The 243,793-nt window shown below is 42.7% G+C and overlaps 3 protein-coding genes and 1 long non-coding RNA gene across 56 annotated transcripts; 3 read left to right on the forward strand and 1 right to left on the reverse strand.

Annotated features, from left to right (window-relative positions):
- The first annotated feature begins 18,933 nt into the window (after positions 1-18,933).
- VPS26C (VPS26 endosomal protein sorting factor C) lies at positions 18,934-88,513 on the forward strand. Of its 2 annotated transcripts, XM_086408704.1 has the most exons (9): positions 18,934-19,034; positions 38,119-38,262; positions 39,354-39,503; positions 45,021-45,101; positions 47,190-47,264; positions 48,617-48,767; positions 48,962-49,114; positions 75,437-75,578; positions 88,231-88,513. In XM_086408704.1, exons 1-8 carry the CDS (start codon positions 18,978-18,980, stop codon positions 75,574-75,576), a joined length of 951 nt encoding a protein of 316 aa, XP_086264830.1. In that variant the 5' UTR covers positions 18,934-18,977; the 3' UTR covers positions 75,577-75,578; positions 88,231-88,513. The 2 variants fall into 2 exon arrangements, with proteins under 2 accessions (XP_086264830.1, XP_086264904.1); XM_086408778.1 differs by lacking the exons at positions 75,437-75,578; positions 88,231-88,513 and adding an exon at positions 51,176-53,092.
- TTC3 (tetratricopeptide repeat domain 3) lies at positions 76,924-206,687 on the reverse strand. Of its 50 annotated transcripts, none has more exons than XM_086405097.1 (46): positions 206,619-206,687; positions 193,866-194,014; positions 192,865-192,907; positions 192,407-192,557; positions 191,880-191,967; positions 190,257-190,310; positions 189,141-189,261; positions 187,004-187,089; positions 185,392-185,486; positions 184,158-184,220; positions 173,256-173,310; positions 165,196-165,358; positions 163,927-163,972; positions 162,807-162,927; positions 162,216-162,279; positions 160,022-160,082; positions 156,973-157,057; positions 150,780-150,914; positions 149,966-150,046; positions 141,275-141,387; positions 138,453-138,573; positions 135,923-136,045; positions 134,925-135,026; positions 133,315-133,407; positions 132,581-132,645; positions 131,460-131,596; positions 129,108-129,434; positions 126,012-126,263; positions 123,492-123,538; positions 122,459-122,515; positions 120,497-120,570; positions 119,060-119,224; positions 114,898-115,945; positions 113,350-113,415; positions 110,925-111,074; positions 100,298-100,437; positions 97,910-97,978; positions 97,104-97,200; positions 95,329-95,429; positions 92,693-92,783; positions 88,571-88,672; positions 86,343-86,680; positions 84,288-84,414; positions 83,982-84,116; positions 80,514-80,606; positions 76,924-78,407 (listed from the first exon to the last, which is right to left on the reverse strand). In XM_086405097.1, the coding sequence occupies exons 2-46, from the start codon at positions 194,001-194,003 to the stop codon at positions 78,333-78,335; spliced, it is 5,958 nt and encodes a 1,985-aa protein (XP_086261223.1). In that variant the 5' UTR covers positions 194,004-194,014; positions 206,619-206,687; the 3' UTR covers positions 76,924-78,332. The 50 variants fall into 50 exon arrangements, 47 of the variants coding, with proteins under 47 accessions (XP_086261223.1, XP_086261124.1, XP_086261305.1 ...); XM_086404998.1 differs by having other exon boundaries at positions 206,510-206,687; XM_086405179.1 differs by lacking the exon at positions 206,619-206,687 and adding an exon at positions 196,604-202,253.
- A 267-nt stretch (positions 206,688-206,954) lies between these two features.
- On the forward strand, positions 206,955-219,699 carry PIGP (phosphatidylinositol glycan anchor biosynthesis class P). 3 transcript variants are annotated; one of them, XM_086409055.1, is made up of 5 exons: positions 206,955-207,348; positions 207,481-207,584; positions 216,396-216,468; positions 218,559-218,677; positions 219,503-219,699. In XM_086409055.1, exons 2-5 carry the CDS (start codon positions 207,503-207,505, stop codon positions 219,613-219,615), a joined length of 387 nt encoding a protein of 128 aa, XP_086265181.1. In that variant the 5' UTR covers positions 206,955-207,348; positions 207,481-207,502; the 3' UTR covers positions 219,616-219,699. The 3 variants fall into 3 exon arrangements, with proteins under 3 accessions (XP_086265181.1, XP_086264999.1, XP_086265093.1); XM_086408873.1 differs by having other exon boundaries at positions 206,955-207,134; XM_086408967.1 differs by having other exon boundaries at positions 206,955-207,028.
- A 4,508-nt stretch (positions 219,700-224,207) lies between these two features.
- Positions 224,208-231,460, forward strand: LOC147378915 (uncharacterized). The gene is made up of 2 exons (XR_015166676.1): positions 224,208-224,346; positions 230,592-231,460. It is a non-coding gene; the product is annotated as an uncharacterized LOC147378915 (long non-coding RNA).
- The last annotated feature ends 12,333 nt before the right edge of the window (positions 231,461-243,793 follow it).

Consider the following 243,793-nt stretch of genomic DNA (forward strand, 5'->3'; position numbering starts at 1 on the left):
CATTCTGTCACATTTTGAAAGTACAATGGTCTTTGTAGCCAGTGGTCTAATGGTTAAGACTTCACCTTCCAATGCAAGGGGTGTGGGTTCAATCCCTGGTCAGGCAGCTAAGATCCCACATGCCCCAAGGCTAAGAAACCAAAAACATAAAATCAGAAGCAATATTGTAACAAATTCAATAAAGACTTTAAAAATGGTTTGTATAAGAAATCTTAAAAAAAAAAAAATACGATGGCTACCATGAATATTAGAAGTGAGGCAATCTGTCTGTGCAACAGGCTGGTCCTGAAAGAATTATCTCTGTTAATTTCTCCTTTTTGACAAAACCAGCATTGTTGAAATACAATTTATGTATCATACATGTCACTCATTATAAGGATACAATTGACTTTAGTTTTAGTGAATTTATACATTTATGTACCAACAGTGCAATACGGTTTCTCAACACTTCCATGGACCTGAAAAGCTGCCTTTGCCTGTTCACTCCCTACTCCCACCTGTGGCCCCAGCAACTGCCGGTCTACATTGTCTCTATAATTTTGCATTTGACAGAAATTTCGTCTAAGCGGAATCATCCATTGTGGGGTCTTTGCATCTGACTACTTCACTTAGTGAAAGCTTCTGAGATCCATACAGGCTGTTCTGTAGGTCAGAAGTTTGCTCTTTTTTTTTTTTTTTTTTTGCTGAGTAGTATTCTACCGGGCAGATTCTCTCAGTCTCTTGATTTGCTCTCAACTCTCCGAAACAGAATGTTTTCACACTGGTATGGTTGGAGCCTTCCCAGGAGTAGAAACTCCAAGCCTGGACAATTCCTTCCTTCTCCGTGTTGTCAGTTGAGTAAGCCTGCACATCCTTTTGACTGTGCGAGCTGGCAGAGAATATGAGAGGATGGTTTTCTTAGTGTGGGTTCAATACTCAGCTGGTGTTCTCAGATTTCAACTAAAGATATCTAATTTTCAGTGAAAAATCATTGTATGTGTTTTTTTTATTTAAAAATTTTCCAATTACTTTTTATTTATTTATTTTTGGTTGCACTGGGGCTTTGCTGCTGCTCACGGGCTTTCTCTAGTTGTGGCGAGCAGGGGCTGCTCCCTCGTTGTGGTGTGCTGGCTTCTCATCGCAGCGGCTTCTCCCGTTGCGGAGTACAGGCTCTAGGCACACGAGCTTCAGTAGTTACAACATGCAGGTTTCACAGTTGCAGCTTTTGGCCTCCAGAGTGCTGGCTCAGCCCTTGTGGAGCACAGGCTTAGCTGCTCCACTGCATGTGGAATTTTCCCGGACCAGGAATCGAACCAGTGTCTCCCGCATTAGCAGACAGAGTCTTATCCGCTGCACCACCAGGGAAGTCCTGTATATCTTTTTTTAAAAGAATAATTGTTTCCACAAGCTTTTCTCTGAAACATGCTAGTGTCATTTATCAGGTCACAGCACTTATCACATGCCTATGGATTTGATCACAATTTTATATTTATTTTACCATAAGAAGATCAATGTAAAACCACGTGCCCTGTATTTTATAGTTACTTTGATTGTTGGGTTCACAGTACCAGGCTGCAGCCCTCTAAACCTGGTAAAAACTTGATATTCCATGGATGTGCTCTACGCATCTATTTTTGAGTGCATATTCTCTGGTTCAGATATCTTTGTGAGTATACTGCTTTGGAATTACTCACTCAGCTTCCGAGGCATTCTCCAAACACTTTCTGACATAGCCAACATTCTGGGGTATTTGAGGGAGAGCTGAAGTTGAAGCTCTCACCCCACCATCCATTTCCAGCTGCACAGCTGAGCAGCCCAAAGAGGAAAGAGCATCTAGCGGTTTAGAGAATTTAGTTCAGTTTGCCCTGGAGGTCTTTATTTTTAACAGTATGATTAACAATATTTCTGACAACACAGGAAATTAGACACATGTTTACTAAGTGCTTCTTTTGAAAGAGGCACAATGCTAGGGTAACAAAGCAACGATTTATATACTTCATTCATTAAAAAGAAATTTCGGCACCAACTATGTGCTCGGTGGGGTAGGAGACACAAAGCTGAGTGACTGAAATTCAAGGAATAACAGCCTACAAGAGATGTGACTTCAGTGTTATTCCTCAGCTAATTTGTGTTTGCTGATGAACTTTGAACATCTGTATGATCTTTCTTTGGTTTTGTTGTTGTTCAGTTGCTTAGTTGTGTCCCACTCTTTGTGACCCCATGGACTGCAGCACACCAGGCCTCCCTGTCCTTCACTATCTCCCAGAGTTGGCTCAAACTCATGTCCATTGAGTCGGTGATGCCATCCAACCATCTCATCCTCTGTTGCCCCCTTCTTCTCCTGCCCTCAGTCTTTCCCAGCATCAGGGGCTTTTCCAATGTGTTTGCTGTTTGCATCAGGTGGCCAACGTATTGGAGTTTCAGCTTCAGCATCAGGCCTTCCAATGAATATTCAGGGTTGATTTCCTTTAGGATGGACCAGTTGGATCTCCTTGTTGTCCAGGGTTTGGTTTGGTTTGGTTTGGTTTTAGTTTCTGCATTACTCTAGAGACAGAAATCTTTTGCTTCACCAGAATACAAGTTTCTTTGCAATCAGAAGAGCACAAGTTAAGTGGATCCAGTTGTTTTCTGAGGATACATCTAAACACGTTTGCAGCTTAGGAGATCTTTCATCTTAACCTTGATGATACAAAACTTCTGTAGCCATCACAGAGGACACACTGAATACTGGGAACAACTTGGGTGCTCGTTACGCCTTTGCTGCTAACTAGCAATGTGACCTTTGGCACCTAGGTCGACGTCCCTGGGGCCTAGGCTATTTCATCGGGAGGAAAAGCATGTCAATAAGACTTTAGGTTCTTTTTAGCAAGAGGCTTTTTTTACTGAGGACACAAACTGCTGTCTGCTGCTGCTGCTAAGTCACTTCAGTCGTGTCCGACTCTGTGCAACCCCATAGATGGCAGCCCATTAGGCTCCCCCACCCCTGGGATTCTCCAGGCAAGAACACTGGAGTGGGTTGCCATTTCCTTCTCCAATGCATGAAAGTGAAAAGTGAAAGTGAAGTTGCTCAGTCGTGTCCAACCGTCAGCGACCCCATGGACTGCAGCCTACAAGGCTCCACCATCCATGGGATTTTCCAGGCAAGAGTACTGGAGTGGGGTGCCATCGCCTTCTCCACAAACTGCTGTCTAGCCCCTGTCTAATAATTACTTCCAGGTAAGCTTCGTAGACCATTCAGGTATGACCTAAATCAAATCCCTTATGATTATACAGTGGAAGTGAGAAATAGATTTAAGGGCCTAGATCTGATAGATAGAGTGCCTGATGAACTATGGACTGAGGTTCGTGACATTGTACAGGAGACAGGGATCAAGACCATCCCCATGGAAAAGAAATGCAAAAAAGCAAAATGGCTGTCTGGGGAGGCCTTACAAATAGCTGTGAAAAGAAGAGAAGCAAAAAGCACAGGAGAAAAGGAAAGATATAAGCATCTGAATGCAGAGTTCTAAAGAATAGCAAGAAGAGATAAGAAAGCCTTCTTCAGTGATCAATGCAAGAAATAGAGGAAAACAACAGAATGGGAAAGACTAGAGATCTCTTCAAGAAAATTAGAGACACCAAGGGAACATTTCATGCAAAGATGGGCTTGATAAAGGACAGAAATGGTATGGACCTAACAGGAGCAGAAGATATTAAGAGGAGATGGCAAGAATATATAGAAGAACTGTACAAAAAAGATCTTCATGACTCAGGTAATCATGATGGTGTGATCGCTCACCTAGAGCCAGACATCCTGGAATGTGAAGTCAAGTGGGCCTTAGAAAGCATCACTACGAACAAAGCTAGTGGAGGTGATGGAATTCCAGTTGAGCTATTTCAAATCCTGAAAGATGATGCTGTGAAAGTGCTGCACTCAATATGCCAGCCAATTTGGAAAACTCAGCAGTGGCCACAGGACTGGAAAAGGTCAGTTTTCATTCCAATCCCAAAGAAAGGCAATGCCAAAGAATGCTCAAACTACCGCACAATTGCACTCATCTCACACGCTAGTAAAGTAATGCTCAAGCCAGTCTTCAGCAATAAGTGAACCGGAACTTCCTGATGTTCAAGCTGGTTTTAGAAAAGGCAGAGGAACCAGAGATCAAATTGCCAACATCGCCTGGATCATCGAAAAAGCAAGAGAGTTCCAGAAAAATATCTATTTCTGCTTTATCGACTATGCCAAAGCCTTTGACTGTGTGGATCACAATAAACTGTGGAAAATTCTGAAAGAGATGGGAATACCAGACCACCTGATCTGCCTCTTGAGAAATGTGTATGCAGGTCAGGAAGCAACAGTTAGAACTGGACATGGAACAACAGACTGGTTCCAAATAGGAAAAGGAGTATGTCAGGGCTGTATATTGTCACCCTGCTTATTTAACTTACATGCAGAGTACATCATGAGAAACGCTGGACTGGAAGAAACACAAGCTGGAATCAAGATTGCCAGGAGAAATATCAATCACCTCAACTATGCAGATGGCACCACCCTTATGGCAGAAAGTGAAGAGGAACTCAAAAGCCTCTTGATGAAAGTGAAAGTGGAGAGTGAAAAAGTTGGCTTAAAGCTCAACATTCAGAAAACAAAGATCATGGCATCTGGTCCTATCACTTCATGGGAAATAGAGGGGGAAACAGTGGAAACAGTGTCAGACTTTATTTTTGGGGGCTCCAAAATCACTGCAGATGGTGACTGCAGCCATGAAATTAAAAGATGCTTACTCCTTGGAAGGAAAGTTATGACTAACCTAGATAGCATATTCAAAAGCAGAGACATTACTTTGCCAACAAAGATCTGTCTAGTCAAGGCTATGGTTTTTCCTGTGGTCATGTATGGATGTGAGAGTTGGACTGTGAAGAAGGCTGAGGGCCGAAGAACTGATGCTTTTGAACTGTGGTGTTGGAGAAGACTCTTGAGAGTCCCATGGACTGCAAGGAGATCCAACCAGTCCATTCTGAAGGAGATCAGCCCTGGGGTTTCTTTGGAAGGAATGATGCTAAAGCTGAAACTCCAGTACTTTGGCCACCTCATGCGAAGAGTTGACTCATTGGAAAGGACTCTGATGCTGGGAGGGATTGGGGGCAGGAGGAGAAGGGGACAACAGAGGATCAGATGGCTGGATGGCATCGCTGACTCGATGGACGTGAGTCTGAGTGAACTCTGGGAGTTGGTGATGGACAAGGAGGCCTGGCGTGCTGTGATTCATGGGGTCCCAAAGAGTGGGACACGACTGAGGGACTGAACTAACTAACTAACTAAGCTTCGTAGGTGGCTTCCCTGGCGGGCTATGGTCCATGAGGTCACAAACAGTCAGACATGACTTAGTGACTACGCAGCAACAACAGCCTTTGTGACTCAACTGGTAAAGAATCCGCCTGCAGTGAGGGAGACCTGGGTTCCATCCCTATGTTGGGAAGATCCCCTGGAAAGGGGAAAGGTTAACTACTTCAGTATTCTGTCCTGGAGAAGTCCATGGACTATACAGTCCATGCGGTCGCAAAGAGTCAGACATGACTGAGTGATTTTCACTTTGACTTTAAGGCTTTATGACTTTTCCATTCTTCGGGTGTTATGCATCTTTTCTTTTCATCAGTTAGTAATGGAGCAAAGTAAGAAACACATTGATACGATTGAAGTCCCAAATACTGACTTTGATGGGGCATTAATGAGAAGATTAACTTTCATATTTCATGGTTTAGTGGCTTAGGCGTCCAACTCTTCGTGACCCTGTGGACTGTAGCCCACCAGGCTGCTCTGTCCGTGGGGATTCTCCAGACAAGAATACTGGAGTGGGTTGTCATGCCCTCCTTCAGGAGATCTTCCCAACCCAGGGACTGTACCCATGTCTCCTACATTGCAGGCAGATTCTTTATGTCTGAGCCACCGGGGAAGTCCCTAGACATACATATATCCCTTTCTACCATGAAAATGAGAAAATCAAGTCATTAATGCAGGCAAATTAGAAGTAAGACTTTAGAGTTTCAGTGTCATTTCTTCCATTCTCTGCCAACCTTCCGTTTCAAGACTGGTAGACCATGAAGAGGTAACAGATTGTACTATGTCTCAGTGCCTTGCTGTTCTTAAATAAAGGAAAGATAAAATCCCTGTCTTCATAATGTAAAAAGCAGTATTTGTTCATCCTAGTGATAAACTTCTTAGATAACTACAAAAGCTGGGATGAAGTCTTTATGAAGAACTGCTGCTTGGTCACTTCAGTCATGTCCGACTCTGTGCGACCCCATAGACGGCAGCCCACCAGGCTCCCCTGTCCCTGGGATTCTCCAGGCAAGAACACTGGAGTGGGCTGCCATTTCCTTCTCCAATGCATGAAAGTGAAAAGTGAAAGTGAAGTCACTCAGTCGTGTCCGACCCTCAGCGAACCCATAGACTGCAGCCTACCAGGCTCCTCCATCCATGGGATTTTCCAGGCAGAAGTACTGGAGTGGGGTGCCATTGCCTTCTCCGTTATGAAGAACAAACCATGATAAAACACCAAAATCATAAAAATTTTTAAAATTCTCTTCAATTTGATACCTTGAGGATACGCAAAATGATGGGCTCAGTTGGGAAGGGGATGCCCTTACACTGAGGCTTACCTCTCGACTGGTTCTCACTCTCAGGCAGAAAAATTAAAATATGAGGCCATTTGTAAAACTTGGGAGACTCATGCGGGGCTGGCTGCCTTTGCCTGGGGTACGGAAGCAGACCCCAGATTATCAGTTCATCAGAGAGGGCTTTGTTGGCACCACAGTATCCCCTGTCTACAAAGTGGTTGGCTTCCCCACACCACCCCCAGTTCATCTCTCCCTTGGGCTTTGCAGGAAGTAAAAGGAAGCAGCCCAAGGTGCTCCAAATTCTGAGTTTTTAAGCCATTTTTCCTAACACTCAGCCTTGGTCAGCAGGCAGTATGCCTTCTAAGGTAATACTGGGGACATCCCTGGTGGTTCAGTGGTTGGGAAGGTACCTTGTAGCATGGGGGCATGGGTTTGATCTCTGCTGGAGGAACTGGAATCCCACATGCCTTAGAGCAGCTGGGTCTCCATGCCTCAGTTTGCTGAGCGCATGCATCATACAACTAGAGAGTCTGTGCTGCAGCAAAGACTCAACACTGCCAAACGAATAAATATTTTAAAAAAATAAGTAAAGGTAATATTGGGAACATGCAACCAGATGTCTGGCTGCCATGTACTAAGAGCTGTCGTTTTTCCTACCTGCAGTGACCGAGTCCTCACCGTCCCATTGCTGCCTCAGAGCCACAGCTGAGCTTCCTTAGGTCCTGTCACCTGTATCTTCCTTCCAGGTACCCAACTCTGTATTAGGTGTGACCAGAGTCAGCTGCCAGTGCCAGAAAGCACAAAATAACAGGCACTTCAGCCATCGTATTGGGCTCAGTTGGTAAAGAACTCACCTGCCAATGCAGGAGATAAGGGTTTGATCCCCGGGTTGGGAAGATCCCCTGGAGAAGGAAATGGCAAGCTACTCCAGTATTCTGGCCTGGAGAATCCCACAAACAGAGGAGCCTGGTGGGCTACAGTTCATGGGGTGGCAAAGAGTCAGACACTATTGAGCGACTGAAAAACAACAAAGAAAGTGTATTATTTTTTTGTGGCTGCTGTAACAAATTACCACAATCTTAGTGGCTTAAAACAACACACATTCACTCTGTTACATGGTTCCAGAGCTTCGAGTCTGAAATGAGAATTCTGCAACTAAAATCCAAGTTCATGAGCTCTTTCCGGAGGCTCCAGGGGAGAGCCTATTTCCTTGCCTTGTCCAGTTTCTATGGGCATTTCTAGAGCTTGTATTCTTTGGTTTATGGCTCTTCTTTCCATTTTCAAGGTGCATCTCTCCAACCTTAGCTGCTTCCATCAGTGCACCCCATTTTCCAGTATCTGAGGTTCCTACCTCTCTCTTCGAAGGACGCTTCTAATTACCTTGAGCCCACCTGGGAAATCCAGGCTAATCTCCCTGCTTCAAGATCCTTGACTTCATCACAGCTGCAAAGTCTCTCTGTCGGGTAACACATTCTTCTAGACTTTCTGCACGTTTTTTATTTAATTTAGAGACACATGTTGCATGTATCTTGTTTGTTTGCCTGTTTCTCACAGCTGCAATCATATTACAGATAAAATTCTGAATTCTTAAATTTTCATTTTAGCACAACCATTTTTCTATGTTAATATATGATCTGCGTAACCATATTATTTAGCTTCTGACATCCATTTCTGGAAACATAATTTATATAAAATAAAACATATCCACCACGCATATGGAAGTCTGGCGTGCTGCAGTCCATGGGGTCGCAAAGAGTGGACACAACTGGGCGACTGAGCAACAGCCATGCACATACAGTTTGATGAGCTTTAACATGAATAACCTGTTGTGACCATCTCCCACTCAAGATAAAGATTATTTCCTTCATCTTAAAAAGCCCCTCCTACCTGTAGCCGCTCCCCCGACCACCTCACAGGTATCACTGATCCATTTTATGTCTCCACTGACTGGTTTCTGCCTGCTTGCAACTTACATTAAGTATGCAGTCTTCAAGTTGGCTTCTTCTGCTCAGCGCGTCTTAAGATTCGTCCTTGCTGTCCCATGCGTCAGTAGCTTGTTTTTTATATTGACAAGTACTGCTCTACTGTGCTGATACACTATCTGTGTGTCCACTCATCACTTGATGAAAATTTCAGTCGCTTCCAATTTTTGTCTGTTATGAATAATGTTACTATGAACATGCAAGTACAAGTCTTTGTGAAGACATACGTTTTTTTCATTTTCTTGGGTAAACACCTAGGAGTGATCATGTTAAGCCATATCACAAGTGTATGGTTAGCTTTACAAGAAATTGCCAAATTGTTTTAAAACCGTTCTACAAAATGTTTGTTTCATTTTGCATTCCCATCAGCAAGCGAAGGTCCCAGTTCCTCCACAATCTCACCCACACTTGGTATAGACAAACTTTCACTTTAGCCACGCTTATGGAGCGTAGTATACGTTGGCGTGATTTTTTTTTTGGTCACGCTATACAGCCTGTGCGATCTTAGTTCCCTGACCAAGGATGGAAGCCGTGCCCAGTGAATTGGAAGCATGGAGTCTTTTTTTTTTTTAAGTATGAAATGTATTTATTATTAAATTTGTTAAATAAAAAATTTTATTTTATTTTAATTTTTTTAATTTTATTTTTAAACTTTACATAATTGTATTAGTTTTGCCAAATATCAAAGTGAATCCGCCAGAGGTATACATGTGTTCCCCATCCTGAACCCTCCTCCCTCCTCCCTCCCCATACCATCCCTCTGGGTCATCCCAGTGCACTAGCCCCAAGCATCCAGTATCGTGCATCGAACCTGGACTGGCAACTCGTTTCATACACGATATTTTACATGTTTCAATGCCATTCTCCCTGGACCACCAGGGAAGTCCCTCTTGGCGTGATTTTAATTTGCATTTCCCTAACTGTTAAAGATGCTAATCATCTTTAACTGTGCTTATCGGCTATTCGTATTTTCTCTCTTGTGACGTGCCTACTGAAATTTCTTGACCATTTATTAATATGGTTGTTTGTTAGGCAATACAAATCCTCCAACTTTGTTCTTCTTTTTCAAAATTATGTTGGCTACTTTGGGTTCTTTGTGTTATCATATAAATTTTTCAATTAGTTTGTCCATTTTTATCAAAAAGGCTACTGAGGTTGCTGAAGGGGGTTGCATCGAGTGGAAGAATGGACCTCTTAATAATATCTAGTCTTGTACTCCAAAAACATGGAAAATTTCCCCATCAATTTGGTTATTCTATTACTTTTGATAGCTTACGGTGAAAGATGTCGGATCTGTGATCTCCAAAGAAGAAGATTGAGCTTTGGGACCAGGGACCAGGCTTGATCACTCAAGAGCTTTTGTGTAGCAGAGTCTTATTAAAGTGAAAACAGAGAGAGAAAGCTTTTGACACAGACGTCAGAAGGGAGAGTGCCCCCACTGCCTAGTCTTATCAAGGCCTTCTATACTTTTACCAGACCTAGAACCAACAATAGAAAGGTTTTACCAGACGCACTCCCACAACAAAGCCTGGAGATAACAAGATTAGTCAGAAGGTTCTTGTTAAGGAGAAACATGTCCTCCGACAAGATACATTGTTATATTAAGTCAAAGCAATGTAGAAAAGAACTGTCCTTTTCTCCTCCTTGGGGACCCCAGACTTCTTATCAACCTACCTAGGAATTGACTCTCACTTTCAGCATAACCATATTTTAATTTCTCTGATTTGAAGGTATAGTTTGCCAAACCATGCTTGTTTTGTGAATTAAATTGTTTCCAATTTTTTCATTACTAATGACTTGCTGTAAATATTATGACATGAAAGATTTCTTTCAATTTTAGGATTTATTTTCTTTAGACGGGTCTATAGCAGTCAAATTACTAGGTTAAAGAATATTAAGATTTAAAAAACGTTGGTATATACTGCCAAAATCTTTTTGTCTACTTATGTTGTACCATTCACATTGCTATCATAAAAAAATGAAGATTTTTGCTTCACCCCTTACCTGCCGATATTGAATGTTTTTGTGTGAAATTAACCTATGAAATGGAAGATTCTTATTAGCATTTGTTCTTTTTAAATTGAAGTTAAACATTCTTGCATATGTCTGCTCACACTTAGTTTGCCCTTTTGCAAATGTTATTCATATCCTATGTTCTAGAGTTCTTATTGATTCGATAGTCCAAATTGTAAGAATGACCCCCAGTGACCTTAATCTTTGTATAATTTCTTTGCTTTTCAGTGGGGTAGAAGTTAAGAATATGATAAAATATCACCCCCAGGATTATGTTGTTACATGACATGTCTGAAATTAAGAGATTTTAGTCATGTCACATAAAATAGATTGTCCAGGTGTGCCTAATTGTGTAACATAAGCCTTTTAAAAGCAGAAAAATTTCTCCAACTAGTAGGAGAAACAGAGTTCAAAGAGATTCAAAGTATGAAAAGGATTCGATGCACTGTTGCTGGCTTTGAAGATGGAGGGGTCCCCATGCAAGGACCAGAAAGAAACCTCTATGAGCTGAGATGGTCCCTGCTTATAGTCCTACAACCACAAGGAACTGAATTTGGCCAATAACCTGAATGAGCCTGGGAGTAGATGCTTCCAGAGCCTCCAGATAACAGCTCAGGCTAGCAGACACCTGAATTTCAACCTTGGGTGACTCTGAGCAGAGAGCCCAGTTGAGCCCACCCGGATCTTAATGACCAGCAGAACTGTGAGCTAGTAAACGGGTATTATTTCAAGTCCCTAGATTTGTGGTAATCTGTTACATAGCTATAGAAATCTAACACATCCTTTATCATCAAGATATGATTTTTGCTTATATTTATTACATGTCTTTCCCAATATGTTCTTTCCATTTTACTGTGGATTTTCTCCCTTCATGTCTAGTAAAAATTTATATGTATTACATTGATTCTTTTTTCTCTTTGTGATATTCTTTTATCAATCTCCATATTTAACCTAACCATACCAAAGTTTTAAAAATTCAGTTATATTTTCTAGCTTTTGTGTGGTTTAATTATTTTTGAATTAAAATGTTTTTTTTTCTTTTCCTTTTTACTGACCTAAAATATGTATCTGATCCATAATCAAAGTTCTATGGCATTCCATGGTACATTCAGAGAGATCTGACTTCAATCCCTGTTTTTCCCACCCTGTTGCATCTTTTCTCCTCATTGAAGTTAAACATTACTATTACTATATGCTGAAGCTGAAGCTCCAATACTTTGGCTACCTGATGCGAACAACTGACTCATTGGAAAAGACCCTGATGCTGGGAAAGATTGAAGGCAGGAGGAGACGGGGACGACAGAGGATGAGATGGTTAGATGGCATCATTGACTTGATAGACATGAGTTTGAGCAAGCTGTGGGAGTTGGTGAGGGACAGGGAGGTCTGCTATGCTGCAGACCATGGGGTCGCAGAGTTGGACACGACTAAGAGACAGAACTGATTATTATGTCACAAACCATCTCAAAACTTCTTGGCTTAAAATAATAACTATTTTATTATTTCTCACAGTTCTGTGGGTTGACTGAGGCTCGGCTGAGTGATTTTTCTCTGGTCTTGCTTTGTGTCTTCATATGGCTGCAGTTAGATGGCAGTTCACCTGTGGGACACTCGGGGAAACAGCAGGAAGGCTGGTCTCAGAGCCCGGGGGCTCCTTGTAGCCCCTCAACGTGGTCTCTCCACCAGGGTCTTGGGACTCCTTTTCTGGTTCCTAGAGCTCCCAAAGTCCACACGCAGAAGTTGCCAGGCCTTTTAAGGCTTAGGCCCAGAATTCCCACCTCATGCTTTATTATTTATTTACAGTTAAAGCAAGTCACATGTGAGAACACCTGTAAAATACAGCCTGGGTCTGCCCTTCCCACTTGCTAATTTCTTGCCGGGATTTTGTACTCTTGCTTGGAAAATCCCATGGACGAAGGAGCCTTGTAGGCTGCAGTCCATGGGGTCGCTAAGAGTTGAACACAACTGAGCGACTTCACTTCCATGCATTGGAGAAGGAAATGGCAACCCACTCCAGTGTTCTTGCCTGGAGAATCCCAGGGACAGAGGAACCTGTTGGGCTGCCGTCTATGGGGTCGCACAGAGTCGGACACGACTGAAGCGACTTAGCAGCAGCAGCACCAAAGCGAGTCACATGTGCGGACACCTGTAAAATACAGCCTAGGTCTGCCCTTCCCACTTGCTAATTTCTTGCAGGGATTTTTCTGGCTATTCTCTATTATTAATTATTACAAATAAACTATATAATAAATCTGCCTGGCTCCAGGAATAAAGAGAAGATGGTATTTTTATTGGCACTGCTTTAAAATTGTAAATTAAGTAGAAGAAGATAAACATTTTGGTGATGTTGAACCTTCCTATCCAAGCCCATGATAGTTTTTTTCTTCCTTCAAATCTACTGGTAAATCTTTTGCAAGATATTACTAGTTTTCCTCACATAGATTTTTCATATTTTTTAAATGTATATGCTTGACTTGTTTATCATTTTCTGAGCTCTTTAATCCTGATATGGCTTTTTGGAGAGGATGGGATAAGAGGACTTATGGGGAGATAGCAAAATCTAAATAAATTTTTCTTATAAATATCAAGTCATTTAGCCTAATATCATTTACTGAATAATCCTCTGGTCTCTACAGATTTGTGATAACTCTTTTACCATATGTTAAAATATTATATACTAATAGAGTATATAATATAGTAGTATTATATACTAATATATTGGATCCATTCTGAGCTATCCCATTCAATAGATCTTAGGACAGAATGATGTGGTTTAACTCTTACAGCTTTATTATGTTTTGTGCTAAGTAGGGCTCTTTTCCCTAGAATTAACTTTTAAAAATATCTTAGCTCTATTTATTTATTTTTACTTTTTTAATTTACTTTTTTAATGCCATGTGGCATGTGGGATCTTAGTTCCCCAACCAGGGATCATACCTGAGCCTCCTGCATTGGAAGGGCAGAGTCTTAACCACTGGATTGATAGGGAAGTTCCCCTATAATTAACTTTTTAAAAAAGATAAATCATTTTTTAGTGTTCATTATTTTTTCAGAAGAATTTTAACATAGGTTCATTAAATTTCCTCATTAAAAAGTGTATTGAGAGGAATGAATTAAACCTAAAATTTAGTTTTTATAAGACTGGACATTTTAAAGTATTTAGATTTCCTATTCAGAAATACTATACATCTCTCCATTTTTCAAAATACATATATCTTAATTAAGCCTTATAGCTTCATTCATGTAACTCAAGTGTATATTACAAGTATTTTAGATTCTTATTGCTATTGAGAATATAATCCCTATTTTCATTTTACTAACTGCTTATTGGTGTTAAGTAGAAATGCCTATTGATTTTTTAATATGTAGCTGTTTGAAAATTTACAGGCACAAGATATAAATGGCCAGAAAAGTGACAGCCTTCATTTCTCTATAAATTAACCCAGTTTAGCTCTCTAGCAATCATTTCTACTGAGGATGGAAAAAAAATCAGTCTCACTATTCAGCTGGAACTCAGCTGACAGTGTCTTACCTTTTCCCTTCACATTCTCATCTCCCTCTCACCTTCCTGCTGAAGTATTCTACCTGGGATGAGAGAGGCATGAGTTCAAAAACACCCTATACCCCAAAAACCAGAAATACAGATCACTGGAACAGGAAAGAAAGTCCAGAGATAAACCCACACATTTAATCTATGACAAAGGAAACAAGAACACACAACGGAGAAAAGACAGTCTCTTCAATAAGCGCTGCTGGGAAAACTGGACAGCTACACATAAAGGAGTGAAATTAGGGGCTTCCCTCATGGCTCAGCGGTAAAGAATCTGTCTGCCAGTGCAGGAGACTCGGGTTCGATCCCTGGTCTGGGAAGATCCCACATGCCACAGAGCAACTAAATCCATGCACCATAACTGCTGAGCCTGTGCTGTAGAGTCTGGGAGCTACACGACTGAGCCTGAGCACGCTAGAGCCTGTGCTCCACAAGAGAAGCCACCGCAATGAGAAGCACCTCATCACACTCCACAAGGGATTAGATCCCACTTGTCACAACTAGAGAAAAGCCCGCACAGCTACAAAGACTCAGGACAGCCAAAGTAAAATAACTTAAAAAAATTTTTATGTGTTTTTTTTTTTTTAAAGTGAAATTAGAAGACACTATACATAAAAAGAAACTCAAAATGGATTAAAGACGTAAATGTATGGCTGGATACTACAAAACTTACAGAGGAAAACATGGGCAGGACACTCTGACATTAAGTGCAGCAAGATCTTTTTTGACCCACCTTCTAAGAGTAATGAAAATAAAAACAAAAAATGAACAAATGGGACCTAATTAAACTTAAAAATCTTTTGTACAGCAAAGGAAACCATAAACAAAATGAAAAGACAACTCTCAGGATGGGAGAAAATACTTGCAAATGAAGCAACTGACAAGGGATTAATCTCCAAAATATACAAACAGCTCATACAGCTCCATATTGAAAAAGCAAACAACCCAATAGTCTTAACCACTCTACCACCAGGAAAGTTCCTATATCCCTAAATATTTATGTGGTATGTATTTTTTTTACTAAAAAACTTTCCAGGTGGCGAAGTGATAAAGAATCCACCTGCCAATGCAGGAGACGCAGGAGCCACAGGTTCAATCCCTGGGTGGGGAAGATCCCCTGGAGGAGGGCATGGCAACTCACTCCAGCATTCTTGCCTGGAGGATTCCAGGGACAGAGGAGCCTGGCGGGCTACAATCCATGGGGTCACACAGTTAAAGGCAGAGCCCAATTCCCCTTCCTTCTAGTATGGGCTGGATTTAGTGACTCTCTTCTAGTGGACAGAAGAAATGTTAATAAGAGAAGTCAGGCCACACAAGCCACTCTAGCTCCCTGCTTGCTCTCCCAGTGGGATCATCTGTTCTGGGAGAAGTTAGTTGCATGGGCTCCCTAGCTGCCTATGGAGAGTCCTACCTGAGGAGGCCTCCAGCCCACAGCCACGTGAGGGAGCCATCTTGGATCTTCCAGCCTTCGTGAAGTCTTCAGGTGACTGTGGCCCTGACGTCACCACTTCTACCACCTGAGACTTTGAGCCAGAACAACCTAATGAAGCTGCTCCTAAGTTCATGACCCACCTTAAACTACTAACTGTTGGGGTAATTGGTTATGTACAGTAGATATTAATACAGGGAGGTTTGGAGCTGGAACTGACCCAAACTGGGGTGAGGGAAAGAGGTCTTTATACCCTAAATTGACTAGTCGTTACATATGGGCTGTCCCTGCCACCATCCAAGGGACCACGACTCTGCGGAAAGCAGTTTTCTTCAAATGAGAGTAAGTTTTGAAGAGTGACTTAAATGAGAAATGCTGAGAGCAATACTCTAAGTCTGGGAACATGTCCTTCAGTCCTGAAAGAAGGGTCTGAGCAGAGCATCACAGCGTCCACTAAAAGATGTTCAGTGAGCTCTCTCCTCTAGCCCCAGACAGGCACTAAGGTCACGGCTGAAAATAACACCTTACCCCACCTTCTAACAAAAGATGCCACAATCGGAGACAGACACATTCCCCAGGGATTAATAGAAGTTTCAGATCTGGCCCGGCTTCCATGAAATACTTTCTCAATCCTCTCCACAGTTTATATAGGAAGGCAGGAGAAGGAATCAAAGGAGGTGGCTGGCCTTGTGCAGCACACAGTCTCTGGTGGGAAGTGGTGTAGTGGGGGAGGCTCTAAGATAACCTCTCCTTGATACCAGTAGGGGCTACTGGCAGGAGAGGCGAGTGTTCTACTCCCTACTTGCAAACCTGTCTAGGCAGCATTCTTGATTAATTGCCTGTATTTCAAAAAGCAGGAAGATGATTGAAGGGAGATGGCAGGGTGGAAACCAGAGACCACGGGACAGCTTCCAGTCTGGTCCTTTTGTGTGGCAAGGATGTGTGTTTCTCAAGAGTCAGGGGGACTCAGTGGCAGATAAATGGTCTCTGGCTGTCTTGCTGGACCCTTCCCCAGAAGACTCATATCCTGCTGGGAGTTGGCAGTGGGGTGATGGTAAAGATCAAGCCGGAAGTAGATCTTCCATGAAATCATACAGAGGACAAGGCCCATCAGGCCTTCCCATTTCCATGAAAGAAGTTTCAACAAGGGCCAGTTATCCAGAGAAGCAGGGATCCACTAAGAAAGAATTCTAGCAATGTAAAGTTAGACATTTGCCTCAACAGAGAAGCCAGACCTTGAAAAGATGCTAAGAGTCTGAGAGCCAGAACCATGACTTGTACCTTTATACCCTCAGAATCTAGGGTTCCACTCAAGCCGGGAGATTGACACTTTGACAGGGTCTGATGTTCAGTAACTGAAATCGACCAGAAGGTCATGGTGTCACCTAAGGAGTGCTTAAGGGATAGAAGAGATTCAAAAGAGCAGTGACTGGAGGAAAAAAAAAAAAGACTGTTCTTTTCGGAAGTCATCACACTGAGAGGAGTTTAACAAACTGATTATACTGATCACTGCTGGAACTAGAGCACTTTTTGGCACCCCACTCCACTACTCTTGCCTGGAAAATCCCATGGTCGGAGGAAGGAGTCGGTCATGACTGAGCGACTTCACTTTCACTCTTCACTTTCATGCATTGGAGAAGGAAATGGCAACCCACTCCAGTGTTCTTGCCTGGAGAATCCCAGGGACAGGGGAGCCTTGGTGGGCTGCCGTCTATGGGGTCGCACAGAGTCGGACACGATTGAAGCGACTCGGCAGCAGCAGCAGCAGCAGTATTCGGTGAAGATCGTGTTCAACCGACACAGATGAGTGAAATACAGTACACTTGTCCTCTATGAACCAGAAATGTTGAGTTGCGACAAAGCAGGTTTGCTGAAGCAAACAAGTCTAGAATGTGTATCCCTTTGTTTTCCTGTACTGTCTACTGGGATTAACGTTTTACCATTTGGAAATGATGGGTGAGACTAGCAGAGAAGGACCCACTTCTTGAATTGCAAATAGACTAGACAGTGATTAGTAAGTCCCCAATGAATTGTTTTTAGAATTGCTGAGTTTGAGCTGCCAGGGAAGTTACCCTAGACCGCAACGGAAGCCGTTGGGGGCAGAGAGGAGCTGAAAACTGAGATCTGAACATTGGGAAATACCTGTTATCAACCTTCAAAAGCAACTGTAGCTATAGCACCATCACGGTTGTCCTAGAAAACACCTTACATTCTCATGAGAGAAGTACTCGTGAGAGTGAGTCAGGAAACCGTTTTAAAGAAAAACTCTCACATAATCCTAAAAGTAACGCACTTTAAGAAAAAAAGAAAATCGGAATCTCAGAGTCTTAAAAATCAAAAAGCACTTCCTCCCTGTATTAAGTCAGGGACCAAAACAATTAAAAATATGCCTCTCTTATTGGAAAGTCCCCTGTTTAAAACCTTGACAAGGAATTTTATTTCAATAAAAGTAGTCGGCTGCTTCGCCTGGAAGCAGTCCTTCCGGAAAACCATACGTTTCTTGTGTCCAGGTGAGTGGGCTCTTGCTGAGAATAAAAAGACTAGGTATGACCCTCTCAGTTTCGAGGTTATACATTTCCACGCACTGCCGAGACGCGGGGCCTACGATCCGCGCCTCTTCACACTCTGCGCACGAATATGAATATTCAACGCCTCGTCCCAGGGCGCGCGTCGGTGAGAGTACCCACAAGCCCCCGCGGCCCGGCGGGGCGGGGCCAGGCCGCCCGCGCTCCCTCAAGACCTTGGTGCCCGCCGGCGGGGGGTGTCGGGGAAGCCCGCCCATCAGCGCTTTGCAGGTCGGGAGCGCGGGGCTGTGGAAAGGGCAGGGAAGACCGCCTCGCCGAGGACGGACACAAAGCCTATGTCCTCAGCGCCGCTGGAAGAAAGCGGGAGGGTGGGAGGACTAGAGGCAACTAGAGGAAGGGATTAGAAGAGAAGGCAGTCTCCATTATCACCTCCTTGAAGGCAACGCAATACCGTAGCGCCGCTTCGCGCCGCACAGCCTGATGGGAGCCTCAGCCTGCGGGCACAGGCTGCGCCCTCGGCGCGTCCCGGCCCCGCCCCCCCGCGGGGCACGCCGGGAGAGCCGAGTTTACTCCCTCCCCCTGGTCAACGGGCGAGAAGAGGCATTTCCGGCGTCAAGACTGGTCTTTACGGAAGGGGTGGGGTTTCCTCGTTCCCGCCCCTCACGCCCGGGGGAGGCCGGGCCAAGAGTGACAGTCCTCGACCCACGCTAAGGCCCGCCCCTGCGCCGGAAAGAAGAAGGGTGGGGGGAGGGGGAGAGTCGCACTGGCCGAGGGGGCAGGGTCACGTGACGCAGCTGCGGGCGGGGAGAAGGGGCGGGGCCCCGGGCGGAGAGGCGGGGCGAGCCCTCCCCGCCTTTCGATCACGCGCGGCAGGAAGTGGTGCGCGAAGCGAAGTATTCACGATGGGGACCACCCTGGACATTAAGATTAAAAGAGCGAACAAGGTTTATCACACTGGGGTAAGTGGGGGGAGTGGGGTGGGCCTTCAGGTTCTGTGGTCTCCCCGGGTCTGGCACACTTCGGAGTTTCCCTGGGCGGGTGCGTCCGGGTCAGGTGGGAGCAGCCAGGTGCATCCTCCGCCAGGTGCGGCCCCCTCCAGGTGCATCTCGCTTGCGCGGCTGGCTGCTCTGCAGCGGTGTCCGCTGGGGTTGCCGCCGCGGTGGGAGGGCGTGCAGGGCCCCTGGGCTGCAGCGCGCAACCGTCTGGCCCCTTGGACATCCAGCCCGGCCGGGGTCTTGAGCTGTGACTTCGCACTGCGGTCCGAGGAGCTCAACCATCAGATTATCCTTTTCTCGCTTGTAAGAGGAATGCAAAGGTCTAGGGCCATAAAGGCAGCTGTAACCTTGGAAGCAGAAATACACTCTGTAGGCCGAACAAAAGTTACTCGTTTTTCTGGTTTTGAGGACGGAAGGAATTGCATTTTAAAATGCAAATTAAAAAAAAATCTTAACGGTGCCATGAACAAGTTTTGTGCCATAGCCTCTTAATCTCTTCGGGCACCAGTTTCCTTATTTGCCAAAGGAGAATGCAAGGTTTTTCTCCCTCTAACTCGGGCAGTCTCAACCCTTACTGTAACTAAATAAGAATCCATCGCTCTGGAATATACGCTGACCGGGGTTTCATACCTAGAGCCCCCTGTGATTCTGGCCGCTGTGCAGCCGGGTTGAAATCGCAGCCAACTCTCTTGAGTATGTGTAATAAAATTGAGAGGAATGGTTGGTCACGTGAATGCAGCGAGGGCTCAAAAGGGATGCTTAAAGCCTTTGGGGGCAAGACCATTGAGGAAACTTCATGTTTACACAGATGCAAGATAATTTAGTCATCTCCAGATTATTAATTACAGAGGGAAGAAGCTACGTTTATAGTGCAGGAATCTGATAGTCCCTGTCCTAACCAAGACCTGCGGTGAACCACCTTACCGCCACAGTTGACGCGTTCTGGCACAATAATAGAGGATTCTGGTAGGGAGGACTGAAGACACGACCCAGCTGTGTGGTGTTCTGCCGAAAATGCCTAACTGCACTTAGTTCACAGGGAAATAGGCATGTTCACAATTGAGAAACATTCTGTCCATTTATTGGCCTGGATTCTTCAAATGTGTCAGTGTCATTAAAAGGACAGGACATTTTTTTTTAAGATTCAAGAGATGACAGGGATATAACAACCAAATATGATACCTAATTTTTGATAAATTTGAATATGGGGTATATGTTAAATAAGAGCTTTAAATTCCCCCAGTCTAATGTTCATATTTCGGTTATGTGGGCAACTGCTCTACCTGCTGAAGTATTTAGGAGTGAAGTGTAATAATAACTAAATTTTAAATGGCCTGGTCATAAATTGTGTGTGTGTGTGCGCGCGGGCACATGCATGTGGGGAGAAAGAAAGCAACAGAGAAAGAAAGCCAACATACTAACAGTTGCTGACTCTGCTTGAAAGCCTTATGGGTCTAATTTGATGTCTTAAAAAAAAAAAGGCTTTATTGAGATCTAATACCATAAAATTCACTCTTTAAAGTGTATAATTGAGTGGTTTTAATATACTCAAGTTGTGCAACCATCACACCTGTCTAATCTTAGAACATTTTTATCACCCCCTCCCCAGAAGAAACACCACACCGAGAATCCATCATTCCTCATTCCCTCTCTCTCTTAGACCCAGGCAATCACAGACCTGTTTTCTGTCTCAATGGATTTGCCTGATTAGGACATGGTCATGTATATAGGATTGTATAGTCTGTGGTCTTTTGTGACTGACTTCTTTCACTTATGCATGAACTTTGAACACATTATGCTGTTGTAGCCGATATCAGTTCCTCATTTGTTTTCATGGCTCAGTAGTATTCTGTTGTGTGGATATGTCACATTTTATTTATCATTCATCTGTTGATGGACATTTGGGTTGTTCTCACTTTTTGACTATTATGATTAATGCTACTTTGAGCAGCATTAATCTAATACAGGTTTTTGTGTGAACGTGTATTCCATTTCTCTTGGATATATACCTCGGAGTGGATTTGCTGGGTAATATGCTAACTTTGGCTCAGTGGTAAAGAACCCACTCATCAGTGCAAGAGATGCGGGTTCACTGTCTGGGTCAGGAAGATCCCTGGGGAAGGAAATGACAACCCGCTCCAGTCTTCTTGCCTGGAAAACCTCATGGACAGAGGAGCCTGGCGGGCTGCAGTTCATGGGGTCGCAAAGGTTTGGGCGTGACTTAGTAACGCAACAATGCTAACTTTATATTAGGTATTTAAGGGCCTTCCAAACAGTTCTCTGAAGCACCTGCACAGTTTTCCGTTCTTAGCGTTAGTGTGTGAGGGTTTCAGCTTTCTCGGTACTTCGTTTTCTCTTAACTTTTCTGTAGCTTGGAAAATACCAAAAGCAAGAATTGGGAAGACTTCCCTGGTGGTCCAGCTGTTAAGATTCTGTGCTTCCACTGCAGGGGTCAAAGGTTCACTCCCTGGTCAGGGAGCTAAGATCCCGCATGCTATACACAGCAGCCAACGGGTAAAAAAATAAATGAATTTTAAAAAGGGGGGGGAGGCAGGGACAGGCAATATGTACATTTAGTTTTAGTACTTATTATTTTCATTCAAAAGGTAACACATTTTATTCCGAGATGTTACAGCAGCTGGGATGTTTTCTGTGTTTTAAAGTATGGTAGAAGTAGCAAAAGTTCAGTTCAGTTGCTCAGTTCTGTCCGACTCTTTGTGACCCCATGAATCGCAGCACGCCAGGCCTCCCTGTCCATCACCAACTCCTGGATTTTACTCAAACTCATGTCCATGGCGTCGGTGATGCCATCCAACCATCTCCTCCTCTGTCGTCCCCTTCTCCTCCCGCCTTCAGTCTTGGCATCCGGGTCTTTTCCAGGGAGTCAGTTCTTCGTATCAGGCGGCCAAAGTACTGGAGTTTCATCTTCATCATCAGTCCTTCCTATAGATGGTGTATGCATTACTAATACCAGACATCAAAAATCAAGAGATGCTGTGAAACGGAAATTCCTCGGAACGTGGGCACCCGAGTCCGTTTCTGTGCTTTTCAGGCTCTTAGTTACTATGGAAGCATGTGAGAATGGTTTTGGTTCTGTGGACACCGAGAGCCTAAGTTATACTGGGGTTTTAAAATTGTCATTTAGGTGGTTTTCCTCGAAAAGGATGCTCATTCAAGGTGGTGGCGTTCGGTTTTTTCTCCCCCCCAAATCACAATTGAATCATTTTAAAAATATATGTATATAAACACAGGATTTTACAGAAGGCTGGGAAGTGAAAAGTCGGGTTCCTCCTCTTTCTGGCCCTTTTTCTGTCCTTGGAGGGATCCGTTGACTGTGTGTGTGCTTGTGCCAGACATTTCCCGTGAGCAGTAGTGGCACGTGTACGCAGACACGCATGCAGATGCAAAACTTAATCTTTTTGCTGAACCGTGTAGCCTGGCTGTGCACGCCTTTCCATATGAGCACATCGTCATCAGTTCATTCTTTTTAGACTGTTAACTTAAAGCAGATTTATTCAATCCGTGTCTGTGGATCTCCTGATAGATGTAAACACACCGTCACCTGTGCTCCGGGGGTGTGTCTCTGTGGTAAGGGAGTGCAGAGGGAGGTGTAGTTGTTTGTGGGGGGTTGGGGGCGGGGGGCAGGGCCCTTCTGGAGCTTCATTGAGATGGTGAGGCTCCAGCCTAGTGTTGAAAGCTAAGTGCTGGGCCGGGGTCTCCTTCCGCCCCACCCCCCACCCCGCCTCCCCCCCACCCTATTTGTTTCCAGCAGAAGAAAGACAACAGAAGCAAAAAGAGCAGGACCTGGGGGACACTGGCAAAGCCATCCAAGTCCACAGATTGGCTTCTCTTATTCTTATTTCCCCACTTTCTACAGCTGCTCATCCTCATCTCATTTGTCGGTGACTTTTTAAAGAGACTTTCCTCCTTTGTCTTTCTGGAATAAAATTTGTTTTCTTTTCCTTGGGTTTATTCCCCTCTTCTCATGTTTATTGTTTGTTTGTTTTCATATTTTAACTTCATAAATCCGGCTGTTTGGCTTACTAAATTGTGGCCCTTTTAAAAAAAGCAGGCCTTTTTTCCCCTAAGTGCACCTTCTCCAGATCTTAATTCTCATCTGGAGGATGAGTCTGAGCCTGCTCAGAGACTTTGTCGTGAGAATTAAAAGAGATAATGTTTGAAGATATTTACTACAGGTTCAGACCCAAGTGAAGTGAAAGTTGCTCAGTCATGTCCAGCTCTTTGTGACCCCATAGACTATACGGTCCATGGAATTCTCCAGACCAGGATACTGGAGTGGGTAGCCTTTCCCTTCTCCAGGGGATCTTCCCAACCCAGGAACTGAACCCAGGCCTCCTGCATTGCAGACAGATTCTTTCCCAGCTGAGCTGTGAGGGAGGGGTCAGATGGTCGGTGGTGGTAGCACCAGGCTTTTCCATGACTTCAGAGTCACTGATGTAAGTCACACTGTTCGTGCACCTCACAAATGGCATGGTCTGTGCTTGTCAGATGCGGTAGTGATTGCTGGATGTGTCCCCACTGCAAACTGGGTGTGACTTTGGCATCCCCATGTACTTCTTTGCTCAGTGCAGTAAGTGTGTTCTTGAACCAAAAGTTTGACTCAAATGCATTGTACATTACACTGTATTTTCAGTGTACTAGAGGAGCTTATTGCTTCAAAGAACCCTGTCGTAAATATTTTTGTAATGTAAATATGGTTCGTTTGTTTTTATAAATTCGAAATGTTTTACATTCTGAAATCCTGGCCCACATACTCATGAAAATGACACTGTTCAATATTACGGGTTGTGAAAAACATCAATGGGAGATTTACTGCCCAGCATAGCCAGGTTGCGGTGATGAGGAATTTGTGCACAGTGGGCTGATTACTGTTACTACAAGAACATCTAGGTTTGCATTTTGTCTTACTGGCTTTCATATAATTTCTTGTTTAAAAAAAAAAAGATTAAAGAGGAAAAATCCTTATTATGCCAGTTCATTATTTTGAAGAAAAATTGCAAAGCTAGGATGTTGTGGGAAAAGCCTCAGTATTCTGCTGGATTCTTGATACATTAATGGTCAGTTTTAGTGACTGCTGGTGCAGATCCTTGGGGTAGGACTTTGACCTTGGAGGAATGTCGGGATAATTTTGAGGGAGGTGTGAACCCTTTAAGGAACGCAGTTATCCAAACCTCAAGTGAGTCTTTTTTCTCACTAATTATCTAATACTCCCGAAAAGGCTTGTCTTCTCCATCGTATCCCAGCCCTTATGTAATGCATGAGAAGTATTTCAGAGTTACCAAGGCTGTTTGAACCCTGGGACGCAGCGAGAGTGCTCATTAGTGGCCCGTTTGGTGTTATTTGCAGCAAATTCTGTCCTGGCCCGAGGATTACTGATCAAGTTCCCTAACTTCAGATTATACTACAGAGCTCCAAAACAGTGTGGTACCGGCCCAAAACAGAAATACAAACCAATGGACAGGCTAGAACGCCCAGAAATAAACCCACACACATATGGTCAATTAATCTATGACAAAGAAGGCAAGAATATTCAGTGGAGAAAACACAGTCTCTTTGATGAGTGGTGCTGGGAAAACTGGACTGCTACATGTAAAAGAATGAAATTAGAACATTCTCTAATACGATACCCAAAAATAAACTCGAAATGGATTAAAACCTCAATGTTAGATGGATACTATAAAACTCGTAGAGGAAAACATAGGCAGAACACTCCTTGACGTAAATCTCTACAATATCTTTCTGGATCTATCTCCTAGAATAATGGAAATAAAAACAAAAATAAACAAATGGGACCTAATTAAACTTATAAGCTTTTGCACAGCAAAGAAAACCATTTACACACACAAAAAAAACCCTACAGAATGGGAGTAAATATTTGCAAATGATGTGAATAACAGATTCATCTCCAGAATATACAAACGTCTCATAGAGCTCAGTATCAAAAAACAACCCAACCAGAAAATGGGCAGAAGATCTAAATAGACATTTCTCCTCAAAAGGCACGTGAAAAGATGGTCAGCATTGCTAATTATTAGAAAAATTTGAATCAAAACTACAATGAGATTCTATCTCACACCAATCGGAGTGGCCATCCTCAAAAAGTCTACAAGTAACACACCTGCAGAGGGTGAGGAGAGACGGGAACCCTCCTACAGCATGGGTGGGATTGTAAACTGGCGCAGCCACGATGGAGAACAGCATGGAGGGTCCTCAGAAAACTAAAGATAGAGCTGTTCTGTGATCGAGCAGTCCCACTCCTGACCGTATATCCAGAGAAAACCATAATTTGAAAAGATGCATGCCCTCTCAATGTTCCTTGAGCACTATTCTCAATAAGACATGGAAGCCACCTAAATGTCCATCAACGGTGGTAGATATATAACTATGGAATACTGCTGCTGCTGCTGCTAAGTCACCTCAGTCGTGTCCGACTCTGTGTGACCCCATAGATGGAAGCCCACCAGGCTCCCCCGTCCCTGGGATTCTCCAGGCAAGAACACTGGAGTGGGGTGCCATTGCCTTCTCCAATGCAGGAAAGTGAAAAGTGAAAGTGAAGTCGCTCAGTCGTGTCCGACTCTTAGTGACCCCATGGACTGCAGCCCACCAGGCTCCTCCATCCATGGGATTTTCCAGGCAAGAGTACATGAGTGGGGTGCCATTGCCTTCTCCGATGGAATACTACTCAGGCATAAAAAGAGTGAAAGAATGCCATTTGTATAACATCAGTTCAGTTCAGCCACTCAGTCGTTTCTGACTCTTTGCAACCCCATGGACCGCAGCATGCCAGGCCTCCCTGTCCATCACCAACTCCTGGAGCTTACTCAAGCTCATGTCCATTGAGTTGGTGATGCCATCCAACTGTCTCATCCTCTGTCGTCCCCATCTCCTCCCGCCTTCAATCTTGCCCAGCATCAGGGTCTTTTCCAGTGAGTTGGTTCTTTGAATCAGGGGGCCAAAGTATTGGAGTTTCAGCTTCAACATCAGTCCTTCCAAAGAATATTCAGGACTGATTTCCTTGAGGATTGACTGGTTTGATCTCCTTGCAGTCCAAGGGACTCTCAAGAGTCTTCTCCAGCACCACAGTTCCAAAGCATCAATTCTTCGGTGCTCAGCTTTCTTCACAGTCCAACTCTCACATCCATACATGACTACTGGAAAAACCATAGCCTTGACTAAACGGACCTTTGTTGGCAAAGTAATGTCTCGCTGCTTTTTAATATGCTGTCTAGGTTGGTCATAACTTTCCTTCCAAGGAGTAAGTGTCTTTTAATTTCATGGCTGCAGTCACCATCTGCAGTGATTTTGGAGCCCCCCAAAATAAGAGTAACATGGATGGACCTAAAGACTATCATCTGAGTGAAGTAAGTCAGACAGAGACATATATCATGTGATACCACTTTTGTGTGGAATCTAGAAAAATGATACAAATGAACTTATTTACAAAGCAGACTCAGACAGAAAGCAAACCTATGGCTTTATGCAGAGGGATAAATTAGGAGTTTGGGATGAAAATATACATATATATAAAATAGATATTAATGACTACCAAAGGCCTATTGTATAGTACAGGTAACTACTCAGTTAACTTGTAATAACCTATAATGGAAGAGAATGTAAGAAAAGAATATATACGTGTAGCTGAATCACTTTATACCTGACACTAAGACAACATTGTAAATCACTATATTTCAATAAAAATTTTTAAAAAATACTGTCTTTGTTTTTTTTTATTGTCTATATGGAACAGACAGTCTACCCTTCATTCATACGCTGGAGAAAATTCAGGCTCAGAGAAACGGTGCTTTTCTCAAAGTGATGGAAATCATATCTTACCCTTCATCCCACAAACTACAGTGAATGTTTCCTCATAAACAGCTCAAGACAATGAGCATTGTTTAGGATAAAGAGTCCACCCCCCTCCTTCCAGTTCTAAGCAATGAGACTTTTATTAAATGAAATCTTATCAAATTAGCTTTGTAATATATCAGTTTTAATAAATCTGCTGCTGTTTCAGTCGTGTCCGACTCGGCGACCCCATAGATTGCTGCCCACCAGGCTCCTCCTTCCCGGGGATTCTCCAGGCAGGGACTCTGGAGTGGGGTTAACAAATCTAATATCCATTAAAATAGTTCCTTTTATAAGCAGATAATAGAGCTTTTGCATTTGAAGTGACCCTGCCACCCTGCCCTCCCTGACGCTTCCTCAGTTCGCTTCCTCAGTTCCCAGAGTGGCTGCTGAAGCATCGGCACACAGCAGGGGCCCACTGGTTCACAGTTTGCAAAGTGCTAGTTGTAGGATGTAACGGCCAGCCAAAGCCAACCAGGTTGAAGTTTCTTCGTATCAACCCATTTTAGTTTGTGTCGTGCCAAAACCTGCAGGCCTTGTTAACTTTTTTAATGCAGTACAGCACAGCCAGGCTTAAAATGTTCTGCTTTTATTTACTGGAGGATTAAAGTAAAAAAAAAAACAACAACAAGGTAGCTCCCTACACCATACAGATTGTCGGCCCACAGTCCGCGATTACTGAGGTTAACTGGACTGACCATCCATGGGTAAATCACCTGCCAGTTTCCCTCTTGAGTCCTGCTTACCTGAGGTTCTTGGGCCAGGAGAGCCAGCAGAAGCTGGTAGGCTCTGTCCACTTCACTGTTCTCCCGGGGGTTTAAACGTACCCAGGGAAGGGCAGTAGGAGGTTGTCGGTAGCCTTTAACTCTTGATGGGACCCTGTACCTGATTTATCTCTTCTGACTGATGCTCAGAAGGGATTTCTGAGCTCAGAAAGGGCTCTCCCCTGAGGAACTGGGAGGGTTACACCAGCTGTCCTCCCAGCTGTCCGGCAGGTTCTTTGGGTAACTTGGCGTCCGTGCTTTCTCGTGATGCCTGGGCTCCGTTCATCCTCACTACCCTGTCCCCCCTGTGGTGTTCTTACCCATGCTCACGGTTTCACTGTCAGACCGCAGCCATGTGAAGGACACAGATGGTAAAGGTGAAGGTAGCCACGTGAAAGTAGCTCAGATGGTAAAGAATCTGCCTGCTATGTGGAAGACCCGAGTTCGATCCCCTGGAGGAGGAAATGGCAGCCACTCCAGTATTCTCGCCTGGAGAATCCCATAGACAAAGGAGCCTGGTAGGCTACCTACCGTTCATGGGGTCACAGAGAGTCGGACACTGAGAGACTAACAGTTCCACAGCAGGCACGACATTTGCCAAAACCTGGCCTGCCTTTTGTTTCATAAGAAGAGATCGTTTAAGACTGTTAACTCTAAAACGCAAACATCCCCTTTCGGAAAGGAGTAGGAATCCCATCAGTGGAAAAGTAAGTGGTGCATGGACAGAAATTCCCTCCTTCGATAATAATCGGGGGTGGGGAGGGGAACAACCTTGAAAAAAAAAAGTGCTTTTTTTTGTTTCGTATATTTCAAAAGAATTTGTTTTTTACATTAAAAGAATTGTTTTAACTTGCTGAGAACAAGTAACAGGGACTGTCAGATGGGAAGGCGTGTTCTCCACCCCCTTCACTGCTCCGCGCAGTTCCCGGGACTGATGCTCCATGCTCTCAGCCTCCTCCACGGGACGGACGGTGCTCCCCGGAGCTTCAGGGCCCGCCCTTGGCGGGGTGGGGGCGGCCCGTCCTCTCTTGGGCACCGGGCACCCATCCTGCCCTCAACAGCCCTTGGGCCGTGGCGCACCCTCCGCGCTGGTCCTGGAGTCTGCCTGCCGAGTGGGTTTGGATGATGCACAGTCCTCACTCATGCGTGCGTTTCCCTCCAACTGGGGTTCAGTTTGGTGGCTGTTGTTCATTCCGTAAGTGAGCGCTGGCTACTCAGAGCGTTCCCCTTTGGCCAGCTGCCTATATTCCACAGTCATTACTTTGCCCTGTAATCAGGCCATCTCAGACGCCTCTGTGGTCAGAGTTCTCCTGAACCTCTTGGGTTGTATAGTCTGGAGTCTTTATATTCACTTAGGCGAGTAGTTCCAAATGAGGTGTCAACGCTGTAAAGTTTCTCTGAGTTTTTATGTTATTGACATCTGAAAGCCGGTCATCCCTATTAACTCGTAATTTTGGGAGTATGTGGTATGTGACCCCTGAAACCACAGTGCACGCCATGATTCGATTTTAATATTCCTGTGCTTAGGACCTCGTATTTACTTACCCTTAACTGAGTTTTCCTTTTTTTAACTGGTATTGGCAATCTCATTTTGCCCCTTTCTTCTAAACTTTTATTCAGGGACTCAGGTTTCTTTTCCAGATTCTCAAGAAAATTTCACAACTAGAAATTTCAGAGATGGCGTCATCAGACAATAGCTGTGATTTTTGTCATCCTGTTTTCCTAAGTACTGAGACCTGTATTTACACCCTACTGAACTAAGAAAAAGCCTGCTTTTTTCCCCACCCTTATTACAACAGCATCAGAATGCAGTACTCAAATATAAGACCCTTGAAAAAAGCAGAGACATTACTTTGTCAACAAAGGTCCATCTAGTCGAGGCCATGGTTTTTCCAGTAGTCATGTATGAATGTTAGAGTTGGACTGTGAAGAAAGCTGAGCGCCGAAGAATTGATGCTTTTGAACTGTAGTGTTGGAGAAGACTCTTGAGAGTTCTTGGACTGTAAGGATATCCAACCAGTCCATCCTAAAGGAAATCAGTCCTGGGTGTTCACTGGAAGGACTGATGCTGAAGCTGAAAACCCAATACTTTGGCCACCTGATGTGAAGAGCTGACTCATTTGAAAAGACCCTGATGCTGAGAAAGATTGAAGGTGGGAGGAGAAGGGGACAGCAGAGGATAAGATAGTTGGATGGCATCACCGACTCAATGGACATGAGTTTGAGTAAACTCCGGGAGTTGGTGATGGACAGGGAGTCCTGGTGTGCTGTGATTCATGGGGTGGCAAAGAGTTGGACATGCTGAGCGACTGAACTGAACTGAGAACAGGCTTTGCCTTATTTATTTTTGGCTGTGCTGGGCGTGTGTGGCTGTGCGTGGGCTCTCTCTAGTTGGAGCGACGGGGACTACGCTTCATTGAGGTGCACAGGTTTCTCATTGTGGTGGCTTCTCTTGTTGCCCAGCACCGGCTCTAGGGTGCGGGCTATCTGGGGTCTTCCTCAACCAGAGATTGAACCCATTTCTGTGAGTTGCAAAAGCAATGTCTGTGCCCTCCTCTGTCCATCAAGGTCCTCTTCTATGGGGCAACTAAAGCCTCTTGATGTCTAGTGATTTCTGTCAAGGTATTTTAGGCATAGACAAGTAAATACATATAAAGGTTCTTTTTCTACCCCCTTTTCACAGTGGTGCAATATGAAAGTGAAAGTTTCTCAGTCATGTCCGACTCCTTGTGACCGCATGGACTCATGGAATTCTCCAGGCCAGAATACTGGATTAGGTAGCATTTCCTTATTCCAGGGGATCTTCCCAACCCAGGGATCGAACCCAGGTCTCCCACATTACAGGTGGATTCTTTACCAGCTTAGCCACAATTCAGTTGCTCAGTCGTGTCCAACTCTTTGCAACCCCATGGACTGAAGCACACCAGGCCTCCCTGTCCATCACCAACTCCCAGAACTTGCTCAAACTTGTGTCCATCGAGTTGGTGATGCCATCCAACCATCTCATCCTCTGTCGTCCCCTTCTCCTCCTGCCTTCAATCTTTCTCAGCATCAGGGTCTTTTCCAGTGAGTCAGCTCTTTGCATCAGGTGGCCAAAGTATTGGAGCTTCAGTATTGGAGCTGGCCAAAGTATTGACGCTTCAGCATCAGTCCTTCCAATGAATATTCAGGACTGATCTACTTTAGGATGGACTGGTTGGATCTCCTTGCAGTCCAAGGAACTCTCAAGAGTCTTCTCCAACACCACAGTTCAAAAGCATCAGTTCTTCGGTGCTCAGCTTTCTTCACAGTCCAACTCGCACATCCATACATGACTATTGGAAAAACCATAGCTTTGACTAGACAGACCTTTGTTGGCACATCCATACATCACCACTGGAAAAACCATAGCTTTGACTAGACGGACCTTTGTCAGCAAAGTAATGTCTCTGCTTTTTAATATACTGTCTAGGTTGGTCATAGCTTTTCTTCCAAGGAGCAAGTGTCTTCATTTCATGGCTGCGGTCACCATCTGCAGTGATTTTGGAGAAAAGGAAGCCCAAAAACCATGACCCATGACCTTTCTCTTAAAGACACAGGTTGTCTGGCAGGCAGAAAGTGCCTTTCTGGAAGTGGTGGTGGTGGTGGTGGTGGTTTAGTCGCTCAGTCATGTCTGACTCCTTGTGACCCCACAGACTGTATCGCACCAGGCTCCTCTGTCCATGGGATTCTCCAGGCAAGAATACTGGAGTGGGTTGCCATTTCCTTCTCCAGGAGATCTTCCCAACCCAGAAATCGAACCCGTTGTGCAATATGTAACCTTCAAAATAAAGAACATACAAGTACTAATGTGAATGATCTCCCGAGATATCATTAAAGGGAAAAAAAAACCCCACAACCCACTGTTTTCCTGTTGTTAGAATTTAGGTTGTTTACATTCTTTTTATTACAGTGTTTCAGTGAGTAAGTACTATTCAGTCATTTCAGTGTGCAAATATATCTGAAGAAAGCTCCTGAAAGTGGAATTGCTGCGCCCGGTGTTGATACAATGTTTCCGGTATTGCCTAGTGGCTGGTCTAGCGGATTCTCAGCTCCTCCCTCCCTGGTGTACCCTTCCCCACTGCAATATGGCCACATTTTTTATCTTTGCTAATCTGATAGGGGGAAATGGTGCTTAGGATAGCTTTGATGATCTTTTCTCACAATGTTACTTTTGAAATTGAGCATTTTTTCATGGGCTTACAAGCAATTAGCGTTTCTTATGAACTGTATTCATAATATTTAGAATGGAATACTTTTCTGGGAGGTTACGCAGCAATGGCACCCCACTCCAGTACTCTTTCCTGGAGAGTCCCATGGACGGAGGAGCCTGGTAGCCTGCAGTCCATGGGGTCGCTAGGAGTCGGACACGACTGAGCGACTTCACTTTCACTTTTCACTTTCATGCATTGGAGAAGGAAATGGCAACCCACTCCAGTGTTCTTGCCTGGAGAATCCCAGGGACGGGGGATCCTGGTGGGCTGCCGTCTATGGGGTCGCACAGAGTCGGACACGACTGAAGTGACTTAGCAGCCTATGATGTTGTGTATTTGTTTTGGCTGTGCTGGGTCTTCTTGCCGCATGGGCTGCCCTCTGGGTGCCGTGCGTGGGCTTCTCAATGCAGTGGCTTCTCTGGTGGGGCGTGGCCTCTAGGGCGCTCCTGGTTCAGTGGTTGCAGCGTGTGAACTCCGTCGTATCGGCCCTTGGGCTCCAGAGCGCATGCGCAATAGTTGGGGCGCTTGGGCTTTGTTCCTTTGCAGGGTGTGGGATCTTCCCAGACCAGGAATCGAACCCGTGTCTCCTGGCATTGGCTGGCGGTTTCTTTCTTTGCCACTGAGCTACCAGGGAAGCCCAAGGTGGTTTGTTTTTTTATTTCTTATAATATTAGAGAAATTAGCTTTTTGCCTATTATGTTGCATTATTTCCCTAGTTTATCATTTATATAAGCATTGTTGCTCATAATCACTTTTATGTAATAAACTATTTTTGGTTTGGCAGTCATATTTATTATTCAGAGTTTTGAATCATTCTTAGAAAGGCGTGTCCCACTTTGAGGTGATAAAAATCATTTTCTGGTTTCTTCTAAAGTTTTGGTTATTCAGGTGTTTGTATTTAGAACTTCTTGTGTACAAAGGTTTTCAGTAAGAATCCCACTTTATTTTTTTCTTTTTTTTGCCAGTTTTCTGGCCGCTTTTTATCCCAGATCTCTGGCTAGTTTTCCAGTATTATTTAGTGAATAAATCCTTCTGGATTTAAAGTGCTTCATCATCTGTTAAATTCCTCTATAATCTGGGTCTATTTCTGGGGTTTCCCTCTTGTCCTATTGATCTTTCAGCCCACATACGCCCTGCCCCACACTTAGTAAGTTATTGTGGTGTTACAGTATCTCACCGGGCTAGTTCCCCTCTTTCCTCCTCATTTTAGAACCTATTTATTATTCCAGGTGAATTTAAAAATCAGCTTTCTAATCTATCTTACCATACCATACCATGCCCTTCTGAAAAAAGAAAAGAAAAATTCTGATGTTGTCTTCTTTGGATTATGTTACCTTTATAGATTGAAAGTAGACACATTAAGAGTGATAAAACTTCAAAAACAGGATATGACTTTCCATGTATTTCTTTTGTGCTCTTCAACTATATTTGAAGTTTTCCTCTTATCAGGTTTTATTCATTTCCTGTTAAATTGATTTATATATTTTAACTTTTGTTGCCTTTAAAAAGATGATTTTATTATGTATTTATTTTGGCCACACTGAAGGCTCTTTGTTCCTTCCGGCTTCTCTCTAGTTGCAGTGAGCAGAGGGCTACTCTGTAGTTGCGGTGTGAGGGCTTGTCATTGAGGTGATGTCCACTGTTGCAGAGTACAGGCTCTAGAGCAGCGGGCTTGAGTCACTGTGGCTCAAGGACTCAGTAGTTGCAACTCCCAGGCCCTAGAGCACAGGTTTAATAGTTGTGGCACACAGGCTTGGCTGCTCTGAGCATGTGGGATCTTCCCGGACCAGGAGCTGAGCCCATGAACTGTGGTGTTGGAGAAGACTCTTGAGAGTCCCTTGCACTGCAAGGAGATCCAACCAGTCCATCCTAAAGGAGATCAGTCCTAGGTGTTCATTGGAAGGACTGATGTTGAAGCTGAAACTCCAATACGTTGGCCACCTGATGCAAACAACCGACTCATTGGAAAAGACCCTGATGCTGGGAAAGATTGAGGGCAGGAGAAGGGGATGACAGAGGATGAGATGGTTGGATGGCATCACCGACTCAATGGACATGGGTTTGGGTAAACTCTGGGAGTTGGTGATGGACAGGGAGGCCTGGCGTGCTGCAGTTCATGGGGTCGCCAAGATTCGGACACGACTAAGTGACTGAACTGAACTGAACTGATTGGCAGGCAGATTCTTTACCACTGAGCCACCAGGAAAGCCTTTTTTTTTTTTTTTTGCTTTTGAAAAAACATTTTTTTCCAACATGTTTTCTCACTGATTGTTGTTGTGGACGTGTTGCCTTCTTGACTTTTGTATATTAATTTTCTACCCCACTATCTTCCTTCCTGAAATTCTCTTCATGTTGATCAGTTCAATTCAGTTGCTCAGTCGTGTCTGTCTCTTCGTGACCCTGTGGACTGCAGCACTCCAGGGCTCCCTGTCCATCACCAACTTCCAGAGTTTACTCAAACTCATGCCCATTGAGTCGGTGATAACATCTAACCATCTCATCCTCTGTCGTCCCCTTCTTCTCCTGCCTTCAATCTTACTCAGCATCGGGGTTTTTTCCAATGAATCAGTTCTTCACATCAGGTGGCCAAAGTGTTGGAGTTTCAGCTTCATCATCAGTCCTTCCAATGAATATTCAGGACTGATTTCCTAGTTGGAACTGGTTGGATCTCCTTGCAGTGCAAGGGACTCTCAAGAGTCTTCTCCAACACCACAATTCAAAAGCATCAAGTCTTCAGCACTCAGCTTTCTTTATAGTCCAGCTCTCACATCCATACATGACTACTGGAAAAACCATAGCTTTGACTAAGACAGACCTTTGTTGGAAAAGTAATGTCTCTGCTTTTTAATATACTGTGTAGGTTGGTCATAACTTTCCTTCCAAGGAGCAAGCATCTTTTAATTTCATGGCTGCAGTCACCATCTGCAGTGATTTTGGAGCCCCCAAAATAAAGTCTGTCACTGTTTCCATTGTTTCCCGATCCATTTGCCATGAAGTGATGGGACCGGATAGCCATGATCTTAGTTTTCTGAATGTTGAGTTTTAAGTTAACTTTCTCACTCTCCTCTTTCACTTTCATCAGGAGGCTTTTTAGTTCCTCTTCACTTTCTGCCATAAGGGTGGTGTCATCTGCATATCTGAGGTTATTGATATTTCTCCCGGCAATCTTGATTCCAGCTTGTGCTTCATCCAGCCCAGCGTTTCTCATGATGTATTCTGCATATAAGTTAAATAAGCAGGGTGACAAGATACAGCTTTGACGTACTCCTTTCCCAATTTGGAACCAGTCTGTTGTTCCATGTCCAGTTCAAACTGTTGCTTCTTAACCTGCATACAGATTTCTCAGGAGGCAGGTCAGGTGTGTATAGATTTTGTCTTACTTTGGTGTCGTTGTATTTGCTTAACTTTTTTAAAAAGAAATTCTTTTTCTGTGTTTTGGAGTAGTTTAATATTGGTGTTTTCTGCACTTAAACATTTGGGAATGATCTATGAAGCTCTCTAGGCCTGGTGCTTTGTGGGTGTGGGGGACTCGTGTGTAACTTTTTCTAATTTTTCTAACTTGTTTGTTTAGCTTTCCCATCTCCTTTGGAGTTAGTTTGGATAAATTACATTTCCCTAGAAAAATGAATCACTTTGTTGACTTTTCACATTCACTTCTGTGCGGTTGAACAATGTGTTCTTTTATTATTATTTGATTACTGCTGTGTCTTTGCTATTTGTTATTTCTTGATTAGTTATTTGCTTTGCTATTTTTTCCCCTGAAGAAAGACCTATAAGACCTATTTGCCTCATTTACAGGCTAATTTGTTCAGTTTTTGTGACTGTACCATGGGCTTCCCTGGTGACTCAGACAGTAAAGAATCCACCTGCAGTGCATGAGACCTAGGTTCAATCCCTGGGTCAGGAAGATGCCCTAGAGAAGGGCATGGCTACCCTCTCCAGTATTCTTGCCTGGAGAATCCCTTGGACGGAGGGGTCTGGGGGGCTACAGTCTATGAGGTCGCAAAGAGTCCGACACGACTAAGCAACTAACATACACACATTTTCTTAATTTCTCTCTACTTAATTTCTTAATATTCTCTCTACTGTCATTTCTTAGTTCAAATTAAAGAATGACAAGAGAGTGATAAAATTTTTACTCTGATAATTTCCCAGGTACTTCACCGCTTTTTCCTTCTTCTGCCATAGGGATTAAGGAAGGAAACAGTTCTATTGATATTGTGCTTATACTGTGGCATTCAGTAGTCAGCTCAGATTCTGTTCCCATGAGATTAGCTGAAAATGTTTCAATTAAATAGAAGCGGAACCAAGTGCCAATGTGTTGTTTAATTGATAAAGTGTGTGAAATTATTTTGTCCGATTTCAATTCTGGGACACTATATATTTTTAAAAATATACTAGTGGATTTAACTGATGAAAACTTAGGTTTTTATTTCATTCTATTGTACAGAAGTTAATAGAACTAATTTTAATTAAAAATTTAAAAGTTAAATTAGTATTTCAGAAGAATTTTCATGCAAATTTGCTTATGAGCTTCTTAACGTGAAGAACAAAATGCGTTCTACCTCTTGAATTCTGCTTAAAATGGAGCTGATACTGTTTTAATTTAGACTTCAGGGCTTTGGGGTGGGGAGCAGTAAACAAAACCAAAATACTTAGAATATTTAAGAGACATAGAGGGCTTCCCTTAGTGGCTCATCTGGTAAAGAATCCGCCTGCAATGTGGGAGACCTAGGTTCAATCGCTGGGTTGGGAAGATCCCCTGGAGAAGGGAACAGCTACCCACTCAAGTATTCTGGCCTGGAGAATTCTATGGACTGTATAGCCCATGAGGTTGCAAAGAGTTAGACATGACTGAGCAACTTTGACTTCACTTCACTTCAAGATACATAGAATATCCCCCACTCCCCTGATTTCACAGATTGTGAAATGTTTTTCTACCCAGTGACTACAGGAAACGAAAGATAAACAGATTTAAATGCCAGTAGAACAGATATTTTTTTTAATACTTTGATCTGTGGGGCCATTTTTAACTTTTGCATTTTTTTTCTTTTTCTGCCATCATATCACCACGTGACAGCAATCACGCACCGAATCTGAAGGTCATTTCAGAAAGGTGTCGTTTTGTATTTGCTGTGGATTCTCTTCGGTTCAGTTCAGTTCAGTTGCTCAGTCGTGTCCGACTCTTGGCGACCCCATGGACTGCAGCACGCCAGGCCTCCCTGTCCATCACCAGCTCCCGGAGTCTACCCAAACTCACGTCCATTGAGTTCGTGAATCCATCCAACCATCTCATCCTCTGTCGTCCCCTTCTCCTCCCGCCTTCAATCTTTCCCAGCATCAGGGTCTTTTCCAATAAGTCAGTTCTTCCTATCAGGCGGCCAAAGTATTGGAGCTTCGGCTTCAGCATCAGTCCTTCCAATGAATATTCAGGACTGATTTCCTTTGGATGGACTGGTTGGATCTCCTTGCAGTCCAAGAGACTCTCAAGAGTCTTCTCCAGCACCACAGTCCTTAGCTCCCTGCTGCACACAAACCCCCATCGCAGGTGGAGACTGTCAGGTCTGAGGTGACAGGCAGGCGTGAGGTTAATGTCTGTGTTCTCCGACTTCAGTGTCTTTGGAGAAGTGAATGATGGTCTGGTGCGGGGTCCTTGTGCGGGACCGTCCACCAGCTTGTGAAGCAGGATAGTGGGGCGGGGTGGGGGGCGGAGGGTGCTGAAGGGTGGCCCCTAGGCTCGCTGGGCAGGGGACAGCCCGCTGAGCTGCTCGTGCCTTTGCCAGTGTGTCCTCATCTTAGCGTCACTGAGGAAGAAGGTAAAGAAGAGGGTCTTCCCTGTGTCATCCTTCTGAGGGGGTCGTCATACACGCTCCTGTGCCTGGCGGCTCTGAATCTGCCATTCCCCCAGGCCCTGCTCTTTGCCCTTTTGAAACCGGACCTGTGTTGGGATTGTCCAGTGGGAATCAAGCTGTGTCCGGAAGGTGGTGGGGGGATAAGATTCTACCCCCTTGGACCCCCAGGGCCGGGCCTTCCCCACAGTGCCGTCCGGGTATCTGTCTGTGACAAGTGTCCACTGAGCGTCTTCATCTTGGACCACGTTGATGGTTCCAGAGGCCGACTTTGCTAGTGAACCAGGCGGATGAAAGAGCCATGCTAACGTGTCGGGTGGCTCTCTCCCCTCCCCAGGAAATGCTGTCCGGGGTGGTGGTCATATCTGGGAAGGACTCAGTCCAGCACCAGGGCCTCTCCCTGACGGTGGAAGGAACCGTGAACCTGCAGCTCAGTGCCAAGAGCGTGGGGGTGTTTGAAGCCTTCTATAATTCCGTTAAGGTAAGAATGCCTGACTTGCACGTTTTTAGTTCCTTTTCCAAGTGTTTGGGGTTGGTTTGCACGTGCTGCCTCAGCTTCATTGTTGTTATTTTGCTGGGAACGGTGGCAGGCGTGCTTTTACGACTCAGTAATCAAACTGAAAAAAACACATGCAGATATTTTGATTCTGAATATATGCTGTTACCGAAAGTCTGCTTGTGTTTATTCTCATAAGACAGGGTTAGGGGGACTTGAGGGGGATACCTTCAGCCCTTACAGAGCCCAGTGTGCTCTGGGAAACTGTGCCTGGGCCTTCTCACCTCTGACCTTCCCAAAGCAAAACTGTTATTATAACTTATTTTAGTCCAGCTGCATCCAGGTAAGAATGCCGGTGGAACCCTTCTTTCCTGTTGCTTGAGGGTCTGTGTTCTAGGATGTAAACTTTCTGCTGTACGTAGTTTCCTTTTCCTGAAGGGCAGATTTAACTCTTTTAAGTTCCAAGGAGGAGGAGTTAAGGGGAAAGAAGGGTTCACAAAGAGCATGCAGATTTCAGGGCCTGTCCACGTGTCCCCACAGCTTTCTTTTCTTTTCCTCCATCAGCACTTGAGAGACTCGCTTCCAGAGTTGTGGGTTTTCTCAGTGTGGTTGTAAACCAAGGCTTGGAGTACCTTCCCTCAGGAAGGTGTAGTGCCTGCCGTTGAGGCACGTGTGCGAACAGTCTGCTCCCAGGGCCCAGACTGCCCGGGTGCCCGGAGCTGGGGCCGGGGGGTTGGGGTGGGGAGGAGGGGGTCTGCTCCTCCCTAGGTTCCTTGCAAGTCTGCTTCACGCTGAAGGTGGGGGTACACGTCAGAAGGGTTGTTAGGGGACAGTCAAGCTGAGATACTTGGGGATAAGAGAGAGAAATGTATCAGTGCATTTCCTACTTGCACCCAACACCGCAGCGTCCAGCCCTAAAAATGAACCCAACTTGGACAGCGCCAGGCTCCCAGAGCAGCAGGATGGTGGGGGTGGGGCGGGGGTGGGGTGTGGGGTCTCCCAGGAGTTGATTCACTAGCCACAGTCACATAACAAGAAGCGCGGGCTGATGGATCGACTTGTGCGTGTCCTTGCAGCCCATCCAGGTCATCAACAGTACCATCGAAATGGTGAAGCCAGGAAAATTTCCCGGCGGCAAAACAGAAATTCCTTTCGAGTTTCCACTGCACGTGAAGAGTAATAAAGTTCTGTACGAGACGTACCACGGCGTGTTCGTCAACATCCAGGTGCGTGTCCTGACTTCTCTTCTGCACGACAGCTTGCTCGTTGTGTCACTGAAAGTTCGTAAATAAATGGGCCCAAGAAGTTAACGCTGTAGGCGTGGCTGAGCCCCTCCTGCGTTCTGTACTGATTTCTCATCTTGCCCGGCAGAACGTAGTGTGTGTATGTGAATACGACCGTTATCCTTGGGGAAGACCCTGGAGAACCCACACTGTAGCTTCTCTTCAGGAATCCCGTTGTTTCTCTGGGGCTCTGTGCAGGCCACGCTGACGCCGTCGGGGGCGCTTTTATTGTTGGTAATAGATATGCCCTCACGTCTCTCTGGTACCCGCACCAACTTGTCTGTTTCGAACGTATAAATATCTCTTTGTTTCATATCCAAAGGCTAGCGCTCTGACATAGGCCTGTATTCTTTACTGAACAGCCCGTGTAAATGAGTGGGGGGAGGTGGATTTATGACTTCCTGTCCACCTCTGCCGGTTCAGGATGTCTGTCACAGTCCCCATTGTTGTCTCAGGCACAGTTTGGAGTCATGACTCAGAGCGAGAGAAAAAGAGCCTTTCCTTTATTCGGTGGAAAGAAAGGTACTTTTGTGATATCAGCCTTGCAGCCGGTCCCTCGCCGGATGAGACAAAAGCATTTTGTCTCACGTGTGTGCAAGAGGGCTGGCAGTTAGGAAATTTTTTTGATTTATTAAGTTTTAGCTGAAAATTTGGTCCTGGTAGAGATGATTCCCCCACTTAAAAATGCAGCGCTTTAAAAATAAAAATTCTCCAAACACTCGTGAGAGTTTAACGCATGGTTTGTGTGCATGTGGGTTTTATGAATGGCTTGAAAGATTGGTCAAAAAGAAACACATGTAGTGTGATGTAATCTGTTGCAGTAAATATCTTTCTGTACAAAAACTTTTCTAGTCCTTTCTTGTCAGTGTACCTGTTTCAGCAGTAAATACACTGAAGGTTTTGGGCTGCTCATAAGAAGGGACAGTAAACTGTCTGGACTCAAAAGGAGCCACTCGTGTAGACACACAGCTGGTGTAGAGACCCAAGTCCTCTGACCCACTTTCAAGGTGCAGAATATTTTTACCACGAAAGAAAGTGAATGAAAACTGCATTTTTTTTTTCTTTTTTTTTTTTTTTAGGAAGACTGAAAATCTCTCAGTTCAGTTCAGTTCAGTCACTCAGTTGTGTCCAACTCTTTGCAACCCCATGAACCACAGCACGCCAGGCCTCCCTGTCTATCACCAACTCCTGGAGTCCACCCAAACCCATGTCCATTGAGTCGGTGATGCCATCCAACCATCTCATCCTCTCTCGTCCCCTTCTCCTCCTGCCCTCAATCTTTCCCAGCATCAGGGTCTTTTCAAATGAGTCAGCTCAGGTGGTCAAAGTATCGGAGTTTAAGCTTCAACATCAGGCCTTCCAATGAACACTCGGGACTGATCTCCTTTAGGATGGACTGGTTGGGTCTCCTTGCAGAAAATCTCTCAAACATCGCATTTTCAAAATTATTTTTTTTTCTCTTGCCAGAATCAGCAGCAACCTGGTTTACCCACACAGCTCTTCTTTGATGCTGTCTATTTACTAATAGAAGCATACATTCATTAGAAACAATAGAATAACATCCAGTTTTCTGTGGTCATACTTCTTACTTGTCACTTTCTTTTCCTGTGTTTAGCATTCTTGTTAAAAGATTCATTTGTTTAACATAAAGTTGGAAGTCTCACCCTTTTCCACATACTGCCTGGAAGGGCATCAGATGAAAATACAAAATTTGGGGTCCTGTGCAGCTGTGTGTGAGTTGGAAACCAGTTCAAATGCAGAAGGAGAGTTAGCATGTGGTTAATTGTTTAGTAAATAATCACCCTGACCTCAGTTTATTTTGGTCATCAGATTTTACCACTTTGAGGGTTAACCTTAGAATGCTGTAACGTGGAATTCTGCACCTCCCCAAATATCTCATGAATTTCTGGAACCACAGAGATGTCCTCTCAACCTCACATTTATAAGAGCTGGTCACTCTTTCGCTTATCACCTGGATTCAACATTTATTAGAATTTTGCCACATTTGTTTCATCTGTATTCTGAATCATTTCAAAGTTAGTTACAGAATCTTGACACTTCATCTCAAAATCACCAGAAGACAGGGACATTCTTTCTACGTAACGCCAGTTACCGTTTTCACACCTCTCAGGGGGAACAGAAATTCTCCAGTGTCATCTAACTCCCAGTTCTTAACTCAGATTCGCCACTGCTGCTTTTGAGAAGCATGCGTCTTGAGAGACACCAGGATTGCGACTTCCTGATCTCATTCTCATTCATCCGAGCACTCATTCAGTCTCTGGACAGGCCTTCTTCCAGCCTCTTGGTTGGACAGTGGGGCAGGCACCACCCAGAGGGGCAGCGGCCACTGTGGTCCCGCAGGGCGTGGCCTTCTCAGCGCCAGGACTCATCACACTTTCCGTGAAGATTCCTGGGTGTGTGACTTGGGAGAGAAGGTGTTCTTGTTGAGCCTTAACAACAGTCTTTCTCAAATCATATGGGTGCAGAGACACTTTTCATTTATCATTTGAATTGCATTGTGGTACCGTAATGTAAAAATAGTAAAAAGGCTGACAACATAAAGGATTTAAAATGTAGCCAGTAGTAGGTTGCCAGCTCACAGGGCCTGGTTTCCTCGTAACTTCTTAGGCGGAGGACTCCATCATATTTGCTCTGATTCTCCTCAGCCACATTTGCATCCACCTCTCATCCTTATTTGTAGACAGAGCATACAGGAAGCTGTCAGTCTTTCCAGCTGTCCTCTGTACAACCACTTTTTCCTATAAAAGTTGTTTAAATCACAGGGTGGTTTTATTTTTGTTCTCCTCTCGTGGCCCTACTAGCGGGGTTTTATCCTCTTAACACAAAGTACAGCGGTACCAACATGTCTGCTGAAATGGTTTCAGAAGTAAATGATCGAGATGCCTGTCCTCCTTGTTCATGGTGATAATATCCCTTCTAGGAGTCTGCTGTAAATCTGTTGGGCTGTGTCTTCTTTCCTCATTCCCATCCATGGTGTGTTTACTGTCAAGTCAGAAGAGATCGCATCTTGGGGCTTCCCTGGCAGTCCAGTGGTTAAGGCTCCACACTTCCAGTACAGGGGACTTGGGTTCCATCCCCGGTCAGAGAACGAAGCATGTCACATCCCACATGTCACACAGCATGGCCAAAAAAGAAATCGAGTCTTATACCTCCTCTGGGAGCCCTGCTCATGTCTGACCCTCCTTAACCTCCTGTAGGCCTTGCCATGTAGATCACTCATTAATATTTGGGGAAGATCCAGACAGAGTGAAAAGATCCAGGGCTTTGCAACAGACAGACCCGGGCTTGAATTACCATATTGCATAAAGATTTGGAGCGTGGGTGTCTGCCGCAGACAGGTGTAAACTCAGATCCCATCTCTGTGACCCAGACGGCCTTCATGACCTCTCCTCCTGGGGGTTGATGAGGTCTCTTTGTGAAGTACTTATTCAGCCTAGTTCCCGGCACCCAGAACATGCCAAGTAAATAATTGCTGAATGATTAAATAAATGAATTCATGGTGACTATCTGTATATTATGTCAACCGTCCTTACCTTTGAATTGTCAGAATTAATCAAGAAAGTGCTGTAAAAGAATTTAGTGAAAATTGTTCAATTGTGTCTGACTCTCTGTGAGCCCATGGACTGTAGCCCGCCAGGCTCCTCTGTCCGTGGGATTCTCCAGGCAAGAATACTGGAGTGGGTAGCCATTCCCTTCTCCAGGGGATCTTCCCAACCCAGGGATTGAACCCAGGTTTCCATGCAGTTCCTAAAACACATTGGTGTTTTCCTGTTTTCTCCATCTTTCTGCCCTCTCCCACTCATCACCAGCTGCCTTATATTACCAGTTACTGCTTTCACACTTAAAAAAAAAAAAAACCTTTAGTGACCAAAAGTTGGTACCCATTATTCACAGTCTTTCATTTACAAATTATAGAAATCTTGCTCAAACTGGCTTAGCCAAAAAAGGGACATTGGATCCTGGAACTCACAATTCCAGGGGACTGTCGAGGCTGGGAGAGGGGACACCGGTCAGCCCCCAGCTCTGTGTTCTTGGTGGCAGAGAACATTCTCCTGGCTTGGCCACCCCCACAGAAAGGATTCCTCCCCTGGTCTAGCAGCGCTCCTGGCTTTCTGGTCACTTCCAAACCAGGGTGGGCTGGGGGAAGCCAGCCCTCCCAAACCCCTGAGGCTGAAAATGAGGAAGGGCACTCCCATTGGGAAAAGAATCAGGGAGACCAGGCAGGCCCTAACAAAATACTGCCCATAGTGTGTGGGCTGTACAGGAAGGTCAGTTACACAGATACACGCGTGTATGTGTTACATATGCGAACAACAGATGCATATGTAGTGCAGTCCTTGCTGAGCTGGTCTGGCTGGGGGACCAGACTGAAGTCTCGGTAGAAAATATATGTGTGTTTTTGCCCCTGGGAAATCCATGGACAGAGGAGCCTGGTGGCAAAAGAGTGGGACACGACTTAGCAACTAACAGTAGCAACGTGTGTGTGTGTGTGTGTGTGTGTGTGTATGATTGAGACTATACACACACACATATAAAGGCCCTTGTAGACAACGGTGTTCTTTTTTATTTCTTTTCTAACGTTTCCTCTCCCAGGAGACCCTTAATACATAGTAAGTACCTTCAGTACATAGTTCTCGTTTAACCTGGACAGGTCGGTCATAATAGTCGTAACTTCTTGACTCACTACACATATGGTTCCAGTTCTACAGATTATTTGTAATGTTTTTCCCCAGATGATTAAAACACTAGCTCGCTTTATTAAACGTACACGATTTTTGTTTGTTTGTTTAAGACAAATGTGCCGTTGAGTTTTGTTAGCAGTCTCTCACTGCTATGGACAGGATGGGAAGGGACAGGTCGAGTTTCCAGCCTGGCGCCCAGCTCTGTGGCGGGCTCCCCCTCGCGGGGCTCAGGGCCTGTCTCGCAGAAGGTATGGGGCATCTGCCTCATTGGCTATGAGTCTCGATGCCCCAGGGTTTGCAGCTCTGCTGCCATGATTTCTCATCCTTTCTACAAAGTTGCTGCTGTTTCACCCAGAGCCGTGATGTGCCAGCCCTGACTTGTCATCTCACTGGGTCCTCACTAAAGTCGCATCAGTGTCCTCATCTTCTAGAGCAGGAAGCTGAAGCTCAGAGAGGCTGTGTTCCCTGTCTGGGCTCACACAGGGAGGCTGATGCCCAGCTCTGCCTCGCAAGTCTTTCCCCGTGTAACGGGGGGGGCTCCGTGAGACTCTGCACCCCTTCCAGGGGTCCAGCGATAGGATGGCCCTGGGCACAGGCTGAGGTGTCTATTACAGAAATACTTTTCATTTTGAGCATTAACTCCCCCGGTTATGTACACAGATTTCGTATGATGCATTAATGGGATGGAACCTTGTCTGTGTAATTCTGTGATGAGAGCAGACCCTCTCAAGAACGTCTCCTCTGCCTTTCTCTGCAGTACACCCTGCGCTGTGACATGCGGCGGTCCCTGCTGGCCAAGGACTTGACCAAGACCTGCGAGTTCATCGTCCACTCCACCGTAAGCTGCCCTCGGGGGGCCTGCGCTCGGTAGCAGGACTCTCCTGCGGGGCCTGGGACTGCGCCCACTTAGCAGCAGTGAGTTAGCTGCTAGTGCTCCGTGGGTGCGGCACAGGGGCCTGGGACTCCTGGGTCAGAGACAGGGGAGCATGATTCTCCCGGCCTGGCCAGCAGCAGGGTAGCAGCGTGCATGTCATTCCCTGGGCCAGACCCTCCGGGCGATGCCCCTAGCCCACAGGGTGCTGCGCCTGAGGGGTCTGTGCCTCACCTGAGGAGCCCCAGGCCGGGGGGCCTACCTTCATCTCAGCAGACGGTGCGCAAGCCTGCCCTTGGTCCTGGAGGGAGGCATCGTCTCGTCTTTCATGGCTGCTTCCGTAAATGGCTGGCAGAAACGTGCCCGGCTGTGGGGTAGGAAGGCCAGGGCCCTGCGTTCTCAGCCCACGAGGCAGGAACACACCGGGGTGCTGGGGAAGGGGGCAGGGAGAGCCTTTTCTGACACCTTCTGCCGGGACTCTGCACTGACAGAGTGTCCTTAAGCAGTCCTTTCACGTGCCAACCGAGGGGGCTAGGTCCCCTCCCCCCAGGGGACCTGTCGGGGCTGGTACTCGTGCCCACGGCCCTGGAGTCCCTGTATCTCAGTTCTCTCCAGGCCTTTGGGGCAGGGCCTCTTAACCCTATTATGAAATGTCCACGGATGCCTTAGTGATGACTGAAGATATAAGAGCTCTTCCGCATAAGATCGGTGAAATCACTGATGCCCTTGCATCAATTTTGTGACTTTTTTAGGATTTTCAATTATGTGTAGTTTCTCTCTATAAAATTTCAGTAGATGTTTCTTTCAGTGCTACGGTTTTTAAAAAAATATGAAAATATTTCTCATTTTTGGAAGTCACTTCATTTAGAAACAGATGTTTTCCTTCTGTCCAATCAAGGGTTTTCAAATGGAAGCTAAAAAAATTTTCTTCATGTAGATTACTCCCTTAAAAAAAAAAATCACATGCCATTTCATGTCTTATATAAAAAGAGCCTCCACCTGTGTGAAGAATAAGCCCAAATTCAGCCCCCTGCCTAGGGCTGGGCGCCTGGTGACCACTCAGGCTGGCGGTGGCAGAGCCACCGGGGGCTTCCTCCCTGCTCCTGGAGGTCACCCACAGTTAGCCCCCAGGGGTCACGGTCTCTGTGAATAATTTCACTAGAAGCCAAACTACGCCATGACCCACAGTTGACAAGTTAAATATTCCTTTATGTGCTGTGAGGAAAAATATATTCACGAAAGAATATGTTCGTGAACCTATTGGTAAAAAGAGTAGCTTCAAGAAGACTATTTCCGAGAGTAAGCTTTTGGTGAGTAAAGTTGGCAGGCTGGTCAGGGGCCTTTCTCCTCCACAGCTCCCACGCCATCGGGGCCTCAGTGGCCTTTGGGCCCCAACCTGTGAGTAAAAGGCACCAGGCAGGCCCCCAGGAAGCTTGGCTGTGTTGATGGATTCTGTGCCTGTGTGATGGAGGTGGTCATTGTTAACAAATCTCCATAACGCTGATAATTAATCTGTTACGCTACAGTGTGATTCTTCCTGGTAGAAGGTTAGTTGTACAGCTGAGTGGCTAACAGCACCAGCTGTGGAACCAGGGTGCCTGGGTTTGACTGTCCGTTCTGCTCTGGACTTGAGCAACCAGGTGAGCCGTCTGGGCCTCACTGACCTCACCTGCGCAGTGGGTCCGCGGCAGCAACGGCACTGCACAGGGCCCGTCACAGAGACACTTCGGTGTACAATCTTATTCTCAGAGACGGCTTCAAATAAACGTCTCCCAGTAATCCCGCTCTGCTTTTAAATTCTGGACCTGCGAGGGACCTTCGAGACAAAGAAGCCTGGCCCCCCCATTTTCCAGATGCGGAAACTTGAGTCAGGGGGATGAAGACATTGGACAGACACAGCCTTGTTTCCTGGCAGAACTGTTTTAGAACCCAGGCACCCTGCCTCTTGGCACCAAGGTCTCCCGTTCTTGTGCTGCCTTGCATTTCCTGAAACGAGGAAAAACAAGTTGGAGCTGTGGGACTCTCTCCTGATTTCGGTTCTTCCCCCTGTTTTAGCCTCAGAAGGGGAAATGGACTCCGAGCCCCGTGGACTTCACGATCACACCTGACACCTTGCAGAACGTCAAAGAGGTAATGTGCTCCGTAGTCGCGGCACCAGGGCGACTTTCCTTCCTTCCATCCTGCTCTCTCTCGGCTGTGCTGGGATTTCATTGCTCTGTGCGGGCTTTCTCTGGTTGCGTCCCACTGCCCCCAGCGTTGCAGCGCCCAGGCTTCTCACTGCAGGGGCTTCTTGGGGAGCGCAGCCTGGTAGGCTTCCTAGTTGCAGCACGCGGGCTCTGTAGTTGTGAGGTACCGGCTGGGTTTCAAAGACTCGGTGTGAAAAAAGAGAATTTAAAGCATCATGTATGATTGTAATATACTGATTGTATGTGGAAGAAACAGTATTTTCAATATACTGAAGAATTTCACCTGTTTCCTCTTACTTTTTTTAATGTGGCTAGTAGAAAATTTTAAATTACACGTTCACTTCTTCACATTTGTGGCTTACCTCATGTTTCTATTGGACAGTGTGTTCTAAACTCTGAATTGACTTCAGGGTAACTGGGACCCCGCCGTAGGAAGGAGTGCTAGGCAGTGTCTCTAGCTCCTCAGACCCGTTCTCCCCACCACAGCGTCACTCCCCCACGACCGTATTCCTCTGTCCAGAGAGAAAAGGTCCATAGGTGTTTAGCCCAGCATGGAAGAAGAGTTGTTCTCTTCACAAATAAAGTTAATCTCTTCTTGGTTTTTCAAAACTGCATAATTGGGAACATTTTTAAATTGATTTTCTTTTTTTCTTGGTGACAGATTGTCCTTAAACACTCTTGTCAGCTTCCTCAGACATTTTTTAAAATGTTACTTATTTATGGCTGCGCTGGATCTTCACTGCTTTGCGAGGGCTTTCTCAAGCTACAGCAAGCAGGGGCCGCTCTTGCAGTGCGCAAGCTCCTCCTCGCAGTGACTTCTCTGGTTGCCGAGCGCGGGCTCTACGGCGCGGTCCCAATAGTCCTGGCACCCTGGCTTAGTTGCTCCACGGCATGTGGAATCCTTCTGCACCAGGGATCGAGCCCGTGTCCCCTGTGTTGACAGGCGGATTCTTACCCACTGCGCCACCGGGGAAGTCCCTCAGACATTCTCATATCATGGCGCTTGGTCAGACGGAGTTGTGCAGACCTAAGGCAGGCAGGAAGGCTGCTTTGGCGAGAGAGCTGGTCTTTGTCAGGTACCTTAGGTCTGTCGATAAGTCGTTGGATCATTCAGTCTGTTACTCAGACTGTTTTAAGTGCTGTTGTCCAGTTTTGCCAGTTTTGTCAGCCAGGCTCCCAGTGAGTTTTGTGTAAATTACCAGACTCTGTGTTCAGTTCTTCTTTGTACCAGAAAGGCTCGAGTCATTTCTCCCGGCACCTCCCATTCCTGACGTGTCTGGTTTTGTCTCGTTTTAGAGGGCCTTGCTCCCCAAATTTCTCATCAGAGGACATCTCAACTCGACCAACTGTGTGATCACACAGCCACTGACGGGAGAGCTGGTGGTGGAGAGCTCAGAGGCCGCCATCAAAAGCATCGAGCTGCAGCTGGTGCGCGTGGAGACGTGCGGTAAGGCCCCATGACCCTCCGCTGCCCCCGGCCCACAGCCACGAGCTCGCCTCTCGTCTCCAGGGTCCTGCAGGGCCAGCGGGACAGCAGGGGACTCTCCTGTTGATGCACCTTCTCTGAGTCACTGGCTGCTGCCTCAGCCTGAACGGACGTGCGCTGTGTCCTGACCCCACAATGCCCTCTCCCTGCTCCAGGCTGTGCAGAAGGCTACGCCCGCGACGCCACAGAGATTCAGAACATTCAGATCGCCGACGGGGACGTGTGTCGGGGCCTCTCCATCCCCATCTACATGGTCTTCCCCCGGCTATTCACCTGCCCGACGCTAGAGACCACCAACTTCAAAGTGGGTACGTGCGTGCCCTCAGGGTGCCCCTGGGAGGGGGTGGATCTGCTGGTCTGCTGATCTCGGGTGCAGCGCGGAGCACCCAGCCCTTTGGTTGCTGCACAAAAATGCGTGCAGAGCAGCTGGGTGGCGCCCAGGGTTGAACTTGCTTCGTCCCCCAGGAGACAGCGTGGGCTGCTCACGTGACAACATGCTCTCTGAAGGACACTAACTTGGCCAGGGACCAGCCAGCCAAGCTCGTGGGGAGGTCGGATCAGCCCTCTGATGGGCTGGTATTTGATGGGGACACAAGACCTGTGACAGCCCAGTGAACAGTCATCTTCCCAAGGGCTGAGGCTCCGGCAGCTGAGGGGGAGTCAGTGGTTTTCTGTGATCGCACGACAGATACTTGGACCACAAGATCTGAGTCGCGTTAAGACGCACTTTTCAATCCTGCTTTTTCTCCTTCACCTTGTATTGTGGTTGAATCTGCAGATAGAGAACTGCAGTTGTGGTGAAATTGCCAAATAAGGGGCAGCCTGTAAATTCCGTGTGGATGTGTGACTGGGTGGGAGCCTCCCTGACCTTGGTTGTTCGAGGGTCAGCTGCACCTTCGATTTTTAAGTTAAGGAGGAGGAGCTTATCTGTCGATTTTTCAACTTGGTTTTGCTACATAAACTTTAAGAAACATCCAAAAATTGTTCTTTTCTGCTACACTATGCATTAGGTACCTGTACTGTCTGCACCTTATTTCTGTCAGACTTTACAAAGCGTCCATGTAGCATTTAATGTAGCGCCCATGATTCCTCCATAGAAATAACGCCCTCAGCCCATCAGCCAAGACACTGGTGGTGCTTTTGTCCTTGTGGCTCATGTTTTGTTTGCTTGGGGGCTTGTGCAGTGACCACCCCTTCAGCTGAGGGGGTCCCGAGGGAAGGAGGTAGCCTGTGATCATTGAGCACCACGGCCTCTCGTTTCCCTGGGGTCACCGTCTCATGGCTGGGAGGTCAGGTTCCGTTCTCAAGGGGGAATAGGGTGAGCCCCGCGTCCTTAGTTAGGCGCACATCTGGGTGTGCCCCTTCACTCCGACGGTGCCCAGCTTGGGGAACTTCCTGGGCACGGCCAGGCCCGCAGCTGTCCCCAGCTGAGCCCATGGCCCTCCGCGCTGGGAGGAAGCCAGCACCAGTCCTGCCATGGGCCTTCTGTGCCTGCCGGGCCTCCTCTCTGTCCCCTCCAGGGAGGACAGCAAGGTGGTGAGAAGACTAGGGCAGGATGGGGCTGGGCAGCCCAGAGGGTGTTGCGGCCTGTGACAGCCATCAGAAAGAGGAAGGGAACACGGCAGCCACTGCGGTACACACTCGTGCCCTGGCCAGTGCCGGGCCCAGGCGACGGCCACACACGGAGACACCGTCCTTGGGACTCCGGCCACAGAGGGGCCCTGGAGGAGCCGGCCCCCAGCCCCTTCCCTTCACACTGGGGAGGGACCTGGGCTTCTCTCTTTTCAGGGGCTCTCTCCTCAGGCACCCCCTTCCCTGTCATCCACGTGCTGACCCTTAGCACCTAGAAAGCGGGAAGAAAGACTACTGTTTGCTGAAGGTAGCAGAGGAACGTTTGAACAGGTGTCATGGACAAATAAACCCGGCTGCAAAGGGATGGCTGGGAGATGGCTTGCCTTCTTTTCCAAGTGCTGTTTCTTGCCTGGCCTGGGGTGCTGCCGGTGGGCTGTGGGCCAGCGTGGGGTCCGCTAGTCCACCCAGTATGGTAGGACAGGTTAAAAAGAAAGCCACAGTGCACCTGTGAGCGGATGGGATTCTAGGAGATTCTGTGCAGTAGAGACAGAGGACAAGAGAGTATTTGAGAATGCGGGACCTTAGAGTGTCCGGGGGTGAGAAGACGGATATACTCAGGCAGTCCCGCCCGGGTAGCCACCTATACCGATTTCTCCTGGAAACTTGGGAGGGTGTGCAGCTCCCAAGGCAGGAGCTGCTGCCTCTCTGTCCAGATTTCAGCGGAGCCCTAGTGGGGCTGGCGTTTGCGCCTCCGGAGTCGGTGAGCGTTGAGCCTGTCTGTCCTTTCTCTCCCCCAGAGTTTGAGGTGAACATCGTGGTGCTGCTTCACCCCGACCACCTCATCACTGAGAACTTCCCGCTGAAGCTCTGCAGGATGTAGCCAGGAGCAAGGGACTGCACTGCGAGGGCGGCCCGTGGAAATGCAGTCATTCCCCCACCACCCACCGCCCCTCTCCCAGGAGCTGAAGCTGGCAGCACGGACCCGCTTTCTCGGTGGTTCTGTATCAGAAAAAAGTCTGACCCTCCTTCCGCGTTTCTTCGAGGCCCCTCTCATCAGAGCTTCCCTTGGAAATGCGTCAGGATTTCTTAACGGTCTTGGCCAGATGGCTTCCCAGAGAGCAGGTGGTCTTCTGCCTCCTGACCAGACCTGCTGTTCACGTTCAGGAAACAGTTAACAGAGGCTGAACTTTGCTGGAGAGCGAGGCAGTGGTTGTGGCCGGGACTCCGCCCCACCCCGCCCCTGGCCCCGCCCCCCAGGCGGTCGCTCAGCGCTGGCGGCTCAGGACGTTGGCCACGCCCACCGAGGAGGGCACAGGGTCGCTCACCGGAAGTGGGTAGCGGGTTTTTCTCTCTTTTCTCCTACCATTTTTTCACGGTAACATCATACTTTTTAGGGAACCTGGGGAAGATGTGCCTTGCCTTCCCGGGACCGAGGGTCCGGTGACCATGGCTGGCACTGGAATATTTCTCTCAGGGCCTGCTGTGACGTTGCTTGCCGCCGTCTTCCCAGAGTCCGTTCTAGTGCGAGGTGATGTGAGGGGGTCAAGACGCAGGTCCACACCGCCTTGGGCTGGGTGCTGAGGGGCAGGACCCCCGGCGTGAAGACACCCGTCCGTGCTGGGTGGGGCCGGGACTCCAAGAACTTGCCATCCCGCCTGGAGGACCTGCGGTGGTGGTGGGGTCGGGAGTTGGCCGGAAGCCGTTTTCTCCCTCGCCTCCCGTGGGAATTTTCTCAGTGTAAGGTGGGCCTGTGACAACACATTTCTTCCTTCAAATCCTACCAGTGTTTACGTGGGTCCGCGTGAGTTCACCTCAGAGGTGCACACTGCCTGGCCTTCCGCAGCAGCCCCCCGCCTGGCAGGCTCCGGCCGAGGGGGGCTCGGCCCCCGGTGGTCCTTCCACTGTCCCAGGCCAGCTCTGGTGACCCCGATGCTGCTTGCAGACAGACCTGCTCAGGCTCTGCTCTACCCTCGGGCTTCACCAGCGCGTCAGATACAACTTACCGAGTCATGGAAAAAGGTGTTCCCAGATAATACAATAGTTCCTACATCTCCTTTTATGCATATCCGACATCAATAGGGACCCGACGCTGCGTTTAAACTAGACCAGCAGAAAACAAGGAGTCCACACCTGGGAAGTTTCACATGTAGAGATTGTTTCTGATGGGGGAAAAAAGCTAAATGAGAATTTGGAGCAAACGTTGGGGACGTATATTCCTATGTAGTATCTTAAGTAAACCGATGTTACAGACATAAATATGGTGATACGAGTATTCTCCCTCGGAATAATCACCTGAAGAGTTGCCAGCAGCCAGGCCTCCTTTAGCGTTTTGTTCAACCTCGAAGGACCTGGGCAAGGGCCTTTTCCTTGTCCTCCTCGGACGGGCACCTCCACCGTCGATTGTTAAGGAAAACTCGGATGTTCGGGTGTCTTGGGCAGTGGTCCCACTACTGACCTGGCTGGAGTGGGGGTCTCCCGTGATCAGGCTTTTCCATTAGAACAGGAGGAAGGGGAGGTGAAGGGAAGAGGCTGTGAACCGTGAATCTAAAACAGTACACTTTTCTTGGAAAAGGCCGGTTAGGCCAGAGGACCTTCTGGCTCTTGGTGCTCCAGCAGAAATGGGAGCCTGGCTCCAGTTCTCAGCCATGTCGTGCGTTCCACAGGAAAGGTGGAGAGGTTAATCAGAAATAAAATGTTTTTTTTTTTTTAAAAAACGCATCATTGTGGTTCCTTCTGTATGCCTTTAATTGTAGAAGATCTTTTTGGGTAGGCTCTGGTCTTTTTATTCAATGGCTATTCTGTAAATAGCTGTAATTTTGGTGTGCTCAGGAGAGGCCGCGAGCTCAAGGTCTTCCTGCCCTTTCATCTCGGCTCATCTCCCTAGTACTTATTACTGTTCGTTGCCAAGTAATACTCTATTTTGTAGATACACCACACTGTTTAATTCACTCATCAATTAACACACATTTGAGGTGTTTTCACTTTTTCATTATTAAAAATTCAGCTGTGAACGTTCATGTACAAGCTTTGTTATGAACATATATTTTTATTTCCCCTAGATACATATCTAGAAGTTCAGGATCATATGATGGCTCTGTGTTTAATCTTTTGGGGAGCCACAAAAATGTTTTCCAAGCATCTGCGCCATCTTACATACCCACCAGCGATGTGCAAGCTTCCAGCTTCACATCCTTGTCACCACCTGTAACTGTCTGCCTTTTTTATCATAATCATCCTGGTGGGTGTGAAGTGGTACCTTTTAACTTTGATTTGCATTTTCCTAATAACTGATGATGTTGAACATCTCCTGTGTTTATTGCTGTGCTGTGCTTAGTTGTTCCGTCGTTTCCAACTCTTTGTGACCCCATGGACTAGCCTACCAGGCTCCTCTGTTCATGGGGTTTTCCAGGCAAGTATATTGGAGTGGGTTGCCATGCCCTCCTCCAGGGGATCTTCCCAACACAGGGATAGAGCCCAGGTCTCTCCCACATTGCAGGTGTATTCTTTACCGTCTGAGCCACCAAGGAAGCTGCATCATCTTTGGAGAAGTATCCATGCTGATCTTGTGTTTTTTTTAATATTTATTTGGCTTCATCAGGTCTTAGTTGTGGCATGCAGGATCTTTGTTGCTGCACACGAGCTTCTCTCTAGTTGTGGCACAAGGACTCCAGAGTGCACAGACTCAGTAGGTGTGGTTCTCAGGCTTAGTTATCCTGAGACATGGATCTTACTTCCGCAACCAGGAAATACTTGCCATAAAAAAGTACGAAATACTGCCATTTGTAGCCACACGGATGGACATGGAGAATATTATGCTTAGTCAAATAAGGTAGAGAAAGATACATACCATATGATATCACTTATGTGTGAAATCTAAAAAATAATACAAGTGAATGTATGTACAAAATAGGAACGGAATTCCTTGGCAGTCCAGTGGTTAGGACTCCACACTCATTGCAGGGGTCCTAGGTTCAATCCATGATTGGGGAACTAAGATCCCACACACTGCAGGCTGCACAGCCTGGCCAAACGAAACAGACACACAAATATAGAAAATAAACTTGTGGTTACCAAATGGGAGGGGGGAAAGGGGAGTGACAAACGGGTATGGGATTAACAGATACTACTGTAAGCTACAAGGATATACCATATAGCACAGGGAATTATATACATTTTATTATCATAACCTATGAAAAATGATCTGCAAAAATACTGAATTGTGGGAATTCCCTGGTGGTCCAGTGGTTAGGACTTGGTCCTTTCACTGCCAGGCCCCAGTTGGATCCCTGGTCGGGGAACTAAGATCCCACAAGCTGTGTAGCTCAGCCAAAAAAAAAAAAAATAATAATAATCCCTATGTTATACCCTTTAACACATTATTGTAAATCAACTCTTTCAAAAAATAATTTTAAAAAATATTTTGGGAGTTAGAATTCCAGGTTTAGAATTCCAAGGGATTACAATTTAAGGCTTTCACTACAGTTGCCCAGGTTCAATCTCTGGTTGGAGATCCGAGATCCTGAAAGCCACATGATTTGGCCAAAAAAATTTTTTTATGTATTCTAATGCAACGCTGATGGGACTGTAAGTTGGCATTCATCTGGACGTACATATACACACACAAATACATTTATGGTTCGGAGTAAGGAAAAGATTGAAAACATCTACGAGAGTTTTTTTTAAGGTAAAGTATGCTATGATAATTTTCACATTACATGTGACATTAAATCTTTGGTAATATACACAATTCATCCTGGGATTTATATAAATCTGAAACAAGCCAACAAAACAGTAACAGCTTAGAGAATGCTTGAAAAAACAGCTAGAAAATAATGTGACACGTGTGAAGAAGAGATTGTGTGACTCGGGTAGGCTGTAGGACCTGCGGATGGAGGCTGGGGATGGGTCTGTGTGTCTGTGGGTGCACTCAGTCGTGTCTGACTCTTTGACTCTATGGGCTACTCTGCTGTAGCCTGCCAGGCTCCTCTGTCCATGGGAATTTCAGGAGTGGGTTGCGATTTCCTCCTCCAGGGCATCTTCCTGATCCCGGGACTGAACCCAGGTCTCTTGCATCTCTGGCACTGCAGGCAGGTTCTTTACCATTAGTGTCGCCTGGGAAGCCCCAGGCCCCAAGAATGGTTGTCAGCTATCAGGCCTAGGGCGGCACGCCTGAGTCCATGCCCACAGGCCCCACCCACGCCAGGCAGTAGTATCTGTGTCCAGCTGAAGTCTCTCAGGTGAGCAGAGAGGAGTAAGGAAGGCTGCTGTCTCCCTTTACTTGAGTCTCAGGTCTGGCCTGTAGTTTGTGACGAGAGCTAACACTTCCCCTAGCACTTAACTGTGCACCTAGTGCTTTATGTGAATTAACTTCTAATTCTGACAAGCCTATAAAGAGAGCACTCTCATGTCCCCATCGTACAGACGAGGAAACTGAGGCAGTGAGAGGGCAGTGTAACTTCCCAAGTTCTCCTAGCGGTGAGTGCTGGAGCTGGCACTGCCAGTCCCCGAATAGGCCCCTGACTGCAAGGGAGGCAACCAGGCCTTCTCAAGGAAGTCCTTCCAGGCCGGATGTGAAGGCAATTGGTTCAGTCGTCCAAGTGGCCAGCATCTGCAGGTTCGCTGGTCCTCAACCTTAGCTGCGTGTTGGAAATGTCCAGGCTTTTAAAGCCTACAGGCTTGATTGGACTGATTGATTCCTCTAAATGCGGAGAAGAGAGCCCAGGCCAGCAGCTGGTGCTTCTCATAGAAGCCATAGGACCACCACCTGCGCAGGGGCTTCGCTCACCGAAGACTGGGCTTTCTGGCAGCTAACTTCGCCCTCGGATATGGAGCAGTCATCCGGGGGAGCAAGATTTCCTACCCACCCCTGGGCCCAGCTCACATCACACAGCGAGAAGGGCTTCACTAAGCCTCCCAGGCCCTGTGTGGGGCAGGTGCTCAGCAAATGCTGGTTGAATAAGGGCCCACAGAGGAGCCAATGAGATCACCAACCTGTGGATACTGCTGCTGAATCGGCCATTGTTTTGATGAGCTTAAAACCTAAATTAGCTCAACCACATTTAGTTAGTGACTGCATATATAATCCCCAGGCCTGCCTCTGGAGCACGTAGAAACATAAATCAGATCTTCCCTCATCTGTGAAATATGGACAATAACTCCCATCTTGAAGGATTCAAACAGCCAGCACAGGGCTGGTCCACAGAAAGCGCTGGGTGAAGGGTGGACATTTTCATTCCCGCAGCGTGTGCAGGGAAGAGGCGAGACCAACAGCAACTTCATCAACAGATATCTGCTGCTCACTTACTGTGGGGCCCTGGGGTCAAGCAGATGGTCTCCGTTTAAACTGGCCTCTCACTTTAGGGTAAGACAGACTATAAAACAGAGTTAGAGGGTCATGGAAATTCGGAATTTATACTCGTAATACCCTAAAAATAAATTTTCATTTTTCCCTGTTGGTTACTACATCTATATTAAGAGGTCATGTCCTTTTGTTTTTACTGCCATTAAGAAAAATGTAGAGATTTCCCTGGTGGTCCAGTGGTTATGACTTCACCTTCCAATGCAGGGGGTGCAGGTTCGATCCCAGGTCGGGGAGCTAAGATCACACAAGCCTCCAGGGACAAAGAACCAAAATATAAAATAGAAGGAGTATTGTAACAAATTCAATAAAGTATTTTTTTTTTAATGTTCCAAATCAAAAAATCTTTAAAAAAAAGAAAAATGTAAAAAAGGCATAAAATACAATTATTCTGCCACATGTTGTATAAGAGGCTTAGTGATTTCACTGTATGATACTCTGGGTCTTCAGATGAACTATTAACTGCTCCACCCAGCTTTAAGAGGGAAATTCTCAGAGCAGAAAACTTATAAGATGCTGGTAGATATAATCAGTTTAAGACCAGGAAACGGATTCCAAGATGAGTAAGAAAAAATGGCATTTAAAAATGCCATTATTTTCAGGAACTCCCTGGTGGTCCAGTGGACAGGACTCCACACTTCCACTGCAGGGGGCATGGGTTGGATCCTGGGCCGAGGAACTAAGATCCCGTAAACTGCAAAGGGCATCCAAAAGTAAAATAAATTGTTTTAAAGTTACTTTACATAGTAGGCTTCCCCGTAGCTCAAAGGTAAAGAATCTGCCTGCTATGCAGGAGACCTGGGTTTAATCCATGGAGTGGGAAGATCCCCTGGAGAAGGGAATGGCAATCCACTCCAGTATTCTTGCCTGGAGAATCCCATGGACAGAGGAGCCTGGCGGACTATAGTTGGTGGGGTCGCAAAGAGTCAGATACGACTGAGCAACTAACAGCTCACTTCACTGACATACTAGGGGATATTTTCTGGGAAGGCCTTTACCTTGGAAAATAATCTGAAGGCATCACCCAGTTTTCTAGAATCAGGGACATTTTGGTGCGACTTCCACATAAAAAAGTGAGTAAAGCAAATTATCTGTCCCGTTTCTCCACCCCAACAATCGAGACTGGTTTGGGTTTCTATTCGGCTTCCAGAGAGGCACTTTAGACCTAAGTCAGGGCCCTGCTTCGGCTTTTCCCTGCCTCCAGCACAGGGGCCCGACATTCCTTTTAATAACTAGTACTTTTTACATCTTTACTCGTGACCGGTATTTACATGATTTGCAATAGTTTAATACTGCTTGAATATATCTAAAGATCTCCTATAGTAAGTACCTGATAAGAAATGTATACATAGCATAAGCCACCTACACACATAATTTTGCAAAGTCAACATAATGTTCAACTGTAATAAATACAAGAAAGAAAAGTGTGTCTCAGTAAGTAGATGCTTAGACGCAGATAAACTGGGAAGCAACATGGCAGAACACTGAAGTACGCACTGCCTGTGCACAGAGGTAGGATGACCATGAAAGTGGAAGTCGCTCAGTCGTGTCCGACTCTGCCACCCCATGGACTATACAGTCCATGGAGTTCTCCAGGCCAGAATGCTGGAGTGGGTAGCCTTTCCCTTCTCCAGTGGATCTTCCCGATCCAGGAATCGAACTGGGGTCTCCTGCATTGCAGGCAGGATTCTTTACCAGCTGAGCCACCAGGGAAGATGACCATGAAGACAACAACTATTAATAACAAACACAGCTGATTCAAGTGTGCTGTACTGACAGATGACATCACTTTCCAAATTGGTGAACAACTCATGGTTAAGTTCAGGGAAAAAAGTAGACTCAAACCTCAGGAATTCCCAGGTGACCCAGTGGTTAGAATTCTGGACTTTCACTGCTGTGGCCCTGACTCAATCCCTGGTTGGGGAACTGAGATTCCACAAGCTATGCAGCATGGCCAAAAAAAACCCCAACACCCAAATCCCCTCAGGCCTCTTTTTGCATGGTAACACATTGCTGGAAAATTCAACTACACTAAAATGCAAAAGATATTTGATATTTACATAAAATGAGATAAGGGTCTCCATCTGTACCATCCAGTTCATAAGCCACTGGCCGCATGTGGCTACTGAGCATTTAGTCTGGCTGCCCTGCATGTCGTAGACTCCATTTAGAATTTTCATAAGATGAGGAACTATATTTCAGTAGTAACATATATGATGTTTACAGTGGTTGAAATATTATTTTGGATCTGCTAGGTTAAGTGAAATGTATAGCCAAAATTAATTTTACTTCTTTCTTTTTACATTTTTCGTGTAGCTGCTAGGGAACTTAAAATGCGATGTATGACTTGCATTCTTGGACAGCAGCACTGATGTGCAGAGACTGAGCTAGGTGGGACTTTGTAAAGTCTGGGCAATGGACCAATTCTTGATCTGTGTGATTCAATTTCAGTTCAGTCGCTCAGTCGTGTCTGACTCTTTGCGACCCCACGAACTGCAGCACGCCAGGCCTCCCTGTCCATCACCAATTCCCGGAGTTCACTGAAACCCATGTCCATCAAGTTGATGATGCCATTCAACCATCTCATCCTCTGTCGTCCCCATCTCCTCCTGCCCTCAATCTTTCCCAGCACCAGGGTCTTTTCCAAGGAGTCAGCTCTCTGCATCAGGTGGCCAAAGTATTGGAGTTTCAGCTTCAGCATCAGTCCTTCCAATGAATATTCAGGACTGATTTCCTTTAGGATGGACTGGTTGGATCTCCTTGCAGTCCAAGGGACTCTCAAGAGTCTTCTCCAGAAGGAAATGGCAACCCACTCCAGTATTCTTGCCTGGAAAAGTCCATAGACAGAGGAGCCTGGCGGGCTGCAGTCCATGGGGTTACATGACTGAGCATGTGTGCATGAGGGTGGAGGATGATGGGTTGGTAGCAATAAAATGGTAGAACTAAAAAAAAAAAAAGTCTTCTCCAACACCACAGTTCAGAAGCATCAATTCTTTGGCACTCAGCTTTCTTTATAGTCCAACTCTCACATCCATACATGACCACTGGAAAAACCATAGCCTTGACTAGACAGACCTTTGTTGGCAAAGTAATGTCTCTGCTTTTCAATATGCAGTCTAGGTTGGTCATAACTTTCCTTCCAAGGAATAAGCGTCTTTTAATTTCATGGCTGCAGTCACCATCTGCAGTGATTTTGCAGCCCAAAAAAAATAAAGTCAGCCACTGTTTCCCCATCTACTTGTCATGAAGTGATGGGACCAGATGCCATGATCTTAGTTTTCTGAAAGTTGAGCTTTAAGCCAACTTTTTCACTCTCCTCTTTCACCTTCGTCAAGAGGTTCTTTAGTTCTTCACTTTCTCCCAAAAGGGTGGTGTCATCTGCATATCTGAGGTTATTGATATTTCTCCTGGCAATCTTGATTCCAGCTTGTGCTTCTTCCAGCCCAGCATTTCTCATGACGTACTCTGCATATAAGTTAAATAAGCAGGGTGACAATATACAGCCTTGATGTACTCCTTTTCCTATTTGGAACCAGTCTGTTGTTCCATGTCCAGTTCTAACTGTTGCTTCCTGACCTGCATACAGGTTCCTCAAGAGGCAGGTCAGGTGATCTGGTATTCCCATCTCTTGAAGAATTTTCCAGTTTATTGTGATCCACACAGTCAAAGGCTCTGGCATAGTCAATAAAGCAGAAGTAGATGTTTTTCTGGAACTCTCTTGCTTTTTCCATGATCCAGCGGATGTTGGCAATTTGATCTCTGGTTCCTCTGTCTTTTCTAAAACCAGCTTGAACATCTGGAAGTTCACGGTTCACGTATTACTGAAGTCTGGCTTGGAGAATTTTGAGCATTACTTAACTAGGGTGTGAGATGAGTACAATTGTGCGGTAGTTTGAGCATTCTTTGGCATTGCCTTTCTTTGGGACTGGAATGAAAACTGACCTTTACCAGTCCTGTGGCCACTGCTGAGTTTTCCAAATTTGCTGGCATATTGAGTGCAGCACTTTCACAGAATCATCTTTCAGGATTTGAAATAACTCAACTGGAATTCCATCATCTCCACTAGCTTTGTTCATAGAGATGCTTCCTAAGGCCTACTTGACTTCACATTCCAGAATATCTGGCTCAGGTGAGTGATCACACCATCGTGATTATCCAGGTCATGAAGATCTTTTTTATACAGTTCTTCTGTGTATTCTTGTCACCTCTTGTTAATATCTTCTGCTTCTGATAGGTCCTTACCATTTCTATCCTTTATTGAGCACATCTTTGCATGAAATGTTCCCTTGGTATCTCTAATTTCCTTGAAGAGATCTCTAGTCTTTCCCATTCTATTGTTTTCCTCTATTTCTTTGCATTGATTGCTGAGGGAGGCTTTCTTATCTCTGTGGGATTACCCAGCTCATTGCACAGTATCTCACATTCCTGGTCCTTGCCCACCTGACTCTCAATCGTTCTAACAACCATAAACATCCTCACAGATCTCCAACGCACCCACCTTGGGGTGGGGGCGGGGAGGGGTGCAGGGCACCACCCTGCCCTACAAGAGGAACCCCCCAGGGCCCACCCTCCTCCCACCTCTCAGCGCCCACCCCATGCTTCAGCAGCCCTCAGCTCCCTGGGAACCCCTCACACCTCAATTTTGCTCCTGGATTCATCTTTGATGATGTTTCAAATCTCACTCTGGCAACAGACTCAAGTCACTTAGTATATGGTTTAAAAGCAGAGCCATAAAATAAATATCAATAGATTTTGTTGTTGTTCAGTCGCTTAGTCATGTCTGATTCTTTGCCATCCCATGGGCTGCAGCATGCCAGGCTTCCCTGTCCTTCATCATCTCCCGGAATAGATTGAAAAGGATTAAATAGATTGAAATCAACAGATTTAAAAGGATTCAAATCATACAAAGAATGTTCTCAGATCACAACTGAATTATATTAGATCACAGTAGTTCAATATAATTGAGTTGTATCACAGTAAGATATTTAGAAAAGCTCTAAATATTATAGATTAAATATACTTTTAAATAATCCATGGATCAAGGAAGATATACGGAAATTTAGAACAAATTTTGAACTGAATAAAAAAGGAAAACATAACACATCAAAACTTGTAAGATACAGCTACCACATGCTTTAGAGGGAAATTTATCATTTAATTGCATATAAGAGAAAAGACAATAAGTTTATTTATGTTTAAAATTTATTTTAATTGGAGGCTAATTACTTTACAATATTGTGGTGGTTTTTGCCATACATTGACATGAATCCGAACACATGTACATGTGTTCCCCATCCTGAACCCCCTCCCACATCCCCCCTCATTCCATCCCTCAGGGTCATCCCAGTGCACCACACCTGAGCACCCTGTCTCATGCATTGAACCTGGACTGGTGATCTATTTCACATATGATAATATATATGTTTCAATGCTATTAAGAGAAAAGACAGTAAGTTTAAAACCAATGATCTAAGAAGTTAGAAAAGGAAGAGCAACAAACAATAGAAAAATTTAAGAAAGCCAAAAACTGGTTCCCTGAGTAAAATTGATGAACTAGCAAAACTTATGAAGGAAAAAAAAAGAAAATACAAATAACCAATAGCAGAAATGAAGAAATATCTACTGGTCCTTTACATATTAAAAGGATAATAAGGAAATATTTAAACAACTTTACTCCAACGAATTTGACAATTCATATTAATGAAAAATTCCTTGAAAGACACAAACTACCATAACTGACTCAAAAAGAAATGGAAAATGGGAGTGGCCTTATATATTTTAATCTTTATATAAAACTTTTCCAGAGAAAAATCCAAATTATCAAACATTTAATGAAGAAATAATACCAACATTATGCAAGCTCTTTCAGAAGAGAGAGCATTTTGCAGTTCATTTTATGAGGTCAACAAAACCCTAATCCCACATCCTGGCAAAGACATTCCAACAACGGAATTTACAGACTGAGATCCCTCGTGAACACAGATGCAAAAGTCTTCAATAGAATTTTGTCAAATCTCATCCAGCTATACATCTTGAACAAGTCGGGTTTACTGGAGGTTCTACACTAGAAAGTCAAAGTGATTTACCACATTAACAGAATAAAAGAGAAACATCGTATGATCACTGAAAAAACTGACACAATTCAGCGTCTATTAATGACAAAGAAACAAAAACACCAGCAACAACCCTCTCAACAAACTAGGAATATGAAGGAAACTTCCTTAATTGGATAAAGGGCACCCAATGGAAAACCTACAGCTAACATCGTACTAATGATGAAAGACTGAATTCTCTTCCCCTAAAACCGGAAACAAGGGGACAGCACATTATACCAGAAGTCCTAGGTAGCGCGTCAAGGCAAGGAAAAAAGAGGTATACGATTGGAAGGGAAAAAGTAAAATTGTCTCTGCAGACATGGTTGTCTACATAGAAGATTCTAAGGAACAACAAATACTACTAGAATTAATAACATTTATCAAGGTTGTAGGATACAAGGTCAATATTGAAGAATTATATTTGTGTGCCAGCAAAAATTTGTTTTCTAACAACATGAAATTTAAAACCAGCATTCCCAGCAGTATCAAAATACATAGAATTCTTAGGAATACTTTTCATGAAAGATATGAAATGCTAGACTGAAATTATAAAACACTGATAAGGAAAATTTTACATGATTTCAATTAATGAAGAAATATATCATGTTTAGAAATGGGGAGAATCAGTATGGTTCAGGTGTCTATTCTTTCAAAATTGATCCGTAGATGCAGTGCAATTCTAAACCCCCCGGCAGGACTTTTGTAGAAAAGGATAGTCTGCTTCTAAATTGTATTTGGCAATGCAAAAAAACCTAGAATAGCCAAAGTTATTTTGAAAGAGGAAAAATGCTGATGCTGGATTGTGTTCATTTGCAAGGAATGCCACAGCAAAATACCATGTACTGGCTGACTTAAACAAGAAATGGATTCTCACAGCTCCTGGATCAAGGTGTCTGTAGGTTTGGTTTCTCCTCTCAAGGAGGTCTCTCTCCTAGGCTTCAAACAGCCAACTTCTCACTGTGGCTGACAGGATCTTCTGTCTGTGCGTGTATATCTCCAGTGTCTCTTCCTTTTCTTACAAGGACACTGTCCTGTCAGATTAGGGTTCTGCCCTTAGGGTCTCTTTTAACCTTGTGCTGTGCTTAGTTGCTCAGTCGTGTCCGACTCTTTGCGACCCCATGAACTGCAGCCCACCAGGCTCCTCTGTCCATGGGCATTCTCCAGCCATGATACTGGAGTGGGTTGCCCTGCCCTCCTCCAGGAGATCTTCCAAATACAGTCACACGGCGGGTTATGGCTTCAGAACTCAGGGGGAATCAGTCTGTAAGGTGGATCTCAGCCCTGAAAAGTCAGATTTGGCTGGTCCGGGAACCACGATCAGAGGAGGCTTTAGTGCTTGCAGGGATTCCAGCGAGAAGAGCATGGGCAAGAACTGTGGCTGATGACAAGGTCTCGGCCCGTGGGTGAGCTGGTTGACCACAAACTCTCCTGGGCCTCCCAGACTCCAGCTGAGGGAGCAGAGTGACTGAACACCCTGAAGGACTCGGGGAGCAGGTCTGTGACAGGAAAGCGTTCTAGTTCAGACACTCCCGCGCTGTGCAGGGTGCTGGGATCAGCTGTGTCATGAGCCTCGCAGCCCAGAACAAGGCGCGCTAAACAGACGCCATTAGCCAGGCATTGAATCCCTATCTGGTCTGCCCTTCCCATGAAACCCCAGTGAGATTCAGGCAGTGGGGAAGCATGGCTGAAAAAGAGGAGGTAGCCAGGGCCTTCCCTAGTGGCTCAGTGCTAAAGAACCTGCCTGCCAATGCAGGAGACACAGGTTCAATCCCTGGTCTGGGAAGATCCCACATGCGGTGCAGCAGCTCAGCCCCGTGAGCCACAAATACTGCAGCCCGTGTGCCCTAGAGCCGGTGGTCTGCAACAAGGGAAGCCACCACGATGCAGAGCCCGAGCACCGCAACTAGAGAGAGTAGCCCGCACTCAGTGTAACTAGAAAAAAGCCCGAGCAGCAACAAAGACCCGGCGCAGCAGAAAAAAATAAGTAATTTTTTTTTAAGAGGTGAGAAACTCAGGAACCTCAAACAGGGGCTCTGTATCAAGCTGGAGGGGTGGGGTGGGGAGGGAGATGGGAGGGAGGTTCAGAAGGGAGGGGATATATGTCTACCTGTGGCTGATTCATGTTGAGGTTTGACAGAAAACAGCAAAATTCTGTAAAGCAATTATCCTTCACATAAAATAAATTAAAAAAAAAAAAAAAGAGGAGGGAGCCGTCCTGGATTTTTGAGCCCCGGTGGCTGGATGTTGGTGGGTTTGTTCACTTGCCGTCCCTGTGTTTCCATGCTGCTGTTGTTTGTGGGGTGCGTCCAGCTCTTCAGGACCACAGCCCCAGGTCAGAGGGTTTGACAGCCAGAACCTCGGAGCATCCCCACAGCGCTTCTAACAGACATGTAAGGTTTTAAAAATAAACCAGTCGGTTTCTCCTCTGGTTGCTTCCTCAGGATTAAAAAGACTATTTTTAAGATCAGTGTGTGGTGACAGCTGGCAAAAGGCATGGAAGGAGGTTCCGGTCTTCGCATCTTCTTCATCTGCGCTCTGGGCTCACCTCACCCCCTGTCTTGTCCCCTTTATGTTCTCGGTCAGCGGGGACAGTGGTCTGCAGGCCCCTTGCCCCTCACCCGGTCCCAGCAGAAAGTGGCTCTGCCAGCTCCTGTCTGGCGGCCCAGGGGAAGAAGGCAGGGATAGAGACAGTGAGAAGACAGGGAACCAGGGCCCCACAGAGCCCCAGGGCCGGCACCCCAGCCCTGGGCACCCCCCAGTCTCCCCCCAGAGGCAGAAGGCCACATCTGTGCTCTCTGGACTCCGCTTTTCTGGGCTGGGTCCCCAGGCTGGCGGAGTCTTGCGGATTCCTTTCTGCACAGTCACTCTCCTTCCCTCTCTCCCGGCCCCCGGGGGTCCGATTCCACCCGCTGCCCCGTCAAGGGAGCGCACGCGGGCCCTGCCAGGCACCCTAATGACCCGCCTCGGGGGCGGTCACGCAGAAATTTCTCGAGACAGAAAGCCGGCCTCTCCTCAAGTGTGGCTCGGGGTGGGTGGTCAGAGCGTTAGGATTATGAGAGCGTGGTATCAGAACTTAAATCTAAAATCATGTGACCACTCAAGGGGGAAAAAAACCACAGAAATACATAGAAATGACTCTCTTTCGCCTTTTGAAGTGAGAACGTAAACTCAGCTCATTCATTTGTTTCTAGGATCACGTCTTACCATTTCTAGGCGGAAGCCCCTGTAGGTGCTACAGGGAATATAAAGGTTAACTAAGGTGTCTGCAGGATTTCTTAGATCTCTCAAGGCGAGGTTAAGCTGAATTCTTTTTCACCTTGCCCTGTCAAAATACAAATTTTCCCTCAATATACCAGCAGGTTTCACGGGCTCTCCGTCCTTAGAGCCGCTCTGACACGTCACTGAGTCACAAAACGCTTCCTCTATCCATTCCTTCCGCAAACCTCGGCCCAAACAGCCTTGTAGCAACAGATGTCACGCAGAGGTGGGAGGGCGGAGACCCAGACTCACGCGTTCCGGAAGTGCCAGCAAGCTCAAATGGAGCGTCAGACATCCTGTTTCCTCGGGGTCCTCCAGGACTTTCGGATCTCGTCAGAACTGAAGAACAGGCAAAGGACTTACTCCCTCACAACAGAAGAATATAAAAGTGGACACACACGAAGCAACTGCTCTCGGAATCTGTACAGAAACCGTCGCAGGCCTGTGAACCCTGAGGTGAGGCTAGACTCACCACGGCTTTGGTCTGACAGCAGCTTGACCCTCGCCGGGGGCCAGTAAGAGAGACTGCGGTTCAGGCCGCTGAGGTGGCTGGAACTGCGCGCCCGCACGGAGAGGGGCTCCGGAAGTCGACACTCAGGTTCCCTTGAGCCTCAGCCCAGGGCTAAGCTGTGCGTGTGCGGGACAAGACTCCATGAGGCCTGGCAGAGAACCGCTCCGGAGGGCCTGGGAGATGTGGAGATTTTGAGGACTCAGAGGGCTGGGGCTCTGACCAGTTAGAGCGGAGAGAACTGGCCTAGCACCCTGGTCCTTCAGCAGACACTCGAGAAAGGGCAGCCCTCTTAGGGGGACTCCTCCAGCTCCAGGGCAAGGCCATCAAAACCTTCCCTCACAAAGCCTACTGACGAGTGTGGAAGGTTCAGTTCTACCAGCAAAGTAACTGCCTTTCAGCATAAAACTTCACACTGTTTAAGGGAAGACACTGAAACAGACACTGGAGCATATGCAATGTACTATAGAGTTTATAATTTACAGGGTTTAAAGTGTACAGCAACCATGACACCAAGGCCAGAAGGGGAAATGGAAGAATACTGCTGTAAGGTTCTCCTAAAAAAACTGGCACAATATTATTGGAAGGAAGTTTAAAATGTATATTATAAATCATAAATCAACACTAAAACCAAAAAATTAATATATAATTAATCAAAAATATGGCAAAAAGAAATGGGAATGAAAAGATACTACAAATAGGAAACAAATTGCAAGATGGAGGATTTAAACCCCACAATTACATCAAATGTAAGTGTCCAGACACCCTAATTAAAAGGCATAAATTGTCAGGTTGGCTAGAAATGTAATACCTAACTAGATGCTGCTTAAAAAAGTACCTAGTATAAATATAAAGACAACTAGGTTAAAAGTAAAGAAAGGGGGAAAAATATACTGTTCCAAAACTAACCAAAAGAAAACTGGAGTAGCTATGCTAATAACAAAGAAGATCTCAGACCAAAGACTATTGGAAATAAAAAATGGCCACTTAATAATGATAGTTCAGTTCAGTTCAGTCACTCAGTCATGTCGGACTCTTTGAGACCCTATGGACTGCAGCACACCAGGCTTCCCTGTCCTTCACTGTCTCCCAGAGTTTGCTCAGACTCAAGTCCATCGAGTTGGTGATGCCATCCAACCATCTCATCCTCTGCTGTCCCCTTCTCCTCCTGCTCTCAATCTTTCCCAGCATCAGAGTCTTTTCCAATGAGTCAGTTCTTTGCATTGGGTGGCCGAAGTATTGGAGCTTCAGCATCAGTCCTTTCAATGAATATTCAGGACTGATTTCCTTTAGGAATGATTGGTTGGATCTCCTTGCAGTCCAAGGGACTCTCAAGAGTCTTCTCCAACACCACAGTTCAAAAGCATCAATTCTTCAGCACTCAGCTTTCTTTATAGTCCAACTCTCACATCCATACATGACTACTGGAAAAACCATAGCTTTGACAATACAGACCTTTTCGGTAAAGCAATGTGTCTTTTTAATATGCTGTCTGGGTTGGTCATAGCTTTTCTTCCAAGAAGGAAGCATCTTTTAATTTCATGGCTGCAGTCACCATCATATCAGTTAGTTATCAGTCTTAATGTAAGGAGTATACAATTCATTAAGAGTTTATATACTAAATAATTAGGTACTTAATAACACAGCTTCAAAACACACAAAGTAAAATCTGTTGAACTTCAAGAAGAGAGAAATCCACAATTATAGGCAGAAGTCTCACACACTAATTGGGAGAACAAATTGAAAGAAAATCAGAAAGTATATAGGAGGCTTGAACAATGTATTGACTAATTTCACTGGTTGATTGACATCTATAGGGCACTTGATCTACCAACAAACAGCAGAATACACATTCTTTCTAAGTGTGTGTGGAATGTTTGCCAAGTTTTGGCCCCATATTGTGGGCCATAAACCAACTGAATAATTTTAAAAGGATTTAAATCGTACAAAGTATGCTTTCTGACTCATGGAAATAAAAAAATTAATAAATTGGAAATAACAAAAAGATATGTGAAAAAACCCAAAATATTTGGAAACTAAATAACACACTTTTAAAATAACCCAGTGGGTCAAAGAGAAAATCAGAATTAAAATGTATTTTGAACTGATTCAAAATGAAAACAACAATCCAGGTTCAGATGTGTTTAATGATAAATTCTACCAAACATTTATGAAAGACATAGTACCAACTCCTTCAAAAATCAAAAAGGAGGAATACTTCTAAAATCATTATATGAGGCTAAAAATCACCCTGTTACAAAAACCACAGAGAAGACATGAGAAGAAAAGATTAATCAGACTAATATACCTCACAGACATAGATGCAAAAATTCTAAAACAAATTAGAAAATTGAACTTAAGAATATGAAAAGGGATGCAAAATGGGCTTTATCCTAAGAAAGTAAGGTTGCCTTAATATTTGAAAGACAATCAGTGTAATTTACCATATTAGCAGACTGAAAAAACCAAAATCAACCTGACACAGAAAAGGCATCTGAGAACTCCAACATTAATTTCTGCTTTAAAAAAACAATCTCTCAGCAAATTAGTAATAGATAAGAACTTGCTCAATTTGGTAAAAGGCATCAATGAAAAAGCCACGCTAACATTATTCAAGAAATCAACCCTGGATATTCACTGGAAGGACTGATGCTTTAGCTAAAGCTCTAATACTTTGGCTACCTGATGTGAAGGGTCATTGGAAAAGACCCTGATGCTGGGAAAGACTGAAGGCTGGAGGAGAAGGGGACAACAGAGGATGAGATGGTTGGATGGCATCACCGATTCCATGGACATGAGTTTGAGTAAGCTCTGGGAGTTGGTGATGGACAGGGAAGCCTGGCATCCTACAGTCCATGGGGTCACAAAGAGTCAGACACAACTTACAGACTGAACAGCAACATTATTCTTGGCTCCGTGGTAATGAATCTGCCTGCCAATGCAGGAGACACAGGTTTGGTCCCTGGGTCGGGAAGATCCCCTGGAAAAGGAAATGGCAACCCACTCTAGTACTCTTGCCTAGAGAATCCCATGGACAGAGGAGCCTGGTAGGCTACAGTCCATGAGGAGATCACTTAGTGACTAAACCACCACCACAACAAACATTCTCCTTGGTGGTGAAGTACTGAGTGCTTTCAGAATATGTAGTTGAAGTTTCTGTTGCCGCCTGGGGGCCTGAGTTCTTCTGGTTGCAGGGGAAGTGGCCAGCAGATGCTGGAGCAGTAAGTCAGCTGGGCAGGGGCCGATCCTGACTCTGACATCTTCCAGCTACGTGACCTTGGGGAAGCTGAGTAAACTGTTTGGACTTGTTTCCTCATCTGTAAAATGGGAGTTAAGAGTTAGCACTACTTTGCAGGGGGCTTGGAGAAACCAAGTGCTGCGATATCTGTGATCACTCAGAGCAGTAGCCAGAAGACTACTACACTCCAGAAATGGTCGTTCATAAAAAGCATTGGGCGACACTGAGGGCTGTCTGGGGAAGGTGAGGAAGGTTGGAGGCACCCAATTCAGAGACCACTGTGGCCGGTTTGCGGGGGTGGCTCTGATACTGAGTGGGCATGGTTTTTTAAGTGTTTATTGAGCAGCTACTATGTGCAATCACCCTCATTTAATCCTCATAGGAACATGGAAGCGAAAGCTCCAAGAGGATAAATAATCTGCCAGCCACACCACTGAAGGGCAGCAGACAGTGGGGCAGGAAGAAGGGGGGTCTGGGTGTCAGCCGGTGGTGGGGGCCCAGGAGGGGGCTGGTGGGGGCGACCCAGGTCCCTCTGCGGGAGATGAGGTGAGAACAAGGCTGATGACCCTGGGTGGAGGGCAGCAGTTGGGGAGGGTGTGGGCCTGGATGTGGGGGCCTGGAGTCCTGCAAGGCAGATCCACTGAGTGTAGGTCTGTGGGGCTGGACTGGGTCCAGAATTTCCAGCGACTGTATGGGGTGGGAGTGGGCCCTGGGGGGTCAAGGGTGGAAGCAAAGGTTTGGCGAGTAGGCTGCTGGATGCGGCTGTAATTGTATCAGAAGTGCCCCCTGCCTGGCCTGGGGCCCGTTCTCTGCGACTCTTAAAAGTCCACAGGTACAACTGACACTTAACGAGGGGTGTCACCCGCAGGCTGAAAATGCTCCCCACGGTCTGGTCTCAGGCCCCCGCACCCGGCATCTCTCCCCTCCCCTTAGACAGCAGCAGGTCTGTCCCAGCGGGCTCGGCCTGTGACTTCCGTCAGCCTGGACCCCTGCCCTTCTTTCCGCCCCAGGTCCCCACCGGCTCCTTCAGGGCTCCAGGTGAACGTGACCCTCCCCTCCCAAACACTGCCTCAGCCTCTTGGGGCTGCCTTTCCTCCAGACCCCCAGAGGCACACCAGGTACCTGGCGTGGCTGACCCGGGCTCCCCTGAAGAGGATGAGGCTGGGCCTCTGGGTGCCTCTGTCCTCTCGCCTCTCCAGCACCTAGGAGAGAGCCTGCGTGTGCGAGACCAGAAATCTGACCAGTGACCGTCAGGGCCACGTGGCTCACCCCCAGGGTGCCCGGTGGGGATGCATAGAGGTGCCACAGGAGAAGGGAAGGGGTGCGGGACCCCTGTACCCCAGGCATGCTATGCTTTGGTTGTGTCCGACTCTGAGACCCCCACGGACTGTAGCTGCCGGGCTCCCCTGTCCATGGGATTTTCCCGACAAGAATACAGGAGTCAGTTGCCATCTCCTCTTCCAGGCCCCTGGATCTTCCTGATGTAGGGATCGAACCCACGTCTCTTTACATCTCCTGCATCGCCAGGCGGGATCTTTACCACTAGCGCCACTCACAGTGGGGACAAGGAGACGCAGGCTCAGCCGTCTCTTCCAGGCCCAGGACCCAGAGTTTGATGGACACCTCCGTCTCTTACAGAGAAGGGCAGTAACAATTGCTAGGCTTCAGCTTTCAAAGGTCTGGCCAATCTGGAGGTTGTGGTAGTTTTGAAACCGGAAGCAGAAGCAACGTGGCCTCCAGTGAGGCCCCGATAAAAGCCAGAGTCCCGCGGGCGCTGGGGCAGCCGCCAGCGTCTGAGCACCATGTCGATCTGTTCAGGCGCTTCCTTTTCTCAGAGGCTGCTGGCTCAACCCACTGGGACGGGTGGCACTTCAGGACAGCACAGCTTGGAGCTGGTGCAGGTTTCTTGGAATGGGGAGGAGGGAGATCTAAATTTAGACCTTTCTATCACACCAAATAAACATAAATTGAACCAGAGGGCTCAAAAGAATTAGGCAGAATGCCTTTGCACCTAACTTCTGAAAAATGGAGAGAGAAAAGTTTGAAAACAGAATGGTATTTATTCACTCAAATCCCAAGGTATTTGCCGAAAACCATGACACTTGTTTGACACAAAAATACATGTTACGAAGAGGAAGACTTTCTCTTTGAAATATCCTGCTGCAGAGGCCCGGGTCATCAACACCAACTGCTCAACTGTGAAGGCTCCCGTGGCCAGGCTGAGGGCTGGCCCAACTTCAAGGGACAGAGGATGTGTCTGTGGCCTCTAGCTTGGACTGTCCTCATGGTTGTTTCCCGTCTGCTACACCTGCTCTTGCATTCACCTGCACGCTCCCAAGGCAGGGCCCCCACCAGAGTAAGAAGGGGTCTTCTAGGTTTCAGCAGGGGAGCTGCGGCAGGGCCGGGGGATGGGGAAGCAAAGCTGCTGCGGGGGAGGTGGACTCAGGGCCTCTGCCCCTGCAGGCCCGGGCTCCACAGTGACCTGAGTCTTCTCTCCTGGATGACAGCCAAAGGGGAGACCACCCGGGATGGGGTCTGTGTGGGCAGGGGCAGCACACACCCACAGGACTGAGAGTGAGGACCCCCAGCCAACACAGCTGAGGGGAGAAGCTCTTTCAGCCTAAAGCATTTCAAAAGGGCTACGTGTCAAAGTCCCCTGATCACCATGGCAACTGTGAGATGAGAAGCGTTCACTAGGCAGGCTGCTTCTCCTACACAAGACTCCTCCTTCACAGATGCTTTGGGGAGGGGGAAGGAGTTATATGTAGCATTTGCCGATTTCTGTGGTGTAAATACTCCCGCCAATAGCCGATTTCAAGCCACCTATGTGACACCTATGTAAATCTTAAGGTATCTATGTGACACAACAGGACAGGGTTGGGTATAGACACTGGATATATCAGTAACTGGCAAAGCATAAGTAATAAACTGCAGTAATTAGGAAGTAATTGCCTTTAAATATATATATGTAATTTCACTGTAAGCTTATGTAATTCAACTCTTAACAGTAGTTGTGTTTAACAGCCAGCTCACAGAAGTGCTGAAAAGTGAACAACTGGCTCCTGTTACTGGGGCCAGTTGGGGCAGACTCCAGTACCTCAGACCTCACCCATGCCAAGAAGGATGGTCCTCCCGGCTGGTACCAGGCAACGCCAAGATGGCTGGCACTACCTTCCTAGTAAGGTGTGGTCCAGCTTTCTTCCTCTTGACTCAGCAGCAATAACCAGTTGGCATCAGGCTCACTCCTGCCTACCTTCCAGAGTGACTTCCCAAAGGCCCACTGGCATGCTGAGGTGCCCACTGGCAGGCTGCGGGAACCAGCAACCCCAGGAGGGGGCACCTGCCCCACAGTGGGGCCTTCAGGTCGCTCCAGGCCTCAGCAGGAACGGAGTCTCATAGCTGTGAGGGGCCGCTGTGTGTGGGAAGGGGGAGGCCAACTTCCCCAGGAGCACTGCAGGGCCCACAATTATCACTGCCTCCAGGGGCCAGGCGTATCGTCTTGTTCTTGTGTTTTGAAAGGTTTAGTTTTATGGAAAACGACGACAGGAAAGTGCATTCTTTTAACATATAGCTCCACGAATTTACGTAAGCACGGCTCAGCCGAAGATGAGAGCGCCCTTCCAGCCTTTCCCTGTCAGCAGCATTGCCTCACAGCTAACTGCCCTCTGCCACCAGCTTCCAGTTCTCTGAAGTCACGTTAAGTGGAGCTCCATTTTGTTGGGCTGCTTTGGCTCAGTTCTGTCTGTGAGAATCCTCTGTGTAGCTGTGTGAGGCAGCAGTCCCTTCATCTCGTTGCTGACAATCATTCTACTGTGTGAAGAGGCCACGGCCTGTGCATTTTACATCGAGGGATGCTTGGGTGGTTTCCAGTTTGAGGCTATTGTGCGTGAAGCCAAGTATGAAGCACTTGCACCGCGGCACGCGTTTCTAAGTGTGTGCCTGGGGACTGTGTCCTTGGGCACTACAGGATTAGTTGTCTTTTTTACTTTCAGCCATCCTGGTGTGTATCTGCAGGATGTTACTGGTTTTAATTTGTATTTGATGACAGAAACACACCTGGCTATCGAAATGCCTATTAACCATTGGATAGTTGTGAACAGCCTATTCAAATCTTGCATTTCTAAGTATATTGTGTATTTTTCGTTAATGACACATTTTTTTATACATCTTGGAACCTTTGTTGGAAGTATTACAAGCTTCCTCGACTTCACAGCTTGACTTGGTAAGAGTCATTAATTGTAACAATACCCAATTTATCAGATTTTTATCTTCATGGCTAGCACTTAGATCCTAGTAAATCTTTGCTAAGGACAAGATTTGTTTTCTGTAGAAAAACTATTTCATTTTTCACACTTAGGACCACTGGAACCTATCCATTGGGAACTATGTCGGTGTATGGTGTGAGGTTAAGGCTGACTTTCTCCTGTATGTGTACCCAAAATTAGTATTCTTAATGTAGACAAAAGCTTTTTTTTCTGATTATTGATGATTGTCTCATTAGGATTTTGTAGTTTACTAGTGTTGTTTAATTTCTAGATTTTGGCTAAATATTTTGTCATTCTTGTTCCTTTAAGGGATAAATCAATTCAGTTGCTCAGTCGTGTCCAACCCTTTGTGACCCCCTGGACTGCAGCACGCCAGGTTTCCCGGTCCATCATCAATTCCTGGAGCTTGCTCAAACTCATGTCCATCGAGTCAGTGACGCCATCCAACCAGAAGAGACTATGTAAACTGGGGGCGATGACAGTAACAGTCCTCCCCTCAAACAGGGGAGCTGGGGTCACATGCCTCCTCCAGTGGGGATGAACCTGCCCAGGCCTCTACCATGTCAACACAAGACCCCTGCTAAGCTAGGCACAGAGCTCTGGGCCTAAACCCAAACTGAACAGAAAAGCTACCTCAAAACTGCTCCTCCAGGTAATGGGACAGCCACAGGTGAGATCATCCTTCACTATGGAATCATGATGTAGCCAAAGTCAACTTAGGGAGATATCAGGAACAAAGCTGTTATTTTTCAAAATGACTTTGAGGTGATCGGATTTCTTCTCCTTTTTTCTACTTGACTGTGTTCCACAATCCAGGCTTCCTAATCTAATGAAAAGCAACCCTGAACATGCTGAAGCTCCAATACTCTGGCCACCTAATGCAAAGAGCCGACTCATTGGAAAAGACTCTGATGCTCGGAAAGATTGAGGGCAGGAGGAGAAGGGGACGACAGAGGATGAGATGGTTGGATGGCATCACTGATTCAATGGACATGAGTCTGAGTAAACTCCGGGAGATAGTGACAGACCGGGAAGCCTGGTGTGCTGCATGCAGTCCATGGGGTTGCAGAGACAGACAAGACTTAGCAACTGAACAACAAAATCTAATGAAACTTTTCTTATACAAGACCACCAAGCTCTCTCCTTGTCCAACTTCCAGACCCTGACCAGAGTAATAGTTACTGGATCCCCTTTGTCATAGGTTCATGTGCTAGGTACTGTGCTAACCGCTTTACAGGGATTTTATTATTCATCTGTATACCTCCCTTGATGCTTCTTTAAAGTCCTCCTCGGCACCAAGTTACAGTCTGAATTTGTTTACTGTCTGTAACTGCAGGACGAGTTCCGTGGAGTCCGTGTCCCTCCTTCACTGCTGTATCAGGATGCTGTGCCCAGGGCCTAGCACACAGCAGGTGCTCAGTACACAGCTGTTCTCACTGGCGTCCAGGTGGGCCCACCTTCTCAGCAAAGCACTGAAGGTATGTGGCTACACAAAGGTGGGCGTGCCCTCTAAGCAGATCACGTCGGGGTGAAGAGGAAAAGGGGGTTAGCTACGGTGATGCATTCTTTTTAAAATTATTCTTTGAATAAGGCTTGATGATTAACCTTTATTAATTAAGTTTGATTAAAGTTAAAACGCCTGAAAAGCAGTTCCTGTTTCTTTCAAGAAGGGTTATGTTGGAGATGTTTTTGGTCTTCATTTTGACAAGGCTTCCCGTCTTTACTTTTACTTTACACAGTCTTTACTTTACAAGGACTTTACTGTCTTTGCTTTTTATCAGCTGCATCAGCAAGTACTTACTTCACATGACGATGAAAGGGATTTCCACCTCTGCTATTACTTCTCTTACCTGTTTTCTTTACTCCGTTTCTCCGGAGCGTGTCATCTGATGGAAGCTGCCTAAAAGTATTTCACTGCTTCTGCCTTGTGTTGTGGTCGCCTGGCCCACCTGCTTCTAGTCTTTGAAATCACCTTAAAAATGTAGTAATGTATAACAAGAACCATCACAATATTTTAATTATCCTCCAATTAAAATTTTTAAAAGGTGGTAACGTTTTACAATGCTAGGGTAACATTTCAATTTTGTATTGGATTATGCCCTATGTATAGCATGAACTTTTCAGCAGGGAAAATAATCCAAGCTCTTAAGAATAGTTACTGCTCAAAGTTACACACTATTCTGAATTAAACGCTATCGGACTAAAGACAGAGACTGGTAACACTGGCTCTCCTGGATCATCTCTTGGTGCTTGGCAGACTAGAAGGTCCTCTATCAGGGAGCCCTTTCTCACCAGCCTCAGTAGCCCTGTATCCACAAGGACCAAAAGGTCCCTAAAAGCTGGTCCAACCTAAATCATCCCCGGGAATATCTGGTCCCTGCCACAGGGTCCAGGACAGGACCCTGTATCAAGGTCATTTTGGTGTGAACCAGAAGTCTGCTAACCCTAACCCTCCGCAAGTGCCTCACAGAGATCAACAGTGAGAAATGCAATCTGATTAACTTCGACACTCTCATACGTATTCGCCTGAAAAACCTCTCATCCTAGCCTAGAACAGTAAACTCTATCATCTCTGTCTAGTCTTTCCATTCACAGATTTCAACAGCCAATCTTGTGAACTTGAGTTTAGCAACCTCTACTTAATTAAGCAAAAGGATACTTTGATCCAGTTTTGAAAATGTCCTTGAACTCTTGGTTAGACTCCTCAGACGTACAGTGGCTCTTCTGTCCAAACGAATCACCTTTTAAATTGGTAGCATAATATATGTCTTGAATTTTCAAGCAGAATGCTTTAAATTAGATAAAGAATGGATAACACAGCTATTATTTTAGAACGCTCTTTATTTCGACACAGGACACGTGGAAGGCATGTTCACAAGTTAACAGTTTGAGGTTATGCACGAACACATCCTCTCACTCTCCAGCTGTTCTCCTTTCCCGCTGCGCCTGTATACCTTCGTATCTGCAAGTCCTCAGTTATTCTGAACATGCAGACAATGTTTTCGGGACCTGCTTCAAAATATGGAATGAGCGTCTATGCACTAAGACGTCAAAACCGAGGGAGAAGCAAAGCAGACGGAGGCGACTGCGTCAGCGCGTGAACCTGCGGCTCTGAGCTTCTGAGGGAAACAGAGAACGCGTGGGAAAACACTTTTTGATCCTTCTGGTTTGAGAGAGATGGAAGGCGCCCGTAATTCACGGTTCTATGTCTACTGCTGTCTGTAAGTCACTGAAGAGAAGCAGTTTGTCTAACGCAGCTGCGGTTTTGTTCTCAGGCTACAGTACACGAGTGCATGCATTACTCTACACAATGTCAAACACGAATGACTGGAACAGCAACATCTCAGGACTGTCTAATTATACAAGTGTCTCTTTTTGGTGGTGGGGTAAGGAAAGGGAATGATGGTGACTGTTTCCCTCAGCTGCCGCTGTGTGCCAGACAGATACCCAAACGCTTGTTGTCTAACTCAGAGAGGCAGACAAAGGTCACTAACGAGAACAGTAAGGTATTCAAAACAGTCTGCTCCAGACCCGGGGGTGGGATGATGATGAGGGAGCCTCGACTTCAGGGGTTAAGAAGTCTTGGCTGATGTTAGCAAGGGTTTTGTAACTGATTTTCAAAAATCATTGTGTCTTTGAAAGATGGAAAACAAGCACTTACAAATCTACTGGGGAGAAAAAATAATGAAATGAAAAATCACATGAATAGGAGACTTGAATCTTCTGGTCTGAAATCAGCCAATATTAACATTACAACCTATTAAAAGGTAGTCTGCTTAAGCTCATTTTTTAAAACACAGAATCTCTGAGGAAAAATGTAGGCATAAGTTCAGGAATACCGATCTCAAAAACCTTTTCCCGGGGGCACTTTAGCAGGCCAAGGATGCTGATAATCGAGTTCTGCTTTGGGGCACTCACTGTCTTTTCCTTCCATCTCAGAGCGCGCCTCTGCAGCAGCCCCAACAACAGAAGGAAGCGGTTACACGTGATTTTATCAGCCACCACTTGGCGATTACTGTATATCTAGTCAGGAGTTGGGAAATTACTTACTCTCAGCTGTATTAAAGAGTTCCATTTATTAGCACTGCAACACAGAGTGCAAAGAAGCTTCAGGTGTCTGCTTTTGATACCAAAGGGAGTACACTGCTAGTCTTCCAACTCAACAAGCAGCGTATCTCCAGCGTGAACTGTAGCTGCTGAGAATAGCAGGCGGGCCGCCTCCAGCAGGGCAGCTACTCCTCTGACAGGAGGTCATGACCCAGGCAGGCTGGGCAGGTGCGCTGGCTCTTCAGCCACTGCTTGAAGCACTGAAATGAGAGAAGACAATCAGCTGGCCCTTTAGGAGCCTGGGGACCTCAGCTCTCCCGCGCCATTTGCCTCAGCAGACACGGAGACTCCACCCTGAGAGAGTGACTCTCTTAGGCAGGTTAAGGAGTCTGGGGCCCTTGAGGAGGAGAAAGGAAGAGTGTTTTTTGTTTGTTTACATTCCTTCATCTTATAAGATGTTTTTTAAGCCCAGAGCTGATGATTACACAACAAAACAAGTCATCTTGCTTAGGGGATGTTTTTCCTTAAAAGTGAGAGTGAAAGTTGCTGTCGTGTCCAACTCTTTGTGACCCCATGGTCTATACAATCCATGGAATTCTCCAGGCCATACTACTGGAGTGGGTAGCCTTTCCCATCTCCAGGGGATCTTCCCAATCCAGGGATCGAACCCAGGTCTCCTGAACTGCAGGAGGATTCTTTACCAGCTGAGCCACCAGGGAAGCCCAGGAATACTGGAGTGGGTAGCCTATCCCTTCTCCAGGGGATCTTCCCGACCCAGGAATCAAACTACAGTCTCCTGCATTGCAGGTGGATTCTTTACCAACTGAGCTATCAGGGAAGCCCTTTGTTTTTCCTTAAACTCTGCACTAATGATTATGTAACAACACTGTATCTTGTTTGAAGACGTGTTTCTTGTTAAGAACAAGAACCTTCTGATTAAACTTGTTATCTTAAGAGTTATGAAGAGGTAAGACCTCTCTATTGTTAGTAACCAACTGAAAAAGTATACAAGGCCTTGCTAAGACAAATGGGGAGGGCACTCTACCCCCTTCTGAGGTCTATGTCAGAAGCTTTCTGTGTCCCTTTTTCACTGTAATAAAACTCTGCTACACAAAACCTCTGAGTGATCAAACCTCATCTCTGGCCTGGAAACCAAATTCTCTCCTTCAGAGGCCATGAATGTGACCCTGTTCACTGTAAGCTATCACCCGTGACGTCCAGGGGGACCTTGAGCCACTCAACACCCAGCGACACCGGAGCCTGCTCAGGGCAGGGGTCTGGACCAAGCCCCAGGAACAAGGAATTGCACCTCAGGATGTGACCGTGAAGCCTTGGGGCCTGACTGTGCCTCCCCTTCCTGCTCCGCTCCAGTCCAGTCTGTGCTTCAGCTGCCCTGACTGCTGGAGGCCGGCACTTTCCGGGCCCTTGGATTCCCCTTGTCTTCCTGGTCTTGTTCCTTGTCCCTCCCCAGTCTGCACACACATAGTGGCTGGCCTGCTGCCGCTACGGAGCTAAGTGTGGTAAGCTCAGAGCCCAGGCAGGACCCCCGCCCAGGAAGAAGACAGGCACATGAGAGAATGTAGTTGGCCTGGACTCTGGCGGCATGAGTGGTAAAGAACCCGCCTGCCAATGCAGGAAACTCAAGAGACGCGGGTTTGATCCCTGGGTCGAGAAGATCCCGTGGAGCAGGGCATGGCAACCCCCTCCAGTATTCTTGCCTGGAGAATTCCATAGACAGAGGAGCCTGGTGGGCTACAGCACACAGGGTCACAAGGAGTCAGACATGACTGAGTGCACGCAGGCACACACAGAGTGTGCGCCCCTTCTCTCAGGGATTCATACACTCACAGGGCAGAGACGGGACGGGCTCTAATCCAGCAGCTGGGGAGCAGGACGAGTGCTCACAGCACCCAAAACCCCAGAACAGCTAACGCCCATCCCGGAGGGGCCCAAGCCAGAATCCCCCAGGCAATGCAGCCCGTCAGGTTTCCTTTCTCTTCTCTCAAGTGTTAAACTTACTTCACACACTGCACTAAACCGACAAGCTATTTCACCATCTATCTGTTTGACAGTGCGTGTAAGAGCTTGTAAGGAAATCACGCTCTTTGAATTTTAGTGACTGAGAGAGCCGAGTGTGCTCCCCACCAGACACGGAGAGGACCGTGCAGAGCGCGCCAGAGGCCCGGCGTCCACCCCCCTCCCCACAGCACAGTCTACGGGAGGGAGACAACGGCCACGCACACGAGCACACTTGGAATTTGCTTGGAAAATGCAAGGGCTGAAGTCTAGGGGAAAAAGTCCCTTTCTCTTTTCTAAACACTCCAGTCAGGATGCGCAGCGTGCAAACAGCCACAGGGAACTCTCACCCCCTTGTGAAGCCTGTGCCCACACTGCAGCTCACGCACGTGTTTGGACTTGAATACTTCTCGGCACATTTCACAGGAATTTGCGCAGGACACCTGTGGAAACAGATGTATCCCAGTAATAAAGGACTCTTCCCACAATTGGCTTTCCAAAACTTTTGCAGCACAGGGTGCAAATTATTCTCAATTACAGTTAAGCAGACTGAGGGAACAACTTATTTTTTGAATAATATTTCTTAGGAAAAAACAAAGTTTTCATTTTCTCAAATAAAAATCATGATTTATGCAGTTAACTCACTCACAGTTAAATACTACAAATACCTATTTATCCCATTCCATACCTGAAGTATGGTACTAGCTGCATATTACAAATTAACTATTCATCTAATTATCTAACAGCTGGAGACAGTAATAAATTATGACACCTCTACACTATGGATTATCGTGAGGCTGATTAAAATCCTGATGGAATTCTGTAATCCTTGGTACAGAAGGTGAAAGTGAAGTCGCTCAGTCGTGTCCAACTCTTTGCGACCCCATGAACTGGCCAGGATCCTCCGTCCATGGGATTTTCCAGGCAAAAATACTGGAGTGGGTTGTCATGCCCTCCTCCAGGGGATCTTCCTGACCCAGGGCTCGAACCTGGGTCTCCAGCATTGTAGGCAGGTGCTTTATCATCTGAGCCACCAGGTATAGAAAGCTGGTCCCAAAAGCTCTCTGAATAATAGTTGGCTAACAAAACATATGAGTATATAATTTAAGTTTTTAAACAGAGAGAGAATGTCTGTATATAGAGATGCCTAGAAAAGAATCTGGAAAGATATAAAATGTTAATGATGGTGACTGGCTACTTTGGGTTGACAGATTTAACTTTTTCTTTGCTATTTTTCTAAAGTTTCTATCAATGTGGATTACTTGCATAAATCAAATCAAAACAAACTGATGGCTCATTCAGCAATATCCCTGTCAGGGGACATAGGTGAGTGGGAGGGCTCCTGGCCCCAACACTCAGTCTGAGGATACAGATAGCATTCTCGTGTGGAAGCGGAGCTGGTGCCACCCTAGGACTCCAGGCACCACGACCTCCCTGCAGACCCCAGCACCCGCCCTACGCCGCGGCCTTCTCCTCGACTCTCACTCCCTCCTCTTAACTCTGAGCACCCTGAAGGCAGGAAATGGCTTTGCTTCCGTGTGTTCTTATCAGCCAGCGAGGAACCTGGCCCCAAAGGGAGGCTCCAGGAACTGTCAGAAAGTGAGTGAATGCAGCCCCGGCAGTGGGTGATGGCCAGGGAGTAGGGTCGGGGCAGCGCCTGAAGGCTGTGAATCCCTGAACTGCTGAACAGGGTTTTCTGTCCCTCTCAGGGCACTGCAGCCACCACCAGGCACCAGACAGTGATGGGACAGATGCGATCTCACTCCCCTCCCCTCCCCTCTGTGGCCCCCAGGGAAGGGTCTGGGAAAACTGGAGGCAAGAGCCCTGGGGGAAATGGCAGGTCAAGGCCTCTGCAAGGTGGCCTTGACCTGCCACTTTCCAATGTAGGAGGCCTGTGCTCAATCCCTGGGTTGGGAAGATCCCCTGGGGGAGGGCATGGCAACCCACTCCAGTATTCTTGCCTGGAGACTCTCCTATGGACAGAGGGGCCTGGGGAGCTACAATCCATGGGGCTGCAGGGAGTCGGACACAACTGAGTGACTAACCACAGCACAGCACAAAGTTTAGAAAAAAAGACAGCTATTACTTCCCAACATGATAATTCAGCACAATGTATTTCTAAGTGAAAAAGTAAAAAGAAAACAAATGCATGTACATGGTTTTGACTATATTCACATATACACAAATAAAAAAAAAAGAGTTCAGAAAAAATGCATACCAATATGATAATAATACTGGTTACCCTTAGAGGGTGGGTTTTGGGTTCTTTATATGTTCTTTTTATTTGGACCTTCTATTAAGAACCACATTACTTCTGTGGTTTTGTGGTTAAAAATACAAAACATCGTTACTTTAAAAAAAAAAAAAACAACCTATGATTAGCAAATTAAGTCCTGGTTTCAATACATATTTTTCTTATAAGTCAGCTTTCACGTCTTTATTACCATGAACCGTGAAGCAGAAAGTAATCTCACCTTGAAAGGTGATTATGGTCTATCTTGGTGTGGCCAATAAGTGTGCGAGTGTGCATGTGCACACACACACACACACACACAAATCAGTGAGAATGCTGAGAAGCTGGTCTGGTTGTTGGACCACAGAGCACATAACCAGCTGGAACACCCCTGAGAGGGAGAGGATTCCTGCTTGGCAGGAATGCTCTGCACGGTATAAGCTTTCTCAGTGGTGGCGGCGGTGGGGGGGTACCCTCTGGCACCCAAGTGTATGTGACGAGGAAAATCTCTGAGGGCTGGTGGAAAGTGAAAATGTATGGGAGGGACAAAAACAGGTTCACAGAAGGAGGCACAGCCCAGGTCGGGTCAGCGAACCAGCGCTCTCCGTGCAGTCCTGCCGACCCCACTCTGCCTACAGCTCTTCTCATTGTACTTTCACCTGAAGTTGGACAGAAGGGGAAGATGTGATCCATGCCAGAATCCTCCTGGGGCCCACGGCTGGGAGCCACCCAGGGGCCCGCCTCCCTACCACCCACATGTTCAGCGCCTACTGCATGGTCCCCAGTGTGTGAGGTCCGTGTGGGCGAGGACAGGGGATTACACGCCGCACACACAAATCAAAGGAAGGAACGCCGGCCAGAAGCATGAGTCATCAGTGCCTTGGTTTCCTCATTCATAAAGACAGTTATAATACCTTATCAACTGAGATCATAGATATAATGGTATTTTATAGAAAGTTCTATGTAACTAACATTCTCATTGTCTAAAAGGACAATAAACAATTTAAATGAGTATATCAAATAAGAGCAACCTCAGCCCATTTCAGCATGCCCCCAACCCCCGTCCCCAGGCACGTGATGGGGAGAAGAGGGAAGCAGCCAGTCTGTTCCGGGAACAGTACGTGGCCCTGCTAACCCCACCATAGGACTTCATCAGACAACAACCACAACAAGCAGATATGATCCCAGCTCACAGTGCTGTTAGCGATGAAACCAAGTTCGTGTGATTCCAAAGCCTATGGTCGCCTAGAAGAAAACCGGCCAAAAATGAATTCTGCCAACTATTCACACTTGACGTGAGGAACGGATCTGACCGTCTACAGGCCCCATGTCCATGGTGTGGCCACTGCACCTCTTGTCCCCACATGCAGGGGCCCTGAAGTCCCTACAACAGTGGGGAGAACCTCGCTAGTCACTGGCTCCTCTAACCGAACACTCAAGTCACCTAAACGTGGCTTCTAACGGAAGCTCAAAGAAAGTCCATCGAGAAAAGAAAAACATGAGGCTACATCATGGACTAACAGCTGTTTTCTTTCCGCTCTTCACAGAACAGAGGGAACGCCACGGTCATGCACACAGCACTCACAGGGACGTCCTCGGTCCTCGGCCCCCTGGTTTCGGGCGATGCTCCGACAGGCATGGAGGGCGGGTCCTGGGCGGCCCTGGGCACAGCAACAGCAGAGCTGGGTGCAGACAGCCTCCAGCCCTTTCCTGGACTTGGCTGCGGCCAGAATGTACAGCAGGGAAGCAAGTTCAGTCACTCAAAACATGCACACTGTCTACTGCATTGCTCCCCATCTTTTGTTGGAAGCATTTTATCCCACAATTCTCACATTTTATAAATAAATAGGAAGAAAGTGGAGTATATAATGAATTTAAATGAAACACTGACCTTTTTCTTTCTTTCTTCATCAAGGACGTGTTCTGTCACTCTTTGCACAATTTCGTCAATACTCAATCCAGACAGAGAGGTCTTGTTTTTGTTTCTAACTTTTTTAATAAAACCAGCAAGCTCCGTGCTGAAAGGGAAAGTGGGGAAGTCAAGACAAAGTCAAAGTTTTCTACTGTGAAGAAATATTATGTCCAGTATCAACCCAGCAGCTGAAAAGAAATGAAATCAAATACACAAATAATTCATTTGTAAACAACAGTAACTGTATGTAAAAGCAGCTAAATCACTCTTCCAAAAAAAAAGCATTATGAAAATTTCAACATTATTCCTAAAATATTTGTTTTAATAGATTTTCAAAGTAATAGTGTACCTGACAGATCCACTTCAGATCTCCTTCCCTACTTAGAAACCTGACTTCTTAAGAGCCTGGACATACTGTAGCTTTAAGCAAAATCACTGAATGATCACACACCACTGGATCTGACTTGAAATCAATAAAATCTCTAAGAACAAACTATTTTTTTACTTCCTCCCTTTAAAAATCTAACTGACAAAGTTTTCAAAGTTTTCCTGTATTTTTCATAGGTAGCAGCAGATGTGATTATATCATTAATCAACAGCAACTTGGTATCTTACAGCACTAATACCTCATATGCTTTAACTTGCAGAAAAGCAAGTTAACATAAGCAACATATGTTTATTCTGCCAAATTTAGACAGGACGGCAAACAATTTTATTCGTAAGGTACTTCTGGTAATTACAACGACTATTTTTACTAACTTGCGTGGTAATTGCTCTTGAGAGAACTTAAAATGCTTCTCAAACTTAGGCTAAATATGTCTACGTGCAGACAAGATACACTTACTTCCAAGTGGCCAGGGCTCCACTGACAAATGCAAAACATTAATTCTGGCCAATCATAATTAACCACTGTGTTTCAGAAGTTCATCCCAGAGACTATGACTAATACTGTGTCAAAGACAGAAGTAACACGGGAGGTGTGGAGGATCATTCCTGGATGTGGATTCCTCTCTTCTGTGATGTATCCCTGAGACATTCCCTCCACTTCACCTCCCTCTGGCCTGAGACAAGGAGTCCCTCTGCCCCCTCGTACCCATCTGGAGAGTGAGGTCAGAGGTCGATGCAGGAGCACTACTGAAGTGCCCAACTGATGACTCTGGCTGCCTTAGTTAAAAGCAGCTCTCCCCATCTGCAGCAACATGGATGGACCTCGAGGCTGTCCTACTGAGTGACGTCAGTCAGAGAAAGACAAACATCGTAGGACATTGCTTATAGGCAGAAACTAAAAAAACGGTACAAATGAACTTACAAAACAGAAAGAGTCACAGATGTGAAACTTATGGTTACCTTGGGGGAAGGGGGGATGGATAAACTGGGACATTAGGATTGACATATACACGCTACTATACATAAAGCAGATAATTAATAAGGACCTACTACACAGCACAGGGAGCTCTACTCAATACTTTGAAATGACCCACATGGAAAAGAATCTATAGGAGTGGATACATGTGTGTGTCTAACTGATTCACGTTGTTTATTTACAGCAGATACTAACACATATTGTAAAGCAGCTCTCCCTACCTCTCCCTCTACAACATGCTCACACACCTTACTCACTGGCAAACCGTATCCAGTCTCTTCACCTCACACCTCTAACAAATCAGAGGGGCTGTTCAACAAAGTGTAAGTGGCTGCTGCCTTCTTTGATATATGTGAGTTTTTTTCCCCCCAAAATATAAAACTAATGTTTGAAGTTCATTTATTGATTCCATAATTAGTGCTGGAGCATGTTACTGAGTTCATCCAAATCTTAGCAAACTGCCATGGGTTCTGATGAATGTGGATTAATCTGTTTGAAAATGCTCACTTTTATGTTTACGAAAGGAAGACAAATGCAATGCTTGTCCTTCTGAGTAAAATAATTGCACGGTCCTTTCTACTTCAGCTCCTAATTGGCCAAACTGTTATCTGATCAGGAAACATCAGTTCAATAAAGCATTTAGCAGTGCTGCTGACATTTTAGATTCGTACCTGCTGTAACACGGGAACACCACCAACAGGTGCTCAATAATGCTATTGAACGGCTTCTTTGGAGACTGGCTTGAATGAGTGGCACGCTCTGGAGCAGCAGGTAACTTCTGATCAGCCACTGGGCCTGGTTCTGGCCCAGCTGCCTGGCCAGCACCCTCATGCTCTGGCAGCTGGGGGGCTTTCTGACTGCAGGAGGGCAACTCCACTGGGCTGTCAGCTGCAGAGCCCAGACTTGACTCCTCAGGAGCTGCTGTCTGGTCTCCGGTCCCATGACTTGTAGAAGTGGAGGGACCTTGACCATCCTGGCCTGAAGACTCAGGAAGTAATTTAGGATGAATCTGGGAGGAATACACCACAAAAGCTGATCACTAAGAGTTAGATCCATGAACAAAGACTAATGATTAAGCGCAACTATAATGAATCCTGCTTGCTGAAGTGCACAGAACTTGAACTATAACAAATTAAATGTTGTTGTCCTTAAAAGTCACTGGTAACTGTCTCTCTCAAAACAAGCTGTTCAGGGCTCCACACTGCCAGGCCCTGCTGGGCTCTCCCAGAAGCTCTGCGGTCCACATCGAAGGGCTGAGGCCCCTCATGTTGTCAGAGCTCCAGTCTGCACCCCAGGCTACCCTCTCTCACGCCTCCATGACTGCGTGCTTGTTGCGAATAATACCCCCTTTTTAAACAATTCCAGTCTAGAATACCTTCCCGAGATCCAAACCTCCTAACAGGCAGCTTCCCTTGGGTGATTCCAAGGGCACTCAAGCTCTGTGTCTGCAAACGCAGCCTCCGGGCAGGCTTCCTCACCTGCTCTTCCTCTGGTGCCACCTGACACAGACCAGATCTGGCGTCCACTCCCTGACACACTCACGCTGAGCCCTGACCGCAAAGACAGCGCCTCTTTCAGCTGACCACCTGAACACTGGACGGCTCTCCTCCCTCCAGCCCCGCTGCCCCTCTCACCGGGCCCAGCAGGGACAGCTAGCTGCACCCGATCCGCTGCACATCCCTTGTGCGGGCCCCTGTCCCACCAGGTCTCCACACTGCAGTCAGGCTGACGTCATTTCCTAACTGGAAACCTACACTGGCTGCTCAGTGACCTGAGGGGAAGTCCACACTGCGGAGCACACCTTATGGAATACGGCTCCCTTTGTTCTGGCCTGTGGGTACGGTATCACAATCTTTTCCCTACAGTCCCCTTTGTCTTAGTGAACTTCTTTCACAGCTGTGAAAGGTGTTCTTTTTCTAGCCTCCAAATGTGCTATTTCCTCCATCTGAACATTCTGACCCTGAAACTTCACACCACACAGCCCTCCTCACGCGTGCGCACACACACACACTCTCTCCTTCCTTCTGCCTGGTGAACTATTCCAGATCTCTGGCTCACTGAGACCTCCAGCAAGGGAGCTTCTGCCAAGGCCTAAGCCTCAGGGTTAAGTTAGTTTCCCCTAACTTCTGCTGCCATGGCATTCTATGTTCTTGGAGCACTTTGCTTATAATTATGGGCTTGAAGTCACTCCCAAACCCATGTGCATTCTGAGGGCACAGACCGCATCTAATCCTGATCACCACTAAATATCCGACGAATGAACAGCAGAGACGTGACACACACAGTAAACCGTTTTTAGGGGTTCTTATCATTCAAGCCCCTGGCACACTGAGAGTTCCCAAGGTTTTCAATTTTAAAATTCTTCTGAGTCATTTATAAAATCACGTAAGCTAGAATTAAAAATTAACAGTAAAATATTCTACTGAGAGTTCATGCTTTTCCCCCTCTGTATGTGTTGTAAGAACTTGAAAACACTGGTGCTCAATAGAATATTTTACTCATTTCAAGGTGGCTAACCTTTTTAATGTTTTAAATCTTTTTTTATTTCTATTTTTGCAGATGAATCCACAGTAAATTTGAATATTAAGAGTGCATAGTATTGAGAAGAAAAACACTTTCAAGATCAGCTTCTGACTGCAGCTCCAGAGCCTACTACCTTAGTTGAGGCTGAACGCATAGACGGAAGGGTCATGGGGTGAGGGGTGAACGAGAGCCACTCTGATGAAGGCTTCACCTAGCACCTGATGAAAACAGTGAGGTAATTATTCACCGAGCTCACGCCCACTCCCAAACCAGTAACAACAAACTACTTTTAGCCAGTTATTAAAGAAATTGTGCCTCACTCCTTTTTGGTTCTGTTTCCTTCAAAAAAGAAAAAAAAGAGATGTAACAGACTCACCGTGTTACAGGTAGGAAATGAAAGCTCAGAAATCTGCACTTTAGGAAGTTCACTGAGCTGAGAACCATTTTTAATTGCCTGAATTTGTTCTTCAAACTGAGACTGTAGGTAGAAAGGAAAGTGTTAAGTTTTTCTAACAAATTCTAAGGAAAACAACAACTGTCCATTAATACTGTTTTCCCCCTTACTATACATATATAACAAATGTTCAATCATTTCCCAAGAAATATAACTAGGATGCAAGGTTACTTCTTGAAAGGAAGAAGTTCCTAATTGATATCTATAGGACATTTCATCCCAAAACAATGAATTTCACCTTTTTCTCAAGCGCACATGGAACCTTCTCCAGGACAGATCACATCCTGGGCCATAAAGCTAGCCTTGGTAAATTCAAAAAAATAGAAATCATTCCAAGCATCTTTTCTGACCACAACGCAGTAAGATTAGATCTCAATTACAGGAGAAAAACTATTAAAAATTCCAACATATGGAGGATGAACACCCTGCTGAATAACCAACAAATCACAGAAGAAATCAAAAAAGAAATCAAAATTTGCATAGAAACGAATGAAAATGAAAACACAACAACCCAAAACCTGTGGGACACAGTAAAAGCAGTCCTAAGGGGAAAGTTCATAGCAATACAGGCACACCTCAAGAAACAAGAAAAAAGTCAAATAAATAACCTAACTCTACACCTAAAGCAACTAGAAAAGGAAGAAATGAAGAACCCCAGGGTTAATAGAAGGAAAGAAATCTTAAAAATTAGAGCAGAAATAAATGCAAAAGAAACAAAAGAGACCATAGCAAAAATCAACAAAGCCAAAAGCTGGTTCTTTGAAAGGATAAATAAAATCGATAAACCATTAGCCAGACTCATCAAGAAACAAAGGGAGAAAAATCAAATCAATAAAATTAGAAACGAAAATGGAGAGATCACAAGAGACAACACAGAAACACAAAGGATCATAAGAGACTATTATCAACAATTATATGCCAATAAAATGGAAACGAGGAAGAAATGGACAAATTCTTAGAAAAGTACAACTTTCCAAAACTCGACCAGGAAGAAATAGAAAACCTTAACAGACCCATCACAAGCACGGAAATTGAAACTGTAATCAAAAATCTTCCAGCAAACAAAAGCCCAGGTCCAGACGGCTTCACAGCTGAATTCTACCAAAAATTTAGAGAAGAGCTAACACCTATCCTGCTCAAACTCCTCCAGAAAATTGCAGAGGAAGGTAAACTTCCGAACTCATTCTATGAGGCCACCATCACCCTAATACCAAAACCTGACAAAGATCCCACAAAAAAAGAAAACTACAGGCCAATATCACTGATGAACATAGATGCAAAAATCCTAAACAAAATTCTAGCAATCAGAATCCAACAACATATTAAAAAGATCATACACCATGACCAAGTGGGCTTTATCCCAGGGATGCAAGGATTCTTCAATATCCGCAAATCAATCAATGTAATACACCACATTAACAAATTGAAAAACAAAAACCATATGATTATCTCAATAGATGCAGAGAAAGCCTTTGACAAAATTCAACACCCATTTATGATAAAAACTCTCCAGAAAGCAGGAATAGAAGGAACATACCTCAACATAATAAAAGCTATATATGACAAACCCACAGCAAACATTATCCTCAATGGTGAAAAATTGAAAGCATTTCCTCTAAAGTCAGGAACAAGACAAGGGTGCCCACTTTCACCATTACTATTCAACATAGTTTTGGCCACAGCAATCAGAGCAGAAAAAGAAATAAAAGGAATCCAAATTGGAAAAGAAGAAGTAAAACTCTCACTATTTGCAGATGACATGATCCTCTACATAGAAAACCCTAAAGACTCCACCAGAAAATTACTAGAATTAATCAATGATTATAGTAAAGTTGCAGGATATAAAATCAACACACAGAAATCCCTTGCATTCCTGTACACTAATAATGAGAAAACAGAAAGAGAAATTAAGGAAACAATTCCATTCACCATTGCAACAAAAAGAATAAAATACTTAGGAATATATCTACCTAAAGAAACTAAAGACCTATATATAGAAAACTATAAAACACTGGTGAAAGAAATCAGAGAGGACACTAATAGATGGAGAAATATACCATGTTCATGGATTGGAAGAATCAATACAGTGAAAATGAGTATACTACCCAAAGTAATTTATAGATTCAATGCAATCCCTATCAAGCTACCAACAGTATTCTTCACAGAGCTAGAACAAATAATTTCACAATTTGTATGGAAATACAAAAAACCTCGAATAGCCAAAGCGATCTTGAGAAAGAAAAATGGAACTGGAGGAATCAACCTACCTGACTTCAGGCTCTACTACAAAGCCACAGTTATCAAGACAGTATGGTACTGGCACAAAGACAGAAATATAGATCAATGGAACAAAATAGAAAGCCCAGAGATAAATCCACGCACATATGGACAGCTTATCTTTGACAAAGGAGGCAAGAATATACAGTGGATTAAAGACAATCTCTTTAACAAGTGGTGCTGGGAAATCTGGTCAACCACTTGTAAAAGAATGAAACTAGAACACTTTCTAACACCATATACAAAAATAAACTCAAAATGGATTAAAGATCTCAACGTAAGACCAGAAACTATAAAACTCCTAGAGGAGAACATAGGCAAAACACTCTCTGACATACATCACAGCAGGATCCTCCCAGAATATTGGAAATAAAAGCAAAAATAAACAAATGGGACCTAATTAAACTTAAAAGCTTCTGCACATCAAAGGAAACTATTAGCAAAGTGAAAAGACAGCCTTCAGAATGGGAGAAAATAATAGCAAATGAAGCAACCGACAAACAACTAATCTCAAAAATGTACAAGCAACTCCTACAGCTCAACTCCAGAAAAATAAATGACCCAATCAAAAAATGGGCCAAAGATCTAAATAGACATTTCTCCAAAGAAGACATACAGATGGCTAACAAACACATGAAAAGATGCTCAACATCACTCATTATCAGAGAAATGCAAATCAAAACCACTATGAGATACCATTTCACACCAGTCAGAATGGCTGCGATCCAAAAGTCTACAAATAATAAATGCTGGAGAGGGTGTGGAGAAAAGGGAACCCTCTTACACTGTTGGTGGGAATGCAAACTAGTACAGCCACTATGGAGAACAGTGTGGAGAATCCTTAAAAAACTGGAAATAGAACTGCCTTATGATCCAGCAATCCCACTGCTGGGCATACACACTGAGGAAACCAGAAGGGAAAGAGACACGTGTACCCCAATGTTCATCGCAGCACTGTTTATAATAGCCAGGACATGGAAGCAACCTAGATGTCCATCAGCAGATGAATGGATAAGAAAGCTGTGGTACATATACACAATGGAGTATTACTCAGCCATTAAAAAGAATACATTTGAATCAGTTCTAATGAGGTGGATGAAACTGGAGCCTATTATACAGAGTGAAGTAAGCCAGAAGGACAAACACCAATACAGTATACTAACGCATATATATGGAATTTAGAAAGATGGTAACGATAACCCTCTATACGAGACAGCAAAAGAGACACTGATGTATAGAACAGGCTTATGGACTCTGTGGGAGAGGGAGAGGGTGGCAAGATTTGGGAGAATGGCATTGAAACATGTGAAATGTCATGTATGAAACGAGATGCCAGTCCAGGTTCAATGCACAATGCTGGATGCTTGGACTGGTGCACTGGGACGACCCAGAGGGATGATATGGGGAGCGAGGAGGGAGGAGGGTTCAGGATGGATTTTCTTTTAAAAATTTAGAAAAAAATAATTAATTAAAAAAAAAAAAGGAAGAAGTTCAAAATAACTGCAACTGTTAATTCTAACTAATTAACTCTAATATTACTCTATTAATTAGAATGCTCTAAGCCTTATTAAACATAACTTTGCTATCTTATCAAGGGCTGAGCTTAAATAGTTAAGAAGATAATGTTTCTTTCATGAAAAATTCTTAATTACAACAAAAAAAGTCTTTAACAGCCCAAAAAAGAAAGTTTCAGTATGACACTACCTCTTTTAGAGTTATAACCATCAGACAGATTTTGACAGAATGATAAAATACCATATAACTTACCTTTGCTTTCTCAATTTCTTCTCTAACATCAGAAAGAAACGATTCCCATGAATGTATGTCTGAGTCCATGTCAGAATACGCTGCCGAATCACTGAGAGAAGAGAAAAACATAAAACTGCTGATGTTCACTTGAAGACTTAAAAACTGAAAGCACTAAAGTACAAATGAAAATAAACATTTAAAGATAATGAGAGAAATATGATCATGCACACATAGCAAAAAAGATGATTTTTAAAGAACTGTGTATCTTACAAAGTCACTACACTTTAGGAAATATTATCAACTGATCTAACCCAAAGCCCAAAACTGGTGGACAGAGAGCATATATTCTCCTGAATTTTACCTTCTCTCCTCAAATTTGAAGATTAGACAATTCTTCAGTTGATATCTTCCTATTTAACATCAAAGGCTATCTCAGCATCAAAAACAAACCAAAAGTTGGCAGCCTGGATACATTCCAATAAAACCTTCATCCCTACTTCATTGTAAAACAAAGGGTGGGGTCTAACAGGCTACATTAAACTTCTCAGCACCTCATGAATCTGGTTTACTGAAAGTGACAGACAAGTTTTCTACTCCAATTGAGAAGATCACCACCACCAATCCGTGGTTATGTCTGTTCTCATACATCTTAAAGAAGAACCAGAACACTGCTTTCATGGCTTTCCTCTTTTGCCACCCTTTGGTGGAATGAGCAGAGTTAGCACAGACCCCCTAAGAAAGACCATCTGTATACCATGAGGCTTACTAAGGAGTCAATGCTATTAGATAAAGTGAGGCCTGAGATCTCTGTTTCCCAGATGCACGACAATCCAGACCCCTTGGCGTGCTGCACAGTGGCTACTGAACACCACACGATCTCACCTCAGCTGTATTAGTCCTGTAATCTGAATCAGCATACCAGTTTACCTTTAATCAGAAAGGTTTTCTGATGTGAAAAAAACTTAATCTTGAAAAAAGAAGAAAGAAAAAGAACTGTACATTAAAATTGCTTTTCCATGACCTGTACAATCTCTGGTTCAACACTGAGGGTTTGAAATTTAAATCAAAAAACACTAGGAATTAAAAAGTTAAAACCTGTGTGTGGAATATGATAAAAGAATCAGATGAAAAGTAATGTGCAAAAATCCATATAGAAAAGTGCTAAATCTAGACTGAAGGAGACTCTCTGGATTCTCATGGTAAACCTTATTTCAAAAAGAAAGCAAAATAAACAAAAACAGGTATAGATCATGGAGGGTTGAAAAATGAAAGAAAAGTGAAAGAAAGAGAAGTCACTCAGTCGTGTCCAATTCTGCGACCCCATGGACTGGAGCCTACAAGGCTCCTCTGTTCATGGGATTTTCCAGGCAAGAATACTGGAGTGGGTTGCCATTTCCTTCTCCAGGAGATCTTCCCGACCCAGGGATTGAACCCGGGTCTCCTGCGTTGTAGGCAGACGTTTTACAGTCTGAGCCACCAGGGAAGTTGAAAAACATGACCATATGTAAATATCTTTAAAAGCAACATTCCCACACTCTACTGGTTAGACTGTTAAGTAACTATTCTTATGGAAGGCAACTGTTGAAAAGCCTCAAAAATGTGATCTTCATTCCAGGAATTTATTCATTGCATGGAAATGACTAATAATTTAGCTATAAGGATATCTGCCCCAGTGCAGCTTTGAATAGCAAAATGTGCAAACAACCCAGCTCTCCCACTACAGTGCTATTTAATAAATCATGACACGGTCGTACACTGGACTACTATTCAACCTTTTAAAATTAGGTTGGAGAAATGTAATTACTGATATGAAAATGAGTTTCCTATATACTGCTTGGGCTTCCCTTTTAGCTCAGTCAGTAAAGAATATGCCTGCAATGTAGGAGACCTAGGTTCGATTCCTGGGTTGGGAAGATCTCCTGGAGGAGGGCATGGCAACCCACTCCAGTATTCTTGCCTGGAGAATCCCATGGACAGAGGAGCCTAGTAGGTTCCCAGACTATGGGGTCACAAAGTGTCAGATATGACTTAGCAACTAAACCACCACCATATATTACTTAGTGAAAAACTATATATAAATTTTCCTTTTTTTTTCCCCCCAAACCTTAATGGATTTACCCCAAAACTAAATTAACTAGTTACAGCTCAATTCAGAATTAGGATAATTTATAATTTTCTTGATATGTTTTGATTTTCCCATGATTGAACATGCGTTAATTATAATAACTATTAAAAATAAAGCCCCGTGGACTGCAAGGAGATTGAACCAGTCTACCCTAAAGGAAATCAGTCCTGAATATTCACTGGAAGGACTGATGTTGAAGCTGAAACTCCAATACTTTGGCCACCTGATGGGAAGAACTGACTCATTTGAAAAGACCCTGATGCTGGGAAAGATTGAAGGCAGGAGGAGAAGGAGATGACAGAGGATGAGATAGTTGGATGGCATCACCAACTCAATGGACATGAGTCTGAGTAAACTCTGGGAGTTGGTGATGGACAGGGAGGCCTGGCGTGGTGCAGTCCATGCAGTCACAAAGAGTTGGACACGACTGAGCGACTGAACTGAACTGAATATAATTTTTCCTCCAATCAGCCCTAATCTTTATTTCCTCAATAACAATTGTGGAAAGACACCTGTGACACCACAGTACCTGCTCATTAGCTTCAGATTCTTGAGAAACCTTTCGGCTTGTGACTCCATGGTCTGTAACTTACACACTTCCATGTCCTTCCAGTTTTCAAGCACAGATACCTACCATTAGATGAGAGACTGTAAGCATTTTCAAACAAACTATTTTAAAGCTATGAAAGCATTCTAAACCACTTTCAAGTTTCTCCTTAAATGACATATGATCAGAAGAGTGACCAGAATTTAACTATCATTTCTCTCAAGTGAACCTGAACTAAAACTTTTCGGACTACTCTGGTGGTCCACTGGCCATTGCCGGGGACATAGGTTTGACCCGTGGGTTTTGTGAGGATTCCACATGCCTTGGGGCAACTGGGCCTGTGCACGACAACTGCTGAGCCTGTGTGCTGCAACTACTGAAGCGTGAACTTCCAAAGCCTATGTTCCCCACCAAGAGACACCCCTGCTTGGGGCAACTAGAGAAAGCCCACATGCAGCAAGACTCAGCACAGCCCAAAATTAATTAACTAAAAAATAAACTTTAGAATAACAAAGTGATAGTAAAATTATATTCCTAGAGTGATACTTTCTTAGTTATGAAACTTTCCACAAGGCTTACTGCTCAAGCCATACAGAAGCACGGAGCTAGGTTACCTGAAAGTATACACCTGGTGTGCATAATCTAAGGTGCTGACCACAGTAAGCAGAGAGCCAGGACCCTGCAGAACAGTACCAAGGCTGCACCTATGGAATTTAAAGGCCTGGGAAGCAGACGAATGGGAGGGGAGGAGGGGATGGAGTGGAGTCTGGGACAAGCAGAGGCAAGCTATCACACAGACGGGCACACAGCAGGGTGCTGCTGCACAGCTCAGGGTAAGTTATTACCAGCAAGGGTAAGTTTTGAAAACTTTAGACTCTGGTTCCCCACACAAGCCAACTGGCCATGTGTGTCAAAGTCACTGCAGAAAATGTAGACTGGCGTTGCTTTAATTCAGGTGTCAGTAATCTTGACAGGGCCCACCAGGCAAAACTGCTTGTTAAATGGTGGTAAACGGGAACTGAGTGACTTGGGGACAGAGATGCAGGAAAAGGGTCCACAAAGCAGAAGTAAACACTGGCACTCTTTTTTCCTTCCTTCCTTTAGAAACGCAGCTGCATAGCTGACATTTCTTTTAAAGACCCATGTTTACAGACTGCATGAGTTAAGCTCTTCCTTACGTTTCTAAAATAATCGTAGACACATTTACTAATAAACAACATTTACTTTGCAAATTAGAAAAACAAAGGCAACCATGTTTCAGGAATTCAATAGAATATAGCCAGAGATAATTATTTTTGTCTCAGTAATTTCTCATATAGTATACTGACTTTAGTATATATTCTTCCAGGGGGAGGAAAGAGAGTATATATTCTTAATAAGTATATTATTTCCAAGTTCCTTTTCCAGCACTGGCAAATAGGTTTTTTGGTTGGCTACTTCATGGTACATCACTTGATTAAATATAATGAAGCCATTAAAAGTACAGAGCATTGAAAATGACTGAATTGTGTTGAATAAGGAAAGCTAGTCACAAAACATGGTGTACACTCTATCATAAGATAAGCATAAAGGTAAAAAAATTTAAAGTTATAGGCAAGGAGAGAGTGGTTGTTTCAGGGAGGCAGGATTATGGGTGAAAGGATACCCCTCAGCCTCCACACTTCCCAGCAATGTTGTCCTGCTCATGTGTAATTAAACGCGGAGTAAACAAATGACACCCTGCCGAATCTGTCAGTCACCGAGTACTCCGGACTCACCTCTGCATCCACAGCCCTTTGAAGACTCTCTTCATAATGCTCTTTCCCTTTCTTTATACTCTCTTCTATTTTCATTTTCTCATTTGTAAATGTATTACTGCAAATATTAAAGAAAACAAAAAAAACTAACTGAAAAAAACATAACCAGCGAGCTCACAATCATGCCACAAACCAGATAATAGAACATCTTCCAGAGAAACTTCTTGCCCAATATTTGGCTACTTAATACAAGACTCATATGTGCCCTCTGCAAACGATCAAAGAAAATGAGAAATTAAAAGTAAGTTACTTGGTGGGAATGCTGTGAAATGGGTTCCCCATTTTTATGAAGTTAGGTGAAGTTTAACCTGATCATGTTAATAAACTTTACATACTGGCTTCCAATATGTACAAACATTATTTGCAGTAGTAAAGATTAAAAGGAAAGCTTTTTATAGGCTCATAACAAACATTCTTTAATAATTCTTTAATTGTAGAACAATGAACTACAATAGTTGAGACTGTTATTTCAAGTAACCTAAGTTTTTAAAATACATTTTTAGTTTCAGGTTAATTCAAAGGAAATGAAGAGTAATGAACAATGCTAAATTCAGGGCTTTTTATACTGACAATGAGAAATAAAAGTAGAAATCATAAAAATAAAGAAATTTATTTAAATATTAATAATAAAACAGAATTTTTTTTAAAGAGAAACATTTAAAAGAAACATATAAGCAAAAATATATTTGGATGTCTAACTATATTTAGACTGTGCCTCTGATATTAAGAATATAATAGATACAAAAATAAATTTAAGCTTAATTTGCCTGATTTCAAGGGACTGATCCAGAAGTAATTCAAGTGCCTTTTCCTTTCCATCATTTTCCTGCGTATACCTGCAAAAGCATAATCACCAAATTTCAATCAATTTTCAAAGATTTTTAAAAGCACAATCTCACACAGTAAATTCTACATCCATGCAAACATTTCTTGATTTCTTTATATTTCATTTCTAGTATCTTCTAAATAGGCAAAGAATTTGGGTCCTTTTCCTTTTGGAAAAATTTCCCTTCTACACCTAGAGGGCAGATCGCCTTTTCTTCACTCTGCGTTGTGTGTCTATAGCACAGACCCCGTCTCAGTTCTGTGTCAGGAGCACCTCCAGCCAAGTGGTTGGTTCAATTTAAGACAGAAGAATAAGGTGTTGGGTCATCAACAGTGTAACATAGGTTCTCACTCAAAATGAAAACAGCCTTCTATTTTTTAAGCCAGAAACTGAAGTCCAATTACACACAGACACACACGCGCGAATCTGCATGCGCACATGCACACAGTAGGATAATTCTTCAAAACAAAGTGTGTAAATCTTTGACTCTTAATAAGCAATGCCCTGTACCAAGAGGGTTCTGTCTCTTTCATGCTCTCCTTTCACACCTTTTTAGTCATCTCTACTGGCTAAAAACCCGTTTCCACAAACTACCAATTTAAATCCCATTTCACCTCTTTCGTAAAACAGTTCCTCTAAGTTTTCAACACTGGGTAGCTTGTCATGGAATTTCTGCCTTCCTTCAACAATTATCTCTGACTTGTATCACTGCACCAACCATAAGCTCCTCGTGACCATTCATTTCTTAATGAATATCAACTGTGATCTAAAGTGTAGAAAAATCAATGAAATAACCTCATATACCTTTGTTGTTCTCTAAAAGAGCCAAAAAGTTTTAAGATCTAAATATAAAAATTTAGCTTTTTTTGGAAAGTACAAAAAGCATGAAGAAGCCGATAGCCTATCTTTAAACTACAAAAGAAAAAGGCAAAGAAATACACTAATAAAGGGAAAAGACAATAAAAAGATTATTCCTCAGCAGAAATGATTTTTATGATACCACAGAAAAAAATTTTATCAACAGTCTCAGTTTCATTTAGTCTAGTTTGACAGTATGTCTGAACTGAACATATGAAAAAATTAAAATATAAATACTCCAGAATTTTTGAGTAACTTAAAAATTAAGACTGTACTTGCTCAAACAGTAAGAGGTAAAAAGCTTTTTAGATTTCCATAAATGTGTTCTTCTAATGAAACTTTGAGCAAAATCAAAATTACATGACATATGCAGTATTTTCCATTTCATCATGCTTTATAAATGACTACTTAAAAACTGTCCAAAGGTTAAAGTTAGCAATACTCACAATGAAATTCACCTGACCACGGGGCACAGCAAGTGGACAAAACATAAATGCCCTGAACAGTGAGTGTGGCCAGTGGAGCCCCCAGAGAACCACGCCTCCCCTTATTAATGCCCTTCAATCTGGACCAGGCCTGCAACTTGCCCAAAACAACAAAATGTGGCGGAAGTGATGTTGATGGTTCCGGGCCTGAAGCTTCAGAGGGCCTGGTAGCTTCTACCTATGCACTCTTGGAAGCTCTTAGCCATCACACAGGAGGTGTGGCTACTGTGCTGGAGATAAAAGTCACATGAAGAAGTCACGTGGAGAGGAAGAAGCCCTGAAACTGCATAGAGAGAAAGAGGCCAAAATATTTCAGCCAACTCCCAACTAAACGCAGCCACAGGGGGAACCACTGACAAGACCAGTAGAAGGGTGGCCCAGCCAAGACAGCCCAGAATGAAAGATCCGGATCAAATTAAAATTAAGTTAATTTAAGCCAGCAAGCTTCAGGTATTTTGTTCAACAGTAGGTAGCAATTAAGCTGAGGAGTCATACAATTATTTATGGAAACAGGGGTTAGGAATGGATTGCACAGAATCTTAAAACAAACCTAGCCCATCTGACAACTGCCTGAATGTATATTACTGAATCCTTCGTATTATAGGACCAAATTTTACTAATTTAAAGATTCAGGGTGGAAGTAATAAATAAAATGATCACCACAGAATCTTGGTGCTGGACAGAAGCTTAGATCTAGACAAATCCCCTCATTTTACAACAAAGAAAAGGGGTCAAAGATAATGTTCAGAGAAAGAGGTGGTGTTCAGACCGGAAGTAACTTATTTATGTATAAATATGAAAGGTTTAGAAAAAACTGTAAGTGAGATAATTCCCAACAGATGTTCTTTAAAATGAAATGAGAACACTGTCTTAAAATTTTCACTTTACTTGATAGTCTGAAACTGAATACCAGAAAGGATAAAATAACCCAAAATATACCCAAATTAAAAATAAATGAAAATCATTTTCTTTCAAGTGTTACTCACATTTTGCTGGCATTTAACACCTTTTTCATTTTCTTCTTCAGTGCCTTTAGTCTTTCTTGGATTTCTTTTTTCTCCTGTTCCCATTTTTTAATTTCCTTGTTCAAATCTTCAAGGAACCAATCTAGTTCTGTCTTTGAGATCTAAAAACATTTTAGAAAGTATCTAAATAAATGGAAAGATTTACTTTTTCTTCTTTTTAAAAAGAGCCCGAGAGACTAGTGTTGGGGTGGTGAACTAGCTTAACCAATGACTACAGTTCCTCGGAACACACACTCAGGAGCTGGCTGTACGTGCTACCCCGGCCGAGCTTGGGACATGAAGTCACATAATACATAGCCTCAGCCCTCAAGTGAGGACAAGCAGAGACATGGCGGGATTCTCCAAATCAGTGCAATTTGATCTCTGTCTTCAGAGATGGGGCTGTCACATAGAGAATGGATTCCAAGTAGTGGGCATGGAGAGACAGAAGGTTAGAAGAGAAAGGCATGTCTGTACGGAATAGTACGAGGTGGAAGTTAGGACCTCAGGCGCCTGGGACACCTTGGGATAAAATGATCAGGGGCCTTATGAGCAATGCTGAGGAGTGTGGACCTCATCCTGCAGACAACAGGAAGCCAGTGATAGCTCTTCAGCAGGGCTGTGAGATGATGAGATTCTTATTTTAGAAAAATAACTGAAAGACACAGAGGCAGATCAGGGGAAAGAGGGTACATAAAGGTTAGACAAGAACAGCAGCTTTCTCGTTTTCTTGACTTTCTCTGATACTTTCTTATTGTGACCCACAACAGCAAATACATTTTAATCATGATCCCCAGCATTTAGTACATACATGTATGCATCTATATACACACAGAGCTGAAAACGCTGCCCTTACTTTCTGAGATGTTTTCCTATATTTTTATTCTATTATTAAGAACAATTTTAGTCACCATCACTAAACTGACTTCACAGCCCATTAGGAATTATAACCTTTAATGTCAAATACTCTGTATTAGAAGAAGATAAAATCTCACTGCAGTAGCCCAGGTGAGAGACAATGAGGATGACAGAGGTAACTAAAGGGATGATAAAAAGAAATAAAGGACACTTTAGAAGACTAGGATGGATAACAAGACCGTGTGTCCATGTGGATATATGATGTAAAGTGGAAGGCGACAGAATCTCTACCCTGGATGAATAACTAAACAAAATTCTATTAACAAAACAGAAGACTATGGAAGATATACAGGAGAGAAATCAACCTAGATAAGTATTTTTAAACAAATTTGAGTAAACAATAAAATATATATTAAGAACTCAATAATTTTGAACCTGCAATTATTTTGATGGGACAGAGAAGAAGTTTATAGGTGTCTGACAAAGACTATACATCCAAGGAATAAAATACTAAATTGAAATAACAAATAACCACCTTTCAACACAACCACAGAGAAAGGAGTAACGTATTTCTAAGTCCTGCTGATTTACACATTTGCCAACTGGCTCTTCTAGCACAGGTTAGCACACCATCAAGTCAGGTGTGTTTTGCTCCCCAAACACCTTTCCCAACGCGGGAAACTCCCACCTATTAACATACTACAATTTCAAAGTCTATTCACTAGTTCATTGGCTGTAACTTGGAATGCACTTCCCCATAGAAAGTTATATTAGAAACATCAGTTAAACAGCCAACATTTCTCTTCCAAGAAGCTCTCAGTTCCATTTGTAAGCTGAACAAAATGAGGTCTACAGTGTTAAAGAGGGCACATTCCCAGACCATGAGTCTATTTGACTGAGGAAGAAATAAATCTCCACCGGGGTGCTGGGGCAGAACATGCGATGCTGAAGAGACAAAGAGGAAAGCGAAGGCTACCCTCTGAGACAGGTTTGAAAAGATTCATGTCCATCTTCACAGCCTCCTGCCTTTCTTCTGGTACTCAGTTTCACCCACTGGGGGCCCTTCTTTACTCTGCACCCTCAAGTTTCTCTGGACCCCTGATGTAAGCACCCCCCAGTCGAGGGCCTGCCCAGCACCCAGGCACACTTCACAACGTCTCTCCTCTCCTTCCTTTTCAATCTCTCACTCAGAGTGAGCCTGACAGCAGCACAGTACTACAAAGATCCACGTCGACTCGCCTGGAAGTATTCACACTTCACTCTTCAGCTTAAGTGATTCTCTAATCTACACAGAGTCAGCACGCATGTTTTATTTGGCAAGTCCAATACTTGTTTGTTTGCTTCTTAAAATACAAATGTGTTATCTCTGCCTGGTGATAAAGGCTATGGGGCTGCGATATCTGTCAGAATTTCAGGCCATGTGACAAAGAGAAATGAAACGCTGTATTCTGAGGCTCTGGATGGCTAGGTATACCACCACCTGAAACACAGCCTTCTCCGTCAGCTATCTTACGTAAGGGCTGCCTTTTGAAACTTCTTTGGAACCTACGAATTCTCTAAAAGTTTCATTCCAGTGTTTCAAAGTGTCATCTCTTCAATGTTAGCAGACAGGTAGTGCTGCTGCTGCTGCTGCTGCTAAGTCGCTTCAGTCGTGTCCGACTCTGTGCGACCCCAGAGACGGTAGTACACATGCCTGTAAATGCCAGTCATTTATAAATAAAATATACTCTGGACTACTATTTCTAACAATTACTGTACAAGTTAGGATGGAGCAGTATTTACAAGAAATAAAAAAGGAAATTTAAACTTCACTATTTTCCAGTTTGAAATTCTACTAGTATCAACGACTGCTTAGTGGTATCTCAATTTCATTTTTGCTTTAGGGACCCTTTCACGTCCCACCTCTGACCAGGTTCCCTATAATCTGACCTTCCTGCTTAGGCTTAGAATGTGGCCAGGTCACTGACGACAAGGGTTCAGCCATAGAAACTCAGGGTCTCCTCCTTCAGAGAGGACAGGGTACCCTGGAGCCAAGCTACACAGATTCCCTGGGAAATAATGGCTTCGAGTCAAAACGGGCACCGACTTAGAACATTCCGCCCTCATCAGCTTTAGACACCAGGGTTTTCGGATGTTCCTGGCAAGCAGATTCAATACCATGAATGTACCTCTGACCAGCCCAGGTCTCTCATGAATTTTAAGTCCTGCCTCAGGAGTAGGTTTGACTTCAGCGGCCTTGAGATGTGCAGGCCAACTGTTTTTAGGAAGAAGAGGTTCAACAGTTCGGTGACATTTCCTGCAGCCTGGGAACAGACCAACTCACACTTCCCTTGCGGCAACCTTGCTGATCTTGAATTTGCTGAGTCACTACTGTGACGGAGGTGACCACCATGCTTACCTGGCCTCACAAAGAGGGTGCTACATAAAAGTCCTGGAAGATCAGCACAGAGCCTGGCGCTTAAGGAGCATCCAATATAAATATCTGTCAAATGAAAGAATGAGTGCTATTTTCCACCACATACTAGCAGTAAATAAAGTAACAATCGTCACAGGACGTACAGGCCTGATGACTTTCCTGTAGGCTGATGGAATATGAAGACACAATTCAGTGAACTCAGTTCTGTAGGGGCCCAAGTACACGCTGTTGGGTAACACTGGCAGAGCTCCTAGTCTGCACACTGAGATCCATGGATGGCTAAGAAACAGTCCTCACTCTCAGGGGGATGATAGTGGGGGAAATATGCATGAAAGATAATTACTATACCATACACAAAAATAAACTCAAAGTGGATCACAGGCCTAAGTGGGGGAGCTAAAACTATAAAATTCTATAGAGCATAGGAGTAAATATTGCTGATCTTGGGTTTGACAGTGGTTTCTCACCTATGACATCAAAAGCATAAGAAACCAAAAAAAAAAAAATTATAGAAACTCAACTATAGTGAAAATTTAGAATTTATGTGTTGCAAATGATAACATCAAGAAAGTGAAAAAGACAACCCACAGAATGGGGCATAGGAGAAGTAAATCTGCAAATATGGGAAGATGAGTGAAAATATTTCTAAATGATGTATTTGATAAGAAATTTGTACCCAGAATACATATATACGTAAGTGTGTGTGTGTGTGTATATATATATATAGACTCTTAATTCAATATAAAAAACAAAAAATCCAATTAACAAGTGGGCAAAGGATTAAAACAGACATGTCTCACACTTTCCACATATATAAAAATAGACATTAAACACATATAAGATGCTCAACACCATTAGCCTTTGGGGAAACACAAATCAAAACTACAATGAGAAACCACTTTACACTCATTAGAAGAGCTAAAATAAAAAAGATGGATGATAGAAAGTGTTAATGAGAACACAGAGAGATTGGATCCCTTATACACTGCTGGTGGGAATATAAGATGGTGTGTCTGTTTTAGAATAGTCTGGTAGTTTCTCAAACTCTTAAATATGGAGTTAACAGATGACCTAGCATTTCCATTCCTAGGTATACATCCAAAAGAAATGAAAACATGTGTCCACACAAAAACTTGTACTCAGATATTCGTGTTTTTTGTAACAATCAAAAAATGAGAAGAATTCAAATGTTCATTTACAGATGAATGGGTTAATAAAATGTGATACGGCATACGACGGAATATTATTCAGCAGTAAAAAGAAATGAAGCACTGATCCATGTTACATGGACCGATGTACGTGGGTGGACCTTGAAAACGTTAAGCTAAGTGAAAGAAGGCACTCACAAAAGACCACGTATAGTTAAGTGTGATGCCATTTATACAAAACACCCAGAATGGGCAAATCCACAGAGTAAATCAGTGGTTGCCAAGGGCTGAGGGAGGGAGGGAGAACAGGGAGTGAGTGACTAGCAGTGGTTAGACTTCTTCTGGGGTGATAAAAATGTTCTAAACGTGGGTTGCAGTGACAGCTACACAACTCTGTGCCTATACTTGATCCTCGGCCTATGCTGGAAACACTGACCACACACTTTAAAGGGGTGAATTCTATGGCATGTGAACTACATCTCAATAAAGATGTTAACAAAATGACAATTGCTGTCCAATACAGTGACGTGGTCATTATCACTACTGCATTAACAAAGGCCTCTAACCAAGGCTGAGGTTCTGTCAGTGACTGCTTGCTCCACAGAGTGATGCCTGAGTTGGACCCAAAGGATGAGGGGTGAGCCAGGCATGGGGATGAGGAGGAAGGCAGTGCTGGGAAGAGGTCCAGAAGTGAGAAAACCACAGGACAAGCTCCACTACCCTTTAAGTGTACAGGACGATGCAGAGAACTGGCAAAGAAGAAGCTGGAGATGGAGGAACAACCAACCACAGGGGGGTTTCAAGCTCGTGGTGACTGCTGAGTGTTCATGAGTTACACACAGCACAAACTGACTGTGGCAGAGGGATGGCACACACAGCCCATCCTGCACCCTCCCTACATCTATACCCTCCGTCATGGGACGCTGGAGTTCCCTTCACTCAGGAGCGAGCCTTTCCCCACCCCTTGATCCTCGGCCGGCTATGGGACTTGCTACGCCTGATGGGGTATTAGCAAGCAGGGCTGGTTCTTGCTTGGCCTTGGACTCACACTGGAAGATGAAAGACACACGGAAAAGAAGGAGTTGCCCCTGCTGCGGCCACTGTAGATGGGTCTATAGCCAGATGACCCCAATACATGAGCAAGCACAGCCAAGAACAGTGGAGCCCTAGCTGATCCAAAGGTGAAGCCGTCCAGCCAAGCTCAATCAGGATCGGCTAACTCACAGACTTGCACAGGTGATATTTATTGTCATGTGTCAGAGATTTTTCCTCAGCGTTACTGTGGCATCAGTTAACTGATACACTGCTCATGGAGTGCTGGGAAATATTTTTCAACTGACTGTGGAACCGACATTCTCTTAATGGATCTGGAGCCTGACGCTCACCACCTGTTCTCCTGCTTACTGCTGGTGCAACTTGGAGCAAGACACCTTAGTGAGTCCAGCCTCCATTTCCTCATCAGTAAAATGGAGACAATGCTACAAACTGGAACACTAGTGCACTAGAATTGCTTTCAGATTTAATAAAATAATACAGCTAAAACATTTACAACTGAGTATGGCACATAACAGGAGCTCCATAAATGCTACATTAGAAAAGAGCTGAGCTTGGCAAGGACCATGACTCAACAGGACCACACCTCTCTGCAGATGTGGGCTGAGGAAGTTTGGGTAGGCAGGAACCGAAGATTCTGTTGAAACAACACAAAGTTTCAGATTCTACTCCATAAATTCATCTAGGCCAAAATTATTTTGACTGTTTTAAGAGTCAATGCTAACTAAATACCCATCTTAGCTATAAACAAATCTCATTAAAGCACCTTAAGAACATATGACCTTCAAAAGATGGGGAGTGAATACAGCTAATGGGAATACAGCTTCTTTATGGAGTGATGAAAACAACCCTGGCATTAGATGGTGGTGGTGATTATATGACATGGTGAATATACTGAGAACAACTGAACTGTATACTTTATAGTGGTTAAATGTGAACTTTACCTTAATAAAACAAAACAGAAGGCTTCCCTGGTGGTCCAGTGGTTAAGAATCGCCTTGCAATGCAGGGGACATTGGTTTGATCCCTGGTCCAGGAAGACCCGACATACCTCAAGGCAACTAAGTCTGTGTGCCAAAAATAACAAGCCTGTGCTCTGGAGCCCAGGAACCACAACTACTGGAGCCCTCGCTCCGCAACACGAGAAGCCACTACGATGAGAAGCCCGCGTACCACAACTAGAGAGTAGCCCCCACTTGCTGCAATTAAAGAAAGCCCGTGCAGCAATGAAGACCCAGTATAGCAAAAAAAAAAAAATAATAATAATAATAAAGAATTTTTAAGAGAGAGAGAGAACATATGCCCCTGAGCAATACGGCAACCAGTTATGACCTGTCAGTTCCAAGTTCAGTTCGGTTCATTTCAGTCGCTCAGTCATATCTGACTCTTTGCAACCCCATGGACCGCAGTACACGAGGCCTCCCTGTCCACCACCAGCTCCCGGAGTTTACTCAAACTCATGTCCATTGAGTTGGTGATGCCATCCAGCCATCTCATCCTCTGTCGTCCCCTTCTCCTCCTGCCCTCAATCTTTCCCAACATCAGGGTCTTTTCAAATGAGTTAGTTCTTCACATCGGGCAGCCAAAGTATTGGAGTTTCAACTTCAGCATCAGTCCTTTCAATGGATATTCAGGACTGATTTCCTTTAGGATGGACTGGTTGGATCTCCCTGCAGTCCAAGGGACTCTCAAGAGTCTTCTCCAGCACCACAGTTCAAAAGTATCAATTCTTTGGCACTCAGCTTTCTTCACAGTCCAACTCTGGGACATCCATACATGACCACTGGAAAAAACATAGCTTTGACTAGGTGGACCTCTGTTGGCAAAGTAATATTTCTGCTTTTGAATATGCTATCTAGGTTGGTCATAACTTTCCTTCCAAGAAGCAAGCGTCTTTTAATTTCATGGCTGCAATCACCATCTACAGTGATTTTTGGAGCCCCCCACAATAAACTTCGTTACTGTTTCCACTGTTTCCCCATCTTTTTGCCATGAAGTGATGGGACCAGATGCCATGATCTTAGTTTTCTGAATGTTGAGTTTTAAGCCAACTTTTCCATTCTCCTCTTTCACTTCAAAGGGTGGTGTCATCTGCCTATCTGAGGTTATTGATATTTCTCCTGGAAATCTTGATTCCAGCTTGTACTTCATCCAACCCAGCGTTTCTCATGATGTACTCTGCATATAAGTTATATAAGCAGGGTGACAATATACAACCTTGACATATTCCTTTTCCTATTTGGAACCAGTCTGTTGTTCCATGTCTAGTTCTGATTGTTGCTTCACTACGAACAAGGGTACTTTAAGAACAACAGGAGACTCTGGCTTTAGAATTGCTATTTTCCTCTGGCAGGGAATAGAGAATTAGCTAGGCTAATTATTAAAGGCCATTTCTAGCTCATGAAAATCATACTCCATCAGTTACACACAATAGCTAGCCCAGATCTTTACTGATGCTTTGTAAATGCTCAGCATTCTTCAAATGCTTTGTAAATAAGTTATTTTTCTCAACAAGGCACTACAGCATTCTGGGTGGGGCAATTCTTTCCCCTACTATACTTATCTTGAGCCACTCCCCAATCCCTTTTCAATCACCCGCTGTGAGTCCTCACAAAACTATGAAGTACAGATTGTATTATCAATGAGGAAACTGAGGGTCAAAGAGACTGAGTAAATTATTTTAGGTGCCAAAGCCACTAAGTGGTGGAACTGGGGTCACCAGTCAGGCAGTCTGACTGTACTGCCCAAGTTCTTAAGGATGGTTTGCTACAGGTTGCCTCTCTCTTCTCTTTAAAGCTGCATCTAATTATAGCTAAACGTGGAATCAAAATTTAAGTAAAAATACTAACTTATAACCTTAGTGATCGAGAGAGTCAAAGGCAAAGGGAAAGATCAACAAAAGTAAAAATTTATATTTATACAAGATTTTTCTCCAAGTGAATTATGAGCATAATCGTAATTAATAAATAAAATCACAGCTAAATCTCACTTGCTCTTTTCTATAAACAACTTAAGGAACTCAGGTGAAACAATTTATCCTGAAAGGAAACAGGTATAGGTTTTGCATGGAAAGTCTACTAACCTAACAGGTCTGTAATTTGAGGGACTAAATAATGGCTCTTTTTAAAAAATGAACTGACTACTCTTAAGCACAACCCCATGGAACCAGGCCCAGAGTCTCAGCAAAGTTAAGAAGCAGGTCAAGAGCCCAAGCCCACTGATCAAAGCTGCTGCTCTCTCACAGCCCTCCTCCCTGGGTGCTCATTTACTGTACATTTCTTGGTCCTGTGTACAAAGAAGTCTTGATGAACTGCACAAACACAGGACCCAGTTAAACCAGGAGCTTATAAAGCTGGACAAGACTCTACCAGAAAGAAAGGAACCTCACTCACCAGAAAGTGAAATGTGAAAGTGAAAGTCGCTCAGTTGTGTCCATCTCTTTGCAATCCCATGAACTATAGAGTCCATGGAATTCTCCAGGCCAGAATACTGGAGTGGGTAGTCTTTCCCTTCTCCAGGGCATCTTCCCAACCCAGGGATTGAACCCAGGTCTCCATGACCTGGCAGGCGGATTCTTTACCAGCTGAGCCACAAGGAAGTCCAGGAATACTGGAGTGGGGAGCCTATCCCTTCTCCAGAGGATCATCCCAACCCAGGGTCTTCTGCATTGCAAGCAGATTCTTTACCAACTGAGCTATCAGGGAAGCCCTCACTCACCAGATGACCACCACAAATCAAGTGGTTGTGTCTGCATCTGTCTGCATCACTTAATTGGGTGGACACAGGCATTCTCATACAGGTTTATTAAAACTGAATTTTCCTGACACAATAAGAAGTTTACAACAATGTTTTTTAAGTCCCCCAAGTAGCTTATCCAAATTAGCATTCTCAGTCTCTGTGAAAGGTTTTATTTTCGCTCATTTTCCCCTCTTCCTAATCAGGAAGATTTCGTTCAACTGGGCAACTGAGCAGAAAGGTTGGTTCCTTCTAATTTTTAAAATCTCCCCAGTCTCATCCCAAGTGAAAACATGTCCTAAGGAGTGAGATAAAGGTCACCTCTACGAAACAACCCTTTTCTTCTGGGTATACTTAAATCTCAACAAGTAAGTTTATTGATTAAGGTCCCACAGCTAATTTTCTTCTATTTAATATGTGACCTCAGCTAATGACTCAGACTTCTGGAACAAATTCTTCCTTTCTTAAACGGACTAACAGACCCTTTTCATCTCTGTACAAAGACTTCGGTTTTTACAACCTAACTAAACAATAGGCAAAAGACCTGAATAGACATTTTCCCAAAGAAAACATTAAGATGGCCAACAGGCACATAAAAAGATGCTCAATATTACTCTTCATGAGATAAATGCAAATCAAAACCACAATGAGGACTTCCCTGGCAGTACAGTGGATAAGAATCTACCTGCTAACGCAGGGGACATGGGTTCAGTCTCTGGTCCAGGACGATTCCACACGCTGCAGAGCAACTAAGCTGGTGCGCCACAACACCTGTGCCCTAGAGCCTGTGTGCTGCGACCAGTGAGAAGCCTGTGCACCACAACTGAGAGTAGCCCCTGTTCTCCACAACCAGAGAAAAGCCACGTGCAGCAATAAAACAAATTTGAAAATTAAAAAAAGAGTAATAATCTAACCCCATAAAATGGGAGCAATTATTACCCAAACTACAGAACTAAAGCAGAGACGTTACACATACACCACACACACCAGTCTGCCCAAGAACAGAACTAGTGTAGAATTAAGCCTGGATCTGAACCCAGTCAGTCTGTCTCCAGGCCTCACATATGGAACCTCTAATGCTACACCACTACTCTCACTATAAAGAATTTAACTTGGAATTTACCAGGAAATAGTTTTAGCTAATCAAGGAAACCAAGTTACAGATAAATGAAAATTCAGATTCACAGCCCTTTTCTTACACGACAACTTGGAGAAGTTGTAAAACACTGCAAATAAAAACACTGTCACTCTAACGTCATAAAAACTGTGAAACAGGCAACAGTGAAAAAGAATCCTTTGTTTAGTCAACAACACAGTAGCTCAGCTAACAGAGGCTACACAAGCACAATTCTGTGAATGATGCCGCATGCTACTGAAAAGAGGTTTCAGACAGGATTACCTTATTTTCTTCAACATTCCTTTTCAACTTTTCTTCCAAGTCCTTGGTTTCTTCTGAGCCCTTGACATTGCTGTGTTCATAATTTTCACATGCTTCCTTAAGCTGCTCTTGTAAAACCTGGTACTCCTTTTCAACCTGTGAAATACCCCCCTACAAATATAATACAAAATTACCTGTTAAAAGTAGTTTTAAAAGCCTGTTTCTGATCTTGTTCTGAAATGTCTCTTCAGATAAACAAAAGGGGATATAAGGCAGATGAAAATTTACAAGGAAAACGTCACAATAATTCAAGAATTTAAAATCTCTTACATTGTTTAGCAAAGTCAGCTCTTTTTTAAAAAAGTTATTCGTATTACTGGAATTCATAAGGAAACTTTCCAATATGCACCATAATTAGCTCTGAATATTTGTTTTAGAAGGGTTTAGTATTAAATAGTCTGATATGACTGTCATCCTCCACAATTAACATCAAGAACTATTTATTGGCTTTAAGAACTGCAAATATTATGCATGCATTAGATATAAATAGGACGTATTAGTTTTGGCCCTACTTTTATAGCATTTCAAATAGACGGATGCTGATTATTTTTAAAAGATGACTTAAAATATTACCACAAAATTATTTTCAGTTATGTAACTGTCTCCTGGACAGCTTTAAAAAAAAGCAAACAGAAGTCATACTGTACTGTGAAATGCTGGCAAGCGATAGGCAGCGTTTATGTATTTGTAAGCCTTGCATCCTGCCGAGACGGGCAGCAGTCAGTCACACACTTGTCGTGAACGGAGCACCTGTCAGATGCTGGCAGCTCCTCTCAGCTGCAGGCAACTGCTCCGCCCAGCTACGAGGGCTCCGGCAGCCAGGCCTGGGAATCTCAGCCAGGCGCTCACACCTGGCCCGCCTTTCCCACCCCCTGAACCTCATGCAGCACGTTAGCATCTCCCAAGTGCACAAAGGCAGGGAACTGAGGTTCTGAAATTTTGTTCATTGTCAGAGAACTGTGAACTATGGCCAAGCTGACCACACACACCAGTCTGCTGTTTATGTCGTCCAGACTGAAAGTTTGGCACTATGAATACAGTCTATGTTTAAATAATCAACTAGATGATGAACCCATGAGCAAGCCTTTATGGTTTCAGATCTTAGTTATTTCTATTTTAATTCTCAATTCAGCAAAAGAATCACACTGCAGCTTGGTAATATGCATTAATTCATATGCCCTAAACTGCTGACAGAGACATTGTTATGTAGCAAAAGATAACATGCATTCTATTCATGTCTGTTTTGAGACTGTGTTAAATTAAAATCTTTAGAAAGCCAATCCCTCTAATACTAGGTCTTCCTATTCAAGCACACTGCACATTTCTCATTTACTTAAGTATTCTGTGTGTCTCTCAGTAGCATTTCAAAGTTTTCTTTCACAAGATAATACATTTTTTGATACTACTGAGAATGAAATCTTTTCCTTTACTATGTTTTGCAATGGGTTGTTTACGTACAGAAAGGTATTTTATCCATTTGTGTTTCTAAATTCTCTTACATTTTGGTATTGGTTTTTGATTGATCATTTTGGATTTTACAGGGACACAGTCTTGGCCTCTATAAATAATGATATTTTACACGTCCACCTTTAAAATTTTATTTTTTTCTCTTATCTACTTTTATCAACCAATATCTCCAGGATAATAATAAATATTAATGATGATATACAATATTTAAGCAGGATGATGGGGTTTGGCTTAAAAGGGAAAGATAAAAGCATGCTGAGAAGTATTCAGCTATTCTCATTTGATTATGAGTTTTAAGTCAAGAAAAAAACTTGAATTTTATGCAATACCTTTTTAGTATCTATGGAGTTGATCCAATGACTTTTCCCTTAAAGATCTATCACACAGTACTTATATTAATAAATTTTCTAATTGAATCATCCTTAAAGTGTTTAAGATTTTTATAATTTTTGTATTATTCATGTGAATAAGCTTTTATTTATAAATACAAGCTCATTATACCCGTTAAAACAATAAAGCTGTTAAGATAAAAAAAAAACTTTGCCTCTTTTTTTCCAAATCTGAACAATAAAAATAAAATAATTTTTTTGTTATGTTCTAAAGCTTATTCTACTTCCCTGGTGGCTCAGCAGTAAAGAATCTGCCTGCCAATGCGGGAGATGCAGGTTCAATCCCTGAGTGGAGAAGATCCTCTGGAGGAGGAAATGGCAACCCATTCCAGTATGCTTGCCTGAAATTCCATGGACAGAGGAGCCATGGGGTCAAAGAGAATCAGATATGACTTGGTGACTAAACAACAAGGCTTATTCTGTGATGTTTTATATGGAATAACTTGCTTCAAAATAGTTCTAAGTTCATAATTCCCATTTAAAGTAATGAAAATTAAAACTTTCAACAGTTTAATACAGTTCTGACTCACCTGTTGTGCCTCAAAAGGACCATATGGCTCAGTATTGACTTCCTGATGTGTTATATTCCAAGACACCTTTGGGGCAAAACAAACACATTCAATCTGTCTCAAACGCTCTAGTAAAATAAATTCATCATTTGATAACATTTTGAAACATGCCTATAATTCTTTCAAGGTTTTAATTTTTTTGCCAGTTTAGATAACATTCTATGCTTTCTACAAATGTTTGTAACAGGGAAGAGTATCATTTGGAACTTGTAAAAGTGAAAATTATTTTGGTTCATTACTCTTAACATAATTTTTCAAAGCTTTCTAGAAAGCTTTTAAAAAACTTAATGAGTAGCAGGATAACCAATAACAGTTTCATGCATTCATGCTTTATAAAGCTAACTACAGAGAAATTGTATGAATTTGGAAGGAAAGTTATAACCAACCTAGATAGCATATTCAAAAGCAAAGACATTACTTTGCCAACAAAGGTTTGTCTAGTCAAGGCTATGGTTCTTCTTGTGGTCACGTATGGATGTGAGAGTTGGACTGTGAAGAAGGCTGAGCGCTGAAGAATTGATGCTTTTGAAATGTGGTGTTGGAGAAGACTCTTTTGAGAGTCCCTTGGACCGCAAGGAGATCCAACCAGTCCATTCTGAAGGAGATCAGCCCTGGGATTTCTTTGGAAGGAATGATGCTAAAGCTGAAACTCCAGTACTTTGGCCACCTCATGCGAAGAGTTGACTCATTGGAAAAGACTCTGATGCTGGGAGGGATTGGGGGCAAGGGGAGAAGGAGACGACAGAGGATGAGATGGCTGGATGGCATCACTGACTCGATGGACGTGAGTCTCAGTGAACTCCGGGAGTTGGTAATGGACAGGGAGGTCTGGCGTGCTGCGATTCATGGGGTCACAAAGAGTTGTACATGACTGAGCGACTGATCTGATCTGACCTGACAGAGAAACCTTATTCTTGAGCTTGCTAGGAAGGAACATTTACTCATATCCCTCATTGCTCTCCATCTGGTTGTGTCCTGTGTCTCCCTCACTCCCCTGCTGGTTTGAGAGGAGAAACTGGGCGTGTGCAGCCCTGACTTTCTTTTCTTTTTCTCTTTCTCTTGGGAGCTGCCCGTGCAGAGAGCACATTTTCCCATTCCTCCTCCTTGCACTGTCTTGGGGGCAAGCACCCAAGCTGGAAGGCCTTCTAGTCCAGCACTGCTGTGAACGAGGCAGGGAAGCTGCTAAGTCGTGGGTTTCAGTCTTGGGACACACACTCTCTAGAGAAAAGAGCCACATCATCCTACTGCACTTTTATTAATTATCAAGGCGGTGCTTTGGCTCCATCTGCTGATTCTACTGCTTTATGTCTCAACTGGTGCAAAACTTGGATAGGATGAAGGGTATTGCTTACTACACTTCAAAATTCCTTCTGGCATTACCAGTCATGCCCTACAAAAGGGTTCATAAAGTCCATTATTTTAAAGGATTTTAGTAAATACAATGACAATGAAAAATTAAGAGGGAAATTTAACTTTGATATCAAGAAGACTTTCTCACTTTAGTCTTACCTGTACAGCAACCACTTGTGTACATGGAATATTTGTTACTTCATTGGTGCTTTCTGGATTTACTTCCCATTTGGCAGAATCGCCACAGTAGTCATCGTTTCTGCTAGCCTCACTCTGGGCTATATCAGCACCATCAGAGCTGCACTCTGACTTCACTGGTGTTTCCAAAGATTCCTCAAGGATCTGTGTTTCGGAGGCAATCTGGGTACCAGGGGCATTCTCAGCACTGAAATGATGAGCCTCAAAATGCACTTCCGTTATGTCACTGGCTACAAAAGACGGCACCACTGGTATTGGTCTTTGCAGGTGATACTCAGTAGGAACACTGGCCAGAGGGGTGTAAATGCTATACTGGGGCAAAGTCGGTAACACACTGATGAAGGCTGGTGGAGTCTGGGTAATGTCAAATCCCCGAAAGGGAAGATATGTACAGTATCCTGTGACCAACTGGGGTCGAGGCCAATAGGTCGCTTTCACTTCCTCAGGAACTGGTTTGGGAGAATTAGAGGAGACCGGCTTGTGACCGGTATCCTCAAAGACTGGCCTGGGAGAATCAGAAGACATCCCTTTGGGCTTCTCATCCTCAGAAACTGATCTGGAAGAATTATCGAAAACTGGTTTTGGCTTCCCAGTGTCACGAGCTGATTGGGGAGAATTAGCAGGTGCAGGCTGAGGCTTCACGTCCTCAGAAGCTGGTGCTGAAGGTAAGTCAGACACTGGTTTGGACTTTACATCTGGTTTAAATTCCCTAGCAGTTGGATTCAGTGGTAGTTTAACTCGTAAATACTCTCCTGTTTTTGAAATTTCTTCTACTTTTGTTTTAATGTTTTTCTTCTTTCTCTTTTTCTTGAGCCGTAATGCAACTTTCTTCAATGCGATACAGTTGTCAATCACAACAAAACGAGGACATCCCAGGAGAAACGCTTTTAAGCCTCCTGCTTTTTCTAGTATCTGTTGAGTTTCTTCTGGGAAGAACTCATATTCTTCAGAAAACATTTTGTTACTCATGTCCAAGGGACCATGTTCCTCCAACAACTGAGAGAAATAACTAGGCAAGAAAATACTTATGTTATTTTAAGGAAGTACTTACACATGCTTTTCTGAAGAAAATATTTCTCAAAATTTCCCCCAAAGCAAAATATTACTTCATTTCTAACTGACCTGAACATCTTCTCAACAAAAATATTATACTCATATTAAATCTGAGAAAGGCTAACTGTAATCAATTATACTATAAATAAAATTAAGTTTACTCCCCAGAAAATAATCCTTTTAAATTGGAAAAAAAGACTAAAAAGTTATTTTTTATAAGCTGTGATTAATTATTCAAACTACGTATATATATTTTAATACTTGCTTTTGGATTAAAAAATTTTTTTATTTGGCTAGGACTGCCGTCTATGGGGTCGCAGAGTCGGACACGACTGAAGCGACTTAGCAGCAGCAGTCTTAGTTGTGGCATGTGAGATCTTTATTTGCAGCATGTGGATCTAGCTTCCTGACCACGGATCAAACCCACGCCTCCTGCATTAGAAGTGCGGAGAATCACTGGACTGCCAAGGAAGTCTTTGGAATATCTTTTCATGTACCTGCTGGCCATCTGTATGTCTTTGGGAAAACGTTTATTCAAATCTTCTGCCCATTTCTACGCTGAATTTTTTTTTTTTTTGCTACTGAGTTGCCTCAGTTCTTCATACATTTTGGTTATTAGCCCCTTATCAGATATATGATTTTCATAATTGAACGATGACCATTATAAGTGTCTTCAACGGCCCTTGATGGACTGCCACAGTACCCGTGTACGTCACTGTCGGCACGGGGCCAAGCGGTAGAAATGGGGAAAATATTTCAGAAGGCATTCCCGTCCTAGTGCTCCAGGTGTGTCCCTTTGAAAAACCACTGTTTTCTCCATGCTCATGATTCCTTTCGCTTTTTTTCAAGAAGCAGATTAAAGATCAGGACCCAACTGCCTCTTTCTTGGAAGAAAGCATGACAAGCAAGTAAGAACCACCATGTTCTTTTTGGTAGGCAAAAACTGACATGGAGAAAAAACATGAATCTTATTTCACAAAGTTATTTTTATTTGCAACACACTGTGATTCAACCTACAATCAATTTCACTCTCCTGCTATCTGTAAGCTGCATGCTAGGATCACATTTTCTACTTTCTTTTTGAAACCTTCCACTTTAACTAGTTAATAAATCTTGACTAATTAACACCATTAAAGAATTGTTTTAGGAAAAACTGAATGCAGAAGACCATATACTACTTGCATAACAGATATACTATCTGCAATGTATAGTATAATACCATATACTATAATAGTATAGTATAATACCATATACTATCTGAATGCAGAATACCATATACTTCAACTATCTGTATCATAAAATATTAGAACAAAGGGGGTCACTGAAAACAAATCAGTCCAATCCCCTACTTTAAAGTAAAATATTTAAGTCAATTAAAAAAGCAGTTATCCCAATATTCTTAACTCCATGTCTGTTATGCTTTCTACTCAATATTCTTTTCAGATACAAAAGTTTAGTTTCATTTTTCTTTTATCCATTGGCCAATTAAAAAATAATCTTCAAACTAATGATCATTACGTGTTTATTTTTGAAAATTCAAAGAAAGAATTAAGTTCTGAGGTGTGACTTCCTGTAACTTCTTGACTTTCTCCTATTATAAGATATAAACTCCATTTCAAAATACACAAATCAACCTATTTTCTTCTCATAAAGTTACTTAATTTCTTCCCACTTATAAAGGTAATGTAGTCTTTAAGATGCAAACTCCTGAAAACTACAGTTTAGCTTCAGTTCAGATGCTTGAAGCAAAGTCTAGCATGTTTTAAGAAATACTAGTATAGGCCCCTGGAGAAGGAAATGGGTACCCACTCCAGTACTCTTGCCTAGAGAACCCCGGGGACAGAGGAGCCTGACGACTATAGTCCATGGGATCGCAAAGGGTCGGACACAACTGAGTGACTGAACAACAGTAACAGTATAGTTTTACAGCTGATTCCAGGTTGTCATCCAGTTCTCTGGGAATATGATTTGTTCAGCACTTCAACTCTGAAGAAAAACTATGAAGAGGGATCCAAGGGCATGTAACTAAACTGAAGAGGAATAATGCAACTGAGAAAAATAGAAAAAATAACCAAATTACAGATGAGTGATGGGTTTTCCAGGAGTTCGCTTACAAATTAATTTTCTATTGCAGATCTCAGCCCCTCACTTTTTTTCCCTAAAGAAAGCATCATGTACTACTTATTAATCCCAAGCTTAAAAAAAAAAAGAAAAGCAAATGCTTTTTAGATTTTCCTGAACTCTATTACTCTATCCACCCCACTCAGACTTGACTTTAGTGTTAATTTCTTTCTTTTTTTTCCTTTGGCCACACAGCATGTGGGATCTTGGTTCCCTGACCAAGGATCACACCTGTGCCCCCTGCAGAGTCCTAACCTTACTGGACCACAAGGGAAGTCCCCTAGTGTTAGTGTCACATTCACATTTTCAAACCAAATGTAATTCAGCCCACAGTTTCTTAAAAGGAAATCTTTTCCTAGATGAATGTCAGGAGGCCAAGTTTTCAGTACAATACAATACAATACAGGGCTCTGTATCTGTACTACATCCCAGCTGGACAGCTCTCTCAGCAGTAGTCACCAGATCCTGGTATCCCTTCCCAGTGAAGGGTAACACTTCACCAAGCCACATGAAGTGTCACCGGGCTTAGGAGACACCAAACAACATATGAACATATCATATCAACATAAAGACAATGAGAGCAAATAATCATACTATTCCTTGTCCAATATATACTGTGGAATTCATGATAAAAGATTATGGCTGGAAGCTTCATTTATCATTCCTATCAGGACACACTAGGACAGTTTTGGAAATACAAAGAATCTACATTAGCAGCACAAACTGACGCAACTAATAAACATTAGGGTTCTAAAAAAAATCTTTAATAGTTAAAAATCTCCAATTAACTTTGTGTAATACATGACCAAAAGCCATAGAAATACTTTTCTTCCCCAGAGTTTGTAAGCCAAACACAGATTCTTTTAATAGAAAGGGACACAAATTTAAAACAACTTAAGATCTTTTACTGACAGCCTCAATGTAACAGTTGGAATGTTAAGACACTTACTCGTATAGAGTTGAACATTTCTGTTTTGGGTTTATGTCCCACAGCTTCTTATTACGGACAACATACTCATTACTATGCTGTTCATACAGAGCTTCAAATTCTTCTATATCCTGCCGAAGGTGATCAGGCACTACAAAGGGGCCCGCAGAATTTAAACTGCGTTTGCTGATAAAACAAACAAATGATTTTCTCGTGAATAATAAACTTCTAGGTGACCCAGAATAACATTTAAATTGGAATAAAGATAGCATATTATTCAACTTTTGGATGCAAACACACACTAGCAGAGAATTTAATGCAGAAAAGTTAACTTTCCACAACTTTAGTCAAGAGATACCTGAGTGCTGAGTAAATTCTTTTATTAATAATTACTTACTCATGCTATCAAGAGTAATTTTTTTTAAAAACTTCTGGTTTAGAAAAAAAATCAATGTTGCATTAATTGTAACATGTTAAAAAGCAAAATGAAAGGTTTTATTACAATGGTGATCAATTTAAGTTAAAGTGAGATTGAGACTGGTAAAAGGTACTTAAAAAAAATTTTTTTTTAAGGAGTGTAAGAGTCTAGCACTCTGCAAAGCTGGAGTACTGTTGAGTGTGGGCTCTAAACTGGACTGCTGGTTTAAACTCTGGCTCTGCTGTGTATGAGCTTTGTGTCCTTGGGCACAGTCAACTGCACTGTATCTGAGCTTCCTTACGTGTAAAATGCATATAATAGTATTTATCTCCAAGAAAGAAGAATGGATTAGATGAGTTTATATATACATAAAAAGCTCTTAAAACAGTGCCTGCCACATAAGTGCTATCAAAATATAGGCTGCTATTATTTAAACTTAAAACAATTCCCCCAATGAAAGAGTCTGAAAGAGTCCACAAAAATATGCAAAACAACTGTTACTACAACTCATTTAAGAAATGCGGCAGGAAAAATTTGTGGGTCTTTGGTCCATAAAGGAATATGATATAAAAAACTTACTGCTACTTACTAGTTTTATTTCTTGTATCTACCTGTCTCTTAAAAACTCAGTTTCAAAAACCAGATCCACTGGAAATTGCTAATACCTAAGGCTGAACCATAATATCACATACAGCCTCCAAAATATCTTCCTAGTAATTATCAACAGGACATTCTCTTCACTAAACATTTTAGAGAGTATTTTCTAGGATTTTCCAACAGTATCCTGCACACAGTAAGTTCTCAACCTTATCAAATGAATGTTATCAACCCTCTGATTTTAATACAGTTTATATCAATTCTTAACACTGACAGCCCACATTATATAAATCAACCACAATGGGTCATATCAGGTTGTTATAACAGATGCATGTCTTCAGGCAGAGAAGTCAGGGAAATAAAAAAAAAGACAAGTTTAAAGGACACAGATTAATATACCTTTTAAGTTAAAACAAAAGCAAAAATTTTCAGACTGTGCTTACATATGGTCTTCACCTGAAGTGACAGTCTCATTGTTTGGTGTGACTGAAGGTGTTCCAGATCCAACTAACATAGGCTGGTTTAAAAAACAAAAATGACAATGATTTTCCACCTTTACCACTAAAACTGATGAATGCTCATATAAATATGCACAAAAATTGCCAATATATATGACTTATCTAAATTTTCTTGTGAACAGGGACATACAGTAATTAAATTTTCAACAGCCAAAAATAGGCACAAGCTAACATTTAGATAGTTTCTAAAACTCCAAAAAATTTTACACTATCACTGTGGAAACTCTCATTTTAGATAAACTACAGACATATAGTCAAAGATAAAAACAAAAGTTGTACTGGAACTTTTAAGCTACTCTTCAGTTCAGTTCAGTCACTCAGTCGTGTCTGACTCTTTGCGACCCCATGAATTGCAGCACACCAGGCCTCCCTGTCCATCACCAACTCCCGGAGTTCACTCAGACTCACGTCCATCGAGTTGATGATGCCATCCAGCCATCTCATCCTCTGTTGTCCCCTTTTCCTCCTGCCCCCAATCCCTCCCAGCATCAGAGTCTTTTCCAATGAGTCAACTCTTCACATCAGGTGGCCAAAGTACTGGAGTTTCAGCTTTAGCATCATTCCTTCCAAAGAAATCCCAGGGCTGATCTCCTTTAGAATGGACTGGTTGGATCTCCTGGCAGTCCAAGGGACTCTCAGGAGTCTTCTCCAACACCACAGTTCAGAAGCATCAGTTCTTCGGCACTCAGCTTTCTTCACAGTCCAACTCTCACATCCATGCATGACCACTGGAAAGACCATAGCCTTGACTAGATGGACCTTTGTTGGCAAAGTAATGTCTCTGCTTTTGAATATGCTATATAGGTTGGTCATAACTTTCCTTCCAAGGAGTAAGCATCTTTTAATTTCATGGCTGTAGTCACCATCTGCAGTGATTTTGGAGCCCCAGAAAATCAAGTCTGACACTGTTTCCACTGTTTCCCCATCTATTTCCCATGAAGTGATGGGACCGGATGCCATGATCTTCGTTTTCTGAATGTTGAGCTTTAAGCCAACTTTTTCACTCTCCTCTTTCACTTTCATCGAGAGGCTTTTTAGTTCCTCTTCACTTTCTGCCATAAGCTACTCATATGCTGCCCCTAATTTTCAACCCCTGCCTCCCATTTAATCCTGCAAATGTGTGATAGCCATTAAGAATTCACCATAAGACTTAAAAGTAATGCCCCAGTCATCTCACAGGCTTGAAGCAGAGCTTTAGGTGAGTGGAAGGAAGGAGTCTATCCATTCTGAGACTCTGTCATGATGGTTAGTATTTACTTTTTTTTTTTTTAAGTTTTTATTGAATTTGTTATAATACTGGCTCCTGTTGTTCATGTTCTGGTGTTTTTTGGCCACAAGGCATGTGGGATCTTAGCTGCCCAACCAGGGACTGAATCCTCTCTCCAGGCAATGGAAAGTGAAGGCTTAACCATTGGACCACCAGGGAAGTCTCAGCATTTTTACTTTGAATATTTAGGTAATAATTCCATTAATTAATAATAATATGCATCATGTCTTGTTATACAGGTATGACATGAGGGTACAGGGAAGTCAATTTGCCCAAGGTCACAGAGATAATAAAAACAGTAATTAGTAGAACCAAGGTTAAGAACCCAGGTCTGCCTGATCTCAAAGCAGCCCTGCTCACACTGAGGAACAGCCATAAAAAGTGCTACATTACGACAATGATTTCACTAGGAAAAACCTAGAAAATGAAAAGGGTAATAGTCTCTATTAAGAATTACATACAACATGAAACTTAAACTTCCTCAAAATGTAGAAAACTAGCAAAACATCTTTAAAGCCTAGAAAGTCTTTCTCTACAAAGTTCTTCAAAATATCCCAATAACTAGTTAATTCTCGAATTTATAAACTCAATTAAGAATCAACAGAGAAAATACTCCATACCTTTGAATCTTTTGGCTTCTTTTTCTTGCCTTTGTTTTTTATCTTGGTAGAATTAAACTAAAAAGTAAAAAAAAAAAAAAATTACTGAACACTCAAATAATAATATTATGAAGCTACCATATATCATAAAGATACCATTTTGATTTTCATAGACTGGTCCTAAGTTGAAGTACATAAAATGTTTACCAAAAATTAACACTTTAGTGTGTTAAGCCCCACTGTTTTGATTTATAATAGAAAATAAGAAAAATGCTAAATGACACCTAATGCTATATAAATAAAATTAATCGTTCCAACTTAAGATACTGGTACTCATTTTCAACAAGGTTTATGCCATTTCATGTAATTGATGAGATTCATAAAGTAATTCCAGCTATGTGCTTATCATATTTTAATGATTTTCCTTTACTAACCAAACTAGACATTTTGCACTTGGCCAGACACCAGGGGACCAACAGTGAAATTAGAAGCAGCATCTAACTTCCCATGGGGTCATGTCATCTGTGCTTCCACAGTCAGCCAGATAGGATCTGACTGAACAAAGACAAAATTTTAAGTATAGATAACTTGATCCTAAAAAAATCATTAAACAAGTATGTCTCTGTTCCAAAACTGCCACAAACTACTTAAGGAAGACAGCTCTGGAATTATTTTAACTTTTTAAGCTCAATTATAAGCCACTCAAAGTCCATTTGTTTTCCTTACAGAACAAAACACAATTTTAATCATTACAAGGTAACATTTCATTTTTATGCCATCAGATGACTCAAAAACTCCCTTCCTATGTCTATGATTAACATTCATTAGTTGTGAAAATTTATGGACACTGTCTAATTTAAGCTGCAGTGTGCTGACTGTTGTTCCAAGAGGAAGACTGGGATTACCCTTTCTAAGAAAATTGCCATGTTCCCCCGAAGTCCTCCAGATGTGGTTCTGGAGTGCCTCCTGGGATACAAAAAAACATTGGGTCCTCCTCTCCTCCTCTGGCTGACACAAATTAGAATATGACATTGAAAATGACGGGATAACTTACTGGCACGTCACCACTGTCCTGTTTCCTTAATACAGTGCAGCGGCTGTCTGTTAGAAGATACAGATGGTTTTGTAAGGAAACGAAAGGTTTACACTGCAGTACGATACACGAAGTCCTTAAAGAAAACCACCCCAGATACTACTAACATCCACTACATCCTACTCCTTATGTGGCTTTGACACAGTTCAGTTTAGAAACCAAGAGCAAAATGGCTGACTCAGTGGAAAACCAACTACTAAGAATCACAAAATTTCAATCTAACTCAGTACAACTTGAGTTTTTTCTAGATACCAAACTCTATGCATGCTAGGTGCTCAGAATACAGAAATGTATAGAGAAGTCCCTGCCATCAATAAGCTCATGTTCTGCAAACTACACAAGAGAGGCAAACACCACAGCGCAGTGTGCTAAAGGCCACAGTAAACGCAGTGAAACAAAGCTGACAGAAGAATGAAGTCTTCAAGGGGAACAGCCCAAGGAAGGGTCAGGGAGGGCTGTTGGGAACAGAGGACTTCGGATGAGCAAGCAAGAGGCTGGGATGTGAGCAGGGACAGCACAAGGCAGGTTTGGGCACAGCAGGAAGTGAGGTGTACATTCTGCGGGGAGACGGGAGCACACTACTGAGCCCAGACAGACACTGTGACTTCAACCTGCAGGCAAAAGAAGTGTTTCCCCAACAGAATACTTAAAGAGGATCAGACAGATGTTCTAGAAGAGTCAGCAGAAGCAGTGTGAGAGAAAGGTTTGGAGTGGGAGGGTCAGAGGCATGGAGACCTGTTAGAGACTACTGAGATCATAGAAAGGTTATTAAGATCCTGGCCTAGGGAAATGGAGATGGACAGGGAAGGGCAGATCAAGAATACAGCTTACTTGACTTGACAACAAACTAGATAAGGGGTAAAAGGCAAGAGGAAGGGTCGAGACCAATTTCAGCATTTCCTGCTTGAAAACAATACATAAAGCATTATTATCTGGGATAAATCTCATGCGGCTTAAACCATTCCAAGAGAGAATTTGCACACGGGATCCAAGAGAGAGTTTGGGTCTCCCAATTATCACAGCTCTGGTGATGTTATTGAGCACTGTTAATTTATAAGATCAGTGGATTTTGAAAAGTTTTTAACCAATGTAATTGTTCCTTTAAATGAAAGGAGATAAAATTGAAAATGTTGGGGTAAGGGTGAGAGGCAGAGGTAGTGAACTTGAAAATCTGCTGGCTGGTCATTTGGTTGGTGGCTTGCAACCCTATGACTGAGAGCAGAGAAACTGTCACAGCTGGATGGATTGGGTATTTCAGGCACAGAACACAAGAACCAGAGAAAATGCACAATGTAAGGGAATTGTGTCCTTTAGAATTGTCCTGTGCGATCCAAACATGCATCAAGTTTTGTAAGCTCAGTCCCAGAAAAGCATTTTATTCCCAGCAGGAGCAGGCTGAGTGCAATCAATCCAGGATATTAAGAAGCATGTTACCCCCAGTCATGAAGCAGTGTCCCTGGAAAATAAAGCCACCTATATCTGAATGTGCTCTCTAAGAACCACAACAAAAGTAAGCTTTCAGTTCCTTATACTGTATCTGAATTTCATAATGTGTAACTCTTTAGTACAAGGCCAAAACCTTTTCACGTACCCTTTAAAACAAACAGCATGAAATTTGAAAGTCTAACTCCTGGCAATACATAAAACAGACGTCTGATGAGAAGGGAAAAGGAAGAGGGCAGGGAGAGACAGTATCCTAAGAGATATATGTAGTACCAAAGATAACAAATTTAAATTCCGAATTGAAGAACGTGTCTCATTCTGGATGCCAACTGTCAAATCCACTTCCGTGTTCACAGCCGGGCGTGGAACTCTACCCCTGCACCAAGAATTTCCTCTTCCCGAGGAGCGGAACCCCTCAGCACTTTTCCTGGCCCTCTCTTCTCCCATATTACAGTTACCTGTATATTCATTTTACTCCTTTTTCTAAACATAAGGTCCTGAGGGCAAGGACCAGTGTAAGCATTTCTGAGTTCCCTGTTATCACACCTAGCACAAGGTGTTGAAGCAGCAGTAAAAGATTTCTGATGAACTGAGTTAGGGGTGTAGCTGGGCCACAGCCTCCTTTTCTGATTCCCAGCTCTAGGCTCTTCCCACCACAGCAGATATGTTATCTGTTCTAGATTCTGCAAACACTGCCTCCTTCTGCAGGCCAATGTTTCCTTGAATGCTACAAATCAAACCATTTGCTAAGAAACTCCATCCCTTTAATATATATATAAACTTTGTCATGACAACTGTCAAAACACCTACAATGAGAACAGTCCATGTAATGTATCCATCTGAGTGTCTTGACAACACTGAGATCCATAGAGTAAAAGGGCTTTAGTATATGAAAAAAATCACTGTTCTTAATACTAACTTCCCCAAATAAGCCAGATGTAGCATAATGATTTTCATTATTTTCTTTGTTAAGTATCTAAGTAAGCTATATCTTTTGAAGACTTTTTCCTTAGACACAAATCGAAACTGTCCACATACCCATTATATCAAAGAACTCGTCCAAGGCATTATGCAGTGCTGGGAACTTGTCTCTGTGTTCTTCTAGCAGCCATATTAAACACCGCGCTTCCTTCAGTGATGTAGGCTCATAGAAATAATCAAGTTGCTTTCCTTCTATAGAGCCTAGCTTATGACCGTATTTCTCATTCCAGAGAAAAGTCATGATGCTAAAATCAAGCTCCTTAAGAGGAGCCCCATAACGAGAAAAGAAAGGTCCTGTGGCATCTAAGCCTATAATAAAAACAAAACCCAAGTCAGAAGAAGGGAGGATTATTTGCTATAAAATTATATTCAGTTTCACATCTTGGAAAGCAGTTCTATTATAGTTTGCTTACATTTTCAGTGAAAACATTTAAACACTTGAGAATAAACTTATTCAAGCTATTATGGATTTCAGAAATACCATTTCACATGAATATGCTAAATACAGTAATTCTTACCTATTAGTTGAAAAAGGTGGGCCAAAGGCTTCTATTATTCTAGCTATTTTTTTTTAATAATTGCATTGATCACATTTATTTTATACTCATCTTTTAAACTTATTCAGTTGCATTTTCATTGTATATATAACTCAACAGACACATAATTTTATAGGTTATTTGCAAAAAGTGAGCTTATGTCCATACCCTTTCTTAGAGATTAAAAAAAAAAAAAGCACATAAGGAATGAACATGGGATGAGGAGCTGCCTCCAATGATTACACAACAATTTAGCTATGTGGCAGCCACTACAGTACTCTAATATCTGGGAAAGCAGAGGTCAGAAAGATGAGAGAACGACCCACAAAGAAGAAACTGAATGTCTTTCCATCAGTTTCTATGGCTTGAGAGCAGTCCTAAAGAGATTCATATTCACATGAATATGCTAAATACAGTAATTCTTACCTATTAGTTGAAAAAGGTGGGCCAAAGGCTTCTATTATTCTAGCTATTTTTATTAGACTTAGGAAAAGAAGGAATTTTTTAGTATTTATTCTTATTTATTTGGCTGTGCTGAGTCTTAGTTATGGCATGAGGGATCTAGTTTCCTGACCAGGAACTGAACCTAGGAGCATGGAGTCTTCACCACTGGACCACCAGGCAAGGCCCAGAAAAGGAATTTTTTAAAGGCGTTAAATTCCTTTAAAAATACAACAGTAACTTTTCACTACTTCATAATGATTTTCATTCAAATTAGTACAAGCTAGCTAGATTTTACAATGCTTTTCTACGTATATTCTATAATAACAAAACATCAATGATATATGGAACTTCCCAAATGCCTTTAAAACAGAAAATGGGTGAACTCTTCATCCAACACCTTCAAGAATGCACCTTATCCCCTCGAACACCGTGGCCCCTTACCGTCCTCACGAGAATTTCAGGTGGTCACTATTCTCAATCTTCCTCCCGCTTTGACAACTCCAGAGAAAGGGGTGGCTGCACCCTCAGGCACTACTACTGAAAGGAGGTGAGCCCCTGCTGCGTGCTAACACAGCCACCAAAAGCAAGGACTGGCTCTGCTCTCTCCCCCTACGTCTCTAACACTGGACGGGTCACAGGCTTTCAGTCTGCAAATGAAGCAGAGACTGCCAAGTCAAAACTACCCCAGACGGCTGAGCCTTCCAGTCGCAACAGCTTTGCAGAGGTCATGTTACATATCAGTGTATTTAAACACGAGAATCAGTGACCATGTAAAATACACACATGATACAAGGTTTAAGGGAATCACGGATGAAGAAATACCACATTCAAATCTCCAAATAGAGCTCACATCAGAGCATGTGCTCAATAAGAGGAAGGCAGCAGATCACACCTAGTACTGAAATGTTAACCCCGCTCCTGCCCAATTTAAATTAATCTTTGTTAAATAAAGCAAATTAAAGTAAGAAATATAAAAAATTTTATCATTTCCTTGTCTGTTTAGTAGACACTAATGGCAGCATCACTTAGGATAGTTTTATGGGGCCAGGAACCCATGGAGACACATGTCCACAGCAGCAACATTAGTTACCAACCACACCGAGTACTGCCACCTCGCTCTGTCTCCACTGACAGACACTTAGTAGTATATTCTCTGAAACCCTAGTGTTCCATCAGCTCCCGTCTCTAAGGCAGGTCAGGCCAGCAATCTCTACAGGCCGCTGCTACGGCTCCTGCTAGCCTTTTACCCAACAGCTGCCGACTGAACCGTCTACTGGGTTAGGAAGTGGCCACCTCGGTCACCGGGACAAACAAGGCCATGGTGGATGCTCAAGGACCCCATCCTCTAGGGTCAGTCGGCAGCTTTCTCTACCGCTGCATTCCATGGTCCCTGAGTAGGTCTGGTAAAGAGCCTGCTCGAAGGTTCTTCCTCAACCAAACTAGGAAAATCAGGACAGAGCACCAGAGTTTTATGACCCTGTGATTCACACTGCTGAAGGTCAGCCCCAGGACATTTCTCTTGATCCTTAGATACAGATCTGCCATAGGCATCCTAACCAATCATCCATAGCTCCATCCCACTCTCCCCTCCAAACTCTTCACAACCCCAGAGGGCACCCCTGTGCAGCTGACTCCAAGGGGTGCTATTCACCCAGGGGAGTGCCTAGTAGTCACAAAATTAACACACTGACAATAGTTGAGCATAACACAGGACTGGACTTTCTTACTGACTGGACTTTGCTGTGTTGACATATTTCACAAAAGCACAAGGTAACCTTTCTATACAAAGAAAGTGAAGTCGCTCAGCCATGTCCGATTCTTTGCAACCCCATGGACTGTAGCCTAACAGGTTCCTCTGTCCATGGGATTTTCCAGGCAAGAATACTGGAGTAGGTTGCCATTTCCTTCTCTAGGAGATGTTCCCGACCCAGGGACTGAACCTGGATCTCCCGCACTGTAGGCAGACACTTTACCAGGAAAAGTGTCACCAGGAAAGTCAACCTATCTATAAGGTAACCTAAAAATTGTGAACTTCAGGAAACAGTATTTTTTAACCATACAAATTTGTAGTTCTACATTTTAAAAAGTCATAAATGATAGTAAAAAGAAGAAGGATTCAGAAGTCTGTATTTATCCTCCTACGAAACTGCATCTCTACAATTAAGAGACATACCAAAGCTATTAAGTTTCTGGATCCAGGTGGCTAGTTTTGGGTCCACTTCTTTAAGCTCACTCAAAACATGCAGAAATACCCTTGTCTTTACTCTGTTCTTTTCTTGGATCAAATGACGAATGACATAGTCCACTGCTTCATTCAGGAAATTTCTGCTAGAAAAACACGTTGTGTAGTCTTCTGTGGTTAAAACCTTCCAAGAAAGCAATTCTTTGAGAAGCTTGGAAGTATTCAGTATCCCGGACTTAATCTTGTCAGCGTACTGCTTTATGCACTGCAGAATTCTGTCATCAAGGAACTGGCAACTTTGGACATGGTTGATAGTTTCTAAGGATGAATAACAGTGGTCAGTAAAAAGGAGAAAGAGGACCAATTTGCAAAAACATAAACTCTGAAAAATTTAACCTAACATTGTGTGTGAAAGTGAAGTTAAAGTGCTAGTTACTCAGTTGTATCTTACTCTTTGAGACCCTGTGGACTGTAGCCTTGCTAGGGTCCTCTATCCATGATATTCTCTGGCAAGAATACCAGATTAGGTAGCCGTTCCCTTCCCCAGGGGATACTCCCAACCCAAGGATCAAACCCACATCTCCTGCGTTGCTGGCAAATTCTTTACTGTCTGGGCCACTAGGGAATTACATAGCAATATAATCTGTGACTCAGATGTATTCTTTATGTTGTTTTAAATAACCTAAGAACTTTTAAATTAGATATATAAAGTATTTAACTTTAAAAGTGCCTTTAAAAGACATGAAACTTCACAGTAAATCAAACATATCAAGTATCTTATTTCCTTCACTGGTACCACTCATGTAATATCTAAAAACTTAGTTCCTCTAAAATAAGGTTACTTTCCTCAACAATCTTAACTGAGCCTTATCGACTACTCAGATTTTACATTCAATAAATATGTTTCAGGCATGAATGTAAAGCTTTTTTTTTTTTTCCTGGAGTTGAAGGGATCATTGCTTCAAGTATAAAAACAATATTTGGTTGAATTTGGATAAATGTGTGTTATCTATCTTACTGTTGAATCCTCAATCATAGACCTGTGGAGTTACTGATCGCAGTATCTCAAAAGTGCATCTTCCTGCCCAGGCATTTCCCCCCCAAAGTGGTCATTTAACCTCTTGACGCTAATACAGTAAATAAACATACAAATACAAAAAATATATAAAGTAAATGATGTTCCCTAAAATTTTTTTTCAGTAGAAAAGACAGTTCTGATTGATTTCTGAAACATTAATGGAATAACCAGTCAATCCTAAAGGAAATCAAATCTGAATATTCATTAGAAGGATTGATGCTGAAAACTCTAATACTCTGGCCACCTGATGCAAAGAGCCGACTCTTTGGAAAAGACCCTGATGCTGGGAATGATTGAGGGCAGGAGGAGAAGCAGGTGACAGAGGATGAGACGGTTGGATGGCATCACTGACTCAATGGACGTGAGTCTGAGCAAACTCTGGGAGACAGTAAAGGACAGGGAAGCCTGGTATGCTGCAGTCCATGGGGGTGCAGAGAGTTACACATGACTTAGTGACTAAACCACAACAAGATGAAAAACAAAAACAGCAAGAGGAAATATTAATGCTGGCAACAGTCATCAGAGTAGAAAATGAGAATAATTTAACTCAAAACTGAAAGGAGTCCTGGGGATATAGTGCACAGTACAATGACTATAGTTAATAATACTGTTTCATGTATTTGCATGTAGACCTTGAAAGTTCTCATCATGAAAAAAAAATTCTGTATGTATGGTGGTGGATGTTAACTGGATTTATTGTGGTAATCATTTTGCAATATATAGAAATATCAAATCATTATGTTGTACACCTGAAACCATACATTAAAAAAACACAAAACTTGAAAGTAAATGTGTCCACAGGGACAGTAAATCACTGAGACTGCTCCCATGTTGATCAGGGAATGCTGATAAGATGAGCATAAAACACGAAGTAATCTCTCTGGCATTTCATATGAACTGCTTCTTTATGTGAAGCAGCATACTTCAGATAATCAGTGGCTAATTTACAGTTCAAACATATGTGTGGAATTTGAAATACTATTTTCACGTTCACTTTGGAGATAAGGGAACTGAGACAATTTGCCCTAAGTGGCAGGAAAGTGTTTTCAATCCCTGTATATTACTTATAAATTCAACGTTCCTTACACCACTCCCCTCCCCATCTCAGGGTAATCAAAAGATGGTGATACTATTAAAATACCAAGGGAAATCTAAATTTCAATTCAATTTAACTATTAACATAAAGCCCAACAAGATGAATATTTGTATACACACTTTTAAGCAAGAATATATGATTCTCATCACGCATCAGACTCCCAGCATACCTCTCTGCTCTTCAGTTTTTGGTGGGTTACTTTCCCTTAAGTCTTCTTCCAGTCTTTCTTGTGCTAATTTTTTTGCTTCCTTTTTTTGGAGCTTTCGCTTCAATTTTTTGTCTTCTTTCAGCCTCAACTTCTCTAGGCTGATAAATAATTATAATTAATGACAATTCACCTTTGTTATGAACTCAATCAACTACTTTCCTTTGCCTATTGTAGAAGCCATTTTCCAAACAATAAACTAGAAGTTTTCTTTTTTAGTTAGAACTTGGGACTACATCCTCTGTTCAATATCAAAAACTTTTGACACATGGTCAATTCAATCAAAACAAGTGTACTTGTTTCATAAAAACAAGAACATCAATGACTAAGTGATTTCTAATTAAGGATGCATATATAGATCATACACATATTATCCCCATGTATAGAAGATACACCATTAGAGTAAAGAGGAATAGTAAAAAATTACTATGCAAGTTAATACATGTAAATACTCATTTGCACAGTAAAATATCATTTTCATAACCCAATAATGATCCATAAGACTCAAATTTGGTCAATATGGCTACAAGAAATTCTCTTCAACAAATAATTCATCTTTTCTTTTGCTTTTTCTTGGTCACCAATGATAAAAAAAATAACTTCTTAAAACGGAAAACAAAAAGCAGGGCAAAAAAGAAAAGAAAAAAGGATTGAATTATTTGAACAAGAAGATAACAGAAAAGTGATTAATTTTGACAGTTCATTTGAGTATTTCAGGGTGAGAGAGAGTCACTGGTTCAAATGTTTGCTGAAGAGAACAAAAGGAAAGACGTTTTAGGAATTAAAGTATAAACAGCTGAGAGCTAAGTATGTAATTTTTATCCAAATGCCAAATCTACTGAACATGTCATTTCATAGTTCAAATGTCATAATTTTACTTATAAATTCAATCACTAAATAATGCTTCTTATTCAAGTTTTTAGCATTTAACTATTCAAGGTTGTCTTGAAAGTTATAAATACTTATAAAATTCACTTCAAAACTACTTATTTGGATATGTGTGCTGAGCCAATTTTTAAAACAGCGTGTGTTTAATAGAATCATATTCTAATGGACATTATTAATCTGATTATTAAAAATCTTACCTAGAACATTTCTGTTTCAGAATAGGTCTTGGAGGAACCTTTTCTTTAATGACCTTGTGTTCAAACTTTAAATAAAACAGAGACATCTAAAATTTGTCTCATGCTCCCACGACATTAAGCATAAAATCACAAGTTTAATACGCATTTCAAAAGCATAGTCAACATCCAAATTGATAGAGAACAGTAATGATACTCTGACCCAAACAAAAGCCCAGAACACTTTAGCAACACAATTTACTGAAAAGAACAAGAGAGTACACACAGTTAAAGAAGGTTGAAAAAAATTAAGAGTAAGCAGATCAAATGAACGACAGATGTCATTACAACAACCCACTCCTATAGCTCCCACATAGTGCAGCTCAAGACCCTCCCTCCCTCCCTAAGATCCCCCACCTTGTCAATACCAAAAAGTTTACTGGAAATTTAAAAAACAAAGTTATCAAAAGGAGTAAAATCAGTAAAACTGAAATGCAAAAAACCTCCTTTGCCTTTTAGGAGACAAAAGAACACTAGAATCCTTAATTGCAAAGAATCGTTCTTAAAAAAAAAAAAAAGAGAGAAGCAGCATTCTTACATCCTATTATTTCCTATAATTTCTTATATTAAGTAACTATTTCATTCCTGGAAAATGCAAGATCCAAATAGTTTAAGTTCTATAAATTTACGTCTCATATTTTATAAGGTATAAGCATTTTGGTTATCTATTTAATGAGATTTCCCCAGTGTCTACTTACTTCACATTTAACTTGACCACCACTGCTGAAGATGATAATCTTTGAAATGATTCCTTCACAATCAGGAGTAAGACAGATTCCTTGCAGAAAATCCTATTTGATTTAAAAATGGGAGGGGGGGAGAGGGGTTACATCTTGGCATAAATGTACACATGTATGCCATTTTAACCAAGGAACAGTCAAAATATGATCTAAAACCTTCTTCAGGAGGCACTGCAAAGTCCCTTCTCACTGTCATCTGATTTCCAGAGCATCCAGCTGCAGGGCTGTCCGCCTGACTTGCTTGGTCATGTAAGGTGAGCTGCCCTGACGTGTGCTACCATCCACACCAAAGCTTTAAGAAACACTGAGTGGACTGGCCACTGCTCTTTCCTCTAGATCACAAGAACATGTCCCAGTCACTCTTCAACCTCAATTAAGTTAGAAACAAAGTCCAAAAAAAAAAGAAACAAAGTCCACAGCCCCACAGACCAGAGCTGCCATTGCCCAATCCTGGACAACAACTGCAAAACTGCAAGACAAGTAATGTAAGCAAGAAACAAGCCTTTCTTACTTTAAGTCATGAGACATTCGAGTTACTTCAAGGTACCCTAGTGAAAGCTAATATACCGAGGGTACTTCAACTCAGGGGAATGGTTAGGACCACTAAGGGCATGGGTATAGCTGGTAGTGGTAGTGGCAATTTTGTCCAACTCTTTGTGACCCCATGGACTGTAGCCCACCAGGCTCCTCTGTCCATGGGATTCTCCAGGCAAGAATACTGGAGTAGGTTGCCATGCCCTTCTCCAGAGGATCTGCCCGACCCAGGGATTGAACCCGGGTCTCCTGCATTGCAGGTGGATTCTTTGCCGTCTGAGCTACAGCGCCACCGCCCTGAGGGTATAGCTAGAGAAGCTCAACTGAAGTGAGACAAAGACAGCACGAGCGACTCAACGGCAACAGTTATTTGGTCACATCATCACACCTCTAGATAACAACATGAAAATGTGTAAAATATGAGAATTTATTTTTACTAGACTTGAATATTACTTCTGCTAACATTCACCTAGCACAACCACCTTATTCTTTTCTCAAGAGTCTAAAAGTAGTGTAGAATAAGGTTATTTTTTTTAAGTCCATAGTTTATATGAATAAGAAACAAAGTCTATGAATGAAGATTATTAAACTATGACTGCTCTCAAAGTATATCTGGCTAATGGTAATTAACATAGTTATCTCACTAATTAAGAGAAACTCCAACCAAATATGGCAGCACAAAATTTAAGTTGATTTCTTAATACAAATTATCTCAAACTTTTTTAGAAAATAAAAAATTTGAGGCCCTAATTCTACATCATAACATGAAATAATTTATTTTTGATCATACATTCCCAACATAAAAGGGGGCAGTTCAACAATTTATTAAAAGCCTCTATGGTTATTGCCTTTACACTTGTATAAATGAAAAACAAAAACTTTGTACTTTATCATTAAAACTTTTAATACCTTCTAATTATGTCTCACACAGAGAAATTCATATTCACTTAAGACTTTTCTTGAAGATTCTCGGGGAAGAAAAATCAATATACAATAAGCATACTAAAAAATCCAGAAAATCTTGTTAGTCTTACCTTGTCAATTTTATCATTGAAGGTTGTTGTTTTTAACTTCTTCCAGCAGTTCATGTGAAATTCTATTTTACAATACTGGCAACAGCTGATCCGTATAAAACCCTGGAGTTTTAAAACAATTTTTAATTCACATCTTAAAAATGTCTACATACACACTTTCACATCCACAACACATAATAAGACAGAGACGTGTTTGCATTCACCTGGCAGACATAACTAGATGTCACATTTCCTCCCAGGGAGTACAGTAGTTCCATACCCCAGACTGCCTAGCGCTGAAAACACTGAGCTTGACTGACATTCATTTCCACAATTTACAGTTGTGTATTCCTTTGAAAGTGAAAGTGTTAGTCGCTCAGCTGTGCCCGACTCTTTGTGACCCCATGGACTGCAGCCCACCAGGCTCCTCTGTGCATGGGGGTGTTCCAGGAGAGGATACTGGAGTGGTTTACAAAATATCAAATACTTTATAAACTTTATTTCATCTGAACTACTAACCAGGGCAGCAGGCAGCTTCTATTTTCTTGAATAAACTAAGGTGCAGTGTTCTATTCACTCAATTAACTGCCAGACTCAGTCTCAGATTTAGGTTAGGGGTTATTCAGTGATCAGATTGGTTCCTAGATTTCAATTCTTCAGATTCCTGGATTCAAATTAAATAAGAAACTAGAACTGCAGCAAATCAGGGTAATTACCTCACAGTGCTTCCTGTGCTCCTAAGGAGCAGGCAGTTACACGAAGTGGTGGCTAGAAGGCGGAAATGGACTTAGCTAGCCTGCCTTCTCAGGTCACCACCACTGCCCTCGGAGTTTATGTCAACGACTCTGGGTCCCCAAGTGAGGTGCTGCAGACTGAAGTCAGGGGAGGAGGCAGACAAGAGGATGTGAAGCTACCAGCAAGTCAGAGAACTTGGGGGGCTCCAACTAAAGAATTTGTTCTGAAACCATTTTCAGGCACAATTCAGCAAGTTCATGTCCCGGTATACCCTCATTCTGTACCTTAAAGTCTGGATCAGTTATATATATCTGGATTTTGGAATATCCATGGCACTTCTGATAGCAACAAGTGGCATCCGGCACTGGAGGGAACCTGCATTCTTCAACAAATTTCTCTAACAGCATCTACAACAAAAGTAAACAAAAATGATATGACAACACTAATTCATCAAATTCTTTCAATAATCTCTTGCCATTAAAATATTTTCAGCACACAAAGGACCAAATGCCTTTTAGCCAAGAAACTACATACAACTTACAAAGTTTTTCCTCCTGGAGAGAGGCTGATACAGAGACATGCTGAGAAAAGAATGGAAGAAAAGGACTGAACAAAAAATTTTCAGAATTTCAGACTGAATCAAAACCTTAGCCTTTGTTGTAATCCTCAAACCTCATTTTACAATACATACCTCTTAAAAACCTCCTTTAAGCATTCAGAGGCGCCTAATGAGGTAGAATTAGCCTTAGGACTCCACTTTCTGCCCAGGGTCACTTCACCTGGGACATCCTCCCACCCCTACTGACATTCCTCCTCCTCCCTGAACCCCGGAACTTGTGCTTGCCCATCCCCTGAAGAGTTACACCACTGCCACCGAAGTCCCCGACACTCATGCCAGGCTTCCCAGGATGGTTCACTGTTATCAATATCAATAGTTCCAATGCCTCCATCCCAGTCCAGAATAAAGAGAGGAAAATCCAACAGTCCCTCTGTTTTATTTCTTATAACAGTTTTGTTCATATATAATTCATGTACCATACAATTCATGCACTTAAAGTGTATAGTTCAGTGGTTTGTTAGTATATTCAGAGTCATGTAACCATCACCACAGCCTAAATTTAAAACATTTTCACCACTCAACAAGAAATCCCATACCCATGAGTAATCCCTCATCTTTCCTCAGTCCCCTATCCCCTGACAACCACTAATATACTATCTGCCTTCAAATATAGATTTTCCTATTGTGAGCACTTCATTGGAGGTCCAGTTGTTAACACTCTGTGTGATTCCATTGCAGGGGGCACAGGTTTGATCCCTGGTTGGGCAACTAAGATCCCACATGCTACATGGTGTAGCCCCCAAAGAAAAAAGTCCTACTGTGGAGATTCCAGATAAACAGAATCACACAGTATCTGGCATTTCGTACCTGGATTCTTTCACTCAGTGTAACATTTTCAAGGTTCATCTATGTTGTAGCATGTATCATTACTTCACTCCTTTTCATGGCCAAATGTGTTACATGGATACACCACATTTTATTTAACCATTCATCAGCTAATAGCCTTTGAGTTCTTTCCACTTTTTGACTATTTTTAATAATGCTACTATGAACATTTATGTTTAAGTTTTCGGGAGAACTTATGTGTTCCTGTCTCTGAGTATATTTAGGACTGAAACTGCTCAGCCATTTGGTAACTCTATCTTTAACCAATGAAGAACTGCCAGATTGTTTTCCAAAGCAGCTCCACCATTTTAAATTTTATAGCAATGTATGAGGGTTCTGATTTCTCCACATCCTTGCCAACACTTGTATTGTCTTTTTGATTACAGCCACCCTAATGGGTGTGAAATGGTACCCTGTTCTCATTTGCATTTCTCTGATGGCTAATTGTTGAAAACACTTTGCACATTTATCATCTATTTATACAAGCTGTTGGCAGATACTCCTATGCAGATCTTTCAGCTACTTTTAGAGTAAGAGTTGATGCCTGTGCTTGTAAAAGCTTTAGTTAAAAGCAAGTTCTGAGTATACATCAGGGCTCACCACAAGTTACAGCCTATCCCAGTCAAGTTACATGATTTAGTCTTTCTAGAACTAACAAAGCACCCCATGATTCTGGATATGAGACCAATTTATACTTTTTAGGTCTTCAGTGTCAATAACTACAGAAATTATAAGGAAACAATCATGTGAAATCCTTCTCTAAGTACAACCAGCACACAACAGTGCACTCTAGCCAGAATGCCTGGATTCAAGTCCCAGCTCCACCATTTCCGAGCTGTTTAATCTTGAACTCATCACTGCGGCTGCTGCCAAGTCACTTCAGTCATGTCCGACTCTGTGCAACCCTATAGATGGCAGCCCACCAGGCTCCCCCGTCCCCGGGATTCTCCAGGCAAGAACACTGGAGTGGGTTGCCATTTCCTTCTCCAGTGCATGAAAGTGAAAAGTGAAAGGAAGTTGCTCAGTTGTGTCCGACTCTTAGCGACCCCAGGCAAGAGTATTGGAGTGGGGTGCCATTGCCTTCTCCGGAACTCATCACTAAATCTGTCTAAACATAATCTTCCTCATCTGTCAAACGGGAATAATCACAGTGCTCATCACATAGGGTTGCTAGAAGAGGTACAGGTAATGATAAATGGAAGGTGTATGATTGGCAAATAGGAAATACCAAATAAATGTTGGTGACTCCACCAGTTTTTAAAGGGGAAATGAAGGAGCTGAGGACACAGTGTCATCTTATACCTGAGTCAAGAGCACAGGAGTGCAGATGAGCTTTTATGGTTAGTAAGAAGCTCTACAGAAATAATTACCTTTATCTTCCCTGGCTGAGTCTCCTCAATAACCACATTACTTGTGGGCCAAGTTAACACTCCAGGAAGACGGCAGATCAAGGTTCTTGCTTTCTCAAAATGATTAAGAGCTTCTAAAAATCTAAAGTCAGAATTACGAAGAAGGTATTAAAGATGAGACATGAATTTCCACTCCCCACAAGGCACAGAGATTTCAAGCTTACCAGGAAGAGTACATTTGACAAATCACTGCACAGAAATATTCATGGTAACCCATATTTTCTTAAAAAAACCAAGACATTATCACTCTTTGCTACAAAAGTAATATAAATTAAACACAAATGTACCAGGACACTGGTTTTACTATGGTAGGTGCACACTAGTCTTAAGCTGTAATTTATTTTTTAAAGTTTTCCACAATTAACACAGAAAATTGAACAAATTTGGTTGTTCCATTTTTATTTAATTTACTAATCTAATTAAAGGAGGTCCTTGTAGTGCAACATCATAGGTCTACTTCAACTAATTAATCATAAACGGGGAAATTTTTTTTAACTTGATTCATTTAAAATGGCTATAATAAAATCTCTCTGCTATAAAACTGTTAAAGAGCTTGTGTATTCTGGACATCTTTCTTCAGCTATAAAGCAGTTGATTATTTTAACACAACAAATGTGTATGTAAACTTGTTTTACTATAAATGTGATATGTTTTAGTGCCAATTTACAGTTAAAAAAAAATACCAATAGATTCCCAAAGTTCATTCAACCAAAGAATATTAGAATAATGAATTATAAGGTTCTCCCAGTCTCTATTCTTCTTGTTAGACTACAGAAGCAAAAGGTTTCCTGTTCTTCAATCTTGAAACCATCTTCCAATTGAAGAAGTCATTTTTACCTTTGCACAGATGACTTCACCTACAGAAAAGCTAGACCACCATCCACCGTAAGACGGTTATAAACAGCAAGACTTTAAACCAGAGACTACACATTACAACAGCAAAAATCCAGCTAGCTTATTGGTCACTGGATGCCGAACTGTATTATTTAGAAATTAAAATTTAAAAGCCTTTCCACAACATTGTAAATCAATTATACTTCAATAAAATTTTTAAAAATTTTAAATGACTTTCAAAATGGTAAAAGACTTCTTCACTTATCACAACCTCCATGATGTTACATATTTGTTATTTTCCTAGATCTAGTGAATATGTACATGTGGTCACTGCATTAAACGGGTGTGTCCTAAACAACTTATGCTAAACCTTCAAATTAATTGCATTTGTTATTACCGTGGAGATGACTGCAAAATCCTCACTACCTCTGATTCTTTATCAGTTTCAGAATCAGTCCTTCCAATGAATATTCAGGGTTGAATTTTCCTTTAGGATTGACTGGTTTGATCTCCTCACCGTCCAAGGGACTCTCAAGGGTCTTCTCCAGAACAATTCAAAAGCATCAATTCTTTGGCACTCAGCCTTCTTTACAGTCCATCTCTTGGATCCATGCATGACTACTGGAAAAATCATAGCTTTGACTATACGGACCTTTGTCAGCAAAGTGTCTTTGCTTAATACACTGTCTAGGTTGTCATAGGTCTCCTTTCAAGGTGCAAGCATCTTTTAATTTCATGGTTGCAGTCACCGTCTGCAGTGATTTTGGAGCCTAAGAAAATAAAATCTGTCACTGCTTTCACTTTTCCCCTTCTATTTGCCATGAAGTGATGGGACTGGATGCCACGACCTTCCTTAGTTTTTTTTTAAAGTTGAGCTTTAAGCCAGCTTTCTCACTCTCCTCTTTCACCCTCATTAAGAGGCTCTTTAGTTCCTCTTCATTTTCTGCCATTAAGAGTGGTATCATCTGCATATCTGAGATTGTTGATATTTCTCCCAGCAGTCTTGATTCCAGCTTGTGATTTATCCAGCCTGGCATTTCGCATGATGTACTCTGTATGTAGACTGAAGGCAGGAGGAGAAGGAGACGACAGAGGAGGAGATGGTTGGATGGCATCACCAACTCGATGGACTTGAGTTTGAGCAAGCTCCGGTAGTTGGTGATGGACAGGGAGGCCTGGCATGCCGCAGTCCATGGGGTAGCAAAGAGTTGGACACGACTGAGGGATTAAACTGAACTGACTCTGCAGGTAAGTTATATAAACAGGGTGACAAAAATACAGCCTTGTCATACTCCTTTCCCAATTTTGAACCAGTCAGCTGTTCCATGTAAGGTTCTAACTGTTGTTTATTGACCTGCACATAGGTTTCTCAGGAGACAGGTAAGGTGATGTGGTATTTCCATCTTTAAAGAATTTCCCACGGTTTGTTGTGATTCACACAGTCAAAGGTTTTCAAGTAATCAGTGAAGGAGAAGTAGAATACTGGAGTGGTTTGCCATTCCCTCCTCCAGTGGACCACATTTTGTCAGAACTCTTAACTATGATCTGTCCTTGTTGTCCTTGGGTGACCCTGCACAGCATGGCTCATAGCTTCACTGAGTAAACAAGCCCCTTCACCACAACAAGGCTGTGATCCATGAAGGGGTAATGTAAACCATTAATTTATATCAATTCAGTCACAATTTATAAATGACATACACCAAAACATACAATATAAAACTTCTTGTGGCACATTATTAATGAGTTTCTTATTAGATTCAAAATTAGAAAGCACTAGTAACTGAATTGTTGACTTTAATAATTAATATTGAAATGCCAGTCCTCAAAGTAAACACAATTATCACAGTATGTAGAAGATGTCAAAATCATTCCAGAACAGGGATCATCATCCCATGAGACTTCAAATGAGTTGCCAGCCTAGAGCATAATGTAGTGTAGCTTCCACTAACCTGTTTTTTTTCAAATACACTTTTCCAATTCCACAGTAGGCCAAGCAATCAAGCCCCTCATTGGGGTAGTGTTCAATCATCCTCTTGAACTGGTTTTCAGCTTCAGATAACTCCTTCGGCAGCAATGAGAACAGTGATCACTTACACAGAAAGAAACGCTGAGAACAGATTTTACCTGAAGGTTGATTCTTTTTGTGTGATATTAAAAACAACTGTATACCCAAAAATTTCTATGGCAAAATTACACCCTCTGCATTTCATTTTCTTAGCAATTACATAAAATATGGCCATATGGATACTCAGACACAGAACCAAAATGATCCAGCTCTGGAATGAGAAGTTGGCACTGAACACAGGCAATGCACCAAATGAGCATTTACTAACACACACACAGGACCCAGTGTGTGCTGGCTAAAAAAGGCATAAGCTCATGGCAAAAAGACTGATGTGGATGCAAAGGTACTATAACATGTATCCTAGTAAGCACTGCTCCCTTAGAGTCACAGGAATTCCAATAATGTTGCCACAATGTTTTGTGACATAAGACAAATGCTGTGTCTTAAAAACAGCTATTTAGTAAGAATTTAGAACTTAAAATACATTCTTTTGACAATTCTCAACAGTGGAAGCCTCTGGGCTTTGAATGAATTTTGTTTTGGAAAAAATCCAAAAGATATTTAGCTCAAAGTAATAACTGGCTGTCACTCCATTGTGGGTGATAAAGGAAATGTCACTACAGAATGGAGTTAATAAGAAGCTCTGAAGCCAGTTCTAAAGGAGGCATTCCAAAGCAAGGGCTTCTCTGGAGTAAATACATCAATTCCTTCTGGAGATACTCTGATTGATGAAATTCTTTTAAATGTCTATCATTCATTTAAGTTCTATCACTCTGTTTTTTTTTTTTTATCAAAATTAAACCAAAGTAAGTTAAAAATGTAATAAACTATTTCTTCAATTCTGATGAAGCAAAATATGATATTTATTATTACTCTGTTGAGAACATGTCGTTCTGGCTTCAAAAATCTACCAGAAAACAGAGTCAGAGAGTCCCTAATGGAAGACATGAATCTGCCACATCAGGACAAGCGAAGCAGCCTGTCGTGGGGGAAACGACCCTCAGGCTCTGTGGACCACTCAGAGAGTGAACCTCATTAGGTAGCTGTTAGGGTTAAGCCTCATCTAGCCTAGGAAGCTTGGAACCTAAGTTGGTACACAGGGTAACTCCTACCTGAGGTTAATTATAGAACCATTTCTACTTTTTTTCAAAAATCCAACACCATGGAAAGCGGAGTATAACGCTGGGAGGTGCAGGTATGTAAGCTTTCCCGGAGCACACTAAAGGACCATGAGGGGGAGGAGCCAAGATGGCGGAGGAGTAGGACGGGGAGAACACTTTCTCCCCCACAAATTCATCAAAAGAGCATTTAAACGTCGAGTAAATTCCACAAAACAACTTCTGAATGCTGGCAGAGGACATCAGGCACCCAGAAAAGCAATCCAACTCTTCGAAAGGAGGTAGGAAAAAATATAAAAGACAAAAAAAGAGACAAAAGAGGGAGGGACGGAGTTCCGTCCCGGGAAGGGAGTCTTAAAAAGAGAGAAGTTTCCAAACACCAGGAAACCTTCTCACTGCCGAATTTGTGCCGAGCTTTGGAAGCACAGAGGGCAACATAACGGGGAGAAAAAATAAATAAACAATTAAAACTCGAAGATTGCAAGTCCTACGGTAACTCCCCCAGCGGAGAAGCAGCGCAGACGCCTGCACGCGCCATTAGCAAGCGGGGGCTGGGCAGGGAGGCACAGCGCGGGCTGCATTGCTTAGAGTAAGAATCTGGCCTGAATACCCTGAACACTATCTGAGCGAAATAATTTGGGCTAGCAAACCAGACTGTGGGATATCTACCACGCGAAAAGCCAGCCCCAACCTAAGACACCGCCAGGCCCGCGCACGGAACAAAGAACTGAACAGAGATAGCTGGCTGCAGACCTTCCCCCTCCGGTGACAGGCAGCCAGAGCCGGAAGGGGGCAATCGCAGCCCCAGAGAGACATTATCTATAAAACTGTAAGCAGGCTTCTTTGCTAACTAAAACTTCTTGGGGGTCTGGACGGTTAACATCTGCCTGAGAAGGTGCGCCGGTTTTACATCCAGATAACCGAGTGGCGGGGAGGCGATAAGTCGCAGCATTGGCGCTCGCCAAACACCTCATCACTTGAGCTGCTCGGACCTGGGAAGAGCACAAAACTCAGGCCCAACTGAGTCTGCGCCTCTGAGGACTGCCTGAGTGCCTGAACCTGAGCGGCTTGGACCTGGGAGGTACATGCAGCCCAGGGCCAGCCTCGGATTATTCCCGGCGGAACAACCTAGAGCCCGAGCAGTGTGGGCAGGGAGGTTACACGCGCCGTGAGCGGGGGCAGACCCAGTGTGGCTGAGGCACTGCGAGCGCACGCCAGTGTTATTTGTTTGCAGCATCCCTCCCTCCCTCCCCACAGCGCGACTGAACAAAGAGAAGAAATACAGCTCCACCCATCAGAACACCGACACAAGCTTCCCTAACCAGGAAACCTTGACAAACCACCTGTACAAACCCACACACAGCGAGGAAAAGCCACAATAAAGAGAACTCCACAAACTGCCAGAATACAGAAAGGACACCCCAAACTCAGCAATTTAAACAAGATGAAGAGACAGAGGAATAGCCAGCAGATAAAGGAACAGGATAAATGCCCACCAAATCAAACAAAAGAGGAAGAGATAGGGAATCTACCTGATAAAGAATTCCGAATAATGATAGTGAATTTGATCCAAAATCTTGAAATTAAAATGGAATCACAGATAAATAGCGTGGAGACAAGGATTGAGAAGATGCAAGAAAGGTTTAACAAGGACCTAGAAGAAATAAAAAAGAGTCAATATATAATGAATAATGCAATAAATGAAATTAAAAACACTCTGGAGGCAACAAATAGTAGAATAACAGAGGCAGAAGATAGGATTAGTGAATTAGAAGATAGAATGGTAGAAATAAATGAATCAGAGAGAATAAAAGAAAAACGAATTAAAAGAAATGAGGAGAATCTCAGAGACCTCCAGGACAATATTAAACGCTACAACATTCGAATCATAGGGGTTCCAGAAGAAGAAGACAAAAAGAAAGACCATGAGAAAATACTTGAGGAGATAATAGTGGAAAACTTCCCTAAACTGGGGAAGGAAATAATCACCCAAGTCCAAGAAACCCAGAGAACCCCAAACAGGATAAACCCAAGGCGAAACACCCCAAGACACATATTAATCAAATTAACAAAGATCAAACACAAAGAACAAATATTAAAAGCAGCAAGGGAAAAACAACAAATAACACACAAGGGAATTCCCATAAGGATAACAGCTGATCTTTCAATAGAAACTCTTCAAGCCAGGAGGGAATGGCAAGACATACTTAAAATGATGAAAGAAAATAACCTACAGCCCAGATTATTGTACCCAGCAAGGATTTCATTCAAGTATGAAGGAGAAATCAAAAGCTTCTCAGACAAGCAAAAGCTGAGAGAATTCTGCACCACCAAACCAGCTCTCCAACAAATACTAAAGGATATTCTCTAGACAGGAAACACAAAAATGGTGTATAAATTCGAACCCCAAACAATAAAGTAAATGGCAACGGGATCATACTTATCAGTAATTACCTTAAATGTAAATGGGTTGAATGCCCCAACCAAAAGACAAAGACTGGCTGAATGGATACAAAAACAAGACCCCTACATATGTTGTCTACAAGAGACCCACCTCAAAACAGGGGACACATACAGACTGAAAGTGAAGGGCTGGAAAAAGATTTTCCATGCAAATAGGGACCAAAAGAAAGCAGGAGTAGCAATACTCATATCAGATAAAATAGACTTTAAAACAAAGGCTGTGAAAAGAGACAAAGAAGGTCACTACATAATGATCAAAGGATCAATCCAAGAAGAAGATATAACAATTATAAATATATATGCACCCAACAAAGGAGCACCGCAGTATGTAAGACAAATGCTAAAAAGTATGAAAGGAGAAATTAACAATAACACAATAATAGTGGGAGACTTTAATACCCCACTCACACCTATGGATAGATCAACTAAACAGAAAATTAACAAGGAAACACAAACTTTAAATGATACAATAGACCAGTTAGACCTAATTGATATCTATAGGACATTTCATCCCAAAACAATGAATTTCACCTTTTTCTCAAGCGCACATGGAACCTTCTCGAGGATAGATCACATCCTGGGCCATAAAGCTAGCCTTGGTAAATTCAAAAAAATAGAAATCATTCCAAGCATCTTTTCTGACCACAATGCAGTAAGATTAGATCTCAATTACAGGAGAAAAACTATTAAAAATTCCAACATATGGAGGCTGAACAACACGCTGCTGAATAACCAACAAATCACAGAAGAAATCAAAAAAGAAATCAAAATTTGCATAGAAACGAATGAAAATGAAAACACAACAACCCAAAACCTGTGGGACACAGTAAAAGCAGTCCTAAGGGGAAAGTTCATAGCAATACAGGCACACCTCAAGAAACAAGAAAAAAGTCAAATAAATAACCTAACTCTACACCTAAAGCAACTAGAAAAGGAAGAAATGAAGAACCCCAGGGTTAGTAGAAGGAAAGAAATCTTAAAAATTAGAGCAGAAATAAATGCAAAAGAAACAAAAGAGACCATAGCAAAAATCAACAAAGCCAAAAGCTGGTTCTTTGAAAGGATAAATAAAATCGACAAACCATTAGCCAGACTCATCAAGAAACAAAGGGAGAAAAATCAAATCAATAAAATTAGAAACGAAAATGGAGAGATCACAACAGACAACACAGAAATACAAAGGATCATAAGAGACTATTATCAACAATTATATGCCAATAAAATGGACAACGAGGAAGAAATGGACAAATTCTTAGAAAAGTACAACTTTCCAAAACTCGACCAGGAAGAAATAGAAAACCTTAACAGACCCATCACAAGCACGGAAATTGAAACTGTAATCAAAAATCTTCCAGCAAACAAAAGCCCAGGTCCAGACGGCTTCACAGCTGAATTCTACCAAAAATTTAGAGAAGAGCTAACACCTATCCTGCTCAAACTCTTCCAGAAAATTGCAGAGGAAGGTAAACTTCCAAACTCATTCTATGAGGCCACCATCACCCTAATACCAAAACCTGACAAAGATCCCACAAAAAAAGAAAACTACAGGCCAATATCACTAATGAACATAGATGCAAAAATCCTAAACAAAATTCTAGCAATCAGAATCCAACAACACATTAAAAAGATCATACACCATGACCAAGTGGGCTTTATCCCAGGGATGCAAGGATTCTTCAATATCCGCAAATCAATCAATGTAATACATCACATTAACAAACTGAAAAATAAAAACCATATGATTATTTCAATAGATGCAGAGAAAGCCTTTGACAAAATTCAACACCCATTTATGATAAAAACTCTCCAGAAAGCAGGAATAGAAGGAACATACCTTAACATAATAAAAGCTATATATGACAAACCCACAGCAAACATTATCCTCAATGGTGAAAAATTGAAAGCATTTCCTCTAAAGTCAGGAACAAGACAAGGGTGCCCACTCTCACCATTACTATTCAACATAGTTTTGGAAGTTCTGGCCACAGCAATCAGAGCAGAAAAAGAAATAAAAGGAATCCAAATTGGAAAAGAAGAAGTAAAACTCTCACTATTTGCAGATGACATGATCCTCTACATAGAAAACCCTAAAGAATCCACCAGAAAATTACTAGAACTAATCAATGATTATAGTAAAGTTGCAGGATATAAAATCAACACACAGAAATCCCTTGCATTCCTATACACTAATAATGAGCAAACAGAAAGAGAAATTAAGGAAACAATTCCATTCACCATTGCAACGAAAAGAATAAAATACTTAGGAATATATCTACCTAAAGAAACTAAAGACCTATATATAGAAAACTATAAAACACTGGTGAAAGAAATCAAAGAGGACACTAATAGATGGAGAAATATACCATGTTCATGGATTGGAAGAATCAATATAGTGAAAATGAGTATACTACCCAAAGCAATTTATAGACTCAACACAATCCCTATCAAGCTACCAACAGTATTCTTCACAGAGCTAGAACAAATAATTTCACAATTTGTATGGAAATACAAAAAACCTCGAATAGCCAAAGCGATCTTGAGAAAGAAAAATGGAACTGGAGGAATCGACCTACCTGACTTCAGGCTCTACTACAAAGCCACAGTTATCAAGACAGTATGGTACTGGCACAAAGACAGAAATATAGATCAATGGAACAAAATAGAAAGCCCAGAGACAAATTCACGCACATATGGACACCTTATCTTTGACAAAGGAGGCAAGAATATACAATGGATTAAAGACAATCTCTTTAACAAGTGGTGCTGGGAAATCTGGTCAACCACTTGTAAAAGAATGAAACTAGAACACTTTCTAACACCATATACAAAAATAAACTCAAAATGGATTAAAGATCTCAACGTAAGACCAGAAACTATAAAACTCCTAGAGGAGAACATAGGCAAAACTCTCTCTGACATACATCACAGCAGGATCCTCTATGACCCACCTCCCAGAATATTGGAAATAAAAGCAAAAATAAACAAATGGGACCTAATTAAACTTAAAAGCTTCTGCACATCAAAGGAAACTATTAGCAAGGTGAAAAGACAGCCTTCAGAATGGGAGAAAATAATAGCAAATGAAGCAACCGACAAACAACTAATCTCAAAAATATACAAGCAACTCCTACAGCTCAACTCCAGAAAAATAAATGACCCAATCAAAAAATGGGCCAAAGATCTAAATAGACATTTCTCCAAAGAAGACATACAGATGGCTAACAAACACATGAAAAGATGCTCAACATCACTCATTATCAGAGAAATGCCAATCAAAACCACTATGAGGTACCATTTCACACCAGTCAGAATGGCTGCAATCCAAAAGTCTACAAATAATAAATGCTGGAGAGGGTGTGGAGAAAAGGGAACCCTCTTACACTGTTGGTGGGAATGCAAACTAGTACAGCCACTATGGAGAACAGTGTGGAGATTCCTTAAAAAACTGGAAATAGAACTGCCTTATGATCCAGCAATCCCACTGCTGGGCATACACACTGAGGAAACCAGAAGGGAAAGAGACACGTGTACCCCAATGTTCATCGCAGCACTGTTTATAATAGCCAGGTCATGGAAGCAACCTAGATGTCCATCAGCAGATGAATGGATAAGAAAGCTGTAGTACATATACACAATGGAGTATTACTCAGCCATTAAAAAGAATACATTTGAATCAGTTCTAATGAGGTGGATGAAACTGGAGCCTATTATACAGAGTGAAGTAAGCCAGAAGGACAAACACCAATACAGTATACTAACGCATATATATGGAATTTAGAAAGATGGTAACGATAACCCTGTATACGAGACAGCAAAAGAGATACTGACGTATAAAACAGTCTTATGGACTTTGTGGGAGAGGGAGAGGGTGGGAAGAATTGGGAGAATGGCATTGAAACATGTAAAATATCATGTATTAAACGAGATGCCAGTCCAGGTTCAATGCACGATACTGGATGCTTGGGGCTAGTGCACTGGGACGACCCAGAGGGATGGTATGGGGAGGGAGGAGGGTTCAGGATGGGGAACACATGTATACCTGTGGTGGATTCATTTTGATGTTTGGCAAAGCTAATACAATTATGTGGAGTTTGAAAATAAAATAAAATTAATAAAAAGAAAAAAAAAAAAAGGACCATGAGTCATGGACACCCGTGCTCACACCCATACCCTGACTGCATGCTGTTATGGGAAGCCTGAACTCTGGGAAATAATAGAATACCCCAGATACTTGCTATCCAGAACTAAGAGCTATTAATATTAGCATTTTAAGTATGTTTTTAAAAATAAAACAGTATAACACAAAGCTGAACTCTCCTTTTTTAACCTCCCGAGTCCAACTCCTTTCTATCACTAAATGCAACCATTATCTTAAACTTGATATATAAGGCTAGTTCATGTATTTTTTTTTTCTTTTACAAGATGCAGGTAGCCATAAACAATATATACTTCGCTCTGTAAATATTCCAAATTGTACAGAAGTGGTATCACATTGTTTACTACATTTCCAACTTGCCTTTTTCCCTCGATGTATTTCCAAAATCTATCATGACACATCAGGTCCTTTACGTTTTATATGAATAAAAAGTAGATTCCCATTGGTGACCTGGCATAACTTTTTTCTAATGGAAATACAAACTAAATTTTCTTTTAAAAAAAATACCACAAACTAAATTAAATTTAGGCATTTCAGAAAAAATTATCTTCGCTTCTCAGCCTTTTGGCCAAGATCAAGTGTAGAAAAAATATCAAGAAAGTACACAGACAGCACTCCCTAAACTTACTGTGCTAATCATCTCATGATTTACATCAGTCAGATCATTATGCTGTACACCTTAAAATTATACAAAGCTGTATGTCAATTATCTCAGTAAAACTGCAAGAGAAAAAAAGTACTCAGAAGGAAATAAGCCAAGAGGGGAAAACTATTTTAACATACCTTCTAAAGTTAATGGCGTATTTTAACAGTCTATTTTCACTGTTATAAGTCTTACCTCGGGCTGTCCTATTCCAAGGAGTGAAATGGCAAGTCCGTAGACTACTAACACGTAGTTAATCATGGCCAGGTTCAATTGCTGTCAATAAAAATCCTCTTGTTAAATATCTGAACATAATTCTGCCCAATTTATACCATATTAATACGATAACCACAACAATAAAAGAAGTGTAAACAATCTAACTGCTATTGGGTCAAGGCCAAACAGAATTAGAAAACATATTTTGCAAAGATATGCAATTATACTGCTATGAAGTGTTTAAAACACAGAACCCCTGTATCACCATTACTTGAACATGGTTCATAGTAGAAAAATTGGCATCATATTCTTCTGCATAAAAATGGGAAAAGTAATAGACTACATTCTTGGGTTAGCCATAAAGTCCATTCGGGTTTTGCCATACCATCTTATGAAAAACTCAAACAAACTTTTAGGGCCAACTCAGTATTTGCTTTCTCACAACCCCACAAAAACTATTTACCTAGCCAATACTCTCTTTGTAGATGAAAAGACATGACTAAAGTGAGTCCAAATCCTTGATTTTGTACTCTAATAAAGAGAAAAGGCCAAGATCTCTAACGAACACCAACTATAGAGCAATGAGAGTTTAAACCCGGGCTGTATAGCTAGGGCTACCATAGAGGCTCAATCAGAGCATTATCTGCTTCTCACAACCTGGAGTAGGTTCAGCCAATCTCAGAACGGTCTAAGATACAGTAAAACAACGAAACCAACCAAAGTTTTGGTTCTCGTCTACATTCCTCTGAAATGCGTCAGCACTGATAAACAAATCACCCGGAGGTGATTTTACCTTTATTTTTTGAGGATCTAAACCGTTGAGCAACTCTGTGAAGGCTTGGGCGGCGCTGCGGCAGCGCTGCTCCAGCAAGGCCGTGTAGCCATCCTGAATTAAACTTCTCAGCATTTTCATTATATTAGCAAAATCCTGCAAAAAGAAATTCTATTTCAGTAGTCTAGAGCTATGCATGTTTACTCTAAAACATAAGATGCCAAAGTTCATCATTAAGCAGTTATACCTTATAACTGATCATAAAATATGCAAAGCTAACCTTTATGCATTATAGTCCTTTTTCAGCATACCACCATTAAAGCAGAAATTAAAACATACAGCTTCACATCTTAATTCCAACGTTTCCAGTGCTGCCCATGACAGGAAAGGGTGGTTCACTTTCTAATACTAAGCCGTGTTCTCTTTACCAGACTAGACAGACAGTGTTTGGAAGTTTTAACAGCACAAATGGAGAACATTAGCCATCATTTAAGTAAGTATATTATTTGGCTGAGACTTGAACAATTAGACAAGTAAGAACAAGCAATCAATTTACGGGTCACTATCAGATTTCAACAACTGCCCTCATGTCCTGAAACAAACCCTAATTCTCAGCAAGAAATGGCTACTTTTAATCAGTAGCTCTATTCCCGCCTAACATGTACTTGAATATAATTAGAATTATTGGGAGAGATATTATAATACTAGGTTAAATGCAAAGGGAAGAGCAAAAAAAAAAATGCTATAATGCATCCTGAAATAAAGCAAGAAAAACTTTATAATCTGAATATACATGAGCATATACATTATAATCTGAATTCAGATTTCAGTTACATGGCAATAGCTATAGGCCAGAAAAGTTGTATGAAGACTGGAGAAATAAGACTACAGGCTAAACTTACATCTCCTCACGTCTTGACATACATGTGTACGCCATTCACTGGAGCAGAAAATGCAAATATGTGCATGACATTCCTCACTGTCTAACAATGAGGATCCAAAACACACAGAGGGAAAAACAGTCTGGTCACAAACAAAGCTGCTGCTGCTGCTAAGTCACTTCAGTTGTGTCCGACTCTGTGCGACCCTATAGACGGCAGCCCACCAGGCTCCGCCGTCCCTGGGATTCTCCAGGCAAGAACACTGGAGTGGGTTGCCGTTTTCTTCTCCAATGCATGAAAGTGAAAAGTGAAAGTGAAGTCGCTCAGTTGTGCCCGACTCTTAGCGACCCCATGGACTGCAGCCCACCAGGCTCCTCCATCCATGGGATTTTCCAGGCAAGAATACTGGAGTGAGTTGCCATTGCCTTCTCTGACAAACAAAGCTACCTATTGCTTTTTGTCCAATGAATCAAAGTTTAAGAGAATTTTACCCCTGAATACACATAGAAAAGAACAGGTCTCACATAAACTTAGTGTTTGCAATACAGTATTTAAATAGCTCAACAACAGCCATATTTATGTTATAATAAGAATTTTAACACTTACAGAAGATGATGTGCTATCTGCACACATACTAGTTTATTAGCCTTGAATGAACTAATTCCATTCCATCTTTCATTCTAGAAAACAGATGCATTTGCCTTATGTTTCCATTGGAAATTAACCCTCTCAATACAAGTTAGTGGTCTGTACTGAAAGCTCCATGAGTGGGCTGAACGGCACTCCCAGGCCTCGGCATACACAGGGGCCTAAGTAAAAGTGTGTTAAACAAATGAAGGCTCAAAAATAACTATCATTTTTATTTAAGCAATCTTTTGTCTTTACAAACTGTCTTTAATATTTAAGTCCCTCAGTCTTTAGGATCAGTAAACTCAAAATAAAGTGACAATTTAAACACTATTAGAAATTCTAAAAATGCTTTCACGCAACTAATTAGAAAGCTGTTGAAACTGATTAGGAAACATTAAAAATGCTTGAAACTTGCTTCATTCCAACAGACCTTAAAAAGAAATGTCATATATACCTAAAATAGACAAAAGAATTTTTAACTGACTGACATATGGAAATAAGTATTGTGTTCCATGTTAATATTCATTTGGGGGGGATTTAAATCCAGTATTTTATTTTAGAAGAAACAGACCTATATTTACATAGAGCACTGAATTGTCAAAGCAGACTTCTATGAATCACATTTAACCAAAACAAACAACTTTTCACCAAAAATAAGTCTATAGGTATTCAATGACTAGAATAGTGACTAATTATGATTGGTTCTGGAAATTCTGGATTCTGTTGTTGTTCAGTCGTGTCTGACTCTTTGCGACCCCATGGACTACAGCACACCAGGCTTTCCTGTCTTTCACCATTTCCTGGGGTTTGCTTACACTCTTATCCATCGAGTCAGTGATGCCATCCAACCATCTCATCCTCTGTTGTCCCCTTCTCCTCCCTCCTACCTTCAATCTTTCCCAGCATCAGGGTCTTTTCCAAGGAGTCAGCTCTCGAATCAGATGGCCACAGTATTGGAGCTTCAGCTTCAACATCAGTCCTTCCAATGAAGATTTAGGGTTGATTTCCTTTAGGATGGACTGGTTTGATGTTCTTGCAGTCCAGGGGACTCTCAAGAGTCTTCTCTAACACCACAGTTCAAAAGCATCAATTCTTCAGCGCCCAGCCTTTTTCACAGTCCAGCTCTCACATCCATACATGACTACTGGAAAAACCATAGCATTGACTAGACGGACCTTTGTCAGCAAAGTAATGTCTCTACTTTCTAACATGCTGTCCAGGTTTGTCACAGCTTTTCTTCCAAGGAGCAAGTGTCTTTTAAATTTCATGGCTGCACTTACTGTCTGCAGTGATTGTGGAGCCCAGGAAAATATAGGTTGGTCACTGTTTCCATTGTTTCCCCATCTATTTGACATGAATTGATAGGACCAGTAGTGATGGGACCAGGGCTTCCCTAGTGGCTCAGACAGTAAAGTGCCTGCCTGCAATGCAGGAGACGCAGGTTCCACTGCTGGGTCGGAAAGATCCCCTGGAGAAGGAAATGGCAACCCACTCCAGTATTCTTGCTGGGAAAATCCCATGGATGGAGAAGCCTGGAGGGCTACAGTCCACAGGGTTGCAAAGAGTCGGATACAACTGAGTGACTTCACTTTCTCTTTGAAATAAGTAATGGATAGTGTTAAGTCCACCAACTTTGTTCTTTTGATGGGACCAGATGCCATGATCTTTGTTTTTCTGAATGTTGAATTTTAAGCCAGTTTTTTCACTTTCCTCTTTCACCTTCAACAAGAGGTCTTTAGTTCCTTGTTGCTTTCTGCCATAAGGGTGGTATTATCTGAATATATGAGGTTATTGATTTCTCTCCAGGCAATCTTGATTTCAGCTTAAGCTTCATCCAGCCCGGCATTTCGCATGATGTACTCTGCTCATAAGTTAAATAAGCAGGGTGACAATATACAGCCTTGACATACTTCTTTCCCAATTATGAACCAGTCCATCATTCCATGTCTGGTTCTAACTGTTGCTTCTTGACCTGCATACAGATTTCTCAGGAGGCAGGTAAGGTGGTCTGGTGTTCTCATCTCTTTAAGAATTTTCCACAATTTGTTGTAATCCACAGATTCTGTTAAAGTTTCTATTTCTTTCTGAGTGAGTTTTTATAAGCTGGATTTTTCTAGACATTTGTCTATTTCATCTATATACATTTTCAAATTTCTTGGTATAATGTTCATAATAGTATTTTGATATAGTAATTGTAATATTAAAGAGTCTGTAAGTAATGTACCTTTTCCATTCTTGAAACTGCTTTATTGTATCTTCTTTGATCAGTCCATGTGTGCTCAGTCCTTTCCAACTCTTTGTGGCCCCAGGGAATTTTCCAGGCAAGACTACTGGAGTGAGTTGCCATTTTCTTCTCCAGAGGATCTTCCCAACCCAGAAACAGAACCTAAGTCTCTTGCATCTCCTACATTGGCAGGCAGATTCTTTACCACTAGCATCACCTGAGAAACCCATCAGTGTCCACTGCTGTTGTTCAGTTGCTCAGTCATGTCCAACTCTTTGTAACCCCATGGACTGCAGCATGCCAGGCTTCCCTGTCCATCACCAACTCCTGGAGCTTACTCAAACTCATGTCCACTGAGTCAGTGATGCCATTCAACCATCTCATCCTCTGTCACCCCCTTCTCCTGCCTTCAATCTTTCCCAGCATCAGGGTGTTTTCTGATGAATCCGCTCTTCACATCAGGTGGCTTAAGTATTGGAGATTCAGCATCAAGTCCTTCCAATGAATATTTAGGGTTGATTTCCTTTAGGATTGACTGGTTTGACCTCCTTGCAGTCCAAGGGACTCTCAAGAGTCTTCTCCAACACCACAGTTTAGTTTCCATGCTGCTGCTGCTAAGTCGCTTCAGTCGTGTCCAACTCTGTGCGACCCCATAGACAGCAGCCCACCAGGCTCCCCCGTCCCTGGGATTCTCCAGGCAAGAACACTGGAGTGGGTTGCCATTTCCTTCTCCAATGCATGAAAGTGAAGTCGCTCAGTCATGTCTGACTCTTAGCGACCCCATGGACTGCAGCCTACCAGGCTCCTCCATCCATGGGACTTTCCAGGCAAGAGTACTGGAGTGGGTTACTGGTGTGTAAATTTTATTTATGTTGTCAAAGACCAAGAGTCAACTTTTAGCTCTGTGGATCCTTTATGTGTTGTTCCATTTCATTACTTTCTTTTTCTTTTAATAGGTGAGAAGTAGACTTATTCCAGTCCATTCTAAAGGAGATCAGCCCTGGGTGTTCTTTGGAAGGACTGATGCTAAAGCTGAAACTCCAATACTTTGGCCACCTCATTCGAAGAGTTGACTCATTGGAAAAGACTGAAGCTGGGAGGGATTGGAGGCAGGAGGAGAAGGGGACGACAGAGGATGAGATGGCTGGATGGCATCATCGACTCGATGGACATTAGTTTGTGTGAACTCCAGGAGTTGGTGATGGACAGGGAGGCCTGGCATGCTGCAATTCATGGGGTCACCAAGAGTCGGACATGACTGAGTGACTGAACTGAACCAAGACTTATTTAGAGAGAAACACACTCCACAGACTGTGGGCCATCTCAGAAGTTGAGAGGCTCATTTCATTATTTTCTACTTTGTTATTTCCTTCTACTCTCTCTTTTCGTTGTTTTTTTTCCCCCCCTTGTTCTTGAGAGGAAAGTGTCACTAATTTAAAAGTCTTGGAAATCCCCTGGTGGTCCAGTGATTAAGGCTCCGCACTTTCAATCCAAGAAGTGAGAGTTCGATCCCTGGTCAGGGAACCAAAGATCCCACATGCTGCAGCAATAAACAAGTAAATACATAAATGTCTCTGTTCTTTTAATACATGCATTCAGCTTGACAAATTCCCTTCAAAGTAATCTTTTAGCTGTATCCCTTGCATTTTTTAAAATGTTTTGATAGCAGTTTTAGGTTTACAAAAAAACCTAAGAGGGAGGAACCAAGATTTCCACAAACTTCTTGTTCCCTTAAATGCATAGCTTCCCCACTATCAGTATCACTCATCAGAATGACATACAGTTGTTTTTTTTTTCTTAAACCAAGGATTAACCAACACTGACACCACATAATCATCCGAAGCCCACAGCTTACCTGTGAACCCTATCTATGGCTCACTCTTGGTGTACATTCTACAGGCTCAGACAAGTGCATAATGTATCCATCATCTATACTATCAGACAAAGGATTTTCACAGCCTGAGAAATCCTCTGTGTTCTGCCTATTCATTTCTTCCCCCTTAATGTACATTTTTTATTATTCAATATCATAGAAAGAATTTTATATACAGTTATCTGATAAATCAAAGAATAAAACGTTTGCTCCTTTAAGATTTTATGGTAGGTGTAATAAAGCTGCAGGTATTTAAACCTTTTAAAATCATTTAACTTAAAAGTTAAAAACTTTGGGAAGCAAAGATCGCCAAAGCTTTACATCTTTGAAAAGACTTGCTTCTTCCTTTTAAATCTTTTGGAAACAAACACTTGTGCAGTATTAACCATTAGTTAAATCTCAGGTTCACATAATTACCAAGTTAAAACTTAAATTTAATGATAGTTTGGTCTCTTAGCAATCATCTATTAAATTCTATGTCCATAACTAAAATTACATTAGAAAAACCCAAAAACTTCAAGAGTGGTACGTGATTAGACTTCATTCAAGTGACAAAATGTTATGTTCAGAGAGTCTCTTTTCCATTAGCAAAGTCTCTGCCTTTACCTGGTGTGCGGCTCTGGAAGATTTAGAAAACTGTTTCTCCAAGATGTTTTTTAAATCTACTGGTAAAGTTTCTTGTGAACCAGGGCTAAAAGAGAAAAGTACTGTTGTGAATTATTTTAAAACAATCCTGCTTATATAAAGGAAAATACTATTATTTACTGAAAGTCCTATCAAACATTGAGCAAATGGAGAGTCACAAATTCCTAAACAGAAATATTACCAAGATGCTGATTCTCTGCCAAGTAATTTCTAAGTTTAATAAAACCCCTATTAAATTAGAGGGGAAGGAGGACCAGAGGAGCTCATTATACAGACATTATGGAAGAACAGCTTAAAAAAAAAAAAGAAATTTGGGATTTACACTGATCACCAAGTTATTACAAATGTAAGTCATCAATAACAACAAACTCCTGAGACAATCAGTGTGTTCAATAAATACCGCAAAGATGCTCCATCTCATGCGAAAATCAAACAAAGACAGAAACATTTCAGAAAGGCTGAGCCTAAAGTCGGTGTTTTCTGACACCAGTTGTGACTCCAAATGTGCGGCGCTTTGAAACCAAATACCTGTGATTTTCCACACCAATTCTGCAACATCAACTAAGAGTCCAACAATTCAATTCTAACACCAGCTACGGAGTTAGTAACTCAGGCCCCACAGGTTACAAGCTCAGTCCCACAAGGCTGCCCTCACTTCAGCCACAATGGGGTACCCAGGCTACCCATGCTTATGCCCCACTGATTACAAATTCAGGGGTTCCTGTGACCACCCCTAAGGTTCAACTATTCCTGAGGACAACCCACAGAACTCAGGAAAGCACTTTACTTATGGTTATCAGTTCACCGTAAAGGACAGAGGTCGGGAGCAGCTCAGTGGAAAAGACTCAGGGAAGGTGTGGGGTGAGAAGCACCATGCTGCTTTCACACTGCCCCCGAGTCACTCTCCCCGCCATCTCCATGTAGTCACCAACCCAGAAGCTCCTTAACCCCTGTGTTTAGACGTTCTTATTGAGGTCTCATTACACAGGCATGAATGATTAAATCACTGGACACTCGTGACTAAACTCAATTTCTAGCTCCCTTCCCCTCCCAAAAGATTGGGGGGTGGGGGGTGCTGAAAGTTCCAACCAATCACACGTTTTATCTTTTTGGTGACCACCCTCGATCCTGAAGACAGGGGCCCAACCTTGAGTCACCTTATGAGTATAAACTCAAGGAGGGAGGAAGGAGCTCCTAAGTCTTTTGGAAGTAACCAAAGACTCTCTCTTCACTCGGCAACTCCAAGGGTCGTAGGAGCTCTGTGCCAGGAACGGGGGACGTGGACCAAATCTATAAACACCCTTCTTATACCATACCCTCTAGTAGCTTAGTACCAGTATGAACACTGCTCATTTCCTGAGAGGAAAATACGGCAAAGATAGTTACACACGCCCTTTGATGGCAATTCCTACTCAAGAAATTCCTCCTTCACATAACATCTATTTCATGAAATATCCTACAGCCATGAAAATGAAGAATGTAGATATCCATGGTCTGATATGGGAAGGTAGTCAAGGCATTTTAGAAGAGATAAAGGCAAGCTAGAGGCCAGAATGGTTCTAACAATGAAAATGATAGTGTTAACAATGATGACAGTTCCACTGTATTGAACATTTACTATGTTCCAGGGCTCTAAGAATTTTATGTGGTTGTCCTACTTGGGCTTCCCTTGTAGCTCAGTTGGTAAAGAATCTGCCTGCAATGCAGAAGGCCTGGGTTCAATTCCTGGGTCAGGAAGATCCCCTGGAGAAGGAAAATGGCAACCCACTCCAGTATTCTTGCCTGGAAAACTCCATGGATAGTGGAGCTGGTGGACTACAGCCCATGAGGTCATAGAGTCGGACACGACTTAGCAACTAAACCACCAAACCACCATCCACTTTATTATTTAATAACCTCATGAAATAGATATAATCAAGAAGAGTATTCAGTTTGAAAACAGAAACAAAATATCAGGAAAATCGAGTTATCTTTAACACAATGGGTTGAAACTGTATGCATTCAAAGAATAAACATGTACTGGGTTTTGATTTCTTTTTGTGCTGAGAGAAGAGGGGTGAGGAGGAAGACCCAGGGCTTTTCTAACAAATAAGAGAATAACATAAGGCACTATGGCTTTGCTTTGTATTTAACTTTGGTAGAAGCATCAAAAAATGGTACTTTACTAATTTCTCTTAATGCTATGATATTCAAATGATATTCATTCTCCTTGAAGCACCTATCAAGGAATCAGCCTTCAGATACAAAGAGAAAACTGAAGACTAGTGGAACTGTGGCAAGGAAGGCTTTGCAGTTTCACCAGCATCATTTTCATTGTTTTCATGAATTTCTGTATCTACTGTAAGATTTACGCTTTCACTTTGCCATCAATTTACATCGCTGTACGTAATGGGAGATTAACTATAAAGATTGGTGCCAAGAGTTCCTACTGTTAACTGGGGGAAATGCTTGGTAGAACCGATTTTGTAAGTGGTTGGTTTATTAGTAAATCCTTTCCTCTAATGGGATAATGACTCAAAAGGGCCTCTGAATACACACACAGCCATGTCAGGGCACGCAGAGTTAGTTTTCAGATGGTCAAGAAATGATTAACAGCGATTTCTAAAGAAAGGCACTAGAGAAGGAACTGAGAGACAGGTGAAAGCAAGCGAACAGTAAAGGAGATCAAATATTTACAGTTATCTGAATATGCCTTCCTCTTCCTCTTATGAGCATGTATTTTGAAATCTTAGAAAATTAATGCTGCAATATCTATTATATGACTCTCAGTCAATTAACATTCAGGACTAAAAAATCCTTTAGCCAAAAATCATCTTCTTCTAAAGACATGCCTAGACATTTGAAAGAGATGTACTTATCATAATACACACATGCAAAAGTAGCTACTACTTGAAAGAGATTTTTCCTTTCTTCTTGGGAGGTGGACATTATGGAAACAAAATAAAGCAAAAGGAAAAAAAAAAAAAAGATAAGAAACGTACCTGGAAAAAAAAAAAAAAAAGAAACGTACCTGAACTTCTCCAATTCATTGTTTCGAGATTTTTGTTTCCCTTTATATTTTGGAGGCTGACCTGTGAATACAAAAGTATTTGTTCCTGAAATCTGTATGTAAAAATCTACAAACTTAAAAGTAAAGTTTTTTAAAAATGTAAATTGGAATAATAAAGCAAAGGGAGCAATATTGTGAGTCTAACACGTAAGCTATTAAAAAAAAAAGCTACTGATAATGTTTCTCTATGTATGCTATAAAATTACTGTAAGAATAAATTATAATGATGATTATCATTTAACCCTACAGTAGATACAGAAGAGATATAGTTTACAAGAAAGATAGATATAGAAGAGATATAGAAGGCTATAGTTGCTTTCTTTTTTTCTTGTTTCTCAGGCTATAGTTTCTATTCTCAGGGAGTTTATAATCATATGGGAAGAAAAGACAGTCACTTCAGTAATTAAATAACAATCCCCACTAAGAAAAAAAAGAAGATTCTATGTTGTTATTGAAATATCAATCCCATAGTAACTGCTCTTGGTAATTCCTAGAAGGGAAAATCAAGTAAATTGGAGTGACTGGGAAAGGCATCAGGAGGGATGCAGCATCTGTGTTTAAGGTAACAAGTAGGATTTTACATAGAATGGGCCAAATGGAGTTCATTTTAAGCAGCACTAGGCAAACCTGTGTGATTGAGGGGCTTAAGTAAGGACAGGCTGAAAGGGGCAGGTGGTGTGAATGTGTGCATGCCCAGTGCTTCTGACTCCCCAGCTCTGCAGCTCAGCCTTGACCTCCTCAGGAGGAGCAGGGCACCACTGTACACACTGTACACAGTTGTGCAGAGGAGAGCACAGGTAGGGAGGAGGTGCGTCTGAAGGAAGCTTTGGGAGAAGCAAGTCAGCTATGTACGAGGGAGGGGCTGACAGCCTGAGCTCTGGGGGCCTCAGAAAACCAGAGACTTCTAGAAAGAAGAGTTCCAGTTTGATTTCTACTGGGTGACGTAGGGCTAAATTTAATTAATCTAATTCTGGGACCTCAATTTCTTTGAACATAGATGCAGAACTATGAACAGTATTTAAATGATTTAAATGATCTAATAATAGCCTAAGAAATATTAATAAATTAAAAGCTGTTTTTATAGAAGAAGTTTTATTTTCAAATATTTTGCATATGCCATAAAGTCACATCAGGTAAGGCAGGCCCCTGTGTTTCCCCCCTTTATATCTGTGCTATAGTGCTAACTAGTAGTAAGTGGTTGGATATGCAGCACTGGAGCCTAAGAGAAGATAGAGCTGCAGGAAGTAAAAGACCGAAATGACTGCAGGAAAAATAAAGGAACAAAAAAACTAGTGAAAGAAAAGAGGCCAACAGGATCACTAACTAGAAGGTCAACCATCTCACCACAATAGCTCTGAAAGGAGCTCATGAAAGCTTGAGGAAGTAATGTGTGTATAACCACAACTTTGAACCATCGAGAAAATCTGAATTCTCTCAAACTTTGTTTTAAAAGACAGAGAAGAATGAAATCCACTTCAGAATGACTTCCTTCAGAAGCAGGAAGTATAAAGGGACACTGAGAAAAAATGTGGCATGAGTATTTGCTTTTCTGAAATCTTTCATTTCTTAAGACACCAAGTAGATGAGGTCTGCTGTGTGTCTCCATGTTTTCTAGATGCACAAATAAATGAATGCACTAAACACATATAATTTAAATAAAGTAGTATTAAAGTATATGCATTCTCAACATATACTTAGGGGTGACATCTCCCCCAAAAAAGTTGGAATTGGTTACTGGAAGATGAAAAAAATCTGTTTTTATATATAAAGCACACATGTACATACAGAACATAAAACAGACAAATGGTATCTGAAGTATTAAAGTTTCATGAAAGGAGAAACAGCTCTGAGAGCAGGGGGTAGATAATGAAAGAAACACTGGCCTAGTGGAAATCAGGTAGCAGACCAAGAGAGCATCATTTTTCCTTTCCATACCTTTACCTAGATTTCCAAAATTAAATTTATTAAGTAATATGAAAAGACTGAGCATTTATTTCAAATAAATATTCCCATTTTTTTCTAGACTCAGAAGCACTGCAAAGTAAAAGGAGAACAACAGCAAATATAAGTGAGGCTTTTGCGAATTTTAGCATGTAGAAGCCTAGGCAACACTACATGAATTCAGCAAAAACTTAGAGAAGGGGAAAAAACTCACTTGATGGAGGTACAAATTCAGGATGACAGTCACAATCATCTACTTTCAGAGCTTCATCTACCACCTACCATGAAAATAAAATTACTGAGACTTAAGAAAAAAAAAAATACAGCCATGAACAGCTAAATAATTAAGTAGAACAGAATTTATCTAAGCACCTAAAATACTCAGCTTTACCAAATGAATAAACCAACAAAATGGTAAGTACTGCACAATAAATGCTGAATTAATCCTATCACCTCTTTCCTTATGCTCCTCTCCCAAACTGAATATAGCCTCTTTGAGACTTTCATTATTAACAACAAAAGAATTATATGGTGAATTGGGAAAGTTCCCTTTAATGCCCATCTAAGTCCAAAACACAATTCCCTTTTTTCCCCCCTCAAGCCCCGGAAAGAAATATAAATGTGAACTTGACCTTTGAGTACATTACAGGTCAGAGGAAAACTGACACAGGTCATCTGGGAGCACAGAGCCGGGCTATAGGCTTAGAGACGCCTGTTAGTTTCCATTATCACAAAAACAGTACTATAAAATATGAGACTATCCATACTCAAAATAATTTTAATCTTGGTTTTTAACTGAGCTTACCTTTGGATTCTGATTACCACCGTTTGCCATTTCGTGGTTAGTTTTTCTGAAATTTTTTTCAGTTTCCACAAAGTTAAGTGAAGTACTAAATGCAGGTGCTGATAAACTAGGTATGTAGGCCCTGAGCGGTAATAAAAGAAATAATAATTTTATTTCTATTGATTAGTATTTTTTAAAAGTTATCCTTCAAACAAGGAGATTTTAGCAAATATAGCCTTTTTTCCTCAAAAGCAAAGTAATAGCTTCAAAAAGAACCTCTACCTCTGAGATTGGGTTTTTATATAAATATTGTTTTAAATTTGGCATTAAAACCTCAAAATAGATAAAGAACAACTCAAGAAATGTATACTGGTTTCTAATATTAAAATAAGTAAGTCTGGTTATAAATTTAACAGCTTCAACATCCCAAGCATGTGGGTAAAGTTTAATCTATTTTAACTGCCAAATAAAAAAACGTAGAATCCTGACTGCTGTTTGTTTTCTTATGAGCAGAAGAAAATGAGCTCAAATCTATCTGCTGCCTACTTCTAACAGGAGTGCCTCAGCCTTTTTTTGAAAAGGTATAAGGAGGCTGGAGGTGGATGCTTCTGGGATGGAGGTGAGGGGTGAACGGCACAGATTGTGCCCCTGGTCTCTGCTGCCAGGACCCTCATGCCCAAAACCGGTGCCACCGAAGCACAGTTATGTCTTCTTAACACTTCACACCTCCTCCCTATGGGCTTAGGCTATGGATCTCCAGTACACACATATGCAAATAGCTCAGCAAAACAAATCACAGGTCATCACCTAATCTTACAAACACACTTTAAAATCTCCTCTTGGGATTTCCCTGGTGGTCCAGTGACCAAGACTCTGCACTTTCAATTGCAGGGGTCCTAGGTTCGATTCCTGGTCAGCAAACTAGATTCCACATGATGTAATTAAAAAGTCTGCATGCCGCAACTAAGATCTGGGGCAGCCAAATAAAAAAATATTAAAATCAGTAAAATAAAACCTCCTCTTGTCCTTCCATTCCCAACTTTATTGTGGTTGCTATTATATACTAAAGCATCAGAAAGCAACTCGAACTCACAGAGCAAAACCACTCCAAGTAACAGCTACTGATCTGACATTAACTCACCTGCTTTCACAGAAGGCTTTGACTGGATTACTAGCTGGTGTTTGACCTACAAAAATGAACCACACACACACACAATAATCAGTGGATTGGCAACACATACTTTAAAATATTTTCACATTTCTTTTAGGCTAACAATAAGACTATCAAATTTAGGGAACTGAAAAATAAACCTAGGCAATTTTACACTTCCGTATGTTTTTAGTTTTAGAACGATGTCAATAAGATGCTGCTGCTGCTGCTGCTAAGTCACTTCAGTTGTGTCCGACTTTGTGCAACCCCACAGACGGCAGCCCACCAGGCTCCGCCGTCCCTGGGATTCTCCAGGCAAGAACACTGGAGTGGGTTGCCATCTCCTTCTCCAATGCATGAAAGTGAAAAGTGAAAGTGAAGTCACTCAGTCGTGTCCGACTCCTAGCGACCGCGTGGACTGCAGCCTACCAGGCTCCTCCATCCATGGGATTTTCCAGGCAAGAGTACTGGAGTGGGGTGCCATTGCCTTCTCCACAAGATGCTACACAAACCTTATTTGACATCCCATTACATGTGATCATTGAGTAGATGCAGCAATGTATAATCTCAATCAGAGATGGTACCTGTCTTCGAGGAGCTCACAATCTGATAAACGTGTCCTGTTGGATGACAACATCTGACAGTGAAATAGAACTGCTGGGCTCAGCTTCGTGAGACACTAACTACTCACAGGAGAAAGAACGGGAAAGGACTCTACGCTGAGTAAGGTGAATTCAGGCACTGGAGGGAGCAAAATGACTCAGGAGGGAAAACAAGGGCAGAATGAAAACCTGGAGTTCCCAGCCTGCACACTAATTTCTGATTACCTATGTATACACACACATTCAGCATGCTATAGAATTAGTCACAAACTTGGTGCAAAAACAAACAACACTACTGAAGGGCCTTTTCTTTAGGAAATAACTATAATAATGGAGGAAGAAATTTAAAACTTTGTTTCAAAAGGTTTTCCTTCATTCAAAATTTCAAGAAAGCATACTTTTCTATAGAAGAATAAATAATTTGTTGCTATTTCAAATAAAAAGTACAAATCATTTATTATTACCAACTGGAATATAATACTAACAGAATTCTACATGAATACAAATGAAAAATTTAAGTGAGCTGACCAAGATAACATAAAATATAAGTACAAATCTTCTGAGAACTGATTTATGGTCCTCCATTAATCCAAGAAACCCACCTTTGAAAGTTTTTAAGGGTATTTGACTGTAACCAAAAGAATCTTAGGTGAAATACCTTGCAGGTCTTCTATTTGTTTTTGTAACTTTACATGCTGCTGAATTAGATCCTTGATTCCCTCAGGGTCATTTTTACAGAGTTTTTGAGCTTTTATGTTTGCTTGCAGGGCCCAGTCATATTCCCCCAGCATAGAAAGAGCAGCACAATAACGATAATGACCCTGTTCCAAAAAGATAAATTCAATTTTTTCTCAAAAATATACTTAAAGAAAATTTAATGAAAAAATATTTTGCTTGAAAACTGGTTAGTTACTTGAAATGTTACACTAGGATCTTCTTAATAAAAAATAAATGAAAATGTTAATACCTCTCAGGAAATAAAATTACCTAAATGAGTTAGATGAAAAGCTACCAATAACAATTTTTAACAACTGACTGTAGAGATCAGTGTTTTTGCTTAAGAGATTTTTGTATCCACCCCAAAGATAACAATTCAACCTTTACTGTATGTAAAAGACATTATTTTGTGCCAAATAAAGTATAAAAGTAATTCATTATAAATGAGTAACTTAATTTTTTTCAAAATGTTTTTAGGCAATAATAGTCTCTAAGTCATTACATTGCCTATATATTTTATTAACTTTAAACTTTTTATTTTGTATTGGGGTATAGCCGACTAACAATGTTGTGGTAGTTTCACGTGAACAGCAAAAGGATTCAGCCATATATATACACGCACCCACATTCTCTACACTTTTGAAATCAAGAGTTTTAGAGCTGGAAGGAACAATCAGCTTGTGCAGTAGTCTTTCGACCCCTCTGAAGAGCATGGGCACAGATAAGGGGTGCATATATTACTCCCATCTTTCTTAATCAGCTTTTAATTATTTTATCTCTAAGTATAGTCCTCGGCTTTAAGAAAAGATCCAAAAACCACTGACTTACTCTTTAATTCCAATGATCAGGTTGTTTCTTTTCTTTTTTTGCTACCGAATCATAGTTCTGGCTGGTCCCTTAATTTATGTGTTTTGGGAAATCAGTATCAAGCTTGAACATTTTAATCCAGAAAGTTAATATTACCAAAATGAGGGCTAATTCAGACAACCCCTCTTTTAGCTACCCCCAAACCAAACTCCCATTTTAGGCTTGATATCTCCATTTAAGAAGTGATTTACAAGTGTGAGAGGCTTGAACTGGCCTAATGCCACATTTATTTAGAGACAAGCCAAAGAACTTGGATCTTAGGACTCCAGGTCCAGAGCTCTTTCCTCTTTAACTACACATTTTACAAAGAACATTCTGATTCTATTAGAAAATATGAAATCAGAAATAAATGATCCTTTTAAGAAAGATGAGTTTTTCACTAAAAGCAGCAAGAAACCACCAGCAGACCTATGTTGACGTAGGTTTGGTGCATATACAATCCCACTTTGCTGCACCAACCCAACCGGAGAGGTCCAGAGCATTTCCTAAGCAGGCTCTTCAGGTTCAGCTCAATGACCCCCAATTCAGCATTTGGTTACACTCTGCTTTTCCTCCAAAGGCAGGAAGATAGATCTCACAGTTATGCTACAAGACCAAAATTCTATCCATTAAGCATAAACTGACCTCAAACTTTATATAGCGGCATTAAAAAAAAAAAATCACAGCATAGGAAATTATGGGAGATTATAAACCTCACCTACTAAATTTATAGAAAACACTTCATTTCCACCCATCTTCTACTGGGTTCTTTTCCCTAAGCTCTGTAAAACCCAGTGTAACTTCTATCAGATGAGAAGGGAGTTTATTCAGATCTCTGTGCTGAAGTTGTTTGAATGAAGCTTCAATGAAAGGTATCTCAGAAAGTTTCTTGAATTGAACTACGACAGTTTTGCTCTTCTGTGACATTATCTCATTCTCTATCACACACACTGTTTATCTGCCTAGTATCTCTTCCTTCTTACGTGCCATCACGTCACTACTCCACGTAGTAATGCCCACATCTCAACAAGGGCTGGCAGGGAAGAAGTGAAGCTGTGACCCAGGAGACTGGCCAACAGATATGTACCATTAACAGTAACTGAACCACAGGTGGGCACATGGCTCAATTAGGATCAGTCTGAGGCACCCCCCAGTTATACTATATAAATACTAACAGAAGCTCTCTTTCCACTAGAAAAGTTACTAGAAACTTTCCACTAGAAACGTTAACAGAACAGTTACTAGGATACCAGTCTGGGGCTCCCACTGTTTCAAAATGAAGCCGAGCACCTATTCTCTAATTGCCGCCTGTGATCAAAATAGATCAAGGATTGGATATACCCTCTTGCTTAAAAGTAAGACAAAGTACATGAAACAAAGGTTTGCTAGACACTGGATATCAGGCAACAGAAGAAAGTGATTCCTGAGAGATGAGAAACACAGAAAGCTCTCTGGTTGTTACCACTTACTGCGGGAGTGTTTCTTAGCCACAGCACAGGTAGACGGAACCCAGGGAGAGACCACAACCTCAGTGAAGACAGGAAAGCCAAGGCAGCACAAGTTCACGGGGCACAGGACCGGAGAGGACAGAGCTGGATAGAGGACTCCAGAGATTTCAGAGGGTCCCCCTTGAGTCTTCAGCTGAGTATCAATCAGTACATGCATGTGCAGCAACTACCCAAGCCAGGTAAAGCACCACTTGAAAAGACTAAAAGGAACAACAGTCAGCACTCATATAGGGCCAGGAGTAATTCCTGTTCCCACCAACCAGAGCGGAAAACATAATTCGTGGGAGTTATTAAGTGCAGTACTCAACAGAGTTTGGTCTCAGTTGTGGAGAAAAAATTAGCCCAAGAACAAATACCACTATGATATCACCGAACAAAGCCTAAAACAATACTCCAAAGAATCTGTTTTCCAAGTAGCTTTACTGCATCTCAAAACAAAACTCAAAAATATTTACAGAAAACAAAAAAATATTAGGACCAAACAAGGTAAAATTCACAATGTCTGGCATCCAATCAAAAATTACTAGGTATGCAAAGAAGGAAAATGTGATCTATAATGAAAAGAAAAATCAATCCATTGAAAACAATCCAGAAATGACACAGATGACAGGATTAGCAGACAAGGACATTAAAACAGCTCTAGATAATATATTTCATACGTTCAAGACACTAAGGAAAAAATAGAATATATTAAGTAAAGACATGAATTATATAAGAAATATTCAAACTGAAATTTTAGAAATGACTGCTACAGCATTCAGATGAAAAATAAATTAGATGGAAATAAAGGCAGATTAGACATAACAGAAGAATTTGTGGACTTGACACAGCAATAAAAATCTAGGTAAAATGGAACAAAGAAAGAAAAGACTAAAAGTGATACAAACAGGGAAGCACCACTGAGAAACATAACGTGTACACAGATCTGGATCCAACCATGCCTGAACTACCATCCAACCATACATGAGCCAATAACTTCCCTCTTCCACTTATGCCAAATCTGAGTTGGTTTTGTCACTCCCAAACGAAGAGAGTCCTAACATACTCCTCAATATTAAAAAGTCCTTGAGGACATTTGTGAGGCTATTGGTTTGTATCCTGTATAAATACACCAAAAGACAATGCACACAGAAATACCAACAAATATTCAGTGACTATACTGTAAAAATTCTCACTCTTTAGGATACAATGATTCAACATCTCTTAAGCCTAAAAGTATGTACAGTAATCATAAATCAACTATACCTCAATGAAAAATAATGAAAAAATATATCATTTAAAAATTAAAATATGTTTAGGACAACTGACATTGTACCAGTTTTCTCTATCTGGAAAAAAGGAAGAAAAATTGGCCCACCCTCACACAGAAATCTACAGACTACCCACCTATACAGGCTTATATCCTAGACTCAATAGACTCAGGTTCATAAATGGACTCTGATAAAAGAATGCACCCTGTACAGTCTACTTTGGTTTTTTAAGTTTAAAATAGCCTTCAATGAGCACTCCTTTGTGGTAAAACAAAATGATAAATGACCTCAATATACAGTTAGCAAATTTTCTGAATACTGAAATTTTCTGAATAGTACTAGGGAGTTGTGTTTTTTACCTACACAAGTAACTTTTGCAACTATCAAAAAATTCCCAATTAAAAAAAAAATAAGGGAACCCACATAAACAGTCAACTGATCTTTGACAAAGAAACAAAGACAATACAACGGAACAAAGACAGTCTTTTCAACAAATGATACTGGAACTGGACATCTACACGCAAAAAAATGAATCCAGACAAAAAATCAACTCAGAATAGATCACAGACCACAAACTCCTAGAGGAGAGCACAGGGGAAAAACTAGATGACACCGGGTATGGTGATGACTTTTTAGATACACCAAAGGCATGATTCATGAAAGAAATAATTGATAAACTGGACTTGATTAAAATGAAAACTTACACTCTGTGAAAGAAACATCAAGAAAATGAGAAGACAAGCTCGGATCTTGCCTTCTGAAGAAGAAAATATTTGCAAAAAATACAGCTGATAAAGGGCTGTTATCCAAAATATACAGAGAACTCTTAAGAAATAAGAAAACCACCAGTTAAAAAATGAGCCAAAGACCTTAACAGACGCCTCATCAAGGAAGATATACAGTGGCAAATAAATATATGAAAAGATCCTTCACGTCTCATGTCATCAAGGAAATGCAAATTAAAATAATAAGATACCACTACGAATCTATCAGAACAGCCAAAATTCAGGACACTGACAACACTAAATGCTGGGAGGACGTGGAGCAACAAGAACTCCCATTCACTGCCGGTGGAAATGCAAAATGGTATAGTTCCTTTGGAAGACGGTTTGGCAACCATAAGTTTTTTAGTTTTCAAAAAAAGCAACAACAACAACATATTCTTATCATACGATCCAGCAATTGCACTCCTTGGTATTTACCCAAAGGAGCTGAAAATGTATGTCCACACAAAAACCTGCATATAGATGTTTATAGCAGCTTTATTCATAACCACCAAACCTTGGAAACAATCGAGATGTTCTTCAGGAGGTGAATAAACTGTAATATATCCAGACAATGTAATATTTTTCAGTGCTAAAAAGAAATACCTATCAAGCTATGAAAAGACATGGAGGAAACTTAAATGCATATTACTAAGTGAAAGAAGCCAGTCTGAGAAGGCTATACATCATATGTTTCCACCTATATGACATTCTGGAAAAAGTAAAACTATGGGCGCAGTAAGGAGACCAATGGTTGCCACAATTTGGGAGGAAGGATGGATAGGCAGATCAGAGGATTTCAGGGCAGTGAAAATACTCTATGAACCACAATGGTGAAACACAGGTCATTATACATTTGTTCAAACCCACAGAAAGTCCACTTAGGGAGTGAACCCTAAGACCAACTATGGACTTTTGGTGATTATGACATGTCCACGTAGGTTCATCGGTTTTCACAGATGGATATCTCTTTTGGGGGATGCCGATAATGGAGGAGACCATGCAAGTGTGGGGCAGGGAATTAACAAAACTTCTCTGGACCTTCCTCTTAATTTTGCTATGAACCTAAAACTGCTCTAAAAAAGTCTTAAAAAAAAAAGAATGAATATTTTGTTTGATAAGTTAAACCAGGAATTAACATTCTACATAAAGTCTTCAATGTAATTGAGAAAGTTTTGATTTAAGACGTATGAAAGATAGCATACATATATAGCATCTATCTAATGGAAGTTTTGCAAGAATAAACTGGAGAGGAGGCAACATTCAAATGGCTAAGGGTGAAAATATTCCAGAAATGCTGAAAGACATGAATCCTCAGATTTTAGAAACCAAGCTATCCCAAGAATGATAAATTTAAAGAAAATTCCTCCCAGACAATACAATTTATTTGCAATAAAATTGCCAAATGTTAAAGACAGTGAGAAGATCCTCAAACACCTAGGAAAAGCAAAGATTATTTACAAAGGAAAAAGAGCAGACCTGTCAACACAGGCAAAAAAAAAGAGTCAAAAGAACACAGGCTTAAACATCTGCATTGAACATTATACCCTGCTTAATTACTAATTTTTTTAAAGAAAGTTTTGGTATACTTTTTCTAAGTTGATAATAGACTGAACTAGCAAGTTACCTCTGGAAAATCAGTATCATGGTCTAAGTTTCAGTATTATGAACACTAGCATCCATTCATTCTGTAAGTAAATTTACATAGCACCTGCCAAATGCCAAGTTCAGTGATCAGCAAAGATTATGCTTCAACTACAACAGCAACTCATAATGAAAACGGCAACAAACAGATCACCTTCAAACAGAAGCCTATCTAAAGCTGGATTCTCAGTTCATTTTTGTCTCGTACTTGCAATGACACCTTACAGAAAGTAAGTCACTTTACCCTTCTGGGACTTAATTTCTTAATCTAGAAAATAAGGCATTTAAGAAGTGACTCCAATATCTGGATGCAGAAATTCACCTGGAGAATTTTATAATCCCCAGACTCAGATACACTCCTAGGCTATCTGAATCATAATTTGGGGGCTCTAAAAGTCTATGATTCTATTCATTCTGGTTTAAAAACAAGTATGTAAATACTGTTTTTTAAATCTATAATTATTGGTAGCCAATAACTCATTTCAACTCATTCATTCATAAAATATTTACTATGAATGCCTGCTATGTGCTGGGCAGCTTCTCAGGCAGGTGATTCAGAAATGAACCAAACAAAAAACCTGTCCTTACGGAGCTCACGTTATTACTAAAGCACACACAAATAAGAACACAACTTAAACAACATACATATATGCAATCATGTTAAACGCTAAGAAGTAAAAAGATAAAGCAGAGAAAAATAAGCAAATGTCTAGGAAGGACCAGGTTTGCTCAGGGAAGGTCACAGAGAAGAGAACTCTCAGTGGAGGAGGAAAGGAAGCAAGGGAGCTCGCTCGGGCTCTGGGAAAGGCAGTCTGATCCTGGCAGAGGGAAGAGCAAGCACGCAGTGGGAGTGGACCTAGTGCGCGTGAGCACAGCGAGGCAGACAGGGCTGACAGAGGGCAAAGGGGAGGCATGGCTAAAGGCACACAGGGGGCTGATCAGAGGGATCGCAGTAATAACTTTGACTAAATGAAAATACCACACTGATCCACTGCTTTATTAATGTGTACTCAGGTATTTGCAGTTCTGTGTCATTAATACCATACTGCAGTGACCAAGCTTGCACGTCTCACCACATACACATAGGCAAGAATGTTTGTGGAGTACACGCCCTTGGAATCAATTACAACACAGGCACAGCAGAGCTCTCCAAGGTGGCTGCGACCAACTCACACCCCACAGGCTTACCGAGAGCTCCTGTTAGCAAACACGCTACCAATACTCAGGACTATCAGTCTCTAACTTTCACCAATTTGAAGAACCCAAACAATATCACTGTTTTTCCCACTTGTGGGGTGTACATGTGGGTATATCTGGAGGTTCTTTATTAGGCTCTCTTGGTTTCTATTTCTTTACAATTTTAATTACTAGGAAGCACAATAGTTTTTTTCCTATCACCCATTCAGGTTTCCTCATCTCTGAAATGCTTATTTCATGGGCCCATTTTCTACTGAGTTTCTTTTTGTTCTTCGCATATTTTGAATGTAAGTCCTATCAAGTTATTTCTGTTCTACATACGACAAACTATCTCCTCCCAGACTATAATTTCATTTATGGTGTCCCAACATACAAAAAACTTTAAGCTTGAGATAATTATGAGTTTTTTCCTTCTCTGACCTGCATATGTATGTAAAGAAATCCTTTCCCACCTTAAGATTACAAAGCTAGTCTCCAGGCACTCCTTCTGAGTCTTAAGCCTCATTTTCCACAGTCAGGTCCTTAATCCTTCCACAATGTGCGGATGCTGACACCTGAACCACTCAGGTGTGCTCACGAGCTCTAGGGGCAGCCTGTCCCTGACAGACATGCTTGGCCCTTACCGCTGGGCTGCGGGTCCTCTCTGATTATGGAACTGAAGGTTCCCCTGCCATGCTGCTGAGCTCCATGTAATTTCATCCAGCACTTTTACTAGGGATTTATATCCTGTAAACAGACTTTTAAAAGTTGTACAGCACTGTTTAGCCAAAGTAAAGCAGGAAAGAAACCTACCTTTGTCCAATTGTTCTTCAGAATGGTAGCTCTCTTTCCATCACCAAGTGCATTTCTAAAGGAAAAGGAAATAAAATAATCAAATTTTTCAAAGGGTATTATATAGTGCTTATCTATTTGTACTTTAATTTTCCATATACAATCTAGTTTTTTAGTCTATATATGTCCATTATAGGAAATTTGGAAAATACAGAAAAGCAAAACAAAGGAAAAAAGTCACCCAGAGTCACAATCACAATTACCCAAGAATAGCTACTTTCAATATTTCTGGAGTGTTTCCTGCACACAACTATCTACATCTCACCTATCCCTAACTTACTATTACTCACATGGAGTTTTTTTGGTACTATGTAGTACTGTCAGCAAGACTTCTGATCTTAGAGAATAGAAGTCCCAGATATTTCACATAACATACTGGCTAAGCTATAATGGACAGAGCATAAGTTGGGACATGAGGTTAAGTCCAGCGCCATCACCAACTCTCACTGGGGCGGATAGGAAGTAATTAACCTGTTTAGGGTCACTTTCTCATCTTTAAGATGACAATTTTGGTTTTTCCTGTTTTCAGATACTATGCTAAAGCACAGTACACTGTAAACTGTCGAGTACTAAGGTCTAACACCTGGTCTCTCATAGTTTCCTTACAATCAATGGCCTCCTCTGTCCAGCTCAGCCACCCACCACCACCCTCCCTTTACCACTGCTCAAAACTGTTCAGAGCCCAAAATCATTAATTCAGGCATCCCACTCTTTCCCCTGATATCATAGCTCCTTTCATCCTACTTATTCAGCTATTCCTACTAGCTTCTCAGGGTGCTCACCTCACTGGCTTACCCATTTTCTCTCTTTTTTAAACCTCCTTATTGATCTATCTTAAGATTCGCTGGTTCCTCATTTCATATTCCCATGATACAGCTGCATACTTCTTTGTCCCTATGTTTACACCTTGCTCTATGGCAAAACCCAATTCTGGACGAGCCCTGCTTCCTGCTTTCTCCAGGACCACATGTAGGGAGCCAAGTACTACCAGAGAAAAAACACGGCAGAGCACACCAGGAGTACTACTTACTCAGGATACTTAGCAGTACTTCCTGAGCACTACTTACTCAGGAAGGCCCAAAGGGGCCTTCAACGGTGTTAACCAACATTCTAGATCAAATTACTCTCTAATTTTGTTAAATGACCATTTCAAATCTTATGTCGTTTCCAGGACTTCCCTGGTGGTCCAGTGGTTCAAACTCTGCACTTCCAATGCAGGGGGGCATGGGTTTGATGCCTGGTCAGGGAACTGAGACCCCGTATGCCTCGCAGAGTGGTCAAAAGAAAAAAAAAACTTGGGTCCTTTCCTGCCAACTCCCTTTCAGCCGATGAGCTTTGCTCCTATTTCAATGAGTAAACTGAACATATCAAAGAGAACTCTCTCAATCTAGCCCTAACTTTTCTCCCTTACAATGAAAGTTTCTTCCTCCTCCTGTGGCTGACTCCTCCACTTGTGCCATTCTTACAGTATCAATCATCCCTTCTCTCTCCTGTAAAATCACACATTCCATTTCAGGAATTTACCCTATCAGTATGTTTTATTGTGGTAAAACACACATAACTTACCCCATGAATCATTTCAAATGTAAAATTCAGTGGTATGAAGTACATTCATGTTGTCATGCAACTTCCTACTGACTTTTAATCTGCTCAGATTGCTCATCTTTTAAAAAGCAAGTAAAAATAAATAAATGTCTCAAACCCTAAGCAAACACTATTGGCAATTTACCCAGCAGCTAACCTCCTCTTCTGACTGCTAGACACGTGTTGTGAGGGTCCACCTCCAAGACTTAGAGATAATTTCTAGTAAGTTTAAGCCAATCATCGCAAACCCACTCTGCACTGAGTGGTCTAGGGATACACAGTTCAGGTGTGACCCAGAACTGAGGGGACAGCTCACTCTTAAAGACCGATTACAAAGACCACCAAAAAACAAACAAAAGGATTACAAAGAATAAAACTAGGTAACTTATTCTACCAAACATCAATACCTATTAAAAGACCATATACACATTTTTTTAAAGATAAAATTCGAAAGCTATCTAAAGATAGACGGCCTGACAAACACAAGAGGATACAGAAATCAGAAACAGACCCTTACAGATCCTGATAAAGTCCCCCGATCTGCATGACAAAGCTAACGCTGCAGTGCACAGAGAAAACACGCTGGGAAAAGATGGGGCTGGGTCAGCTGAGGGGTCTCTTCCATATCCCTGCAGTGGTGCAGAGCCTGCTACGCAGAGATGCTGATGCATTCTTTATACGTTCAAACACTGAGTGAACGAATGCGTGAGTAAATGTGTCTTCCATATACACGTCGGAGGCAGAGCAGAGGCAGCAGCACAAAAAAGTTGGAGGGTTGGGGGGGAGGCCTGCAAGCAAATGGAGAAGCCAAAAGTCCTCCTCCTCCTCTATCATCCACCCACCCACCCACTTCTTGAGCACCTACTACATATGGGCATACGGGCGCCGTGTTATGGACACAGTGTAGACAAACTGGACACAGCCCCGCCCTCTTGGGGCTAATATCCCAGTGGGAGACAGATAATATGGAAATAAAAAAACAAGTGATTTCCAAGCCATATGAAAGCTAATGAGGTGGAGAGAGTCGATTATCAGGAAAAAGGGTCAGGGCAGGCTTCTAGGAGGAGGTGATATTTGTGCTGAAACCCTAATAAAGGGAGGGAGGGAGCCCTGTGATGCTGGGAAAAAGTGTCCCAGGTAGAGAGAACAGAGCGTGCACAGAGTCTGGGGGACAGAGAGTGGACATCCCGGAGGTAGAGAGGAGGGGCAGGGAGAGCAAGGGTTCCTGAGTCAGAGGCCGAGGGCCTGTGAGGGCTGGAGGACAGGGCAGAGGCCTATGGTCTCCAGCACAGGAAAGAGACACCAAGGGGCTGTCTCAGCAGAGCTGCTCTGGAGGCCTCAGGGCAGAGGTGAAGCTGGGGGAGAGGATCAGACCAGGGGAGGGCTCCCAAACAGGGGCCCAAGAAGCAAGGAGAGGCAGGGCTGAGGGGGGTTGGCTATGCTGGGAAGCAGTCTGAGCTTGCAGGGAAGACCAGGTTCTGGGTGACCTCAAGAGGAGCACGACTAGGGAGCAGCAAGAAGCAGTCTGAGCTCCACTCACAGGCTCCACAAGAAGGCGAGGGTGGGTGCAACGAGGCACCCTACTCTGGCCATGTCCCTCAGAGGCAGGGGGAGCCCCCCTCTCTTGCCCTGGGAATAGCAGCTCCACCAAGGCTGGCCCTGGAGTGGGGGAGGGGGGTGATCCTGGGCCCAAAAACAAAGGCCAGAAGAAAAAAATATTAGGGCTGGGTCAACTGGACATTCACATGAACCTTGACCCCTATCTCATACAAAAAAACACCTCCAGACGGATCATGGCATATCTCAGTTGAGTCCGACTCTCTGCCACCCCATGGACTGTAGCCCACCAGGCTCCTCTGTCCATGGATTCGCCAGGCAAGAATACTGGAGTGGGTTGCCATGCCTTTCTCCAGGGATCTTTCCAACCAAGAGATCACACCTGTGTCTTATGTCTCCTGCATTGGCAGGTGGGTTCTGTACCACTAGCGCCACCTGGGGATCCCCAGATGGACAGGAGATTTAAATACCAATAATCGGTCAAGCTTTTAGAAAACAAAGAATATTTTGCAGAGTAGGCAAAGATTATAATCAGAACACAAAAAGTGCTTACCATAAAGGAAAAAAATTGATAAATTGTAGTACATTAAAATTACTACTTGCATTCATGGGAAGAAAGCAAAAAAGGCAAGCCACAGAGCATGAGAAGGCATTTGTAATATTCATATTTTGACCAATGACTCCTATCCAGAATATTTTTTAAAAACCTACTAATAAAACATTCAACTCAAAAGAGAAAAATAAAAAAGACTCAACACAGGCACTTCACAAAAGATATCTGAGTAGTCAATAAGCATATGATAAACAAATGTTCAACTTAAACCTCCTAAATTAACTTAAGGAAATGCAAATTAAAATCACAGCATCATATCACCACACACTCAGCAGAATGTCTAAATGAAATGACACAAAATAATAAGTGTTAGTGAGGACGTGGAACTGAAACTCTCATGTGCTGCTGGCAGGAGTGTAAAATGATGCAACCACGGTGCAAATTATGTGCACAGCTGAGCATAAGCACACGCTCCTGTCCCAGCAATGCCACTCCTTTATTACATACTTAACAGAAATGAAGACATGTTCACAATGACACTATCTGTAAAAGTACTAGAAACCCCCAAATGCCCATCAACAATAGAATGGATAAAATGTGGTATATTCATGCAATAGATGAACACTTCACAACTACATGCAACAACATGGATCTCAAACACAATGCTGAAAACCAGACATAAAGAGCACGTATCACATGATTCTGTTTATATTGCACAAAGCAGGCAAAACTAACCTATGGTGTCAGAAGTCAGGAGTTATCCTGGGGGAGGAAGTGGGCAGTGACTGAGGGGGAACAAGGGTGACTTCCGGGGTACTGGGGTTGTGATCTGGATGCTGGGTATGGTTATTTGCATCTGAAAAATTCAACCTGCACACTTATGAACTGTACACTTCTCAATATGTGTATTACAGTTTTTCTTTTGCGTAGTGCAAGAGTCACCCTTCTGCGGGAGGGTGTAATGTCCAATGTGGTATTTGAATTACAGAAGCCCTCCTGCCATCCTGAGGGGGTGGGCAGTCTGAGGTCCAAGTCACACGGTGGGGCTGGAAAAAAACCACTAGGTCTTTGATGGCATTGTCGAGTCACTACATACACAACCCTAGGACCGTCTTCTGGAACTCTTGGATCAAGTAAGTTTTCTTCCCCATTTAAACCAGCTGAATTAAGAGATCTCTATTATTTGCAGCCAAAATCACCTGAATACAATGGCAAAACTCTCCCATCCTCTCTGCCTGAATGCCTTCACCAGCTGCCTGTGCTGGCTGCCTCCATCTCCTCATCCTCACTTCTGAGCCCACTCAGGCCTGGCATCTGTGCCAAGCTTCCCGCTGACAGCTCTCCCTAGGGACTAGAAGGTGTCCATAGAACTAAACCCAAGTTCCAAAGGGCTTCCCAGCAACAGGCCCTGTTGGCCACTCTCTCACTCGCTTCCAGGATCCTACACTGACTCTCCTCCTAGCTCTCTGGCGAACCTCGTAGGAGTCTCCTGTGCAGCTTCATCCTTCTCTCATCGGCCACTTTCTCTGTCCCACAAAGCTCAGTCCCAGCTCCCCTTCTAATGTCAGCCCACACTCTCTCTAGACCAGTGGGCAATCCTGGCTGCACATTAGTAGTACCTGGGGGGCTTCTAAAAAAGCCCGATGCCCAATTAAATGAGAACTTGGAGGGGTAACTGGGGTGGATTTCTTCAAAGCTCGAGTGATTTCAATGTGCAGTAATAGTTCTGGACTTGGGAGGGGAAGGAGATGCTATTAACTGACTTTCTCAAACCACAACACCTACGTACGTGAGAACTTTGAATGCCCAGAAGACTTATCATCTTTCCCCCTTATGGCAAATCGTCACTTTCAGGGCCTGATCAGATCATAAAGAAATAACATTTTTAGTCCCCAAGTTTCTCGATCTCACAATGAAGCAACAAAAGCAGGATTCAGATGGAATGGTCAGTTACTGTCAAATATGCAGTGACTATTAATCACACATACATTTTAAATCAAAAGTTAGTGTCTGGAAGTAAAATTACGTATGTTCTTTCATCCAAGTAAAATAAATTCTTGTTAGGAATTTATCCTATATATCTATGTATACTTGAATCGGAGTGTTAAACATAAAAGGATATTACATAGTTTTAGCTAACTTTTTAAACTGGAAATAAGCTATGTTCTAATACAAACTAATGCACAGTAAAACACTATGCAGCCATGAATAAAAACTGGGGTAGATGTCAGTATTCACTGATGTGCAACAACTCCAACATTTAAATATTAAAAGAAGCAAGATGTACAACAGAGTGTATAATATGCTCTTATCCATGTTAAAACAAAAGACACATACATTATACTGAACCAAATGAAAATGCCTTATTCTGACTTATAAAAATGGCAACTTCATCTGGTTCAAAGTAGTAAGTGTTCATAAAGGCATAAAATATTACTGAAATGCATAAGGATCTGAAGAAAGGGATTAGGGCAGGGGTCTCAGGTGGGCAAGAGTTTTCAGTTTATCCTTTTGTTCTCTTTTAATTTTTTATGATGTGCATCTGTTACTGTGTTTTAAAAAGGGGTGCACCTCAAATAAGACTGATAAAGTAACTATTTCCTTCAAAAGCAAATTCAGCATTTTTTTTAAGCAAAATAGAGATCATACAAGTAAGAGAACAGAGTGAGGAATAATTCATCAACCAATACACTAAAAACGCCCCACATACACTAAGATTTTTGAAAATTCTCACAAAAACATACAATTTACTTGATTTACACCTCACACACGTGTGTTCAGAAACACACACACAATCATTTAAAATCTAGCTGCCTCATATTATTCACAAGTTGGGAGCTAATAGAAGGGAATACCATCTAAGTGTAGTTAAATACCAAAGGATCAGAGTAAACACCAAGTTTTAAAATTCTATACTCTTCCCAAGTAAATTTAAAATATCCAAGACTAAGCTTTCCCCTTTTCCAATTACATTTCCTATTACACAGTTTATTCCATCCCACCAAAGAATTCAAATTTCCACACGCGAGTCCCACTGAGAATGAATTAAACAGTAACCCTAATCATCTACCTTGTATAACTATTGCAACCACAGAGGCTATAGATGCCTGATTGCTTTTTCTAGATTCTGTTCTAATCTGAAAATTTCAAATTACCTCAATTAAAAGCATCACTCTAAGATGCCCTCGACCTCTCAAATTCTATTTAAAACGGGGACTTATAGAAGACCGGAAGATAACGGACATCTCATCCCAGCCAGGCACTCTGGGATGCACCGCCCACAGGCGCAGCGTGAAAGGCTGGCAGGGAGCGCAAGCCTGCCCTCCCCTCCCTCACCCCAGCCCCGTCCCGGGTTTCCTGGAGCGGCACACCTCTGGAGAATGGTAAGGGTTCTGACTGGCTCTTGGCCTCACCTGTATCCACCCAAAGGTGGTCAGATTTAGAAACTGACTACGTGGCATTAAAACCTCCGCCACCACGCTGACCATTTCTGAGTGAAACATTTTCCCCACAAATACCTCACCTCAGGCTCCCAGCCAAACCGGCCTTAAAATATTTGTATTTCTCCCCTTTCAAGATTATTTTTCACTTACTTTATCCTAATGCTTGGTGTTTCATCTTATGTGCATTGTTAATTACACTTTGTATCAAATATACGTAACAGTACAGAGAATAACATTAACATAATCAATACCCATGTACCAGCTTAGCAAGACCTTAACATTTTGCCATATTTACTTCAGATCTTCTTGCCAGGTTTGTCACAGGTGACATCCATTGTGAACCATCTTTCCCAGCTCCAATCCATTGTCCTCCCTCCCTCCCCAGAGACAGCCACTCCATTGGTATTTTAACACGCCCGTGCACTTCAAAGTCACTGTTAATACATACTATGCATTAATTATGCATATGCGTATCATTTTGCACATTTCAAAACATCACATAAATGGCATCATACCGTACAAATCATTCTGCAACTTGCTTTTTCACTCAACACTGCATTCATTTTAACTGCTGCACAGCATTCCATTGTATGAATATACCATAATTCATTTTATCCATTCCCTATAGATGGACTTTTAGGTGGTTTCCATTTCTTTACTCTTAACCATAACGCTCTAATGAAGGCTTGCACACATCTTCTCGGGTAGCCCAGAAGCGGGCAGGAGAGTACACGTCTTCACCTTGCCACACGGCTCTCCACAGTGACTGCACCGATTTACACATTTCTCCGGCCGAGTATGAAAGTTTCCTTTGTTCCACGTCCTCTTAAACACTTGGTGCTATGAGGTTTTAAAATGTTTGCCAATCTAATGGGTATGAAAGAGAGACTCACAGTTTTTAATCTGCATGTCCTGTAAGGATAATCATGTTTATTGACTATTTAGATCATTATTTTAATTTTTTTCAACTTTCACATTGCTGTTTGAGCCTATCATCACCTGTGCATGGTGATTAATCGTAGAGACTGTGCATCCACCTGGGTTCACACCCACCCAGTGAGTATCTGAGGACACTGCTTAACCGCCCGGGCCTCAGGTTCCTCATCAAGAAAGACCCAGCAGCACCTATCTCACAGGGCTGGGAGGCTTTTATGAGTTAATACAGGAAAAGCACTCAAAACAGTGCCAGGGAGGCTATATGCTTCACCCTCAGCTGCTCAGCCAGATTCCCATGACAGATCTACCAGCCCTCAGAGACGAGGGCTTCAACACCTCTCAACCCTGGTAACTCAGCTAAATGGCATGGGTCCTCCTAGGTCAAGGACACATCTGAATCGCTGGCAGTGTGTTCTTTTCTGAAGTCATATCATCTACTCACTTGATAAGGAGTTACGTGCACTGCAGGTTCAGGAAACATTATCCCTCCATTACTGAGCAAGTCATGTATATAGTGAATGAGGTGGCAAACACCAGTAAAACCAGGGTGGCATCATGCTTCTGACATTAAACAAGCATCCAGCACATACTGGTGATTGCCTAACAAGGAAATGGTGCTGACCTGCCTCTACAGGAAACTGCTATGGTGTTGACCCACAAAGCTAGACCGTCAGCTGGGAGGTACAAGGATGGATGCACAACCCTACTCTTGATCTTGACCTTGACCTCACCAGGCTACCTGGCTTTGATGCACCTCCTTCAGAACAGAGTTTCAGCAGGCTCCTACTTGAGTGTCTAGCATTTAACACTCACAAAAGAAGGCAGAACCCCTCATTTGCCTCTCAGCTCCAAGGGATCCCCTATGCAGAGGGGATGACCTTCGACCCACTCTGAAGTTTCAGATAGGCGCCTCGATTTTCACAAGAGGCTAGCCAAGTTGCCAGCCAACCTATTCACCTTAAGAACATACAGAATGGCCTTTAAACAGCACAGGATATCTGCAAGTCTGGACCTAGCCAGAGGCAGTAACCTAAAGACATGTGCAGCCCATTTCTTGCCAGAACCAGTTGAGGACAGTGGTACTGATGGAAGACTGTGTCAAGCCCATCCATTCCTCTAGACTAGATAGCCTCGGTTATCCACGGCTTAAGCCATTTAAAAGCTGCATAACGTTAATACAGCGGTATTCTCCGAGGAGGTGATTTTTTATTTTCTTCTTTTTAAACTCTTGTATTTTCCAAATTTTCTACCATGAGAAAGTGTTCTGTTTATAATAAAAGAAAAACATAAATGTTATTTTTGAAAACTGTATACTTGGAATACACCATACTCCCCACTCCCACCTCCCACACTTCAATGCAAGTACTCTCCTTGGAAAACAACTGACAGCAGACTCTCTGCTCTTACAAGAATCTTAATTTCAAAAACTATTGATGAAAACCAAAACTGCACTCTCGGGGTGTGTTTCTTTTACTCTGAACAGGAATGCTGCTGAGATTGTTCTCTACCCCATCACTCAGTTCATATTACTTGTAAATCATAGAAGAAATTTCTTCCGGAACCAAACATCAGGAAAACAGTTTCCCCTGAGAAACTGGTGTCCTCTTTCTTCATATATAGTGAGAATTCTATAACTTGCAAGGTATTCTCTTTTTATTTTGGGCAACAGAAAGGCAAGATGCAAATAGGAATTATAACTAATAACTAAGCAGGACCTTACGCCTACGCAGCTTTATTCTGAGGATCCCAGTCTCTAACGTGGTTTTTTAGTTTGTTTTTAGTATTTTTCTACTGAATGGATGTATTCCAGAAGGAATCCTGTAAGACACAGTTAAATTTAACAGTCTACACTGCTCAACACTCACACTTAATATTTAAGTTCTAAAAACTGTAAGCTGAGAGACAATAAAATCATGGGGGCGCTGTCAACAATCTTTCTCAACTAATAAATACTAGCTCACTTCAACATGAGGAACTAAGAATTAATTACAATTTCACTCCCATAGTTAAATCATTAAACTTTTCTTTTCTTTATGAAGGACATTTACTTAGTTTTAGTCATACTTATACAGAAGAAACAAATACAGCAAGAATTGTTCCAGAACTATACAGATTAGCTAAGAGCAAAAGAAGGTAATATATTATAGGTGTTATAAACATAGATTATGCATCATCAGGTAAGAGCTGTGTTTGAATCTTGGCATCACTACATCACAGCTTGAAAAAAAATGGAGCAGGGTAGAACGAAATTCACAATTACTAATGGTATGAGTTCATCCACACGTAAAATATGGAAAATAACATTATCTAACCTATTAAATACACCAAGTCGCTCAGTTGTGTCTGACTCTCTGTAACCCCATGGACTGTAGCCCGCCAGGCTCCTCTGTCCATAGGATTTCCCAGGTAAAAATACTGGAGTGGGTTGCCATTTCCTCTTCCAGGGGATCTTCCCAGCCCAGGGATTGAACCCACATCTCCTGCACTGGCAGGCGGATTCTTTACCACTGAGCCACCTGGGAAGCCCTATTAAATGTGCTGTTGAGAATTAAATAACCTACTTCAAGTGCTTAAAATAATGCAAAGCATATGCTATCCACTCTATTAAAAAAATCAGTTTCTGTCATTGCTGTTTTTATATATAAAACCTACAGAGCTCTCTTTAACCATTTAACTATTTCTGCCAAAGAACTACTGAAGGATTTTCTGGCATAACTGCAAACAGAAACATTTCTCAAATATAGGTATTTAGCATAACAGCTGAGTGATTAAGCACTCTAAGCAATTTACCTGAATTGTCCAGTACGAAGAAAACAAAGAGCTCGGTTACCATAAAGCAGGTGATTTTCAGGCCTTTAAAAAAAAAGTGTTTCATCAGTGAAGAACATTACATTTAAAATAAGAACATAACACAGAAATCATAAGGCAAGAAAAAATTTTCAAAATCTTCATATCTGTTTGGCATAGCAGAAATGAATATAGGATTTGGAGTCCTAACTGGCTAAGTCCTGGTTCCTTCACTTCCTGAAGGGCTTGTTCAAATCAACTCAACTTCTCTGTATTCAAAATGAAGACTAAAAGTTCTGCTTTTTCTGTTACGCTCTTGGGGCTGCTGAGAGGATCAAATGAGACATTAAAATCTAGCGAACTACAAGCATGTTGTCACTGAAGAGGACAGAACACTTCTATGTAAATCAGAACTGTACCACCTTGACAAAGGACATCTGTAAACTGCAACCGTAATTTAAACAGTGTGACTTCAAGCTTTGTCCCATTTGGTTTTATCTTATTCCACCTCTTATTTCCACCTCTTACTTCACCTATATTATCTCCACCTCTTCCTAGAGCAGACAGGCAACCTTCCAAATGTGGTTTGCTACCTAGATTCACTCATTCCCTGTGGCGATGGGTACATCTGGAAAGAGCGTAGCTGTCTACAGCACACCCTCCTAAGGCTGCTACAGCATTAGGTGGCCCAGCAAAGATGTCAGTAAGAACCAAGTGAGGCACACGTGTAAGAATGCTACAAAATTCTAGCAGCTGGACAAATAGAAGATAAGGCAGAACACATGTACTCTCTCAACAATCCCAACTTTTATCCTTTAAAAGTTCCCTCATAGAAAGCACAAATCCCTGAATGGGTGACATCTAGTAACTAATTAGTTAACTAATTAGTAAAGAATTAGTAACTAATTCTTTCTTATCAGTCAATAATTTGGAAGGAATTAGAAGAAGGGAAAATGAGTCCAAGAAAAAACAGATGACCCTGTACTAGAAAGCTTGGGAACAAATTGGGGCAGGATAGAAGCAAATTCAAAATTTTGCCTAACAGGCTTAACTTATATAACTTAAGTTCATCTATTCAGTTCACCTCATGTTTCTTATACCTACGGGTGAGAAAACATTCTGCACAGCAAACTGAAGATACTCTCCAGTTCCTCATCTTGTGTTTCTTTCATACTGACTAGCATTGTAACGTGATCTGCCACATAGAAAGGGTCTCAATATTCCATTTTGCTCTTACCTACATTCAATGGCTCTGGTGTAATAGATAATAGCTATATCATATCTTTCTTTGGAAAACTCTTCATTTCCTTTCATTTTCATTAGTTCTCCTTGCTGAGAAATCAAAGTAAAAGAAGAGTCATCAATTACATTCAAAAAGAATCAGGAACCCAAAAACCTATGGAAAATGGTTCTGGGTTTTTATCTTAGAAGTCAAAAATAATCTGGGGGATTACTTATGTAGAAAACGAGAATTCAATACCCAGTATTTTGACATACACATTTAAAGAAGCCTGTCTCTAATGACTCAGGGCTAACTTTGTTAAAAAAGAATATTAAAAAGTAAACAAAACCACTACATTATGAATAATATGAACCATTAATCCCCTGTGTACCATATTTGGCAGGTCCACTCTTAAATATACATTATGCCTGCATAGCAGAAAAAAAAATAGATTTAAGGCAGAATTTTAATTTTAGGCTAGAAAATGTGATACTATTCAATAAACGTAAGAGCTTAAAAAATGTTGATTAGACTAACTGCCCCTCAAAAAATGAGGTGACAAAGTTAGCAAAGATGAAATAAAAACAAAACGCAGGAAAAAAGGGCATGAAATCAAATATGCTATAGCTATAACTAAAATTTCAACGGAAACATTCAAATTTTCAAAATAAACTATTATTTACTGGATTATATCATGAATGGAAAAATAATTTCCTAAATCCTTTTCTAAAAATTTGATTGTTAAAATCTTATTTTCTCTGGGTAAATTGTATGACATATGAATTACATGTCAATAAAGCTGGTCCCAAAGAAAATCATACTCTCTCAATTAATTAAAAGCCTTTTAAATTAAATTTAAAAAAAATCAAGCTTCAATTTTCAATTAACTTTTAAAATCTTTAACATAAAATTCTGGGACTTCTCTGGTTGTCCAGAGGTTGGGAATCCGCCTCCCAAGGCAGGGGACACTGGTTAGTTCCTGGTCTGGGAAGATCTCGTGTACCTAGGGGCAACCAAGCCCACGTGCCACAGCGGGTGAGCCTGCGCTCCAGAGCCCGTGAACCACAACGACTGAAGTCCACCCACTGCAACCACTGAAACCTGTACAGCCTGTTTGCTTTAGACAGGCACTGAAGCCTGTGGTTTGCAACGAGAAGCCTGCTCGCCACAACCACAGAAAGCCCAACCAGTGCAGCCTAAAATAAGTAAATTAAAATTAAAAAAATTTTAAAATTCTGATCAAGATGTCTTCCTCTTCCAAAACCAATTCTAATCAAAATTTACTAAAAACCTCTCTCAAATATGTTATCAAATTCTACAGTAGTCCTTCTTATATTCAGATGTGCTGTGTGCTCAGTTGTTCAGTCATGTCCGACTCTTCGCAACCCTGTGGACTGTAGCCTGCCAGGCTCCTCTGACCATGGGGATTCTCCAGGCAAGACTACTGAAGTGAGTTGTCATGCCCTCCTCCAGGGGATCTTCCAAACCCAGAGATCGAACCCACGTCTCCCATATTGCAGGCAGATTCTTTACCATCTGAGCCAATACTGAAATTTCCCCTGAATATTAATAAAAGTTCTAACAAACAAATCTCAAAATATACTTACAAATAATTATTTATTCTCACCTCTAGACACTCCGCACAACTTTGAGTTTTAAATTCTTCAAGCAAACTGCAGTTTTCTGTTACAACTTTAGTTATGTGATACTTGTCTAAATGTTATTTTTAGGAGAGAGTGAGAAAAAATGTATTAAAAAAATTGGTATTGTTAATGTTCTCACTCTTAGGCTAGGTATGTGAGTCTGTAAAGTTAAACAACTGATAAACTGTTTCAGAAAACATTGGATTCATTGCTTGCCATGAAGCTAATTGACCTTATTTCTAGCTTATTATTACTCTAGTTCTAATTGTAGGTAACAGTGCTCTGTCCTAACACATTCCAATCAGGCCTCATAATTACTCAAGTCAATTTAATAACACTGAGCTACAGTGTACCCAGCACAAAGTTCAACTAAAATTTCTGAAAACAAAAGCCTGGGAAACTACTTTCTAAGATATATTTAATATAAAAAAATTTTTTTAACGTCTTATTTCAACATTATAACTCTCAAGTCAAAATCAGACATTTTTTGAAACATTCTCATAAAAATGTAATAAATAATTCAAACGCAGTAGGTAATAACCAACATTTATGTTAAAAGTTTACGAGACCTCATTTTCTATATTTTAAGCTGTTCTATAAAAAAGATTTTATTAATAAGTGGTAAATAATTTTATTGCAACAAAACTATAATTATGCCTCCAGCCAAACATATTCATTTCCAAGGCAAAGTAGTACCTAAAACTTAACACTGAAGAATTTCAGAAGATGATGGGGACAGAATAAGATTATAGAACAAAAACCTGAACTTTGGGATCAGAGAGACCTAACTTCTTATTTAGGTTCTACTACTTAACAGACGAAAGCAGTATCATTTAACCTCTCAAAGTTTACTCATTTCTAAAATAGGATCACAGCAGCTACCTTGCAGGGCTATTATAAAGAAAAGAGCACACAGAAAGTGTCAGAAACAAGTCCAACAACAGACGCCCAATACATGATACTGGTCGTCTAATTTCACCATAAAATCTAGCCTATAATTAAAGGCTTCCAAAACAACAAAGAGAACCACCTCTACTCATGTAATACAGCCCAGCATCTAATAAATATCAGGAAAACCTGTCTTCATATTTAAGCTTAATTTCTAACACCCAGGTCAAGAGTACAAAGTATGCCCTCTACTCAGCAGAAATGGCAAATAATCAGTCACCATCAACTGAAGAGTCAAGTACTTCCTGTTTCAAGATCCCTATAAAAACACTATGGTTTTTCCTGTGTTCATGTATGGATTTGAGAGTTGGACTGTGAAGAAAGCTGAGTGCCAAAGAATTGATGCTTTTGAACTATGGTGTTGGAGAAGACTCTTGAGAGTCCCTTGGACTGCAAGGAGATCCAACCAGTCCATTCTGAAGGAGATCAGCCCTGGGATTTCTTTGGAGGGAATGATGCTGAAGCGGAAACTCCAGTACTTTGGCCACCTCATGTGAAGAGTTGACTCATTGGAAAAGACTCTGATGCTGGGAGGGATTGGGGGCAAGAGGAGAAGGGGACGACAGAGGATGAGATGGCTGGATGGCATCACTGACTCGATGGATGTGAGTCTGAGTGAACTACCGGAGTTGGTGTTGGACAGGGAGACCTGGCGTGCTGCGATTCATGGGGTCGCAGAGAGTCGGATATGACTGAGCGACTGAACTGAACTGACTGATAAGAACACTGCTAACATTCAAATGCTTTAGAGAAAAATATTTCACAAGGTAAAAAATATATAAGGCAGTTTCATCATACCTCAAAGTAACAGATTCATCAGAAAAATGAAAATTATGGTCTTAGCTCAGTTACTTATTTCTCTTATGAATGAAAATACATGAACCCCAGTGTGGAGTCTTTCTTTGGTTATTATATATAATAACTCATAGCATCCACTTGGTAGGATGTTTAAAAAATATATAGTCACACAAATCATCAATATAGGAAATACAAAATAAAATTAACTACAGGGTTAAAGTTCTCTTATCCAGTCTTTTCTCTTATGCACAAGAGAAAAAAACATGTTTAAAAATCCTAAGATAAACACAAAATCACATAGCCATGCATTCTACTTTCCAAAATAATACCTTTATAAAACTAAGTCAAGTAACAATTTAAAGCATTTATACTTACATTCAGTAAAGAAAATACTTAACATACGCCAACAATTATCAACTGCTCCTAATTTAGATAAAATTGTTACATCGCCTGTGTATTTCACCCAATTCAAAGCTTCTTCCATTGCCAAGATTTTCTGTTTCAAAAAGAGGGGTGAAAATGTGATTTATGTATTAATTATAAGTTTACATGTGGCATTATAAATTTCTCTTATATAGCATTTCATATTCTTAATAAAAACTTGGAAAACATATTTTCATTACTCTGGCATGCAACCTAGAATAGCTAGACCCCAGCGCACAAGTTAACAGAGACCATAGACTCACATATGTTACATCTTCAGGGAACCTCAGGCCACCCTCAGAGCTCAAAATGCTGCTGCAGTGATTACAGAACAGGAAGCTGAGGTCTACAACCTGGCCAGAGGCTGCCCTGGGGAGCAGGAGAGTCCAATAACAAAGGTGAACGAGGGTTCTCAGGTCTCATCTACACTAGGACTTCCATCCTTACCTCAAAATTAAAGGTACAGATTAAGGTTCACAAAAGGTACTATGTATTTTAAATGGTCTTTGGCAGAGAGAAGAATAAGCATATATACAACAAGAGGAGTGCATGCCTGGACAAATAAGCGCTCAGTGCGATGACCTTCATCAAGGGTCAAGGGTTCACAGAAATGTTATCATACTTCTAATGTCTGAAAAGACCTCAGAAATAGTGGAGTTATCAGTGCTGGTGTCAGGCTTAAGGGAAACATGTATCTGTCAGAAATTCCCTGGCAGTCCAGTGGTTAGGACTCTGCAGCCTCACTGCTGAGGGCCCAGGTTCAATCCCTGGCCGAGCAACCAAGATCCCACAAAATGAGATTATCCAGTAATCATATACCGAAAAATGTCCACACCAGGGACCTAGTAATTTCATTTGGAAGAGAATATATGACAGATAAACAAAAGAGAAAAAACAATCAAATTGCAAAAAAAAAAAAAAAAAGCTATGGGGGGAAAAAATGAAAATGATACAAACCACCCAAATAAGGAGACTGCTTAGGCAAAATATAGAAATCCATACGACTAAATGCTACATATGAATAACTGCCACTTATTCACAGTGCTGGATTCTCATGTTGACACTTACATTCTCTATTTTATAGCCAATTCTCAATAAGCCTCCGATAAAGAATGTATCATTCTGCAAAACAAAAAAAAACATTTTTTTTATCTGGCCAATTATACTTTAATTTTCTAGTGAATAAAAAAAATTCTACATTTTAGGAATACTACTGTATGTACAGGGCTTCCCAGGTGGCTCAGTAGTAGAGAATCCGCCTGCCAGGCAGGAGATCCCTGAGACAGGTAGATCCCCTGGAGAAGGAAATGGCAACCCACTCCAGTATTCTTGCCTGGGAAATCCCATGGACGGAGGAGCCCACCAGGCTCCTCCGTCCATGGGCTCGCAAAGAGTTGGACACAACTGAACAACTAAAAACCACCGTATGTACCAGTAGTCCACTTCCCAGAGCAGTATTATGCCCAACTGACCTCTTAAGGACCCTGAATCAAGTCAGAAACAGTCTTACACAGGGTTCTAATAATAAAATGATTTAGTGTAACTTTTAGATGTACTGATTTTAAAGTTCATTACACCTAAAAATCTTTTTATAAAATTCATTGGCTTATATAAATTATTGCAAAGGATTATCTATAGGAAATAAATATCAGAATGCCCTTTCTAAATTTAAGTTTGCAATCAGAATTTGCAAGAAAAACACTTGGCCCCATAACCAAATGAAATAAGAAAAGTTATTAATGGCTTTCAAGGGAAAAAAAAACACAAAACCTTTCAGTGTAGTACACAGATAACTCCTCAAATCTGACATGATAAAGTTTATCCCAAAGAAAAAATATTTGTTGTGGTGGTGGTGACAATGACATGATTTTATGTTACAAGAAAGAACCTGTCACTTTTAGAACCTGTGACAAAGGTTTCTGTGAACCAGGAGCACACTTTCATTTGTGACAAATTCTAATTTCTATTCTTTAAAGAAATGGAGCCAGCCTAGTTCTCATCATGTCACTTCAGAACCATGAAAACAGCCATCTACCTAACCTCTGAAATATACAGCATGAACTCTTGCATAGCAGAATAAGCTCAGGTTGTGCTGTGCTGTGCTTAGTAGCTCAGTCATGTCTGACTCTTTGCAACCTTCATGAACTGCCTCTCGCCAGGCTTCCCTGTCCTTTGCTATTTCCCAGTTTGTTCAGACTCATGTCCATTGAATGAGTGATAACATCCAACTATCTCATCCTCTGTCGTCCCCTTCTCTTCTTGCCCTCAATCTTTTCCAGCATCAGGGTCTTTTCCAATGAGTCAGTTCTTTGCATCAGGTGGCCAAATACCAGAGCTTCAGCATTAGTCCTTTCAATGAATATTCAGGACTGATTTTCTTTAGGATGGACTGGTTGGATCTCCTTGCAGTCCCCAAAGGGACTTGCAAGAGTCTTCTCCAACACTACAGTTCAAAAGCATGAATTCTTCAGCACTCAGCTTTCTTTACGGTCCAACTCTGAGACATCCATACATGACTACTGGAAAAACCATAGCTTTGACTATAGGGACCTTTGTTGGCAAAGTAAACTCAGGTTAACCAAAACTAAAACCATTCCTGTTAGCCACTATAAATTAGTAGCATGGGCCTGATACCATATAAATATTTATATTCCTGAAATAGGGGGGTGGGATATACATTCTATATCTTACCACAACTTTCTTTGCCAAATCCACAATATCTTCCATCAGTTCAAGCTGCTGTAATTTCTTCAAACTTATCTCACAAGCATGAGAACCGCTTAAAGACAAATTTATTTTTTAAAAGATTATGTTTTCATATATAAAAATTCATTAAATTTTACACTTGACTATGTTATACCTCAATTTAAACTATTGGAATAAAAATTCTATTTCTTTCCTCTAGGTAATAACAAGCTATTTATTAAGTAGACAAAATATTACACCTTTTTCTTTCTTCTGTACTATAATGCTTGTATTTATAAACAAGTATATTATTTCTTCCTTAATCTAATGCTCTTCAATTTCATTAAATCACCAAGATTATTCATTCGTATCCAAATCCCAGTATTAACTTTTTCCACTCTATTAAACAAAAGTAGAGTTGAACAGTATATAAGAATGAGACATAAGCCTTCCATTGTACTTGGCATCCCTCAGTGGTAAGGCAACACGCTTACCACTGTTCATACAGAATGGTTTAACACACAGTAACTCACCTGGTCCTTACACAGGAGTGCATCCGTGTTATTATAGAGCTCTGCTGACGTTGAAACAGAAGTGGCCAGAAGATGTGGACTTTAATGGCATCACAGTAATCTTGCAGGACAGAAATAGGTTGACTACACCACAGAGTGCAGATGTCAAATTCTTAATAAAAAAAAGTTTTAAATTAATATTTTGTGCCTTGTTTTGGAATGAATCAACACTGTTAAGGGAAAAGACAAAAATGGATATGGAAAGGTAAGAAATGAATGGATAAAATACCTGAATCTGTTAGATGTTAAGAATATCTAAATGTCAGCTAAAACTATTTAACAAAGGATTTTTTAATTTCTAGTGAAAAAGAACAGCAAAGAATAAATTCTCTTAAAGATATACGTCTATTATGTTGATGTGAACATATGAACATCCTGTAGAAGTTGTTTCAACAAAATTAAAATATCAATGTACTCACCTAAGTTTCCCTCAGTTTGGGCATAATCTTTATACTGTCTACCCTAAAAAGGAAAAGAATTCTTTTGATTTGTATCTAGTAAAATGCAGAAGTGCAGTTCTCCATTTCTTAAAACCTTATTTATTTACTTTTGGTTGCACTGGGTCTCCGCTGCTGCACACATACTTTTCTCTAGTTGTGGTGCACGGGCTTTTCTTCGCAGTGGCCTCTCTGGCAGAGCACAGACTCTAGGGTGCCCAGGCTTCAGTAGCTGTGGCATGCGGGCTTAGCTGCCCCACAGCAGGTGAGATCTTCCTGGAACAGGGATCGAACCCATGTCCCCGGCACTGGCAAGCGGACTCTTAACCACTGGACCACCAGGGAACTCCCCAGTTCTTGATGTAAGGGCAATCAGTACTAAACTAAAAACTTTCGGTACATTTACTTACACATTTTCAACACATCTTCAACCGATGTGTCTTTCAGCCTTTTCTCACAGGGCTTCCCCCAGTCTGTTTCTATGGGTCTCCCCTGAGAGCCTTGCTCACCTCCAGGCAGAAAACAAGCTTTCAGCAGCACTGCACATATCCCCTGGTGAGGCACTGCCTGCTCTCTTGTCTGAAACGACCCCTGCAGAAACTATATATACCTCCCTGTAAAATTTCAAGTAGCACACGAAATCTTTAAGGTTCTCACAAGAAGAAAAACAATGTATAACTATGTTGTAGAGATGGACGGTAACTGGACTTACTGTGTTGATCTCACAATATGTACGTATGTTGAATCATTATGTTGTACATCTGAAACTAATGTCATGTCAATTATATCTCAATTTAAAAAAAAACTTTAAGAAGACATTATATTAAAAATAAAAAGTTAAGGGAACTTCCCTGACAGTCCAGTGGTTAAGACTGTACATCCAATGCAGAGGTCATGTGTTCAATCCCTGGTCAGGGAACTAAGATCTGGCATGTGGTGCAATAAGGCCAAGAAAAAAAAAAAAAGTTAAGAAATCTACTTACCACTCCATCACAGTAAAGCTGAGTCACACGAACATAATCACTGGACATAAACTCAGGGGCAAAGATACAATCATCCACATAAGGGCAATCTTCTAACAAGGCATAATCTGCAAAATTTCCCTGGGGAAAATCGGCCATGGTACACCACCCTAAGGACACAACACAAACTCAAATCAACAATGAAATCATTTGAGATGATATAAGCAGTTTTCCTAGCTTCTGCGGTATGTTTGATAAATACTTGGAACTTATGCCTCCAGGAAGCAACTCTGATGAGAACACTGAGCTCTGGAAGAGTCTCACCCTCATTTGCTAGTCTCTGCCATGACTCTCCTCAAGCATCAGTTTAATCTGTTTCTTTTCTTTAGCTTCAAAGAGTCACCATCTCTGAATTTAACTGTTTACATGTCTCCTTTAGATGGAAGATAATTAAGGGCAGCTTATTTCATCTTTGTATGCTCCTAGCATGTGCTAAGTCCTCAAACAATGAGTTCAATAAGTGAACAAAAAACATCTTTCCACCACTGCCCTTTAACTCCATTTGCTTTTACTGCATCTATGAAATACGCTATTTCATCATACACGAACTCTTGCCACATTCTCCACCTCCTGACTAGAACTAAATCTTGATCCACTGAAAGAATGGTTGCCTATCCAGACCGAACTGTGTGTTTCTGTCCTGGGCACAGGGGCAGAGCTGAAGTGGTACAGGGAGAGCGTGCCCACCTCTTAATTCCTACAGCCACATCCAGACCTTCCCAGCACTCACTGCTCCTTATTCTCTAAACTACTGCAACACAGGTAAGCACTGCTAGACTGCAACAGTGGGCAAACCCCTCATGTTACCAACAACCACATTTTTAAAATAATTATTTCAATAGAGGGGCAGGGGGCTGGAGTTGCAGACTCAAGTTTTTTTTTCCTGAAGCAAGTTCAGTCATAAAAAGGTATAGCTGTCAGAGAACTGGTACAAAACCTAACTATCACTGAAAAGAACTCAGTATTTTATTACTTCTAACTCTTCTCCAAAGAATGACTTTCCTCTTTGAGCATCACCAGCACCATTATTAACAGTGCTTTTTAATCTTTTCACTTCACCACTACTATCCCACTATTGTTAGGATAAACCAAGTTTCTTTTTTCCTAACCAAAACCACCATCAGCCCTTGGAAAATACATCTGTTTCTTTAATTAATCCTTTTCATGTTCCACTTGCTGTACAACCACCTCACAATATCAGAAGTGAAGAACAATAACCACCTTCATAGCAAACTGTTGGTACCATTTGTCACACGATGTGCCAAGCGTTTTGCGTGCACCACCTCATCAACACTCACAGCAACTCTCTGCAGGTACAAGTATCACCATCGTCACTGTACAGATGAAAACATTCACAGCAAAACTAATCCGCCCAAGATCACTAAGCTTGGGGGGAATCAAACCTAGGTCTTCGGACTCTATGGTCTCCTCTCAAACGCTGTATTTCACTAGGTTACGTTTCCTTGTCATGGATCGAGCTGCCTCCTGGCTGCTGCCGTGTTAAAGAACACCAGCAACTAGCTCACGGTGCTCTCCTCTCTCCTCCGGTCATCATTCCAGCCACACTAAGGTGGGCATGGACAGCCCTTCAGGACCCAACCATTGCAGTGCGACCACCTCCTCAACTAAAGTGCACCTTGCTGCCCTCCTCACCTAAGCTCTTCATTCACAAGGCCACATCTTGGATCACTGCCCAGGTCTAAACCAGTTTCTAAATCTGTAACTCTGATCAGCTCCTTGCTGACCCCAGCCAAGAGTCATCATGGCTCAGGTCTCCTCGGTCTCTTACCACAGATGTTTTTCACCTTCATCAAGAATGCTTTTTTTCGTCCCATTCAAATGCTCCATTCTCCTTCATTTTCAGTTTCCTAATGTTGGGCTTCCACTTCCACCAAGGAAACGCTTTAGTGAAGTTGTTACTGATCTTTTCCAGTAGACTGAATAACTACAATGTCTGGAACCTTCTGACTTGTTCTGGGTGACCAGTATTTCCCATTTAGAGAATTTAACTCCAAAAGCAAACAATGATTGAAAAAAATAAAAAGTCATTTTAGCACCCAAGGTATGGCACATGATATGGGACATATGCTATTCTGGGAAACACATACACGTTTAAACTCATTTTTCTTAACAAGTGTTTTCTGTATATAAATACAGAAAGAGCCAAGAACTGTCTGTCACCATCACGGCATCGGATGCAATTAATGTGCTCATGAGTGTCAGACTGAGCCACTGTGACACCATGCTGGTCACCCCCAGCCTGGCATAGCTCACCGATACCATGCCCTACACCCACCGCACCATAATTACGGCAATGGTGTTATTGTTATTTTCTATTCTGTTTTAACCAGAGAGGCAATGCGGCATAGTGGTTAACAGCATGGACTCTGGAACCAGACTGCCTGGGCTTGAATCCTGGCTCTCCCATTTCCTGAGTGTGTGATCTGGGATGAGTTACTTAACCTCTTGAGGTGTTTGTCTCCTATTTATTAAATGAGGACAGCAATACTACCTATTTGATTAACCAGTTAACATATGTCAAGTGCGTTTACTAGCACATGACGTATAGGAAATGCTATGAACATCAGCTATGACTAACATACTAGATGAGTATTTTTTAATCCACTATGTGGATGCCTCCAACTAAATGGTCTCCCTTAATAGCTACGTCCAAAAGCACTTTTCAGCTTACAACTTACTTGACGCTGTGGACCACTTCCTCCTCCTCAGAACTCTTCATCTGGACTCCAAAGACCATCTTCTCCTGGTCCTCCTCCTATTCTTCTGGCTGCTCTTCCTCAGTCTCCATGGGCGCTTCTTCTCCATTCCCCGCCACCCAAAGGTCAACTGTCTCTTCTTCTCATGCTTACTCTCTCCACACCCATGGCTTACAATAGTGCTTTCTGAACTTTCATTATGTGCATAGCTTCACCACAATTTTTGCCATTTCCACAAGTCACATGTACTTTATTTTCTTAGTATTTCTTTTTTACTGGGCTCACTTGGCCTAAGTGGTAGCACCCGTGATATTATAAGTTGGAAGTACAGCTTATGTTTTTCAGACATATTAGCATATATTCCTATTAAAAATTTTTTTATCTATGTAGTGCTTTAAATGGTCTCATAACCCACTATTTTAGCAAACCATGACTAAAAATGCAGTTAAGACTCTCAAATCTCTCCACGCTGGGTTATAACTCATAGACTTCTAGACTCTCCCTGTCAACCGCTACTGGATCTTAACCAAGACATCCCACAAGCCTCTCAGATTCAGTGAGTTCAAAATCAAACATCCTTTTCCTCAAGAACAAATGAAACCAAGTTCTTTCCTCTTTCTGTATGTTACCGGTAAACTGCTCTACATGCCACCTGGTTACCCAAATCTGGAGGTCAATCTAGACTCCCCAGTCTCCTTCAACATTCATAACCAAAGTGACCACAAAGTCCTGTCATTTCAACTCCTCTAGGAAACCCAAATTAGCACACGTACAACTCTTCGTGCCCGGGGCCACTGCCCTGGCTGAGGCTTCATCTCTTCTCTGAACTACTTGAACAAGCAGCCTCCTAACTGGTGACTTACCTTCGATCTTGGCATCCCCTAAAACTCTGATCATAAAATTGTACACTTAACTCTAACTTCTCTTTATCTTCAGAATAAAGACCAAACTCCCTACTACAGCACAGAAGTGGTTCTGTTTTGTGGTTCTGTTCCTGCATTTCTCTAGTCACTCCACGACATAATGCAGAAGCCAGTCCCACCCAGCTGCCTGTCATTTCTAAACAAACCTCATCTGCAACCAGAATGCCTACCAGACCTTATTACTCGATTCCAGGAAGCATTTCCTGAACTTCTCACTACCACCAAGTTTATTTTTACACCTCTTCTCTGAGCATCCTGCTCCCAACATTTTGACAGCAATGTTCACAGTTTGGTCATTCACAATTTCTCTCTGTAGGTTCACTACGGGTCCAAACAGTACACTGTGCCCTACACACCTTTATTCTCTATCTCACTGTTTTCCAAAGTTTTAATTCACACACCCCAAAGTAGAAAGCTTTGCCAAATCCACCTGCCAACTGTGCTGTTACCTATTTAATATTTTGATTTAGAATAACTCAACTTTCAACTTAGATATAAACTTGTTTTAATAGAAAATTTGTTATCACCAAGAAATCTTACAGAACTTTTTCCTGATACAAACTAAAATGAACATACTACAAAAATTTAATACAAGTGTAAAGGACTTCTGATCCCATCAGTTATGATGAACCAATGGGGCATTTCATGACTGCAAAACAAAGTGGATGCTAAATTTTTTTTAATATTACTGAGCTCACAGAAATAGGGAACATTTAAAGTCACTTTTCCCCCCAAAGCAACAAACCTCTATCTAGAAACTAAACCTGACAGTCAAGATGACAAGAACAACATGGGACATGGAGCCGTGGGCCAGGAGCAAAGTGAGAGACTAAAAGGGGGTCCCACGGACAGCTCCCAGCCAACGCTGACACAAGCCCTATCAGAAGGAAAGTATCTCAACTCAGACTCTGAGAATTCCCAGAGAGAAAGAGCAATCAAGGAAGAGTTCATAACTGAAAATCTCCAAGCACAGGAGGTGACAACCCACCATGAGGGAGATAACAGAAAAAACAAGCAATAAATTTAGATCCCTAAGGACATCAGACATGGGGGTCGCCAGTCTATAGAAGATCTACAGATTCAAAAAAAAAAAAAAAAATGAGCAAGCAACAGGAGACTGGGTATAGCTAAAAAGAATGGAGTGATACTTTTAAAAATTAAAAGTATAATTGTTAAAAATAAATAAAACAGATGGATTGACGAGACGATTAGGCACCGTCAAGAAAACTGATGAAAAAGAACACATGCCTGATTAAATTATCCAGCATTTTAAGTTCTGCCAAAGACACAAGTTAAAAATATAAAAGATGAAAAATAAGTGATTTGGAAACACATACATACATACATATATCCACTTAAATCTTGGGAAGGAGAAAGTAGATAAAATCAAAGAGAAAATGTTTAAATAATACATGGCTCAGAATCTTCTAGACTTCATGAAAGACAGTATTTTGAATCAAGAAACACATGTATCCAAAATAGGATAAAAAAAAGTAATCACTATCTAGACTCAGATGTAAAGGTGTAATCCCAAAGACAGAAAATTCAATGCAGCGAGATGAAAAATATTTTCTTCAAATCACCATAAATAAAACTGGTAGCAGACTTTGCAAGTAGAATAACATCTTTACACATGAACAGAAAGCAAAGCATCAACCTAAGAACTGTATACCTATCAAAATTCTCTCTCAAGAACAAGGGTAAAATAAAACTAATTTCAGATTTAAAAAAAAGAGTTGACCACCAAGAGACTTGAACTAACTTCTAAAAATACCAATTAAAAATCATAAACTATCTGACTGTATTTTTAAAAAAATCTAGTAATACATTCTTAAGAGACACCTAAAATCTAAGGACATAAAGAAAGGACAGGAAAATGAAGAAAAAAGGTTAATCCATGTAAACTACCACCAAAAGAAAGGCGGGACAGACAAAACAGACCCTAAAAGACAAAAAAACAAAATTAGGCACAGGAAGAACCACAACATAAGAGAAAAGCATCAACCCACTAGGAAAACAATGCTTAGCTTGCAAGTATCAGATAAAATAGTCTCAAAATACATATAAGAAAAACTGATAGAACTACAGAGTCTGTAAGAAGGTAACAGTGGAAGATTGAAACGCATTTCTCTCATGCTAGGTCAAACACATGAAATTAATACAGACAACCGGAAACACAATTTTTAAGTTTGATCTAACAGATACATAACTAGAGAAATATAAATTCTTCACAAGTACACACAGAAGAATTATAATTCCCTATGTACAAAGCCATGAAGAAGGACAAACAAATGTTTTAAGAAAAACACACACTACATTCCCTGACAACACAACTAAGAAATGAACAACAAAAAGGAAAATGAAGAAATATTTGGAAATTTTAAAACACATATTTTAAAGAAAACTCTCAAAGATGTAAGTCAAAGAAATCAAAATAGAAGTTTTAATTTTGTTTAAATTTAAAACTTAATCAAAGTGGCATAAATTAAACCATATTATGTAAAGCAAAAATGAACTTTGAGGAATTACATAGCTTTACATGCTCATAGTAGAAAACCGGAATGGCTGAAAAGTAGTAAGCTAATCATGCAGTTTAGGTTAGAAAATAATAAAATCAAAGAAAATCTTCTTTATCAACAGTTTAGAAAAACCTTTGTTATTTTTATCAATTAAAAATAAAGTGTGCCTCTGGTGAAGATTGTATCAATAAATATTTGCATGCTCAAAATAAATAAATAAACTAAAAGAAGGAAAAGGAAGGAAATCATAAAGGAGAAAAAGACTAAAAATATAATAGAACAAAATATTAATAGACCAAAAATTCATCCTCTGCCAAGATTAATAAGATAGATAAACTTTTGGCAAAATTAATGAAAAAAGTCACAAATAACATCCAATATGAGAAAGGGAAGATAACTACAAATAAACGATTAAAATGGGAATTAAGACAGTACCATGAACCTGATGAAAATAAATTTGTTGAAAAAAATTTCTAAAATTTATCACACTGTAAATCAACTATATTCCAACAAAAAGTTAATTTAAAAAATAAATAAAATTTACAAAACTCACTAAAAGCTGAAAAGCTGAAGTCTTATTACTATTCAATTGCTAATTACTACTAACCTATCAATAATTTACAATCCTTCCACACAAAAAATTAGATCCAAATGATCTCACAGGTAAATGCCACCAAGCTTTTAAGAAACAAATTACTCCAATCCAAACTGTCCAGAGAAGAGAAAAAGAATGAATCACTGTACCTGGCATAAAGCAGTGTAACCTGAACACCAAAACCAGACAAGATAGTCAAGAAAAAAAATGACAGGTGATTTCATTCATCAACAGATGCAAAAATCTAAATAAAATACTAGCAAACTTCATCCAGTTCACAAAAAGACAACCCATCAAAGTCAACTTACATCTATCTTAAGAACAAATGTAAGAGAGAATTAAGAATTTTTAAATATATAAATTGGAACCACTACACTTAGTGTATTAAAGGAGAAAATCCACAAGATACTGTCAACAGACGCAGAGAAGCATGTGACAAAATAGGCAAATGACGACTTCCCTAACTTAATAAAGACTGTCTACAGAAACTCATAACAAACATTTTTAAGGGGAAAACATTCTTTTTGAAATCAAGAACAAACATGTATGCTCACTATAAATCACTTCTAATAACCATAATCACATCCATCAAACATAGATCTAGAAGTGTGCCAGCATAATAAGCCAAGAAAAAAAAAATTAAGGAAAATTGGAAAGGAAAGGAGAACCAAAAGTGTCACTATTTGCAAGTGATATAATTATCCACATAGAAAACCCAAAAGAATTATAGAAAATATATCAGAATAAGTGTTTATCAAGTGAATGACTAAAGTTCAGTGTAAAAAAATCCATAAATTTCTATTAACAAACAGGAAACAGAATCTAAAAAGCATCATTTGTAACAGCAACAAAACTCCTAGAAACATCAGAATCAACATTTAAAAACTGTTAGATCTGTAAGGAAAAATTCACAAAACTGTATCAAAGTCATTAGAAACCTAAATAAATGGAAATACATACCTCAAAATCTTAAAGATTTCAAATCTCTCCAAACTGATTTTAATCATTCCAATTCATTCCTGAAAAGCTTCTTCTGCCATATGACAAGATTCTTACAAAAACAGCTAAGACTCAAGTGCCCCCCAAACATCAAGATGTCAGGTAAAACTACAGCATTAATAATCATGACAGTGTGCTATCAACAGATAGACAGGTGGACAAGTGGTACAGAAAGGAGAATCAGAAACAGATCCATGCATATAGAAACTAAACATGTAAAAAAAGGTGGTTCAGCAGATCACTGGTGAACAGAGAGCCAATTCAATACATGGTATGTGGTCAACTGTAGCCACATGGAGGGAAAAATGAGTGTGGATCATTAACTCACACCATATACAAAAATCAGTACCAGATGGATTACCAACTTAAATGTGAAAGGCATCATTTAAAAATTTTTAAAGAGAAACACAGGAGAATGTCTTGATGATCCCAAGGCATTGTAAATTTCCAATTAGATTACCTTGAAATTAAGAACTTCTGTTCACCAAAACACACCATAAAGTGCAAAAAGACCACAAACTGGAATAAGATATTTTCAATGTATATTCCTAATAAACGATTACTGTTACCTGTTACAGTTTTAAAAGAGAACCCAACAGAAAAGTGGGTGAGAGATATGACCAGGTATTTGTGTGTGTGTCTGTGTGTGAACGATCAATTTCCTTTTTGTGAATAAAAGGGAGATAGATGGTTCACAGACAAAGGAAAAGATGTTCAAAGTCATTAACAATCAATAAATGCACATTAAAACCACAATGCACATTTCATATCCATTTGGCAAATATTAAGAAGTTTGACAAGTAACAAGTGTTGCAAAGGATATAGATCAACTGTAAATCTTAACACAATGCTAATCAAAGTATATAAATTGACAAAATAGCTCACCAAAGCATAAGCTGGTACAACCACTTCAGAAAACAATTTGGTGTCATTTTATAGTTGAACCATATATTCATACCCCACAGTCCAGCAATTCCACTTCTAGTAAATAGCTTACCACAGTGGTATTTCAACATTCTTTTTACTGATGAACCACAATAAATGCTATTAAAGATTACACTCATACTTTAAATGACATCTAAAAAATTTCAGTCCTAAGTTTAATTGCAAAGGATGAATTGCTAGAGTATCACAGTGACATTTTAAAATAACACTGACATATCACTGGTTTAAAATGTTGTAATTATTACAGCATCAAGTTCATCAAAAGATAACTAGTATATATGCTGATGTGTTTGTGTGTGTGCACTCTAAGTCACTTCAGTTGTGTCCCACTCTTTGTGACCCTATGGACGGTAGCCCACCAGGCTCCTGTGTCCACGGGATTCTCCAGGCAAGAATACTGGAGTAGGTTGCCATGCCCTCCCCCAGAGGATATTCCCTGCCCAGGGCTTGAACCTGCGTCTCTTACACCCCCAGCATTAGAAGACAGATTCTTCACCACTACCATCACCTGGGAAACCCTACATAATGCTGATAATTAAACATAAAAGTTACACTTTATTGGAAACGCAGCTCTTGAGGAGATGGAAAGTGTCTGCATTAAAAGAAGTGTTTCCTAACACTATAGCTGCATGTATTTTAAATTATCCTTTTGTTCCATGGAGAGTTTTTCAATTGGGACGTTATCCTGATAAGATTCCATGCAAGTAAGTGGTATGCCTTCCTAATTTAAGGCAGAAATGCTACTCTGAAGGGGGAGGTGGGCAAGTAGAGCCAAGAGGAAGTTTCTATCACAGGCTTCAGGCATTACCAATTTTAGGAAAGGATACACGTGGAATTTAGTATCTACAAATTGATTCATTAATATCACTTGTGCCCAAATACCCCTCAGAAAATTTTTATTACTTCCCTGGAAGGCATATATCCCAGTGTGAAAAGCAGACAAATTCTTGCAACTGTGTACCAGAAGAAATATATAAGAATCTTCAAAATAGCAAAACCTAGAAACAACCAAAATGTTCATCAACAGAAGAGTACATACACTGTGTTATATTCTCCAACAGAATATTACACAGCCATGAAAATAATGAGATGTCTATCTGAATATCAGTGACTCTCAAAAACGTAACATTGAGTGAAATAAGCCAGCCCAACAAACTGTAAAATTCAAAAACAATAGAAACCATACAATATACTGTTGAGGGATATACACATATTTGATAAAATTATTTTTAAAATACAAGGAATGACACACAATTCAATAGAAGTCACCCTGGGGATGGTAACATTCAAAATCGGTCATTTTGATTCTTGGATTGAGTGGTGGGTTGAGAGGCGTTCATTTTATTGCCTTGCTTCACAACTTGTATATATGTTACATATATTTTGAAAGCATTAAGTATAAGTAGTACATTAAAGAGGAAAAAAGATTTTTTAAAACCCATTCATCATATGCAAAAAATAATTAAATCACCTCACCTGCCACTAGAGAGGTACATCTAACATACCACGGAAATCTTTATCTTACATCAACCATAGGAAGTACATTAGGTACAAAATAAATGTTCACTGCAATTAGTTTTATGAGAACCGAATGAGATAAAAGATTGAGTCAGCTCTGAGACAGGAACCCATAGGCTTTACACAGGGCTAGAGCAGAAGCCAAGGTGGCTGTAGGCAAATTCAGCTGCAAGTTAAAGTTATAAGGAAGCTGGTCAGTAAAGAGGAGGCAAAAATGTAAGTCAGGTAACATAAAGAGTTTAGCAATAGTGTGAGGAAATGGGTGTCTTCACTCAGTACCACTCAGAGTGATGAGTTAGTGTAAGCACTTTGAGAGCTTCTGTGATATTTGGTTACATTGAAGATGCATACATCCTACTATGCAGCAAAACCCACTATTAGGTGTATTTTCTCAAGAAATTTCCAAACGTGCACAAAGCAGACAAATACAAAGATGTTCAAAGCAGGACTGTTTTTAGAGTCAAAAACCTTCAGAGTCCATCGGTAGGAAAACGGATTAGTAAACGGATCAGTAAATTATGGTATATTCATACAATGGAATTCTATATCAGCAATTAAAATGAACCAAACACAATTATCCAATTTATTCACATGTAAATCTGAAAATGTGATGCTGATCGAAAAAAGCAAGTTGCAAAAAGACACATATTGTTTAATACCATTAAAGTTTAAAATACACACTAAAAAACACTATATATTGTTAATGGATTCACCGTGATCAAAGTATAAAATATGCAAGGAAATATACACAAACCTAAACACGGTGACTACCTCTAGGAAAAGAGAGGCGGGAATGAGAGCACCTCCATATTTTGCAATTTTAGTTCTTTAAACTAAAAAGAGGATCTGAAGTAAATTCGGCAAAATAATTACATCTGTAAATCTCAGTCATGAACTGGTTAGATCCCACTCTGTATTCTACGTCTGAAACCTTCCAGAAATTGAAAAGAAACAAAATGCCAGAAAATGAGGCAAGAGTAAGAAAACTGAGCAAATGAACAGGGAGAAACAGAGACCAAAAACGCAGCCCTTGAGCGCAGAGCACGAACCTTTGACAAGCAAGAGGAGCAGCTGGGTTTCTAATATGTTTGAAGTTTCCTTCCCTGTGAAGCCTTGTAATAAATCCCATATCCCTTAGGATAAAACGCAAATTTCCTGCAATACAAAATGTACCTAACCAGAGCTGTAATTATGAGGAAATTGCTCCCAAAGGAAGATTGAAACCTGTAAGCTGTCTACCTTGTTTCTATCGCCAGGACCCTGGGCAGAAACCAAAAGAGGTCATTTATGTGAACGCCACAAAACACTTATGTGAACCGTTAAGTACCATCAAGAACGCCTAGGATTGGCTAGAACGTATTTGCCCAGCTGTCGCGTATACATATATTTTTTGGAAGGAGTCTGCCATCGAAGATCTTTGGGCATCTTAGGAGGCCTCTAAAAATGGTACGCCACACGGGTACCAAACAACATTCACCTACGCCTTAGGTCCATTTTTGGCCTCTGGTCCCTTATTCCGTCCCCAGAACAGGCTGATTCGACAGGCCACACTGGACATCCTAAACACTACGGAGCCGCTAGCCGGACCCCCCGGCTGTCCCCGCCTCTTCCCATTAGCCATAGGAGATAGGGGAGAGGATGCTTCGAAGAAGCGCAGCGAGCACTGCGTTCAAGTCTCCCTCCCCCGACCCCCTCCCCGCACTCCGCAGCCATTCTCTAGAAAACAGGTGGCGCATTTGTAAAGAACGCAAAACACGGGGGAGGGGGGCGTGCAACAACGTTCACCAACACTCTCGAACGAAAACTCGCACCCCGGCGACCACGCACTCACTAGGACCCAGGCGCGCGGGGACACGAGAGGACGCACCCCCGCGCGGGCGCTGCTGCAAGGGGGTCGGTCACGACTGCAGGCGGCGCGGCTACGCGCGCGGGGACGGTGGGGGGGGCGAGCACCCCAAGAGAGGGGCTGTGACACCAAGGCGGAGGGGGCACCCACACAGCCGGGGCGTCCACGCCCGGGCCGGGAAGAATCGGCACCGACACAAAGGGGCCGGGAGGGGAGACATCTCGCGTGTCCACGCGCGCTCGGGCCGTCGGACCCCCACAAGGCTAGCGGGGGTGTCACCCGCGCACCGACGGCGACGAGGGCGCGTGGGCGGCCTGGGGACGCGCACACACACACGGGCTTCTCCCACCTTCGCACAGGAGCCCCGAAGGACCCACACTTGCAGAACAGGGAAATCAGACAAAAAAGACACACCTACTGGGGCCGACGACAGCGGCCACACACACATACACACACCCCGAACCGGCACCATCCACCCCTCATACACACACTACAGGCACCACAGCCAACGACGCGGGGCGACGCGCACACACCCACACTCACCACACACCCCCGGAGGGGGTGTGGAGGGCCTCTCGCCCCGGCCATCTCGGCTGCTGCGCGACAAGCTGACACATCCGGCAGCCCCGCCGCGCGCCAGGTGTGCACTCACCGGGGCTCGCAGCCCGCGAGCCTCGGACGCGGGCAGCCGCAGCCGCCGCCTCCACAGGCTCTCCACGTCAGCCGCCGGGCGGGCGGGCGGGCGCTAGCGGCCGGGCGGCGGCAGTGGGGCGGGGAACGTGCGTCACGTGAGCCGCAACGCACATGCGCCGTCGCGCACGCCCCGCCCCGCCCCCCGCTGCGAGCCCCGCGATTTCCCGCTCGCCCCCGCGCTCTCGAGCGGCTGACTGACCCGCGTCGCGGTGCGCTTGCGCGCGGGCAGGGTTTCCGTGGCGACCAAGCGGTTCGCTGTTTGTCCTCTTTCGCCCTCCTGCGGCTCCCCTAGTCCGCGCCTGCGCCGAGGCCTCGGCCCTGAGGTGGCCGAACGTGCCGCTGGGGGAGTCGACCCTTGGAGGACCCAAGGTCGAGGGCCACCCCGCAACCCGGGGGCAACTCGAATGAGAAAATTGACCTATGAGACGGCAGGGCCCAGTTCTGGGTGTCGAGGCCCAGGCGGGAGGGCGCTTGGGTGCGGGCCCCCCCATCCGTCCTTGCCCTTTCTTCCCTGTTCTTATTGAGGCGAAGCCTGCAGAGTTGCGGTGGTGTTCAGTGCCACCCCCCACCCCCCACTGCAGGAAGTGCGCGCTTTAGCCCGTGTGCTTGTGTGCGCGCGCACGTGAGGTTGGGGGTCTGGTTGCTCGTGCAGGCAACGTTTGGGTGATTGTGTGCACGTGTGCAAGCAGGTGTGTATCCTGTTTGGTTTACTGGAGAAACGCAGAGGCTGTGCCCATAGCAAAGCGGTGAGATTATAATAGACCCATAGTGAAAATGAGTGGATCACTGACAGATAACTTGTTTTTGTTTTCCCCCCACAGCATATCTAAAGCCACGGGGAAAATGGTGGAAAATTCACCGTCGCCGTTGCCAGAAAGAGCGATTTATGGCTTTGTTCTTTTCTTAAGCTCCCAATTTGGCTTCAGTAAGTACTCTCCTGATGGATGGCCAGGGCCTGTCTCTGATGTTCAAGGACAAGGAAATTATTCCGTTTGTTAGTAGAATGTGTACACATGAACTGTGATTCTTTCAACCTTTGTCTCTTTTTGAGAAAACCTGAAGAGACCTCTTGTCTCTTCAGCGTGTTCTATATGCCAGACATGAGCCTGAAAGATTTAATCTCAACAGATCTTTAAAAATGCCTCACCAGGAAGGATTGCAGAGGAAATGAAACCTGATCCCTGCCCTTAAGAAGGTCTTGGTTTTGTGGACAAGATAGAGGATTAAATCTCAGTCAATAGTATCTCAGTTGATACGTGCCTTGGGAACCTAATGAAGAGATAAAAAATCAAAATGGAAATTCAGGGAATTTGGCAGTTCTGGCAATCTGGTGGTTAAGACTCTTGCACTCTCACAGCCAAGGCTCAGGTTCGATTCCTGGTCACAAGGATAAGGCACTGAGGCAGTGCAGCCAAAAAAAGAAAGTCAGAGTTAATTTTTCTCCCAGGGACTTTATCTCCTACAGTAAGAAGGAAGAAGTGGGAAGGCCTTGAAGGGAAGCATGGTGAGGTTTGGAAAGGAGTAATCTGGTGTGGCCCCAGTGCAGCTGTGGGAGTTTGGGAGGAACAGGAATCAGGCTCCAGAAGTCCATCCTGGATCTCAGTCAGTCCTCATATGGTCCCATTTTACAGATAAGAAAGCTTGTTCTTTGAGACACCATATTTCCAGAGTCATACAGCAGGCCTCATGTCTCTCCCCAGAAGGATCTGAGAATTAGGGAGAAAAGTGGATGCCCAGAACTTTTTAGAATTTTGTGGACACCAGGCAGATGGAGTGGCCGTGCTTCTGAACACTAACTACATCAGTATAGGCAACCAAGCTGTTGCCTAGGGCAGTCTATGAAGAAGTTATAGCTTGAGTCCAAATCCTGACTCCTCCACAGATTTGCTTTGTGGAGGACTGTTTGCATCTTCAATTCTTCAGATGCTTCATCTGTGGAAGGGTGAACATGTCTATTAAAAGCTAAGGAAGCATGAGACAGTCCTGTGAGATAGAAATTGTCATTAGTGTCTTCATTTGCAGATGAGAATATTGAGCACATGGGGCTTAAATAATGTGCCCAAGGTCACACCACTGGTAAATGATACAGCTAAAATTTCAATGCCGGCATACTGGGTTGATGTCACTGTTCTGGCCCTCTATGTCTGTTGTAAAGATAAATTGCCATCATTTATGCAGAGCACTTAAAGGAATATGTAGCGTAGGAACAGTAAGTACAGCTTTCCCCTGCAAAACTAGAGGTGGCTTGGATGGTAAAGAATCTGCCTGCAATGCAGGAGACCTGGGTTTGATCCCAGGGTCAAGAAGAGCCCTTGGAGAAGAGAATGGCTTACCCACTCCAGTATTCTTGCCTGGAGAATTCCATGGAGAGAGGAGCTTGGTGGGCAAAGAGTCAGGTACAACTAAGCGACTTTCAGACACACATATTCTTATGAAACCTTGGCGAGCCAAAATGGTATAAAATGAAGAGCACATTTGCTAACGCACAAAACTTGAGCTCACGCACTCAATTTGATAAAGATACTTAGTTCAGGTAAAGATGCTCACAGACACAGTTCAAAGCTGTGGCGGCTTGACGCTAAGATGCTGAGTGTAGCCCTGGGAAAGGAGCTCGGACGAGCCACTCTACCTGCTCTGGGTGCGCACTGCTTCTACCACAGCTCCCTGCAAAACAGATGCAGAAAAGTTTTTTAGTAGAAGCAAAAATCCTCTTCAGATTTCCTTTGGTTAAAGAAAACATACTACTGTAGGTCTTTTCTAAGAGCAAAATGGCACAAAGTGGACTTTCAAAAAGTGGGGGCTACCTGTACTTCACTGGAGTGGGTTGCCATTCCCTTCTCCAGGGGAATTTCCTAACCCAGGCATTGAACCTGGGTCTCCTGCATTGCAGGCAGATTCTTTACTATCTGAGCCACCAGGGAAGCCCAATTAAACCTTAGCTGTGACTCTGATTGTTATCATCAACATCATCATTTTTGCAAATCTGTGTTCTATAGAGTATTTGAAGGATTAGAAACCATACAGATAAATAAAAGCAATGACTTTAATAAGGCTTAACTCCAACAGGACCCACAATCACAAATTTTTTTTTTAATTGGAGGCTAATTACTTTACAATATTGTGGTGGTTTTTGCCACACATTCACATGAATTGGCCATGGGTGTACATGTGTTCCCCATCCTGACTCTCCCTCCCCATCCCATCCCTCAGGGTCATCCCAGTGCACCAGCCCTGAGCACCTTGCCTCATGCATCGAACCTGGACTGGCGATCTGTTTCACATATGATAATCTACATGTTTCAATGCTATTCTCTGAAATCATCACACCCTCGCCTTCTCCCACAGAGTACAACAGTCTGTTCTTTACTTCTGTGTCTCTTTTGCTGTCTCATATATAGGGTCATCGTCACCATCTTTCTAAATTCCATATATATGTGTTAGTATACTGTATTGGTGTTTTTCTTTCTGACTTAATTCACTCTGTATAATAGGCTCCAGTTTCATCCACCTCATTTCAAATGCATTCTTTTTAATAGCTGAGTAATATTCCATTGTGTATATGTACCACAACTTTCTTATACGTTCGTCTGCTGATGGACATCTAGGTTGCTTCCATTTCCTAGCTATTGTAAACAGTGCTGTGATGAACATTGGGGTACATGTATCTCTTTCAATTCTGGTTTCCTTGGTTTGTATGCCCAGCAGTGGGATTGCTGGGTTGTATGGCAGTTCTATTTCCAGTTTTTTAAGGACTCTCCACACTGTTCTCCATAGTGGCTGTACTAGTTTGCATTTCCACCAACAGTGTAAGAGGGTTCCTTTTTCTCCGCACCCTCTCCAGCATTTATTGCACAACCAGAAATTAATTCCACAAATTTTTCTTTTGTGCTTACAATGTGCTGGGCACTGTTACTGACCAGAGATGAGCAGAACAGCCCCAGATTTCCTGCTCTCAGAGTCTGCATTCTGCTGGGAGGGAGATGGTCAATGGACAATTTACATAAGTAAAACATATAGAATGTCAGATGATAGTGTGTACCTTGGGGAGAAATTAAGCAAGAAAGAGGGTAAGGAATGGAAGCAGCTTGCTGTTATAAGTACAGCTGTCAGGAGGTGCCTCACTGACAGATGAGTTTTAGGCACAGACACAAAAAATGAGAGTTGCCATGGCAATGTTGAGAAAGAGCCTCTCAGACAGAGAACATCCAATGCAAAAGCCTAACGATGCCAGTGGTTTGAAGGAATTGATGGAAGTCATTAAACCTGAGACAGGGAGGCAGAAAGTAATCAGGGAGGTGAGAAGCCAGTACCCAGCAGTTTTAATAAAACACAGTGGTAGGTGCACAGGGGTTACATGAGTCTCTCTGTATGTTGAAATATTTACTGAATTTAAAAGCTAATTGTAGGGACTTCCCTGGCAGTCCAGTGGTTAATAATCCTTCCAATGCAGGGCACAATCCCCTGGTTAGGGAACGAAGATCCCATGTGCTACGAAGCAGCGAACCCAGTGCGCCTCAACTAAGACGCAGACCAGATCAGATCAGTCGCTCAGTCGTGTCCGACTCTTTGCGACCCCATGAATCACAGCACGCCAGGCCTCCCTGTCCATCACCAACTCCCGGAGTTCACTCAGACTCACGTCCATCGAGTCAGTGATGCCATCCAGCCATCTCATCCTCTGTCGTCCCCTTCTCCTCCTGCCCCCAATCCCTCCCAGCATCAGAGTCTTTTCCAGTGAGTCAACTCTTCGCATGAGGTGGCCAAAGTACTGGAGTTTCAGCTTTAGCCTCATTCCTTCCAAAGAAATCCCAGGGCTGATCTCCTTTAGAATGGACTGGTTGGATCTCCTTGCAGTCCAAGGGACTCTCAAGAGTCTTCTCCAACACCACAGTTTAAAAGCATCAGTTCTTCGGCGCTCAGCCTTCTTCACAGTCCAACTCTCACATCCATACATGACCACAGGAAAAACCATAGCCTTGACTAGACGAACCTTTGTTGGCAAAGTAATGTCTCTGCTTTTGAATATGCTATCTAGATTGGTCATAACTTTCCTTCCAAGGAGTAAGGTCTTCCAGGGAGTAAGACCCAGACCAGACAGAGCCAAATAAATTAAATAATTAACTTAAAAAAAAAAAAAAGCTAATTGTCTTAATCTGTTTAGGCTGTGACAAGGTAGCTTAAACAATAGACATTTATTTCTCAGCTCTGGAGGCAGGAAGTCCAAGATCTGGATGCCAGCATGGTTGGGTTCTTGGTGAAGGCCCTGATGTGGTTTACAGACTGTCACTTTCTTGCTGTGTCCTCACATGGTGGAGGACAAGAGCGCACAGCTCTGATCTCTTCCGGGTCTCACGAGGACACTAATCCCATGATGGCGCCTGTCCCTCATGACCTCATCTATACCTAACTGCCTCTCAAAGGCCCTGCCTCCAAATCCACCACATTGGGGATTAGGGTTTCAATGTAATCATTTAGGGGGAGGGGCGCAAATATTCCATCCATAACCGTAGTTGTAGACTGTGGTAATGGCTTTGAAGGAAATAAAGAGAAATGGCAAGGGAGTAAGAGGGTATGGCGTGCGGGTGGGACACAGCTGAAGAGCAAGCGATTGGGGAAAGCCTTTCTGCAGGTGATGTTTGAGCCAAGACAGGAAGCAAGCTAAGGAACCAAATGCACTGAAAGAGTCAGAGGAAGAACATTTCAGGCAGATAGCGCTCACTACAAGCTGAGTTACCCTGCTTCTGAAGGTTGTGTGAAGTGCAGACATGAGACGCCATCTGGAGCTGAAGCGTAGTGTGTAAGGACTGGACCTTGGAGGGGCAGGCAGGAGCCTGGTCCTTTTAAGTTCTTGCAAAGCCTAGGAAGGACTTTGGATTTTATTCTAAAGCCATCAAAGTTCAAAACTGGCAAGTGATGCCATCTGATCGGTATTTGGGGGGAAATCTCACAGTGCAGTGTGGAGAATCTTCAAGGTTGGAATTACTAGACGCCACTCTGAAAGCCTGGGAGTCCTCTTTGCTTGCACTTTTTCTCCTCCCCCACCTTGTTCATCTGCTCCTGCCATTGCGCTTGCTGGGGCCTCTCCTCCTCCACAGAAACATCTTAGACGCAGCTCTCACAGCAGCACGCTTGAGATCCAGGCCTGAACTCCCCAGATGAAAACCTCTGGAGCCTGGGTAGTTATTTCTCTTGGTGTGTGGGTGGGTGGGTGCGTGTTCAGTCATGTCCGACTCTTTGCAACCCCATGGACTGTAGCCCACCAGGCTCCTCGGTCCATGGGATTTCCTCAGCAAGAGTACTAGAGTGGGTTGCCATTTACACCTCCAGGGAATCTTCCAGAAATACTCAATTATTCCCCTTGCCCAAAACATAAAGTTCACGTTCCTTGCCCACAGTCTTCATGATCTGGGACCCATTCACATTTCCAGCTGGTTTCTCACTGCTCAGAGCCTCCCACTGTATGCCCCAGCCACTCCAGGCTGCCTGGGGTTCCCCAGATACGTTGCTTCCCCTTCATGCTGTTAACCAGTGCTCTGACTCCTGCCTGGGAGGAACAGGGCATGGGTGAACACATGCCCTGAGTTCTTGTTCCATCTCAGTAACTGTTAGCTTTGAGACCTCGGGCAAGTGACTTAAATTCCCCATGACTTAGTTTTTTTCATCTGTGAGTAAGGAATAATCTTGGCACACACTTCAGAAGGGTCTGAGAGGGGTCACATAAGACAGTGCTCAGGAGGTTCCTGCCACTGCATCTGGCTCATGTCTTTCGCCCACAGGACTTGTGAGGATAGACACCACGTTTCATTTTTCTTCGGAGCCTTGACATTTTCATAGCACCTAGCATATAGCAGATGTACAATAAATACTCATTCATTTAATTAGTTAAACTAAGCAAGTTATTTCCGTTTATGAATTTGCCTTGTGTTTTTGCCACCATTTGTATTTCATTAACCTTGAAATCTTGAGTTGCAAGCCCAATCCTTTCCAGCTTTTCCTTCTGCCATCCACCACCACACTCTCTTTTATTCCTAACACTCGCTGCAGCTCGTGGCCAGGAACACAGTTTTCTCGTTATTAATATTTCCTTCCTTCCTCACAACTGCAAGCCCAGCCATTAGCATTTTCATCTGCCTAACCCCCATTCATCCTTCAGGCCCCAGCTTAATGACTTCCTCCAGGAAATCTTTGCTGACCATTCACATCACTTCCATCACCACCACCGTGGGCTGAGGGCCGCCTTATGTGCTTCCGTATCATCTGCTGTTACTTGCTCATTAGCACTTAACCACAGTGTATTGAAAATAGCAGTTTACTCATCTCTGGTCCTCTGCTTGACCTCTGCTTGGTCCTCTGCTTGGGGAGGGCAGAGGCCATCTCTTTCGGGTTCACCATTGTCTCACACTTCTGACATACAGAATTCTGTAATACATATCTGTTGAAAAAAATGTTAATCTTTTATCATAGTTGAGACAGGTGGTTTGAAATTTGTCTCTGGCACTTGGGCAGGGCTTCCCTGCTGGCCCAGATGGTAAAAAATCTGCCTGCAAAGCAGAAGACCTGGGTTCAATCCCTGAGTCAGGAAGATCCCCAGTGTTCTTGTCTGTAGAATTCCATGGACAGAAGAGCCTGGTGAGCTACAGTCCATGGGCTTGCAAAGAGTCAGACATGACTTAATGATAACACTTTAACTCTACCTTGGGCAGATGACGTAACATGTCCAAGATACCAGTTCCTCAACTGTAAAACTAACATAATACCTCCTAGGATTGTTTTGAGGAAATGAAATAATACATGTAAAGTGCTCAGAGGGCTTTCCTGGTGGCTCAGTGGTGAAGAATCTGCCAATGCATGGGACCCAAGTTCAATCCCTGGGTTGGAAAGATCCCCTGGAAAAGGAAATGGCAACCCACTCCAGTATTCTTGCCTAGGGAAATCCCATGGACAGAAGAACCTGGTTGGCTGCAGTCCATGAGCTCTCAAAAGAATCAGACGTGACTTAGCAATTCAACAACAATGACAAAGTGCTTAGAAGTGTGCTTAGCCCAAAGTGAGTGCTCAGAGGTTGGCTGTTGTTATAACAGATACAGCAGTAAAGGCCACAGAAACTTGACGTGGCAATAAGACTGTGCTCTGGGAGATAAAGCATGTCATGAATCAGAACAAGGTAGATAAATTCACCTTTACGCCACTAATTGTCTGTCGTTGTTTCAACCCTGTAGGAATGAAGTGTAGAATACCTACTGCATATAAAGAAAATTGCTAGGTGCTATAAGAATTACAGCAGTTCTTAAGGCATAATTTCTGCCCTTAAATTGATTAAAATAGTATGAGTTAAGACATATTTTTGTAAATAGTATGGGTTAAGTGTGAATTGCATAAATTAAAACATCAGTTCAGTTGCTCAGTCATGTCCAACTCTTTGCGACCCCATGGACTGCAGCATGCCAGGCCTCCCTGTCCGTCACCAGCTCCCGGAGTTTGCTCAGTCTCATGTCCATCACGTTGGCGATGCCATCCAACCATCTCATCCTTTGTTGTCCCCTTCTTCTCCCGCCTTCAATCTTTGCCAGCATCAAGATCTTTTCCAGTGAGTCAGTTCTTCGTATCAGGTGGCCAAGGTTTTGGAGCTTCAGCTTCAGCATCAGTCCTTCCGATGAGTATTCAGGACTGATTTCCTTTAGGATGGATTGGTTTGATCTCCTTGCAGTCCGAGGGACTCTAAAAGAGTTCTCCAAGACCACAGGTCAAAAGCATCAATTCTTTGGCGCTCACCTTTCTTTATGGTCCAGCTCTCACACCCATACATGACTACTGGAAAAACCATAGCTTTGACTACACAAACCTTTGTCAGTAAAGTAATGTCTCTGCTTTTTAATATGCTGTCTAGGTTTGTCATAGCTTTTATCCCAAGAAGCAAACATCTTTTAATTTCATGGTTGCAGTCACCATCTGCAGTGATTTTGGAGCCCAAGAAAATAAAGTCTGTCACTGTTTCCATTGTTTCCTCATCTATTTGCCATGAAGTGATGGGACCGATGCCATGATCTTAAGTTTTTTGAATGCTGAGTTTTAAGCCAGCTTTTTCACTCCTCTTTCACATGAATTAAGACATACTTGTTTTAAGTAAGACTTGTTTAGTTGGTATAGAGTTTCAGATTCACACGATGAAAAAATTCCAGAAATATGTTTAACAGCAGTGCAAATATATTTAACACTACTGAACATTACGATTTCAAATGGTGTTTATGGTTTTTTAACCACAGTTTTTTAAAATGACTAGTAGGTCTTGCCCAGGAAATCTCATGGACAGAGGAGATGGTGGGCTACAGTCCATGGCATCACAAAGAGCCAGACACAACTTAGCAACTGAACAGCAGCGGCACACAGTCAGGCAGATTGTGATTTGGGAAAATAGTTCCTGATGGAAATGTGCCGTAAAAGGGAGAGTAAGTGACCTAGCAATGTGGAGTATAGGATTTTGTAAAAAATTAAACTTTGTGTATAGAATAATAGTTGTAGATATTGAAACAATAAAGTCCATGGCTAAAGGAAAAAAAAAAAACTCATAGAAAGTAATTGTGCAAGGTGTTACAGAAATGGTACAAATAAGGAGGAAAAAGTCATTTCTCAGTTAATCAAGGAACGTTCAAAGGACCTTTTTTTACTTGAATCTTGATAAATCAGATGCATGCCTTACTGACCTTTTTTCCTTTTTTGTTTTCCCCCTCTTCTGCAGTACTGTATCTTGTGTGGGCTTTTGTTCCTGAATCTTGGCTAAACTCCTTAGGCTTAACTTATTGGCCTCAAAAGTAAGTTTAATATATTTCTTAAATAAAGTGAGAGTATATCAGTGTTGTTTTGAAGGATCAGATTTTTCCTCAAGACTTTTTCAAATCTTATATTTAATCTTTTAAGATCTGCACGTAACCATATAGAAACGTAAAGCTTTAAAAAAAATCATTATTGATAAGTTTCTGCTTAAAGATGGTGGGCTGAATGTACATCTCTATCTCCACTTCCTTCCAAAATCTTGATAAAATAAGCCTATAATAAAAAATAATTGTTAAAATATAAACCCACAGGAGCAAATAAAGGGACAGGAGAGATGTATCAATAAAATCTGGGAAGTGGATTGCAGACAGGTAGAGAGGTACCTGACTTAATTCCCACTGTCCCACGTCAGTCATGCAGGAGGCAGCCAGAGCCTCTGTGCCCACACACAGAGGCCCAGACATTGGAAGTGTGGCTACCTCTTTACATTGTATTTCTTGTTCAGGCTGAAACAGTTGTTTAAAGAGCATTTGGCCCTCCAATCCTCCTCAGCCTTTAAAGCTGAGAGACAAACCCTCCCCTGCAGAAGGAGTTTTACACGCTGGAAAGACTGAATTGAGCCTGTAATCTGGGGTACTCTAGGTCTATGTAGGCACCTTACTGAAAACAGGAATAAGTGAGAATCTGCTTTGCTGAAGTGTGAGTCCTCCCAAGCACCTGTCCTACCTCCCACCTCCTCCCAGCAAGATCGGAGGGTCCTCCCTGAGAAAGCTGGCTCAAAGGCTTCTGAAAACGAGAGGTCCACCAGGGCAATGACCAGGTCTCCCATAGTGAGGGTCATCAGTTGGCCATTCCAGTCCGCATATGCACAGTGTTTCCAATTAACTTGTTAGTACTTCATCTGTATTTCTTCAATGTTTCCCCCGACATGTCATCTCCCCGTACTTCATATGTAAATGTGAGTGGACAACCACAACTTACCAGACGTGAAAAGAAAGCCTCTAAAATGAAATAAAAGAGAAAAAGCAAAAGAAACTTGAAAGAAATGGAGATAATGCAAAGAACAAAAGAAAACGTTAACAAAATCCTCAGAGATAAGAAAAGAGTATAACTATGAAGCAACAGAATGCTATAAATAAAAAATGTTCAGAGAATTACTGCATAGAAATTATAACTATGATAACCAAAATTAACATTTTAATTGAACGTTTAGAAGAAACACCGAAAGTGATCTCCAGAAAGTAGAATGCTATGCTATGCTAAGTCACTTCAGTCGTGTCCGACTCTGTGTGACCCCATAGACGGCAGCCCGCCAGGCTCCCCCGTCCCTGGGATTCTCCAGGCAAGAACACTGGAGTGGGCTGCCATTTCCTTCTCCAGTGCAGGAAAGAGAAAAGTGAAAGGGAAGTCGCTCAGTCGTGTCCTACTCTTAGTGACCCCATGGATTGCAGCCTAACAGGCTCCTCCGTCCATGGGATTTTCCAAGCAAGAGTACTGGAGTGGGGTGCCATTAGAGTATAGCAAAACAGAAAATAGAGACAAGATGAGAGAAGTAAAACAGCAAAAAATCCAAGTCTTAGAAGTTCCAGAAAGAGAAAATGGCAAGAAAGAAAGAAATTACACACCAATAAAACATGAGAGCATTTGACATGCTTAAATGTATCAAGAGGCATATTAGAATCTGTCAGAGAATTTGAGGATTGATTATTGATAGGCACATGGAAAACCAAGCAAACAGACTAAAAGTGGTAACTACTACAAAAAATTGTACAAGACGTAAAATAATAATATATTACGGTGCTCAGTTGCAAACGTTATTTATATAAACATTTTCATGTCCATATTACCAAGTTCAGAGAAAATATCTGAAGTTGAAAACAAATCAAGAAGCAATGAATGATATGAGAATGTTGTATAGAAAAGAGGAGGTAAACGCCAAAAGAAACAGCTCCCGTGCCCGAAAACAAGAGAAGCCCACTTTCCACAACTAGAGAAAGGCCAAGTGTAGCAGTGAAGACCCACCATAGCCAAAAGATAAACTTTAAAAGTGTGTTAACTTGGTGATGGACTCTTGAGAACTGCAGCTTTCTGTGAAGTCTGTTGCCTGTTTTAACATTCTCTTCTGCAGGTATTGGGCCGTTGCTCTGCCTGTGTATCTCCTCATTACCATAGTCATCGGTTACGTCCTCTTATTTGGAATAAACATGATGAGTACCTCTCCACTTGACTCCATTCATAATATCACAGGTAAATTTACATCCGAGGAAAGTGCTAGGGGAGGCAGGAGCGGGTATTAACACTTTTATCAAGAGAAGCGACCAAAAGCAGGCTACGGCAAGTGACACATGGTCGCAGAAGAAAGGACCTTTGAGAAATAGATCAACAGTTACACCAGAGAAAGTGGTCACAGGGCACAAATAAGCTTTTGTGAAAACACTGTTTAATAGCGCTAGTTAACAGCCACAAATATGTAATGTGTTCCCTGGAAACTCTGCGAGAAATTTCTGTCATCCTAAACAGGCTGTGCAGATCCAGGAATGACAGAAGAGGTCCCTGCAGACTCTGTCTGGGAGGAAGAACTTGGGTGGCGGGGGGAGGGTGTCCTCGGGGTCACTGTGTACCCCAGACACAGTTATGTGGTCAGAAGAGTCACGGGTAACCTACTGTGTTCCCTGCATGTTTGGTTGGAATTACAGCAGATAGACAGTTTGTACAAAGAGGGGAAATTGTAAAGTTTATATGAAGGATTGTACCAAATAGTTTCATAGTTTTGGGGTGTTGGTGTAATTCTGTTTCTGTGAGCAATGTGCGATGGGACTTGAATCATCATTGTACAGTTGAATGAAACAATTTCTTATCCAAGTTAGAGGTTGCAAAAAGTGCTTTGCTGGTTTTTATTCTAATTGGGACATTTCTTCTAAAAAGAGGATTTGAGGGGCCTTTTAATTACATCACACAGGGTATTTGTCCTTATCCAAACGTTAGCCCAGTACACTACATGGTGGGTCTCCACAAGCACAGAGACTGTTGAAGAGATTACTTGGATAAACAGAGCCTTTTGTCTTCTTACAGATAACTATGCCAAAAACCAACAGCACAAGAAAGACCAAGAAGAGGCCATCCCAGCACTAAGAGATATTCCTATTAGTGAAGTAAACCAAATGTTCTTTCTTGAAGCTAAATAACTTTACACCAAGAACTTAATTGTATGTGGACTAATACCAAACATTTATTATAAATTTTTGACATAAAGGTTTGAACCATACTAATTTAGACTGTCTTTCGGATTAATATCCAGTGTTGAAATGTAAAAAAAAAAAAAGTAGGTTGAACTTCTTTTATATTAAGTTCTAATAATATTATAAATGTTATCAAATAGTAGTTACTAATGGACAGAAGAAATATTGCATTACTATATGGCAAAAAGGCATTCACGTTGTAATTTTCAAAGGGCAGTTATATCCTCCCCACTGTTTGTTCTTCGAAGCCCAAAATTCAAACTCTCAGACTTTGGAGAAGACATTTAATGTGTCCTCACCGTCAGATATGTGTCTAAGGGACAACTACGTGGGTGGTCAGGGAGGGCTGCTGAGAGGAGACAGCTGGGGTTGAGATTTGATTGGCAGAATCAGTCGTCATTTAGGAATATGAGCAGGGCAGGAAGGAGCTTTCTGTACTGAACAGCCAGGGCAGAGACCTGCCGGTTGAAGGAGCTTGTTGTGTCGTACGGCCCGCAGGCCAGCAGGGGGCCTTGTGCTTGCTTGCTGCGGGAGGGCGTGAGCATTGTGTGGGCCCGCGTGAGATGTCAGGTTTACCTGTCACTATGATGGGTGTGAGGCACTTTAGATACTGAACCATCGGGAGGTTTTAAGGAAGAGTGACGTGGCCCGGTCTGTGTCTTTAAAAGCCACTCGGGGGAGGTCCCTGGCAGTCCTGTGGTTAGGACTCTTGCACTTTCACTGCAAAGGGCGCAGGTTCAGTCCCTGGGGAACTAAGATCCCACGAGCCACAAGGCCCAGGCAAAAAAAAAAAAAAATATATATATATATATATAAAAGCCACTGGGTAGTGAATGGAGGCTGGATTCAGAGGGGGACTTGGGGTGGGGCAAGACTGTGGACGTAAGGAGACTGGTCAGGAGACTATTGCATTAGTCCAGGCAGGAAGTGCTTGCAGAGGGGTGGCAGTCGGGCTGGGGAGGAATGGGTAGCTTTGTAGCATTTGTTGGTGACACAGCTGGATCTGGTGGTTCAGGGTAGGCAGGTCACGAGAGGAGTTGTGGATCAAGGGTCACTCCTAGGTCTTTTTGAGTTAAGGAACTGAGGAGATGATCGTGCCTTCCACTGAATCAAGCAGATTTGGGGAAGTACTCTTGAAGGGGTTGGAGGATTTGGTATACACATTGGTTTGAGTAACTCTGCCGGGGCGTCCCAGGTGGTGCTAGTGGTATAAAAAGCTTGCCTGCCAATGCAGGAGACGTAAAGAGACTGGGGTTCAATCCCTGGGTCAGAAAGATCCCCTGAAGAAGGGAATGGCACCCCACTCCAGTATTCTTGACTGGAGAATCCCAAAGGCAGACAGACCTGGCAGGCTACAAGTGCACAGGGTCACAAGGGTCAGACACAACTGAGGCGACTTGGCACGCACACATGCCATACTAGTGTCTGGGTATGTCTCACATAAGGTGAAGAATTTTAGATGGAAGTAAGTTTGAAAAAACAAACCATACGCAATTTAGCAAGAGTGTACTCACAGTTGGCCAGTGGGACCAAATCTAAATTCATCCAGTATTCAAGGCCACGTAACTTTCTATAACTTAAATCTCTACACCAGTTTGGAGACACTTTTTCACTTATGCAAATTTAACTATGCTTTATTACAAACAGGAAAGAAAAGAAAAACTACTAATTTTCAATAGTTGGGAAAACTAGAACTTTCATACTGACATGTAAGTTCTGGAGAAGGCAGTGGCACCCCACTCCAGTACTCTTGCCTGGAAAATCCCATGGATGGAGGAGCCTGGTAGGCTGCAGCCCATGGAGTCTCTAGAGTCAGACACAACTGAGTGACTTCACTTTCACTTTTCACTTTCATGCATTGAAGAAGGAAATGGCAACCCACTCCAGTGTTCTTGCCTGGAGAATCCCAGGGACGGCAGAGCCTGGTCGGCTGCCGTCTGTGGGGTTGCACAGACTCGGACACGACTGAAGCGACTTAGCAGTGACTTAGCAGCCTTATCCCTGCCTTGTAGAGGTGTGAGCTGGATGCTGTGAAGGTGCTGTTTCTGTCCTCTAGTGAGTCCCAGTTCCCAAGTCAGTTTATGGTAAGGGCATGTCACCACACTTAAGAGCGGTTTGAAGGGACCAGCCAACTCTGTCAGGGGTAGAGTGGTCGATAAACTGTGTCCTGTTTATACAGTGGAAAACCACACAGCCCTGCAAACACGAAAAATTACTGCTCTACCTAGCAACATGAGTGAACATCACAGATACAGTGTTGGGCATAAAAAGCCAGACATAACAGAGTACGTGTATACTGTGTGATGCCATTTATATGGAGGTCAGAATCAGGAAAAACTAACCTACGGTGATAAACATTAGAATAGTGGAGTGAACTAGGAGAGGCTTCCCTGGGGCTCAGTGGAAAGACTCTTAACTGCAATACAGGAGATGCAGGAGGTATGGGTTCAGTCCCTGGGTTGGGAAGACCCCCCTGGAGAAGGAAATGGCCACCCACTCCAGTATTCTTGCCTGGAGAATCCCATGGACAGAGGAGCCTGGAGGGCTGTCGACCATGGGGTCACAGAGAGTCGGACATGACTGAGTGACTAAACCACAACAAAAGAGCAGTACTGTGCCCCATCCCCAGAGATTTTGACTCATTGGTCTGAGCTGGGGCACAGGCTGGGGTAATCTTTAACATCTCCCAGATGCTTATAACTTGCAGCCAGGATTGGAACTTCTGCCTTCACCAACTGGACTTGACTGAGCCTGGGGTCAGCCAGGGGAATGGCCATTCACTTTGGAAGAGAGAGTGGCAGTTAACAGAGCTGTCCTCTCCCGACCAAACTATGGGCTGTGATTCTTTTGAAGGTCACGATCAGTTTAGTGCAGTGATTCTCAGCCTTTTTTTTTTTCTCTCCCTCCTCTTTTTAAATCTCAAGACTCCTTTATATTTGGGTAAAGACCCAAAGATATTTTGTGTACGTGGATTACATTTAGAAATGAAAACAGAAATGTTAAAAGTATTGGTTTATAAATAATAAGCCTATTAAATTTTGTTGTATTTAATACTTTATTTAAAAAAATAACTATATTTTCCAGAACAAATTTAGTGAGATGAGTAGAATTGTTTTACATTTTTGTGAAGCTATTTAGCATCTGGCTTAAAGAGAGACAGCTGGGTTCTCAGACCTGCATCTGCAATCTGTTCTGATACCACACGCCCTAAACCTCTGGAAGATTCCACCAAACACTCAGAATGGGTGTGAAGAAGACAAATAGCATCTTAATGTTATTACGAAAATGGTTTTGACCTTACAGACCCCCTGAAAGGGCTTCCCCAATGGCTCAGGGATAAGGAAGCCACCTGCAATTCAGGAGACTCAGAGAGGCAGGTTCAGTCTCTGGGTCAGGAAGATCCACTGAGGAAGGAAATGGCAACCCACTCCAGTATTCTTCAGTAAAGAATCTGCCTGCAATGCAGGAGACTCAGGTTCGATTCCTGGGTCTGGAAGATCCCCTGGAGAAGGGCTAGGCTACCCACTCCGATATTCTTGCCTGGAGAATCCCATGGACAGAGGAACCTGGGGGGCTACAGTCCATGGGGTCGCAAGAGTTGGACACGACTGAGTGCCTTTCACTTCACTTTCACTTCCAGTATTTTTTTAAATAAATTTATTATAATTGGAGGCTAATTACTTTACAATATTGTAGTGGTTTTTGCCATATATTGACATGAATCAGCCATGGGTGTACCTGTGTCCCACTGTCCCAAACCCCCCTCCCACGTCCTTCCGCATCCCATCCCTCTGGGTCGTCCCAGTGCACGGGCTTTGAGGGCCCTGTCTCATGCATCGAACCTGGCCTGGCAATCTGTTTCACATGTGGTAATATACATGCTTCAGTGCTGTTCTCTGAAATCATCCCACCCTCACCTTCTTCCACAGAGTCCAAAAGTCTGTTCTTTGTATCTGTGTCTCTTTTGCTGACTCACATATAGGGTCATTGTTACCATCTTTCTAAATTATATATGTGTGTGTGTGTGTGTGTGTTAATATACTGTATTGGTGTTTTTCTTTCTGGCTTACTTCACTCTGTATAATAGACTCCAGTTTCATCCGCCTCATTAGAACGGACTCAAATAATTAGAACGGACTGAGTAATATTCCATGTGTATATGTACCACAGCTTTCTTATCCATTCATCTGCCTGTGGACATCTATGTTGCTTCCATGTCCTAGCTATTTTTAATAGTGCTGCGATGAACATTGGGGTACACGTGTCTCTTTCAGTTCTGGTTTTCTCGGTGTGTATGCCCAGCAGTGGGATTGCTGGGTCATATGGCAGTTCTATTTCCAGTTTTTTAAGGAATCTCCACACTGTTCTCCATAGTGGCTGTACTAGTTTGCATTCCCACCAACAGTGTAGGAGGGTTCCCTTTTCTCCACACCAGCATTTATTGTTTGTAGACTTTTTGATAGCAGCCATTCTGACCGGCGTGAGATGGTACCTCATTGTGATTTTGATTTGCATTTCTCTGATAATGTCACTTCCAGAATTCTTGCCTAGAGAACCCCCATGGACAGAGGAACCTGGAGGGCTACAGTCCGTGGGGCCGCAAAGAGTCGGACAGGACTGAGCAACCAACACTTTCACTTTTCACCCCCTGAAAAGACTGCACTTGGAGAACCACTGGTTAGTGGACCTCAACTCAAATGTGTGTGTGTGTGTGTATGTGTGTGTACTCGAGTAGAATACATTATAGCAGAATGCATTGCACTTGGTTAATAGCTTGATTGAACACCTCTTGTGGTCACTTGGGATCGTCTCTGTCCCACCTCTTACTGGGGCCACTGATGCTGCTCTGACCAGGTCCACACAGGTGCCACCTGACCGCTCCCCCTGGAAGCGGAGGGAGTTGACGCCCACAGGACACGTGGGCAGGCGTTAGGCTCCCCTAGAGCTGGTTCTCCAGTACTCTTGCTTGGAAAATCCCATGGATGGAGGAGCCTGGGAGGCTGCAGTCCATTGGGTCGCTGAGGGTCGGACACCACTGAGGGACTTCACTTTCACTTTTCACTTTCCTGCATCGGAGAAGGAAATGGCAACCCACTCCAGTGTTCTTGCCTGGAGAATCCTAGGGTGGGGAAGCCTGGTGGGCTGCCGTCTCTGGGATCGCACAGAGTCGGACACAACTGAGGTGACTTAGCAGCAGCAGCAGAGCTGGTTCTAAGCCGCCTTTCCTGAGCTCCAGGCAGGCCGGGTGAGCCTGAGCTGCGGTTACCGTGGCAACAGTGAACTCGGGGTGAGCTGGTCCTCTTTGTCTTGCTCCCTTTCTATCTCCTCCTCCCTAGTGTCACTTTGCAGACAGCCTGCCTACACAGGCCTCTGTTGCAGGCTCTGCCTTCAGGGGAGCCTGGGGCTGACAGATGTGTATTTTGTAACAGTGTTGCTTCAGTTATAGGGCCATGGTGTCTGATGCACTGGCCTGCTGCATGTCATAAGGAAAACGTTGGGAAAACCCTGTGTTTTGCAGTCAGCTGAACATAACGTGAAATATTCCAAATAGAAAATATCTATCAGAAGAAAACGTTGTGATTTTAACAAGACCCCCTCCAGTAATTAGATCCGCAGTGAGAGTTAGAAGTTCAAATATGAAACTACCTATGAAAAGCCAACAGCATTTAAATCCAAAATACTGCCCTCCCTTATTTCTTGACCCACCCTCCTTTAGTCGGAAGGGTCTCCACCAGGAGCTTGGATTTTCTGCTGCCAAGGCTTTCATTAGAACAAGTCTGACTCCTTAAGCAAACAGAGTTGGCCAAAAATGTATATAAGGGCTTCCCCGGTGGCTCAGTGGTACAGAATCCACCATCTGCCAATGCAGGAGACCCAGGTTCGATCCCTGGGTTGAGAAGATCCCCTGGGGAAGGAAGTGGCAACCTACCCCAGTATTCTTGCCTGAAACATTCCATGGACAGAGGAACCTGCTGGGCTACAGTCCATGGGGTCGCAAAGAGTCAGACATGACTGAGATGACTTAGCACACATGTTTTGTATATTGCACTTTTTCAAAAAGTCAGAAGGACATAGCATATTACTAGCACCTTGCCTTAGAAAACCCAACTAAGTCAACTGCTGCAGGAGTTATCTCAGAACCCAGCATACTGGATGGTACTGTCCCCTACTTGTCAGTAACTGCTGTGCAGCTGTGGGGAACATGGGGGAGCATGGCTGAAAAGAAGCAGTTACTGATTTGTCTTCCCAGCTTTCGGGGCAGGCTGGGCAGTTGTCAGACGCTCAGATCACTCAGCATAAAACCTAACTGGAAGGGGCTTTCCTGGTGGCTCAGTGGTAAAGAATCCACCTGCCAACACAGGAGACATGGGAAGATCGCGGGACAACTGGACCCCTGTGTCACAACTGCTGAGCCCACGTGCGCAACTACTGAAGTCCAAGCACCTGGAGCCCACGCCCAAATAAGAGAAGCCACTGCGAGAAGAAGCCCCCGCACTGTGACTAGAGAGGAGCAACCCGAGAAAGCCCACTCAGCAATGAAGACCCAGAGCGGCCATCAGTTCAGTTCAGTTCAGTTCAGTTCAGTTCAGTCGCTCAGTCGTGTCTGACTCTTTGCGACCCCATGAGTCGCAGCACGCCAGGCCTCCCTATCCATCACCAACTCCTGGAGTTCACCCAGACTCACGTCCATTGAGTCGGTGATGCCATCCAGCCATCTCATCCTCTGTCGACCCCTTCTCCTCCTGCCCCCAATCCCTCCCAGCATCAGAGTCTTTTCCAATGAGTCAATTCTTTGCATGAGGTAGCCAAAGTACTGGAGTTTCAGCTTTAACATCATTCCTTGCAAAGAAGCCATAAATAACAGCCATAAATAACATTTTTTTAAAAAACCCTAATTGGGTTAACTGTTGGCCCTGTCTGGGCTTCCCAGGTGGCACTAGCAGTAAAGAACCTGCTTGCCAATGCAGGAGACACGAGATGCAGGTTCGATCCCTGGGTCAGGAAGATCTCCTGGAGAAGGGAATGGCAACCCACGCCAGTATTCTTGCCTAGAGAACCCCATGCGCGGAGGAGCCTGGCAGGCCACAGTCTGTGGGGTTGCAAAAGAGTCGGACACAACTGAAGCGACTTAGCATGTGGCCCTATTTACTACCTGGAAGTGGGCAGAAATTTATTTATCCCACGCTTTCTAACTGGGATGTTGTTGTAATATGTTGTTGATGCTGCTGCTTAGTCACTCAGTCCTGTCCAACTCCTTGCAACCCCGTGGACTTTGTGAGCCCGCCAGGTTCCTCTGTCCATGGGAATTCTCCAGGCAAGAATACTGTAGTGAGTTGCCATGCCCTCCTCCAGGGGATCTTCCCAACCCAGAGATCAAACTCAGGTGTCCCTCATTGTAGGAAGATTCTTTTCCGTCTGAGCCACCAGGGAAGCCTAGTCTAAGTCAAAAGAGAGAACAAAAGTGCATTATCCAAAGGACAGCACTTTGAGATAGCCACCAAGTGGGGCTGGATACCCAGGGATGGCTGGTGTCTTGGGGTCACCAGTATGGATTGATGACCAGGACTAAATACTCGCTCCCCACACCATACCCCATCACCACAAAAGTCCCAGGTGTGCCAGAGATGTGATGGAAACCTCAGGGACCTAGGGAGCCATGGTGTCAGAAATGATGACTGTAGAGAAAACACAGTTGTTCCTGAACAAGCGCATTCGTAGGCCAAGATTTCTTCTGTTCCCATGACTCAGAGGAAAAACTCTTTCCAGTACTTCGATGCCTGTCTTGGGCTATTTCTGCAAATCCAGAGTGTCTAAGCTCTGCTTGGGGCGGGCCACGGTCGCAGAGGGTCACGTGGCCAGCCTCACAGTGACTCACACTCCAATTGTGCCGATTGTGTTATTCAGCCTGTTCTGGGCCCCACCCCCGCACAGCAGAGGGGCAGCTGTGAGTCAGCCTACGGCAGCTGCTGCCAAACTGCATAGCCCCTCCCGCCTTTGGACGCTTGGGCTCCCAGCCCCGCCTCTTCTCCCTGTTCTTGGCGATGCTCCTGGGATGGCACGCACCTCCCAGGAAGCACAGTCACCCCTCAGCACCCTTCTGAGAAGGAGAAGCACCCGACAGGACTAAAGATACAGCATACATCCACATTATAAGCCTGAAGCCCAAACCAAGCTCTCATCCCTACAGCTGATGTGAGCGGGGGTGGGTGTGCAGATCTGGAGGCTTGGTGAGACCAGCTGCGTCCAGGAGGGCGTGTGCTCTGCAGCAACCTGGGCGGTCCAGGCAGAGAGCAGACAGCTGGTGCGCGGTCAGTAGCCTTGGCCTGTTTCCACCATCAGCTAAATTGCCCCTGTCCCTGATGGCTCAGATGGTAAAGAATCCACCTGCAATTCAGAAGACCCAGGTTTGATCCCTGGATCAGGAAGATACGGGGAGAGGGCAATGGCAACCCACTCCAGTCTTCTTGCCTGGAGAATTCCTCAGACAGAGGAGCCTGGCTGGCTGCAGTCCATGGGGCTGCACAGAGTTGGACATGACTGAGCGACTAATACACATTGTGAGGGTAAGGAGTAGCGATCAGAGAGAAGCCTTTTCCCCAGTTCTCCAGGAAGGCAAAAGTGTCTCAGTCACTGAGGCAGAAATGTGAAGAAAGACCATAGTCCCTCCACACTAGCCACTTAGGTGGTATCCTGTTTGTCCCTATTTTATTTTATTTTTTGTCATCATCCTCATCACTTTATTCAGTCCCAAGTACTTAATTCTTATTTTGCTTGATCTTGAACTACCAGTTTTAAAAAAATATTTTTGTAATTTTCAGTTGGAGAATAATTACATTTTTGTGTTGGTTTCTGCTGTACAACATTGTGAATCGGCCATAAGTATAAATACTTCTCCTCCCTCTTGAGCCTCCCTCCCACCTACCCCCTTGTTTCTCCCATTTTAAATAATCAAAACAGCAGATATCTTTGAGGAAGTGTGCCCCTGAGCTAGATTCTTTTTATTGGAATTATTACAGGGTCAAAAAGGAGTGAACTTTTTTTTTTTTTTGGCCGCACCACATAGCTTGTGGGATCTTAGTTCCCCAACCAAGGATTGAACCTGTGCCCTCGGCAGTGAAAGTGCCCAGTCCTAACCCCTAGATCACCAGAGAATTCTCTGTCTTGAACATTTTAAAGACACTTAACATATGACTCCAGACTAATCTCCAAAAAAGATTCTATCGATTTACACACTCCTTTTAACTCATTTAACATCACCTACTACCCTTAAGCTGGTGGGATGGATAATTTTGTGTCCACTTGGCTGGGCTAAGGCATGCCCAGAAAACTAGTAAAACACTATTTCTGGGTCTGTCCGTGAGGCTGTTTCTGGAAACGCTTAGCATTTGCTCAGACGACGTTCCGCCTGCCCCCAGCATAGGCAAGCATCATCCACACCACCCACTTTCTGGTTCTGCAGTTTACAGATGGCAGACTGTGGCACATCTCAGCCCTTATCATCACATGAGCCGATTCCCACCCACAGTAAATCTCTGATGTTTCTAGGCACATCCTCTCAGTTCTGTTTACCCGGAGAACCCTGGCAAATACAGCAGGGTGCGAGATGTTCCTCACGTTTGGAGCATATGAAATGTCACAGTGTTCCATTTTCCCGAATCTGGCTAAACGTGTTCTGGTTTCCCACTGTCCATCACTGACAAGAATTTCGGGATTATTTGGTGGGGGGCCTTCCTCACCCTCCCTCGACTGTTAATCCCTTATTCTATCCAAGAAAAAAGAGCTTTCCTGGTGGCTCAGGGGTGAAAGAATCCATCTGCCAGTGCAGGAGACGTGGGTTCGATCCCTGGTGCCGGAAGATCCCACGATGCTGAGCAACTAAGCCCATGCACTACAACTTCTGAGCCCGCGTGCTATGGCGACTGAAGTCCACGTGCCCTAGAGCGCGTACTCCACAAGAGAAGCCACCACAATGAGAAGCCCGCGTATCACAACTACAGAGGAGCCCCCACCCGCCACAACTAGAGAAAGTCTGCTGGCACCAATGAGGACCCAGCAGAGCCAAAACTAAATGAACAAAAAAACTTTAAAAAAGAAAATGGGAGAAAATACTGGCTTTTAGTCCATGGTATTTGCCATCTCTACCATTGTCCCACCCTCTCCCAACCTGACCGAAAGATGACCCTGGGCTCATGTGTCTTGCACTGAGTGTCCACCTGCCCCAACTGACCACTCCATTCAAGACCCCCACCCTGGGGGCTGCCATGACTCCCCGTCTCAACACAGGCAGGCATCACCCCTGGGGTGGGACACCCACCCGGCCACAGGAGTTTCTACATCTGCCCCCACCCAGCTGCCTCCAAAATGGTTCCACGTGGTAACCCAGAACAAAGCTCTCAGACAGGCAGGGCAGCTGGGGGTTTTCTGGGCAATGCCCAGGATGGAAGGGGAGGGAGTGTGTGCAACTTCCGTAAACTGCCTTTCAAGGAAGGAGCATCGCTTCTTCATCCCTCCTCAATCCTAGTGCCCAGCATGGGGATTTTAACGATGGGAAACCAAGGCGTCCCCTTGGACCATAGAACAGAAGCCACCCAGCAGCAGAACAAAAAGAAAGGATCCGAGTCGTGGCACCATTCCAGCTCTGAACGGCCCAGGCCTGGACGCAGACGTGGCGAGGTCCCCTTCCTCCTTGTTTCAGTCACTGTTGCTAATATTCTGTGTTGCCCAACCACAGCCAGTGTTGTTGGGTAAAGTGTCTGTCTACAATGTGGGAGATCCCCTGGAGAAGGAAATGGCAATCCACTCCAGTACTATTGCCTGGAAAATCCCACGGACAAAGTAGCCTGGTAGGCTACAGTCCATGGGGTCGCAAAGAGTCGGACACGACTGAGTGACTTCACTTTCACTTTCACTTTCAACCACAGCCGCACCTGAACCTGCCCTTACGCTTCCCTTCAAGGTCTAGGCACAGAGACCTCGTCTTTTCCTGCTGGAATAGTCTGCCAATTGCCAGATGGTGTGGGATGTCTATCCTCAACCTCTGAAGGGGCCGAGAACACCTAAGGAGCTGCTAAAATTCAGGTTCCCAGCTCTAGTGAGCCTGAAAGTCCTTGGAATCTGCATGTTTAACAGATATCCTTGGAGAGTCTGATGGGAATGGACCGTGAGCCACATGTGGAGAGATGGTGGGCCTTTGAAACAAAATGCCATGGTAGGGATGGTCTCCAGGCTACAGAGGCGCTTCTACTCAGAAACCTCGTCTTCCCTTCACGCTACCTCCCCCCCCAAACACCCACATGTGCACATCTCCCACCAAAGGAGGCTTTCACCTGTGCTGGTCTGTTCTCCCTGAGAAAGACACTGTATTTTCTCTCTCTCTCTCTTTTTTTTTTTTTTTGGTAAATCTGTAGCTGCAAAAATGAGTAAGTTGCCTGAATGTGGCACGGTAATCACTGCTTGTCCCACTTTTTTTCACTATAGAAAATAAAAGAGGGACTTCCCTGATGGCTCAATAGCTAAGACTCCACGCTCCCAATGCAGGGGGCCTGGGTTTGATCCCTGGTCAGAAAGCTAAGACTCCGCAGGCCATGTGTATGAGTTCACATGCCACAACTAAGACCCAACACGGCACACAAATAAATATTTTAAAATATTTATATAGAAAATATAAGAATAATAGGTAGCTTTAATTTTCAAATTTGAATATTAATAAAGTTCGATGTTATATCCAAACAGGGACTAAATACACATTCGAATGACCAACTTCCAAGAAGCGAAGTAAACAAAGCCCAGCTCTGCTATTTCCAGCCAGAGTCACCTGGGGTGTGTCATTGACTTTTCTGAGCCCTAGTTTCTCTAAGAGTAAAACAACACCAACTGTATAACGTTGGCTATATAACGTACTTAAAACATGCTTCAGATTTCCCTGGTGGTTCAGTGGCTAAGATTTCATATTCCCAATTCAGGGACCCTGGGTTTCATCCCTAATCACTGAACTAGAAAAGACTCTTGAGAGTCTCTTGGACAGCAAGGAGATCAGACCAGTCCATCCTAAAGGAAATCAACCCTGAATATTCATTGGAAGGACAGACAGCTGAAGCTGAAACTCCAATACTTTGGCCACCTAATGGGAAGAACTAATTCATTGAAAAATACCCTGATGCTGGGAAAGATTGAAGGTTGGAGGAGAAGGGGATGACAGAGGATGATATGGTTGGATGGCATCACCAATTCGATGGACAATGAGTTTGAGCAAACTCGGAGATAATGAAGGACAGGAAAGCCTGGCATGCTGCAGCCCATGGGGTTGTAAAGAGTCAGACATGATTCAGCGACTGAACAAGAGGGAACTAGACCCCACATGACCCAACTAAGAGTTGGCACACCACAACTGAAAGATCCCACGTGCTTCAACTAAGACCCCGAGCAACCAAATGAATAAATATTTTAAAAATAAATAAAAATAAACCTGCCCGGCACACAGTAGGCCCTCATGTGACATGACTCTGTGTCCTGTTTTTCCTCATTGGGATCACCATACTTTTGCTTCATGTCCACCAGTTCTTGTCATCACTGTAGTAGTGGCTGCCGTAAGAAGTCACCTCAGGGGCTTCCCTGGTGACTCAGTGGTTAAGAATCTGCCTGCCAATAGACATAGAGAACAGAGCTACGGACACGGGGAGAGGGGAGGAGAGGGTGAGATGTAAGGAGAGAGCAACATGGAGACTTACAATACCATATGTAAGATAGATAGCCAATGGGAATTTGCTGTCTGACTTAGGGAACTCAAACAGGGGCTCTGTGACAACTGAGAAGGGTGGGATGGGGAGGGAGGCGGGAGGGGACATGGGTGTGTGTACTTGTGGCTGATGCATGTTGATGTATGGCAGAAATCAGCACAATATTGTAAAGCAGTTCTCCTCCAATTAAAAGTAAATTTTCTTTTACAAAAAAAAAAAAAAAGAATCTGCCAAGGCAGTGGGCACAGGTTCAACCCCTGGGCTGCAAAGATCTCACATGTCTCGGGGCAAATAAACGCCTGTGCCACAGCTGCTGAAGCCCATGCATCCTCGAGCTTGTGCCAGGCAACAAGAGAGGCCCCTGCACCAGGAAGCCCAAAAATTGCAGCGAGAGAATAGCCCACTCACAGCAATGAAGACCAGTGTAGTCAAAAAAAAATTAAAATATTTTTTAAAAAAAGAGTTTGAGCTTTGGATTAGAACCCATCTGGACACCAGTTCTCAGGTCCTGGCTTCACTTTCTACTTGGTGTGGGGGGATCTTGGAGAGTTCACTCCCTGAACCTCAGTATTCTCACCTGCGGGATGGACAGACCTGCTTCTGGATAATCCTGAGGGTTGAATCAGGCGGATTAGGGGAAACCCCTGGGATTCACGGACCCTGCTCCACAGTGCTCCCTGCTGCTCCCCAGCCACACCCAGACCTGCTTCCCTCCCTCTCGGGATGTCCTCTGGGCTAGACACACTGGTCCACACACATATTTTGCTCTCACTATTTTTCTCCGAGGGGACTTGTCTGATTCACCTTGGGTCCTCAGTTCCTAGCACAGAAGAGCGAAGTATAGAGTTGATAAATGTAAAAGAAAAAGTTCAGAGGTTCCTATCTGGAATCATCAACAGTGTCCTCCGTAAAATTATTTTGAAAGTGCAATGAAAGAGAGGCACACTCCTTTTCTTCTTTCAAGGAGCCATATCGTTTGAGAACCTAAATATTTAGGATTATCAACACAGGGACTTCCCTGGTGGGCCAGTGGTTAAGATTCCATACTTCTAATGAAGGAGATGCAGGTTCGAGTCCTAGTCAGGGAACTAAGATCCTACACGCTTTGTGTGGCCCCCAATTTTTTTTTTAATTAGAATTATCAACCCAAAGATCTTGTAGCAACCTTAAATCACTAGAAAGCCACTTCTATTTGTTTTCTACTTTTGAATTTTGATGAGCCCTTTAAATTTTTTTTTTTGAAGCTACTGAAGTTTATGAACATAGTTCAGTAGCTGCTTCAGATCAAATTCCCAGTCATCACTGAATGTGAAGATTAAATTTAATGTGTATGAAAAATAGATGAAAGAGTGAAAGGCAATTAGAAATAATGGCCTCTGGCCATGAAGGCACAGATTAAAGAACTGTCAACCCAGCTCAGAGATTCTATCAGTGATGAATCTGTCGGTTCACTTGACTACGGATCTAGTACAATTATGGGAAAACTAACAAAATGACCTGAGTGAACAGACAGACTGGGGCCATTTGCTTAAGTGAAACTTCCAGGCACCCAATTCCAGCCTTTACTTCTCCATCACCACTGAGTGGCAGTTGGCAGAGAGAGGTGACCTTTACTTAACCTTGAGAATAACTACCCCTCCCTAGCCAAAATGAGGAATGTGTATATGTCAATGCCTATTGACAATCCATTTGCAGAAGTTATTGAGTGTTTGGTCTAAGTTGATGATATCTTTGCCTTTTTGAACTTTATTTTTACAAAATAAATATTTTTCATAGGTCATCTTAGAAGTCTGAGAGGGCCACACACCAGGTACAGATGATGACCAATTTAAAAGGAAACTTTTATGCTTTGTTTTGGTTTGAGGGTTTTTTTTTTTTTTGCTCAAACATTCATCTGAATGATATAGAGAAGTAACCAAGTTTCGCCTGCCACTTTCTTACTAGAAAGCAATCTACTTTCATTCCTCTAGGTATTTAGAAAATGTTTATTGTTCTCAACAGCCAGGTAGGTGAGTGATTCCAAAACAAATCCTAAATCAAGCAGTGCTTAACTCCTTCCCTACCTAACATCCCTGGGTAATGATTTGTTCAAAGATCTGAAGTAAACGAAATCAGATCAGATATCCAATCCCTCAAAGAAAATGGTTTCAGTGAAGTTAAATCCCAAACTTGCCCTCATCTTCACCTCTCCAACCTATGCTTATCAGGACTTTCTTGTCACCAGTAAGATTAGTGGTAGCTAGTGCATTGGGCTAAATCAGATTTTTCATGTTGGATTAATCGTGAAAATGCTATGAGCAAATAACTTACATGATTGAAAGGTACTGAAGACCCCATTAACCACAAATTCTATGATCAATAAACTACATTAGAAATAGCCTTGATTAAAAGTCTAAAATATTTTGACTAAGGTTATTTCATGATTATAGAATTTTTAATCCATATAAGTAAAGGATATGAATTGATATCTAAGGACTGATGGCTTAAATATTTTCATTGTTATTTTTAATAAGTATCACTTATTTTTTTAAAAATACATATTCATTGTAGAGAATTTTAAAACTATAGAAAACAAGGAAGTCCCTGGCTGTCCAGTGGTTAGAACTCTACGCTTTCACTGCCAAGGGCGCAGGTTCAATCCCTGAATGAGGAACTACGATCTTACTAGCTGTGCTAGATGGCCAAAAAAAAAAAGAAAGAAAAAATCCAAACTACAAAACTTCTAATATAAGTCTTATGGGAAAATAGTAATGACTTTGGGTTTAGCAAAGATTTCTTAAATAGAACCTAAAAAATACAAACTAGAAAAAAAATAGATAAATTGGACTTCATTGAAATGAATAGTTTTTAAAGAAATTGTAGAACAACAAAAATTACCCATAATCCATCACTCCAGAATAATTACATTAAACAGTTTCTATAAGCTCTTCTAAGGTGGCTCAGAGGTTAAAGCGTCTGCCCGCAATGCAAGGAGACCTGGGTTCGATCCCTGGGTCAGGAAGATCCCCTGGAGAAGGAAATGGCAACCCAGTCCAGTATTCTTGCCTGGAGAATCCCATGGACGGAGGAGCCTGGCGGGCTACAGTCCACGGGGTCCAAAAGAGTCGGACACGACTGAGCGACTTGACTTTCAACTTTCTTTTCAAGAATACGTGTACTGTGGGTTTAACAAATAAGGATCATGATGTAAATATAATTTTGCCTCCTTTTTCAAACAGCACATGAGCATTTAACAATTGCACAACATTATGTCATATGGATGCACCATAATTTATATTGTAAAATTCTCTATTACTGACTTTTAGGATGATTCTACGTTTTCATTTTTTGGTAAATATTATTATTATAGAAAATGTTGTTATTGTTCAGTCGCTGAGTTGCATCCGCCTCTTCACAATCCCATGGACTGCAGCATGCCAGGCTTTCCTGTCCCTCACCATCTCCTGGAGCTTGCCCAAGTTCATGTCCATTGAATCAGTGATACCACCCAACCATCACATCCTCTGTCACCCTCTTCTTTTATCTGTGTATAAACATATTTGTCCTTATCTCTTATTCTGTCTTAAGGAAATACTTATAAAAGGGTGAAGTGAAGTGAAGTCGCTCAGTCGTGTCCGACTCTTTGTGACCCCATGGACTATAGCCTACCAGGCTCCTCCCTCCATGGGATTCTCCAGGCAAGAGTACTGGAGTGGGTTGCCATTTCCTTTTTCTATAAAAGGGTAAGGGATATAAATTTTCTTAAAAGCTCATATTCTCCTTGTATTGCCAAATTGCTGGGGAAGAAGCTGAAATTTTACACTCCTGCCACAAAGCGGGGGGCTTCCCTGGTAGCTCAGTGGTAAAAAACTCTCTTGCCAATGCAGGAGACACAGGCTAGATCCCAGGTCTGGGAAGATATCCTGGAGAAGGAAATGGCAACCCTGTCTTTCCTGGAAAGCCCATGGACAGAGGAGCTTGGCAGGCTACCGTCCATGGTGTCACAAAGAGTCAGACACAACTTAGAGACTAAACAGTAACAAGAACAGCAAATCACGACTGTTTACTTGTCCACATAATGTACTGACAGCCTATTCATTCATTTAATATGCATTTTAAGCTCTAATTATTTAAAAAAGTGATAATGGGTCTTCTATGATCATTTTTAGAATAATGAAATAAATTCAAAGAAATTATAAAGTATGGCTTGGATAGTTGACAGGAATTTACTTAGACTTATTTAATAAGCAAACTTCTATGAAGAGAATAGACTTCTGGTAGCCAAGGTGGGTTGGTAGGAGGTGAGGAAGGGATGGATTGGGTGTCTGGTATTAGCAGATATAAACTATTATCTAGGCTTCCCTGGTGTTTCAGTGGTAAAGAATCCACCTGCCAATGCGGGAGACATGGATTTGATCCCTGGTTCGGGAAGATCCCCTGGAGAAGGGAATGGCAACCCACTCAGTATTCTTGCCTGGGAAATGCCATGAATGGAGGAGCCTGGTGGGCTAGAGCCATTGGGTTGCAGAGTCAGACAGGACTTAGTGACTCAACAACAATAAACTATTGTGTATATAATGGATAAACCACAAGGTCCTACTGTATAGCATAGGAAACTATATTCAATAACCTGTGATAAACCATGACAGAAAAGAACATGAGAAAGAATATACATATGTACATTTGTATAGCTGAGTCACTTTTCTGTACAGCAGAATTTAATACAACATTGTAAATCAACTATACTAAACAATAAAATAAACTTTTTAAAAAAGAGGAAAAGGTCAAGAAAAAAAGAATACATAAAGCAAACGTAGTGGGGGAAAAAAAAAGGAAGAAACTGTCTATGAAGAGCTTTGTGGCAGGCCCAGGGCAAAGAAATCACTTATTTGTAAGGCGTGACTCAAATTTTCAAACTTATTTCGAAAATTCCCTTCAGGAAATTCCCTGGCAGGCCTAAGACAAAGAAGTCACTTATTTGTAAGACATGACTTGCATTTTCAAAGCTATTTTTAAAATTCCCTTTAGGAAATTCCCTGTAGCCCAGTGGTTAAGACTCCACACTTTGACTTCGTGGACCCGGGCTCCATGCCTGCTCTAAGGAACTAAGACGATGCAGGATCTAAGGACCCCTGGTCCACGCCTGGGAACTAGGGTGCCGCAGCCTTGGTGACAATGGCCTGGCAAACTCTCCTCTGCTGGTGCAGCAGAGTGCAGAGAGAAGAAATACAGCCATCCGATGACAGATATATGCAAATTACTGAAGACTTACAGTATCTTTGAGGAAAGCCTTCTTTAAATCAGATTTCACCTTGGCAGCATCTTGTCTCAATCAGTAAGTGGCCAAGGCACAAGAAGTTTCTTTTAAAAGGGTTTGGGGAAGTTCCCTGGCAGTCCCGTGGTTAAGACTCCACTGCAGCAAGCAAGGATTAGATCCCGGGTCAGGGAACTAAGATCCTGCACGCCATGGCGAGGCCAAAAACACTGGGGTTTGGGGAATTCCAGGTGTTCCAGTGGTTAAGACTCAGCACTTTCACTGCCAAGGGCACAGGTTCAATCCTGGTCAGAGAACTGATCCTGCAAACCTCACAGTGCAACCAAAAAAAAAAATTTTTTTTTTTTAAATAAAAGTGTTTGCATGCTCCAAGAAGCTGATCTGAAAACCTCTGTCTCCAGATTGGATTTCAGCTGAGATATTGCTGTCACAGTGACTTTGTGGGTCTGATGTGTGTTACCTGTGAGGGGCAGGTAGGAAGTGCTGATGCCACGTGTGTTCACCCCACATCTGCACAGGAGCAAGCCCTCCTGGAACCCTGTGGACACTGACCCCCCGGGTGCAGTTGCTGACTGAACTACTTGCCTCCTGGCTGGCTTCCTCAGCCTCTCCCACTGTGTTCAACCCACTGCTTCCTCATAAGCCAGACACGTCACTCTTTTCCCTAAGACACTGTGGTGTCTTCTCGGGGCCTCTTGAAGGCACCCAAGTGATCAGGCCCCACCTCCCACCATCTCCCCTTGCTCCTTCTGCTCCAGCTCTGTTGACTTCCTTCCTATGTCAGGCCTCCTGATTCTCTCACCCCAGGGCCTTTGCACAGGCTGTCCCCTTGCCTGGAAAGCTTCCTCTGCTCTTTGCCTGGTTGGTTCCTCCTCACCCTTCAGGTCCCATCAGATCCCACCTTCCTTAAACCAGGTTTCCTTGTTATTCTCCTTCATGTTCTTCATGGCAGGAATTGCAATTTATTGTTTAGAGAAATGCTTCTCAAATTTTCTCGAATGGGGGATGACTTTTTCTAAATTTCTAGCCCATTGCACATCTCTACATTGGAAGGACTGATGTTGAAGCTGAAACGCCAATACTTTGGCCACCTGATGCGAAGAGCTGACTCATTTGAAAAGACCCTGATGCTGGGAAAGATTGAGGGCAGGAGGAGAAGGGGACGACAGAGGATGAGATGTTTGGGATGGCATCACCGATGGACATGAGTTTGGGTAAACTCCGGAAGTTGGTGATGGACGGGGAGGCCTGGCGTGCTGCGGTCCATGGGGTTGCAAGAGTCAGACACAACTGAGCGACTGAACGGGACTGAACAGAACTGAACTGAACTGAACTTGTAAAATATAAAAATGCTTACTAGAAAAACAAAATGGAAAAAAGATAAACGAGAGGCTGTTTTTTTTTTTAAAAAAACTAAACAAATATAAAATTAGTCAATGAGCTAGAGAAGTTACTAAAAACATCTGTCAAGTTCAGTACTACCTTGTCTGAGACCAGTAACATGAACGTTCTGGCCTGGCCCTGTGTCCACAGACCCCACTAAGAGAATCACTGGCTTGTCCCCCCTTGACCGTGAGCTCCAAGGCAGGCAAGGACCTCGTCTGTCTATTCACCACATGTCCCTGTGTGCCAGGTATCATTCTACCTCTTAGTAGGGGTTCAGTCTATTTTTAGTAAATGATTTGAGTGGTTGAATAGGCAGTCATTAATAATAAAGGAGTGCACACTAAGTTACATCAGTCGTGTCTGACTCTGGTGGACACTGTGGACTGCAGCCCACCAGGCTCCTCTGTCCGTGGGATTCTCCAGGCAAGAATACTGGAGTGGGTTGCCAGAACCTGCGTCTCTTACATCTCCTGCACTGGCAGGCTAGTTCTTTACCACTAGTGCCACTTGGGAAGCCCCGTAATAAAGCAGGGTCTGTAGCAAAGAGGGATCCCCTGGGTGGTGCTGGGGTTGGGGGTTGGTCACTGCTGGCCGAGGGGCTGAGTGCAGGTGGTGAAGCCTGCAGGCATCATGGGGGACAGCGGGGCCCGGGGGTGACTCAGCAGTGCTCTCACCCCCCGGGCAGGTTCGGGGCAGCCCAGGTGGCAGCCCAGGTGGCAGCCAAGCTTCTCTTGGCCCATCCTGTTCCCGCTGCTCGGCCTGCTGGCCCCTCTGATCGCTGACCAGACTCCTTTTGAGGACCCCGTCTGGAAACTCCACCCAAGGGCCGTTGACCCAAGACTTCCACAGCAGGCCGGTGGGTAAGACGATGCCTTCCAACGCAAGGGATGAGGCTTCAATCTCTGGTCAGAGAACTAAGGTCCTACATGTTGTCGGGAGAGGCCTCATGTTTTCATAAAGGGGAGGGCATTGACCTGGGTGAGGGAAGGGGGTTACCTGCAGGGAGACTCAGAGAGCCTGGGGGTCTGGTTTAGGTGGGATAAGGCTGGCAGTCATTGGCCCTCTGCGAGTGAGTTGGTACCTAAGTGACACTTACCTAGACACAGGGGGCCCCAGGGGGAGCCTAGCAGGAACTCAGGCCAGAAGCAGAGACAGAACCTGAAGGGCTGGGGGCAGAGGGGAGACTGGGGCGGCAGAGTCCACTCTAGTCGGGCTTCCAGAGGTTGGCCCCTGCTGCTCAGGGGCAGGTGACTTCAAAAGAGACCAGGCCCAGATATAAACCCACAGTGCAGATAAGGCAACAGAACTCTTTGAGGACTGGGAGAACTGTTGTGGGCAAAACACACAGGACAGAGAGAAATGAGCGGAGAGGAGGGGGCTGGACCCAGGGGCCTCAGGACAGGAGGAGGAGGTGATGGCAAGGTCAGGCAGGAAGCACGCTTTCTCCCAGGGTGGCAGAAGGAGCCAGAGAAGGACCACCAGGCAGCTGCAGGATGCAAGTGCAGGGGGCAGGAGGGAGAAGGGGGTAAGCGGAGGCAGGAGGGTGCAGGCGCGGAAGGCACCGGGAACTCTCCGAGGATGGATCTGGCCCTGGCTACCATTTGAGTGTCACTGAACAGCAAAAAATTGATGCTTTTGAACTCTGGTGTTGAAGACTCTTGAAAGTCCCTTGGACTGCAAGGAGCTCTAACCAGTCCATCCTAAAGGAAATCAGTCCTGAATATTCATTGGAAGGACTGATGCTGAAGCTGAAACTCCAATATTTTGACCACCTGATGCGAAGAACTGACTCATCAGAAAAGACCCTGATGCTGGGCAAGATTAAAGATGGGAGGAGAAGGGGATGACAAGAAGGGGATGACATCACCGACTCAATGGACATGAGTTTGAGTAAACTCTGGGAGTTGGTGATGGACAGGGAGGCCTGGCGTGCTGCAGTCTATGGGGTCGCAAAGAGTCAGACACGACTGAGCGACTGAACTGCACTGAACCATTGGAGCAGAGCTGTCTGGTCCAACATCCCCTCATAGTGTGCGGAAACTTTGGGAAACATCCTCAAAACTCACTGCAGCAAACGGCCCCGGGAAAGGCAGAAGTTTAGAACATGGCAAAATTGTAGAACATGGCCACAGTTCATCAAAACAAGAAGGGACTTCCCTGGCAGTCCAGTAGTTAAGGCTGCACTTCCACTGCAGCAGCTGTGGGTTCCATCCCTGATCAGGGATCCCGCATGCCTCGGGGCAACAAAAAAGAGGGAAAAAGAAAAACTACAAGAAGTGTGACTGAATTCAGGAAGCCCATCTGAGCTTGGAGAACACAACCTCTGGCAAATGAGAAAGTAAAAAATTGTGGCAATTTTTAATAAATTTATTTATGTATTATTTTTGGCTGCATTGGGTCTTCGTTGCTTTGCAAGGACTTTCTCTAGTTGCTATAAGTGGGAGCAACTCTTCATTGGGGTGCACAAGCTTCTCATTTATTGCAGTGGCGTCTCTTGTTGCAGAGCACAGGCTCTAGGCACTCAGACTTCAGTAGTTATGGAGTGTGGGCTTCGTTGCCACACAGCGTGTGGGATCTTCCTGGACCAGGGATCAAACCTCTGACCCCTGAACTGGCAGGCGGATTCTCATCCGCTGCACCACCAGGGAAGTCCTGTGGCAATTTTTAAAGCAAAAACAGAAAAGGCAAGTGGAAAGTCAAGCACATATGATAACTTCTCTTGACGATGAACGCTAGGGCTACAGCCGCTCTCTTGGGGACAAGAAAAAGGTCTGGTGGGAAAGAAAAAATGTAGTCACCACTTACCATCTGATTGCAAAGACAATGGACACTCTTCAGGAAGCCGTTCCTCTGTGTTCTAACAAAGTACCTCTCAGACTCAGAAAGGTGAAACAACAACAGAAAGAATCCAAATAAAAAGAGAAGCTGAAAGAAAAAGAAACAGACATCTCTACCACCCAGTCCATTAGGGTGTAAAAAAACCTCAAGGTGGGATTCTGGTGAATCCCTCAACTTCCCGAGGGCAGGTGGGAAGCCAGAGGATCCCCTGTGTTCATAGAAAGTTTTCTCCCAGCCCAGGTGGACACTCAGTCCAAAGACCAGGAGGTGAACCTGACGTGGATGCTCCCTGGGAAGTCCCATTCCCTGCGGGCAGAGCCTCTGGATTTCTAAGACTCACCTGGGCTGTGTAGCATAGCGTGGTGAACCAGGGTTCCCTGGCTTGACCTCAACTGTCAAGGTGGGCAGTCAGGGGCGGGCTATCACATGGGCCAGTTTATGAGCTCACAGCTACCCCAGAACTGGTCATGTGCAAGAGCCTAGAACCCTCCTTGGAGACAGCCACGGAGCTCCAGAAGAATAGCAAAGTGCCCCCTAAGAACTGGAAGACTCAGCCTGCTTTCTTGTGGTAATAATTACCTTGGAGGGGACTTCCCTGGTGGCCCGATGGTTAAGAGTCTGCGCTTCCAATGTAAGTGGAGAAGGAAATGGCAACCCATGCCAGTATTCTCTCCTGGAGAGTCCCATGGACAGAGGAGCCTGGCCGGCTACAGTCCATGGGGTCGCAAGAGTCGGACATGACTTAATGACTAAACCACCACCACCACTTCCAATGTAGGGGGTGTGGGTTCAATCCCAGGTCAGGGAACTAGGATCCCACATGCCTCACAGTGCAGCCAAAATAATAATAATTTTTGTTGATGATGTTCAGTCACTCAGTCATGTCCGACTCTTTGTGACCCCGTGGACTGCAGCACTCCAGGCCTCCCTGTCCATCACCAAATCCCGGAGCTTGCTCAAACTCATGTCCATTGAGTCGGTGATGCCATCCAACCATCTCATCCTCTGGCATCCCCTTCTCCTCCTGCCTTCAATCTTTCCCAGCATCAGGGTCTTTTCCAATGACTCAGATCTTCACTTTAGGTGTTGAAAGAGGAGAGTAGAAAAAGTTGGGTTAAAACTCAACATTCAAAAAACTAAGATCATGGCATCCAGTCCCATCATTTCATGGCAAATGGGTGGGGGAAAAAATTGAAAATAATAATAATTGCCCTGAACTTTTTAAAACCTCTCAAAATAAATTGGTTTTCAGGCTGCAGGAGGAAATTGAACAAACACGGCTTTCTTGCAGATCAAAGCTATAGCAAGATGGAAACTTTGCTCCTCCAGATCCCACCTGGGAGCTTGCAGGAATGCCAGGAAGTTCAGGGTGGCCTCGTTTCCTGAGGGTTGAAACCCACAGGAGACACGTCCTGAGAAGTTATGTTTGTGCGAGATCACAGTCCAGTAACTTCGTGACTGATATTCAATTGTCCCACCTATGAGACTGTTTGCTCAGGTCAAGTCTGAAGAAGAATGAACGTGTGTTTATATTTAGCAAATTTCTGCATTTAGGAGTGTTTACTCTGAAATCACTTCAAGTGGCTTTCTAGATTTTAACAAATCCAGTGATTTATACTCAGGCTAACTATACACATACCCTATGACCCAGCGACCATTCCCAAATATCTACTCACCAGAGATGTACACGCTTGTAAGCAAAAGACATATGCAAAAATGCTCATAGCTGTTCTGTTCATATTAGCCCCAAAACTGGAAGCAATCCAGAATTCCATCAACAATAGAAGGGATAAATAAGTAGTGATATGTTCCCGCAATAGAAAAGAACAGTTGGTGACTCACGTGGAGTAAAAGAAACTAGAGGCAAATGAGCATATACTGATTCCATTTATATAAAGTTCAAAATTGG

The sequence above is a fragment of the Bos grunniens genome, chromosome 1 (genome assembly GCF_055505025.1).
Source record: "Bos grunniens cultivar Pamir isolate PY7600 chromosome 1, Bosgru_T2T1.0, whole genome shotgun sequence".
In the NCBI taxonomy this organism is placed as follows: Eukaryota; Metazoa; Chordata; class Mammalia; order Artiodactyla; family Bovidae; genus Bos; species Bos grunniens.

Bases quoted from the DNA above. Each gene is read 5' to 3' on its own strand.
- VPS26C (XM_086408704.1), top strand. From the start codon at position 18,978: ATGGGGACCACCCTGGACATTAAGATTAAAAGAGCGAACAAGGTTTAT. The intron at 19,035-38,118 runs GTAAGTGGGGGG...TCCCCTCCCCAG, and splicing joins ACAAGGTTTATCACACTGGG to GAAATGCTGTCCGGGGTGGT. The intron at 45,102-47,189 runs GTAAGCTGCCCT...CCCCTGTTTTAG, and splicing joins AGTTCATCGTCCACTCCACC to CCTCAGAAGGGGAAATGGAC.
- TTC3 (XM_086404826.1), bottom strand. From the start codon at position 195,739: ATGGGACGAAAAAAAGCATTCTTGATGAAGGTGAAAAACATCTGTG. The intron at 141,388-149,965 runs GTAAGACTTATA...TTGCTGCCGAAG, and splicing joins TTGGAATAGGACAGCCCGAG to GAGTTATCTGAAGCTGAAAA. The intron at 123,539-126,011 runs GTATGTGGACAG...ATCTTCTAACAG, and splicing joins CGAGTTCTTTGATATAATGG to ACAGCCGCTGCACTGTATTA.
- PIGP (XM_086408873.1), top strand. From the start codon at position 207,064: ATGAGAAAATTGACCTATGAGACGGCAGGGCCCAGTTCTGGGTGTCGA. The intron at 207,585-216,395 runs GTAAGTACTCTC...CCTCTTCTGCAG, and splicing joins AAGCTCCCAATTTGGCTTCA to TACTGTATCTTGTGTGGGCT. The intron at 216,469-218,558 runs GTAAGTTTAATA...TCTCTTCTGCAG, and splicing joins TTAACTTATTGGCCTCAAAA to GTATTGGGCCGTTGCTCTGC.